The 272,251-nt window shown below is 40.7% G+C and overlaps 7 protein-coding genes across 34 annotated transcripts in view; 2 read left to right on the top strand and 5 right to left on the bottom strand.

The window, feature by feature from the left end:
- Positions 1-1,939: 1,939 nt before the first annotated feature.
- CHRNB3 (cholinergic receptor nicotinic beta 3 subunit) lies at positions 1,940-16,278 on the bottom strand. 5 transcript variants are annotated; one of them, XM_071802405.1, is made up of 7 exons: positions 15,846-16,278; positions 11,918-12,069; positions 10,802-10,846; positions 5,910-6,019; positions 5,422-5,684; positions 4,802-5,067; positions 1,940-3,511 (listed from the first exon to the last, which is right to left on the bottom strand). In XM_071802405.1, exons 1-7 carry the CDS (start codon positions 15,886-15,888, stop codon positions 3,377-3,379), a joined length of 1,014 nt encoding a protein of 337 aa, XP_071658506.1. In that variant the 5' UTR covers positions 15,889-16,278; the 3' UTR covers positions 1,940-3,376. The 5 variants fall into 5 exon arrangements, with proteins under 5 accessions (XP_071658506.1, XP_071658505.1, XP_065716620.1 ...); XM_071802404.1 differs by having other exon boundaries at positions 5,155-5,684; positions 15,846-16,276; XM_065860548.2 differs by having other exon boundaries at positions 4,802-5,684; positions 15,846-16,274.
- A 19,528-nt stretch (positions 16,279-35,806) lies between these two features.
- On the bottom strand, positions 35,807-43,096 carry THAP1 (THAP domain containing 1). Of its 3 annotated transcripts, XM_065860669.2 has the most exons (4): positions 41,954-42,140; positions 41,303-41,498; positions 40,651-40,746; positions 35,807-37,885 (listed from the first exon to the last, which is right to left on the bottom strand). In XM_065860669.2, the coding sequence occupies exons 1-4, from the start codon at positions 42,022-42,024 to the stop codon at positions 37,433-37,435; spliced, it is 816 nt and encodes a 271-aa protein (XP_065716741.1). In that variant the 5' UTR covers positions 42,025-42,140; the 3' UTR covers positions 35,807-37,432. The 3 variants fall into 3 exon arrangements, with proteins under 3 accessions (XP_065716741.1, XP_065716742.1, XP_071657872.1); XM_065860670.2 differs by lacking the exon at positions 40,651-40,746 and having other exon boundaries at positions 41,954-42,139; XM_071801771.1 differs by lacking the exons at positions 40,651-40,746; positions 41,303-41,498 and having other exon boundaries at positions 41,954-43,096.
- A 1,839-nt stretch (positions 43,097-44,935) lies between these two features.
- Positions 44,936-47,502, top strand: LOC136115116 (transcription factor Jun-like). Its single transcript, XM_065861026.2, has one exon. The coding sequence runs from the start codon at positions 45,199-45,201 to the stop codon at positions 46,465-46,467; it is 1,269 nt and encodes a 422-aa protein (XP_065717098.1). The 5' UTR covers positions 44,936-45,198; the 3' UTR covers positions 46,468-47,502.
- Positions 47,503-73,027: 25,525 nt separating this feature from the next.
- RNF170 (ring finger protein 170) lies at positions 73,028-96,830 on the bottom strand. 14 transcript variants are annotated; one of them, XM_065860891.2, is made up of 8 exons: positions 96,594-96,830; positions 94,709-94,788; positions 87,938-88,081; positions 83,055-83,130; positions 81,541-81,652; positions 80,457-80,530; positions 78,318-78,422; positions 73,028-76,598 (listed from the first exon to the last, which is right to left on the bottom strand). In XM_065860891.2, exons 3-8 carry the CDS (start codon positions 88,072-88,074, stop codon positions 76,329-76,331), a joined length of 774 nt encoding a protein of 257 aa, XP_065716963.1. In that variant the 5' UTR covers positions 88,075-88,081; positions 94,709-94,788; positions 96,594-96,830; the 3' UTR covers positions 73,028-76,328. The 14 variants fall into 14 exon arrangements, with proteins under 14 accessions (XP_065716963.1, XP_065716965.1, XP_065716968.1 ...); XM_065860893.2 differs by having other exon boundaries at positions 81,541-81,649; positions 96,594-96,829; XM_065860896.2 differs by lacking the exon at positions 87,938-88,081 and adding an exon at positions 82,055-82,170 and having other exon boundaries at positions 96,594-96,828.
- A 106-nt stretch (positions 96,831-96,936) lies between these two features.
- On the top strand, positions 96,937-190,008 carry HOOK3 (hook microtubule tethering protein 3). 7 transcript variants are annotated; one of them, XM_071802139.1, is made up of 24 exons: positions 96,937-97,122; positions 110,669-110,754; positions 120,735-120,807; positions 128,497-128,547; positions 131,580-131,712; positions 134,817-134,884; positions 140,991-141,053; positions 142,483-142,566; positions 143,776-143,939; positions 148,771-148,911; positions 150,613-150,814; positions 153,702-153,812; positions 157,146-157,233; positions 157,836-157,905; positions 163,141-163,281; positions 166,335-166,422; positions 171,203-171,280; positions 171,998-172,032; positions 172,821-172,903; positions 174,834-174,934; positions 177,485-177,589; positions 177,705-177,776; positions 179,057-179,193; positions 187,248-190,008. In XM_071802139.1, exons 1-24 carry the CDS (start codon positions 97,066-97,068, stop codon positions 187,261-187,263), a joined length of 2,247 nt encoding a protein of 748 aa, XP_071658240.1. In that variant the 5' UTR covers positions 96,937-97,065; the 3' UTR covers positions 187,264-190,008. The 7 variants fall into 7 exon arrangements, with proteins under 7 accessions (XP_071658240.1, XP_071658242.1, XP_071658241.1 ...); XM_071802141.1 differs by lacking the exon at positions 163,141-163,281; XM_071802140.1 differs by lacking the exon at positions 171,203-171,280.
- Positions 190,009-194,579: 4,571 nt separating this feature from the next.
- On the bottom strand, positions 194,580-257,946 carry LOC136115142 (E3 ubiquitin-protein ligase KCMF1). 2 transcript variants are annotated; one of them, XM_071801986.1, is made up of 8 exons: positions 257,711-257,946; positions 249,302-249,403; positions 234,451-234,618; positions 223,475-223,614; positions 216,387-216,488; positions 199,912-200,086; positions 196,955-197,237; positions 194,580-195,209 (listed from the first exon to the last, which is right to left on the bottom strand). In XM_071801986.1, exons 3-8 carry the CDS (start codon positions 234,479-234,481, stop codon positions 194,948-194,950), a joined length of 993 nt encoding a protein of 330 aa, XP_071658087.1. In that variant the 5' UTR covers positions 234,482-234,618; positions 249,302-249,403; positions 257,711-257,946; the 3' UTR covers positions 194,580-194,947. The 2 variants fall into 2 exon arrangements, with proteins under 2 accessions (XP_071658087.1, XP_065717142.1); XM_065861070.2 differs by lacking the exon at positions 249,302-249,403.
- Positions 257,947-271,944: 13,998 nt separating this feature from the next.
- FNTA (farnesyltransferase, CAAX box, subunit alpha) overlaps positions 271,945-272,251 on the bottom strand; it is an 8,672-nt gene continuing 8,365 nt past the window's right edge. For both annotated transcript variants that reach the window (XM_065861699.2, XM_065861700.2), the window contains exon 9: positions 271,945-272,251. This exon is cut by the window's right edge and continues 335 nt beyond it. The gene's annotated coding sequence lies outside the window, so the exon portion shown is untranslated.

The raw sequence follows: 272,251 nt of genomic DNA, 5'->3' as shown, positions 1-272,251 counted from the left end.
ATATTGTGGCAGAAGATGTGCTGCATTTGTGTTTTAGGCATGACAGCTACTACCCCACAGCCAGTAAGCTGACTTTAGCAAAATCCCTGGCTTCTTGTCTAACCATTCACAATTATACAGCTCCTCATCTCCAGTTAGAAGGCCTCCATGCCCCAGCACCAGCTCCTTGTCTTTGTTATTTACAGTGCTATACATCTCTCTTGCCTCTGGACCACAAACACAGGGTTTGGACAGTTTAGCTCATTAGCCTGGTATCCTAAGAAAGTGAGATTTACAAAGTCATGTTCTGTCTCCTTCTGAGTGTACTATTTACCCTTCCTTTCCCCCATGCAGTAACTTTTGGATCCTGTTGCCGTTTTCGGCTGTGTTGGGCACACTCAGGACGGCGATCCTTGCATATGCCTGTCAGCTTTGCGAAAGTAGCTGGCTGATTAGAGATAGTGAGGGACACTATCCCCAAGGATCTCACCTTGGAGAGAAATCTTCAGTAGGGGCCCACTGCTGAGCAGACATTGAAGAACCCACACAAAAGTGACAGTTTTGCTTACCCCAGCTCTTCTGGGGGACCTTCTAACTGCAAAACAAAGAAAAGTTTCAGCTAGAGCTGATGCCATCCCAGATGCTGAGTTGGGTTGCACACTCTGCACAGTCACAGGAAAAGCACCCATCTTCATTGCAGGGCACACAGAGTGGTGTGTCTGTTTTCACCCCATCCACTCAAAGACCACATCAGCAGTGCCCCTTGCTATTAGAAGTCCCAATGTAGCACTGCCAGCAAGAAACCTCCTTTTCTTAAGAGTGATGGCATCTATGAATTAATTTTAAAAGCACAGAAGCAATTCAGCAGCTCAACAAACACATTATCTTCCCAAGGCAGACCATCTTTTCACTTTCCTCCACTAAAATGCACATAGTCCTACCAAGAAGTGCCAAGGCCCAGGCAAGCCAGTGCCCAGAAATCAAGGCAGCACGTGTTGAGGCAGTAGTAAGGCAGAGGGTTGCTTTTTTTTTTTAAGATTTGCAATTTGCAAGGTTGTCATCCACATGCAGAGCACATGGAGCAGAGATTGGAGGACCATCTGCCCAAATGTTTCCCTAGTTTTGTCCAGGCTGTGGGACATGTTGGATGCATTTGTGGGCCAGCAGCAAAGGGATTTAGGGAAGCTCAGAAACAGCGCAAGAAAATAATGAGTAATGAGACTACAGATGTAGCAGTCCAAGATGCCGTGCTAGGAAGACCAGAGACTAAAGCCATGCTTATGCAATGTTCATACATCTACCAATGTGAGGACCTGAACCCTGCTGACCTTTACCAGCAAAAGCTAGGAAAAGCAGCTTCGCATAAGACACTGCCATGTGAGAAAAGCCATACATTGCCTGCAGGTTGGCAACCAGAATGTTGTAAGCTGAGGACAGGACCATCTGCCAACTAAATACCTGAAGCACTTGCCCAGGAGAGATTTTTGTCATCCGTCATGGCTAACAGGCAGCTCCTGGCAGCAGTACTTGGAAAACCTACCACTAATTGATTTCAAGATTCTGTAAATGCTGGAAAGAAAGGCCTCCTGGCTGTTTTCATATGGACATTTCACGGTACTGGCCAGGGGAACAAACTGACATAATGCAAGAAAAGAGGACCAGCTGGTAGCAGGGTCAATATGGAAGAGTTTTATACCAGTGACTTATGTTAAGACATTTATCTGTATATGCTATACTAAATTGGTCTGTTCTAGGTTCCTGCAATATAATAACCAGATCTGAATGCTTCCTTTTCAAACTCACATATAAAGCCAAAAATTTATAAGGACTTTCCAAGAATGTGACAATCTCTCTGTTCAAATAGATTTGAGACAAGGCTTTTAAAATGGGTTACAAACTAAACTTTGTTAACAACAAAACAACAGCAAAGCCCAGTATATGAGCACTCTCACCTCAGGGATAATTTACTAAATACATCTTTATTAATAATGATTGCACAAGTGAACAGAACTTTCTGCAGTGACACAACAAGATGGGATGATACTAACATAGGTCTGATGTGCACACATAATCTAAGCATCAGAATACCTCCGTGTCTTTTTAACACCTTCTAACCTCCATCCCTAGGGAGAAAGTTTCAAGATTAGCTAAAGTTTTAACACCAGATTAACATTTAGGTTGTCAAAAATTGGATCTCCAAATCCCCTGCTAACCTTGAAAACATGTACAAGTTCTGAATGGGATTTTCTAAAGCACTCCATATTGGTAAAACACTGGCCCAGCAAAAGTGATGAGAGCTTCACCTGTGTGTTTTCTGTCAGGTCACATCTACAAGCTGTTTCTAATCATGCGGAAGGATCACATTTAAAGAAATTAAACTAATGAAATTCTGAATTGTCTGGAAAACATGAACAAGCCAACACGAGAAGATATACCTTCCTGGTAGCCAGCCCACCCCACAACTCTCAGGAGAAACTCCACTTTTGCACCAGCCACAAGTTTCGTTTCCCAAAAACAATGTCTGCAGCTCCCCTCCAACTGAACTGTTTAGGAAGATCACTGTTGCCTTGTGGAGTAGTGTAGTCACCTTTCTCCATGTGATATGCTTCCACTTGTGAACAAGCAGGTACAGGAATCATAGTTTCTAAATGCAGAGCACGGGGAAAATCCTTGCTTGTTCAGCCTTTTGGTTTATTATAAAGCAGCAGGCAAGTTGCAAATAATACTGAAAAGTCAGTAACACCTTGTGGCTTCCTGATGGCCAAGAGGAGAGATAAAGTGTGCATGCTATCAAGGCTAGTAGTAGGTGGGCAAAGTGGTAAATTCTGCCACTGTTGAGCTGATCCTGCAGCCAGGTGAAGCCACAGAGTCAAGGTTTCAAACACCCCACCTGAAAGGTATTTGTACTTTTTCTGATGCACATGCTGTGCAATTGTTTGTTCTGACACATGCACAAAGTGATCTGTAGAGACTTTGTGATTTTTACCTGGAGATGTAACTAAACTGAGTACTAGTTTGTGTTCTTACTATAATTTCATTTGTAAAGTATCATTTTAACTGACAGATCTACCTTCTAAGTATAATCATTGCACTGGAAGTACTATTTCCAATTTTAACTAATAATATTGACTTTTATTGTATATAATCAAGCTACTAATAAAATACTTATAAGCCAATTGTGCAGCCCAATTCACTTTAGGTCTCAGCTGTTCACCAAGCCCCCCTCTGGTCTCCACCAAATCTCTAACTGGTAGAGTTGTATAAAGATAGAAAGCACTAGTCAATGCCCTCTCTCGTTCTTGCTGTTGCTTCCCATCCTGTAAAACAGAGGCCAAGCTCAAAGACACCACCATTCCTTGGCATTGTACTACTTGTGTGCTACCATGGGAGCATTTTTTTACAAAGTGCTGTTCAGCCACATCTGTAATGCAGGGGTAAAGATGAGAACTGAACCCGTCACAGACACCACCAGAAACAACCACAGGAAGATCCGATCCAGGACTTGAGCTACAAATTTCCAGTCTTGGACGACCTGGGAAGGGGAAAGGGAAAACAAACAGAAAAAGTAATGAGCCCAGTACTTTATTGATACTGAAACATATATTTCAGATAAAAAAAAATCTGTTTACCGTTAGAAGTCTGCAATGTGCTGTACCCTAAAACTGACAAAGATCACCTTTTCAGCACCCATAGCTATTAGTCACTCAAAACAATTCCATAGGTTTATGCACATGGTAATCAGATTTGTTTCAGGCTGTGCACAAGCTTTTATGTAAGTACATATTGAAAGTTTACAGACTCAAGCTTGAAGATGGCTTTATAATGAACTGGCTTTCTTTCCACAGAACTACATTTCCCTTGAAGTGGCAGGAATTGGCTCTTGAACAGCACTTTGATACAGGTGCTGCTTCCAAAACCAGTGGTCCTATTGGCTTGTGCTTGCTTAAGTGCTCTGTTGGCTCAGATATTGTGCATTCTGGAAGGACATTTTGCATAATGAGTACTGACACAACCCTGCACACACAAAAGAGCTATTTATAAAAGCAACCAAAGGGACTTTTTATATTAAAAAATATTTCGGCTTTGAACACAAGGCTTAAGTCATGGACTTTATATGCTCACATACTGTGTGTTTGATTTACTGTTCACCTTTCTGCTGAAGTCCTCTCAGCACAGTTCGAACAAAGCCCTGGATTCTGCTAGGAGGGTGCTGATAGAAGTTTTTCTCTTTTCATATGCTGATAGGTGCATTGTTCTGCTGTCCTGCCCTCGCATGAGATGCATTGTTTATGCACACAGCCATTTGCCATTTAAATAGCCACGTGGATTGATGGGAGGAGGAGACAGATGGTAGTTAGGGACTAATCCAAATGTTAGTGAAAATCTAGAAAACCTCCACCCAAGGCAGGGCAGCTACACTGTGGCAACTACAGACCAGGACAGAGACCTCACTGTAGGTGTTGTGAAAGACAGACTTTCAGAGCATATGACAGTTCAGAGGTTTTCCAGAATCATCTCTATTCACAACATAAGCAGGACAAAGTTATTCAAATAATCCCAAAACAGGAATTTCCCCAGGAGAGGCTGCTGTGGCCTCTTGCATCTGTGAAATGCATGGACTCTCACAGCACAATACAGTTCTCCTTGAAGCAATGTGTTTTCTCAGAAGCTATAATATTTATCAAGCAGGGGAAGCTCCTAGGACTTGTTTCAGTCCAAAGCAAGAGGAAGAGGCAAAGGGAAGGCATGCAGAAAAGGTAAGAGTTTGGAACTCATTGCTCTTGAGGAAACTGCGATCCCTCCTTGCCCTTCTTTCACCTACCTGTCTGATGAAATGCTCCTTTTTAACATGTCTGGAAATGTATCGAATGGAGTCAGCTGCCTTTTCCAGGAAGGCTATAATGATTTTCTCTCCTTCTTTTGCTTGCTTGTGTTTCTGCTTCCCCAGCAGCTTTGATTTCAAGGTAGTTTTCTTTTCTTCAGTCTCTGAGAAGGAGTAACGATCTATATGGCCCTTCATGCAAAGTAGCTGAGGCAACTTCTGAAGGAAGAGTCTTTTAACCCAAGGAGCCATGGGATGGTAAGTTGCTGAGGAGCGGTGGTGGACATTGATAACAAAAACAGTCACAATAATAGAAAGGGTCACAAAAATCATGATGAACAGCAGATACTCACCAATCAGAGGGATGACTTTGGAAGAAGAAGGGATTATTTCCTCAATCACTAAAAGGAAAACAGTGAGGGAGACTAGAACTGATGTCGACAATGAAAGCTTTTCTCCTTCATCTGAAGGCAGGTAAAACACCAGGACGGTTAGAAAAGACAATCCCAGGCAAGGGATTATTAAGAAAAGAGTGTAAAAGAGTGGAAGGCGTCTCAACACAAACGAGTAAGTGACAAATGGGTAAGAGTACAGCCCATCCTTCCTGTTCCCTTTCATACCTTTGGCGTTTAAGATCTCCCACTCCCCATTATCAAAGAAGTCTTTTCTGTCTACATTTTCATCCACCAAAATCAAGTCCACCATATTGCCATCATATGTCCATGACCCAAATTTCATGGAGCAGTTCTGCCTGTCGAAAGGAAAAAAGGTCACATCCATCGTGCAGGAGCTCTTATAACTGGCTGGTGGCATCCAGGTCACCACTCCGTTGTACTTCACTATGACTTTGGTCATCAGGGATCCTTCAAAACGTCCATCAGCACTGAGAGTCAGACAGGAAGAAACAATATCAAGTACATGACTATGTTTGCCCCAGCCCTACCCCCTCACAAGTCTGCTTTCTACACATCACCTGGAGCATAAGGGAAGCCAACATTCATATTGCCTAAAGAAGCAGCCTACTGACAGCACACGCAAGCTTCATGGTGGCTGACATGCCTTACCCAAGAACCGACCTAAGCCTGGAGCAAAGAGACATGCTACTCACTTTTCAAACAAAACAATGTCAGGAAGCCACAAGGATTCAGAGGGGACACGGATGGCAGTGATCCCTCCATATTCATCTGGATTCCAGGAGAGCTTGTGGTCAATCCATTCCTGTAACAAGCCAGCAGAATCCTCTGACCACTTACACACAACAGCCTCATTCCTTCTCCCACCACCTATCTCAGAGGGACTGCATTGCACAGCACAATAGACAGAGCTTGGTGTAGGACTGCTCAGCTGCAGAGAGGATTTCAGACAATGATGGCTGGGAGATGCTAACCCCCATGAGCACTGCCCCTCCAGCCATAGGAGTGCCCCAGTGATCTGTCCTTTTGCAGGCAACCTCAAGGCAGGCATTTCCGGAGAGCACTTGACTCTCATTTTACACCACCCTGTCCAGCCCACCTGAGGGTAGCCCAGAAGGAAGGAGCTGCTTTCCCTTGGGTATGGCATCTGTTCTTCCCTCTGAGAACCAGCCCACAGCGGTTTTGGCTGGCACTGACGCCATAGAAGAGCCAGCTGACATGGCTGCTACTACCCAAGTGACAGAGAGGTGGCCTTTAATTTCTTTTCAGTGGAGACCTGGCTTTTTTCAGTGAGCAGAATACAGCACCTAATATCTGTACACTGTCCTTGCAAACCAACACATTTTTCTTTCATCAGAAAGACCTGCACACTATTGCAGGAAAAAATAGTATGACACTATTGTAAAGCATTTGGTTACAATCCTGAACAAGCAAAAGTAGGGGGAGTCCTGTCCATTTTTATCATGTGGGAGTGCAGAATATTTTTTCTCTCCTCTTTTTGTTTTTCAGATAGGGAGATTGTGGCAAAGTGGCTCTAGCAACCTGGATATTTCCACAGAGTTGCAGTGGAAAAGCAGCTGTCTGATGCCCGTCCATTATTGATGGGAGTTTTTATTTGCCCACAAGAACAGCAGTGAGAGGAAGCAAGAGCTGTAGACCGTGGTCAATACTGAGAAGCAGAAGATTAATCACTTTCCATTAAACTCCTGCACTAAGAGCTCCTCAGGGATGTGGAGGCCTCAGCCTTCTCTTGGCAATTTCCTCCATGACTTAAGGGCAAACAAAAAAGTTATATTCTCTGCTGCTTCTCCTACCATGGTGCTTCCCTCTTATTTCTTGGATTCCATGTCCTTTTCACAGCTATACCTACAGACATTTGTTATTGCAGTCCTTTACAGTGTGACAGGAAGCCAGAGCTGCATTAGAGACCTAAACACAGACAGTAAGAACAAGCACCTTCCTCTTAAAGGTGAAGGGAAGGGATGGGGCCCAAAGTCATGGGCAGATGGCTGGTAGACCCCTCCTAAAATCTATTCCAAGGCATAAGCAGAGAAAACAGTTGCCCAGGGTGGTACCATGGCAGGATTAATGGCCCTACTACCTGCACCAGAAGAGATAAGAACCCACTCCCTGAACTGCAGAAATGGCTGGCATCAGCTGTCAGGCCCAGCTCTCCACCCCGGGCTCCTGCTGCTAAAGCAGGAATGGGAGCTGTTCAGGTGTGGAAAAATAAGGATTATTCCTGCTCTTAGCCTCAGCAGCAGGGGCAGAGCACACCCCTTTTATCGTGAACTTTTGTCGGTGAATGGGTTGTTTCCACCAGCCTGAACTGTTAGATGGGCACAGACTCATATTTGTCCTGGACATCTCCTGTAATAGGCAAAAGGGAGCTTAGGCTGGAAACATATGTGTTATACATGAAGACAGTCAGGGCTGACAGCAGCAGTCAACATAGTGAGCTCATAGCCTGCACTAACACAACAGAATCAAATACCCTGTGAGCCACCTAGAAACAGAATAATCACTCTGGAGTCGAGTTAGAGCAGTCCCTTGGCCTAGGTTATTTGCTGCATCTGCAATATTCCTCCCTCCACCCTGCCCTGCATTGATTTCTCTCCTAACTAAAGTGCTCTTTCATGTCTGCAAGGCAAGTGGTTGTGTATCATCTTCTTACTGGAGCAGAAAATATATTGTATGCAGACTTTGAAGATGAGCAGTTTAAAACAGGAATCTCCCTATGGGCTATGCTGACATGAATGGTAGAAGCAGATGGGAAGGGCTCTTTCCTCTCTTCTCCCTTCCAAGCTGCTCCAGACCCTCCAATCCTCTTCCTCTAGTTCTGCCAAGTTCTCATTTCTGGGCTGTCACTCAAGTGCTTAACACACAACAAGTGGACCAAAAAACACTGGAGCCAGATTCTCAACAGTTGCTAGCAGACTCCATAGCTTGCCCAAACCCAGATACTTTCTCATCAACTATTAACAGTGACTTTGCACATTGTGTCTGCCTGCATGAAAATCATCAAATCCCATCATCTTGAATATCTGAATATTTGAGGTAAAAACACCAACGAACCAACCAACCCAAACAAAAAATGAACAAACAAAACAAAACAAAACAAAGCAATCAATCAATCAAACAAACAAAAAACACACAAAACCCCCCAAACCAAACAAAAAAAAACACAAAAAATCAAACAAATCAACCGACCAAAAAAAAAAAAAAAAAAACAACAAAAAACACTTGGATTTAAGCTTTGCTCACCTAAGAAAAGCCAGACTCTTGCAGAGAAACAATAACTGAACCTCAGACACCCAGGGTGAGGATGACACTTCCCTGACCTCCCTACTTCCTGAAGAAGGATAGGGTCTGTGTCATTAGAAAGTTCCAGTTTGGTTTAGTGTTTTTCACTTTTCCCTACCCAAAATTAAAAATTATTTTAATTCTGTTTAGTTTTATGGACCTTTTCCTAGCTGTTGTACTTATGCATTCTAATAATTCCCCAAGCACTGGATTGCACGTGGAACCATTTCACACTAAGCCAACTAGAACGCATGATGCCCCAAGCAGGACACATGGGTCAGGCTACAGGTATCTGGTGCTCAGCCTGTCCCTCCTGGGGCATTTGGATGCGTGAAAATCAGAGCCTGCACCTCCAGCAAAATCAGCATGTCTACAGTACAGACTCTTGGGTAAGTCCTTCTTTTAGCCACAGCATGAGGCAGAAGGACCAGAAAAAGTGGCTTCCCTGTCATCCTCCCTCACATCCAAGAGGTAATAAGTGGATGGTGGCATGTCCCTACCTCCTGCAGCCTGTTTGGGTTAACCTGCAGCAGAACCTCATTTCCCGTAGCAGGAGTGGTGACACAGGCTTCAGGCTATGAATCTGGGGCGGTCAATGCTGCACACGAACAGGGTGCTCATCAGGGATGGGCTAACCTAAAATGTCCCCACATAGGTTCATGCAGCAGTGGAAAGACATCTGATAGATGTCTGTCTGCATTAGCATCTCAGGCCTAATGTCCTTGGGCAGACCAGGATTGGATTTGGCTTGCTAGGGTGAGTCAGGTCTGTCTCTTCTACAGTCACTGTAACCTGGGTGAAGTTGTCACCCAGCCAGCAGGATGAAGCCTGCCCCAGGGTTTTGTTTTTTTTTTTTTTTTTTTGCTGTCCTGAATGGAGCAAGCAGCCAAGACTTCCCTAAGAAGGAGACAGTCAGACCCAGGAATACTCTGTCAAAGGCTGTAAGACCTGTAAAATCTTTCTGGGGACACTTGCAGGAACAGAGAGAATGAGGAGGGTAAAGCGAGTTGATTTCACACCTGCAGACTGCAGGGCCTGGACCTGCAGGCAAGGTGGGTGCTGCAGCCTCCAAGGAAAGAAGGTGGGAATAAGGAGAAGACAGACAGGGGTCAAGGAGTTACCTTTGCAGGAAAGCACTGCTGTCTGCCCAAGTGGCTACTCAGACAGAATAAGGAAGCCAAGATCTGGCCCTGTGCACACGAGGAACTCTGCAATTGGAGCTGAAGGTAGAAAAAATATAACACCAGAGCTCTTTCAGGGCAGTCTCTCAGTAGTTGGATTCAAATCAGTGGCGAATTTCCCCAGCAAAAGGGGAAATTCATGTCTTCCCTGCAGCGAGGGCAAGTCTGATCTTCTTCGTCTTCAAGGGAGAGACCAGCTTTACATATAATGTTCATACAGTCTTTAGGGTTTTCTGCTCTACCCAGAAGCTCACACACGCTGCAGCACTACGGGTATCAGACTGAGAACAAATACTGAGCCATGTTTCTCCTCCACCAGCCCAGTGACCCCTGGGAAGTACTTCCCATGGTAATAATTTCAAGTATGGCTTGCGTTTTATGTCCTCTGCCTAGGACTAGCTGACATATTTATAGATACTCACGTGGCTGACAGACTTAATTGTCACAAGGTCAGTAAAATGATGCAATGTAATCTAAACCAAATGCAGTGTTCTTCAGGAGTGAAGAAGAAAGTTCAGTGAAGAAGAACAGTTCAACTTTCACCTTTCCCCCATTTGTATAAATTATTGTCACTTCTAGAAGCAATTATCTTAGAGAGATCTAATTAATTTGCCACAGATTTTAATTTTGTTTGTGGAGTAACAAGCTGGCTTTTTTTTTCTCTTTACTTATGCTGAAGATGAATTCTATCTGAGGCACCACTCTTATCTTGGGCAAGAGAGACAGTACTTGCATGACCTCTAAGTCTGAGACAGCATAGTCCCTTAGGGCATACACAGCATCTCAGGGACACCCACTGCAGTGTCAGGAGATGTTGCTTCCCTGAAATACAGATGACTTGAGGGCACAGCTGGCTTGTGGGCCAGCAGAAGAGGATATTCTGTTTCCTAAAGGCACACCTGCCTGCCTTTCTGCCCCTTTATGCATTTGCTGAAGTGAGGGGAGTAAAGTAAAAACTTGAGGCAAGGTAACATGGTGCTGCTTTTTTTCTGACCAGCTGGCGTAACAAAAGGGGATGGATGGTGCAATGGGCAGCAGGCTGGGGTGGCCACTTGGCTCAGCAGCCACACACTGAGGGAGAGGTCTCATTTGGTCTAATTTACCTGCTTCAGCCACACGTTGGTTGTCATCAGCTGATTCTTCTCATCCTAGGATGACACAAGATAGAGATGATTGCAATACCAAAACACCCAGCAGAAACAGACCCTGTGCAGGCTGAGTCCAACCCTGTGACGAGCAGAGGCAATTCCTTTGGTCCTGTTTCCCCATGGACCTGGAGCTCTTCAGTCACTGCTGGGGGAAGTGAACTGACTTTCTATGTGCTGCTTCTGCTCTCACTGGGAACTTTTGAGACTAGAAAACTGAGGTCTGGCATTTCACAGCAACTCATAGGCATCAGATGCCAAAGAGCAGGGAGGTATTAATAATAGCAGGTTTATAATAGCAGGGCTAAGCCAGCAACAGGGGTCAGGATACGCATGGTTGTGGGCTCACAGGATGGCTCATCTCCACACAGAGCTCAGCCTGGATTGAGTTTGGGAAGATAAAAGCTGGAACATTGTCCTGAATATGTAAATAAATCACAAAACTAAAGTCTGACTTCCACAGCACAGGGGGATGCTGTCAGAGGCTGGGGGTTGCAAGAGCACGCTGTTGCATGGGTACCTCTGGGTCCTGTGGAAATTCCACTGTGCATTGCAGTGACAGAGGAGAAAGGGAAAGGGGACTTTTCATGTGGGCAAAAACATAGCATTATCTGGTTTGCTCCTAGTATCTTATCTGAGTGGCCAGCTGGGTCAAAATATGAGCTGCCTTTGGCCTGGATATAGGCTTGCTTAATGTGAATGATTTCCAACTATCTCTGCCCTTCCTCATCCCTGTCCTGTAGCTGTCTTATTATTAAATTACAGATGTAGGCACCAGGGACTGTCCAGTATGGACTGTTTTATTAACACCTGATGCAATGAGGCTTTATTCCCTGAGAACAGCAGGGAGAAAAGGACCTTCAGGTTTGCTGCAAAATAAATGAGTCATATGGCCCATGGTGGGCATGGGGCAGGAGGTCACACCACACCACACTCGGTGCTTTGTTGTCTGACCACTGCTTTGCATTTCATGCGTCAGGAGGCAAAAGCTAGCAGCATCACCAGGCCTGCCAGGTGGATGCCTGACGGTCTATAAAAGAAGGAATGTTTTACCAAGACAAACACAACACTTACCACATCCACAAGCTGTGATATCTTTAATCCAAAATGGACTTTGATGGTGTCATTGGAGTTTTGCACGGGGCGGACCCATTTCTGATAGCCTTGAAATAAGTGCTTGAGGAGCATGTCCTCACTTTCAGCAATTGAACTGAAGGCAGCCACATCTGGAAGAGAGCAACAGACAGTGGGGACATGCCAGAAAACAGACATGGAAAGCGGCACAGTAAAATCTGTAGGAATTCAGATGCTTAGACTCTCATTAGTGACATGGCAAGAGGAGGGGAAAACAGGACAGCCCAAGCCCAATTCACTTGCAAAAAAACCATCAGGCCAGAGCAGTGATTACTTTGTACTAGATTTCTGTTTTCTGTGGCCTTTTTGTCTTTAGTCAACATACTTTATTTTTCTTTAGAAGACCTGCAGACTCAGAGCATCAGGTGCTCTCTTTCCCTCTTGAATAGTAAATATCCAGCCTCATAAATGCCACCCCAAGAAAGACTTCTGTTTTTTCAGATACCTGTGGCATAGTAGAGAGAGCTGGGGCTGCAGGATAAATCTGGTCGCTGCGCAGAAATCCCTGGCTTGCTCTGTGGGCATTTCAGAGCCTAGGGATTTCACTTGCACTTGGTGAGTTTTTATGGCCTGAGATTAAATCTGCCCTGCACAAGGATCGGGGTGGTGGGATTTCCTTGCTGGAAGCTACAAGGCCTGTGAGCCAACTCTGAGGGAGCCTCATGCAGCACTTAGAAATTAATCCTTCTTCTGGGGATAGCAGATCTTTGAGAAAGCTGAATTGTCTTGCTTCCCAGACGTGGGTTGAGTGGGCAACAGCATCAGCAGAGCAAAAAGTGAAAGGAGCCTGGCAGCAGGAGGAGCTGGATGATGCAGTCAGGGCCAGGTCTGCATGCAATCAAGCATGGAGCCATCATGATGTGAACTGGCAAGACTTGGGACTCCTCTGGTCCCTGCCACCGTGGTCCCTCTTCCCCCTGCTATGTGAAGGGGGAAGGGGGGTTCAGACCCTCCATTGTTTCCCAAATGCCAGACCCACTTTCCATGATGCTGAGGTCCTGACACGACCTCCACCTCTTCCTTGTGCACACACACAGCACCCCAGAATGAGAAGGATTTCACCAGTTTTTAAAGGCACCATGGAGGAAAAAGGAGCTCGTGTTGATGGGCCTCATGCCATGGAGGTCACAGCCAATATTGCAGTCAAAGACTACATCACAGAGCGCTGCCCAGGGCCCACGTTGTCCCCTTGCCACCCCTGCTCTGCCAGCCCAGTGTGAGCAGGACACCTGTGCCTGGATTGCCAGCCATTTGGTGCAGGAGGGGTCTGCAGACCACCATCTCTGTCCATATCCTCCACCCCTGGCAGCTGCTGCCCATCTCTTGAGGGAAACAGGCCTCCCTCAACAGGGTCTGTGTGAGGCCATGGGCAGGGAGAGATTTCACAGGAGGAGGCACAGCTGAAGGATTGCCCAAAGCAAAAACCTGCTCCTATACCAGAGCTTCCCACTGGACAAAATCGTTCCCTTATCTGGTCTGGATTCTCTCAGCGTAGCAAAGGGTACAAGCAGCACTGTTGTGTGAGCCAGCAAAGGCAAGATGCAGGAACAACCACAAAACCACGGATGAAATGCAAAAAGTTTTTTTTTTTGTTACCTTGTGAACCAGGAGATCCCTGGAGCAGCACCTGGGCAGAGGCACACCAGTGGGAACACAGGCACCACGGAGCCCAGTCTTTGCTAGAGAGTTACCAAACCTACTATGTTCACCTGTATATCAGAGGTTCACACAGGTGTGTTTTTTCACTGTCATTTGATCTATACCGGAGCAGGACAGGAATGTCAAGCATAGGGTGCCCCTGAGTCTATCACCAGCCTGTGTTATCTAAACATAGACATTCTACTTGTCAAGCACACAAGACTAAATGGCAATTAGTAAGATATATGTGTTTTTCTCCATCTCAGCTGCAAGTCACTTAAGCATGTCTACAATCCTCTTCACCAGTCTTCCATTCTATTCCAGCAACTGTCATCCCCCACTTCCAGCCACAGCAAATGCCCATTCCTCTTTGAGAAGCTGTAAACTCTGAAGCCTAATGATTGTCACTGACAGAGCAACAACAATCACTTTGCTGTCAGATGTTCTAGCATAGGCTGTGCTTCTCTCAGTTGTGGTGAGGTGGAGGCCACCTGATGGCCTGAGGCATGAGGAGGTGGAGGCCACTTGATTAGAGGGAGCTTTCATACTCCTTTCTACCTGCTTTGCACCACAGCCAGCAATGGGCTCATGCAGCTGTCAATACAGTTTATAGGAGCCTCTTTGGCCACCCTGTCTCTTGCTGCTTTGTGAAAAGCCTTTGAGGTCTACTATAACAGTCTGAGAAATCACAAATACCCTTTCTGCTTGCTCCAGGGTTCGTTGTCATGCCAAGGCTAACCTTACCTTCAGCACAGAAAACGAGGGTCAGAGTCTGTCCTAGGAAACAAGATTGTCTGTCCTAGGAAACAAGATTGTCTCTCCTAGGAAACAAGATTGCCTGCCCAAACACACCAGATACATCCACAAACAAAGGAAGAGCAATAACATATTTCTCCCCACTCACAACCACAACCTCAGTGGTCCAATCCCCTAATATATAGGAATCTCTGCAGAGATGCCAGCTCCCAGCCCTTTCGCTTTCCCTTAGGAGGTTCACAGGGGTGCATATTTGGGCATGCACCTAACATGGGAAACACGTTAAACACAGGAAATTTTATGAGAAAGCCATTGAATAGGAAAAATCCACAACTCAAAACCATGCAGGATCAAACCAGCTTTGTCTTAATGCTGAAATGCATTGCTCTGGATTTATTTGAGTATAAATCCCTGGACACACATACGCAACCACACAACCACATGCATCATGGGCACAGCGTCTGTAGCTGTGTACAAACTGCCTCATAAGAAAACAGTGCCGTTTCACAGTCTGTACCTCACATGAAGTCCAAGGGCCCTAATGCTCTAAGACAGTATAGCAGAGACTTGGTAAAACTGGATTTCGGGCTAGATGTGTTGATTCCCAGTTACTATGGAAGCCACAGAAAAGAGTGGAAAAGGCTTTAGAAGTCCCAAAAAGAAAAAAGCCAAAAAGAACAAGATCTATGCCCTTATAAGACAGCTTCAGTACTTGCAGGAGAACAGTTTAAAAGCAGAAGTTTTTAATGAGAAGGAAGATATATCAAGTGGAAAAAGTAGCCTAACGGCTCCATTGATCAAGCCCCATCTGAAGATTAAGTTAGACAAAGGTATGGAGAAAACACTGAACAAAGTACCACTGCCTTTGAAAAAACAGAGAAGTAACCACAGAACAGGTGTATCCCTGAATTTACCAGATGGATCACAGAGAAAGCAAAAGCTGGGCAGCCCTCTGAGAGGTTACCGTGAATACAATTAACTGAGCACTGTTTGATGTTTCCCCTCTCTCTCAGGTTCCTGTTTCTCTCTGCGGTCTGTGCCAGGACCAGTTCTCCACAAGCACAGAATTGCTGTAGCAGGGAGTCTGCTAAATAGACGTGCAAAACATGCCAAGAAATACATACACGACACTTAGCCTTTCATTACCTTACCTGAGGCATTTCAGTTTTCCTCTTGGTGCTGGTGATTCTCCTGTAACTCCCTTTAGCAGTGAGACTAAAGCTTAGATTTTTAGTCAACTTCTATCCAGCGACCACCCCCTACCTCAGTTATTAAAACCTTATTCCCAGACTATGTGTGGTTGCAATACAAAGGCAGCAGCTGATCCAGCTCTCTTTTGCTAGTCAGGCAGTGTTAAGAGGACAAAGGGAAGCCAGCATCCACCTCATCCAAGCAAGCAGCAGTGAAGTGGCCAGCAGAAATAAACTCTTGAACATCTGCAGCTCAGCTTGGAAGAAGAAGAAATCACACTTACCTGAGTGGCTCAGACACAGTGCAAAAAGCACTAGGCAAAGCATGGGCACCACTGCGGCTTCTCCTTTAAATCTGATCTTCTGCTTTCATAAGCAAATCATTCTTATCCTAGGAGGGTGCTGAAAGCAGTCTAGTTAAAAATCAAGGCAGGCAGTTGATTCTTCAAGGCAAGACAGCAGCTTTTGAGCCTTATCTTGCCTCATTATGATGCTCCATAAATCATGCTCCATTGATTTTCAGTCAGCTGTCACATCCCATAAGCCTGAAATAGGGCTCTAGGTCCTAAACTCTGACTGATTTGTTTGTGGCAGTATTTGGGTGGCTGTAGCCACTGCAGTCTAGGATTAGAAATAAGGCAAGGTTTTTAAGGAGGAGAAATGTCTTTTATTATGCTGTCACTTACTGCTGGGGGAAAAAAAAAAAAACAGGCTGCAGATCAGACCCAAAGATGGATCAAATGCCTGAAAGGTCATCTGTTTGCTCCAGCTGTATTGACTGCTTTAATAAAAGAGGCAGCCTCACTACAGACCTAAGTAAGTTCAATCAGTTTTCACACTACACTTGATGTTTTAGCACTATATGGCAGATTTTGGGAGGAATGAAACAGTAAGATGTAAGCAGGTAAAAAGGGCTGATTTCTAAAATTATATCTTATCACTCATACTCAAAACATCACAGAAAATAGCACAGAAATGCTTGCACAATACTAACTACTGGCATAGCTTAACAGAGCATGTTGCCCCAGAGCTTTGTGTTTAGCAATGAGAGCAACGGGGCCTTTGATTACTTAGCCAGTTCCTCTGTAGATATCACTCCCCCACAGTGACAGCTTGGACAGGGCTCCTTTCAGAAGCTGCCAGAAATGGAGTCATAGAACTATTTTGGCTGGAAGAGACCCCCAAGATCACTGAGTCAAACCATTAACCTAATTCTGGCACTAGACCATGTCCCTAAGAACCTCATCTATACATCTTTTAAACATCTCCAGGGATGATGACTCCACCACTTCCCTGGGCAGCCTGTTCCAGTGCTTCACAATCCTTTCTGTGAACAATTTTTTCCTAATATCCAATCTAAACCTTCCCTGGTGCAATCTGAGGCCATTTCCTTTCCTTCTATCACTTGCTACTTGGGAGAAGAGGCTAACACCCTCCATGTTACAACCTCTTTTCAGATAGTTAGTTGCAAGGATCAATAAGGTCTCCCCTCAGCCTCCTTTTTTCCAGGTTAAACAGCCCCAGTTCCCGCAGCCACTCCTCATAAGACTTGTTCTCTAGACCCTTCACCAGCCTTGTTGCCCTTCTCTGAACTTTATCCAGCACCTCAATGTCTTTCTTATAGAGAGGGGCCCAAAACTGAACACAGGGTTCAAGGTACAGCCTCACCAGTACCGAGTACTTCCCCAGTCCTGCTGGCAACACTATTTCTGATAAAAGCCAGGATGCTCTTGACCTTCTTGGCCACCTGGGCACACTGCTGGCTCATGTTCAGCCAGCTGTCGATCAACATCTCTGGGTCCCTTTCTGCCAGGCAGCTTTCCAGCCACTCTTCGCTGAGCCTGTAGCACTGCCTGGGGTTGTTGTGATCCAAGTGCAGGACCTGGCACTTGGCCTTGTTAAACCTCTTACAATTTGTATCAGCGCATTGATCCGGCCTGTCCAGATCCATATGTAGAGCCTTCTTATCCTCCAGCAGATCAACACTCCCATTCAACTTGGTGTCATCTGGAAACTGACGGAGGGTGCACTCGATCCCCTCATCCAGATCATTGATATAGATATTAAACAGAACTGGCCCAAATACTGAGCCCTGGGAAACACCACTCCTGGCCCAATGGGTTTGGCTCCATTTGCCACAACACTTTGGGCCCAGCCATCCAGCCAGTTCTTTACTCAGGAAAGAGTATGCCACACAAGTCATAAGCTGCTAGTTTCTCCAGGAGAATGCTGTTGGAAGGAGCATCAAAGGCTCTGCTGAGGTCGAGGTACACAGCATTCACAGCCTTTCCCTCATCCACCAAAAGGGTCAGACTGTCATAGAAGGAGATCAGGCTGGTCAAACAGGACCTGCCTTTCATAAACACATGCTGACTGGGCTTGTTTTCTTGCTGAAATCAAAAGGGACATTGACTCATTTTTTCTTGTCCCACTGACAATCCTCTACCATGAGATCTCAGGATCTTCTTAATTTTCTTCCCAAATGAAAGTCACTTCACCATCTCTATCCAAAGAGGAGGTTTTCCCAAAAATTTTCAAGTTCAATCAAGAATAGTGCAAAATTCTTTCAGTTTGCACCAAGACCCAAAACTCTTCCCACTTTGATTTATTCTTTCTGGATATTCTTTCTACCTCTGTACTGGCCCAGTAATCCCACACATTTGTTGCAAACAAAACCATTCATGGCTATTTGCATATCCTCAGAGTTTGTCTTCATCCACTGATACACACTTGTATCCTAGAGGAACGTAATTGCTTGCTGACTTTTATAGGAAGCCTTTTCTTTCAGCAACAGCTGGGCCCGATTCTTGCAGTGGCCTAGATTTTGGTACAGTCATAAGATATGTGATTCAGATTTGCCTTATCAAAGATCCTCAAAGAAGATTTATAACTGACAGTTGTAAACTTGTCAGATTATTCAGCTTCCTGTAATGATGAATATGTTCAAAGTCAGGTTGCTGCTACAAATAACATTCTTGTAGTGTCCTACCATCTTATTTGTGCTGCTGTGGACTTGCAGCCTGCCTCATCCGCAGCTCTCAGTCAGGCCACTGGCAGCAGCTCCACGGGTTTGCCTTTTCTGCTACTGTACTACACACAGGAATTCTGCAAGGGCCCTCATCAGCTCCTTGGCCCTGCCATGGCTCACCTGGCAGGGCTGGAGGAACAGGTGGTTTCCCATGCACCTTTCCTCATCCCAGCTGCAGAAAGCAACTCAAAACCAAGAGCTCTATCAAAGAGATGGCCTTGAATGAAGTGTCTTGTTATCAGCTGCTACCAGTACCAGACTGTTCGGTTAACCCATTAGATCCAGGCCAGGCATCAGCACACGACTTGCGGAGGCACACAGTTAAGAGTCTGGTTTTTATGCTGGCATCAAGAGAACAGCAGATATTTGGCTGGAGTGGTGCAGACAGATAGTGGCACAACATGCCACAAAGGTGAGTATGGACTAAACACAAGACGCAAATTTTTATGCAACAATGCTACCCTCTAAAAATGTGCTATGCAGACTACCCTGTGCCTTCCAACCTGTTTCTGGTCCTGTACAGGGCTCAGCATCCTCATGCATCATCCATCATCTTTGCTGAACCACAGCCTCGTGACTGCAAGCCCCAGCCTTTGCCCGTTGACACCTCTGATCATAACTACTGCCTGAGACCGCAGGCAGGCACTGCTCTGTTCGACAACGTTGTATCACAGACTGGAGAGAAACTTATGCTATGCTTGCTGCTTCGGAGGAGGTCAGCCGCAGCATCAGGATTGCCACGTGGTAAAATTGTTCTGTGTATCCACCACTTTGTATATGCTTTCATTATTATTGTTATTGTTTGTTTGGGTATTTTTCCTTGAACTGTTCATATTCCAAACCACAAGTTTTGCCTTTTCTTTCCTGACTTTCCTCCCCGTCCCATCTGGGGCAGGGGGCGGAGTAAGTGTTCAGCAGATGGTTTTATTTGCTGGCTCAGCTCGGCTGGGGCTAAACTATGACATCTAGCTTGCCTGGTCTCTGGGTTCCAGCATTATCTGGCAACCAGAGGAATGTATTGGAGAAATAAATTCCATTTGCTTGCTGATGATGCTTTCTGTTTACAAGTCTTTATTCAGACATGCTCTTCAGCATTTTGGGAAGGGAGGTACACATGAGTACTCCATTTTACCAACCAGTCAATGAAACATGGGAAACATCCACCCTGATGTAGCAAATGAAATCCTGGGTAAAACTTGAATCTTCTCTGTTCAGAGCCTGCCTTTCCTTTTCCACATGTTTCATGGGATTTGTAACTGATGTGAGGCTGCAATTCCAGGCTGCAAAGCACAGAAAGCTGCCTGAGCACAAGCAACACTGGAACTGGGTCTCAGCCTCTGGGCAGTTCAAACTCCCTGGGGAAAAAAAAAAAAAAAAAAAAAGAAAAAGAAAAAAAGAAAAAAGAAAAAAGGAGGGAGAAATCCACCTAGAGGCACAAATCCGTCGGTTTGAGCACACATGGTTGATATTAAGAGCAACTGAAAATTTGAGGTTATGATGGAGAGTGGCAAACCATGTTACCCAAAGGCATCACACACCCAAGCATGGAAAATGCATTTTCCAGGGAGAGGTGGCAGTGCCAGCTAGTGACCCTGAGGACCTTGGACTGAGGGTACAAGGGTGGTGGGGTGGAAGGACGTGGGTAGGAAATGTTGTGAACCAGAATTGAGAGGCCTGGTATCAAGAACCAAGAGATGGTAAGGGGTTTGCAGCACTGTCAGGGTTGTTAGCTGCAGGAAGGAGAAAAGAGAGACATGGGTTATGGACAGGTTGTACAGAAATATGGTTTTTTCATGAGTGTAAGGAGTGATAGCCCAGGTCAGTGAGAACGATATCTTGGGTTGGAAAACCGCCCCCATATGTATAATGTGTGAATGCTGGGCCTGGGCGTGTGAATGATTGGATCGGAATGCCACCCACAAGATATGCATGGGAATGTGACTAAAAACAGTCACATCAGTGACAGTGTTTGGGATAACAGTTTTTTGAAAAAACGTCCAGGCCCATATCTATAAACCTAGAAACTGAGAACTGTTAATAGAAGTGAGCTCAGCCTGGCCCAGCTCTGCCTGGCTCTACTCTCATTGCTAATAAGAACTCTCTGCCTGTGTGTCTCTGTCTGTGTCTGTATGAATCATTCTCATCACTGCAGAAAGGCAGCACTCTTGGAGCCTCATCCTTGCCCTGATGTTTCCCCTTTGATCCTCTCTGCTCTCAGTCCTTGCTGTCAAAAGACAACTCCCCCCAAAAGCAGCTTCCTAAAACATGCTTCTTCTCTGGGCAAGGGATGTTTTTAGCACAGCTCACCAGCAACTTTTGCAGCACCAGGCACTTCTACCAGCCCGTAACCCTGAAGCCTCTCTTTCCTCCTCCACCTCCCTGTACCTGCCAGGCACCTTCCTGCTGTCACTCCTCTTGGATTGCTCAGTCCCCAGTAAGCATAACCACACTCAGTCTCTCCCTCCCTTCTGTTTGCCCTTCATCCCTTCCTCCTCCTCAATGCGCCCTTTCCCCATGGGCAGCTGCACCGCATCCCTCTGCACCCAGCTGCACCGCGACGTCCCAGCAGAGCCACCACTTTCCTCCTCCTTTTTTCCAACAGAATGTCCTTTCACCTGCCCCTTGCCTTTTCCCTTTTCAGTCCCTGCTGTGGCTGTTCCTCCCCGCTCTCCCGTGCTGTTTCAGCACCGCTTCCTGGCAGCACCCGGGCAGTGCAGGCAGCACCGCGGGAATGCCCAGGTACCTGCTGTGTGAAGGTCTGTGCATGTTATTGGTCCATCGGACTCGTTTGGGCTAGAATGAATGTAGATTACGGGCTGTGTGACCTTTATTTGGGAGCCCGGCATAACGTTTGCAGTTTTGAAAATTCATGCTTTCAATGATACATTTGTAGCTGGAACTCTGCATGATGTTAGTTGGGGCTAGATAACATGTAAGAGTTTTGCACTTGTGCATGGACCTGTTTGTGGCAGCAACTACATCTTTCCTTGGGAAGTTTTACCTCTTTCACATCACGGGTAAGGAAAGAATGGTCTTTGTGTCAGCTAGGGAACAAGCAGCTACTTAGCACACCAAGGTGGGAGAGGGCTGACAGGAACCCTTGACAGAAGCTGCCAGAACTGAACTCACACTCAAGCTGCACTCAGACAGTTGTTTCAGTGATGATCAGGCTCTGCAAGTACAGGGACAAATTTTTGCAGAACAAGGGTCGTTCCAGTCCTTGGTTTCCTTGGTGCCTTCCTACCATGATGAATTCCTGTCTGTTGTCTTTCCAATTTTCACCACATTTATGTGAATGCAGACTTGAGACAGCTTTGAGTTCCTGTGCTTTCTCACAGTATAGAGTCCATGCAACTGCCCACTGCCCATATCCCTGTAAAAGCCTTCCACTGCTCCATTAGGACTGGAGACAAGTAGGGAGATGGACCTTTTTGAGGTGCACAGGCTCCTGACCACTGTATGCACATTAATATTTCTAATCGATGTTGCATTGCCCTCTGCATTAGACTCTTTGTTTTCCTTTTTCAGTTGCAGCTTCACAGTGAGGTCTTGGTCAGGTTGTGGCACTGTATCTTGGAGGTCTGTGGTCAATTCCTGCATCTTGGTGGCACTAGCTAGCTCTGAAATATTATAATTTTCACAACTGCTTAGTCTGAGTTGATACCTGTAAACAAAGATCTGGCTCAGCTCTGCTATTTTCTCAGCTTGCCTTTTCGTTTTATCAAGCCCATCTCTGCTTTGGTAAACACTCCCTGCAGCCCAAATTTTATCTGCAGCATCATAGACTTGCTGTTCAGATGTCAAGGCTTGGAAGACTTCAGGGATAAGCAAATTATTAGTAAGGGTCAAGATTTTGCAGGGTGTGAGAGAAAACTCTGTTTTGAAGACAGCTGGTCTGGGAATGACAGAAGCACCTGGTTCATGCCTATCTCTGCAATGACCTCTCAGCTTCTCATTTTCAGTGGGAATATTTGCTGTCTGAGAGCCCTTATCCCAATACACACAGCGCTCCATGACAAGAGGGAGAGCCATTGCTCTTTTTTCTGATTTCTCCTTCTGATTTAGCACAGCCTTTTTATACCTAAGACAATCATAAAACCCCAAGGGCAATTCCTGCCGCACCCTATAGCCTTGATAAGTTGCCTGAATCCTGGCAGCAGCTTTGTTCATTTCATCTACTTCTCTTCGGATGCGATAGCCCCGCCACACAGCCTGAATGGTGGTAGCTGACAGACTTTCTTTTTGGCGCTGCTGTATCTGGTGTGGGAGGTTGGGGGACTCCATTGAAGACACCACAGCAAAACCAAATGCTTTGTCAGAAGTTGGATTAGGTCTACAAGCTCTGTTCCTGCCTGCGTTTGAGGGCATTTTCTCTTCAAAATATTTTCCTGAGTTAGCAGAGATGGTTGCTTTGTGGGTTCACATCATCCACACGTGATTCAGAAGGAGTTTTCTTTTTAGCTTTACAGATGCACCTTGACACAGATAATAATTCCCTATTGTCCAGAAGATGAAAACATAACACATTTGCTGGGAATGCTTGGAGGTCCATATTCTTTTGCCTCTTTCTTCGTTACACTACTGGAAGTTGTTCTGGTGCTTGTGGCTTTTTTCGTAATATTTCAATAAAATCAAGTGTAATTGCTGTTGTGCATTTTCCTCTGCTGTTCTATGCCTCTTGCTACCTGCTTGGATTACAGAAAGACAGTTATTTCCACAGTTAACAAGTTCTGTATCATGTGTATTTTCAGCATGTGTATTAGGAGTTGCATTTCTGTGGAGAAGTGTTATATATTATATACTCAAACCTACAAGTACACAATAACCTTATCAGATTGTGCTTCTTGAATACAACCCTCACACTCAAATTTTTGTATGTCATGAGTTCTACCACTTTTTTGAAAGCTATGAATTTTGCAGAAAATGCAGGAGCAGCAATACCAATTGTCTCAGCCACATTCAGCCTGACAAAACTCAGGGAATGAGAAGCACAGCTCCTCAACATGGGCCACTCAGCTACAGGACAGATGTCTGTGCCTTCATCTTTAGCTTTCAGAAATAAGTTGGAAGAAGACAAGAGGGGGGAAAAAAGTGTTAAATCCTGGCTAGAGTGCTGAGGTGGCCACTCTCAGGTTCATTCAGACTTCTTTTGACCATTTCCCTTCACCTTAAGGGGTCTTCAGAAGCTCCCCTGTCAACTATGCATCAGTAACATGCCTTGTCACCCCATACATAACCTCTCTCTCTCAAAACCAGAGCCAGAAATGTAAAAAGGGTCCCTGTTTGCCTGACAGACAATGAGAGTGTGATATGGCCATCTTATTTGAGCAGTGCTTTGTTGAGATTTTACATGCCTGACTTTATAGGTGTCCACCAAATGAGAAGATGCTAAAGTTCTGCAAAGGGAAACAAAGCCTGTTCACTTAAAAATGCTCCCTCTCTAAATGGTGGCTGGGTTTATTTAAGTTAAGAGCCCCTGGCAATGACAAGCATCTTCAGTCATCCATGATCAAGGATGTTTAGTCATTGTGTGAGCAAGACCCTTGGTGTTTGAGATGCCCTCATCTTTTGCATGATACCAGATGACTGCAACTCTTGCCCTTGAAGAAGGAGGTCTGGGCCTTGGGCTGGACCCAGCCTGGACTCATATTCTGGAGGTTATGGCACACTGAGAGCAAAGTCCGTCCGTCCCCCAGCTAGATTACAGACAAGAATTTTTCAAAGTGAGAATTTTAACACAGCAGTCAGGACATTCGGTTGAATGGGGCAGCTTCTGTGAAGTGAGTGCATTTTACTTTCGATCATCCCTGGTTAAAAAGCAGAAACTACTATGAGAGCAGCCAGTCAGCAGACCAGACCTCACCTCTTCACAGTGGGCATCTTAACCAGGACCATAAAACAAACTTCTCCATGGGAAAAGAGTGATGGGGGAGTCTGCAAGAGGTTCTTAATTTAATACCTTCCTCCAAGTTGCTTCTCTCCTTCTCTAGTCATATCACAGCAGGGCACAAGTCAGTCCACTGCTTTTCTGAAGACTACCTCCTGATGGTTTGATCTAGGATGTGAGCCTTCTAGACGCAGATGCCTGCTTGTTATGCTGAGTCTGTATGATTTGGCTTAATGTCAAATAATCTGTAAAGAATAATATTTATTCCTTCTAGAGCTTTCTTAAGATTAGACAGAAATGTTCCCAGGTAGGAACCACAGAGAGAGAATATGTAGGACCATCATTTTGAATGTCTGTGGCATATTTTGGGCTTCAATTTTCACTCACTCAGGAATGGATAGTACACATAAATGTAGACCCAGAAACCAGCTTTCACATACAATAACTCGTGGAATTTCCCATCCATAATAAATTATATGAAGCTACTATTAGCAGTTCAAAAGGAGATATAGTCCCATTTAATGTCTATCTATGTGCTTAAAATTCAGTGTTATCTACCCTCAAGTATTTTCTTGTTACATTAAAGGTTTTCACAGTTGTGCTCACAAATATGTACAAAGAAAATACAGCTAGAATTCTGAGTGGCATAAATGAAACTACAAATATTAAGTGATTTTTTGTTTGTTTGTTTGTTTTTTCAGCTTTTTTGTCTAAGAGTATTAACTACAGAAGAAATAAAGGCCTTGGGTTTGAATGGATGATAGTCTATATTTACAATAGAACAATGGTAGTGCCAGTTAGCCTGGGACTACAGAAACACTAGATGTTAAAAATGAATGTAAACAAAGCACAGTGTATCAGATGGTTTCACTGTTTCAAAGTGAAGTCAGAGCATAATTTTTATGTAACTTGCAAAAACTGACTTTCAGGTAACATGCAATCATAACAGAAGGGATGTGAAGGTAAGTTTCACTAGTAGAATATCCTGTAATTATCTGGTGGCATACGTAACCAATGGATATATCCTAAAAGTGTGCAAGCTCATAAAATAGAGGGTTTGACACACAAAAGCTGTCTCTACTGGATGACATCTTTGATATCTGTATTTATCTCGCTTCTGACAAGCCAGACAATCTGAATACAAAACCCAAATGTCTACAGCTTCACCTCATTACAAGACATGATTGGTGTTACTTATAAAACCACATAAAAACTAGTTTTGCCTTTTCCACCGTGCCAGGATATTTCCTGTAACTGAAGAATAAACCTAATTAAAGACATTTCATAGAATCATAGAACTATTTTGGCTGGAAGAGACCCCCAAGATCACTGAGTCAAACCATTAACCTAATTCTGGCACTAGACCATGTCCCTAAGGACCTCATCTATACATCTTTTAAACATCTCCAGGGATGATGACTCCACCACTTCCCTGGGCAGCCTGTTCCAGTGCTTCACAATCCTTTCTGTGAACAATTTTTTCTTAATATCCAATCTAAACCTTCCCTGGTGCAATCTGAGGCCATTTCCTTTCCTTCTATCACTTGCTACTTGGGAGAAGAGGCTAACACCCTCCATGTTACAACCTCTTTTCAGATAGTTAGTTGCAAGGATCAATAAGGTCTCCCCTCAGCCTCCTTTTTTCCAGGTTAAACAGCCCCAGTTCCCGCAGCCACTCCTCATAAGACTTGTTCTCTAGATCCTTCACCAGCCTTGTTGCCCTTCTCTGAACTTTATCCAGCACCTCAATGTCTTTCTTATAGAGAGGGGCCCAAAACTGAACACAGGGTCCAAGGTACAGCCTCACCAGTACCGAGTACTTCCCCAGTCCTGCTGGCCACACTATTTCTGATAAAAGCCAGAATGCTCTTGACCTTCTTGGCCACCTGGGCACACTGCTGGCTCATGTTCAGCCAGCTGTCGATCAACATCTCTGGGTCCCTTTCTGCCAGGCAGCTTTCCAGCCACTCTTCGCTGAGCCTGTAGCACTGCCTGGGGTTGTTGTGATCCAAGTGCAGGACCTGGCACTTGGCCTTGTTAAACCTCATACAATTTGCATCAGTGCATTGATCTGGCCTGTGCAGATCCATATGTAGAGCCTTCCTACCCTCCAGCAGACCAACACTCCCATGCAGCTTGATGTCCACCTGCTAACTGACGGAGGGTGCACTCAATCCCCTCACCCAGACTGGTGATAAAGATGCTAAACAGAATTGGCCCCTATACTGAGCCCTGGGGAACACCACTCATGATTGGCAATTTAGTCAGGTTCATCTAATAGCAAACAAAGTCTGGGCTGGAATAACTCCCTGAACTAGGAGCACAGTCTGAGAGTTTTTCACAGGAGGAGGTACATGTGGGACCACAGCCAAAATGCTCTGGAAATTACTCCTGTGGTGCAGGGGGGCTGGGGGTGGAAAGAGGTGCAGCTCTCTAAAGACTGATAAGTGCAGGGCCAGACCCTGGCAGGTTGTTGGATGATGAGGCATAGTGCCAGGAGACAACTTGCCATGCCTGTTGTAGAGGGTGCAGAACAAACACCACCCCCACTTAACTTCACAAAGACCCAAAAGACCCTTTAACTGCCTCAGGCCATAATGAAACAAACTGTGCTGCTGTAAGTGTTCATCATGTTATCACTGTCCTCACTAGGGCAACTCCTCACATCCTGCTGCAAATGCCATTTCAGAGAGCCAACAGACTGGTTTCGTAAGGTTTACAATGTTTTGACACTCTCTGCAAGCCCAGAAAATATCATGCGTTAACTTCCAGATGCATCAGATAATCAGAAAACCCAAAAGTTAAAAAAGAGGTTGCAGGAGCACTTCAGAGTTTAAATCCTCTACAGGTACTGAAGATGACAATTTGGCTAGGAATGCTATCAGACACCTTATTCACTCAGGTAAATAACCATTTATCATTGCAGTTGGATTTTACCTTACCATGATCTCATAGCAGCACGGCAGATGGTCACACTGCCATGGAGCCCATCTCCCATTGTGACATGAGCAAACACTTTGCAGCTGACACCATATATGGCTTCGTGACTTTGTTGCCAAAGAATGATGCTGCTTAGTCTTGTCTGAGACAATGACACAGCCCCATGAGAAAAACCCATAGTGGACTTTCCAACAATAAAAAAATACCATTTTCAGTAATACAAACAAGAAATTCCACCCTCATGGGACTCAGCAAGGCCTTGCTAAAAGTGTTCAGAGATAGGCTTTCAGCATTTCAGCACAATCTGCTGGTTGTTGTGGGGAAAAAGTCATGCCAGAGGTGAGGACATTGCTCAGAAAGCTCTCGCTTTCCCTGAGAACTGCTGAGCTCACTTTTTTATATCTCCTATATATTGTCTTACACATAGGAATAAAGAGACAAGTAGAATGAAAGTAAAAACTCAGCTTGAAAGCAGGGAGAGTAAAACCCAATGAAATAATAAGCAAGTCTCCTCTTTCCTGGGGCCAAACACATCCCTTAACCCCAAGCAATCTTCAATTTTGAACAGGGTTTTGAATTTTTATCTCTTTGGCACACTTAGTAGTATGAAACAGTAAAAAGTTACAGTTCATAATAAAATGTAACTGCCCTACATTCCAAATACCCCAGTGCTCAATTGCTGACAAGCTCTGTAACTGAGCAGGTCAATGTCTCATTCCTGTGAATAAAAGATCAGAAAAGGCAAATGTGGTAAAAAGTACAAGCATTTATACTTTGAAAGCATTAATAGAAAATATCAAATCAATCTCTGGTAAAAGAGAAGAGCGATGCTGTAGAGGAGCAAGGCAAGGCACACAGAAAAAGTCAGAGAAAATGAGACGACGTTCAAGATTAGTAAAGATTTCTAGTGGAGAGAAAAATCTTACTTCTGCAGTCATATCTCGTCACAGAGATGATGGTTTCAGTAAACAGCATGCTCACCAGACTTTGTGGTGATTGTATTGTGAAAAAACAAGTGAAGCCAATGTCATCTACTGCATGTGCAAGCTTCTATGACTGAAGAAATAAAAGGTGTTGAAGGATGCTCGGTTTTTATTTGGTGTAGGATGGTGTAGGTTTCCAGTCTATCAGGCACATCACTCAAGGTCAGTTGCAAAATCAGAGTCTGAAGTTCTGCTGTTCTTCATTGGATCACTTCATTTCATCAAGTGGGCCGTCAATTAAAGTTAAGTTGCTATTTGGCACCCGCAGCTGGAGAAAATAATTTCTAGGTAACAGCCAAAACATTCTTCTCTTAGATGCCATTCTGTTCTTTATCTCCAAGTATGCAGTTCCCCTTATCTTCTAGCTTGAAGACTTTCTGGCTTTTTTTACTTACTGAAGCAGAAGTTATGCTAAGCAAATTTACTCATGCTAAGTGAATTCTATAGCCAGTTTCTAAACAAGTTCTAGAAGAAGCAGTATACCACATATTTCAACAAGCTAAGGCTGTCTGTTCCCTAACAGCTGGTTTCAGCTGGGATAGAGATTATTTTTTCATAGTAGCTAGTATGGGGCTATGTTTTGGATTTGTGCTGGAAAGTGTTGATAACACACTTTTAGTTATTGCTGAGCAGTGCTTACACAGAGTCAAGGCCTTTTCTTCTTCTCACACCACTCTACTAGTGAGTAGGCTGCGGATTACACAAAAAGTTGGGGGGGACAGAGCTGGGACAGCTAACCCCGACTGACCGAAGGGATATTTCATACCATATGACATCATACACAGTATATAATACTGAGTGAAGAAGAAGGGAAGTGGGGGAATGTTCATAGTGATGGCATTTGTCTTCCCACGTAACTGTTAAATGTGACGGAACCCTGCATTCCTGGAAATGGCTGAACACCTGCCTGCGGAAGTAGTGGGAAGCAGTGAATGAATTCCTTACTTTGCTTTGTTTGTGTGTGTGGCTTTTGCTGTATTTATTAAACTGTCTTTATCTCAAACCATGAGTTTTCTCACTTTTACTCTTCCAATTCTCTCCCCCATGGGGGCTGGGGAGGAAGGGGATGGGAGTGAGTGAGTGGCTGTGTGGTGATTAGTTGCCATTTGGGGTTAAACCATGACATACTGTCAATTACCTGATAGCTATTAAGGTGGTATATCATGGAGTAAAAAAATTAAATCATAACAACCTTAGTAGAGAGGCCAAGAGATAAATGTCAATATCAATGGAAGAATGTTTATCTGCAGAGTAATACTATTAGATTAATTATGTCATCATAAGCTTGCTTGAACATTTGAGTGTAAAAGGTATTGTATATACATATGTTTTTAGTTATATGAAAAGTCAGCATCAGGAAATCCAATTTTGTCAGCTGATGACAGTATTGAAGAAAGATAACTCCACTGATACTACAACTATGGTTTGTGTGTGTGTGTGTATTTTTAATAGTTTACTTCAAAATAACTAAAGTTCCTCAAGCTGAAATAGCCACATGCAGATTTACCTAGGAGGATAGACACATTTCCTATTATGCATGACCATGAGATTTCCATGCTGTAGTACCTGTAGTACAGAACCTCCCCAGTTCCTCGCCATGCTGGACATACAAACGATCTGAGCAATTTCAGTCCCTTGCCAGTCAAAGAAAAGAAAGCTAATAAAAAGATTGTTCCTGTCTGGACTCAAAAAGAGAGAAACGAAGGTAAGAACTGAATGTACATATAGACTACAGAATTTGAGGTTATTTGTAAATAAATTCTTTTTGAGTTCTTGGACACAACAGCACAAATGTTTATTCATCTGGCAGTGACTCCTGGAGTTCGTCAGATAAACTGGCACCACAAAATCACTTGATAAAACATTGTATCAGCTCAGGACACCTATGAGATGAGCCTGAAAGTGTAGTTCAAGCTTCAAATATTAGAAATGGAAAAATTTATCAGTTAGGCCAGCCTCTGCAGCCTGAGCTCATGTGGCATGGGCAAGACCAGAAAACTTCACCTTGGTGTCTCACAGCCAGCCTGGGGACAACCTCTCTCCATTTAGAGTTTCCTTGCATGCAGTTGTCGTTCCTCTGGACCAAACAGCATCACCATCAGTGAACTGATAAATGAGGACTCTGATCCTATCGGGGAGGGGAGGCGAGGTGAGGTCCACAAAAAGATTAAGAACTCTGGACTGAGCTGTGAAAGTGGGTACCTTGAGGCTTCTGTGGTTATCCTAAACCTCAAAGTGCAGGTGAAAGTCTTGGGATTTCTTAAGCCCAGATGAAGATGCCTTCCTCTGAACATAAAAAAGTACCAGTCCTGAAAATTCTATCCTTTCTGAGCCACGGATCCAGACTGTAAAGCAGCTGAGGCAAAAAAATGTTCTCTTCCTGCACAAGACATGCATGAGAACACTCCTGAAAAGAGACAGTGTGTGGATGTGACTGACCCCTGCAATGGAAGAAGGCCCAGAAGAGATGAGCAAGAATGATGAGTTCAGGCAAAAATGTAAGGAATAGCAACATGTTGTCATAAAGAAAACTAAAATTATCTCAACACAAGGGGGACTGGATGGTAACCTTTGTTTTAGGTATACAGTTCTATTGTTCAGTCATCAAATTGCACAAACAGCTTTCCCTGAAATAATTGGTCAAGAGTAATCTTTTCCTGAGATAGCCAGACCAGTGTAAGAGGAGAGTCTGTATGTGACTCAGCCCAACATAAAGTATAAAAAACTGAACAACTCATAAAATCGACTTGGAAAAGAAAAATGGGCTTGAGCTGGGTTTAACCCACATATTCCTTCCCCGCAAATGGGGGGACACAGTGTCACGATGATAAGCATTTAGAGACCAGTAATGGTAATTTCTATGGTATGTTTGTATTGTGATTCCCCTGAATATGGCAATTGTTATACTGTGCTTGTGTTGCAATCTCAGTAAATTGCTGTATCAGCCTGCTAGATCAAAGTCCTAGGTACATCAATGAGAAACTAACTGGTTAGGGAGTACTGGACTCTGTCTGGGGGCTGGTAAATGAGCCCAAGATGAAAGAAGAAACCATTACTGAAGGCAAGACCTCCTTCTTTTTCTGGATGGTCAGATGGTATCAAGTCACTCAACTGAAGATCTCCCCACAGAAAAACACATCTTTCACAGACTCAAATACTGAAGAGTTGGTTCATCTGTAGATGATTAATATAGCCACAGACCCTGAACCTTTAATAGCCACATCCAGTGAAAACTGAAAGGAAAGTACAAGACTGTCTGATTTACAAAAGCCCTCCCTGAGTTTAAAACAAACAAACAAAAAGAACACACACACACACAAAAAAACCCCAGCACGAACTAAACAAAAAAACCACTCCTGACTAACGTCATGGTATTTTCCATGCTCCTCCCTAACTAAAAGACCTTTTAATAGACCACTAGAACCAATTAAGATGCAGAAGACAATCACTTTTTGAGAGGTTCCAGGCTTTACAGTCTATTTTCCCTGTACAATGGGAGGAAGCAGATACAACAGGATCACTAGATCATTTTGCATGACAGGGAATAAAAGGCTTGATACCCAGTGCTAAATGAACTAGCAATAGCAGGACTGTGGAGACATTTAATTGGTGCCATGCTTCCCCATCTTCCCCACTCTCCCCAGCATGCGAGACCCCATTTACTCAGGCAGTGTGTAATGCATGTCTGAATGGCATCCGGTGATGAAGGGGAGCCTGCAACACTACCCAGCAGTGGAGAAGAGAGGCTTTTCCTCAGGAGTCCAAGCTCTTGAGAAACAGAACTTACAATAGATGCTGCACAATAGCACTCTTCTATTCTCTGATCCCTACAGGTCACAGTTCAGGCTGAGCAACTGCAAAGAGGGAGCAGGAGAGATACAGTGCCACTGGTAGCTTAAACACTTTACATAGTGCTTGGGACTGATGTAACTTTCAGGACTTTTGAGAAGTGTCTGACAAAGACCAATTTTCCTTAGTTTTATGCTTCTAGCACACAAGCTGTGCAGTTTGCCTCGGTCAGGTTCTGTTTTGCAGGTGCTGGAAATGCTTGTACTGCATTCAAGGTAAATAAGGCCCTCCTCTGTCCTGCTCTTTCTGTGTGTGACTTTATTTTTTGACTTCTCTGTGTAAAGACCATAATTAAATAGCATTCACACTGTGGAGTCAGTGTGTATATTTATGCACACTTGTAGGCACAATGTTGGGAGTATGAGGGTACATTCAGTCATATTTGGGACTCGTGTAGTGAGAATGCTACAGAAGGCATATTGAGTCGTCCTTCATTTGTGTGTCTTTTGAGTTCTCTGACGCAACATCCAGAGAGAAGGTCATTTGTTTGCAGTAACGAATGACACTATCTTACTATAGTTGGAGACAGGCTCTGCCAAGGCTGATCCTGGCATTGAGAAGGCACAATCAAAACTTTGAGAAGGATGAGAAGATAATCACTTTCTATAAAGGTCATGGAGCTCTAGAGGTAAATTTCTCTCAAGAGTTCTTGACAATTTCCTTCTGAGTAACTGATTTATATGTTTTCTTTGACTTAAGAGTATTTAGGATGACTTTCCTTTGGAAACTGTTTCAAGTTATTCGTAGTGGGTTAAACAACAACTTTTCAACACATTTTTTTTCTGCACACTTTTAAACTCCTTCAGTGTGCATAAGACCGTAAGGCCTTCTGCCCAATTTGCACAATAAAATGCTGCAGTTCCATCAAGAGGTCTCTGTAAGAAGATAATATTTCCATTGAAAGTATTGAACATGCAGAAAGAAAAATCTGTAATAGCAATTACTGTCATCATCATATTTTTGAATTGTGTCCTGTTTTGCTCTGTCATCGATTAATAAAACATTATCGTGGCTAAAGTATGGCAAATAACCTGCTATGCTTAAGCCAGCTAGAGTTACAGACCTGAATTTGCAGTCATGACAGACTGTAAGCATCAATGTGCTTTGGCAGGTTGCGTTCCAGTTGTTAAAATGAGACAACAGCTCAAAACATCCCCTTCCACCCTGCCAAAGCCACCTGATGAAAGTGTAAGCCAACAAGAAACAGATAAGCCTATAGACTAAAACCTAAAACAGATCTCAGGGCAACTAGGAATAACTGCATCATTCCAGAGAAGCATGTAGTAGGAGAAGTCTTTTGAAATGGACTTAGAAACTGTTGTGGCTTTAGTTTTACCAAAGCAACTTCTTTGCTTTCCTACTTTCAAACTGGGATTTGCTTTGCACTTTCTTCAGCTCTGAGAGGACTCCTTCAAAATTCACACAGGTCACCTGTACCCTAAACCCTACATAGAGCTGAAGGAAAATGAAATCTGAGCAAGATGGGAAATCTAATACTTTGCAGAAGTGTAAGGACAAAAAAACTAAACACTACACACAGGTCAGATACCAGAGTGAAAGTGAAACTGGGGCAACAGGGGGAAGTAAGCCAACACTTCTCTTATTAGAATTGGCTCTATTTTCTGCCTGTTGAAGCACCAGCCCATTTCAAAACAAATCTCTCTGTCCCGATTTTAAGGATGGAACATTTTTGCCAGTTTCGCTACTTTGTAATTTTTTTTTAATTGTTTGCTTTATAAAATAGGGTCAGTGAAGTGCAGTTACTTGCATTTAAACAAATGTCTGCTACTTCATGCACAATTAGACAAACATATGCCATCCAACATTGCCACTTCTGCATTCTTAATTCCCAACCAGTTTTTTCAGAGATACTTACGAAATCGCTGCTATGTCCAGGTACCAGTTGTAGCCACTACAAACACGAAGTGATGCAGCTCTATTTCACACCTGCTTGTGTGAATGTAACAAATCCCACTTTACAAAAAGAAGGAATTTTAACAAATGCTTGGGGAACTTGTTTGGCTTATTAATTTTACATGAAAATCTAGGACTCCTTTTCTAGCCAGGCCAGTAGCAAGACAGCCTTTATCTTCTCTTTCTGTATTGCTTTCAACCAGAGATTGCAGATTAGTGTAGGGCAGAGCACAGTGCAGGGAAAGTCAGCTGCTGAAAGACAGCCAGTTGTTTCATGCCAGCCTTTTTTCCCCACTTCAGAGCTCTGCAGCATTGACAGGCTTCATGGGCCTACAAGAGACCACACCTAGCCCTAACAGAACTCCATCAGGAGTTAGCGAGGGATTTTTTAAAGAAAAAAAAAATTTAAAAGAGTTGCTGCAGGAGAAATTCAAGCCCATTGCCAGAATGGACTGCATCTCTTAGAAAAAAACGTTTAATGATAGGAAAGAAAGCATCAGCAATTGGTCAGCAGTCCCCTTTTCCACCTGGTATTACAGAAACCCTCAAGACAAGCAATAATCCCCCCATCAACGGAAAGAATAGTTACTTGAGTCAGTCATTAAACCAACTTCACCAACATGAGAAGCTTAAACACACAAGAACTCTACACACCAGCCATCTTTCAGCATGCCCTAAAGATACCTGACTGACTCACTTTTGCTGGGATGCTTTTCTGGATGTTTATGAAGCTAATATACCCACAGGAAGGGCCTGACAAGCACAGCAGCCAGAGTATAAGGTTGGGGGAGATGGGAATCATTGGCCAGGGTGGAAGGAAACAGTGCTGAACCTTAAGAGTATAGAGCTACCTTAATGTTTTCAGAAGTAGTTGATGTAATGCAACACTTCATTGCAGCCAGAGGAGAGGACTCCCCACGGAGGTAGTCACAGCCCCGAGTCTGTCAATATTCAAGAAGAGACTACACAACACCCTCGGACACATGGTGCACTGTGGGGTTGTCATATGCAGGGACAGGAACTGGACTCAATGGTCCTTGTGGGTCCCTTCCAACTCAGGACATGCTATGATTCTATGACTTAGCTGTCCCAGCTCCTGGCCCTGCCTGTTTTTCATATCAGATCTGACACTTGTTGGTCTTCCTCTGCCTCTCTGCTATGACCCAAACCTGCTGTGTTAGTGAGCTGAATTGCCTCAAAAAATTATGCAACCAGCACCAGAACTGCTGCAGGTAAGGGTGGTAATGGCAGTACACAGCCAAACAGTGGGGCAAAGATGGGGATGCAGGAGCACCGCAGCCACAGGGGCATGCTATCGCAGAAACCCATCATGTATCTGAAGGCACACTTTAAATACCTGGAGAGTAAGAAGAGAGGGTGTTTTCCAGAGAAAACAGAAACAATCTGCTATCTGGCCACACATGCCAGCAGCATAGGAACTGTTGTTTAAATGTCTTTTCCTTGTCACTTTTTGAATTTGAGCTTCTGCAAATTTATTTTAAGTGCAAAGTGTAACAGCAGCAAGACTCAGGAACACTGCCAGAAAAATCCAGCATCTGAATCAGATAACTACTTTAGAAAAAGATACAAAATGTCAAGCTAGTTTCGGCAAAGTCCTGTGAAAAGAGAGAGCAGTTAAAAATCTAACACACCATTTGCTTTTTATTTTTAGCCAGGTATAATTAATGTACACAAAAGGATGCATCAACATTTTTGTTCACCTTAAGTATATGAGATGGTAGAGAAAGTAGATTCATGGCATGAGTGAGGTCAGAAGTACCAAGACAGGTTCGAAACGCTTCAAAATGTCATGCTAACAGGATATTAAGAGAAGCTTTTAAAGCCATCACCAACAGGGGTGGATTAGTATCAGAACTAGAATCCACACTACACACAAGTTTGACATGTACTGAGAAAGGTAATTTTCCTCATGTCTAATATATCCAGAAATTTCAGAAATTTCAGTTGTGAAGGCTACAGAAGCATTTGCATGATGCTATTTTATCTGACTTTGAATTATTTGACAGTAAGTGCAAAATGATGCACTATTTTGCCATTCTAAATTAATTTTTAGAGAGAGTCTTAGTGAGGCTGAAGAAGAGGCAGTAGCATTTGAGATATTAAATACCAGTCTAGCACCAAACAATTCCCAAAGTTAATTCTGTAACTGCCCTTTGGTGGATTTTTTTAGGGAGCAGGGAAAGGAAAAAAAAAAAAAAAAAAAAAAAAAAATATCACAGTATATTGCAAATGCTTGACACTCTGGAAAAGTAAAAAAAACTTCTTAATGTCCTGAACCCACACATGGCTGAGATGTGTGCTAAGACCAACAATTTCAAAGATAAGGACAACATTCTACCTATTACAGTGTTTATGAGAACATCACATTCCAACATATTGGAGACTGTTTATTATCAGGGTACTTTTGAAAAGCAGCCACCCTAAACAGTACACTGCTTTCTTGATTCTACCAACAGTCCAATAACATATATGTTCAGTGCAGCACTAGCACTTCAGGAGAATTTTTAATTGCCCTCAAAACTAAAGCTCTCAACAGCTATGCTGATGAATTCTCCTCCTCTTGCTCACAACACACATGTGGTAACAGGTTACTCCAAAATAAGAGGCTTGTTTACATACTTCACCAAAGGGATACAGGAATTAGACTTTTTTCAGTGCTTTGAAGGCACAGCAAACTGTGGTTGCAAGTTTTCACCAGCTGATATGTTTATCTTATATTTCTCTCTTTCTGCAGCACTTCAGGTGTACTCAGCTGGCCTAATTCTGCTCCTTCTGAAGTCAGTGAAAACTACTTCCTAGGGATCACCAAAAGCAATATTAAATGCCTTGACAAATCTTCACACTAAGTCTACAACAACCTCATCTTCACTCTCAGCCAGATTCAGTTCGCCATCCCCTGTAAGCATAAGACAGCCTTTGCAAAACAACAACAAAAACAAAACCTGAAAACAAAACAAACAAAAACTCCAAACAAACATATTTAAAATGTATTCAACCTCCCATTCTTTCCTTCTGTAAAGCAATTTGGATTTTGTAAACTAAATGCATATTCTGAGATGCTTGCATTTTCAATATAGTAGAAGTGTATCAAACTGAAATTACAATGAAGAAAATATGTGATCTCATTTGTATGAGTGCAAATTTACTCGTTTAAAATTCTGGAGAGTCTTACACACAGAACTAGAGAGCATTTAGGTTTTTAAACTAAACTCCTTGGCCTAGCAAAGTGAAAATGAACGTTCATAACTTCTAGGCAGGTACTTCTACAACTTCAAAATAGTCATTGGGCAGAACCACATAGCCTTTTCCTGCCAATATGTCTTTTTCTTTCTGAAACTGAACGATCTCCCTCAGTTTTTCAATTTGTCTTTCCTGACGTCGGCATCGCTGCTGTGCTGTCTTGAGCTTCTTCCTTAGTTTTTCAACTTGTTCTTCCAGCTGTTGAATTCTTTTTCGCTGATGAACTGTATCCTCTACAGTATAGTTGTGATCACAAAATACAGCAAGATTGCTAGGGGTCTGGAGAGGAGGCATCAATAATCCAATACTTGGATCTACAAATCTGGTATCTATTTGAGACAAATGAAAAGAAGGAGTTGATGGAGATGGTGGTAGTACTGGAGCTGGTGGTGGTGGTGGCGGCGGCGGCGGTGGAGGAGGAGGTGGTAGTGGATCTTCTGGCTGTTCTGCAAATTCCTCAGACTAGAAACAAGAAAAAAGTAATTTTTAACATTGTTTACAACACAATCCCCTTACTACAGCCCCAGAATAACATAAACAACCAGCACTGAAACTGATAATATAAATCTCAAAACTTAGTTTTTCAAAATTGACAATTCTGGGCCTGTTTTGTCTGGCTTCTCAGCTGGAGATATTTTTAAGTACCTTCATTTTCAGGGCTTTGATGTCTCAAATAAATAAAAAAACTGAAGAATGTAGAAATTACTCTCATTTGAAGACTTTAGTCCAATACATATCCATGATTAGCTATGAAGTAAGTCCACAGGCTGCAGTTCCATAAAACGGAGTTCAGCTGACTAATAAGTCATCACTGCCTACCCATTCCCCTTTGCCCATCCTTCTTTCTGCTGCATCTTACCTTACATACTTAAAACATATCAGCTAACTTAATCAAAAACACAGCAGAAGAGGATAATCTTCTGCTAAGGTAGAATAAGGGTCACCTGCTGAGGGTTTCTGACAAACTGGCAGAGCAGAGAAGCAGAGACAGCAAGGCCCACCTCTCAACAACTGCAAGGGACTGTGTCACTGGTTTGGAGCTGCAACATAAGGGTTTGGTTTCAAAAGACATGATAAGCCAAAATAAACAGCTCTTCTGCAGCAAAGCAGTCCTCCCAGTTCTGATATTTACTCTTTGCTCAAACATGGTAAGATGCTAAGATGACAGAAAGCTCTTCATTCTCCCTCCATCAATGCAGAAATCTTCTGCCCTTTATCAAAAGTCAAAGCAATGCAAGACAAGGTATGACCTACACCTGTGCTGCTGTGTGGAAGGAGTGGGAAATAGGACTGCATGGCTGGCAGATGGGATGGAGAAGGGAGAAGTATGACTCTCCCTTCTGGCAGCCGCAGAGTATCAGCTGGCTCAACTCCACACAAAACTGCAGTCTTTATCATACTGTTCTCAATAGGTTCACTTGCACAGTTCAGGACATCACAGATCCCTCACCACTTGAGTATGGGCCAGGGCAGCAAATCAGATTATTTGCACCCCAAACAAATGCAGTATAATTCAGAAATGCTTCTGTCCACATGATGATTTAAAAAGCACCGTTTAAACAAAAGAACATGCACATTGCCTGTCAAAAAGAATGCCTATGACATTCTCAGTGAAAGGGGCACTGAATCAATTTTCTAACTACTCACCTTTTGCCAGTACAGCTTGTTTCAAAAAGATGAACCAAATGATATGTGCATACTGGTTTGAAATTGGGTGCATCTTTTTTAAATACCCTGTATTATTACCACACATAAAATCATGAGGAGAGGGACAATGTTGACTATAAAAGCAGCTGACAATCCTCATCATCTATATATCAAGCCCATCAGATCTGTCATTAACTTCCTTGACTTCACATGCAAAAAAGCTAATACTTGATACTGGGGAGTCTAAATATCCCTCTTGTAGAAACTACACTTGGCAGATAGCAACTGAGAAGGCAGTTTTGTAACTACTGTTGAAGGGAAGGTTCATATGCACTCAAATATTACTGAATACTTTAAAGTATATAACCAGCCAACTACCACTCTTTTTTCTCAATTATAAGAAATTGCTTCTAACAGTGTGCCTATCTAATTCACACATAAATATTCTAAGCAGTTTGATGCTATCAGCTGCCACTTTCAAACTTTACTGCTAGAAAAACTACAAGTCAAAGATATAATGGGCAAAGAGAAATTCACGCTTGTCAGAAGCATGAGCAAAAAAAGGAACATTGCTGGACAGCTAAATTCACACAGAAATTTCTATTTGCAGCTTATCCAGCACATGACATCTCTGGTATCACTGACACATTTTAAGTGAATTCAGACTACTTATTACAGCCAATAAATGGTTCTCCTAAGACACAGGAAAAACAAAGTATTTCAAATTATATAATCCAAAAGAGAAAAAGCTGTATTTCAAAATCAGTGTGGATACAATTCCAAAAGAATCTACTATTCCTTGTTATTATGCTATTTCTTGAAGACATGTGGCAGTTCATTTAGAAGTGCGGTGAGACAAACATGAATAGCATTAAATCCTTCTCCACAATTAAAAGGCACTCTTTTGTGTTTTTGCAGATCCAGGCATGATAATGAAACAGGGAATGTGGCTCATCACTAATGTTGCTGCACCAATCACACTTTTGCAGATAACCCTACACACCCACTCAACTTTTAAGACTGAAAAAATTTTGCAACCATTTTACACATGACAAAAAAAAAGGTGCATTGTACAGAGAGCAAGGAAGCATAATCAAACAAAAAACTTAACACAGCCATATTTACCTGGAAATTATCTGTCTTTCCTTATATACCTTCTACTTATATTCTCTTCTCTATCATTAGCCACTTTTCATTTTTCAAATACATTTCCTTTTTGTCTCTGCACCAAATCCAATATTGTATATATAAAATAAACAATCCAAAGTCTCAGTTTTCCTCTGTGTGCTTCATCCCATTACAGTCTTTCACCCCACAGCCTTATCATATCCATTCTCTCCTTTGCCACTTCCTGTAGAGCAAAGTGGCAAGATGTAACATTTTATATCCTTTATAAGAGTTAAGAATCAATCGTTTCCATTCTTGTATTGCAGTTATTACATTAAGAAGAATGAACTCGTAACTGACTTGCATCTCACAGTAAGCTGCTTTAGCAGCACAGTGAAGGGAACAATATATCTCACAAGAAACTACCATCAGAAGTTCAGAGGCAGAAGTTAAGGACCAGTCTGGCAACTTACAGGGTAACTGTTAAGGCAAAAGAGAGGTAGTTTCAGCACAGATTGGTAGCAGGTGCAGTTACTTTTCTGCCCCTCTGTTTGCATCTCACTTTCACCCTGCAAAGCCAGAGGAACAGAGACGTTTAGAGAGGATAGTTAAGTTTCAGAACTAAGGTCCATCATCTCTACAACATTAGCAGTAGTCACCAGTCAGCATAGGAGAGTACAGTGCAATTTTCAAGTATTATTGAAGGCTCTGTAAGACTCCAAATATGCCACAAATACAGTTCAACAACTTAACAACAGGCCCATACTTTCATACTTTGCTGCTGTTCCATTTAATTCAGCACAGGGCTCTAAACTCAAGTTATGCTGTTCAGGTTTCTGTGCATGCACACAAGAGCAGACCAGAGCCACTGTGCTGCCGTACAATGCTCTGTGTGCTCCAAAGCTTTGAACAGCCTACATTTCTGCTCTGGTCAAAGCAAATGAGAACAGCTGTTGGACATGTTTCAAGCACCACAACCCTCCACATCTCCAGCTGCACCAGCCCAGCAGCTGCTCCACAACCTCCATCTCCTCCACGCTGCTCTGCTATTTTAAGCCCTGATAGGCTAATATGAGCAACTGACATGCATTCCACTATCTTAAACTACAAGTGCTTCGGGTTTACCTTTTCACTGGGCTCAGTATAACAAAATATTGTGGGTACAGCATTTTCTTTCAGAAGCTTGTTGTTGCATTCCCTCTTAAAGCAATCAGGAGTAAAGTGTTCCGAACAAATGCTGCTATACTTAGTTGGCTTGAAGTTTTTTCTTTTAACAGCAGCTTCCCATTTCTTGCAAAGATCAGGTCTTGTAAGAGGAAACCTGTAAATAAGAAGTACTTTCAGCTTTTCTGGAAAGCTTTTTAACGTGATGTCGGGTTACAGGTAAGCACTGCTCTGACTGACTGCACGATCGCTTGTTTTTTCCTCCCACGGGCTCATCCGAGACAAACTCCTATCAACACGGACTGGGCGCGAGGACTCGGCCCTTCGGACACCCGGGAGGGGTCGTCCCCCCCCTGAAAAAAAGCAGCAAAAAGCGTACAGGCCCTCGGCTTTCCCTAGAGAGACCTCCGGGGACACGGAAGGCGACGCACTCGAGGTCCGCTGGGGCTGAGCTCTCGGCAGCCGCGGACAATCGCTCCGCGCCGCCTTACACGCCACACGCCCAACCCTCCACACCTCCCCCCAACCCTGTGCGCGCCGAGCGCCAGCGCCCTGGCCCCGCCTCTTCCACGGACCGGCCCGGCCCGGCCCCGCCCCGCCGCCCGCGCTTACTTGTGGAAGGAGATGGGCTTCTCTTTGTCGTATCGGTTCCGGCAGCGGTAGGCGGAACAGGACTGCACCATCCTGGCTCCCCGCCGCGGCCCAGCGTCGGGGAAACGAGCTAGCGGACGCCGTTAATTTAGCGCCGGGCGCCCATCGCCTCCTTCCCCTCCCCCCCCAACCCGCGGCCCTCCGAGAGGGAGAGGAACGGGACGCGGCCTCTCCCAACTCCAAGATGGCGGCGCCAGCTTCAGCGCAAGTCTCGCGGTAGTTGCGTGCACTGCGCTCGCCCATTGGCGGGTCTGCGCTCGGGGGCGGAGCCTCCCCTGCGAGCCCTCCAATCGGCCCGCCGCCTGCGAGCGCGAGAGATGTTCCGCCCGCTCCGCCCCCTTGCCAGCGGCAGTGCCCCGCTCGCCCTCTGTTGCATCTGGGCAGCGGGGGGTGTGGCGTCCAGACATCGCCTCTCCCCGTCCTGCGACGGACCCCCACCACGTCCGCTGAGGCGCCCCCGCGGGGCTGAGGCGAGGGACGGACGGCCTGGTCTGCGGAGACCCGCAAGCGGCGACGGAGGGGGCCAGGGCCCATTCCGCGCCAGGGCCTGAAGGGGGTGGTGGGAGTAGTGCCCGGGCTGCCGCGAGCTCTTCCGCCCGGCCATGCCCGAGGCCCTGGCGGGGATGCTGACCCCACCCGGCAGGCGGGCGTGGAGAGCACGGTTGTCACACGCGCGGAAATTTTCTTTCTGAAACCCAGAAGCGTTTCCAGGTTCTTCAGCAGAAAAAGAGAGCCTTGGGAAGGAGAGAAAAGCAGGAAAAAGCACACCTTGTCATGACATACAGGTGCATTAGGGACATGTAAAACAACTCTGTTTCACTGACTGAAACTTGGCTTGCAGGTATATCAGCAAATATTAGACAACAATCTAAATAAATAAGTTGTAGGCTTGGTGGGCTGTAGGCTCGCTTTCCGATGCTGCATTAGATCAGCAAGTAAAACCATCCTATATAACTGACCAAGAGGTCTTGTCAGAGGACTGACAAAGGGACCTACCTCTAGTGTCACCTCTGTCATGTATGACATCATAGCTAGAATTTCTCCGGCAATGACCTCAGAGCCAAGAGAACCTCCCCAGGTTTTTCTCTGTCCCCACCCAGGACCTCATTTTTTTTCTCAGACTACTTTCCCTCTCTGCACTTGCTTCATAAAGGAAAGAAGAGAAGCTGTACTGACTTAAGCTTGGAGACCATGGCTTCTCTGCCTAACAGCTGTCTTGCCTGGCTGCAGAGAAGGTGCCAGTTGCTGTCATTTGCTTGTCCAGGAATACAACAGGAAAAGTCTGTACAGCATGCAGCTGCAGCAGTACTTCCACAAAGCCACTCAAATCAGCTGTTTTCCGTACTTGGTGTTAGTTGAGTACTGCTAGCTTTGTCCTTCTGCTGCTACAGCAGCCAAGAAACAAGGAATAAGCTCTTTCTAGCACCACCTTTCTCACCAAGACAGACTTGCTTACTTCTACCCTGTCCACACAAATGCTTCTCTTCCTGGCTTTGGCTAGATGGCTTTCTTCACGCTGGAGTCCTGCTGCTGCCAGTTTTCTGGGCAGCAATTCTGCCACCAACTCAGGGAGTGGCAAAGCGGGGCTGCCTCACAGGAACTGGGGGTGGCTGAAGCCAAAGTGTTGGCCCTCACCAGCCTGGGCAGTGTCCTGCAGTGCCTGAGCAGGGTGGGCAGAACAGGCACTAGTTATTGACCCACTGACACACCCAGACAGGGCGAGGTGATGAACCAGGTATGAGATCCACTCAGGTAGTCCAGGCAGGAGCAGCAGGAGATGGTACCAGGAACAGGATGGGAAATGCAGGTCCAGGGCTCACCCAAGAGATGGGACTGGAGAGAAGAACACCTGCAACATAGATAGGCAGGGATAGGCCCAGAGCTGAGCTGAAATGGAACCCCTGTCCCATGGACCAGGTATATAGTTGGGGGCCCCAAGGTAGGCGAGTCAGCATCATCAAGGCCTTAGTTGGTATACTTAGACTCTTTTTTTCCTGTGGATCTCAAGTGGCATGTCTGGGGCAAAGCCCTTCCTGACTTGACACCAGCATCTTTGCTTCCTTCTCCATTCCCAGTCTTGGATCAAACCTGCATACAGTGGAGCCACAGCATGCTGACACACACAGTGAGGCTACTGCGCAGCTCAGCAGTGTTGCTACGCCCTGGGAGAAGAGGCACTTTTGATGTGCAGGGAGGAAAAGTCTAGGGAGAAAGCACAAGCAGATTGCAGAAGGGTGATGCCTAACTGAAGGGATGCTGGTGGATCCCACTGTGGGTGGGTGAACTGGTGAATGCGTAGATGAGGCACTGAGGCTCTCAGTCAGCAAGTCAACTTAAAAAACAGCTTTCAGCAGCTCTGTGAGTATCACATTAGTATCCTCAGCAGAACAGATTTTTAAAAGACTTGGTGGAAAGCAACTTCCTCATCCTCCAAGAATTTCAGAGACTTGAAGAGAGACAGGGGGGATTGTCTGAAGATAACAAGTAAATACCACCCAAAAAACAGAAAACAGTACTTTCACGTTTCAATAACATTGAAAAGACATCTAGGCTGTTTCAGACCCTTTCTCTAAACCTTTTTTTTTTTTTTCTCCAGAAGAAGAACTATGTCAGATCCATCTCTTTCTTGCAAATGGCTTTTGCTTTGACAATTCAGCTTGTTTTCTTGTGGCCGAGCATTTCCCCAAGCAGACTTTCCAGCCCATGTTCTCAGGAAGCATTGACGGTCGACACCTGCACTACCCTGTGCCCAGCCATCACAACCCAGCGCACGAGCACCTGCCCACAGCAGCCGCCACGCGTGAGCTTTGCTTGCTTTCCTCCCGCAGAACGTGCACCGTGGCTGGAGCATCCCCGCGTGACGCTCACAGGAAATCCCTCGTCCCCGGCAGAGCCGCCGGCAGCGCCTCCTGTCCCGCACCGCAGCCGCGGCGAGTTTTCGGGGGGAGGCACCGTGGAGACCCCACGGGCACCCCACCGGGGCAACACATTGGCTGCGGCGTCAAACCCTTTCGCGCAAGCACAACGGGCGGGGGACCGACGGCGGCGGGGCGGGCAGTCGACGGGCCCGGGGCGGAGCGTGGGGCCGGCGGCGCCGAGAGGCGGCTCAGTTTCCGCTGGCAGCCGAGGGCGGCTGGCCCAGCGGAGCAGGCGCCTAGCGCGGCGCCGCACCGGAGCCGCCGCCGCCGGCCGGCGAGGGCGGCAGCATGAGCGGCGGCCGTAGCGGGCGATCTGCCGTGAAGATGGAGGCACCGTTTTACCCCGAGGAAGGACTGGAGCTGCTGCCCGACTTCGTGCCGCTGCCGGCTTTCGGTACCGCCGGCGGACCCGGAGCCGATGCGTCGGCGGCGGGGCAGAAGCTGCTTCTGGGCGCCGGGAAGAAGCGAGACCTGGCGGCCACCGCCCCCGCGCCGCTCCCAGGACCCTTCGCCCTTCGGCCCCCCGCTGGCGCCCGTGCGGCGGCTCTGCGCTTGCTACCGCCGCCGCCCGCCGCCGCCCCGCCGCCGCCGCCCGCCGGTTCCGCGGAGCCAGCGGGCGGCGGGGAGGCGGCGGCGGCGGCCCGCGGAGGCCCGGAGGTTGCGCTGGGCTCCGCTGCGGAGCTGCCGCTGCTGAAACTACCTCCGGCTGCCGACCTGGAGCAGCTACTGATCCAGGGGGGCGCGGGGCTGGGGTCTGGCAGCCCGGGGCCGGCAGCGCCCGGGGCGGGGAGCGGCGGAGCAGCGGCGGCAGGGCCGTTTCTCTACCGGCAACCGGTGACGCAGGAGCAGGAGGGATTCGCCGACGGTTTCGTTAAGGCCCTGGCCGACCTGCACAAGCAAAACCAGCTCCTGGCGGCGCCGCCGCTCTCCACGCCGGGACCCTGCTGCACTGCCCGCCCAGGGCCGCCGGGAGCCCCCGCCGCTGCCGACCCCCCGGCTGTCTACACCAACTTGAGCGGCTTCAACCCCACGGGGCCACTGAGCCCTTCGGGCAGCGCGTACCCGGCCGCCTCCGCCCCGCCGCCGGGCCTGGCCTTCGGGGCGGCAGGTCTGGGGAGCGGCCGGTTGCCCCCAGCGCGGTCCCTGGAGGAGCCGCAGACGGTGCCCGAGGTGCCACCGACGGCGGCCGGGGAGGGCGGCAGCAGCGCGCCGACGCCACCGTCACTGTCGCCGCTGGACGCGGAGAGCCAGGAACGGCTGAAGGCGGAGCGCAAGCGGCTGCGGAACCGCATCGCAGCCTCCAAGTGCCGCCGGCGGAAGCTGGAGCGCATCGCCCGGCTGGAGGAGAAGGTGAAGGCGCTCAAGGGGCAGAACGCCGAGCTGGCCGCCACCGCCAACCTACTGCGCGCCCAGGTGACGCAGCTGCAGGGCCGCGTCCGTAGCCACCTCTCCTCCGGCTGCCACATCAACGCCGCCGGCCATCCTCCTCCTACCGCCGCTCAGCCGCGGGAGGCTCCCCCCGAGGCGGTCGCAGCACCGGAGACCAGCGCCTGCTGAGGAGGGACGCCCCGTCGCAAGCCTGTGCCGTCCCCGCCCGCCGCCGGGCCAGTGCGGGGGCTCCGTGGGGCCGAGGTGCTCGCCCTCTGTCGTTCTTCTGTTATTATTGTTAATTATAAGTATTTATTTGCGCCCGGAGAAGACGGTTGCAGGACCCGAGTGGTGTTAAGCGTTTCCCGGGGTCTGTGGATGTTGTACTCGGCAGCGAGGGTCTCCGTGGGAGGTTCTGGGGCAGGTGGTTGTTTTAATTTTTTTTCAGTGAAGTACTTGAGGTCTGTAGAGATTTCGGAAATTAAGGAAGTTCCTGTTTACAGAAAGATTCAACTTTATTTTCATGGGGGATATAAAAACTCTGTTTCATAATACACCTTACTGAACTGTATAGCAACGGATAAGCTTTTGAAACTTAAAAAAAAAAAGCCAGAATCATACCCTTTTGAAGAGATGTCCGTGTATATATATATTTAAAACATAATATGGCTATGTATATTTTCATGGTATTGATAAAGAACTTTTTTAAAAATACTGTCTTTCTCTAGAGCTTTAATTTGCCATTGAGATTTAAGACAACTATGTGAGTGCTCTTGCACTTAGATGACTTCAGTTTTAAAATCGAACCCTGGAGGGAAGTGATTTTTATTGTAAATTTTAAGCAGGATGAAATGCATTCCTGACTCAGCCATTTGAAAATACTTTTCTAAACTGTATGCTCCATATTTCTCGTGCCAGTGCAAACTTGGGGCATTAATAGTTATTTATTGAAACTTGGACATTTTGAATGTTGGTTAGATCTTATTTTTCTAGATAACAGTTTAGAAGTGGAACGGTTACTTTGGCAAGTAAAGTGTTACTTTGGCAAGTAAAGTTTTACTTTTTTTTTTTTTTCCTTCACTGTGTACATTCCAGTGGTGTTTGCTCTATATAACTATAGTAACAATTCTGTGTGATACAGAAAAGGGCTCAGGTTTGGGGTGGGCTAGCTATAAAGGTGGTAATTCCATTGTATTATGCTTGAATAAATTGCAGAAATAATAAGGAGAAGTAGATTTATTTTTCAGTAGAAATCTATATATCTTGCTTCTTTGTCTATTTTGTTCTAAAGAAGCTTTCTGTAACGCTCTAGAGACAAAGTCAGTGCTAGAATGTGAAATGTTTTTCTATTAATAGTTGGGAGGAATTTACTTGATTTATGACTTTGTCAAGATTTTACTAGTAGAAGAGAGTGGCAATCCTCTGATTAGACATAATCCTCAATAAGTTTTCCAAAGCTTTAGATCCCTTGCTCAGTACTGCTGCCTACCTTGCTTTTGCTGCACCTGTGTGTTTTGAGCATAGCCGCTAACAGAGCGCTGCCGAGCCCTGTGGCATGGTGCCATGGAAAGGGTCTGTCAGAGTGTGACGGTCACCCCACCAGAAGCCCCTCAGCGTTAGGGCCGCAGGTCGGGCCTGCTGCTGGGGGAGGGCAGGGCTTCTCCTGAGCAGATCCAGCTGCTGAGCAGGGCCTGCTCCCCTCTTTGAAACTGCACTAAAAACTCTGCCTGAACTCAGAGGCAAAACTTACATGGGGATATGTATCTGTGCCAGCTGGTAAAAATGGGGGATTGTGTGAGGAGCCAAGGGGGCATAGAGATCCTTATTTGTACAAGCCATTGCTCAGATCTGTTAAACCCACTCAGGAGCTGTTAGGCATCTCTTACTTCTTCTGAACGCTACGCTTGATGCTTTGAAATTCAAAAACAATGGGATAGACTCACAGGGTTTTCTGCTTTTATTGGGGATGTGTGAGTACTATCTGTTCAGAAAGCTGAGCTGCAGCAGTCAGGTGTGTGAGTTTTTTCTTATAGTGCATAGTCATTCCTGACACATATGTGAAATGACAGGACAATGCATAGTAATTGTATTATTGTAGCTGAGATGCTCTGAGGATATTTCTTTTCTCAATGCATATGCAAATTAGGTAGAAGCCATATTAATTATTGTATAACTGTTTAATCATGTCATCAGAACCTTTACCAGTAGTTGAAACGATTGCCTGTAACAGCACCTTCTGCTGTTAGAAATGCTAATGAACACATAAAAAATATTTTTATCTTGAAACACATTTAGATACTTCTTACAGGCATTCTGAATCAGACAGCATACAATCTGTAGCACTGGCTGTTACGTAATAACTGGGTGAAGAATAACTGGTTTTTACTATGTGACAAGCATCACCTATCTGTGAAGATACTACAAGATTGGAGAAATTAAAAGTCATTGTTTTTTTCCCCTGACACTTAACACATTTTCCCTAGTGAGAGAGGTAATGCTGCCTGGTACATGCGTGGATGTGAGATGCTTAGCTTTACTGTATATGTAGCAAGGTGGGGTTTTTTTAAGAAGTCCTGGAAAAACTCACAAAAGTTACATGTGTGGACACTGCTGTTTCAGTTCTTGTATTTGCAAGTGAGTGTAGGGCTAAGTAAAGGTCTTGTGGTAGGAAACAGGACAGTGATAAATATAGCTGTGCAATACTTGTTCTTTACTTTTCTTGCCATTTCTTGTCAGAATAAAGTAGCAGTGTCCAAGGAGAAGTGGGGGATCCATAAGACACGTGAAATCACTATGATTCCCCTTCCCAGCCAAGGGCAGGGCTATAATGAACTCATCCTTTTTAGCATAGTAGTTTTAAAACTGGAAACCACCACACATTACCTCGTTCTTATTTGAGCTTTCTGCAAGAGCAGTCCTGCATCCAACTTCTCAAAGATCTCATGTGGTAACTTCTTTGATAGCCTGGTTAATGTTCTAGCTGATACCTGTTAGGTGGTACAAGTGCTGACAGGCCAGCTCTGTTACTCTGATGACAGGTTACTAGTGAGGCTGGTGGCTCCAGCTGTCTGCCAGAAGCTACTATTCTGGTAGTAGAGTTGTCCAAAATAAATGTGTTTTCTGTAGAATGAGAGGTTACCTTCATAAATGTGTTATTTTATCTGGTATTTAGTTGAAGACACAGGATCTAACAGAGATGTGACCAAAATCTGAGAATAGTGTGAGGTGGTGGTTTTCTTGGTTTGTTTTTTTTTCACTATTGACTCTGCCAGAGAGGTTGCTGCAGCTGTCACAGAGGTATGAGTGGATAGCCTAAGCACCTAGTTTGAACCAGTATCACAAGACTCAGAGTACTTTACCATCAGGCTTGATTGTTGCTGTCTATAGTATGTATCACCACTCTGCCTTTTATCCATGCTGTGTTCCTAAATCTTTAAATGTGGCCTCTTTATTTTGTCCTGCCTTTTTTATTCAGTTCCTTGCAGGATTTTTCATGTCTATTTCTTTTAGGCTTTGATTTTCTGCCTAAAGCTTTGGTCACTGTGAGATGCTAAAAGATAGATACTGGGTAAAAATTTTCCAGACTGTTTATATGATTTACATATATACATACATTTACATACATAGCTCCTCTTCAGTAACTGCAAGCAAGTTGGCTGTATGTCGCTGTAAAAACAAACAAACCAAAACCAACCAAACCAACACCACCCCCCTCCCCGCACAAAACCAACCAAAAAACCCTAACAAAGTAGTTTATATTCAGTGGAAACTCAGTGCTTTTTAGCTTTTTTTCTTTTTCCTTCAAATCTGTACCATGTTTGTTTTATTTGTGCATACTATTCGCTAGTCCTTACAAAGATTCTCATTGTGTAACTTGATTTGCAGGTTACCCTCATGCCTTTCTGAACTGGTTTTGCGTTCAGATCCAAACCTATGACAAACAGCCCTCTTTGTTTCTTTACCGTAGGTGTAATCTCTGCTCTGGAGATTATGTAGTCCCTTCCTTTGTTTTGGTTGGTGGAAGCTTGTTCCTGTGTACATTTTGCAGCTCGTCAGCAGCGTGAACTGATGTCTTGATCTAGATGTGAAGTGCCTTCTTATTTAGGTGCTACAGCAAAATAGTTTGATTCATAAATGGCTCTAATTTCTTTGAATTGTTATGAGGCCTTTTCTGTCTTGTGGAGCGGGAGGAGGAGTCTTTGTGGTGAGGGAAGTCTTGTTGACTCCTTCCTTTGGCAGAGGGTGGGGCTCCCATCAGATCTGCCCCTGCTTGCTGTGAGTGCAGGGAAAGTGCTTGATTCAAATTACGTCATTACTAGAAAAGCTGATGGGTTTCCTCCCCAGAATAAAATGGGTGGTAAGGTCTCTCAGTATCACAAGGTGTACAGATAGCTCTTAGTGCTTGGTGAGTGGTTCTTACAACTTTCACTGGAACTCCAGGATGAGATCATTTGGCAGGCTTAGAGAGCAATTTGTAAAACACAAGTACTTTGCATATATTGAGAAGTGCAGGTGGTTGGGGGCAATAAGTCCTGATTACAGAGAGGGGTGATTCTGTGGGTGGTGGTGACATTTTTCTCAGGAGCCTGTAATAGTTTTGCAAGAGGTAAAAACCTCTAATGATTTGGACTCTTCGCTGCATGTCATAAATCACTTGAATATCATGTGCTGTTCAGAGTGGCCATACTACAATTCTCTGTCATCTTGGTTCATGTTTATGTCACTATTGAAGGAAGAGTCCTGAGGCATCCTTTTTTGTTTGTTTGTTTGTTTGTTTAAATATCTGATTGACTGTGTCTCACCTTTGACAAAGGCACGATATCCCAAAGTTAAGTCCTGAGGCATTCTGTAGTTTACAGCTGTTAAAGTGGAAATTTTATTTGGCAGCTATATAGCTTGATGATACTTTCAGAATTGTCATATAGTGTTGTTTGGTGGTGTTTGAAGTACAGATAAAAGCTATGTCTGAACTACTAGTTGTGCTGAAAATAGTGAATTGTGTGCCATAACCTGATCCTTGGCTATTTCAGTCTAGTAGCTTCTTAGAGAAAATTTCTCTATATCTGAAATTAATATGCAAGAAAAAAAAATCTACTTGTAACATAAGTCACTCTTCAATGCATTTTATGTGTCCTTCTGCTCTGGAGTGTAAGTTAAAAAAAGAAAAAGCAGTGAGTTACGTTTTCCTTTATTCCTATGTGCAGCTGTATCTGCTGCTGTATAATTTTGCTTTTTCCTTACTTGATTCTCTTAAGTTTCTATGCTTAGCAAGTAGACAAATTGGAGTATGACATATCTGTGTACATATTTAATTTGTACAAAACCACTTCCATGTTCCAAGTATTTTGTTTACTGTTTTACTTTAACTGAGAATGGGTGTCAAAGAGTTCCTAGACTGCTTTGACACTCTTTGGTCACTTAATCAGTGTTGTATGCAGTGACTATGCATTTTCCAGCAGAGGTAGACAGTGCAGTCTGTCAGGGATTCATCTTTTTTAGTATTTGGCAAGACCTGTGTCAGCAGAAAAAGCCTTGAACAGAAAGCTTTCTCAGTGTGTAATAATCCTGCAAATGTTGACTGATCTTTTTAGTGCCACAGTTGCTTGCTGTGGGGCTGCATCAGCATCTACTGTACCCAGTGCTGTGTGATGTTCCTGTGACAAACTGCAGAATCTAAAGCTTCTTATGAACTTATTAATCTTACTGCACATGCAAACTTTACTGTGAAGATGTTGATGAATTATATCTAAATTTGTGGAATCTTAGGCCATTATGGTATGCTGTGGGAGACAAGAGGTCTTACTCATTCTTAGTTTTTCCTGTCCTATGTTTCAAAGATCTCTCTTTTCATCCTGCCCATTAAGTGGCTTGCAGCTGTTTGTGCTATGAAACTTCTTTCTTCATAATGGCTGGTAGTAACTCAGAGGTGAGACAGAAGCAACTTCTACACGAAGTGGTTCTTTGTGACAAACTAAATGTAGGTTTCTGAGAAACTCTGCAACAGTGAGTGCACAATGGAGAACCTGTTGTTGTCCATGTGTTGCTAAAATAGTTTATAAATGTACACACCTAATTTATAATGAGGGCAGCTTTCCAAGTCACCATCCTGTTGACTTGCTACAGGTATTGATTCTTGCTGCTTGGTTTGATCTGGAAGCAATATTCCTAAGCTATTGCATACCAGAAGGTTTACTTTCTGCATCAGTATAGTCACAAACCAGATCTCTGCTTGGATGTTGAAACAGTCCACCGCATGTAGGTCAACCAGAATGCCACACACTAGCTGTCTTTGCACTGTCCTGCTGAGGAAACAGTGGCGGGAAGAAGAAGGAAACCAGTCTTGGATCTGTATCTTCACACCAGCACTGTGTTTTGAAATGCAGCTTTCTGTTGAGTAATCTTGACAAAAGCATGTCACTGATGTGAAAGCACTGGATCTTGACCTTGTGCCTGCATAGGACATGAGTTCTTGTGCTGGAGTTCTGCTTTGGTATCCTCTCAGCTTGGTGCCAGCTGCTGATACAGGAAAAGTCAGCAAATCCAACCTTTATGAACAGAACGTAGATACCTGCAAACATGTCAAGATGTTGTGCAGAGACAGTATTATACATAGAGAAGGGCCAAATGGAGGGGAATTGTGATTTTCTTAGCTGCAGCAGCTTGCAATGAGGCATATTCATACTCTTTGTTGTGGTTGAGTTCTCCCAGAAGAAAACCAAGCTGCAATTCTGTGTGTGATTGCAAGTTCCTTTTTTAGATTTCCAGTCAAACTGGAAGACTGTGAAATCTTGCAATGCTACATTAACACAAAAAGATAATTAATTTAAAAGTCATGTTTAGCCGTAATGTAATCTGATGTGCTCCAGATCATATGTAGTAATTTGCTGCAAAGTGAAGGAGGGATTATAATAAATAATAATTGCAAGGGAGTCACCCTAAATAATTACCTGCCTGCCATTTCCTTTTTTGTCTGTTATGAAAACATCTGTATCCATAGCATGGCTAGCTGTAAATTGAGCTTTGCTCTGAATTTCTAGTGCTTGTAAAAAACACGGTCAGCAATAGTTTAAGGAGTATAGGTGCTGGCTGAATGGCTTTTCTGGAGAAATTGTGATTTCTGTAGGAATGCTTTGAAGTGATGGATGACTAGGGAGCCTTGCTAACACATGGAGATAATAGATATGACCAGTTCACTGTGCATTGATACACTGCTAGATTATGATATTTAGCACACTGCTGAAAATATTTACTTCTCCTGTTACTTATTGGCTAAGAGCTAGTTCAGGGTGGAATTGTAAGCTGCCTAAATAAGTTCCACACAGTTCAGAGAGCTGTGTCACTGGAGATCAGTAATAGACCCTCCATCACTTCCCAGAAAAAAAAAAAAAAAACACAACAAACTTTGGTTGCAGTCTTTGTTTTGATTTTGCATTTTTGTTTTATTTTCTAGTTTAAGTTCTGTTTTACTCTTCTCTTAAAATTTATTTAAATAAATTTGAAAACCTTTCTGCTAAGTACTTTGAAGATTCTCTTCCAACTGTTCAGTTACAATCAGTGACATTGTGGTATTACTTCTGTCATAGATGGAGAAAGCTGAAGTGGTTAAATGTCAGGCTTCTCACCATGTCCTTTTTCTGAGACCATGAACTGAACAATCAAAAAATTATAACAACTAGTTTGAACTCTGTGGAACTGTTTGATACCATTTTCTTGTCCTTTGCAGAAAGCTTCCCATCACCCTGAGGAATGCATGACCCTCCTGCCCAACATGGAAAATTGACCTTGAAGAATGAACAGTCTTTAAAAAAAGGCTTATAAAGATAGTCTTCTGTTTCACACTGAGCCTTTTGAAGGATAACATGTTGAGCCTGAGAGCCTTTCTCACACCTCTATTTCATAAATCTCCAGATTTTTTTGTAGTGCAGGACACAAGCAATGTGGTGGCATGGAATAAAGTTAATGGACTGTTCCAGAGAGTGTATTGGGGATACTCTCCCTCTTTTTACCTAGTAATTGCTAGGGAAAGATACCAGTAGAAGATACTGGTATAAATCTTGTCGTCCTTTAATGAATAGAGCCAGAGGTCAAATTCTTCTTTTTCCTACTTTTACCATTCTGTCTTTTAATATCCTTGATGGAAGGGTGACAGAAATAGTGGGAAAATACCTACTACTGGAGAGTTAAATAATTTTTTTATATATAATATGTCACATAAGCTGTGGCTGTAAGTAGCTAGGACACCTGTTCAATTTGCAGTCTGCAAGATGACACATTCAGAACAGGGATTTCTAAAATGCATCCCAAGTGTCATTAGCGGCCCAAACCATTTTGTGCCAGTTACTAAAATGATATTGTAAATTGTGATGATGTTTGAAAGTCTTCCTGGGCACACTGAAACTGAAATCAGAGCACAATCTGGTATGTTTGTGATATCTTTGTGGCATGATACCACTTTCCCAGCAGGCCAAAAGCATATAATAAAGTCTACTTTTCCATTCTTTCCCCCATGGCAATAGAAATGACAGTTGGAGGAATCAGCAACAGTAAAAAAACCCAAACAAACAAAAAAAACCCAAAACAAAACAGGGAATCCAAAGAAGAAATAATATTTTTCTCTGATATTTAATGGCAATACTTCTTGTATTTTTAAGTGTCAGAGAATTAAGATTGCTCTTTGTAATGCTTTTTAGAGTATTTTGTTTTGTTATTACTGCTTTAGTGTCTTCTAAACTTCTTCAGAAACTGTGCCCCTCCTTGATTGGCCTGATGACTGTTAATTTCACACTTACTCTTTTTTATTTATAGCCATGGCAACCAGCATACTGAAATGTCATCAAGTACAGCCCACGTCTGAATGCTGACTGATGATGCAAAGGTTTGCTCTCTAATAAAATGTGGCCTATGAAGGACAAGCTCCATAAGGCAGCTACGCCCTTTCTTGAAGCATTTGCTCTAATTTCAAGGCTTTCCCATGTGATGTTGCTCAACATGTAGCAAAACAAGTTTTTGTGAGGCCCTTGAGCATTCCTTCATATGTAACAGTTTAGATACTCAGGCTTTGTTTATTTTTCCTTCTTTCTACCCCTAAAAACCCTCACCAAGCCAGAAACAGAAGACCCAACACAAGCAAAACAAATTGTTTTGCTTTGTTGCAAAGTGCTGTTTGTTCATTAAAGAGACTCTTAGTGCAGTTCTTGCACCAGTGATTTTGCTTTGGTTGCACTTAGCTACTTTGTAGGGAACAAAGGAAAGGGAATAAAAGTTGCAATATAGTATTGTGCAATTCCTAGCTTTCAAATAGAAAATGATGAACAAGTCGGCGTAGGCCTCTTACCCGCCAAAGTATGGTCACTGATTCTTACCGCTCCCACTCTTCTTAATTAGGAGTGGGTCTACTGGCTTCTTAAGGTCAAAAAGAAAGAAGGGAGACATCTTAAGAGAGGGCAGTATCAGTGCTGTTCTGCTGTGAAAGGCCTTGATCCTCCTGAGCCTTAAAACTCAGGTTTATCTGTTGGATTACCTTTACTTTATGATACCTGAAAGCAACTCCTAGGCACCCTAGCCAGGGTCTTACCAGGACAGGTGACTGGGTCTGTATTGCTGAATAAGTCTTGTTGTTGAAGTAGCTCTGCAGCTTCTTGTGGTTTTTTTTTTCAGTTTGTGGAGTTGTAGGACATTCTTCCAGGGCAGTAGTTTCTATTTCTTGGAGCAGCTCATTTAAGGCTCACTTGTTTTTTCTGCAGTTTCCACCCAGACTGAAAGCCTTTCTGAGGTTTAGAGGACCATACCCCTGCCCTGGCTGTGTGGTGTTCATGATGGCTAATGTTCTGTTAATCAAAATATCCCTCTAAGAAAAGAGCAGCTCCAGATAGATGCGAACTGGGAAAGATGAAATCCATTATTCTTTGAGCAATATGTCTTTTAATCAGTTGAACAAAGCAACTAAATCCCATCAGCTAAAAAGGAGAGAGCTCTTGGGCAATGGGACCCAGCTTTGAAAGTGCTTGGTGGTTTCTGGTGGTGTTCTTGCTGAAATTCTGTGGTATAGAAAATGGTTGATGCCCTGCAATACCATAAGCCTTGCAATAGCCTGTGCCGGGGCTGCTGCGAGGATCATGCAAGTCCTGTGGTCCTCATAGGCATTGCAGTCATGCCACATGCTGGTCAATGGGCCAAAGGGATATTTTGAAAAAGAGAAGCCACCTCTCCCTGCTGGGTAGCCACCAGCATCCCCAACCTCTCTTTTTGTTCAAAAGGAGATGCATGAGCCAACTGCCGCTTCCTACAGCTCTTCCCAGCCTTCGGGCATGGCACTGAAACTTTCCCATCCAGGATAGCTGTTCAAAACAAAAGGTGGAGACAGAACAGTGAAGATTTAGCATTGTTCTTATATGCAACTAATTGGTGGGTGGTTGTCTGCCTACATCCTTTCCTGGGTTCTTGTAAGTTGGGTTTATGTGTACCTTCTTATTCTGCCTTATTAAATTAGCTGGCACAGAGGAAGCCTCTGAGAAACCCTTTCAAAATCTCTGCACAAGGAAGAATTTTTTAAAATGACAATATTTAAATAGTTTCAAACAAACAGACAAAACCCAACCAGAAATAAATTACTTCATATGGATACAGAAATACTTCCACTTTTTTAAAAAAACCTGATTATTTTGGGGAACTATTCAAACAGGTGTACTGTCAAGGAGGCAATAATAGTGAACAAAATTCAGTAGCTACTCATTTGCTGGATTTGATCAGGGGAGGTTTATCTGGCAGCTTTTTTTCTGACGCGGTGAATTATTTTTTTTTAATGTAAAATGAAGCTATAGGGCTTAATAATATACAACTGAGGATTATGTCCATTGTAATTTTTTGTTACTTTTACAATCTATGTACTATTATATTAAAAATACTTATTTTTGAGACCAAGTGAACAATATTAGTTGGCATCTTGCACTTGATTAAATGTAAAACATTTTCTTAATTTAGTGATGTGTTTAAGAGAATACTGTAACATACTGAATATACAACAGTGATAACTGTGTTTACAATAATTTTCCAATTAGTACTGTTCAGTGGTAGCCAACTTGTTTAAGAATTAAAAGTAAGGCATACTGTGATTTGCAATCTTGGAAAAATTAACTCAATGCTGGTACCACTAAATACTGTGGGATGGATACCACGGGTTTAAATGGCAGCAGAGTTGTATTCCAAGCCTCTGTCTTAAGTACTTATGACTAAAAGGCGACTTGCCTTGTGCTCATTTTTGTATCCCTGTGTGTAGAACATCAGTTAGATATCTGTTAATGATTGATTTGTAACATTAGGACCTTTATGGAGATCACAGTGGATTTGTTTGTTTGTTTCTGTTTGTTTCTGAACAGACACTTTGACATTTTGGAATGTATAACATTGATCCTTGTGCTGGAATTATTTACATGCAAAAAGGTATTTATGATTTTTTGCAAACTGCAATGTGCAATTTTGTACGTGTTTTAAACTAAAGAGTTTCTAAGGAAGATACTGTATGTACAGTACTTGGACATGAGTATTATTTCTTTAATATGAATATCTAGAGGAAAATTAAAGTTGCTTTATATTCATATTTTTGGCTGTGTTCTTCATTATTTCAGCAAGATATTGAAAAGCCAGCTTAAGGCATAGTTGTCATTTTGTTGGAAAATCAAAGAAGAATTTGTTGATCTGGGCTTTTAAAAATGCATTTTTAAATCATGCTTAATGTGCTGCCTCTTTTGGTCATATCAACATTTTGAAGTGCAAGGAAGGAAGAATTTCTTCCTGTAAAAATGCTGTTTTTCAGGATAACTCCCCTATATGCTAGTGCAGATGCAACTTAAAAAGTACACTTGAAAAAAAAAAAAAGAGAAAAGAAAGTCCAGCTGTGGTGACATCAGATTTCAGGCTGTTGCTAAGAAAAGCTCACTGGAGTAATCAGGACTGTTGGACAGAACTCCAGTTGTCCATGTCTTGACTTTTCTGTTTCAGCAGAAGAAGCAATGGTAAAAGCTTTTGCCATTTAAACTGTTCTGAAGTCACATCTGGAACAAATCTGTTGAATAAGGCAACTGTCTTTCTTTCCTGTGATAGTTCTTATGCCCATTGCTATGTCTTGACATATTTCACAAGGAGAGTTACTCAGCAAACATCGCCACATGCTAAAAACACTTCTGAAATGCCGGTTGAAAGCTCCTCAGCTCTGGGAAGGCAGCCATGCTTTCTGGATACATCCTTCCAAACCCAGTGATGAGGGGAAGGACTGAGTGTCAAGACCTAACAAGAATACTTTGAGGCCACCAAGTTGAAGCAAGAGTTGAGAAGTGCAGCAGTGCCACTGGTGTTGAACACGCCAGCTCACACCCCAAGCACACGCTCTGGCTCATTCTCTGATACTGAAGAAGTGGTGGAGGGACTGGTTTCTTCTGATTTAAGATACATATACTAAGACTTCAAAAGCATGCAAAAGTTAGAGGATCGGGGGAAAGGAAATTGTGAGTACACTGTGGTTCTAAATGCAAATCATGCCTTTTTCAGTGCTCTGGGAGTTACTTAATGCTTTTTAATCTCCATATTGTGCATGGCTGCAGGCTGTGGTCCACACATGCTAGCCAGACCACTCCTTACAGATTTCCACTCCTTTCCAATACAGATTTCTTCCTGGGGGAGTCTGTAGCACTCTTGCAATAATCTTCATGGTTTCCGAATAAAATACAGAAGAGAAGCAGAACAACAAGATGGTGAGACCCTTTAACACTTTAATAGAGCTTCAGATGGAGCGTTTACTTGTTCTCTTTAAGCTTTCAGTTCTTCTGGCCTTGACTGTCTCGGAGCGGTGTCTTCAGAAGCACTCAGGAAGCAGATAGTTTAGACTGTGCTCTATTATTCACAGGGTGTGGTGTAAAAGCTGGGTGTTTTACCTTGCTTGAATAATGTGCAGGATAGTGTTCTTTTTTTTGACTCTGAGATCCTGTTCCACTCACACTCTGTCTCTGGGTTCTTGCACAGCTTTGAAAATTAGTGTTCTAATGGAGTAATTTAACAGATCAGGACTTTTTCTTGGGTACTATCTGTCTTCAAGACTGAGGCAAAGCCCTAATGGTGCTCTTGCAGCCTATTATTTCTTTTCCTTCAGCCTGAGCAACTCAGGTTCTGACATATGCCCTTCAGGTAGATCTGGAAATGGCATCAGTTGCCAAAAATCAAGTAGCAGGTGACATACAAAAGCTGGGAACCTCTGTCATTTATCCTGATGTGGGCTGGTTACTTTCTGTTTCACCTGCATCTGGCTGCATTAATTTTTTTAAAGTTTTTGCTTTCTCTGGCGTGATCTAGCGATGTGCAAGATATGACACACAAATTGCATTGGGTTTCCCCCCACCAACTGTAAATGAGGTCAGGAAGTGTAAATGACAATATTTCAGTACATTTGGGCAGATGTCTCATCATCTGAGCCATCCTGATGAATCCAAAATTCATGCCTTTTGTTATTCTTGCTGCAGATCTCAAATGTCAGTTACAGAAAGATCCTGCCACAGGGGACGTGGGGAGCTGGTGACTATAATTGGGTGTATCAGTTTGGAGAGGTGGTTGGATGGGTGGAGGTTGCATCCTACTGGCTGCCTGTGGTCTGTAAGTCAGGCACAGCTGGAGGCCTGATTCCTGACAGTCCAAGTTGCAAAGGCCAGTCACAGCTCCTGGAATACATCTCATGGCAAATGATTTGGCTGCTATTGGCAATGCATCCTAGTGATTAAAATTTGGTGGGCATCTCAAAGCTCATTCTTCAGGAATAAAGTAACCCAGACCAGGAGGCTCAGGAGGAGGCAAATAGGACAGCTACATCACATAATTTCTGATCACCTCCTTGCAGCTTTACTAATCTATGGACACACATGGAGTCACCCTGTTGTGTTAGACAGACTCCTGCTCTGCTCAGAACTGACAGCTTCTGTGCACCTGCAGCCACAGAGTCACATAACCTGGAACAGAGCAGCTCTGAACACCACAATACCTAAGATTAATATGCCTAGAATTAAATGTCCATTCTTTGCTCTTTTTTTTTTTTTGGTTGGTTGGTTTTGTTTTGTTTTACTTTAACCAAATAAGTTTTTTTCCTTTGAGACTGGTAGAACAGTCTCTCTACACCTTCCATAGGGAGCTTGCTGCTCTTGGTGGTTGGCAGGCAGGACAGGAAACAACTCAGTCATCTGTGGCTCTGAGCTGTGGGCCCAAATAAAACAAATATGAAATGAGTTGTTAGCTGCAACTGTTGCATCTGCTTAGCAGCCTCAATGAGGGGCCTTAACCAAATCTTAGCACTGAAGGAGATTTCCAGCTATCTGTGGCCTGAGCTCATTAGTGGAATAGCCGTGTCCCTACATTACTCTTTTCCTCAGCAAGTAGCTGGACCTCCTGATGCTCTGCAAGTCCTGATGCTTAAACACAGTTGCAAAAAGAAACTACCATCCTGTCCACCCCTTTCAAATACTTTCTCCGTGCCTGAGCTCTGCTTTGGTGCCTCCAGCTCTCCACTTTTCTCTAATGCTTCATCTCCACCTGCTCCTTCTGGCTGCAGATGGCAGCCTCCTTTGCTCCCCAGCTCCCCTCCCTCGCTACTTGCCTTCCCTGCCCAGGTGTGCAGGGATACTCCTCTGCTCTGCAGATCACTGAATGAACCCTCCCAAAGAGGGGCCAAATAGAATGCATACCAGCAGGAGTGGTCCCCTCCATGGTTTCATCAGTCAGTGTACAAAAGGGGAACGTCTCAGTTCAATGAACTAGTGAACTGACCAACTACTGCAGCTGTAGAGGAGAGGCACTGCCTAACACGTCTGTGCCTTGAGCCTGCAGAGTCAGCACAGCCTTGCTGTCCCATGTTGGGCAGGACCAAGATAAAACCACAGCAAGAACCTGGCCCTAAAAAACAGGTAGCCTTTGCAGATTTTCCCCTCAGCTTCAAGGAGCTCTTGGATCTCACTTCAATTTGGAGTTCATGTTTAGCATGCTTAGGTGGGGGAGAAAATGAAGGAAAATCTCAGAGAGAAAATTACACAAAACTAAGATTAATGTAAATACTTCGGGGTAAAACACCAGCATGGGGGGGACTTGTAACTATTCCCCAAAGCACACTTCAGAAAATTGGCAACTTCAAGGTAATTAAGGAAGCACAACAGTGCCAGATTATGTCTGCTATCTTACCACAGGGTAAGGCTCTCCAGCATTTGCATTTGGAGATTAAGAAAGAGTTCACTGGAGGGAAAGTATTTGAGTTTCTTTTGCTATTCACTGTAGTCTTTTGGGGAAAGAGGGAGCTTTAACTTCAGCTGCTGACCAGCTGGGCTGATCTCAAGAGATTAACAACTCTCCATCCTCTTGTATCATTTCTCTCTTTTACAGTGTGGCTACTTTTAGTGAGTGGTGGACAAAATGCTTTCTTACCGACTATTCTGAAATCTGTTTCCAGACTGCTTGAGAGCATGCACTGTGGATAAGGCAGACCTGAGCCAAAACCCAGTTGTGCAAATTATGCTATTTCATTAAATCATTGGACATCTTTAACCCTCAACATCCCCCTGACTTTTTGAAGATTCTGGAGTCCCTCTGATCACCATTTTTGGAGATTTTAAGGGACACTCTTGCCCATGGGCCACTGCTTGGGAACAGCCACATGGGCTTTCCTGTGCCTGTATAGCTATGGCTCTGGCAGCATGACTCATAACAAGCCTTTCCCAATGCCTTACCAGCTAATTCTTTCAGTTTCTTTGAATGAGACACAGGGCAAACATGACTCATTGTCATTTTCTGGAAATGACAGATTTACAAAGTGTGGTCCAGTGGAGTGTCCACCTTGTGCCATGCAGCTGGGATCAATGCACAGCCATGTACTGCCCTTGCTCTGTTTCCCTTTTACTTTCGACAGATAAAACACTTTCTGGTGTCCTCCATTGCTTTTATGTGACAGAATGTGCTGAGCTGGAAAGAGAAATTGCTTGAAAGAAAGAATGTGTTACATGACAAACTGCATGCTGGTGTTGCTTTATTAGAACTACACACTTTGATTCCTTGCTACACGCACCAGCTTTGCAAGAAGCTGCAGGAAGGTGAGTCCCTCCTTCTCAGATAGATCTGTTGCTGTTACAGCTGGGTACTGTGGTGCTGATGGCTCAGCTGATGCATCATATTTACCCCTCTGTACTGCTTCTCACTGCTTCATGCTGCTGTAGCAGCCACACCACTACCCCAGTGCAGGTATCCTGCAGCAGAACCTGTCCATCTGGCTGGGAACTGTTGAAACAGCCGGAACCTGACCTTTCAGTGGGCTATTCTCCCTTGGTACCTGCCAGATTAACACCATGTGGGATCCTCTGCAAAGCTGCTGCTTCACTTGGACAATCGTTGCAGTCTGCATTAGCACGGGTGTTAGTCCTGTCAAAACTTCCCTGGGTGCAACAGGGCCATGTTTGCTATCAGGGCACACAGGGAGGACTTTGGGGGTCTTTGCCCTCCTGTCATGTAACAGGAAGGGTCTGGCTGCACTTCTGAGCTTTTGAGGCTGTGAACTCATGAGAAGGAAATAAAAAAAAGAGAGAAAAAAGCACAGTGAACTTCATTTTCCTCTTGCTCCTTGCATGCTATGCCAGGGTTCTTCTGAGAGGAGTACAGGGTAACCAGTCGAACTGAACACCTCACTGAGAGAGACCCAGGAAGTATGGACCTGCACCTGCCTTATTCAGGCAGGCCATACACAAGGCTTCTGAGCCCACCCACGCTCACAGGTTGGCCACATATGCAGGAGACTCTTCTCCTCTGCCTCCCCACAGTATCCCATTGTGGAGGAAGGGAAGGACCACACTGATTGGCTCCTGTTCCCAAGTGCTACATGCTGGAAACAATGAGGTGGAGTCTGTAGGTAAAGATGACAATTCTGTCCCTACCTGAGAAGCTGTAGGAGTTTTGAGGACCCCTACCAGCAGCATTTTGCTGAGATGAGGAGACCCAAGTGGCTTTCCAGGCTATTTCAGGCGCAGCACTCCTCATGGTCTGCAACTACTGATTTTACCCAGCTTGCATCTCCTCATGGGAGCACAGCCCAACAGAATAAAACTACACGCATAGTTGAATGCAGCCCTCCCAAGTGACAGCTCTGCACGCAAGGTACCTGCAAGTGGGTAAAAAATGTGCAACCCCAAACCTCCACTTCTCTGGGCTTGCAGCAGACTAGAGTCCCAGCAAATTGAGACACAGGGTCTTAGTCTTTGCACAAAGGTCTACAGAATGCAGGCTTGGTTCCTGTCCTTGCCCTTCGCCTCCTGGTGCTTACTGCTCTGCTGGTTATGGCTGTCATGATCCCGAGCAAGGACACACTCATTGCAAAGTCTCCAGGTAGGTTTGACAGCCTGGATATCTCTGTGCCTGGGTTGTCTCTTCTTCTTCCACATTTGCCAGCACCAGGGAAGGAAGACATGCAAGAGAGCAGCGGACACAAAACCTGTGTCCTTGTGACTTGGCATCTCTTTGAACACCGCAGGGTGGAGTAAGCACCATGTTCAAGACACTGAAGTGAGAGCCTGGGCAAACAGGAGCGAGGTAGCATCTGAGACCACAGAGCAAATATTTGCCTGCAACACACTTTGGCAGACAACTGAAAGGCAGCCAGCAAAGGGTGGAGAAATCTGTTGGAGATGACACACTGCTTGTTTGCTCAGCCATGCAGAGGACATAAATGCCAGACAGGCCTCTTGGGCAGCTGTAAAATGCAAAGAAGAGTCCAGTCACAGCCAGTCTACACGTGCCTAAATGCCCTCTGAGCACAAGTGTGAGCATCATCTCAGAGGTGGCTCACCTGACTCTGATCTGCTGGCATGTACCTCTGAGAAGCAGCTTTCTGGGCAGGGACGGGAAGGGAAAAGACTTTCCTGTGCCATCTGTCTTCCTCCACTTCTGCAGCAGGAGCTGACCATCACTGACCTCCAGCTGGGCATGTTGGGGGGCAACTCCTGCCCACATCTTGAGCCTCCAAACTTATTGTTTGCACAGTGCATGGTCAAATAAACTGCTTTTGCCACCCTCTGGCTCTGTGGCATTATCCACATGGCTGGGAACATTTCTGCTACCTACTGAAGTGCAAGGGCAGATCAGACATCAGCACCCTGCTTGTCCCCTCTCCTCCAAAAAAGCACTAGGGTAGGCAGAATTATACCTCCTTTATGTTCAAGGGATCAGATTAAAACATGCACAAAATAGTATTTCATGGTGGCTTTTTCTGAGTAACAGAAAAACTCAGGCTGTCTGCTGAATCAGCAATGTTTGGGTTCTTTTCTTGTATCTGGTTTAGTTGTTTACAAAACCTGTGTGTATCCTACTTCCTCGAACAGATTTGGTAGCACAGGTGAGGCTTCCTATGGATGGTAACAGCTGTCTTGGCCCCAGAAGCCAGTGACAATGTCCATGGCTCCCACAGTGCTGGAAATCAGTGGAGCTCTGGGCCAGTCAGGGAGTGCAGGGAGATACTTGTATTTCAAACTGCCCCTCTCCCAAAAGATTTCTGAATTTTTCTCCTCAGTTTTCTACCAATCATCCTTTCACTTTGAAAATCTACATTTAGTTAGACACCGTCTTCATGTTCAGGGGTAAAAAGCTGTTAATACACAGCTGTACCACTTGATGGAAGTCTTCTGACCCATCTGGAAATGAAGAGGGTCTGAATGATGTGCTACAACACCGGAAAGGCAAGAGGAATGCTCACTCATGTCCCTAGCATGAGTTCATCCTCTGTTCTGGGACTGGATAATGTTTCCTCTCTGTGGTAACTGCTGGGAGTAGGAAGACACCAATGGGTGTGGAAGATCATGTGAGGTCCAGCCACCATGACCTCCCTTGCTCCCTGTGCTGTTGCCATTCTTCCCACCTATGGGCTGCATGCAGTCCAGGGCCACATGGGCCCTGCCCTGAGGGAAAAACCTACCTTTTGCAGACATCCAGCCTGCGTGCTGCAGGGAGCACCCGGGGGAGGAGGGAATGTTGGTATTCTGGGGAAGGAGACCATTTTCTCAACCAAGCTGTGCTTCCTACAGGGTAAGGTAGAGGATTTTTATTTGTGTTGCTTTGCACTCTCTCTTGTTGTCCCAAATCTCTTGCAAGCTGAAAACATGATACTGGGTTCTGTGAAACTGCTGGTCCAAGGTTGGTGACTTTGTGGGGCTGTTTGATCCAGCTCCCTGGCTGACAGCAGCATGCACTTCAGAAAAGCGCAAGATTCCTCCACCTACTGCCCATGAGCATTTGGGAACTTGAGGGAGAGATCCTGGGGCCTCCACGTTTAATAGTTCTAGTGGTACTCATGCCACAGGTTTGTTTAAAAGGTTTTGGAACTGCACAAGCTCCTGACATCGCCAGCTCCAGTAGCAGAGGGTAACTGCTCCCAGCTCCATGGGGTGTCACCTAAACCTGGTGGCATGAGAAGCAGTGAATAATGTTTTCCTTGTTCACTTTTCCCATTGGAGTCCTTGTTTCTTAGACCTCTACCATACCTTCTCTTTGTCATGTCCTGGCACAGAACTACTCTATACTTGCAGCTCCTTGGAGTCTGTCCTGTCCTGTCATTGCACCCATCTTAAGATAGGGAGACCAGAATTAGGCAGAAGACTCATGGTGCAGACACACGAGATAATTAATTAATGAAATTAATTAATTACCTTTATTCCCTTCCTCATGATTCTCAACCTTTTATTTCCACTTCTGACCACTACTGAGCACACTGAACCATTCGCAGCGCTTCCTGGGTCTCTTCCTGAATGACAACAACTGACATGGAGTCCATCAGTCTGCAGCCAAGGCAAGGATTGCTGTTGCCCCAATATACATTACTTCATGTTCATCAAAGCTGAGTTTTATCTGCCACTTTATTGCCCAATTACTTTGACACGTGGCAGCCTTCTGCTGTCATTAAGTAGAGATACAGCTCACTAGATTCCTAGCTGTCAGGTGAACCTTGAAAATGTAAATAAGGGAGCAGGATCCCTGAGTTTGCAACGTGTCTGAAACAGGCACATAAAGGTAAAACTTAACACTGTCTCCAACATAGCCAATATTGTTGCTTGTCAGAAAAACAAAGAGGAAGAATTGATATGCAGACATCTACTCCATCCACCCTTGTTTGAGTTGTTTTGGGGCAGCCTTTGCAGCTGGCTATGCCTTTGGAAAGCCTAAGGCTGCTCCAAACCCTTGAATTGCACATCAGAACCCAGTGTTGTTGCTGGGGAATGGTGATTTTCCCCACAGCAGATGGAGCACTCATGTGACACTCCATAAACTATGTATCATCTATTTACATCTTTTTTTACATTAGCAACAGATGGCTTGTCATAATTATTTCTTTTAAATTAGGGGGGAAATGTATCTAAAACTTCACACATATTCTGGAGCCTATGGTTTTTACTTTTACAACACCAATGCTGAGGTCTTTAGCAGAAGGACCTTCCTCACCCTTCTGTTGCTTTCTGTGAAGAGATGTCTCACCAAAGATGCAGACAGAGAGGAGAGGAATAAGCAAGCAGAAACTCTCCCAGTCATGCAATGGGGAGAGGAAAAGCTGTCTCTGAAGCCATAAAGACAAAAGGGAGAGGAAATGGACTTATAGTAGGAGAGGAAGGGAAGAAAAGAAGCATTAGTGCTGACAAATACTACCTTCGAAAGCTGATTGGACTCAAGACCTAGAAAAGCACGAGCATATTTCAGAAATATAAAACTTAGCAAAACAGGAGTTCAGCAGTTATTTTCTTCTTGTTCCTCTTTTGGCATACAAGGCTGTAGACACTGGGTTCCTGATATAATTTTTTTCTCAGGAAATATGAGTCTGGGTGAGAAGGAGGGTTAATATAAACCAGGACTTTCCTGTACTCATGAGACTCCCAAAACTGGGGCTGTGAGCAAGCTGCCAGCTTGGTTTAATTTAGCAGTACTGATGCTGTCAGAAGAAAAGAAGAGGTATTCATTAAGGCCATGGGAAGAGGTACAGAATAGACTGAAATCTGTTTATTAGACTACATTTGCCTGGAAAACAAAAGGTCTTTGGGTGATTAGGGATAAAAAAAGTCCCCAAAACTGCCAGATGCAAGCATTATCCTTGTGCACAGTGCCGAGCCTTGTGCACTGGCAAGGTGCAAGGCTGCTGCCATCTATTGGGAGGTGTCTAGGGCCTGGTGGAAGAGGGCTGTCAGAGAAAGACATGAGAAGGTTGTTGGGACACAGGGGGGTTGATCTGCATCCTTACTGCAAAGGGCAGTATTGGAGGAAAAGTTGCTCTCCATGGGGTAGTGCATCTGCTGACAACCTCATCAATGCTGCAGTACTGTCTGCAGGCAAGGATCTGATATACCTTGTGCCAGCAGGAAGGAGTAGAGTACAGCTTTGGGAGGAAAATATTTTTGATTGCAAGAGTCCCTGTGAAACACCTCTTGGAGAATGGGCACACAGGCAATACCAAGACCTGCAGGCAGATCTCTGGGCTGCAGGACCCCATGGTGGCCACTGGACCAGTGGGCACTGCATTTGTAAGCAGGTCTTTCCCAGCTCAGGCATGTGCATCTGCTATCTGCCATGTCATTCTTTTGCTAGATTATTTTGACCTGTGGACCTTTGCTGCAGTAAATCAGATGATGTGCCTACTTGTTCTTGCTTGGTGTTTCGTAGCAAGCAAACATGGTATGGTGGGTGGATGCAAAACTAGTTTACATTTTTACACTGGTTTTACTCCTCTGTAAATCCTACTCAGTAATGACTAATCCCCAAATTGATTCCCCTTTCCCATTCGGATTATTTTATTTTCACTACATTTTGGTACCTAATAAAGTTTAACCATTTAGGGTCTATCTGTTGTGATTTTTCACATGCTATAAGGACAAGCGGCTGGCTCTAAGGCAGAACCCCGATAATGTTTATATGTAGGAGCAAATCCCAAGTGTACGGTAAACGCAAAGGCAGGAGAGATTATAGGATACAGCTCCTCAAAGAAAACATAAATACTTAAGGAAAATGCACAGAAAGAACAGATTACTAAAGAAGCGACAGCAAATGCCTACAAAGAATCAGGCAAGACACAAAGATTGGGTGCACTACTTCGAGGACCCCACCTGTCCTGAGTCTGTTCATGAAACTTCACATAATGGCAGGAAGAGCTAGGGCTGTGCAGCCACTGGTTATCAGCAACCGTCTTTACCAGGAACAACACTACCAAGGAGTTGTTCCCCTGGGCCAAATCAAGAAGGACAGAAGCAAGCTGATGCTGTGATCCTTTGTGAGGAGCTGTGCAACTAACTAATTCCCACTGGCCTCAGGTCACTCTGTCTGCAGCAATTCAAAGAAAGGCAACAGCATAGACCTGGAAAAGCCAGGCGCCCCTCAAAAAAGCTGAAGAGCCCTGCAGCCACATCAAAGAGCACAGCACGAGAAGACCCACCGTCCTAACAATCCCATTGGCTCACAGGGGTGCTGGGTCAGCTGCCACCTTCAGCTCAGCCCTGGCCCTAGGGATGGGCTTGCCTCTCTGACATGAGAAGAAGCTGCTCTGTGTCACTGAGGTTGAAGTGGGGCAAGTCTTGCCTTGCTGTGGCTCCTCTCCATCAGCTTGCCAATGCTGGGACTCGTGCACAGGCTGCAGCTGCACCCTGTCTTTGCTTTTTTGTCTGTCTCACACTTCTCATGGGATCAACATGCACCCCTGTTAGATCTGATCTCAGGGCCCTTCGCAAGGCAGTATAGTTTACTGGAGGCTGTTCTTCTAGGCATCTGCCAGCAGGTGGGTGGTCCCCTGGTTCCCTCTCTACCTGTCTTTCCTTAGAAGGGTGAGGATTCACCTAATTCCTTCTTCCATTCCTTGCAAATGAAACAGTTCTGATGCAAGGAGGTGTTTCCACCATTCCCTCTGTCCTGGATCTCTTGTGGCATCTACAGTGCCCCCAGAAGCCAGTGAGGCACTCAGTGGGGGCAGCATCCCACTGTGGAGCAAGACTTAGGGCAGGAAAAGTCTGCTGGGGCTGGCTAGCATGGCTACTATTGCTGCCAATCTAACATCTACAATTACTGCTATCAATCACTCATTTCTCCTGAGCAAGGTGAAGTGAATCAACAGCAAAGATCTGAATGCAGGAAAGGCTTTGCCTGGCAGCCCAGAATGGGAAGTTTACAGGATTTCAAGAGAAGCAGCTTTGCTGACACCATGTTGCCAGTCCTTGTGTTTTTAATAATGTGTCTTATATGTTTTTGTTTGTTTGTTTGTTTGTTTCCCCGCAAGGGCTCTTGCAGTTGCAATATGATTACTGAGTTCTCTGTTCATGTTTCCATATTGAGAAAATCCTTGCTTGCGGAAGCTGAGAACAAGAAGTTCAGGGACTTGGAATACCTGTATGTAAATAAAGGGTAACACCATAGAGATTATTTTCAAAGCAGTGCCTTGTTTTTCATCCAGAAAATACTTCTACCTGACAACCTCAGGGACAGAGAAAAACAGACGTGACTGAAACTATGCAATAGCTCTTTAGTACATGGGCTCTTCTCTAGCCTCCCAGGTGCAAATACAGCCGTGCCTAACTGGAGGTCTTCTTTGATGCCATGCTTCTTCTGGTCTTTGTTGTATACTTGCAGTTATCAAAACAGGAGACACTGCTGAGGGAAATTTTAGGCACAAGACAAAAAGTTGCTGGGTTTCAGGTACTTCATCCTTCTTGGGGAAAGGCAGCAGACCCAGGGTGCCCAGTTCCTTGTGTGGGGAGGAGGCAGGACCACGGGGCTGTACCAAGCTGTCTTCTTCATGCTCTTACATGAGGAATCTAACTATTTAACAAGACACGTTTCTACCTTCCCTCCTTCTTGATGCATGAGTTGAGGCATTGGCTGGAAGGAATATTCAGGGGCAAGGTGTAAACTGTTGTGGTATACAACCAAGAGATTAATCAAAATTTGCTTTGTGATCTTTACTGTGGTCCTTACACACCACAATGAGAAAGTGGGAAGGGGATGAACAAAAACCTGCAAGGAAAAGAGGAATGAGACTAGAGCACTGTCAGGTTGTTTCATTGGATGCTGAAGACCCTAGATGGGATGAAAACATAAATCAAAGACTGTCATAAAACAGCTCACTGATTATAATAGTTATTTTGAAACAATCTCTGTTAAATTGAGTATTGTGACTCTCCTCAGAGCCCAGGCACAAAGGCAACATCATCAGGCAACACCAACTGCTGGTGCCTAGATGGCAAAAATGTCAAGAAAGACAAAAGCATGACCTTCTACTTCAGAGAGTGAGGACACGTCACATGGGATGATGGGAGGCCTCTCCCTGAAAGAGGTGGTTTATACAGGACTGTTTGCACAGCCCTGTATAAAGTATGGCATATTGTTTTCAGGTTCTGCTGCCTCCTCATCTTGGTTAAAGAAGAAATAAGTTTCCAGAGTGAAGGCAGAAAGGGGGAGGGGGCGAAAATTATTCTTGACTGTGAAGCACAACATATGCTATTGTGAAGCTGAACAGCTTTCCATGAAACATATTCTAGCCAAGCTATTAGTAACACCTGATACAGCCATGGTTCCTCATCAGCTACCTGTCAGCAACAAGCAATTGACTCAATATTATCAATTATGTTCCTTTCCCCTCTCCTTCCCTCCCACCAATTAAGCATCTGTTAATCATGAGAAATAATCCTCTTCTTGGAAAATGTGGGATAAACAGTTTTTGTAATAAAATGGAATATTATTGTAAATAATCATTAAGGTATCCTGAAATAAGGTGGAGCCATATCATTACATCAGGGATTTTGAACACTACTGTTCAGCAAAACTCCTGGGGAAAGGTAAGCTGGTCAGGTCTGCCAGCTGATGCGTATAGGTTACATCTGTCAGAAACACCAGCAGCAAGGATAGACTGTGTCAGATCAGGACTTCTCTGGTCCCATGTCTATTAAGGCCCAGACCCATTGCATTGAAAGCAGATACCTATTAATTCATCTGCCCATTTTCCAGGCAGGACTAGCAGTGCAGAAACCAGTCCCCACAGATGTTAGCTTGCCTTCAGAAGCCCCGGACAATATCCTCTGCCAACTCACTTGAGCAAGTTTCTTCTAATCTAAGTCTCATTTGTTGCAATTCAAGATCATTGCTACCTCTTCCAGTCATACCTAGTGCAGAGAAAAGCATCCGCTTTTAAAATATTTGAAGACTCAAGACTTCCTCAGTCCACCCTATAGGCATAATATCAGTCTCTCCAACATCTCATGGACATATTTTTCTAGAGTTTTCAATGTTCTTGTGCCTTTTATCTAGTATTTGCATAAACAAAGAGAGACAAGATATTTAGATGTCCTCATACAGGGTCATACAGTATCAATAAGAGTAGATCACACAATGAGGAATTTTCTTTAAGAGGACCCTTTTTGTTCTACCCAACCCTGCCACACCCTTTAACCTAATCCACTTGACAAAGCAGCCCTAACACTTGACAGGAAAGTACAGTAGAAATACCTGTGGCAAGATCTGAGATTACCTAGGGACGGATGAAATGTATCTTATATGGCTGTTGAAGTGACAAACATATTACATAAGGCAATGTGGTACAGAGCAGGGGCATACAAAAAGACTTAATCCAAGTTGTAGTATAGGAAACTCAACTCTAACCTCCTGCTTGCCTCATTTTGTGGTATTATTTATTTTGTAACTTGGATTGGCTTCTCACTCTCTGAATGAACAGAAGATCTGGTTTACAGAAAGCACTTCTACTTACAAGACAGTATAATGATATGTGGTCCACAAAGGAACAGCAGGTGCAGCTCTATCTCTGCCCTGAACAGCTGCAGGTCCCTGAGCTGAGGGTATCATAAATGGAATGAAATTTAGCAGCTTCTTCCCCAGGTCAACACCCCAGTCCCCATAACAGGGAAGAAGGCAACCCACTAGGACACTACATCTCAAAGAAACTGGGGTAATGAGATTACTGCTCTGTCTTCTTGAAACAACGCCCACATGGGTTCCAGTATTGATGACTGATGGGCAGTTGCCTGTTTGCTTGGCAGCTGGAAGCAGAAAACCTACCTACTACAACTATACAACAGACCTTCTAAAACAGCCAGCTACTCTGGTAGCCTTGGCTGAGGAACTCTGGAGTATTTAGCTGAGCTTCCCACAGCAAGCACAGAGGAATCAGATGGAAGGACATGTGCGTACCCATCAAGATTTCAACCTGATTTAACAACTTCTTACTAAATATGTATTTACATGTTTTTGCATAAACACTGGAACCATGTACCAAAGCAGGCTGCAAAGCTCACCTCTGAGTCCAGAAGACTTGGCGCAACTTGGCACTGGACTTCTCAGCTAAGACTTGTTGGACATTCCTTAGCAGAATGGATCATGTTTTCCTGATGCCCAGAGGTCTTCCACAACATGGATTAGGTAAAGCACAGGATTGCAGCACAGGCCAGTCACATCCAGTTCTTCCCTGCCTCACCCCAACATTTGTCTTTCCTGTAAACCCACAGAGACTATTTCCTGTTTCCTTCCATTTACTTCACTTACTGGCTTCTCACCCATCTGCTTTGTGCATTTGTTTTCATGGAGGACTGATACTTGAAGATGCTAATTAATCATCTGTACTGGAATCAATGAAGACTGCAAAAGAGTTACCACCAGCTTTAGCTCAGGGAATGGAGAATTTTCCTCCCAGAAAGTCAATAAAATAAATCAAGAGAATCTCTTACTTTAATAGCATTTTATTATAATTAAAAGTAACAATAAGTAGGTCTAAATCCTTTTGTCTTAAAAATCTAGTGTAACACACAGGTCATTGCTACAGTTCTATGAAACCTATGGCAAAACTGTATCCCCAAATCACACTGTTCTGCCTCTTCCTCATAGACATCAATGGTGTGGGACACAACACAAACAGATGGCTCTGTACAGCACTTGTCATAATGATGATCATTAGGCCTCAAGATGCTACAATTGTGTAAGAGCTGTTAAGTATAACTTTAGTTTTTCTCTTTGTTAATATTGCTGGAACAATCAAATATTTCACAGTTTCTGGGGAAGCCATAAGAATGTTTTCAGAACTATGTTTTTTTCTCTGTATCTCTTATTTGCTGCTAAAGCTTGCCCTTTCTTTCTTTTCCCCCTTAGGGACACGGCTGCCCCATTCCAGGAGACAAAACCACAGAAAAGTTCGCAGTCACTTTCCACACAGCATCATATAGTTCTTTCACATCCTGAAGCTGGTACTCAGCTCTTGCATTTACCTTTAATATTGCTGCCAGAACAACTTGGTAGCACACAGTTCAGGAATCCTACATGCTCATGCATTAATCTCCAGCTTCTTGGGAGCTTAAACATTTAAGTTAAGTGTGAGCTAAGTACCCAAGACAGCTAACTCACAGTTAGTTCAGATTTGCGTAAAGGAGCAGCAGCCAAACGCCGCAGGACAGATACATCTTCACATTACAGGTGCTTAAAAAAAGGCCTGAGCAAGTCATAATACTATGTATCAAGTGGCTTGCAGGACCAAAAAAATTCCTCCACAAGCAAGCATACATACTGGTGAACAGGAAGGATGGTCCTAATTCTGTCAAGCATTCAATGTGTTGAATTTAAGTTTACAATGTTACTCAATATTCAAAAATAAGCAGAAGCCTCTGAGAGAATCCTTTCTGGCTAGCAGAAATGTAGTGGAGGAAGAAACACAATACAAACTTTATATAGCTACTCAGATGTGGCTTGTGCATGATTTCAGGTACACAAAAGGTCCCTTAGAAGGATATTTTGGCATGAACTTCACAGTAGCATGTGGCATTGGGGAGCTCAATGAAAATAAATCTGTGATAAGCAGCTTCACATACATCTAGATCCTCTCTGGATGTAAAGAGTAATGGGAAGAAGTATAAGCACATTCATAGAATGAACATATGGAGGAGGTACTAGATCAACAGATTCTATGAACAGACTCCAGTTGTTCTACAACAGCAATTCACACTCTTCTCTAAGCAGATCCACAAGCTAAACTCCAGGAGAAAAGAAAAATACTCTTTTTTTTTTGAGTTTGCTGTCTACTGGATCTCTTGGGGAAAAAAAAATCCAAACAAAACCAAAACAATGCTTACAGCAAAACTGCAAAATCCTGTCTTAGTTAACATCCTAAACTACTGTCTTTCTTTGTAAATTTACCCAACAGTTAATGAGTATCCCACATTTACTCAATAATACCTTAACTTTTAACTGAGGTAGCCACTAAACCATTACCATACATTAGTGATGCCAACACAAAGGAAAAAGCTCAACTAAGATGCTCAAGAACCAACAGATTTTTTTTCCAAAAATGTCATTTTCTGTCTTGCTCTCCTCCTTCCCCTCGTTTCACTTCTTGTTTCTCCTCTTGCCCATCAATAACGAACAAGGAAAAACAAGGAAAAATTTAGCTTTCCAGTTCATTTGTAAAATATCTTTGGATTTTCAAAAGCAAATTTTCTAATGAAGAATCAGTGAATTTACTTTGAAATGAATGTCATTTAAAACACTGAAGGACAATCTCCTACTGCAACCACTGACATGTCAGGTGCCAGCTTTATCATCTCCCTGCACATGCTTAGAAAAGACACCTGCAGGGGCAAAACAGAGAAGTTGTGAGAATGTCCCTTTCATTGTAAGCCTCATCCCATACATGTAAACACACAAAGAATCACCTGTCTAATCACTGTCGTTCAAGTACTCAGGAAGTTAAAATGAAATGGCAATTATAATTCCTCTGCTGGCTAAAAAGTACGTAGATCTATCATATCCTTGACCTTTCTAGTGGGATTAATTTATTTAAATGAAAATATTTTCAAATTACTTCTGTAGTGATGATAGCACATTTTGAACTCAACATTAAAAAAAAATCAACTTTAAGGTTAATTAATACCCTGGTATTTTTGAAAACATTTCCAGCATTTTTTGTGGTCCCCTATAACAAATTTTTTTCAAGGTAATCAGAACCCACATCCAAATCAACAAGCCAAACAATAATAAAACCCCAATAGAAAAACAAATGTCTCAATATCTAAGTTGTTTAACACCTATATTGCAGTATGTACATTCAGGTAAAGTTCTGCAGTGCAAACATCCAGTACTGACTTCTCTTCTTCAAACACTGTCTAAACTTCAAGGGTTCTCTCCATTAGCTAAATGTTTTAATGCAACCAAAGGAATGCAAACTCTCACTTCAGACACATTGCATTGACCCAAAGCAGCATAAAAACCCTGCTTCCAAGATACGTACCTACCAAATAAACAAGCATGAAGAGAAAAAACATGCTCCTGTTTAAAAATAGAGCACTAACCAGTCTGGTAGTACATAATACTGGTTTCTCTATCTAGATCAGATACTGTGTGTATATTCCCAAATATAAAAATAAAATTGTACTAATTGCATGCAACCGTACTAGGTGCAGTTCAAGCAATACTGAGGTGTTCTCCTTGTTTTTGTGAAGCATGTGGACAACAGCAAACTGCAGAATGATAACTGTAACACAGTCCTTGGGTTTCTTCCACAGAGGCACACAATGCTACTTTTATTTTTAAAAACTCTATCGCACAACAGAGACATTAAACAATTTAGCTGTGATAACTGTATTGTGAAGAATTTCTGAATTTCATTATACATGCCTAGATTACCCCAAAGCATTTTTTACTAGAAGTCCTTTACTAAAACTCCTTTTTCACAAACCATGCACAAAAAAAGTTTTTTCTGTTTTGATGACATACCATTGTTTATCAGGTGGAAGCAGATGAAGTTTGTTTATTACGCTATAAAACTAACCTCATCTATATGAAGCACATGTAATACACAGATTAAAGATTCCAGTTAAACATCACCACATACTAACCCTTCATATTTATATAAGATGACCAGCTATGAAATTGTAACTACTGAAACTGTACACAGGTGCCTTGCTTTATCATACTTATGTTAGAGTTCTCTTTTTAAACATTCCACAGCCTCCTCCGCATTTGGACCATTTTTGTCTATTTCATCTATTCAGTCGCTGTGTCACTACTTCTCGGTACATGATAGAGATATATATCAGCAGAAGAAAAATGACAAAGAAATCATCTAAGAAACCCAGAATTCCAAAGAGTGCTTCAGGAAGAAAATCCAGAGGTGACGCCAGGTAGAGCAAGGCTCCAAGCAAGCAGAGGAATATTCTGATGCGAAACATCCAGAAGAGGCCCCCAACAGAAAACATCTCCCTGAAAGCATGACGCAATAAAGTGGGCAGATCCATAATTCTCTCCATAATCTACAAAGAACAAAAGCAAAAGTTAATATTTTGATTTACCAACAGCCCGAAGCTGAACGGGTCTTTCTTTTAGTCTGGAGTTTCTATTACTACATTACACCTCTGGAATCCATTAGAATTAAAACAACAAAAAAGTAAGATAAGACTTCATGGACTTCGTTTTCCTGGGTAAAATGTCAGATTTAGAGTACGTATGTTTTCAATAAACAGCTAAACTTTGTGATTCTATACCACAAAACATACATTTAACTCACAACAGAATACATTGGCATCTGTTAATATCAAGAAGGAAAAGCAGTGATCACTACAGTAAAACAAGTGACTGAGACAGTGAGAAACAGCAAACAGGTTAACTGGACTGAAATATGGATCAGAATGGAAGACAACTAGGGACTGCAAGAAAAAAAAATAGGTAAAGTAGAACAGGATGCAGTTCTTCAGAAACACAACACCCCCTCCCCTGGCATAAAACCACTGATTCACACAAGTTTCCAAACAATGGATCAAGCTTCAACTAAACTAAAGAACCTTTAAATGAACCTATGCCTGGTTCCCTCCTATTTTTCTACTATGATTCCGTCATCTTACTGAGGGATTGCTCAGTAGAAAATACTAATGTTTTTCTTGTGATGTGTAGAGAGGGTGAACTTTGCTTTTTTTTTTTTTTTTTATATACTGGTTCCTTTTCTACTGTACAGAGAGCCATGATGTTAAAATGAGTTATTGTTAAGGTTGAAAAAGTTCTCTAGAAAGGAATTTTGTATGTGGTTAAGGCAATACGCCATGCACAAATCTTGTCCTATTAGGGCTTTAATGCAGAATTCTGGCATGACCTCAGACAGGTCATCAGGGACTAGACACAGAGCCCACAGAGAGGTCCACTGGAGCCTGAAAGGTAGTTTCAATTTATTCTGGATCAAAAGCATACCTGAACATGAAAAACAAAACAACACAAAAAAACCCCCACAACACCACCATCTCATATCTTTTTTGTCTATCTGGATTGTAAATATTTCTTGCTAATGTTTTATTATTAAATCCAAATCCAATGAACAGAGGAAGTAGGGAAGTTACTAGTATGCATGTGCATGCATTTCACCTTGCAAATCAGAACATGCACACAGAAGACACGCTCACGAGTCTGACTTTCTAAAGTTCTCTTAGCTATTTATATAAAACCAACCCTGTCTTCTTCACTCAGCGAACAGAATAAAGATTGTAATATAATCTAGGAGAAAAAAAAAAAAAACAAAAACGACAGCATATAGCTTGAAATCTGAGGAAAAATGGCACAGAATAGAACTTTAGATTCTTCTTATCAGTGTAAAGAGATTAATCCAGTGACTATTCTTCCTTGCAGGTCATGTATTTAATTAAGTATTTTTACTGACTAATTATTAATCCTTTCAAATAAATTATTCATAATTTTAAAAGATCTTAACATAGGAATAGGGAGCTCAAGTCTTAGTAGTTCTCACTCACAACAAAAATGCAGATTTCCATATGTTTCCACAAATTACAAACAAATATTTTCAAGGTCATGGGTTTGCCTTAACTATATAAACGGGAATTTCCTAACGAAAAGTGGTAAAGTCCCTAAGCATCACAAAGAGAAAATCCATACCCCAGGGAAAAACAAAAAAAACCCAACACAACAAACAAGTGAACCCAGCCTCCCCTAAAATCGGTGACTTCCATCCAAATTTGTCCAAAACTTACAGATCTGGGCTGTCCTGAGAATCTCCGATTGTAATCATTGACATCTTGTAATACTCGCGTTGCATTCTGCTGATCTTCTCCAAAGAGCGGTAAAAACAATGTTACCTAGGCACAGCAGGAAGACTTTGTTACATGCGCAACTGTCTTTTAAATGCAGGCATTGTGAACTATAAATGAAAAGTTTAACAGTTAACTTCAGTTAAGTACATAGAACAAACTTTTACTTAAAAATTTAGTAGTGAAATAAAATGAAAACAACTAACATGGATTCTGCTGCTAAGTTTTAATAAATTCATGGCTTATAATTATTTACACAATATTAATTTTAAAAAATTGTTAAAAACAAGCATAAGAACCCTCCCAGAGAAGTTTACAGGAAATTTTTCTAAACACACATTCTTTTTCCTTCTTTAGAATGGCCTTGCATTTCAGTAAACAAGCAGCAAAACTCACACTTTCATATGGACATTCATAACATGACCAAGGAGAACAAAACAGAATAATAAATTAACAGAAAAATATATTAATCTTGAGCGCTTTTGTAAGCACAGAGAATTCTGCAATGTTATTGGGTTAACACAGAATGTTAGGGATTGGAAGGGCACTCAAAAATCATCTAGTCCAATTCCTCCACTGGAGCAGGAACACCCAGATGAGGTTACCCAGGAAGGTGTCCTGGCAGGTTTTGAATGTCTCTAGAGAAGAGGACTTCACAACCTCCCTGGGCAGCCTGTTCCAGGCTCTGTCACCCTCACTGTGAAGAAGTTTCTTCTCATATTTAAGTGGAACCTCCTGTGTTCCAGTTTGTACTCATTGCCCCTTGTCCTGTCATTGGTTGTCAGCGAGAAGAGCCTGGCTCCATTCTCCTGACACTAACACAGAGAAATACGTAGGGTCACATTCACATATATTTTATGTTATTTTTCTGTATAGGAGTCTCTGAAAACTTAACACTTGTATTTGGAAGCTATGTCCAGGAATAAGAGACAGATTATCATAGGAAATAGAAAATGCATAGCACTTTAAATTATTACAGTCTTCAAAAGCTCCCTCTATACCACTAAATATATATCTTATATCTGTGCAGCAGTCACATCTAGCAAATGACAGCATGAGAAGATAATCTACATTCAACTCCTAGCCCTGCCACAAACCTTCTGTACAACTCAAGTTGTTTATGCATACATACTTCCATCCCCCATTTGTAAATCAGACCTCACTTTTCTTACTCTAGAGGGTGAGAGTAAATGCATAATCATGCAAGCATCTTCCTCATCTTTATTTTTTGAGTCTCTCTCCTCACTGGCTACTCTCTAAAGCTACTCATTCTTACCCTAGTCATAACAACTTGTCTTTCCTTCCTCTGTGTTCTTAGTCTTTTGTCCTGCCTGATACATGCAATCAAAGAAGGATATAATGTATGGGCCAGAGCATGAAGTATATTATTCATCAGAAGTTACCAGCTCTGTAGTTTGTGCATTGTTAAAATGAAAATGTTCTTTTGTTCAAACATACACTATAAGACTCAGAGATCTTAAGTGTTAATGAGTTTGCAGGGACATATTTCAAACTGACAATGTAAGTAAGTTGCGTAGGAAGTAAGTTAATACTTGCTCTACAAAGCTCATGCATACAAACTAAAAATAGGGACAAAAAAAGAAATTGACATAGTTTTTCTGGCAGGGAGAGAAGGAAGGGAGAGGGTATGTCTCAGAAACCAGTAGTATACTGCATACTGGCAGCCTTCCACAACAGCCAGGACCTTTGGATGCAATTTCTGTTAAAGAAGTTATAATATATAACATCCTGAACAGCAAGCATAGAAGAACAATTATTAGGATCTTAGGATTTTCTGGTTTTATATACATTTACATTTTACAGGAAAATGGCTAAGTTACCAGTGCTGTTCACTTAAATTTGAGTTGCAGGAGCAGTCTGTATTTTTTAGACCCATTTGGCAAAGCAAAAAGTTCAAAGAAACTTAATGTCTGCCATCTATGCCTCACATATCCATATTCTTTCAGCTTCTCAGACTTTCTTTTCTGTCAGTCTCACCATTGCAGTTCACATGTATGTGCTTTTTCGATAACCTATACTAGATAGCCAAACTATCAGGTCCATGATTACTTGAAATATTACCGTTTGTCTGCAGATTGGACAACGGATGGCACCAAGCCATGAGCCATACCTCCAGTAGGCAATAATGCAGGAACCTGATGAAGGTAAGTTACAGACTGAAATAATATGTTACACGCCAAGGAAAACAACAGAAGAGTATAAGCAGCTAGGTTAAATCTATATTTTCTGGTGTAATTTTGTATACAGAATTCACTGAAGGCACCAAGAACCAATGTGTTCAAATTCAACGCTATTAACTGAATAATTAAAGTATTATTTCTGGAAAAGACAGAAAATGTCTTAATCATTAACTGAAGAAGCAAATAATTCAAAATTTTACCAGTTTAAAATTTAGAAGTCACAAAAATATTGAGAAGTAAAATTTATACTAAAAACCTGGCTTTATTATCAGAGTTTCAACAGGTGAAGGAATATATAAAAATATGTATACTTTAATTCCTTTACAAATTTATAAACTTTTTCATTTAAATGACTAATATATAGTGTACACTATACATTCAGTAAAACTAGATGAATGCAGTGAAAGAATACTATTGGAAACCTGAAGGAGAAGTGAAATGCTACACAGGATATTTATATGTGAATTTGAATAGCTGGGCCTTAAAACAAAAAAAACACTTCACGCATTGTGAACTTAGTCTTAATTCTCCAGGACATCCAAGAAAACAAAAAAAAATCCACACCATTCTGAGATAAAGATAATACCAAGAATAATTTTTTTACTCTTTCTAAACCAGTTTTCTTAAATGGTAAATTTCCAAGTGTTTTTTCAGCCTCTTCATTTTTTTTTACTAGCTGGAAATAAATTATGTTCTCTTTCCTCATCATTTTTGAATTAACAATTTCAATTTCAATAAAATTAACAGTTTCAATCCTGATAACACAGAAAAAATATGGCACACTCTCAAAGTTACTGCTTATTCACAAATTTATTTTCTCAACAGTTTATATAAATTCTGATACAGACTAGAAGATAAGGAGTTACAACCAAACAAAGCTTTGCGTAAGGGAGACTGTACTAGTGCCAAAAATTTGTATTTCTATTCTGGTTTTATCTTTGAGGCTTGGGATTTTCCTTGCTTACCACAGAAAAGATGTCCACAGTTTGTTTCTATAGGGAATGTAGCCTGTTGCAAACAGACTGGACAAGACATATCTGTATAGAAGTGATGTCTATCACCAGCAGAAGCATCCTGCTGGAACAGATGAGAAATGTGAAGTATTAGAGATACTATTATTATATAGGTCTACTGAGTTTAAAAAACAATAATCAATCCAGTGTTCATTTACTTTAAGTCAAAGAGTCAGATGCTAAGCTATGTGAAATGAAAGAGAAATATATTTGAATTCAAAAATCAAAGATGCTTAAATGCAAGAACTGATTCACTAAACAAGTCCTTCTTGTGACAAGCCCATTATTTTCCCTCCGTTACATAAGTATGTGCTTCAATCCAGTCAAAGACTGCAAAGAATGAACCTTCTTGGTCCTTCACATTAAGTTAGGTTAGACATGCTTAAGTATGACTAACAGCTCAGATCTACACTGTTACTTCATAATTCCAAGTAGCTCTGTGTAGAGCCAGAGCTGCATTGCTTACCAGTTGCAGTATTTACTGTTCCCAAGCCCAAGCATAAACACCAGCTTGTGTATGTCACTGCCATGAAATGTTTTTTCTCCCCATTTTGCTGTATTTTTCTTCCACATAAATATGCACTGCAGTTAAAAAATCTGTAATTATTTCAAGAAGTATTACAATGAAAGATTTTCTTCGATACTCTCCGAAAGTATGGCTTTTCACTTAAGGGATGGGACTCAGCAATTTCCAGTAAACTAGCCTAGAGCCTCCCATCCTCTGCCCTACATGTCAGAACTGGATGCAATTGTAGAACCACAGAATGATTTGGGTTGGAAGGACCTTTAAAGATGATGTAGTTTGACTCTTCCGCCATAGGCAAGGGACATCTGTCACTAGATCAGGTTGTTCAAAGTGCTGTCCAGCCTGAACTTGAACACTTCCAGGGATGGGGCACCCACAACTTCTCTGGGCAATCTGTTCCAGTGTCTCACCACTCTCACTGTAAGAAATTTCTTCTTTTTATCCTATCTAAACCTAACCCCTTCCAGGCCAAAACCACTGCTGTTTGTCCTGTCTCTAACGGCTTTGGTAAAAAGTTTATCTCTGTCAATCTTTATTGCCTGGCTCTCCTTGATGTGCCATTGTTCTGCTACACGGAGTTTATCAGTCTAAACATCTAACCCCTGTCCTGTGGCAACAGGCTGTACACCAGATCTCTTTTCCTTTACCACTGACTTCCCAGGAATATTGCAGGAAGCATACAACATAATCTAACATACTCCACCTTGTGGTAAAAAACTTCTTTGAAAAAAGAACTGACCAGCTATTAATATTTAATTTAAATTACTGAATTTATCCGTAAAAAAACTTCTGTTATCTCATTATTTGATAAATTTCAAGGATGCTTCTGTACAGTAAGTAAGCTCCCATAGCTTTGAAGACCAGCTTCTTCCAGAACCTCAGAGGAATCTACACCACCCCAAAACAGGTAGTTGAATGATGCCAACACTTGGCACAGCACCTGTTCAGTTTGAAGCTGCTGACGAAGAGCTCTCACTAGCTCTTGATTTTCTGGGTGTATGTTCTGATGTTCATTTCTGTGAAAGGAAATATAAGCAATAAGAAAAACTGAACACAGAAAAACAACTGATTGCAAAAAAATATATTTGAACAAAGAGCAAAAAATCATTATTTCCTGCTATAAAGGATTTTAAAGAAAGTACAAAAATAATTAAAGAAACAGGACTTTTATTCTAGATCCTAAAGTTACTCTGGACATTTAAAGCTGTACAGCAGCAAGATTTTTCAGAGAGGCTCCATAATCAATCATTAAATCATGCTAGAACTAGATTTTAATCTGAAACAAAATTAAGCCATTAACCTGCAAAAAATCAAGTTGCTTGAAAGCTTTTATATTCATCTTGTAGAAATAGTTTTCATTTTTGCCTCCACTGCTAGTTTTTGTGCTGTTGGTCTATTTGTAAATTTCTTTTTTTTTTTCCCGCTCAGCACCTAAATTATAGAGTTGAAAAATCCTAATTATTTCAACTTTATCTGCTACGTTAAACATTAAGACATAACATCTACATAAGAAGGAGTAGGGAAACTCCCTAGATTTCAAATGTTGAATTTATGGCACTATCAGCAGACTGGATATAAAAATAAATCATTATTTTAAAATCACTTTTAAAAAAGGAAAACTTTATGAGGAAGAAAATTACATGTTAGAGATGCCAAGGGGAATCATGGGGAAGGGACTCATTGAAGAACAGAGGCTGGATACATTACAAGTTTGAAATTCAAAAGCACAATGGGAAGAGAATTTGAATGAAAAATGATGCTGACAAAATTAAAAGGTGTCGAGTTACCATAAATATTATATCATAATCAAAACTGTTGATTTTTAAGTTTTATTTTATTCACATGGATTTCACTGGTGATATATTCTGCTCAGCACTGTCAACGTCTCAGCTGCATTCTGTTTTTCATTCTGGGCTAAATGCATAAAAACACATAGAGAAGTTGGAGGAAGTTCAGAAGATAATATGAACTACTGCCCACATTTTTTAAACATTAGAGAGCATGAAGAAATGTCAGTTCATACAGAACTCACGGAGACAAAAGAGAATGGGGTAAGGCTTTCATTCTATAAATACAAGCAAATATTTCCCACAGTTATTTAAGGTTGGTGGAAAAGCATTTCTATCTGCTAAGTGTATAAAATCAGAAAAGGTTACTTCAAGATACTGTGATCTATCTTTGACCAAAAATTAAATCAAAAAACATGTTGCACTGCTTCCACAGATGATCTAAGCAAGCTGATCCTCTGTCAGTACTGAGGGTTGGACTGGCTGAATTTTTAGGACATTTTCTGGTTGCAGTTCTATTTACATAACTTCCTCAATGGCTCTAGGAGCTTCTGCAACATTTTCCTTCACATGGGCAATCACAGTACTGCATTACTGCTATCTTTAATATTTTGTCACCTTCATTCATTCTTCAAAGAGAAACAGACTTTTCACACCAAAAATTACATGGTTATCTGTAAAAAGTAAATCTATTTAACACTAATGTGGGTGACACCTATTAAAGCTATGTGATGGAAAGCTTACATCATAAAACCTTCTTACATCAAAAACCTTCTTGCCCACCCTGGGTCTCTATGAGTCAGATTTTGTGGATGTTGTCTGTCATACATGTTACGCATACAATTTTCCTGTTTAGATGCTACAAACAAGCACACTTTGCACCTCCAGTTTGCCAGAACTTTTAAATATAATGAAATTCAATTAAAATAAAAAACAAGTGGAAGCAGTATAAGCAAGTTTATTCTGATTTCTTCATGAACACGTAATTGCAAATTTGCTAATAAAGTGTTATCCAGTGAAAAGCTATACTATGCAAAGAAGAACCTTGAGTCCTCAAATCTAAAAGGTAGATATGGTAAAGTTACCTGGGCAATATTTGCATATCATCCTTGTGCAAATACTTCATTTATGACTTTACTCTGGTATCCCATGCTATGTTGAATACATGAGAGCACTTGTAGAGAGGTACAGTATGTATAACATCCGTCACTTATGCATAAGATGCTGAGGTAGTAGAATAGTGCACAATGTCCAGGAGTCAACAAGCGCAGCTCAAGACATACGCAATTCATAACTTCTGTCATGTAATTAATGTGAGATAATAAAGGAAAAAAATGAAGAACGATACGGTCCTATGTAATTAAAGACATTATCAAACAAAAGCCATAAATAAATAAAGTTAGATGCAGAATCTTTTCATTTCCCCATTTCTGAGTGTTAGTACTCCATAAGTTGAGGGAAAAAAATTCCATGACGTGGAAAGATTATATTATGTATCACAAAGGGCCCCATCAAACTATCAGTACCAGATGAAGGAAGGCTGCCTTCTCATTCAGTATGCAGCCTCACACAGGGAAAGTGAGTGGCAGTAGTCATGGGAACTGGTTCATCACTGTGCAATGATAGCCATTGTTAATTTCCAAGGATTAAAGTCCCACTTTTGCTGAAATCCTGACTTGATCCTACAATCAAACCATATGATGGGATAGAAAAATGAGAGAAAAAGATTTTAACTTGCAGATTCTTAAATATGAGTCAGGTAAGTAGTCTGGGACAAGTAGGGAATCTCTGATACAAAATGCTGGAGGGTCAGGCTCTCTTTGATTTGTTGGATAAATTAAATTTTCACAGTCTTGTTTGTAATGTGACAACCTACTCACAAGTTTAAAAGATTATGGAAAAAATATGGCTGTATTTCATTAAAATTTATAGCTCAAATACATACAGGCTTTGCAGAAGTATCTTATAGTAACTGAACTAGACATCTGCAACTTGGTACATATGTTAATTACTGCTAGTAAGTTTCTCCACCAAAAGTAAAGAGACCTTCAGCTCATGTCCTGATGTGACATTTCATTGAGTTCTTCCTACTGGAAACAGGTAAAACAACCATATCCGTTAACAGTTCTTTCCATATTCCACTTCTGTCCCCTGAAATCTACTGCAAAAGATACTCCATGCTCCCTACTTTCCCTTTTTATTCAGTTCCTGCAACCTTATTCATTACTCTCAGCTTTCTTTCATGTATTTTTACCCAGGACCTGTTCCTACCCAAGTTAAGTATTTCAGATGTTGCACAGAGAGCATAGGTGACAAATAGATTGGGGTAAAGGATACAGTATAAGGAACACACAGATCACTGTATTGCCTAAGATAACTAGAGAAGAAAATACTCCTTTTCTTCTCTGTTCTCCCTTCAATGCTAAATAAATAAAAATTACTACAATTTTTGTACTGTACAAATTTTCTACCATACTGTGCGTATTTTGATGGAGACACTACAAAGGAAGTAGAGGAAAAATGCTGCTGAATACAGACAATTTCAGAAGGTACCAGAAGACACAGCAGAGAGCGAAGAGGATGCTGATTGGACTTTCAGTAGCCAGTCATGAAATGCAGAGGTAAACAAGCTTCAAGACTTCCAAAGTATGGAAGCTCTGTGTCTGAGTTTGTTTGCTCCTCCAGAAAATAAACCATCAGGGCCTGTAACAGGATCCACTGAAACTTTTTACTTAGTTCATGACAATGCAGAAGTCATTAGTAACTAGCCCTTTCCTCACTCCCCAAGTAACCCTTCAAAATCAATGTATTATTGCCCTGAACTCTAATCCTGAGTGAACTCCCACTACTCTTGTACACTGCAGATCCTTGTTCCACGCACTTCTCTCTCATGTTGCTAACTTACTTCCCTTTATAAAGCTCAAAAATAAAATGTTTACTTTTAAACTAAACACTTAAAATCCAAGTCACAAATGCTAAAAATGTCAGTATAAGGGGTAGAGAAAGCATGACAGAGCAGATGGAAAAGAGGCACTCCTGAAGCCATCAGAATAACTGAAACTGCCTTGGAAAGAAAAGCAAGGTGAAGTGCATACACTTCTCTTAGATTCCTTTGCTGTCTCCTGGTCCTGAGCAGCAGCACTTCCTGGCAGCCCAGCCAAGCTTTCCCACTTCTGGATTCTTTTGTAGCTTGCTCTCAGATACATCCTACCCTGCTAATACTTTTCATACAGACAGATCCTCCTCAGTTCCTCAGTAAATTCCATAATGCCAATGCATCACTAAAACTGAGTTATCTTAGTTGTCAAACTTAGACTGTGTTCAGCAGTCTACAGGCTTCTATAAAAAAAAAAAAAGCGCAAATATGAAGCTCAGACTTATTTTCCCAAAACACAAAGGCCAAGATATTAGTTAGGTTGCAACGAAACACTCTGAAATGAAAAATAAGCTTTAATTACTTGAACATCAGAGTTATTGAATTCTGAACTTCACATTTTGCTTTACGGAAAGCAGCACAAGAAAGTCCATTATTTTCCAGCATATTAATTTTTAAACAAAGCAGCCGATTTACTGAGGTTTGTGGGTTGTGGGGTTTTTTGTTTGTTTGTTTGTTCTTTTTTTAAAGGAGTGGAAGGAGACTGAAACTAGAACACACGTTTGAAGATTATATCTGACCTTAATTGTGGAGTCATTATTGACAAATTTGTACTTTGTAATGAAATATGACACACCAGCCATCTAGATTGTGAATTCAGCCATTTTCAGTGTTAAGGAATGATGAACGTCATTCAGCTTGATTGTCTGAAGATAAGAGAGTTAAACTTCACTTTTGAGAAATGCATAATTTCATTTTAACTGTGAATTAAATTATGAAACTCTGCCAAGCAACTAGTTAAACAGAGTAAGTGGTAAAACAATAAATTCCTTAATGTCACAAAAGTGCAGTTGTCCTGTATACCAATGCAAAAAACTGTTGAGGAAGTTGGAATTTTAAAGATGCAGATATGTAGATTAATTCCTGTCAAAATATTCTCACCTTAAAATCGTATATACCAGAGCAGCAATGAAAGTGAAACTGAGCACAACTGCCACCAGTACCTGGTCACTTATTCCTTCTATAACTGAATCATTATCTAGCTTCAGACTCTGAACTTCTGCTTGGTGACTGGCCATCACAGCTCTAAAATGTAAAAAGAAATATATACACATACATACATATATGTATGTTAAAACATACACACGCATAAGTACATTTTAAACATAGTTACAAGTAATATGTATACACATCTACTCATACACACAAATTCCTGAAGCAACACACCAGTCATTGCTTGGGCAAAAAAAATGGTAAATAAGAGGGAACAGATGCATTTTTAAGAAACACTCAGCTTGCTGCAGAGGGCTGCAAAACATCTATGTTGCACAGCAGCATGATTGTTGCAATCTAAAGAGTTTTTTAAAAGACATCTGTCAGATAATTTATTTGTGAATCTTTAGCAGATAACTTGCCTAGGAATAGGTCATTGCTGAATTAGACAAATTCTAAGGACAGTTCATTCATTAAAAGTTAAATGACCCTGCATTACCAAGAATTTTAATTATTACACAACACATCATTGCTGCTGGCCTGAGAAAACATAGCTTTTAGAAACCTGGTTTTCACCATTTAAATGAAGAAAGAACGACATTTAGAGTTTAGCTCTTTTTAGAGTGTTAAATGCCTATATGGATACACAGGAATGAGCCAATGCGCTTTGTATTTTGTCTTTTCCATGCATTACCATCACTCAGCTGAAAACAGGAAAAACTTGAAAGAAAAAGAATACTGTCAGGCTTCCCTCGTTACATTCATCTGTTTTACACTCATTGCACACATGCAAGAATCAGAATTGCTGGCCAGTGTTAACATTTATTACCCTACAGCATTAACCTACAGCTGGAGAAAAGCAAAATAAACCAGTTTCCAACACACTGCTAAATCACTCCTGTTGCTATCAAGAAGTGAAATGAACTACAGTTGCAAATATTACGAAACCAGGAGAGTGAAGCTAACTCTGAAAAATGACCAAAAAAGTCAAGTTGAAGATGTGTCCACACACAAAGTATTTTTCATACAGAGCTGACATAAAATCTCAGCATCAGTTTGAGGTAAGACTGCAATCATTTACTTTACTTCGTAGTCCAGTGTGTGTGCCTTAAGCTTGCAAGCTCTCAGCAGCGTTTCTCTCTACTTCACAGCTCATGTATAACTTTTTAATTTGAACCTTACTGTCTAGCAAATATCACCAGACACTGCCCGGCCCTGAATTAATTGAAAAACTGAAATGGGATACATCTCATCTGGATTTTAGTGCATATCTGTAATAACTACCCTAGCAAGATTTCAAGATAACATAATAGTGTCATCTCTTCCGTAAGACAGCTACTCTCACCCTGCAGATCTTTTCTCATACAAGTTGTTGAGCTTTTACCAAGCTTTTAGCAAGCTTCCCCACATCTGTGGGAGCCTCCCTCTGTACCAGTAATGCAAGAGAAGTTGGTATATTTTAACATTATCATAAAAAAGGAAAAGTGGTATAATTAAGTACCATGAGAGCAGAGAAAGCTCATGGAGAATGAAGAGTAGATTCCTTTGTTGTTGAATTTTTGGGCTTCCACCATGAAAAACAAAACGAAATAATGAAACATATGTGAAGTGAAACAATAAATTAATTTATCCTAAGCATCCAACCTGAATTGAGACTACTATTTCTGTAACTATAGTAATAATTTTTGCTAATTACAGCTTTCCACAAGCAACCATGCCACAGTCTAGCTACTGAAATGTGAACTAATATTTGGAAAGCATAACTTTTCCCAAAGGTGGAACACCAGTGACTCATCAAGAGCCATGTTCAAAGTATGTTGATATTGACACAGGTTTCATATATGCTAATGGATAAAAGACTAGATCTTCGTGGAAAGGTCTTAGGTAGAAACAAAAGCCTACGCAAGGAGTTACAGCATTTCTCTGTGTAGCTAGCTACATGATTATATTGTTATAGTTAAAGCCATGAGGCTAAGGTGTCGTTCAAGTTTTCTGTTCCTTGGTGCTGAGGATCTGGACGGATAGGTGTGCTGTGATGTCACTCCAGCTCAACATTCTCAACCTGTATACTTTATTTCTTTGCAAATCCTGACAAAGCTTCTCTCTCTTAAAACACATCATTCTAAGACACTCATTTTCCACAACTGTGTCTTGATCAGTATGCTTTTATCTTCAACTCCTATGTTTTCTCTCCTTATGTGCCATCATTAGTCCACTAATTTTATTTTTACTGTGCCACACTGTCATTTCTGGGTTGACGACTCAGCACAAAACCAGAAGTAAATGGCAAAGAACTGCTATGTGATGATTCCTGCATTGTCCTGCATCAGCTGTTAGACTAGATCAACATGGTAATAACAGCTACATTCACCACATTTTACATGCTTTTTTTCCTGAAATACACACTGACAGAGACATACAGATGCTTTAATTCCACCTTTCAGAGGCAAATGTTTCTCACACTGCCACCTGAAAGGCTTCCTATGTCACTGGTTCCTTGGTGCACTCTGAAACCAACACACTAATCATCAGTATCACACAAAGTTAACTCAGTTTCCCTGAACAGCCTTCAAGATATCCACTGTAGAGCTCTCTCCTTCTCTGCCTGTTCCTTACAACAACACTTTTAATCCTTATCTGTCATAAACAGCACCTGCTACATTTGCTTGCCTGAATTTCCACTCATGTACTCTTCCTGAAATACTAAACTGTGGTGCCAAGGTTAGCAGCAGAATATGAAAAACCAATACAGAGATCCTCATCCTCTCTTCCTTCCTGCACATAATACCAGTCATTTGTATCTACTCCCTTCACTTACCACATACGACTTTCTCATTAACCATTTTCACACAAACTTAGTGTCCAAGAGAAATTACTGTTTAGTCTTTCTACTACATAAAATGTCATTCCCTCAAACACATTTTTTTCACTTACATATCAATATTGCCAAGATATAGAAAGAGGGGAGAAGAATCTCTTCCTCAGTGTCTCTCCCAGCTGCTTCTATTACTAAATTATAGGGAAGATGGTCTACTGATGCTTAAGGCTCATGTTCATGTTTCAACTTACTTGCTGCTTCTAGACAGACAAAAAGTGCTAAGCGTATTACCCTCATTACCTCTAGCACTTTTTCTGAGGGCTGACATGAAATGCACAGACTAGAAACTACAAACAGAAGGGTTTCACTTCAAAAGATCCATACATAATTTCTCAGAATAGTCATTTAAGCCTCAGTAAAGAAAGTAACAATCTCCTCCTACTACTCATCTTTGGGTTAGCATGTAAAAAAAGCAATGGCTATAAGAACACTGCTAAAATACACTATTTGAAAAGTTTCTGACTGAAGGAAGAAGGAATTTTCTGATCTCAAGTCTGTTTTGAACATTTTCAAACAAAATATCTAGAACTGCAAACTTGCAGTTCATGTTCCTTCGGGTGCAACCATAACAGCCAATGAACACACCTGCAGTGGTGTGAAAGCGTAACAGACTAGCTAATGGACCTCAAAGAGCTGCTCAGGAATCTTGCCACACAATGCATATATTCAGCAGTGGTGCTCTTCCAGTTCGTACAATTAATAAGTAGGCTACTGGAGACTTAATTCTTGATGAGGTTATGAAGACCCTTCAGTCTTCAGAGACAACCAGCACTGGCAAGGACTCAGGGTATGTCAGAGAAGACTTCTAGAAGCAGGCTTTATCACAGACAACTGATCTTTCTTAAAATAACAACCAGTAATAATTTGAAGTAATTTAATAGCAACTTGATGTGGTTTGTACTAAATTCAACATTTTAGTGTTGATTGATTACACTTGGTTATGCAAAAATAACAGTATTTCATCAACCTTTTCATCACATAATTCTTTCCGGATCAACATTCTAGACCACAGGCTTTTCAGACACTGAATTCTTTCTTCTCTGCAGATTTATGCTACTTTTTTCCTATTATAATTACAAATAAAGTTTGAAATTTTTTAATGCTGTACCTTTATTATTTTATGCAATAAATTACTTCCTGTCTACACTAGCTCTCTGAGAAAAGTACCAAATTAATAGAACCATGTCAGGAAAAAAAAGGTATTAATTGAAAATAGATTAAATTTTGATAATTGATATTTTGTTGTACTTGGGATTTTTCCCTTTTTTAGCCATTTAACAAGGATAGCTATCTCAAATGATAACATAACCCCATCCTGTGTCTCAATTAGGGGATGAAAACAAAACCACAACTAACAATACTCACATAAAAACTGGAATTTACACAATCAATTTCAGAATGTTAAAAGTATCAGCTGCAAAGCTCAAAAAATCTGACAAAAAATTGGGGCCTTTTTCCTGCATTAAATGCAACAACAGAAGAGCCCCAAACTTAATTTGCAGTTCCACGGCTACAGAACATAAACAACCTCAGACTGAGCTGAACACAAAATGCTTGGAAATGTAAGGGAATGGAATTTATAATCTCTAAAATCACTGGATTTTTTTGTAAAAACCATCACAGACTAATCATCTGAACACAAAATCGCCTTATTTATTCTCAGTTTTTCTGCAAGTGATCACTGACAGAAAGCAACACCAATTTACTTATATTTTAAATAAGAATTGCAGGCCTTAAAAATTACATTTTTCCCTCTATGGTTATGTAGGAACAATGCATGCCGATTTATGCAAAAAAAAAGGAGAACCATAATGAGCAATACTGCAATTGCAATGTATTTTATTAATGGGAACTCATATAGATCATATTGATATGTGAGGGCATGAGGACATGTAGTGTGAATGTATTATTTCTTAATTTTTCAGATTTGAAAAGTATTATGAAGACTTTCAATGTTTGACATATAGCACAGCTAGAACAATACCCCATGCCATGATTCGTAAAGAAATTAAAAACATTATACATTTGCCACGAGACTTTGAACACTTGTTGCCAGCTATCCAAACTTAGAATATCCCCATAGTTTCCTGAAGGATTCAAACTTTCCTAAGTTTATTGGGGAAGTACTGTATGCTAATATACTCTCAAAAATAGATTTTTAGGTCCCAAAGGAATTCACAAGCATAGTGAAAAAGTAGTAAAGGGTTATTGCTTACATCTGAGAAGTAAACAATTAGATTATGCACAAGTAATACTGCTGTGAGATACAAATTAGTAACCAACATTCTATTTTGTTTGAAGAGCATGGTACAATTTTCTCAACATCTGAAAGACAAGTTGGATAACAACGAATCTTTTCAGGGGTTGGCCAGAAGTGCACTGGATGAGAACAACAGGATTGGGTTTTTTTAATTATTTCCCTCAATGCCTGAAAAATTTATAAAATGAAGATGGTGGTGGGCCAGGGTGCGAGTCAGAACCTGTATAACATCTTGCCTATTCTCTTTTATTAGCAGAAGCATTACTCCGCTCTTAAAAATGCTGCTTACTTTGTAGAGATGGTGCATTTTCCACGATAAGCTAACTCTTTCCAGCTAGTAAAACACTGAGTAACTTTTTTTTCCTAAGACTAAAAAGATTAACTCCTTGAGATTTTCTTCCATGGCAAAAAAAACAACAAGGTTTCATTTGTATCACCAGGTTTCCATTACGATTGACAGATTTTGGATAACATAAATCAACTTTTAAGAACTTAAGCATAATTAAATGGAGCATGTTTACCCTGGAACCCACCCTCTGCATGCATGTTAAGCTTATACTGAAATATCTAAAGAATAAATTTAGTGCTTCTCTTTCATTTAAGAGAAACCAGACATAAGTTCCCAAAATAAGGACAAATTCTTAGCTGTGAGGCAATACTTGAGACCTCTCTTTTAAGTTGTCCAATTACTTTCTACTTCAGGGTAGCAGCCAGTCATGGCCACTGCCTGCAGTCAAGAATGGGACTTCATGAACAGATTTGACCTGGCAAACTGGATCTTACAGTTACTTTTACTCTCCTTCATGAAGACTTCAAAGGTATGCCTAGACTGCATTCAGAAAGCATTAACAACAGCAGGCATCAAGCATGCATGATGAACAGTCCATGTATAAATACCACTGAAGATTCTGGCATGAGTTTACTAGCCTAAATCCTGAGATGATACATTCTACTTAGGTACTTTCATGTACTAAAAGTTGGACTTCGAAATAGTGGTGTAGACATACATAACATTATAAAATAGAAATAAGGCAAATGGCAGATGGTATACTCAGAAAAATGGTTTTGAGGAAACAGGATTAATTGGCTTGTAATTTTAATGAGCATAGCCTTATTTGAATCAAGCACCCACAATAATTTCCAGTATTAAGTATCTCCATATATTTTAAAAATCAAGTGCAGACCACCTAAAAGGCACATTACGAAGAGAAAATAAAATTACATATACATATAGCAACACAAAAATTACACAAATTAACCATATGCATTCAGTGAGAAGGTTACAATAGTATTTTGGAAATATCTTACTAGGATTTCACACAGTCTGTTAACGCAGCATTATCATGAGTTAGCAGCAACTTTGGAGTCACAAATAAGTTCAGCTGGTACAGCAAAATTATAGCCAAACTCAGCAGTATCATATTCGGTTCTCTCTTCACCATAAACCATCTTTCAGGAGTATGTGGAGTACATTTATATGCACACACAGTCTTTGCAAAATAGAAAGGAAAAAAGCCCAAATTGTCTTGGAAAAATAAGGGAGAGGGCAATTTCAGTAGGCAAATAATTTTGTTCAATATACCTTAAGAACTGACCAACTGAGGCACTTGTCTGGCAAAGCAGGTCTCTGCAAGATCAGTAGTCTCTGAGGTACATTTTTTCCTAAAGAGGAAAAAAAATAGTAGGTATTTTACTTGTGCTGGTGGAATCATGCTTTGCAAATTAAAAGTACTACAGATGCAAGCTCCAGATGCAATTCTGTAAGGGAAAGTAATCCCAAGTTAAGACACTACTGGGAAAACAAAATAAAGCCTCCAATCATTTTACTCATGAGCCTGAAACTATATTGATGGCTTGAAGCAAAAAGACAACTTCAAGAGTCTATATAGCATTACTATTTGGATCTCTTTCTGGATGATGCATGACCTATGTAAAACAATGCCCATTATGTTTTCCACTGTTTTATGAGGCTAAAACATACTGAAAGGTATAGAATTCTAAAAAAAACCCAAAGGGTAGAACTGAATTCATATGCAGTTCAGAGCGTGAGAAAGAGCCTGCCAATGCTTTCAGTTATCTAACTGATCAGTAAATAATGTCAAGAATGTTTACTCAGATATTGTAATACTTCAGCTAAGAATGAAAAGGCTTTAAAGATAAAATTGCCCAAGAATTTATTGTAGAAAGTAATGTTTCTGTACACAATTTCACATTTAAAATAGACAGCAAGACAAAAAGCATTACTGTATTTGTTTGCACCAATGAAATACAAAACATAAGCTACACATCATAACAGGCAAAGCAGAGTAGGAAAGTTACATAAAGGAAGACATAACAGCAAACCTTAAATGCTGAAATTCACCTGTGAAAGTATTGTTTGCCAAAAGTACCAAGCACATAACTTAAAGTACACATTAAAAGCTGGAATGGAAATTTATAGGTCCACAGCATACATAGATTTTTTAGGACTTACAAACTTATTCCTAGACAAGAAATCTACCTTTAAACAAAAATAGATTGAATTAATAGCTTAAAAATGAAAACAGTGGGCTATACAATGAGATCAGTGAGAAGGTACTTTACTGGGAAACTTCAGAATTTTCATAGCTTTTACAATACACTTTATTCAAAACAGGTTAACATAAAAGAACACTCAAGAGTTTGCACATGCTGCTAACTTAATTAATTGAAGAACTGTAAGAAAACAGGAACAAAGTGATAGTTACTAGATCTGCAACCCGTTCTTTCTTGGTTGTTTATCCAATTCTCAGTTGTTACCAGTGCACTGCCCTTCTTATTCCGTGTTGTTGCAAGTGAGGCCAGTTGCTAACTGATAGGAAACTGTACAGCTTATCATGATGTCTGACATTCTCACTGCAAACTTTGCAGGGGCAAAAATTCAACTGGCTATTTACAAGAAGTTTCTTAAACTCTTCAGGCATTGCTTTTGCAGTCTGATGGAGAGCTACTCTGGCTAGGGGAGTAAGGACACAGAACCACTCTGGCCATCAAACACAGTCATCTTTGAGATTAAAAATTAACTGAATTACCTGCAGCTAATGCTAAGTAAGCTTATTTTACCTTAGTTATTTTTTACTACAGCTGAATTTTTCTTAGATTAAGTTAATGTCATTTTCTACTCAAAAAAGATGAAAACCTCGTATAGAGGCTTCTCCTTTCACAAGCCAAGCCATGTGATACACAGGCAAGAGAACGCCTGTATGTGCAGCGTCCTCACAAGCCCACACTCCCGAAGCCAGCGCCAACCGGGGCTTGGGGTGCTGCTGTAGGTCACTGCGGGTCCCTCCCGGCCCCGCCAGAGACCCTCCCGTTCAGCTCCCATCCGCCACCAGCCTGCGCGGCGACAGCCGAGGGCACACGCAGCCAGGTGAAGAGGGACAGGCCCCCAGGGCGCCCAGCGGTGCACTAGGGCCTCCGCGGCCTGTAGTGAGTGGATCACGCCTCACCTCGCCACAACGTCAGCCCCCGCTCGCTGCCACCTCTGGCAACAGGTCTAAAGACCGCCACGCCGGATCGGACCACACCAGGTCAGACCGGAAGAGACACGAGCGACGACGCCCACGGTGCCGCTCGCGCCTTCCTCTAGTTACAATGAGCCGAAAGGGAGAAGCTCCCCCGCTGGCCTGGGTTGGGCTGGGCCGGACGGAGCCCCCGCCCCTTCCCCTCAGCGGCGCGGGGCGGTGCGCAGCTCCACGCCTCGGTACCCCTCCTCCCGGCGCGCGCCACGCTCGCCACGGGCTGCGGCCCCGCCCCCCGCTAGCGTCGCCGCGTTTCGTCCACCCCCGCTTGGTCGACGCCACGGCGCAGGCGCGCGCGGGAGGTTCCTGTCAGGTCACTCTGACGTGTCGACGCCACGGCCCAGGCCGCCGGTGATACCGACCTGGCCGCGGCCGTTAGCCCCTTTGGCCGCGCCCCGCTATGTTCAACGTGGAGAGCCTGGAGCGAGCCGAGCTCGGGGAGAGCCTCCTCACCTGGGTGAGTGCCCTGGCCGCCAGGCCTCCGCCAGGAGCTGGGCCTCTTGGCAGGGACACGGTTCCGTGCGCCCCCCCCGCGCCGCGGCCCTGCTCCGGGGGGGTAGAGGGGGGGAACCTCGCTCCGCCTCCCCAGCGCCCGCCCGGGCCGCACCCTGGTGCTCGGGCTGCCTCCAGCTCGACAGAGCTCTTCCGGACCTGCCCCGCCTCGTCTAGCCGCAGCGGGGCAGGCTGTCTGGGGGCTGCCCACGGGGTGGGGGTCCTCCGCCGACTTAGCTCTGCCTCCGCGCCGAGGAAACAAAGGAACCGGCACGGCGCGGCGGGGAGGGCCGGAGGAAGTGCGCCCAGGTGCGCTGCCCGCCCTGCGTCGTGCCCGCGGGCGCGTTGGGCAGCGTGGTGCCCGCAAGCTCTGATCCTTGCGCCGCGACCCACGCCCTTCCTGGCGCGGTTCCGGTGTGTCAGTGCCTTGTTTTTGTGACTTGCCGGCCGCGCTCGGCAGGCTCTCTGATCAGAAACTTTGTTCTGCTCTGTTTCTTTCTCTGTATTTTTAAGTGATTCTTAGGCCTCTAGAGACGAAATTCACCAGTGAAGTCGAAGATAATACAGTATCAACCTAAGAATTACCTTTCCCCATTTCAGTGCTTGAAGCGTGGTCTCTAAATATCTTGAAGTTGTGCTGTCATTCAGAGAGCTGCCAAAATGTAGCAGACCTTGAACTTGGGTTTGCAGCTAATCTATAATTTCAGCAGTGGCTGGAACATAGCCATGAAACTTGTATTTCTGTAGTAGCTAGTTTATTGATTAGCTGTTTGTAACGGCTGGATTTGGTTTTGAGGATATTATTATTATTATTATTATTATTGTTATTGTTATTGTTATTATTCCTCTCTGTAAGCAAAATTGCCAAAGAAATACCCACTGTGAAGGTTGAAGAGAAACAGAGATTTTCTCTTTCAGACATTTAGTCTGTGCAAGGCCAGAGCTGGCTAAAGCTGTGATGGTTATGAGTAAGTTACTGAACAATGACAGGTTAGGCTTCTCTGTGAAAATCAAAAGCAGATGAACAAGGGAAATCCACTGACTGTTAGAGGTGATGGAGGAAGATCTGTTGATACATGCTGCTAGCTGCCATGTGTTTTCATCTTAACTGGTTTACATATCCACCTCTTGTGCTCTCTGTCAGTAAGACTGTATGCCGCTGGGAGAAGGATAAACTTGAAAGCTTGTCTAGCAAGTGGTCACGGTCCCAATGTGTTCCTAACTCCGCAAATTTCCGAGTGACCAACAGAGTAACTCTTTCCTTTGCTTGTGAGACTACTGTACTTGAAACATGTAACCTGCTGAGGAAAGAAAGATAATGGGTTTTATCCTGTATGGCAATGACCTGTTAAGAGTGATTTGAATTGTTGATTTTACCCCTTATCCAATCACAGGCTGGACTAAATTGTTACTGACTTGAGAATATTTCATTGATGTATAGCATCTCTGCAGAAGTCTGTGTCATGTCTTAAAAGATTTCAGAACGAGAAATATTCCAGTACTCGGTTGTTTAAGTATGCTGTTGAAGTATAATTCTGAGGTGTTAATATTTCAATGGAGTTGTTTTTAAAATGCTAAAAGGTTAAGGTGTTTGCTAACTAGTGAGAGAAATCACAGAATGCCGAGTCAGAAGGCAGTGGCTACTTCCCTGTTCCCCAAAATAATTCTTTGTACAGCCAAACATAGTACAAACCAGTCGTTTATATGTGTTCAAAAGGATTCTTTTATCAACTTCTGCACGTGTTCAAATACAGTGGAAGTTAGATTAGTCTTGATAGAAAATAAAAGAGTCACCAGTTCTTGTTTGTGGAGATGAAGAGGACAAGTATATCTCTGTGAAGTCTATTCAGCATTAGTAAATATCTCCGCTGATTTTCTTGCAGTAAAAGAAAGAGTGGAAAGAACTAGTGATTTTGTTTGTTGGTTTTTTATTGCTACATTTGAGGTTGGTAGTTGAGGCAATTGATCTGTTGAGTGGCAAACTTTACCCTTGAAACTCTCTTAGGAAAGATAAACTTTTGAAAAAAAAATTACCTTAGCACAAAAAGCTGTCCTAGAAAAAAAGACATAAAAATGGCAAGCTTAGAGAGAGAAATCACAGCAACAGAAAAGTCTTGTGGCATTCACAATCTGTAGGAATTATTACTCAGTCATATGGTCATGTATGAGCAATATTTAGTATTTATAATCTTCAGTCCTGATACTGTACCTATCTGGTGGAGTCTTGTCCTGTCTGTAGTAATGGTCCGTGAAGGTCTCTTTACGTTTCTTACTCTTGCACCTCCTTGAACATTGAGCTATTCAGGAAAATAGCTGCATCTTTTTAGGTTAGCAGAAATATTAGTAAGTCCTTCTTAAACAGCATTAGAACTAGTCAACAGGTTTTTTAGATGAATATGTGGAGTTATGGGTTATTTTTACAATTTCAGTATTTTTATGTGAATGTGGCTTTGAAACAGTCAGTTAAAAAAAAAAAAAAGAGAAGAAGAAAAGTGGTTTCAGTTTATTCCAGGATGTATACATGAAATTTGCAAAAGAGGCAGTGGATGTTTTTTAGTCCTCAGTGAAACTGGCTGTATAAACAAGATGCTTTTTTTGCCTGGCTTTGTGTCAAGTCCCATAATGATTCTTGGGAAATCGTTCATTTAGATGGGAGAATAGAGCTGTCTTAATTGCAGCTTATACATAGCTGGGACAACCAGTCTCTTCCATTATGCCAGAGAAGCTGACTGTTCTTAGCAACTGGTTTAACCTCCCATATTGTTTGTTTCACATGCATATAGAAGTGCTTGAGCTGGTTTCTCTGTGTTTTAAGCAGAGTAGATAAAACTTTCGACGAGTCCAATAAGCTGTTCAGCCTAAATGGAATGTTTTTCCAGGTGGATGTAGGTGAGGTGAAACTGCTCCTCCCTCTGCCAGCTCACAATTTTAATGAATGAGAATATTCCTCAAGGCTTTTACCTTGCATGCCTGTGATTCCTGTTCTGGTATCTTTAAGCTGGAGCAAACTGCTTACCTGTTAATATGTTTTATTTTATTCTTTAATATTTCCCCACCACCCTCATTTTTGGTGTTACAGTCTAGCTTGGGGTGTAATTATTAATTTTTTTTTTTTTTTTTTTTTCTCTTTGTCAGCATCACAAAATAGATTCCCGAATAATTTTCGTTCAGAATTTTAAACAACTGTGACAACTTTTGCTTCCTACCACTTTACCAGGTGACCATGATGTTATTTTGAGGCAGCCAGGGTAGTGTCAACTCCAGTGAAACTGAATGAAGGACTGAAGCTTATTGATATCTCAAAGTTTCATACTTCAGAAGTTTGTAGCTTACTGTGATTGCAGAACTATTACTCTATACAAAATCTTCCAGAATCCTCCTCTGAGACTGTTCTATAAGTTGTGGTATAGTTATCCAAACTGCACTGCAGCTAAAGCAGTTTAGAACAATGTGGCTGTGAGGTAAACTTGCAATATTAAAATTGTTTCAGCATATCTAATACAGATTCACAATACATTTTCTATTTAAAACTTATGACTAGTCCACATATGAACACACACTTTTTTTTTTCTTTGTGGGTAGTGTCAGGAGTGTATTTAGCTCAGACACATTGCTGAGTCATTTCTTAAAACATGGAGAGCTGTCAAATGTGTGTGTGGCAGTTACACTTTAATATGTCTGTATCTGAAATCAGCGTAAAGGCTACTGGTTTTTGCTGTGTAATTTGAGATTTTTTTTTTTTAACATAAACCTAAGATATGATACTGAAAAGATTGTTTAGCATGGGTATGTAAACAGGAGGATTCCTCAAAGAGTCACTGCTGTCTGGTTATAAGTAGCAGATTGCTGTGAAGACACCATGAACTTTCTTTCCTTCATTATGATAAATATCTCATTTTGCCATGTGCTGCCTCCACAAAGCTGCATCTTGCTGGATTTCTTTCTCTTCCAACCCTCAGGGCCAAAACCATTTTCTCTGGTAGACATTTTAAAACTTTCATTATGAGAAAGAATTTTGTAAACAATGTACAAGGTACCTGTTTCAGCACCCTCCATTTAAAGCACTTCAGCCATTTATGTGGTATCAATCCTTTGATCTTTCTTCTTTTTGATTGAAAAATCTTCTCAGTACAGTGTATTTCTGTCTTTTGTGTGATGGCCTCTCCCTAATGACAAAGATTTGCCTGTGTTAGTTTGAAATATAGAGACCATGTAAACAAGTACTGAAGCAGAGATTTTGATTGCCCAGGAAGGCTCCTTGTAAATGCTTTGTAGGTACCCTTTTCAAAGAGGATCAAATCTGCTGGAATTTACTAGGAAAGCTGTGTTTTTTCCTACTGTTGGATTACCTCCTTTTTAGACTATGCTCTTCTTAATCCTTGTGCATCTATGGTTTTAAGTACTCTTCTGCTTTCGTGTAGATGCAAAGATTGTAGGAGACTTGCTAAGCCTGTTTAAATTCTTTGTTCTTTCAAACCTTGATCATTGACCACAAAGTGGTAGGGTTTCATTTTCTTCTGATGATTTCATCACGTCAGCATCTCTTACCTCTTGAAGAAAACTTCATATTTCAGGTGTGGTTGATTGTGTTGGTGATGACAGCAGCTCAAGAAGATAGTTCTGTTTGAATATGTTGCTGTTCAGACTGTGGGAAAAAAACACTGAGCTTGCCAGTAGTCATGGAGTGTGAGTTGAGGTATCTGGCAGATCATGGCTCTTGTACCTGCTGTGACAGACCGGAAGGTTGAGCAACTTTTTGTTTTGATGACCTCTCACTAAGATAGTGAAGAATTTGTTGCCCCATTGTTTTAGGGTTAGTTGTCTAAGAGAGTGATATTCTGAGTGTTATCATTCACTATATTTGAAGGAGCTTAGGGTGTCTAGCACCATTGTTAGGTTTTAGAGATCTTTTTTTTACTTGCTACTGAGATGTAAAGAAGAGGCAGAAGAACTTATTTTAAAGATCGTGTTGTGCAAAAAGTGATGTAATTCTGATAATATATGAATATGATAATAAAATATAAGATATTGTTTGTTTGTATTCCCCTTCCCCCTCCTTGTGAGTCAACAATAGGAAGGAAGGCTGAAAGCAGAATTTGGAGGTGCAGGCATCATTTTTCATATGTGCATTTTGACACAGTGTTAGATTTTTGTTCTTTGGGGTCTTGTAGCTGGTTCTGCCTTGTTTCAATTTACTCCTTTCTGAAGAGCTGCTGTATAGTGCTGGCACATTTATGACAATTGCTAGTTCTCTGAAAGAAAACAAAAGACCCTAGGCAAGTGAACAACACCAACAACTTAAAAACAAAACCAAAACAACCACAAACAAACTAAACCAACCAAAAAACATCAAAAAGACCATCCCACATTTAGATGTGATTCAGTATGTGCTCAATTTCAGCTCTCAGTTCTGCCCCTTCATTCTTTGAGGGGGCTTGTGAGATGTTGTTTGGAGAAGAAACAGGTTTTACTGCTGAGAACTGTGAACCTTAAACAGTATAAAGGAAACAACCTTTCTGTTTGCTTGTTAACCTCAAGGTGGGAGGTGAAGACCTGTTTCTGTCTTATTTTTGAAATACTTAAACGGTTGTTTCAAAGAGCGGAAGTCAGGTTGTGAATTTGGCACAATTATCTTGGTCTTTCTTATTGTGAGACCAGTTTGAGGCTCTTGAACTTGGAGGTAAAATTCTGACTTCCTCTTCTTTCTGGACCATTAGAAGTCTTTCCTGCAATGTGTTTGACTTCTGTAGAGCAATTGCAGACTTCCAGGTTTTGGAGCAGGGGAGGGAGAAGAGGGATGCAAGACTCGGTTGGACTTGCTGCTGCCTGCTTTCTTGGCTGAGCTGAGGCCTCTTGAGTACTGTGATAGTTTAGAAGGACTTAACTAACTTCACTTTGCCTGCAGCTTCAGCGCCTAGGTCTGGGGTTGCTTCATAAATTTTATTTGCAAGTCCTAGTCCTTAATTTAAAAAAAACCACTGAGATTATTGGCCACACAGCAACTAACACTAGCACAGGTTAAGGCATGAATGTGTGGCAGGAAGAGAGAGGAATAGGGTAGTAGTGTCCTTCTTGTGGCTTTTGTTGCCAACAGCCTGGCAGGTCGTGCCACACAGGAAGGGGTAAGGGATTAATTCCTTCCCTAGTCTACTGGCAGTGGTTTTGTGTTTCACCTGCAAAAAGCTGTCAGGATGCTTGAAGTACTGGTAGTTGGTTGGCAAGAGGTCAGGTAAATAGGGTGGATGAGGCAAAACTTCATAGCCCATTTAATTCCACTTTTGAAGCATTGGTTTTGCAATGTGAGGTTGGGCATCATTGTGGAGAAGAATTGGGCCCTTTCTGCTGACTGATACCGGCTGCAGGTGTTGCAGTTTTTGGTGGATCTCTTTGATTTGCTGAACATGCTTCTCAGTGTAATGGTTTCTCTGGGATTCAGAAAGCCATAGTGGATTGGACTGGCAGCAGACCACCAAACAGTGACCGTGACCTTTTTCTGGTGCAAGTTTGGCTTTGGGAAGTGCTTTGGAGGTTCTTCTCATTCCAACCACTGAGCTGATTGTTGCCAGTTGTCCTATGAAATCCACTTTTTGTTGCACATCAGAATCCAATCAAGAAATGGTTTGTTGTTGCATAGAAGAAGAGAAGAATAAATAAAACATGATTGATTAGGTGGGAACTTGTAGAGAACTTTTGGCTTATGGAGCTGTCTTAGACCTTCCAATTAGATATCATGTTTTCATTTTATCCTCATCACAAATACTGTGTAGTATTCTTTTTCATTACCTGGCTCCTGTGTCTTTCCACTGAAAACAGGAACACATTCTTTTTCTCCCCAGGAGTTGGTACAGTAGTTTGGCTTCTTATGAATGTTTTTGAAATGGTTAAATCAAACACCATTCAGACTTGATACTCTGTTCATTATGTATTAATATTGTATCACTTGAACACTTCAGTTAGCAGCAATTTAATGACAATGCCAAGATAATGCGATAGTAACTGGTTTATGCTGTCATGGCTCTCTTATCTCACAGTCCTTTACTATGTATGCTCTGGTCAAGGTATCTCTTCTATCTGCACTGTGTTTCAGTGAGTAAAGTATTTAATCTTCGAAATCTTAAACTATGAATGGAGTATTTTGATTGAGCTCTGTCATGGCTTTGACCTGTTCAGGTATTTGGGGTCAAACGTAGTATATGTAAAATGAGAGGGAAATTAATGAAAATTATGTTTGACTCCTCCCTGAAAGAATCCCCACCTTGCCAGTAATGTAAAGACCTTGCCTTTTCATTTGGCCGAGTGTGTAACCTCATGGCTGGATTACAAAGGAACTCTTGAGATTTTGATAAGGAGAGTTTGGCAACCTAAAATTCAGCTAGCAATATAACCACAATAGTCACTTGCTCACTCCATCCCCCTTTACCCCCAAATAGGCAAGAGAATTGAAAGGAAAGGGAGAAACTTGTGGATTGAGGTAAACACAGTTTAATAAAATAACAAATTAACACTAAGATACTACTACTACTACTATGTAAAAATGGAAATAGAATATAAAATAAAAATAAACTCAATGCATTTCCTCACGAACTCCATCCACACTGAGCAGCCAGTCTCAGGAAGCAGCACCCTGGTCCCAAACAGCCAATCCCAGAGAGAAAAGAGAGGAGAAAAAGCAGAAAGGGTCAGAGGTCTCTGCAAATGGCAGAATGACAAAAGGCCAAAGTAAATAAACTCCAGAGCAGAACACTCCCAAATAGGTCTCTTTCCTGACTCTGAGCTGCTCCAAGGCTAGTCAGAAGATCCCAACTCTCCTTAAATACGAAACATGATGCTAATGGCATCAGTCAGTTTCTGCCCCATCCATGTCCCCCTTCCTTGATGCCTCACACCTATGGGCAGAATGCTCAGAATGTCCTTGGCTCTCAGACTAGAGCAATTATAAACATTAACTCTGTCCAGGGCTGTTATCTTCTTGTTCTCAAACTAAATTCAAACAACCACCATGCTAGCTATGAAAAAGAAAGGTTTCTAACTGCTTGAAGAAAATTAACTCACTTTCAGTCAAACCAGCACACTCCGGAAATTCAATGATAAAACTGTTGCTTGTTGAGGAGCCTGAATCATCTTTGTTTCATGCAGTCTGCTGCTCTCTTGAAAAGCATAAACAGATAGCTTATGGTATAACTATCCAAGCAGAAGATAGCAGTGCTGACAACTGGGAAGAGAAAAATGGGTGAAGTTGTCCAGCAGCACAGGATCTGATTACAGGATATCCAGTTGGCATTATGACAGATCTGGCTCAATACAAGAGTTTGGCATCTGAGGAAGAACAACTTTCTGTACCTCATAATTAGCTTACGATCTTGAAAAAAAAGTAAATGGTCTGATTTCCTCCTGGTATTGAAGCTGAGGGCAATTTGTTTTAGTGGGATTCTTGCAGGTCTCATGGGTAATATTGCATGAATGTACAAGGACAGAAGTATTGAACCATCCTTAATCTTTCCTGCTAATTTGCTCTTTCAAGTGTTCTTGCTAATGGCTTGAGTAGTGATTCACATATGGTTCCTTTCTTATTCTTACTACTTTTAGCTTTTTCTCCCTGCCAGCTACATGATCTGTTTCTTCTGTGGTGATATAGTGTTGTTTTAGGTTCTACATGGCAGCTACTTGTAAGCTTGCATAGTCAGTTCCAAAAATGTAGGGAAATATGCGTGAATAATTCTAAAGGATCATTTATAGGTTGGGGACTGCTTTGCTCTGATAACTAACTAGTTGGAAACTAGGCATTATCTTTTGTTGTGTTTGTGCATAAGGTAACCAGTCACAGAGTGTTATATCTGCTAAGAACCTAAAGATTTCAGGTATTATTACAAAAGAACATGTAAAATATTATGCAACTGCATCAGCAATAAAAGCCAAACTACGTATATAATCATCGTGCAAAGAACAGGTCTTTCATTAACTCTTAGTGTTAAGAAGGGAAAGGTGCTGGAGAGCTTTTTTATCTTTGGAGGGGAAGGGGGTTGTTTTTTTAAAAAAAAATTTCATTTTTCTCCAGCTTCATGGGATGCTAAATTTCTCATCGCAGCTTTTATCCTGGTCTTCAGCTACTGTCTTTGAGAACCGAGTATTTGTTCAGTTCTTTCACCCTCATATCAAGAGTATTTTAAAGGAAATATATTTGTCTCCTATCCCTACTTGCTAGCAAATCCTCAGTATTCATATATGTAATCTGAAATAGTAACTGAGATTTTCTAAAGTTCTGAATTCCTGAAGCAGTTATTTAGTCCCCAGTGATAGGCCCCTTCACATTGAAACAGTACCTGCTACTCCTTATTTTAAGGTTTCTGTAAAAATTGACAGCTCTTGTTCATGGCTCTGTGAATCTGAGGCCTGGATTAATATTTAATAACATGAAATAAAATAATCCTTTTCTCTCATTATGTGATGGTTGATGGAAGGTATGAAGGTCTGCTAGGGCTAGGGATTGACCCAAGTGATTAATGTTTTTTTCCCCATTTTTTTCGCATATGCTTGTCTGAAAAAATCATAGAATGGTTTGTGTTGGAGTGGACCTTCGAAAGTCATCTAGTCCAAGCGCCCTACAATAAGTAGGTACATCTTCACCTTCATGAGGTTGCTCAGAGCCCCATCCAGCCTGATCTTGCATGTTTCCAGGAATAGGGCATCTACCACCTCTCTGGGCAACCTGTACCAGTGTTTTATCACCCTCATTGTAAATAATTTCTTCCTTATGTCTAGCCTGAATCTCCTCTCTTTTAGCTTATAACCATTACCCCTTGTCTGATCACAACAGGCCCTGCTAAAAAGTCTGTCCCTATCTCTTTTATAGACCTCTTTTAAGTACTTAAGGGCTGCAACAGGGTCTTCCCAGAGCCTTCTTTTCTCCAGGCTGAACAACCCCAACTCTCTCAGCTTGTCCTCGTAAGAGAGGTGGTCCATTTCTCTGAATGTTTTTGTGGCTCTCCTCTAGACCTGTTCCAACAGGTCCATGTACTGAAGGCTCCAGAGCTGGATGCAGGACTCCAGGTGGGGTCAGGTGGAGTAGAGGGGCAGAATCCCCTCCCTTGACCTGCTGTCCACACTTCTTTTGGTACAGCCCAAGATACGCTTGACTTTCTGGACTGCGAGCGCGCGTTGCCAGCTCATGTCCTGTCTTTCACCTACCAGCACCTTGAAGTCCTTCTCTGCAGAGCTGCTCTCAATCACTTAATTCCCCAGCTTGCATTGATACCAAGGCTGCCCTGACCCAGGTGCAGGACCTTGCACTGGGCCTTGTTGAACATCATGAGGTTCACATAGACCTGCTTCTTGAGTTTGTCTACGTCCCTCTGAGGGACGGGATGCCATCCTGGCATGATATTAAGGCTCTATATAATGGTACAAGAACTGAAAAAAAAGGGATCATAACAGCGGACAGATACTAATTTACAGCTTTGAGGAACTAACGATGGGGACAATATTGCAAATACTCAAGAGGTAGTAGCAGTTCCAGCAGCATGAGAGACAAATCTTCCAGGAGGAAACACATCACAATGCATAGGAAGGACAGTGTTTTAACAGCTGTTATTGAATAGCTCCTTAGAGGCACACACACACAAAGTATTTGCTACTTTGTCATCACAGCTGAACTCTGCTTCTACATTGTCACGTTCTTGTAATTCTTCTCACTTCTGGAAAATGAGCTTTACTGTTAGAGGGGTTCAGCATTTTGTAGAACTGTCTGAGAATCACATAGTTTAACTTTGACATGCATTTGTAAGGCTGGTTTATGTAGGGTTTTTTAAAGAAAATTTGTTACTTTCATATCTCTGAAGGGTATGAAAAGGATATAGTTCCTTTGCTTTAAGAGCTGAGTATATGTTTTGTGGCATAAGTTTGACACCTTAATTGAAATATTATGCTGTGTATTCCTTTCCTAGGCAAGCGAAGAAATTTTTTACAAAATTTAAATGCATGTGAAGAAATTAGTCATAGAACTAATTTTTGTCTTTCTTTCTGTTCTGTGTCATCTAACTGTGAAAAGCATTATTGTCATCGGTGGTAATCTGTGTAACATGTATAATTGGTGGTAACATGTGACTTTAGAGAAAAAAGAGTTCAGACTTGGTTACCTGAGCTTTAATGACATTTTAGACCTTTTCTTGTGTATTAAGTATTGGGTAAGTATGACAATAAAATTAGTTAAAAAATGACAGAGAGTATGCATCTTGTTTTTCAGTGTCCTGAAAACAGGCTTAGCAACCTTCCTTCTTCCATCATTGTAGTGGTATCTCCTGTGTACAATTTTGTTTAGTCAAGGAAGTGTTTCATATATCAGACTAATCATATCTGATGAGTTTGCAGTCTGAGGACCTCCTTAATGTTGGTATTGCTTATTTGCAAAATTAGAAACAAGTTTTCATTTTCTGTACTTGAGAATTTTATCCTTGTATCATCTGGAAGTTCTTCAAGCGTAAGCGTCCATGGTGTCATTGCATCATTTTTGCTAGAAAGTATTATTTCTCCTGTAAAGTGTTGCTGACTTTGTGGATTCAAACTCAGAATTGTCTCTGTTCTTCAACAGCTTTTCTGCAATTCAGAAACTGTAGGTAAATTCAGTTTTCTGGCAGAATAGCAATTTTATGTGATACCCTGTTTTGTGCTGTTTTTCATACGTGTGGGTTTTTTACTGATCCACCCATTTTTATTTTCACCTAGTGTCTTGACAATCTGTGATGGCTTCTTGATTCTCTGGAGAAGTGAGAATCTGTGTTTTCTGCATAGCTCAGACCAAAATATAGGAAAATGTACTGCATCTGAAATGTGGGAGTCCCTTCTGTCTGTTTTGTATACCACAGAGTAATTTTTTCTCGTGCTCTTAGAACATGGACATCGTTCATGACCTTTTGTTGGACACTGCTGAACTTCCTCAGCAAACATGCTCTGAGAGCTCATTTTTTTGACTTTTCATGGACATCATTGCTGTTTTTTTTTTCCTAATTGAGTGCTATTCTTTTTTTCTTCCAGAGAAAATGAAAGAAAAAAACATTTACCTTGGTGCTTGTTCTCCAAATTAATGTTAAATTGTGTTACCATAGGTATTACGGGAATCTGGATATTTTGCTCTTGATTCTTTGTGAACCTTGTAAAAAAAAAAAAATAAGACCTGCAGAATTTCCCATGTTACATAAATTGTCTTGTATTTGTTGATAAATGGCTTGAATCAGCATTAGTGTTTCAAACACCACTAAAGCATGAACGGTTACACATTATATTCAGAAAAAAATGGTTGGTAGCCTGTAGCTGCAAGCTCTCTTGTAGTCTTTCTTATCCTTGGTGTGTATGAGTGGTGCTTCCTACAAATAAACCTGGACTTCTAGGAGGACGACAATAGCAGCAGGACTTAGGCAGGTACCCTCCAAATAACATGTCATCAAAACTATTTTCACAAAACTCACTTCATCCTTTAAAAATAATATTCATTTAAAATTTTCAAGTAGCAGACCAGTTGAAAAGACTGTGCTGAAGTGAAAAGATTTTTTTCATGCTGAGGAAGGGAGAAGAGAGCTTTGCCTTGTATATTTGTACATTTGCTGATATGGTAGGGTGTTCAGATAGCTTGTGTACTATGTGTGTGAAAATGGAGTTGGTGAATAGGAGCCATACAGAAAGTACATGTATTGATGAGTGTTTTTTGTTGAGAAGATTCTTGATCCTATGTAATCTAGAATATTACACAGCATCCTCAGAAAGTTAATCTTAGGTTGGTCTCAGGTGTGTTCCGTTTGCAGTCTGCAAAGGTGAATTTGATACAAACTACCTCATTTTTAATCATAAGTAATTCTGTCATCAAACACCTAAGTCCTATGGTCCTTGCCGTTGCTTTTCAGAACAGCAGCATTTTCAGATCTTAGCTTCCATCTAAAGACCAGATGCTTACCATTATAAGGACCTGTCTGTCACTCTGTTCATAGAACACCCTGAGTATTCAGAACACTAGTAGTGCGTAGACCCATTAGGGCCTAGCGGCATTGTGCTCTCCTCTTCCACATGATACTATGGAATAGTGAAGTTTGGAGTATGGATTTCATCTGCTTGTTGGGACCCTACGAGAGTTTTGTGTGATCAGTGTTACTTCCAAAAGCTGAGTTTCTTACATACATCCGTTGTGAGAGTGCACTTGACTATATGCTCCAGAAGTACTTGAATGGGAGAACAGAACAGTGAATTTCCAAATTAGAAAATGCAGTAGAAAATTTGGCTTTTGGAGAATGTACTGTTGTTATTTGTAGTAATGTTTGTACAAATTTTTGAAGACAAAGATGCTAATCTCTGTAAGTAGTTCATTTCCTTGATTGCCATTAAACCTAAAGTTTCTTAATTCCTGCACATGTACACTAACCTTGTGGGGTTTACTGTGTTCGATTTGCTATTTGGCACCCTTATTTTTTACTTTTGAAAATACCTTTATATTGAAGTAAAAGAAGGTAACCTTTTGTTTTCTCCCACAGATACAGACGTTTAATGTTGAGGCACCATGCCAGACTGTGGAAGATTTAACAAATGGGGTTGTGATGGCCCAGGTTCTTCAAAAAATGTGAGAAATTGTTTATTTAATGAATTAAATACACACAGTTTTATTGTCTTTACATTTTCCTATATTTATGTGTATTTTAGTTCGAACTTGTCTGGTATTCTGTAAGGATGTGGTTTTTCCTATGCTTGGACAGTACTTTAATATAGAACATGACTACTATGTTTTTTTCTCTATAGTTTTCGGATAACTATTTTAAATGGAAAAAAAGGTTTTGTTTTAGGTATTTATTAAAGTATGAGCATACTGGAAAGTAAGCTGGATTAAAAGTAAGTTTACAGTTTCAGATGTTTTTAAAAAGTTGGAACCAGTACAAGGTAAGGTATTGACCCTTGATCATTGCTTGAACCTATGGTCAAGTATATCAGTAATGCTAGAATTAGTTTCATGCAATAACACTTCTGTGATAAACTGAATGAAACTGTCAATTTAGTTGTTTGCAAAGATACTACGGTTACACTAGATAATGTTTTTGTTCTTTTGAACTTCAAGAACAGATAGAGTAAAATGCATTAGTTGAACATCACAGTGTAATCTAGGCTGTTTCTGGGGACTACGGATATGCATCTGAAATGTAGCTATATGCAGAATTGAAATGTAGCTATATGCAGAATTACCTGTTTTAACAGAAACACGACTTACTATCACTCATCAGAAACTTCAGCAGCAGTTTACCAGTCAGCCATCCAAATTGAATTTGCCAGTTCCTACAGACCTGTTGTTGTTTGTTTTTGTTTTTGTTTTTAAAAGGTGTGCTTTATTCCTTTTAATGTGAAGAGGATACTGTCTTGAGTGTAAATGGAGAATGAAATGTTTTTTATGTAATTTGTTGAAAATGTAGACTGGACAGGTACAATATAGATACGAACAGCTTTCTGTTAGAGTTTTTCTGGTTTATATCAAAGAATTGTAGAGTAGTTGACATTGGAAGGCATCTCTGGAGTGTTTAATCCAACTCACCTTCTCAAACGCACAGCTTGCTGGAGCAAGTTGCCCCAGGATTGTGTCCAGTCCGATGTTGAATATATAGAAGGATGGAGACTCTGCAGCCTCTTTGGACTACCTTTTGCAATATTCAATTGCCCTCACAGTTTCAGAAAAAAAAACCAAGAAATAAAACCAAAACCACCCCCCATCAAAAATAAACCACAAACAACCCACAGGGCCGTTTTAAATTTTTGTTCAAATGGAAGTACTTGTCTTTCAATTTGTGCCCACTTATCTGTATTCACTGAACACCACCGAGAAGATTATATTAAGGTATGAAGAAGAAGCAACCATCAGGTATTTATACATGGGATTGATGAGGTCCCACAGAGCCTTCTCTTCTTGAGGCTGAATAGACACAGCTTGCTCAATCTCACCTCATATGACAGATACTGCAGTCTGTTAATCATATTTAATGCCCTTTGCTGAGCTTCCTTGTATGTTTCAGATCTCTGTCATACTGGGGAGGCCAGGACATAGCACTTCAGATGTGGTGTCACCAGTGGTCTTCCCAGTGCAGCCCAGGATGTTCTTTGCTACAAGGACGCATTGCTGGAATGTGTTCAGCTCGGTTTCTACCAAGCTTTGTCTGTGCAAAACTGGTTTCCAACCACTTGGCTGTCAGCGTATACCAGTGCATGAAGTTTGCACTTACCTTTGCTGTAATGTATAAGGTTCTCATCAGCCCATTTCTTCAGCCTTTCCAGGTACTTCCAAATGACAGCACATCTATAAGGTGTATTCAACACCCCTCCCAGTTTTGTATTATCTGAAAACTTACACTCTCTTCCATCATCTAGGTCACTGTTAAAGATGTTTAATAGTATTGACCCCTTGGATATGGTGCTAGTATATTGGCCTCCACTGCTGCTCATAACCCTTTGAGCCTGTCAGTTCATCCATTTTTCAACCCGTGTCACTTACCAAGGCCATGCTTCATCAGTTTGTCTATGATGATGTTATCCTGATCAGTTGGTCTGTAGTGGGCATCTGTAACAGAGTCATCTACGTTGGTCTGCCTGGTCATCCTGACCCATAATCTCTCAGCTGGCTCATCATCCATTCCAAGGCAGAGCTATTGCAATCCCACTGCGCTCTCACATAAAGGGCATCTTCCCACCACTGCCTTCCCTGCTTGTTCTTCCTAAAAAGCCTGTATTCATTTATAGCAGCAACCTTGTCATATGAACCACCTGACCACATCTACATGATCCCAGTGAGGCAGTGGCCTTATAACTACACACAGAGCTCTGTTTCCTCCTGTTTGTTCTCCATTCTGCATGTATTAGTGCACACACACTTCACATGTGCATCCAGTCTTGCTTATTTACAAGAATGAGTCTGAGAGCTTTACCTGTAGTGTTTTTCTGTAGGCCTTTCCTTATTTATGTGCATATGCTTGGGGTGACCCCACTTCAGTCCTGTTGTGTTGACTGTGAGGTATCTCTTCTTCACATCATCCCACACCCTTAGCTTGCCAACAGACTCCACTACTTTGTCACTTGATGTTTGGTTATATTTTCTCTCCTCTGTTGTTCCTTGTTTAAAACTGCTCTTACCAGGCTGACTAGCTTGTTGGTAAAGATGCTTCTGCGCACCATAGTCAGGTGGATCCCATCTCTTCCAAGCGGTCCTTGATCCTCAAAGAGGGTTCTGTGGTCTTAGAAACCAAAACCTTGCTGCCAACACCATTTCATAGCGGGTTGTTGATTTGCAGGATCTGTCTGGTCCTCTGGTTCTTCCCCCTAACTAGTGCAGCTAGGGAGACCACCCCTTGGGCCTTGATCATAGCTTCCAGAGCCACTTAGTACTTTCCAGATCTGCATATCTGTATAGCTGGTGCCTGTGTGTGAGGGCAGAAGGAGTAATAGTTTGAGGGCTGGACAAGCTCTGGCAGTCTTTGAACAATGCCATGAATTCAAACCCCTATCAAGCAGAAACCCTTCTTAGATGATGAGTCAATTAGAAGATGGGGGCCCTCCATCCCTTGCTAAGTCTTGCCACTTCTTGTGCTGCTGCGTGGCTCAGGTTTACTGGACACAAATGATATGTTTGACAGAGTTCCTGGCCTCTTAACTGCTACAAGGTTCACTGAATTTGTTCTGCAGTTGCAAATCCTTGGGTGGAGCAGGAGCCTTCCTCCCAGTGAAAGAAAGAGCCACCAATTCACAGGGTGAAAGAGGAAATCTCGATGTTATCAAATATTTCAAGGGAACACCTTTTAGCATGCGGAAAGTTAAGATGTGGAGAGTAGAATTGTAAAATCTTAAAGTAGAAAACAGCCTTTCCTACCTGAAACTTCAAAGAACATGTAAATTCTACGGTTCCTTTCTGCAATTAGTTTCTTCTGTGAGTAAGATGGGGCATCACTTATGAGAATTATTCGGTCTTTACACATTTTTGAGTCAACCAAAGTTACTTTCAGGTAATGTCAGTGGTCCTCTTGCTTCAGAATAGTTGAAGCAGTCTTTCTACTGTTTTAGTGTATTTTGCTACTACATAAAAGATGACACCATGGCCCCATGCTCAGTACACATGGATTTTCCAACCCAGCATTTGAATCAGCCCACTTTTAAGTTTTGTGAGATCTGAACATCAAGTTTACAAGTCTGAAGCTAAACACAATGTAAATGGGATGGATGTAGTTCCTTTTTTTTTTTTTTTTCTTTAAGGATTAGAAAGATATCATCCTTTTGTACCTGCTGGAGTATAAAAAGGTGGTGACCATATAGATAGTGTGTTCAGTAAACTTGATAGGAAGTCAGGATTTCAGCATAATCATCTGTGAATCTGTTTTCAGAGCATTTAGAAAAAATGTAATAGTGACATACATATAGAAAAAATGTCATAGTGACACATTTAATGTGCGTAATTATCTGTCTTATATTTCCATTGTTCTTCTGGAGGATACAGTTTCCACTTAACATAATGGTGGGCCAGCAGTTGATAACTGTATATATTATTGATTGGCTAGTTCAAAGACTCATCAGAATTTGGATCTAAAACATAACATACCTTGATACAAACCAAAATGAAGCTTCTGTGTCAAAGGCCCCTTAATAACCTTACTGTTTTAGACTGATACTACCATGACTTGAAATACTGCCTTTCTCCCTGTCTTGGTGTTATTAAAGGAAAACTGTTCTGAGATATTGTTTTCAATTGATGAACCGATGTTTTAAAAGGAGATGTACAATAGAAATATTGCACTTCTATAGTATGATTTTAAAATATTTCCTGTAGCAATTGTCATGCTGACACTGAATGCATTCTTTAGTTTACCTGATTTATATGTAAAGATCAGTTAAGCAATTTAAAGTTCTTTCTCTATGCCCTAGGTAATAGTTAGTAGTTGTCTATCTTTCTGATATTTGTGCTTCATATTTACCATTTTCCATTCTTGTGCAATTAATACATTGATTCTTATGCAGAGATTTAGCAACAATATTGCTAAATCTTGACTGCATTCCTGTTGATATAAGCTTTGGACTGTAACACCAGGCACATCTTGGATTGCAAAACAGGAATGATAAACAAGTTGGACAATTTTGAGGGAAAATATTATTGCTTCTTTTATTTTTTCTTTTGTAACAACAGAAGGTGGCTCCAGTTTTAGTGGGTTTTTTGAGGCAAATGCCACGGGTTGCGGAATAGCTGTTTCCCTGGACATGAGAGACTGGGAACATAGATCAAATACAGGGATCAGTGTTTTTATAGTTGACCAGAAAACTGATCAGAAGCATGTTGGCAAAGCCATTTTAAGTGTTCTTGAAAACAAAATCAGATTTGACACTAGCAGTGAAATCTTCCTTCTGCTCCTTCAAGCAGCACAGGAAGAATACTTAGTGAGGAATCAGGGAATGTTCAATTATATGAAACAAGTCTAGAGCACACTTTACCAGTCTATCCTTCTTTTTATATTAACAGCATTGTCTCTATTTCTGTCCCAAAAAAGATAGCCGTGTAGAAGAAAATTTTTCCAGACACAGAAATGTGTAAGAACCAGACAACTGGGTGCTTGCAGTTATTTGTAAAAGTCACACAGTGACATTGAATAGCAAAGAGCATGTACAACCTGAAGGAACCAGATCACTGCAAACAGATGCCATTTGCAGTGAAAACTTGAACAGTATTGGCTGTGACAGGAAAATTGCTCAACAAGTTTGGCTTCAAAGGACAAATTTATTGTCTCTGCTGGAGACACTAAGCTTAAACTCTGTTACTCTTATTCCATGGAGAAGGGCAGACTACTGTTTCTGTAATGCACATTCCTTGAAATTTGGATGTTGGTATAGATGCCTTCTGTTTAGGGTTCTTCAATGTGTGTACTTTGAGGCTAATAGCATTCATAGGTTAATTACATAAAGGTGGGAGGGGAGAAATCTGACAACTTTTGGGTGTGTTGGGACTTTTACTATAGTAAATTAATTCATGTTTGAAAAATTGCTGAAAAAGCAAATTGATATATCCAGTGAGAATTTAAAAAAAAAAAACAAAAACACGTTTGCTCTGAATGAAGAAAATGCAATCAGTGAAGAGCTCTAAGTGAGGTAGAGCATTGATGAAAATTGGAAGATAGTGGGGTGATCCAGTGATCTGGATTTATTTTCATAGGAGAGTAAGGATAGCATTTCTTCTTAAAAACTTTAAATATTAAAAGTCTGAACTCACTATTCTTTCTGTTTTTCTAACCTGCACCTTCATAGAAAGACTCCATTGGTACTTGTGAGGATGGCAGACGGTGGGAACAAGATGAAATTAAGACAGTAGTTAATGATGAGGAACAGTTTCAAAGCGAAACCTGGTTCAGGGAATTGTTTTAGATACACAGAAGACTTGCACAATACAGAATTGTAGGATTTATTGTCAGTAAAAGAAAAAAAGGAAGAATATTGCTTATTCATTAGCTGATAAAAACCAGCTGTGCCTTCTGTCAAGTGTTTAGAAAAGGCCAGCAGCTCCTTCCATTATTCTCAGTTATTTGTATGTTGTTCTCAATAGTTTTTGCACTCAGTGTAGCAGCCCATTTGTAAATAGGGGACATTCACCTGAAGTAACAACTCATGTAGCAGAATTTTCTGTAATAAAACTGCTTAGAGAGGCTGTGAGAAATGAAGGATACAGAGGAAATTACTTACACCATCAGAAACTTCTCACTGATGTAACATGTGTGATATAAAATGTCAGAAATGGGCACCATGTACCCAAGCATGAGCATTTTGCTTATGGATTCAGTTGTTAATAAACAGGTGTTGGTAATTCCCTGAAGGACACTTTCTTTTTATCATACAACATTTATCTTTGAATTTCAGATACCATTTGAATGGATTTCTCCGGTGCTAACTATATTACCTTGGAGGAAGAACTTCAGTTTATGCTTTAACTTACTGTTTTTTTGTATTATTCTGTACTGTACATTTGTGTTCAGTTGTATAAGGTTACTGGTTCCTCTGACTAGAATTAGTATGAAATACAGTAAGATAAGATGCCTGTACACAATCAGTATTGATAATTATTTTAGAGAATGCTGTACTTCAGAGTAAAGATTGGAAGCAAAAGAAAATGTTCGAACTGTGTATGAGTTGACTGCCTAAAATCATGTAGCTTATGCTGTTTAGAGCAAACAGAAGGCCACAGCCCCTGAATTGCATCCACTTTTTCTTCATGTTTTTTAATTGCCTTCACTGTGTTACTCATGTTTTCACTTTCTATTGATATCCCTCGAACAACATAATTCCCTGTTCTATACTACAGCTTTAAATTTTCCTTTCAACCCACTCCAGAGACTGTTTAGTACCAGGTGTCCCTCTTGTTTTATTTTTTTTCTTTCTTATACTGGCCTTGATAAATGTGAGAGATGGCATGTATTTTCATTTGTCATCTGCGCATTGTGCCTTAATGAATTATTCATTTGTAATATTATACATTGCAGCATGCTGTGTATGTTTTGACACATGCAGAACACAAAAGCTATGCTTTTGTATATTGCTGGGGGAAGGAAATTTTTGTAAACAGTAATTTCTTAAAGCAGCTTACTGTACACCACTGTTAAAATGAGTAATGATCACGAGTTATACTACATGCTCTGTGGGTTGATTTTCTTCAGAAGAATATTTCTGTCTCTTGGCATCTATGATGTGGAGAGACGATCATTTAAATAAAGGAAAATTTGCATATAAAATAAGGTGGAGATGGTATAAAGGAGCACTACTGAAAACAGCATCACATGAAGCAATACAGCATTAACAACAGTGCAAATATCTCGTGCTCTGAGGAAAAGTCCCAGTTATATGCAGTACTATTCAGATACTAGGCAGCCATCAACTGGTACACTGTTACAAACCTGGAAAGTTATCCAGTGCAAGCTTGGATTTTGGCTCAAGAACCTACTGAATTCAAAATGCTTGGTTCAAACTTGGTTCAAACAAGTCATCTCATGGTTATGATACTCTGGTCAGTTTTCTGCTGCTCTTGCTTAGTGCAGTACTTCTTCAAAATGAGCTGGTAGGTTTTGTAATCTGCTCAGTTCTCAACCACACATTTTCATATTTGCTTAGGTGTTGCTTTTTCAAAGGCTGTCATTCTGACCACTGTTAAATGCTGATGATTTAGAGTGGGTTACTCATCAACTGCTGGACCATTGGATACTTCCGTGAGGTTTGTATACTTAAAAAAAATTTAAAAAAAAGAGAAAGGGATCTGTGGGAGAGAACTACCTCACTGAGTTTAGATTTAATTCTGAGGGCCCTTCCTTATATATGTCTGATGATATAAAGGTATACATAGCCCAAGAATTCAGTGAAGACAGTGAAAGCCAGTTGCTGGTTCATGTGTTACTTTTCTTGCAGTAGTAGGTAAGAAGAACTGCTTAGTTGCTATTGAAGTGCATGCTTCCAGAGTGGAATGGGTTGGAGCTGGCCCTGAAATCTTCTTACTCTTCCTCAGCTAATGCCTTATTGTTGAAAATCAGGTATGCAATATTAGGCATCCTGTCAGTCTGAATATAATTTTGCTTGTGCGTAGTTGGTTATGCTCACCTGTGCTGCTTCTTGGAGTCATTATTTACAATGAAAATGGTAAGTCAGTAGTTGGTATATTCATGGCACTGTGGTCTTGAAGCAGCTGAAGATGGTAGTGACCAAGTGCAAACCTTAAAATGGTAAGATACAGTCCTTAGGATAGTCCAATTGGTCTTTTTTGCTGGTGAAACACAGGTAGTGAGGCGTACCTACTTTCTCACTCAGCTGCATAAACACTTTGTAGTTGTGAGTCTGTTTTAAACAAGACTCACTTGGGTGTTGACAATTCCCAGAAGACCCATCTGAAGGATCCTGGGTTGCTTTTTGAACTCCACGCCTCAAATGGATTCAAGTAGGGCTACTTGAGGTTTGAACTTTCATTCTTTTTCATTACTTTCTAGGTGATTTTGTTGTGATTGAGTGGAAGTTAGGCAAATTACGATTTTTTTTGTGGGGAGAGCCGTTTGTTGTATGTAAAAACCGAGTGTAAGCCATCTTCATCTCTAGTGGATCTTGTATATATTGGAGTCCATTTAATTCTTTTTACCTGTCTTGTGAGGGCAGAGAGGCCATTTCAAAGCTATTTGAAAGTATTTATTTCAAAACCAGACGCTATGGATAAGACATTACTTTTTCTGTTTCATAGTTTAAGGTTGTCATCTGTGCTAGAACTGCACTGGTTTTGAATGGGAGTAACTGGAGTCATCAGCTTAACTAGTAATTAAAGCTGTATGTTTGTCGATGCCATGTCAGAAGAAAGGAAATACGTAATCTTCATCAGAGTCTGTAACAGAATGTGTAAAAATAGCAATTGGAATGTGTCAGCAGAGAAGCAGTGTTGTTTGTGATCTCTCCGCATTGCCGTGTATTCTCTCACGGGCTGCTTGCAGATCTTGATACATCATGAGGAAGATGTGGGGAAGATGGAATACAGGAGATACTGTGCATCAGGTACAAAGTGTAGCTACAAAGCCTGGACTCTAACCTAAGTACTAATATAATTGCTGGTTTATAGCATATATGATATAGATTTGAATCTCCAGATACATTCGCAGTTTTCTTAAAGTTTTGCCAAAAGTTCTCATGGCATCTTGCCCTTAAATAAGAGCTTAGTCCAGAACCCTTCTATCTGTAGAGGGTATAGCAGTAAATCTAATGGTACTCAGTGGCAAATGCAGCAGTTTAAGTCCAGGAATTAGAATACTGTATGTGAAACTCTAAACAGCTCTACCAGACTGACTCTTAAGAGACTTATGCTTACGAAAAAATGAAGTTTGTTTGGTTGTTTTTTTTCTCCCTGACTGCATTAATTTTATATGTTGGATAAAATATGAGCGTTATGTTGACTTACTGTTTTAAAACCACTTATTTGTGGTCTCTCCTTATTTCTGATCACAGTATTTTCAAAATTCTCTATGATATAAAAAAAATTTGACCTAAGTGAACAGTAGAAAGTGTTAGCCTTTTAAATGATCTTGGAACTTGGGACAAGATATATTTTAACTCTTCTCACTGCATTAAACGAGCATATGTATTGTTCAGTCTCAAGCTTCCCATTTAGAAGTGGAATAGTTCTAAGCAATGTATAGCAATAGGAAACCATTGCATGTGGAAAACCAATAATTTCATAATATTTGCAAGTAATGTAAGCAAATATTGCTCCAGCAGCAGCTTATAAATTAGAGGAAGAAGAATTTACAGAAGGAAAACCTGACAAAATGCATTCCAAGCACAACAGCTTCTTCAAAAGTATTAGCTAATCATGGTACACAATTGAAGCTGTGCTGTCAATAGGATTTAAGGCATTAGAGGAGTGAGTAGTAACAGGATTCTGAACTACTCTATACAGGCAGTGTGTAGGATGCAGAGGTAGAAATTTAAAGAACCTCAGCCTGAGATAGGAGCCTAATCACTGAGGTATCTTCACAATTTCTGCAACCTGTTTTTAATGAATGCTCTAAATTTTTTGTTTTTCAGAGATCCAGCTTACTTTGATGAAAATTGGCTGAACAGGATCAAAACAGAAGTAGGAGATAATTGGAGGCTAAAGGTATTTGACTTGTCTGCAAATCTGTATTTCAGTTCATAATACAATATTGTATCCAAATATTAGTGTATTTCTAGATTAAGGCCTTGCTTTGTAGTACAGCATTTTGAATTTTAGACGATTTTAATTACACTTACTTTTTAATGTTGTTATTGTCCTGTACAGTTTAAGGAAGAAAAGTCATTTTGAGTTTGTAAATACACCTCAGTAATTTCAAAGGAAAGCATCAGAATAAGTTTTATGCATTGATTACCTTTCTTTGTTTTTCAAATGCTGAGTGAAAGTTTTTTTAAATGTAAAGTGTGAAAGTAGCTTTGAAAAACAGACTTCTGAGAAGCAGCTGCTTAAAAAATAGCAGAATAATAAGCAATTTATTTAAACAAAAATGGCAAGTGTTGTCTTCTTTTACTTTGGCAGCTTTGTGCAACTACTGAGTCTTAAGAAAGGAATTTGTGTTTTTCAACCACAGTCTATTTGCTGGGTTATTACCAAATATTCTAGTACTTTCTCTGCAAACCTTAAGGCAACAGAATTTACAGTGCTACAGCTGAGAAGTATTTTGGCTCATAAAACCTGAAGAACATAGTTTCAAATGCAGATACGATGTTAGTGTAGTTTCTGACCAGTTTTGTTCAGAGAATGATCGATGTACCTTTCTAAATTGCCATTTTCAGTCTGAGTACTTGGGGAAACAAAATGGTGACAGTTTGTCTTATTAGTTCATGTTTCCTATAAAACTGTTTTGTTCTGGCCACCATAACCCCTTCTAGCATTTTGAGAAGGGCTGCAACTGTGAAATGCTCTAGTTCTTACAGGCTTGTTAGCATCACTGGCTGAAGAAAAGGGACACATATATAAGTGCCACCTGAGGCATGCAAGGGGAGTCTATATGTTTAGGCTTGACCAGCACACCTGTCAGCATGGTCTCTGCTGCCTGGCCAGCAGTGTGCAAGACTAGGCTCCTTTAGAAGGTTTTGTCTACCAGGACTGCCAGCAAAAATGTGGGTACATTGATTAGGATGTGTTGACTGGCTGGTAAATAAAATACATGATCGTCAAACAAGCTTTCTTAGTTCTGCTGCTTGTAGAACAGTTAATTTAAATGAACTTTTCAAATAAGCATATTGAATTGCAATTAACAGCTGTATGCAAGGTTTTATTTCTCTCTAAAATACTTCTGTGGCTTTTTTCTAAGGAATATTAAAGTCTTGACTGTTAAATTTGGAGAACAACAGATTGAGAACTGTTTGCTATAATAGCATTTTGGTTGATTGAAAGTGCAGTAGCAGCTTCTGTAACTCTCATATGGAGCTTGGGGCAGGTGTGAATAAAAAAGAAAAAAGAGAGTTTGAGCAAACTAGTAACTTCCGTATGTGATTGAGGTTGGAAAAACATAAGCTCAAGTTTCAGGTTCTTGCTGATGCCATTCCTCCTTGTTTTTCATAGATCCATGTAAATAAAAACTAAAGACTGTGTTTTGTTTTGGTTTTTTTTGTAAGAGATGTTTGCTTCAGTTTTTTGTATACATTTTTTTATATACCACTTCCACTTCCATAAAGAATACTAAAAGGCAAAATGTGGTATTTTAATTATTTATTTTGTAACCAGGAAAGTAATCCTATACTATGCCAACTGTTGTTCTTCACATGCAAGTAAATACTATTAGTAATCTAGTTATTCAACTGTCTTATCAGTCAATCTGTCATTTATAGTCTGGCTTGTAGGAACCCTTCCAATCTATGCACTTCTATTCATTTCTCTCTAGATTTGAAATGTAGGCAACATACCTCTGCATGTCTCATTAATATAGATTTCCCTTCATATTTTAAAAAGCACTATGAGAAATGGTAATTGGGTTTTATCACCATCTCCCAAGTCATGATAATGAGCTGAGTTATATTCTTGTTGCTAAATGTGATTGCTCTTTGTCATATCATATGGTGTAATAGTCGCTACTTGTACAAGCTCTTGGTATTATGAACCACATAAAGGAGTCAGTGTAGTAGGGGAAATTATTTAAAACAAGCAAACCAAACAAAACACAAGTGTAATGTGCAGGTTGTTCTACTTTGGAACAGTGGTTAGGATAGAGATTAGTGTAGGCCTGATAGAGCCCTTCTAACCACTGTTGAAAGAGATACTCAGAAAATCATGCAGTTGTTAACTTTCGATTGGATGCTGTCCTGTATGGAAAATAAACAAGAATATATGGCTCATCTTTCTTTTTTTTTTTTCGTTCTGCAGTTCACTTTCTGCTAACTGCAAGAATGCCTTCTTATTAAAATACTTTTCCTGTTGTTGTACCAGTTTAAAACAAATATATAAATTCACAGGATTGTCGTTATAGGCCTGATTACAGGGCAAGTTGTCCAACTTGAGAGATGGAGCAATGCACAGGATAGAAAAAGGGAAATGTTAGAACTCAGGCTACTTGCAAAGTAGGAAGCATTCAGCAAGCATTCTGTGTAAATATCTGCTGAGCAGATATTAGTCTACTGTCTTCAGCAGAGAAATGTGTTACTCTTTGGGATTTAAAATTTCTGGGGCATAGCATATATCAGTGTACATAGAAGTTTGTGTTCCCTTGGGCAACAAAATAAGCTGCTTCGTACTGCTACCTTAGCTGCAATTTTATGTGGTGGTAGAAAAAAAATAAATGAAGACATTATTTCTTTCCTGATGTACAACTGAACACTTTAATATAGTCAGAGTTCAAACTGTGTGCACACTAGTATTTCATGCTGAAGAAGATGACATTTTGAAGATAAGATGGCCTTTATTGAAAATAGAGGACAGTAGAGAAAATAATTTTGTTGCCAAAATTTTGCAAAAATAGTTCAATGTCAATCCATACAGGAATACCAGTAACAGAACAGAAATTTAAACAGTTAACTATTTGATACACACACATCAGTTTTCGCAGTTACAGAATAAGCTGTTGACTGTCTGAGGGGTTGGATAAAACTGACACCCTTTTCTCTCTCCCCCTTTCGTTCAGAGTGATTATAACTAGCTCGGGAAAGTAAGGAAAGATGTTGTTCAGCTTGATTTCTGACTTTTTCTTCTGGACTTTTTCCTTTGGCATTCAGGCTACAGCATCAGTTAAAAGTACAATTGTATTGATGTTTTTAGTAGCGAAATAAATAACTCACACTTTTTCCATGGATAAGCAGCGTTTAATCCAATTCCTTAATTGTGTTCCTTAAACACGTGTTCATTAAAGCATAAGCAAAACAGTGCTGGGTGCGTGGGGGATTGGCTCCACCCAACACGCACACCTTCTAACAATAAGAAGTGTTCTTAAAACCAGTAAGGTATTACATATTCATAAGAACCCCAGGAGGGCCTATACATATTCATAACCTTTCCCCACTTCTTATTAAAATGAGTCTCAGATAATAATTTCCATAGTCTCCTCCTTGACCCCTCCCTGTTGCGCCTGCGCAGTGTCACTTGGTGGTCTTGAGAAGGGGTCTTTGGAGGAAGGCTCCTTCAGCTTTGTTACAGTGAACTTTTTACCTTTTTGGGTCATTATGATGAATTGGTTGGAGCCCAAGCTGCCAGGTTGACTGAAACCAGACTGGCACCCCCTTTTGCTGTAAATCTTGGTTATCTTGTCTCCTCAAGATTTATAGCTGGTGCTGTAAAACTTCTTATCTTGGCATTTGATGAGGTTCTGTTTTTTCTTAACACATTTGCTTACATAGGGCTCTAAACTAGGCATTCATCATGTGGCTTAAAATATTAGTTCGTTAGTAGGCACTCATTATGTGGTTGGTTAACCCTTAAGATGTTAGTTCCCTCTGTCAATATAACTTCATAAACAAGTTTCACAACTTTTTACATAGAACTTAACCACCTTTTCTTTTTTCAGGTTCAAACCCCGTGCCTCATTTGGTTATATCTGTAAACCTTAAACATGTTCTTATCACAAATCACAACTGCATTTCGCACAGTAGCAATCTGTGTTTGTTCCATTACTGAATAGTATATTCAAACAATAGGAGCCACTAGACTTTCTGCAGCTAATACAGTTTCAATGCCTTACGCTTGATACAGTGCTGCAAAATGAAATACTCAGTGAAATTAGAGTACAGACTACTTAGTGTTGTAATCTAAGTAAACTAACCTGATTTTTGAGGTTTAATTTTTACTCCCTGCGCTAGTACAGTTCTGTCTTCTTTGAGTTCCTCTGCAGTACAAGCTGTACTGGCTGGTGGAGTAATGGAAGCCAGTTTTCAGTGTGCAGTATCACTTTTCTGCTACTTGCTTGTTCTTTGCAAGGGAAGGGACCACTTATGAACAGACATTTAGAGTAGGTTATTTGTTGGTGGTTTTTTTTTTTCTTTTGTGATAAGGATGGAAGCCTGTCATGTGAATGTTTATCTGCAAGCAAGGAGAGATTATAGGTGTACTGTAAGCCAGCATTTGTTTCTGTCAAAATGATAATTAGGATCTGATATATTTGATTCTGTTTCTTTATACCCTTAATTCCGAAGTCAACAATGTCTCCAAACAAAAGTTTAATGTAGGAATGCTCTTTGTGTTCAGAGCCACATTTTATTTGTCATTTAACTCAAGGAAGTGTCTGTATCTGTTCCTTTTGGGATTTCTTTTTGCAGAAAGCAGATTGGATAAGGATAGCGTCCTAAGCTAATGGTGTAGTCTCTCTTTAGGCTCCATTTGTAATCAGTGAAGAGACTTGCTCCTGCAAAATGCAGTTTAAAGCAGAAACCTAATGTATGTGGTAGGAGCAATGCATGCACTCTGTGTCCCCTCCTTCCCCCATCCCTGTGCCTCCCTGCTCCCACCCCTCCCGCCACCACCCCAGTGCCAATGGCAGTAGAACCATCTAAGTGTATTCGCTGCAGACAATTTAAAAAAAATATTGAGAGCCCTCGGAGTAATACTGAAGATAATCGTTAGGTTTAAGCTAGTCTATAAAGAAGCTGCTTTAGCCTTATAATTGTCTGATTATGTGCCAAATACAAAGATGATACAGTTAACTCTTTAAAGGAGGTTGTCCTAGTACTACTGATGGGCAGTGGAATAAAATAGGACCACAAGGACAAATTTGTTTTTTTTTTTTTTTTAAAGTTTGCTGTTTTCTTTTTCTGAGGGTGCTGTTCTGTATGTTAGTTTTGATGACAGATTTTGATGAATATTTATTTTGTTCCAGCATCTCAACTCTAAGCTCTATGAAAGTTATGTGGAGAAAGATGGCTCTTTGTGTTCAAGGGATTTTAATGCAAACAATTCTTACAAGGCAAGGGAAAAAGAAGTATTTTATAGGCAGGTGCTTTCCATTTTGTTTCTCATTTTTTGGGCTTGTGTTTAAGTTCAAGGTTCCTCACAATGCTCTCATCAGTAAGCTGGACTTAAATTCTGCAACATGACCTTTGTGTTTCTGTGACACTTTCGCAGCAGACTCAGGTAAATTACAAACTAGAAGGTTTTAATGAATCAAGTTTTAAAATTATACTTTAATCAGCACAGTATAGTTGTGGTGATTTGGTATAAAAATCAACTTGTTTACATTTCTTAAAATTCTTAAATCTGTTGCAGACTTTGGTTGTGATTGTGGATAGCCTTTGAAAGGTGGTGGTGATTTCTTTTGGAAAGACATCTAGAAGATACTTGTAGTTCTTACAGAAACGTGTTATGTGTAATATGACAGAAATAGTATGTGTTTGGGAGTAGAAGGTATAAACGTGAAAGTAAACTAGTTATTATGCTGTAATGGGATGGGCAGTAAATGTTTTTATATACTTGCTATCGCATATCATCTCCAGTTCTAGGTTGCCAGAATATTTTATGTGTCACTTTTGAAGTCTAAGTGGATTTTTGTTTATGACTTGAAGTTCAGTGATTATGAAGACAGGGTGTTCTTACACTTTAGTAAGTGGTCAGCTCTTGCCACTTTTTTCCAAAAGGGTATGCATTAGTAGGAATAAAATAATCAAATCATTATCAGTTTGGATTTCATGGGTAGATCTTTTTGTGTGTGTTTAGCCTGTTCCTTTCTTGAGTTTCTCTTAGAAAAGAGGCTGGATTTTGCTTTCATCGCCTCATTTTGTCTGTTGACTGTGTTGAAGTGTTGAGTTTGTCCCCGGTTTTCTAACTATTTTCTGTAGTGTTTCCTTAGATCTTTTCGAAGATAAGTTACTTCTGTCAATGGATAGAATCTCCTAGCTGGATATTCTTAGAATGTAATCAAGAATAAAGAAGTTATTGTGGACTTTTTTAAAGACACTTGGGATTTGAGAGTTTTCACTCTCCCTTCATTATAATTCCACAGTTTTCTTGTGTGACTACTGTTGTCAGGAACATTACTTTGTGAATCCTTATTCAGTCAAGTTCAGTCTTTGCAAAAGCTGTTTATAGAGTTCACAGAGCCAAAGAATCATTTAGGTTGAAAAAGACCTTTGAGACCATTGGGTCCAACTGTTAGCCTGGCGCTGCTAAGTCCGCCATTAAACCATGTCCCTAAAGGACACGTTCACATGTCTTTTAAAGACCTCCAGGGATGGCGACTCCAACTTGTCCCTGGGCAGCCTGTTCCAGTGCTTGATAACCCTTTCTGTGAAGAAATTTTTCCTAATATCCAACCTAAACCTCTCCTGGAGCAACTTGAGGCTGTTTCCTCTCATCTTGTTACTTGGGAAAAGAGGGCAACACCCTCCATGCTACAGCCTCCTTTCAGGTAGTTGTAGAGAACAAGGTCTCCCCTCAGTCTCCTTTTCTCTAAGCTAAACAGCCACAGTTCTCTCAGCTGCTCCCGCACTGCTACTGTTATCCAAATTATTTGCTTAAATGCTTGGACATAATTGGTGTGAATCTGTAAGAGTTACTTTCAGCAAAGATTTTTTTTTTTTTTCAAGTTATCACGTATGCAATCCATCGAGTATTTCTATAATTTTTAAATGCGCTCTCTATCTCAGAGACTTGATATAAATGCTTTTGCTGGAATGGGAGCTGTACTCAGTAGAAGAGAAATGTGGCATAGATTCTATACATGAGGAGACAACTTGTGCCATTGTTATACGAGTGACCAAAAGTTATCATTTTATGGCACTGAAGGCATCACAGAGCAATGTGAATTTTGCAGTTTTACCTTAGTACTGTAAGACATTCAGTTGTAAAGAACGGGGGGGAAGAAGGGGGAGAGAATGAAGAAAAATTAAATAACTGAGAGGAGTAATTAATGAGAAAGTTAATTTATTAAGCTTACATAGGTGGGGAATAAAGGAGGATATTGAGCCAGTAGCTATATTTGTTTTGAAAGGTTTATCGCTGCAGAAAGTAGATCTCCAGGATACTTAAAGAAAAGAAAGGAAGAATGTTTCAGCTTCTGCATACAAAAATAATCCTATAATAAACAACTGCTCCAAAAAAGATTCATGCTTTGAGATCTGATTTAAGACCTCTCCAAGACAATGTAATAGTTTTTTAAAATTTGAATGGGTTCTGTCAACTAAGAAAGATTTGTTATCAGGTCTGGAACTATATAAAGGACTACTGCATAACTTTTATGATTCTAAATTAAACTGCTCAAACAGAAAATCTCATTGTACAAATAGATGTAATTGGATGATTTGTGTGTGTGTGTGATTCTTCTGTGATTACCTGCTTTCTGATCATTTATCTGTAATATATTCCCTGCATTTACTGTATTTCCTGCTTGTCAAATAGGTGAGCAACCTGAAGAAAATTTTAAAAGGGATATTGGATTATAACCATGAGGTAAGGACTGTTTTAAGTAATCTACATCTACATTATTTTTTTTATATACTTTAGTTAACCTGCTTAATGTAAATTATATTCTACTGATTAAGTTCTGACTTTTTCTTGCTATGTGTTTGGTATACAGTGTTTCATGACCTATTCTCCAGTGTTAGCCTTCTCTAAAACTTCTCATCTGCTTTATTGAATACTCAAGGCTTCCAGAGGAGTCCTATGTGTGTGGAAATTCAGTCATAGAAACAGTAGATGTCTTTGCTGACTGTGTTCTGATGCTGGACTTTAACAGTACCTGTATTTGATTCCTTATTTTATTTCCTTTGCTCCAGCTAAAGTCTGCCTCTTTCCTTTACCACATTAAAATTTTCAGTGGAACATTTTAATCCTGGTATATTGGAGTCTGCCTTTGGCATTCTCACTTAGACTATTGAGCAAACTCGGAATTGAAACACTCCAAAGGAGACAGAGTACATTATTTTTTTTCAGTGGTGAATTCTCAACTAAAATATGCTTTTGATTTCAGTGATGTTTTGAGGCAAATTGATTTGCACAGACTGCAGCATAAAATCCATTATATGTACATTCTGGACATTGCTTGTCTTACAATATTAGTTTCTCATAAATACTTTAGAGAGGAAGATATTTGTTAATAAACTTAAATCTTTAAAAATCATCAGATTTTTACAGAAAGGAAAAGTTAGACTTATAAGCTTATACTGAGCAAATGGTCAGGTGTCCATGTTGAAATAACTTTTGAAAATTGATGGTTAGGCACGCTGGTCGTAACTGGTAATTCTAGAAAGGAACAAACAAGTTTTTTATATAGAAAATTAGTAGGACTATGACAAAGTGATGTCAGCTTCTTTTTGGCTAGTTGGTATGCATGATAATAAAGTTTCTGGTGTGAAAACTTTACTATTAAGCAAGTTTTAATCTGTTTCCAGCTCATTAAGTTCTGCAAAAGTAATGCACATTTATACATTTGACTGAATTCTCGTTTGGTGTCTTTTTATGTGCTAAGAGAATGCTTGTGGTGATAATGGAGATGATCTGGATTCCACTATGAATCCTGGTTATGTTTTCCTCAACCTGATTTTCTCCTAGCAGTCACCTTCTACAAAAATATAGATGTGAATGTAAATGAATTTTTCCCAATGCAGCTAAAAACCTTTGAAAAGTGTGTGTGCTAATTTTATTCATCTTCAAAAAATCAAAAATTTATATTACATTCAGGAGGTTAGTCGTTCAAAAGCTATCTTACATTGCTGTCTTTGTGAGTCATAGTATAAAGAACAAGCAGCCGAAGTTACCAGTAACCTTGCTGCAGAACTATACCGCTCTGGAACTGAAACTTTTTTTTTTTCAGTTTTAGTTTTTTTTAAGGGCTTTTGTATTTATTTTTTAAAAGGAGGGAAAATGTCGTTTTTCATCTCAAGATATTTGTTGCAGAGTCTATCCTTCATTTTCTTTTTTTTTTTTTTTAATTAAAATTGTCTCTTGTGTTTATTTCAAAGTCCTCTATTTACTCCTTCTCATCCTTGGCTTCTTTATAGTGCCTGTTGATATATGTGTTCCCATCAGCTTTCTTCAACAGCAATTATATTATCAATAACTATGAAGCAGTTTTAGTATTATTAACTGAAATCCAGCATTGTATTTGAGAGAAAATCATGAGCTACAGATGAATATATGAATACATCAGATTTGCATAATTAAAATGATATTGTGTTTTACTCTGTTATTACAATCTATATACAATGGTAATATTTCTGTTGTGCTTGATACATTCACAGATTTCTTATTTTCTCACTAGAATGACCTAAAGGAAGTCTCTGCCAACAAGAATGAATCTGAGTCCTTTAAAATATACAGAGACTTTCAGTAGTGTTGGTACTCGTTCCTTGAGAAAGCTGTTTTTAAAAAAATAATGACACAATACAAAAACCACCACACCAAACAAGAACAAACTCAACCACAGCAACTCCACAAAGTCCAACCCTGGAAAACTTTTGGATGACTTGATTTCCATGTATTCTTCGTATATACCGGTTAAATGTTTTGGGGTTTTTTTAATAAATACCTTTGCCTCATTTTCTGTTTTTCTTGAGTATTAACAGGAAAAAGGGCATCCAGGAAACAAATGACTGATTCTCTCCGTAGTCCTCATTTCTTTATTGCACACTGCTTAAGAAGTGACAGTTTCTTTTTATCTGCAATTACTGTGTCAGAGATGTGTTTGATTCTCCATTTCATATTCATATTTTCAGTCACTTGAAAGCCTTTTGTGAACGGTTTAGCAGAATTGTTTAATTCTTTCTACTGACAATCATTAATGTAATCCTTCGTAATTATAAATCAGATTACATTAATTGTAAATCATATGGTAGTGTGTTTTTTTTTTTAATTTCTGCATGTGGGATGTTTAATTATATATTGTACTACTACCTCAAATTCTCTTCCATGGAACTAGCTTTCTTAGCTCTGAGACTTGCTAAATATCCTTACATTTTCTGAAAGTATGAGACCAAGTGATTGAGTTTTTTTACTTTCTTATATTTGTTGTACGTCAGTGCTGGACACATACATTGTATATGTGAAATATTTCAATTTCTGCCTTTCTAGTGGTAAGAAATGTGAGACTTATGGGCAATGATTATGTCATATGAGGTGGTTTTAGGCATTACCTTTTTTTTAATGGAATGCTTAAAAAAAATCTGTGTGCTGTTGATCACTGTGGAAGCTTGCCTTTGTTGCCTTTCTTATCTGGAGAAAAAAAGTCTTACTAACTTTGTAACTAATAGTTTCTATTAGTTGAGACAATCAGGTTTGTCTTCTCCGAAATATTAGTTGTGTCAAGCAGTATGGTGTATTATTTGGATGTTAGGCAATTTACTTCGTTTTAAAGGTGGACTGAAAACTTTGTGAAAGTAGGAGTGAATTGCTCTTGTTGCTTCTGAGTAATCTTTGTGTTTTGAAATATGTGTGTATGTATATATGTAGTAATACAGACATATATGTACTGGGTCTTTATGCAGATTCTAGGGCAGCAGATTAATGACTTCACCCTTCCTGACGTTAACCTGATTGGAGAGCATGCTGATGCTGCAGAGCTTGGGAGAATGCTTCAGCTTATTTTGGGATGCGCTGTGAACTGTGAACAGAAGCAAGGTATTAAATTTTGAAAGCATGTTTTTTTCCCAGGCAGTGAATGAAAATCCAGCATGTTGTGTAATTTCTTAGGGGTTTTATTTCTCAGGTTGCTGTCAGAGACAAATATAAAATTTTTCAGTGATGACATTATTTTGTCCTGCAGATAATAACTGTACTTTTTTTATAAGCTTCACTAGTTTTGGAGTCTCAGACTGTGGAACTGATTTTACCTCCAACATATGTGTTTTCAGGTTTTGTTTGCTGAGCTGAGAAGGTACTCTCCTATGGCAAATTCTTGGGCCTACCCTTTAGCCATTTATGAGGGACATTGGGATAGTTATGAATTAAAAAAAAAGTGATTATTACACTATTGTGTGTGAATCTTGGTTTTAGAAATGCATTCCAGTCAGCATCTTGCTACATGGCAGAGAGCCATCAGTATGACTGGGGGTTGCTCTGAAGATGTGATGTGGTGTGATTTGGGTACTGTAGTTTCTGATTCTTTTTCATGAGGTTTGAAATAGGAAAAAGCAATGTTGGCAATCATGCCTTTCTGGGCAGCAGTTGAAGGCTGAGCACAATACCGTAAGGGCATCCAAAATGTCACTTGAGGCATGTTAGGCAGTTGAATCCCACTTCAACAGTCACTGAAAGAGACTTCTGCCTCTCTTGACTCCCATGGCAACAACTGTCTCTCTGACCTGCACAGGTAAAATAGACACCCATTCGTTTCTCCTACAGATGCCACAGAGGATGTGATTAACAAGGGAAATGCTTGTTGAAGTGTCCCAGATTTCTTGCTCTAAACTTGCCTTGGGTGCAGGGTGTTCTATTGCTACCAATTACCTTTAAATTCACTTAATTCAAACCAGGTTAAGGAAACAAAGCAACTACAAACATTTATTCTCAACACTTAAAACAGGAAACATAGGAACATATTTGTAAAATATACATGTGGATAAGTAAAACTTTACTATATTTACGTTAAAGTTGCGTCAAATATCTGTTTCCTCCTGATTTAACTCATTTTGGTTTTATTTCGGACAAAATGGCAACCAGGGTTTCAGATCTTCTGCCTTCTGCTTGCATGGTACATCTTAGCTTTTGTAGCTAGGTTCCCCTTTCCAGTTTTCTCAGGTGTCTAAATCACTTAAATTTCTTCTTCTGACATTACTTTTCTTCTTCCCTGAATCAGGAGACAGTCTGGCTATCGTATTAATTGAAATAAAAGTAATTTTCTTCTATGGCTATATAAGTAACTGTGGTTTATTAGACCTCCTATCTTCACTGTTTTATGTATCACAGTATCACAGTATCACAGTATGTTTGGGATTGGAAGGGACCTCAAAAGATCATCTAGTCCAATCCCCCTGCTGGAGCAGGAACGCCTAGGTGAGGTCGCACAGGAATGTGTCCAGGCGGGCTTTGAATGTCTCCAGGGAAGGAGACTCCACAACCTCCCTGGGTAGCCTGTTCCAGTGCTCTGTTACCCTCACTGAGAAGAAGTTCTTTCTCAAATTTAAGTGGAACCTCTTGTGTTCCAGCTTGATCCCATTGCCCCTTGTCCTATCATTGTTTGCCACTGAGAAGAGCCTGACTCCATCCTCGTGGCACTCACCCTTTATATATTTATAAACATTAATAAGGTCACCCCTCAGTCTCCTCTTCTCCAAACTAAAGAGCCCCAGCTCCCTCAGCCTTTCTTCATAAGGGAGATGCTCCACTCCCTTAATCATCTTTGTTGCCCTACGCTGGACCCTCTCCAGCAGTTCCCTGTCCTTCTTGAACTGAGGGGCCCAGAACTGGACACAATATTCCAGATGGGGTCTCACCAGGGCAGAGTAGAGGGGAAGGAGGACCTCTCTCGATCTACTGACCACCCCCCTTGTAATACACCCAAGGATGCCATTGGCCTTCCTGGCCACAAGGGCACAGTGCTGGCTCATGGTCATCCTGTTGTCCACCAGGACCCCCAGGTCCCTTTCCCCTACACTGCTCTCTAATAGGTCATTCCCCAACCTATACTGGAACTTGGGATTGTTCCTGCCCAGATGCAGGACTCTACACTTTCCCTTGTTAAATTCCATCAGGTTATCCCCCGCCCAACTCTCCAGCCTGTCCAGGTCCCGCTGGATGGCAGCACAGCCTTCTGGCGTGTCAGCCACTCCTCCCAGCTTAGTGTCATCAGCAAACTTGCTGATGGTACACTCAATTCCCTCGTCTAAATCATTAATGAATATATTGAATAATATTGGCCCCAGTACTGACCCCTGAGGCACTCCATTAGATACTGGCCTCCAACTGGACTTCGCACCATTGACCACCACTCTCTGGCTTCTCTCTTTAAGAATTATCTTCCTTTATTTGGTGACTATTTGGCATCCTCAAGTGGGAAGTGTATCTTGTTCCTATATATCTCTTACTCTTTCAGTCTTAACATTACAAATGTACATGTTTGAAATAGGAGAACAGTCTAGTTTTATGTACTTTGAGTGAGACTTGGTATGATATAATTAATGACTTTGAGGTGACCAGTGCCCAGCATCTTCCTTTCAGGCAGATCATTACAAGAATACAGGTCACGTGTAAAGGTGATCATATGTGATTTGAAACCGTATGATACTGGGCAAGTCATAACTCCTTGACTTAGTCAAGGAGTTGCTCGCATCTACACGTAGGTGAGGAATGGAAAAGTGGAGGACACTTATTTTTGGTATAGCATAGGAACAAGAACAGAGACCAAGAACAGATATGAAATTGCCTTAAAGTGAGGGTGTTGTAGGAAGACAGGAAACATGTGGAGAAGATCAAGCTATGCATGAACTGCCTACTTATATAGCCAGAATAATTTGGGAACAAAGTGAGAAAAGGAGTACAAGTAGTTATTTCAAAAATGTGAGATGCAGGAAGAAAAAGATTGATGACAATGAACCTCGATTTATGTCTGAACAGACTTCTGATAAAGTCTTTTTGAGTTTGTTGGGGTGGGACTTGACTGGTCATTATAAATTTGACTGTCATCTGTGACACCTAATCATTTGCAGGAAAGATGCAGCTTCAGACCTCATGTTCTCTGTGACTTGAGTTTCAACAGTAACATTTCAGAATGCTCTTATTTTCAGAATACATCCAGACCATAATGATGATGGAAGAATCGGTTCAACATGTTGTCATGACAGCCATTCAGGAGGTATGCTGGGATGCCCACAGTGTGTATAAGTTCATTCTCTAAGTATTTCACAAAAATGTGCTTTTTTTCACTTTGAGGCTTACTTGGAAGTAAATAAAGGACATAGATTTTTTTCATTTTACATTAAAAGATATATTATTTTTCCTTAGAAAAATGAATCAGTAAAGCTTGCTTTATGTCAGGAACTCTAATTGAATGTCCCACTTTTCTTTAAATCTAGAAGATTGAAATTTATGGATATTTTAGATACTGGGTCCCTGTTACTCCTGAAGTGCAGTAGGTGGCTTTTATATGAGTAACCAAATACTGTAGAATTTCTGCAAAATTTGTGCCTTCAAATAGCAGAATTCCATGAACTGTGTTGTTTGTTTGTTTGTTTGTTTTTTTGTTTTCTGGCTTTTTTTACTGGACAAGTGAACGAGAGAAATTAAGAGCAGAGTACTCTTTTGTCAGCTGTAGTGTTATGAATAGGCTAATGAAGGTATTCGTGCTAATGTGTTTTTACAAGTTTGCAAGTATACTGCACTGTATTTTGTAGAAGTGCTGTACAGTAGTAAATTAAAGCCACAGTGAAAATTAAACCACAGTGTTAGTGACTGCTATAGCCATGAAGCTGCCATGTGACTTCTGTCGACGGTTAGGATTGCGGGGTGACAATCAAACCCTGGCAAATGTACTGTTAACCTCCTCCCCCCCCACTTCCCCCTTTTGCCCCTCCCTCTCCCCCCTTCCCACTCAGGACAGGCGATCGGGAGGGAAAGAAGGACAGAGAGAAGAGAGTTGGAAAAGTTAAAGATGTTTTACTAATGCTACTAATAAGAATAGAGAAAATAACACAAAATATACAAAACCAATCTTGTAAGTCTCAGCAACTGCAGAGCCAGCACCCAAAGTCCTGGATTAGACTCTGTAGCCAACCGGAGCTGGATTCAGTCTCTCACTAGGCCTCAGTTCGCAGGGACGACCAGCAAGGTCCTCTCCTAATGTTGGCCATAAGCAGAAGGGAAGGAAAAAGGGAAAAAAGGGCCGAGATCCTCGTGATCTCCCACTTTTATATGAAGTATTCACGTGAATGAAATGTTATACACTGTTGGTCAGTCTCTAGATCACCAGTTTCTCATTGCCCCTCTCGCGAGATGTCCATCCGTGCTTATCAATAAGTTTGCATTCCATTGCTAGGTTTAACCAAAGCATGTGTCAGGTTCTCCAGGAAAATGCAGCTAACATGAAGGCTTTAGCTGACAGGCAAATTCACTAAAAGAGAAACTTGTTTTTAACAAAACCAGAACACTTCTTAGGAGCCCAAAGTGCCCATAGGTGAAGTCCATATCCGTCTTCATAGATGGAGGTTTGCTGCATGGCAGGCCACAAAGGAAAGCAGGAAATCACTGATAATCCTGTTTCTCTGAACCTGAACAACAGAAACTAAATACCAGTTTAAACTGTAGAGCAATTTCACTTTTTTGTAATGTTTGAATAGAGGAAGAGATGTTCGTGAGTCTACAGGAACCCTGTCCCCTGTTATCACTTAGGCCAATGCTGTACCCATGCAGACGGACATCCTGTTGTCTTTGTGTGGACTGCCATTTATAGCACTGTAGAGAGGACTTTGAAACAAGCATTGAAAGAATCCTTATGATAAGTCATGTTCCAGTCAGTGCTGCTATGCACTAGTTTTGGGATATTTTACTTTAGCAGTCTTTTTTACTGTAATACAATGTTTTGATGGTTTTCCTTCATTTGATAAAATTGACAGGTCTGAAGCAGCCCACAATTTTTCACATTTTTGCAGTAGGCATTGAACTTGTTTAGTGTTTGTGCCCTCTTTCAGAGATGAGGAGTAAAAGTAGGGAGAAATCACAGGATGAGGATCTGTTGTTCTGGGACAGATTTTTGAAACTCAATGAATCAAAGAGCTTACAGTTCCAGCTACTGGTACAGTTCTGAGTGATTATAGTGCTACCTTCCAAGCTGCCTAGAAGTCCAAGGCTTTCAGAACCAAATGAGGAGGATCTCAGCTGCATAAAAAACCATCAGAAAGTTTCTCAAAAACTTTCTTACTGCCTTGGGAGAGAAGAGATCCCAGTCCACTGAAAGCTGGAAAAGGTTGTCCCAATTTTCTAGAAGGGAAGGAGGACCCTGATACTTACAGGCCTGTCAGTCTTACTTCAGTGCCTGGGAAACTTATGGAGAAGGTTAAAGACAACGCAGTCTTTGGTCATAGCCAACACGGGTTCATTAGGTGAAAGTCCTGCTTAACTAACTTAATTTCCTTTGATGATGAAGTCACTCATCTGGTTGACCAAGGGAAGCCAGTAGATGTGTTTTTAGGGGTGAACTTTAGCAAAGCTTTTGATACTGTTTCTCACAGCATCCTTCTGGACAAAATGTCCAGTATACAGCTAGACAAGTCAAGAATATATGGGCAGGTCAGGCCCAAAGAGTAACAGTAAAAGGGTTACATCAGGCTTGTGGCCAGTCACCAGTGGGGTTCACCAGGGCTCAGTTTTATGGCCAGCGCTCTTCAGTGTTTTTATAAATGATCTAGACACAGGAATTGAGTGTACATTAAGGAAGTTTGCTGATGATACTAAACTAGGAGGACCTGTGAACTCCCTTGAGGGTAGAGTGGCCTTACAGGGAGATCTGGATAGAATAAAGACCTGGGCAGTCAGCAACTGTGTGTATTTTAATAAGTGCATGAGCTGGATGCTCTACCAGGGATGGGGTAATCCTGGTTGTATGTACAAATTGCGAGATGAGAGACTGGAGAGCAGCCCTGCAGAAAGAGATCTATGGTTTTAGGTTGATGTCAAGTTGAATATGAGTCAGCAGTGTGCCCTAGCAGCCAAAAGGTCTGGAATGCATGAAGCACAGCATAACTGGCTGGTTGATGGAGGTGATTGTTCCATTCTACTCTGCAGTGGTATGACCCCATCTCAAGTACTGTGTGCAGTTCTAGGTGCCTCAATATAAGAATGACATTGAACTATTAGAGTGTGTCCAGAGGAGAGCAACCAACATGGTGAATGATCTTGATGGCAAGACTTAAGAGGAGCAGCTGAGGTCACTTTGTTTATTCAGCTTGGAGAAAAGAAGGCTCAGGGGTGACCTCATTGCAGTCTACAACTTCCTCAAGGGGTCCAGCGGAGTAGGAGGTGCTGTTCTTCTCTCTCTGGTGGTAGGTCATGAGGAAATGGAATGAAGCTTGCTCGGAGGGAAATTCAGATTGGACATTAGGAAAAGGTTCTTAACTGGGACAGTAGTTGGTCACTGGAACAGGCTCCACAGGGACATGGTCACAGCACCAAGCCTGTCAGAGTTCAAGTAGCATCTGAATGCTCTTGATCATACCTGCTTGGTGTACCTGCTTTAGCAGGTGGGTTGGACTAGATGATCTCCAGAGGTCCCTTCCAACCCCAACCATTCTGTGAATCTGTGACATGGTTTAGTTTTAGGTAGTCCTATGAAGAGCAGGGAGTTGGACACAATGATCGTTATGGGTCCCTTCCAACTTGAAATATTCTGTGATTCTAATGAGAATTTAGGTCCAGAAGGTCTTTCCAGAACTGTACCTGCACTCTGTGTCTTTGGAGGGTGAAATTTCAGTGGATATAAGGTTTTTCTGTTTCTTGGACTCTAAGCAGGTCTTGGAATCCAAGTGACTTGGACTAAACAATACATAGGAAACACCAAAATAAAGTGCCTAGAAAAGTAGGTGTATGTGTGTATTTGAAAAGTTGGAATATCACTTGATCCAAACATTTCAAAGCATTTGACTTGCAGGCACTCTTTCTTCTAGGTATGTAAAAAGACCACTCTGAGCTTTACTGATGTATTGTGTAATCAATTTTTCTCTTTCAGCAAAATACATATAAATAGTTTTGATACTTTGGTTTTCATTAATCATCTCACTCATTAGAATATTACACAAAGCACCATAGAACAAACCTGTGCCCTGTTTTCTCTGGTTTTTTTTTTTTTTTTTTTTTTTTTGCGTAAAACAAGTGACTTTTAAATGAAAGCAGGAGCATTTAGTGTTTTAAATTTTATTTGGTGGTTTGAAATTTTTTAATAGCTTGTGACTCATCAGCATTTCCTTTCTTATTTAAATGTTTAAAATAAAATATTAATAATAAAATATGCATTGTGTTCCATAAAGTTTTTATAAATTGAACAATACTTTTATTTTTTCAGTGCACTGAAATTGGTCTGGTGTGTTACCACCACCTAGATTCTTAAATTCTGATCTGCAAATGTGCATTTCTAAATGGAAACTGTGCACAAGATAGAGGAAGAGCGAGAATGATATAGTGATGAAAAATATTGCAAAAATATTATATATAATTATAAATTATGTATATTCTGTATTGTACACTCCTATATTCTCATTATGTTATTATAATTTGTTATTACTTGCAATTAATACATTGCTATGTATAATATGTTTTAAATTTTATAATTGGTGGATTTTTTTTTTTAAAGACCAAATGTCTTTCCTTGTAGTTTAATTGAAATGTTTATAAACATCATTTATCAGAGAGATTGGAAATTCTTGGTTTGGATAGCAAAACAATAATCAGAATACATGGACCTAAATTAAATACAAGTTTGTAATGCCAGTGTATACATGGCAATGAAAAATTTTGACTTCATTTTTCAGAGGACAGCTCTGAGGCTAGGCTCTTTCTAATTATTGTTACAGAGAATCTGGGCTTTGTAGAATGCTTCATTTTCTAGTAGTTTGTCATTGTAAAGATGTAGACAAAATGGAAGGAATTCAGCAGTTAGCAACCGACATCATCAGTCTGAGAAGAACTGTTGAGGACGGATAGATGAAATTAAGCATGTAGTACATGGCTAGATCCCAATTAAGGAGAACCGGAGAAATATGTATATGTATAAATACTTGAATGATGTGAATGTCGAACAGAGATTTTCTCTTGTACACAGTGGTATAAACAGAAAAGATGGAGAAGAAATGAAAGCTCTGTGCTTGTGTGTCAGAGGAACTTTGTCAATGAAAAGTAATGCAAAAGCACTGATTTCTGGAAGGAATACAGGAAACCCTGTCTCTAGAGGAAGTAATTAGGCCAGACAGGAGGCCTTAGGAAAGAAATTTTGTCCAGATTTTGGTAGGATTGGGCCTTTTTGATTGTAACTTCCATGAATCATGTTATTGGAGAACTCATAAAATACTTTGTGTTTGGACAGGATGACAGAAAAGATCAGTGTGGTGCTGTAATGATGCCTTTTGAGTTACTTACAACGTATTTGTTATGTGGAAGACTGTTTCATGTTGTATTTTGTGTAACTTTCAATTACATTTTATTTAACTTTTAACTACTTGTGTAGCTGATCAGTGGGCTGCTGAAAGAAAACTTAGTTTACATCACTCAGTTCGGAGGGTTTGGTTTGGGATGTGGTTTTTGGTTTTGTTTTTGTGGTTTTGTGTGTATGTTCTTGTTTGTTTGTTTTAAAAGTTATGGTTAAAAGTGATGTTTTCTAGACTAAAACCACTACCAGCCATTCGTGCAATAAAATAGGTTAGTATACAAGGAATTCTAATGCGAATTTCAATACTTTATTTTTAAATTTGCAAATTACAAACAACTCCAGAGCAGGAATTTTTATCATCCTTTTTTTTGCAAAGTTAACTGTGATAGATATGTCCTCAACTTTAACTAACTAAATAAGTAAATTTCTGTGAACTTGCCAGTGATCAAAAAATGAAAACCACTGTCAGAGAAGAGTTAAGGGGCGGGTGTTGCATGATATGTTGACAGTGGCGTAATTCCAATGGCACTTCAGTAAAATGCTTAGCAGAATATAGTGTATGTTTCATCCTAGATAAAGAATGTGTGTTTTCAGGAAAAAAAGAGATGATGTAAGATTTCTTTTATAGTACTTTAAATATAATAAATTCTGAATAAATCTTTCTGTAATTTTTCTGAATATGTCTTATATAAAAATGAAGTAAAAAATGTCTAAATGAAGTCAGATTAAGCTCCCAAAAGTTGAAATCAGCTTGGTATTTCATTGAACCTTAGCTTGTAATATAAAAGTAAATCCTTGCGTTTTCTAATCCAGTGTAATCTAATTCCAGTTGATGAGTAAAGAGTCTCCAGTCTCTGTTGGAAATGATGCTTACGTTGACCTTGATCGACAGGTATCTAAGCCTGGATGTTTCTTTTCCTTTGATCATAGCACATCAATGGCTAGTCATTTTGCTTTATTAAAAGTCTGTCTTTTTTTGTTTAGTCATGAAAGGGTTTTGGAAGGGGAAATTCAAATAAGGAGTGGAAAAATATATTTCAGTATTTCAAGTCCTTTGACATTATAAATTGCGTTACCATTTTGTGTGGTGGGGAAGAAAAACTCAGTTTGGAAAACAGCTTTAGCTAGGTGACATGGTTTAGCAAAACTTCAGACTGGTGCCAATCTTTGAGAAAAAGGATTTCTTTGTTGAGAGAAAGGATTGAAAATATGTAGTATTTTAATAAAATGTTTTCTTGCCATTTACTACTTCCAAAGTCAGTTTAAAAAAAACCCCATAGGTGAAGCTCAAAAATCCTTAAAGAAGTTCTGGCAACTGTTGAAAGCTTTCAAAGTGAATCCTTCCTTGTCTGATATATTTAAAGAATACACAAAACCATTTGTTTTTTACTAGCTTGACCTCATGCTAACACTGTCTAACTTCCTCTATTTTTTTTCTAATTGAGAAGTAAAGTACAGTGTTGTTCCTTGTGTTCCTCCAGCATGCTTTCTCAGTAGAAGTGTGTAAATTCTGACAGATGGAATTAATTTTGGTATGTCAACAAGCACTTGAGAAGTAAACTTGAAAGAATAATATATGATAATGTCATTTGAGAAAGCCCATCATATTCATCATATATAATAATACATATCTATATCTCTGTGTACATAATATGCATGCACCTGCCTTATCAGGCCAATTATTTTTAGCTGTGTTTTTTACATTCTCTTAACCGCATTCATATGCAAAATTAAAGGTACATATCTTTGAACATAAAGCATTTGAAGGGAAGTGTCTGAATATTGCTCATGGCTTACAAGGTTCAGTGCCCTTTTTCAGAAGGGTAGTCTTCTCCCTTACCATGTTAGTTGTATTCCTGTTGTGCAGTAAGAGTGACTTCCGGTGCTAGACATGTTTTACCCTCATTGTCCATCCCCTCTTTTCCACCTTCCAGTCCTTTCTATATTTAAAAAGTAGATTGAAGACTGAAATTATGCACTCTTTGCATCTCTAAAGAAAAGTGGTATTGACAATTTTTTCAGTGTACCGAGTTGATGAGTTCTTCAGATCCAAGATCTTCAGGATTTTGTGACTCAATTCATAGAACAGATGTGGTAATTTTAAAACATTTTTGTAAGACCAAATATCTTTTTACTGTCACACAAAATAAATAGTAATCATATCTGCTTCTTCATTTCTTTATAAGAGCAGAATTTCCTCTATTTTCTGAAAAAGGAATTTATTGCCTAAATATAAAAGTAATTTTAGTCAGGTGGTTCAGAATATTTTTAGACACTTCACAGAGTGTGATGAAACTATAAATGTTTGTTTTTCATGGTAGCTGAAGAAAACTACAGAAGAATTGAACGAAGCACTAGCAACAAAAGAAGAAATTGCCCAGAGATGTCATGAGTTAGATATGCAGGTAGGTTTGCTATATTGTACATATTCATTTTGAAGTGGGCAAGAGATGTGTTAATTTTTAGGCAGCTTAAAACAAGAAGTATAGTGTGGAAACATAATTTTTAAAAGGGAGATGGAAAATTGTACAGTAATTATTTTACTTGTGTAGCAGAGAGAATTTAGTTGTTTTCTTACATTGATGCAATGTTGCCAGTATTAAAATGATTTACACTACGAACCTTTTTTATTTTGGGTAAGAAGGGGTTGAGCTGTGTGATTCAACTCTTGCATTAGAGAACTAATAGAATTTATGCTGCTGTAAGTTTCAGTTAAATCCCAAACAGAAGTTGCTGTACTGTATCACCTGTATGGATTTAGACTAACCCTTGCTGTAGGTCAAGCATACCTCATCCAGAAGACGTGAGAAGTGTAAAGCAGGCGCATTAGCATTGCAGCCCTACATTTGTGTATAATTCAGGCTTTTGCTAACAGTTCACTGACCGTTAGACGTAATGAAGCTCATTTGTGTGACATAGTTGATTTTGACATATTTGATGATTCAAGCTCTTGTAGAAGCATTTCCCTTTGTTGAGATGTTCACTTTCCATCTCTTCAGCTCCTCCTCCTCCTGCATGTTAATTCTATGCTATTTAATGTGTGAACTCATGCTCCAGCTGTTGTTTGAGTTGCAGCACTTTGAGTTCCTTGCATTATTGCCTGTTTTCACAACATTACAGGAAACTGAGTTATCTTTGGGACTACGTTCCTGTGTCAGATCTGCTTGCAATTGGACACTGGTTTAAAAAAAAAAATCTGCAAAGGGCACACCCTTGGGTATCCAGGCTTGGATATTCTATGTTGATTGATTTTAAAAGCTTTACTGTGGAGGGCTAGTTTTATTTGTTTTTCAGAAAAGTAGGCAGAGTTTATTATAACCAAGTTATGTTCTGTGATAACTAAGACTTTTTCTTTAGATGCTTGTACAAAATACAGTTAAAACTAGTCATGGTTTTTGTGTGGTAAACCTGCTTCTAATGTTGCAGTATGTTTGTTATGTGACATAGCAATTGAATACCTATTAAGGATATAATATATTTTTTGTGAAATGTGATTATTGAAGCCCGTGTGTTTCTATTTGTGGGTTGTGTTGATACTTTATTATGCACGTGAAAAAAACGTTCTCTGTAGCTGGATATCTCAGTTATTCCGGTTTATGCTTTTATTACAATAGGTTGCAGCCCTCCAGGAGGAGAAGAGCAGCTTGCTCGCTGAGAATCAGATTTTGATGGAACGTTTAAATCAATCTGATTCTATTGAAGATCCCAACAGCCCTGTGGGTCGTAGGCATTTGCAGCTGCAGACACAGCTAGAACAACTGCAAGAAGAAACATTCAGGTAGAAAAGCTACACTTGGTTAGATTGTTTGTAGCTGGCAAAAGACATGATATGTGCTTCTGGTTCTGTTGGCAATTATGAATTAGTATGATGAGTGCTAAAACCATGGTATTAAATTTTTTACAGTGATGTATGTGTTGTGATTTACCTCTTTACAAGCTCCAACATTAAAAAGTGCATAATTTCTTAAAGTGGACATGCTTTATACATGCCAGTCTCCGTGAAGGTATTTTGAATTGTTGGTGTGCAATCATTTCACTTCTTATTCAAAATCAGTGAGAATTAAAATAGCATGTTTTCCTCTATGTAAGTTAGTCTGATTGTACTTTTAAGGTGTAGGAATTCCTAGCTGAAAGTTTGCATGGGCAGTACTACAGGTGTTATTATTATACAGTGAAGTGTGTCCTTCTTTGAAAACAAATTGTTTCATATCTGAAAGATGGAGTTTATTCACAAGTGAGCTCAGCTCTTCATTTTTATTTCCTCAACACATGGAGACACAGTTCCTCTTTAAATACTGGCTTCACCAAGCACAAGACCTGCCTGACCAACCTAGTGGCCTTCTATGATGGAGTAACTACATCATTGGACAAAGGAAGGACTATGGGTGTCATCTGTCTGGACTTCTGCAAAACCTTTGACACGGTCCACGAGAACATCCTTCTCTCTAAATTGGAGCAGTATGGATTTGATGAGTGGACTGTTCGGTGGATGAAGAATTGGCTGGAATGTTGCATCCAGAGGGTAGTAGTCAATGGCTTTAATATCTGGATGGACACTGGTGAAAAGTGGTGTCCCTCAGGGGTCCGTATTGGGACCAGTACTGTTTAATATCTTCATCAGTGGCGTAGATGTGGGGATCAAGTGCACCCTCAGCAAGTTATGACTCCAAGCTGTGTGGTGTGGTTGACACACCTGAGGGATGGGATGCCATCCAGATGAACCTGGACAAGCTTGAGGGGCAGGCCTATGCGAACCTCATGAGATTCAACAAGGCCCACTGTAAAGTCCTGCATCTGGTTGGGGCAACCTTGGTATCATTGCAAGCTGGGGGATTGAAGGGATTGAGAGCAGCCCTGCAGAGGACTGGTGATGTATTGGTGGATGCAAGACTGGACATGAGCTGGCAATGAGCACTAGCAGCCCAGAAGATCAGGCATATCTAGGGCTGCATCAAAAGGAATGTGGCCAGCAGGTCAGGGGAGGTGATTCTGCCACTCTGCTCTGCTGAGACCCCACCTGGAGTCCTGTGTTAAGCTCTGGAGCCCTCAGTACAGGAAAGACATGGACCTGTTGGAGTGGGTTCAAAGGAGGGCCACAAGAATGATCAGAGGGCTGGAGTACCCCCACCGAAGAGGACAGGCTGAGAGAGTTGGGCTTGTTCAGCCTTGAGAAGAGAAAGCTCTGGGGGAAACCTTATTGCAGCCTCTCAATACTTAAGAGCAGGCATATAAGAAAGATGGGGACAGACACTTCAGCAGGGCCTGTTGTGGTAGGACAAGGGATACTGATTTTGAACTAAAAGAGGGGAGCTTCAGGCTAGACATGAAGAAGAAATTCTTTACAATGAGGGTGATAAAACACTGGAACAGATTGCCCAGAGAAGTGATAGATGCATAATCTCTGGAGACATTCAAGGCCAGGACTCTGGCCAGGCTCTGAGCCACCTGGTCTAGTTGAATATGTACTTGCTCATGACAGAGGGCTTGAATGGCAGACCTTTGAAGGTCCCTTCCAACTCAAAGTATTTTATGATTCTGAGTATCCTTTGTCTTCCTTCTAATTGCTGCTTTCAGGCTGTGTAAGCCTATTCTGCAGATGAAAGCTGGTCCACTTCACCATCATATTTTCATTCTTGTTGCTGTACTTTCCCTATTCCTTGTTAGTGAAACTATGGTATTTCTTTACTTGCGAGTTTGTCTTCTGTCGTCTTCTGTCGTCTTCTGTCGTCTTCTGTCGTCTTCTGTCGTCTTCTGTCGTCTTCTGTCGTCTTCTGTCGTCTTCTGTCGTCTTCTGTCGTCTTCTGTCGTCTTCTGTCGTCTTCTGTCGTCTTCTGTCGTCTTCTGTCGTCTTTTCTAACTCGTGTGTCAGCTGCCATGTAACTTTCCCTTTTTGCCCATTTTGCGATTTTTCTCTTGCTAAGTCTCTTTCCTGTATGTTCAGACATGCCCTCACCAGTTTCGCTGAAAAATGTTCAGTGTTTCCCTTTCATAGCAGCTGGTGCCTGGTTTTCTACAGCTGCCATGTAAAGAAAAAACATAGCGATGTCTCTCTTGTGTCCCCTTTTATCTATTTTTATTCATCTCCATGCTCTGGAATGATTTCTTAGTCTTATCAATTGCTGTTTGAACAGGTTTTCTCCCTGTATGCAGTATCTGCACAGCCTGTTACTCTAGTTTCAGATTCTGAATGTCTTTCTAAACCCTTTTCACCTGTGAGACTCATCTCCCAACCTCCATTATCTCCTTCACTTGTCTTTATAGCATGTGGTTTCTAATGGCAAATTTTTTTTGCTTCTTACCCAGCTCTGCCTGACCCAACAGAATATATGTACAGCTTAGCTGATGCCCAGCGTGGTACAACAGTTTTTCTAGCACTCTTGCCTCTATGTCCTTTGACAGTTTTGGGTAATCAGGATCCACATCTTTGTTGTATATGGTTTATGTGACCTTCGGACTATCTCTTGTCTCCATTCTTGTAGATTCTTTTTGGACTCTTTGAATTAACGAATAGAATACTGGTGTGGTTTTGTGGTGTTCTGTTGTTTTTGTGGGTTTTTTTGGTTTTGTTTTTTATATTTTGGGTTTGGTGTTGTGTTTTTGTTGTATTGTTTTCTCCATGCCCATACCTCCTTTTCTGGATTGTTTTTTAGTTTCAGATCAAAATCACAATAGGACTTCATGTTCTAGGTTGTGTCCTCTACCGTTTTTTCAAAAGGCTTTGAAAAAGTTTCTCTTCGTAACAAAGTTATTCCCTTTGAAATACAACTTTGCCTGTGTGTACTCTATATACATAGTTCACTTCAGAAACTTTGGTCTGAGTTCTTTACGTGCTGTTAGGTTGGTGCAAAAGTAATTGCAATTTTTGCATTGTTGACATTTGCTGTTTGATATTGGAAAACATTCTTCAATAAATGTAATTATGTTATGGGTAATTTTAGTGTGCTTTTCTCTCTTTGAGGTTTTTTTTGCTACTAACTTATTACTTGCTGTTTATATTTATTTTAGGCGATTGAAATTATGTTAGACAAAAAGCAAATTCAAGCGATTTTCTTTTTTGCGTTCAAATTGGGGTGTAAAGCAGTGGAGACAACTCACAACATCAACAACGTGTTTGGCCCAGGAACTGGTAACGAACATACAGTGCAGTGATGGTTCCAAAAGTTTCACAAAGGAGATGAGAACCTTGAAGATGAGGAGTGCAGTGTCCAGCCATTGGAAGTTGACAACAACCAATTGAGAGCAATCGTTGAAGCTGACCCTCTTACAATTACACAAGGAGCTGCTGAAGAACTCAGTGTCAACCATTCTGTGGTCATTTGGCATTTGAAGGAAATAAACTGGTGAAAAAGCTCAATAAGTGGGTGTCTCATAAGCTAACAGAAAATAAAAATAATCATTGTTTTGAAGTGTTGTCTTCTTGTGCTCTATGCAACAACAACAAACCATTTCTTGATTGGATTGTGACGTGCGTCAAAAAGTAGATTTCATATGACAACTGGCAATCACCAGCTCAGTGGTTGGACTTGGAAGAACCTCCAAAGCACTTCCCAAAGCCAAATTTGCACCAAAAAAAAATGTCATGGTCACTGTTTGATGGTTTGCTGTTGGTCTGATCCACTACAGCTTTCTGAATCCTGGTGAAACCATTCTATCTGCGAAGCAAATCAGTGAGATGCACCGAAAACTGCAATGCGTTCAGCCGGCATTGGTCAACAGAATGGGCCCAATTCTTCTCCACAGCACCACACATTGACCGCACATTGCACAACCAATGCTTCAAAAGTTGAACTATGAAGTTTTGCCTCATCTGCCATATTCAGCTGACCTGTCGCCAACTGACCGCCAGTTCTTCAAGCATCTGGACAGCTTTTTGCAGGGTAAATGCCGCCACAACCAGCAGGATGCAGAAAATGCTTTCCAAGGCTTTGTCAAATCCCGAAGCATGGATTTTTACACTGCAGGAATAAGCAAACTTCTCACTGGCTAAAAATGTGTTGATCGTAATGGTTCCTGTTTTGGTTAATAAAGATGTGTTTGAGCATAGTTATAATTATTTAAAGATCATGGTCCAAAACTTTTGCACCAGTCTAATAGGCAGCTAAAGGTATGCCTTGGTTCTTCAGAGATACTGAACAGGCATGGGTTCTTTATAATTAAGTTAATAAATAAGTATAACCACCTTGATGAGAGCTATACAGCATTTAGAGTGTCTGACAATCAGTTTAGTATTAAGTTGTGTAGGAGTTAAACAGATGAAACAATATCTTAGGATAAAGATGTCGTGTTCAAACTCTGTATGCCCCAAGATGAGCAGAGGTGGAAATGTCTGCTTTAGCTTACATTGTGAAAAAACTACAGTGACAGAAAAAAATTCATAATTTGTCTCTCAGAGAACATACATTACCGTGCAAACTTCCAAACAGAAAAACTGTTATCAAATTAAGAGCCTCAAAAAAATTGATCTGCTGTTACATTTTCAAGGAAGCACGTTGGGCTGCTGTTCTTCGGTGTGCTAGAAGGCAATTTCATGTTTAGAAAGGAAGGTGATGAGGAGAACTGACTGTAGGTCAGGATGAGCAATTGTTTTCTGTTTTACTTCATTTCTACAGATTAGAAGCTGCCAAAGATGATTATCGAATACGCTGTGAAGAACTAGAGAAGGAAATTGCTGAATTGAGACAACAAACGGAAGAGCTTACTACATTGGCAGAGGAGGCTCAGTCTTTGAAGGATGAGATAGATGTACTCAGGTAAACTCTGTTCCATTAACCGTTTTATAAAAAATCTATTAAATTTTAATTCATATAGTTCAGGTACTTAGTCTTCATTAGCTTTTCTTTAAATTAAATATAAACACTTTCTCAATGTCAAGGTTCATGTGGATCCTTCAGTTGAGTACATAGACACAATTCTGCTTAAGTAAATTAGTTATTTATTATGAACCTAATCAGTAACTTAGCAATCATACACCATCTTATAGTCATAGCAAGTCACTCACGGGTCTCTTTGAGTATTCTCTAGTCACCCTTGTCATGACTTGGGCATCTGTTCTTATCAGGGAACTAGACCCTTTCCTGTGTTTGTGTTATTTGGACTTTGGGTGGTGCTTTTGATTCATCATATTAATAATGTTAATATGAACAACATCTGTTACAGCTCTCTTTGCGACTGGATTTTAGCACACAAAGTCGTGATGATTTGATGATGCTAGGGGTTTATAGGGTGGAAGCAGCCCTTTTTACTATGGAAAATAATCCTTCAGTGGTGCATCTTGTTGCCATGGGTTATGCAGAACAGCTGTCCATTATTCACCTGTATTACTCTTTCTCTCAACTTCAGTGGTGCATCTTGTTGCCATGGGTTATGCAGAACAGCTGTCCATTATTCACCTGTATTACTCTTTCTCTCAACTTCAGTGGTGCATCTTGTTGCCATGGGTTATGCAGAACAGCTGTCCATTATTCACCTGTATTACTCTTTCTCTCAAGTCTAGTGGGACTTACTTTAATACTGCCTTTTCTAATTTACCAGCAGCTTTTTACCAAAGCGATCTGTTTTTACCTCCTCTGTCAGTAATAGAAGGAATGAGCCCATCAGGCTGCACAATTCCATAAACTATCTGTGTGCGCAACATGGGTTCAAGGACTAATTCTTTGCCGAAGGAGAGGCTCTGCATTTCATTGTTCATTAAGGAGATTTGGTTTGCCCCACTGTCCCACAAACTGACCATTAATTCAGTGGGGAATTTTCCAGATTTCTTAGGTTCTAAAATGAAACTGGGGACAGTAATAGCACCAGGGGTGTGGGTGGTTGAGGGTGAGGGCTGGTGCTCTCCTGGCAGTGCATGAGGTGGACTGAACAAACTCTGAAACTTTATGAACAAAGCCTGGCATTTCTTTCTCCGTTTTTGTTTTGTTTTGTTTTGAGTTTTTTAGGGTTTTTTTTTTAAGGAGGAGTCAGACTCCAAAGCTATTATGGTAGTGCTCTGTCACAAAGTATTATAAATGCTGCCCAGGAGATGGATCTTTATGACTGTGTTACTGGCTACCATTAAAACAAATTGGAGGGCAGAAAATTTTATTCTTTATCCTTGTAAAATGCAGGACCAAGCATCAATTTAGAATTGAAAGGAAATGGGTGAGAGTGAGGGTGCTTTAACGGCTATTTTAAGATTGGAAGCAGATGAGAAGGCTGTATTAGGAAGAGTGATAGTGTCTAAAAGTACCTCCATCAGCAGCTCTTTGTGTTGGCAAATAGTAATGGGAAAAAAACAGACAATTTGAAAGTGAAAACATTCATTATAGGAGGATATGACTGATATGATATATTCTTTTTCTCACCATGATGTCTCAAAATGTCTTCTGTATTAAGGCAAAATACTGAGGAAGCTGCAAGACATTTGATTTTGTTAGTTTTCAGAGCACAAATTTGATATAAGTCTGTCCCTCCAGGCATTCTTCTGATAAAGTAGCCAAGTTAGAAAGCCAGGTGGAGTCATACAAAAAGAAATTGGAAGACCTGGGTGATTTGCGACGGCAAGTGAAACTCTTAGAAGAGAAGAATACAATGTACATGCAAAACACCGTGAGCCTGGAAGAAGAACTAAGGAAGGCCAACACGGCACGCAGTCAGCTGGAAACATACAAGAGACAGGTGAGAACAGACATCATAAGTGCAACAGTTACCTGTATTTTTCAATACTTTATCTTCATTACAGGGCTAATACCTCGAAGTAAAAAAGAAATTATGAGCAAACAGCTCCTTGTGTGTAAAAGGCTTCCATGTTTTGTGGGTGCTACCTTAATCTTCCTTTCTTGCAATCCTTATTATTCCAAGTTTACATTAGTTTGCCAATAGGCATATTTTTCACATTTAAAAAAAATGAACAAATGTTAAGGGTTTTTTTTTTCTCAAATAAATTACTCTTAATTCGTATTCAGTAGTGGGGCTTGAGTTAGAGCCTCTTCTTTCAGAGAAAGTATGCACTTTTCACTTACAAATTCCCAGCAGTGAGGAACACCACAGCTGAGGTAAGTTCTTCTTGTGACTAAGTAACCTTTTTTTTTCAGATTCTAGTTTGTCTGATACATCTGAATTTTTCCAGGTATGAAGAGTGAGGGATGCTTATTATCCCTGTTGTTTATATGCTTCCTGCAGAGTACGAAATGCGTTATCAGCACACTCTGTGGAGTGAAAGGCATCTGCTTAATCCTTCTGGTTATCAAAGTGTCATGTGATATTGTTTATGTAAAGATGGAAGATGTGCTTAATCTTCTCTGTGCTTCTACACTACATCGACGTGGCATCATTCTGGGCCAGACATAGCCTGGTTCATTAAAGCATTAGTGCCTGCTCTGTATGCCTACCTGCTCTAATAGTCATGGCAGAGGGGTCCCTGTACATCAGCTTACAGAAGAATCAGGAACAACCACTGACAGCATTGCAAACCTAGAGGCAGTGTTTGTCCCTAAGACTTCATAGCTTTTTCCCTGCACCTGGCCATCTTAGCTATTAAGACAATTAGCTTCAGCCTCCATGGGCTAATTGTAAATACCATCAAAATAGAACCACCAGAAAAAAAAAAACTTCAACAAGAAAAACGGTGAAATGAGAATCAAAGGGAAAAGTAAACATAGAAAGCAATCACCTTTCACACATGAGTAATATCATGTTTATTGGCAACAGATTTTTCACTCTTTCGGACAGATGAGTGTATGATACAGTTGTGTAACCTTGACATCTGTATCTGATCATTCTTATTTCACCAACAATAAAGATTTTGGAAGGGGCAGTCCCATCATTTGTGCTGCAAAAGTACTCCTCCTTCATCATTCCCTGTGTTTTATGGGTAGGATTTCATGTCTGAGGAGCTGTTGATTTGTACAAAACTGTTTTGCTGGCTGAGACTGAAATAAACCTCAGGTGTCTCATGCCTTCAGTGTCTGTAAGGCTGGGCTCATTTTGAGACCTGCCTTTGAATCATGAGCTCTCACAAAATTAATTTTTGGGAATCCCAAATTGTGCTATAAGAATTAAGCCAGGTGTAAAGATTCTGATGTTATGTCACTACTGAGCACTAGTGTGCCGCTGTAGTGGAATGTGTCTTGTCTGGTGTTTGAAGGATCCAGCTCCACTCATGATGATGCTATCAGAGGAGCTATTTCTTTGGATTAGAAGCTCTCTGCTGTGCAGATGAAAGTGCTTGGTTCAAACTCCAGCAGTATTCTGCCGGGAAATCACATCTTCAGCCCACCCAGCAGTTTCTGTGAGATTAAGTTAGTGATGGTGTATTGTGCTGTGAGAGGTGATAGCATTTATGTATTAAGAGCTTTTCTTCACTTTCCTGAAAGAAAGCACAAGCATTTTCCTAGATATTTTTTATGTTAATATGAGGAATTGAAATGTGAAGATTGCAGGATTATTTTTTGTAATTTTAATTCAGCCCCTTTGTGCATGTACCTTCTGGTATATTTCTAACAGTATGTCTTGCTTTTCTTTGCTGCAGGGTTCCTGCTTTACTCATTCCATGCATCAGACAATGCTCAGTAAATGTGATGGCAGTTGATTTTTTTTTTTTAATCTTCTGCATCACCGTGTTGCTATGTTTCTTCCTGTACACTCTCAAGTCGTGATTCAAGACAATTCATTTCCTGCTGTGTTTTTCTACATAGCATTACCATAGCATGAGTGATTACAAACATTAATGCATTTGTTTCCATTTGAAGTGAAAATATATGTATTTTGCAAGAAGGGGCACAATCACAGGTGAATTCCTGCTTTGTTTTGTTTTTTTTTTCTTTATACCTGCAATTACTCTGGTAGCAGCTGTCACATCTGAGAAATGGAATATTTTCATATGTGATATTTTAATAGATTGTTTTTCATCTGATAATCTCAGAAATGTCAGGACTGTGCCTTTTTTTGCAGCCTTTAACTTAAGAACAACAGTAGTAAAGTCCTTCTCTAAGATTTAAGACCATGCAGATTTTTAGGTCTGGTACTTTTTTTGCTAGAGCTATACACATTGAAAATAAAAGGTAATTAGACACACTAGGCAGCCTTCATGTAGGTATGGCTACTTCCTTGCTTCACAACTTTATCACTTTCTCTGTAATCTAAAAGTAATGAAAAAGCCACCTTATTAATTGCTTCGGAAGCAGTTGTACGTCTTTAGCTGAATCTTCATTCCTAGGCTTCTCAGAATGTAGGAGGGTTTTTCTGCTTTTCCTAAGCTTTTTTATCCATAGAACAATACATCTTTTTTCTCTAAACCATGCTTGGGCTTAAATTCTTTGGTTTAGATGTACTGAAAATAATTGAAGGTTTTGCTTCTTTTGCTTGTGCTAAGTATTAATATTTAAATACTGTTGATTTTGCTGAAACACAGAAATGATGAAAGTAGTTCTTACTATGTCCTATAGGTAACAATTTCACTTCTTTGCAACATGACTCGTGGTGCGTGGTGACTGGCAGCTTTGTTTTGTGTATTTTGTTTTAATGCTAGTATTTGCAGACAAATTACTGATTCTTGTTCTCACAGGCAGTTGAACTACAAAACAGGTTATCTGAAGAATCCAAGAAGGCTGATAAATTAGATTATGAATGCAAACGACTGAAAGAAAAAGTAGACAGCCTCCAAAAAGAAAAAGATGTAAGTGCTAAGATGTTATTTTTTTGGTAGTAGCAATAGCAACTTTGTATCCCTTCTGACACATAGATATAGTAATTATAGTTAGCAATTTCCAGCAATCTTTTAAAATTAGGAAGTCTGTTTTCAGGTAGAATTTTCTAATGTTTGTGTACAAGATCCTTTTTAAACCTAAGAACTGTACAGCATGGAAAAAAGTGACTGTACAAAAACATATGTGACCCATTTTTAAGAGAAAAAGCCTTCATCTTTGGGATATGAAGTTGTTTCTTGACCATTTACCATGAGAAGGTTAAAAACACTCAGGGTAATTGTAGTGTACTCTAAAAAACTATTTGAAGTATGATTTCTGCTCCATTTCTCTTCCTCTTGAATTTTTTCTAAAGCATTTTTTTGAGGTACCAGCAGCATAACTCTTTGTTGAGTCATGACTATTGCAGCAAGAGGCTTAGGAGTCGTGTAGAGGGACATGTCCTTTGCGGCGATCTCGCAGTTTATGGCAGCTCCTTGTTATCTATCATGCACAGCCAACATGGAACACACAGAGTGGATACACATTTATTCCCTTCCTCTCTGTCATGTGCTGCTAGTGATTCTGCGATTAATTGCTCTGTCTTCTCTTGCCAGGACTTGATCCTTCAGACTTCTCTTGCACACTGTTATTTCTTACCAGTTTATTTTGGCTTATATCTTAGGAGTGTATACACAAGGTGCCTCAAACTGCTTCAAACCAAGGCCAGGACTTCTGAGATAACGATTTCTTAGGCTTGTTTTAAGTATGAGTCCGTCTGTCCATCAGTCAGAATTTCTGCAGGCTATTCTCTCAATAGTCATATTTTCTGTCCAATTATTTCCAAAATTTCCAGCCACTGTGCTTGAATAGCATTTGAATTGAAAGTTTTCAGTTATTTTCTGTTCATAAGTCTTTGATTTTCATATTTTATTAAATTTTCAAACTACTGTGTACGTTTGTCCTTGATACCAAATCCATCTGCCCTTCAGTTCAGGTTGGAATGCCCATAGTAAACTATGTTTATACTGTGCTTTGGCTTTCTTTCCTGCTCTTTATTTAAAGTTTGTTTTTTCCAGTTTTATTATGTCTGACAATGGTAAGGCTGTGTCTGTGGCTTACCCATTGCTTGGTGGACCATTTCATCTTGCACAAAGGATCTGAATTACAGGCCATTGTCATATAGTTTTCTGTTTTACCCCCTGACAAATAACATTTTTGGGGGCAGGTGATGGTTTTCAGTACATTCTTTTGAATGGGTGTGCACCTCTGAGAAGTAGGATACAGCTGAAGACTCTCAGCATTTGAATTAGTGATTCATTACCTGTGTTACCTACTCTTTCTGTTTCCTGTTGTTAGATAAGTGTCAGTGATGTTGTTCACCACAGGTCACAACCTATGTAGTGGTATCTTGTCAGTTATGTTTTGGAAACAATTGCTGAAATTTATTTTGTCTTGTCTTTATGTTCTGGCAAAGTATGGTAGGTTGTTTGATATCTTCAGCTATGTAGCTTGGAATTTTACCTCTGTGATGTATTGTATGATAGTATTAAGATAATTTGATGACTTGACTTTGTCCGCAGTGTACAAATGAAGCCCTAGAACTTTTCTTAGTCATGAAAACATTATGGCATTAGATTATTCAACTCAATGTTTTCTGACTGATGGTAGCAGACTGCAGAATCCATGCCTTCAGCAGCTGAGTTTGAGTACTCCACTGTGTGGCTCTTTTTCTCTAGTATTTATGATAAAAACAGTTTCTACATGTGTGGGGGTTGTGAAATGACTTTCAGTGCTAATAGAATGTACACTTTATTCGGACTATTTTGACAGTTGCACTAGACTTCACCTTGCTGGATTTAGAAATACAGCAGAAGCCTCTGTCACACCTCACTGAAGTGTTCTTTGCCAGAGTGACTGCAAGTCTGGCATCCATTTAGGCTGAAATATAAAATGTGTCTGAATCAGACTTCAATAGGATGAAATGCAAGGAGCTGTCAGGTGACACAACTCCATACTTACATAGAGCTGAGGTCTATCCTGCACGTTTTAGTAATACTGGACATGTCTGACTTTGGAGCAAACTACAGCTTGGATCTTTACGTAGTTGCCATTTTCTCCTTTCATTTTTGAATCTGGGCAGCCTTCTGGACAAAAACTTGATGCTACCTGTAAATTCTAATTTTTTTAGCCAAATTAGGAGAGTATTTGCCTGATGCTACTTGTGTGAGCCAATGCACGCAGATCACAAGAACAACCAGAGACCACAAATTGCAGTTGCAAAGGGCAAATTTATATTAGTTACCTCACCACTGGGGGATCTCCAAAACAGCACCTAAGCTCCCAGGCAGAGGTGACACAAGTGGAGATGCTGGCGCTGCAGAGTTTGTCCCTGATAGAAGATCACTGGGACTGCTGTGTTTGTCTTTATTTCAAGGCTTCAAGCAGGCACCAGTCTTCCGCTGTGCTCTGCTCTTTCTCACAACAAAGCAGGAATCTCAAACATAGTGATAAGATGCCTTAGAGTATCTCTCAGGCCTCTGTTCTACTTGTCAAGCACACAAAGTCAGTAAAAGAATTAGTGTGGTGTATGTGTTTTTTCTACATCCCAGCGGCAGTTGCTTGAGCATATCTACAGTCCACCTCCTTGCCGTTGTTCTGCTATTCCCACACACTACTGAAGAGCCCATTTGTCTAGATCCCAAGGTGGTCCAGTCCTGTTGTTCACTTCTCTTTGGATTGAGCCTCAAGCAACTAGTTTTCTTCTGTAGCTAAGATTCTGGTGAATGGCAAGGCCAGTTGATACAAAGGAGGAAGGGGATATGGAAATGCTGCTCACGTTTTCACTGTTGTAAGACAAACAAAATGAAGTTAATGCATTTTGTCTGTTATGTTGACTGTACTCGCCTTCTTTTTATTTCACTCCTGGCTACTCTTAATTCACTTCCCTTTCCTTTGGAATCAGCCCTAATGAGAGGAAAAGGAGGATGGCTCAGTGGCCCCAGTGGATGCTGTTTATTACCTGGTACTAGAACTTTGTGTCACTCATATCTTGATTTTGTAAGGTTGTACCCTGGTATTTTTACTCCAATGTGCAATACACAGCCACAACCCTCCTCAAAAAAACCCTGTTCATCTGGAATATATAATATTTACTTTTATTTTGTTATGAAATAGACTGAGATGCTTTAATTTGAAAATAATATCTAGAGTTGGATTAAATTATTTTTAAAGTTTTGGAGGCTGTGCCTTTTGGTGACTTGTGTACAGTTAAAGATGGATTTGTAGGGCCAAGACTGATATTCATTCTCTTTCCAATTATTTAGAGATTAAGAACAGAAAGAGATTCTTTAAAAGAAACTATTGAAGAGCTTAGATGTGTACAAGCTCAGGAGGGTCAACTCACCACTACAGGTAAAGGACAAATATGGAGATTAAATACATATTCTCTAAAGTTTACAGCATTTCTCTGGAGAGTATTGAATGTGCTTTTGTTTAGCACAGAATAAATTTAAGGTCCTCTAAGATCACCAGTGAAAAACTGCTTCACGTATTCCTAACTTTGTAAACATTTGAAAACTTATACATTATTTCAGTCAATCAGACATTTTAGTCTCCTCCCCAGGGTGATATTTTTAGAATGTTTTTCTGATTTCTGTGTAGTTACATAATTTTCTTTGCAGAGATATTAAGTGTTCTCATGCATGTATGATGTTTCATGTGTTGCAATTTACCTGTATGTGTAAAGTTGCACAGATTTATAGTTCTTAGCTAAACTAATGAGCAGAAAATACACCAGAAAATTCCTTCATCAGAATGGATGAAGACAGAAATAATGATTTTGTTCACCAAGTGAAATTGTACTTGTCTCTCTGTCTTGCTGTAGCCTGATTTTGTGTCATTTTCCACTGTATAGCATAACTCTAGAAATGAAACTTCAAGAACAATGTTTACCTCTAGTCTTTTAAAGAAAGTTACAGGTGTGTTTTCCATCTTTTTTACTTTTGCTAATTCAGGATTGATGCCTCTGGGAAGACAAGAGCCTTCAGACAGTTTAGCAGCAGAAATTGTTACTCCTGAAATAAAGTAAGCTAATGTGTGCTTTGTTTTACTAACCTTAACAATGTACTCATAGGTGAATGGTTAGTTTTCAGTGTGGGAAAGCTTCTACAAATAATGTTTGGGCATTTTTCTTTCCTTTTAGATTTCTGCACGATGGGAGCTGTAATGCTTAAGACAAAATTCAGTTGACCCCTATTTGAGTTGGTATTGTGCTCCAAAAATCAAGGAGAAAACAAAAATCCCTTTACCCTCGCATTGTGTCTCTTTGTGCAGAGAGTTGATATACTGCAGCTTGCATGTGCATTAACAGACAAAAATGTTTGTAACAAGAACATGTTGTTGTACAAGGAAGAAATTACTGAAATTGTGCAAGGAAGAATAGATTATAAAATCTGCTCTGTATCATGGCAAATGTTTAAAATGTATTAAAAGGAAGAACAGCAGTGTCAGACCTAGAAGTCAGTGTAGCTTAAGATGTTTCAGGCTGTGATTAGCCTTGCCAGTCTGCTAAAAGCTTTTAAGACAGTCACATCTCAGAAATATGTTAGCTCTTCAGGAGATCTTTTATCTCTACCAATAGTCGTGCAATATTTTAACACTTGGAAAACTCAATATGGGGTCAAAACATACTGTTTGGTGGTAAAACATTATATTTCTAGAAAGCTAATAATAGAAAAGATTTGGTTTTCTTCCAGCTGTGCTGCTGCAGGTTACAAGAGCAATTCTTTCTAGTTTTGTTCAGAAACGATAGGAGAAGAATAAACTTTTGAGGCAGTGTTAGTGAAGTATGCAGCTACTGTGTAAACCTTTGGCATGATTTCATGACAGAAGGCAGTACCCTAAATGCTATAAATACCCAACCATGGCATGTGGTTTCACTGACTCTTCATCTTGTCTCCAGAAGATCAATTCTGGATTTTGTGCAAGGATATGCTTGTGCAGACTGTTTGAAGGTGCTACACTCGGCCTCCTTGCCTGCTTGATACATGCTAACAGTAGCAGTGGCTGCTGTAGGACTGAAAATTCCTGATCTGGAGATCTGGGCAGCTGCTTCTGCTGATGGAGGGGGAAGACTATGTAAGGCAGCCAACCCACAGGAGTACTTACTCCTCTCTTGTTCCTTCCATGATGACAGAGCATTGGTCTGTGCTCAAGCACCATTTTCCATCTCATAGAGAAGACCTGCAGACCAAGTGCAAGAGTTTTGTGAGGTAGATTCTGTATGTGGACTGTCAGTTGCACCTGAGGAAATCAAGTTTAAGTGATGTGAGGAGTTAGCAGGGCTCATTGAAAGAGATCTAAACTAGATTTGAAGAGGGAAAGAGATAAAACCAGGCTCATTAGAGATAAACCTGGGGGGCAGCACATTAGCGTTGGAGGGACAGTGTGGTAGCAAGGTCCTTCAGTCTGCTCCACAGTGAGCACATTTGAAATGTCCCTGTACTAATGGATGCAGCATCTTAGCCATCTCAGTGGAGATGGGGATGCACATGACAGCAAAAATGTAAAGGTTGTTGATGTGGTGGAGACCACAGAAGCACCTGATAACAGCACATAGGAATTATGGATTCTCCCCCAAAAAGTTGGCAGGATCAATAGCCCAACTGAAGCGCATATAAACCAACGCACGTAGCATTGGGCAGCAAGCAAGAGGAGTTGGAAGCTATTGTGCAGATCAAAAACTATTATATGGTTGCAGTCACAGAAACATGGTGAGATAACTCACACAACTGAGGTGCTGGGATGGATGGCTGTAACCTCTTCAGAATGGATAAACAAGGAAGGAGAGGCGATGGTGTAGCTCTGTATGTTAGGGAGTGTTTTGCCTATCTAGAGCTTGATGGCGGTGATGAAAGGGCTGAGTGCTTCTGGGTAAAAGTCAGGCGGAAAACCAACAAGGCAGATCTCATGGTGGGAGTCTGTTATAGACCATCCAACCAGGATGAAGAGGCAGAAGAAATATTCTGTATTCAGTTGGGAGAAATCTCATGATCACTAGCCTGTGTCCTCATGGAGTACTTCAACTTACCAAATGTCTGCTGAAAATACAAGACTGGAGAGGAGTCTTGATGTTTCCTGGAGTCTGTGGAAGACAACTTCCTGACACAACTGCAGCGTGAGCCAACCAGGGAAAGCACTAGACCTGTAGTTTGCAAACAGAGAAGGATTTGTGGGCGATGTTATGGTTGGAGACAGTCTTGGACATAGTGATCATGAAATGCTAGTGATTTAGATTGGTGGAGAAGTAAGGACAGGGGGTCAGCAGAACTGCTACCTTGGACTTCCAGAGAGGCAGACTTGAACCTGTTTAGGAGGCTGTTTGGCAGTCCCTTGGGAGGCAGTCCTGAGGAGCAAAGAAGTCCAGGAAGGCTGAACATCCTTCCAGAAGGAAATCTTATGGTGTGGGAGTAAGCCATCCCTCTGTGACAAAAGACAAGCTGGTGGGGATGAAGACGAGCCTGGCTGAACCAGAGAGCCTTGACTGGAACTCAGGAAAAAAAGGAGACTTTATGACCTTTGGAAGAAGGGATAGGCTACTCAAGAGGTTATGCAGGGAAAAAATTAGAGTGGCCAAAGTCCAAGAAAAATTATTTTTCCTATTGTAGTAGAAGACAATAAAAGTGTTTTTATAAACACATTAACAACAAAAGGAGGGCTAATGAGACTCTCCATCCTTTATTGGGTGTGGGGGGAGACACAGGATGAGAGACATCTGGGGGTTCTGGTCAACAGCACATTGAACATGAGCCAGCAGTGTGCCTTGGCAGCCAGGCCACCTGTGTCCTGGGGTGCATCAAGCACAGCATTGCCAGCCAGGCGAGGGAGGTGATTATCTCGCTCTGCTCTGCACTGGTGAAGCCTCACCTGGAGCACTGTGTGCAGTTCTGGGCACCACAGGATAAAAAAAAGATATGAAGCTGCTGGAGAGTGTCCAGAAGAGGACTACAAAGTTGGTGAAGGGTTTGGAGAGGAAGCTGTATGAGGAGTGGATAAAGTCACTTGTTTTGTTCAGCCTGGAGAAGAGGAGACTGAGGGGAGACCTCATTGTGGCTACAGCTTCTTCACAGGGGGAGGAGGAGGGGCAGACGCTGATGTCTTCTTTGGTGGCCAATGACAGAGCACGAGGGAATGGCAGGAAGATGATTCAAGAAGAGACTAGACAATGCACTCAGACACATGATGTGAACTGTGGGGTTGTCCTATGCAGGAACAGGAATTGGACTTGATGATCCTAATGGGTCCCTTCCAACTCAGAACGTTCTATGATTCTATGATGAGGGAAAGGCTGAGGTACTTAATGCCTTCTTTGCCTCAGTCTTTAATAGTGAGACCAGTTGTGCTCCAGATACCCAGCCCCCTGAGCCAGAAGACAGGGACAGGGAGCAGAATGAAGCCCCAATAATCCAAGGGGAAATGGTTAGTGACCTGCTACCTCACTTAGACATACACAAGTCTATGGGACTGGATGGGAATCCAAGAGTTCTGAGAGAGCTGGTAGAAGTGTTTGCCAAGCCACTTTCTGTTGTTTATCAGCGGTCCTGGCTAACTGGGCAGGTCTCAGTTGACTGGAGGTTAGCAAATGTGACACACATCTACAAGAAGGGCCAGAAATACAGGCCTGTCACGCTGATCTCAGGTTTGAGGAAGGCTATGAAGCAGATCATTCTGAGTGCCATCATGCGACATGTACTGGACAACCAGGAGATCAGGCCCAGTCAGCATGGGTGTAGGAAAGGCAGGTCCTGCTTGACCAACCTGATCTCCTTCTATGACAAGGTGGATGAAGGAAGGCTGTGGATTTTGTGTACCTAGATTTCAGGAAAACCTTTGAAACTGTTTCCCACAGCATTCTCATGGAGAAACTGGCTGCCTATGGCTTGGACGGGCATACTCTTGCTGGGTAAAGAACTGGCTGGATGGTCAGGCCCAAAGAGTTGTGGTGAATGGAATCAGATGCAGTTGTTGGCTGATCACGAGTGGTGTTCCCCACGGCTCAGTATTGAGGCCAGTTCTGTGTAACATACTTATCAGTGATCTGAAGGAGGGGATTGAATGCACTCAGTAAGTTTGCAGATGACACCAAGTTAGGTGGGAGTGGGAGTGTTGATCTGCTTAAGGTTAGGAAGGTTCTACAGAGGGATCTGGACAGGCTGGATTGCTGGTCTGTGTCTGATTGTATGAGGTTCAGCAAGGCCAAGTGCCAGGTCCTGCACTTGGGCACACTACAGGCTTGGAGAAGAGTGGCTGGAAAACTGCCCAGCTGAAAAGGATCTGGGGGTATTGACTGACAGCTAGCAGAATATGAGCCAGCAGTGCGCCCAGGTGGCCAAAAAGGCCAACAGCATCCTGACTCGTATCAGAAATAGTGTGATCAGCAGGACTAAAGAAGTGATGGTCCCCCTGTAGTTGGCAATGGTGAGGCCCCACCTTGAATACTGTGTTCAGTTTTGGGCCCCTCCCTAGAAGAAATACATTGAGGTGTTGGAGCATATCCAAAGAAGAGCAATGAAGCTGGCGAAGGGTCTAGAGCACAAGTCTGATGAGGAGCAGCTGATGGAACTGAGGCTGTTTAGCTTGGAGAAAAGGAGGCTGAAGGGAGACCTTATCACTGTCTACAACTGCCTGAAAGGAAGTTGTACTGGAGTGGGTGTCACTTTCTTTTCCTAAGAGTGATAGGACAAGAGGAAATGTCCTCAGGTTGTGCCAGGGGAAGCTCAGGTTGGATATTAGGAAAAATTTTTACACTGAAAGGGTTGCCGGGCATTGAAACAGGCTGCCCAGGGAAGTGGTTGAGTCACTGTCCTTGGTGGACTTGGACGTATCACATTAATGGTTGGACTCAATGATCTTAAGGGTATTTTCCAACCTACATGATTCTATAACTCTGTGAAACCAGACCAACAGGGTAGAAGTGCCCGAGTTCATGCATTAGTTCAGTGACAGCTGAGATTACAATCTCCCTTAACACTTGGCACCAAACTTTGCAGTCTCCACATTCTACCTATAAATCTGTCCAGCTGTGTTCTGAGGTCTAATAGGGGCACTCAGGCAGTTTCCTTTGTGTTGTGCTTTCTACAATTACAGCTCCTTTAATCGTGTTTGTATATGGGGGGTTGAAGGCATAATTGTTGTTTCAGCTGTCTCCCTCAATAGGTAAAGATATCTTTACATTATATTTACACCTCCTGTGGTGAACTGTTTTCTTCTTTATAGAGATAGGCATACCATTTTCTACAACATGGTATTTTCTGTGTTTAGGGAGAAACTCATTCGCCTTCAGCATGAGAACAAGATGTTAAAGTTGAACCAAGAAGGTTCTGACAATGAAAAGATCGCTTTGTTGCAGAGCCTTCTTGATGATGCGAACTTACGGAAAAATGAATTGGAGACAGAAAACAGGTAAGAATTTTTGTCCTCTCCTTTGGCTTCTCTGACAATGCCATATACTTTTGACTGTACTGTGTCCAATACTGGCCTCCCCAGTACAAGAAAGACATGGAATTAACAGGGTCAGTCCAGTAAAAGACTATAAGGACGTGATTACAGACCTGCAGTATCTTTGATATAACCTGAGTCTGAGGGATAGAAACTATGTAGCCTGGAAAAGAAGGCTCAGAGTGGGTCTTCTCAATGTTTATGTGTATTTGATGGGAGAGTCTGAAGGAGATCACAGAATCATTTCAGTTGGAAGAGGCCCTCAGGATCATCTCGTCCAATCATAACCTAACTCTAGCACTAAACCATGTCCCTAAGAACCTTATCTAAACACCTTTTAAACACCTCCAGGGATGGTAACTCTACCATCTCCCTGGGAAGCCTATTCCAATGCCTGACAGCCCTTTCCATGGAGAATTTTTCCTAATATCCAGTCTAAACTTCCCCTGGCACAATTTGATGCCATTTCATCTTGTCGTATCACTTGCTACTTGGGAGAAGAGACCAACAACCTTCATGCTACAACCTCCTTTCGGGCACTTGTAGAGACTGGTAAGATCTGCCTTCAGCTTTTTTTTTCTCCACACTAAACAACCCTAGTTCCCTCAACTGCCTTTCATAAGACTTGTGCCCCAGGCCCCTCTCCAGCTTCATTGGGTTCCTCTGCACTCTCTCCATTATCTCAAAGTCTTTCTTATGATGAAGAGCCCAAAACTCAACACGGTATTCAAAGTGGGGCTGCACCAGTGCTGAGTACAGTGGTGCGATCACTTCTCTAGTCCTACTGGCCACACTACTTTTGATACAAGCCAGGATGCTGTTGGCCTTTTTGGCCAGCTGGGCACACTGTTGGCTCATATTCAGCTGGCTGTCAGTCAACACCCCCAGATCCTTTTCTGCCAGGCAGCTTTCCAACCACTCTTCCCCAAGCCTGCAGTGCTAGACTGGGGCTAGACATTTCTCAGCATCCCCAGTAACTGGGCAAGAAGCAGTGGGCAGAAATTTAAGCACATTAGATTTCATCTAAATGTAAGAACATTTATATATATGTATATATTTTTTTTCCTTTTTTTTTTCTTTTTTTTTTTTTTTACCTGAGAGGGTTGCTGAACACTGAAATAGATTGCCAAGAGAGGTTGTCTCCATTCTTAGATGTACTTAAAACCCAACAGGATATATTCCTGGCCAACCTGCTTTAGCTGACCCTGCTAGATTAAGCCAGTTGGCATACGGATGTTCATGAGACCAGACATCATGCATCTAAGCATGCTGAGGTAGCTAGCTGATACTGTTGTGAGGCTGCCCTCTATCAAAGCTTTGAATCTCCTCTCTGTCTCATCTTCTCTGATCTTCCCCTTTGATTGGGTAAGGCTCTGGAAGCCTGGGAAAAGGTAAATACTGCACTCACCTTAAAGAAGGACAAGACTACAGATAGTGGTCAGCCACAGCTCATTTTCTGGGAATTTTGCAAAGCGAGTCCATCAAGAATATGTTTGCAGCCACATGAGGGACAAGAAAGTAAGTGGGAAGGCCAACATGGATTTATTCAGGACAAATCTTACCTAACTGATGCATTTGTCTTCTACAATGAGATGACTGCCTATGTGAAGAAGGGTGAAATATTGGACAGTGTTTACCTTAGCTTTAGCTAAGTCCTGGCATAGTCTTCCACAGTAACCTTATGTTCAGAATGGTTAGATGTAGACTGAATAAGTGGACATTAAAGTGAGTGGAAAATCGGTTGGAAATTTGGGCCTGAAGTGTTGTCATTGGTGGTATAAAATCCAACTGGCAACCAGTTCCTCAGGCATCAATAACAGGACCAATGCTGTTCATCACCTTTCTTAATGACTGATGGGAGCAACTACACTCTCAGCAAGTTTGAGGATGGTACCACACTGGGAGAAGTGATTGATATGCTGAAAGGGAGAGCTGTTATTCAGAGAGGCTCAGCAGTCCAGAGAAATGAACCGATGGGCACCTTGTCCCTGTCTGGGAGAAGCCTGGCAATGCTGTCTGGACCAGTAGGCCCAGGAGAAGCTCTGCTGCAAAAGTTCTGGCGTCCCAGTGAGCAGCAAAGGAGGGATGTGTCAGCTTGGGACCTTGCAGCTGGCTGTGACCTGAACTGTTCTCACTAGGGTGCAGGCAGGCAGTCTGGGAAAATGATCCTTCACCTCTTATCAGTACTTATGAAATCACATAGCATACAGTTTTGGATTCCCCAGTATAAGAAAGACATGGATGTACAGGAGTGCAGCATAATACTGCTAAGGTAAGGGACACTGGACCATGTGATATATGGGGTAAGTTTGAGAATTGCATTTGTTCAGGTCAAAGAAAAGGTGGCATAGAGGAGATAATACTGTGAGCTACATCTACCTGATGGGAAGGTGTCAGGAAGGCAGAGCTGGACTCTTCTCACATAACTGACAGTGGAAGGACAAGAGTTGCCAGACACAATATGGAGTATGGAGAAATTCTGACTAAATACAAGGAAAGAAACATTCCCAGAAGACATTTCTGAGCTCTCAAAGAGAGGCCCAAAGAGCTTCTCAGACCACCAGCAGTGAGAGCGTCCAAACCTTGACTGGACATGGTTCCCAGAAATCTGCTGTAATTGCACCTGCTTAAAGGAGAAGGTTGGATTTAGACAACCTCTGGAGATCACTTCCAACCTACAAGTTTATAGGATTCTGTGACTCTGTAAAAGTAGTGAGCTAGTAGCTCTCCCACAGTATAGCTGACTGTTAGAGACTCTAGTTTTGTGTATATAGAAATAATTTCTTAACACATGCAGTTATGTTGTCTTTAAAGAGTATCAGAATATTCTGGATGACTACAGGCTTTAATCTCTGGAACTGCTGTGCGCTGTAACTACTGTTGTAAATTTTCTGCAAATAGAATACAGTATTGCATCTCTTGTGTAGATCACCTGAAAACACTGGACACTAAAAAATCTTAAGGTTCCTCTTCCAGTTGTTAATTTTTTTTTCTTGAAAAAAAAATCTCTTTCCTAGATTGGTAAATCAGAGACTTCTAGAAGTGCAGTCCCAGGTTGAAGAACTACAAAAATCTTTGCAGGATCAAGATTCAAAAGCTGAAGATGTAAGTGGAAATGTACATCAAGCTTACATTCAAGTAGTTACCATTTTCAAAACTTTCAACTTTTTATAAAACAATATGTAAAAGAAGGATGTAAATGGAGATTTCTGATAGTTTTGCATATTTGCTCATATGGTCTTATCGCTAAATTGTGCTCCTCTAAATAGGATGTAAGACACACTAAGATGTTTGTCTAGAATATAAAAGCATCCTATGTAGAGAAGGTGTCAAATATACTTTATTGGATACATTGTGTCTGTTCCAATAGTAAAATTAGCATCAAAATTATTAAATTAGAACAGAGAGTTTACCAGAAAATTAAGGAATTGTTAATTCTCAGTGTCTTAATAAAGTATCTGAAATTACTTTTTGTTTAGTTTTGTTAACTGAAGTTAAGCCCTGTCTTGGCAGTGGAAGCTCTGTAATTGTGGATGTAAACGTATCTTGTAATGCAAGAAGCCAGGCAGGACAAAATTAAAAAAAAAAAAAAAAAAAAGTCAAATAATTAGATCCTCAATGTAATACGGCATTTTCTGTTTCTGCATACAGAGTTAACTTTATTTTTAATGTAAAAATATATATGCTGGCAGGGTTAGTGTTGAAAAGAACTTTCAGTCTTCCACTCAAAAATTTTGTTTGCCACAACAAGAAGCTCTAGAACTTTCTTGAAAACAGTGATTTTTTTAGGACTACGTGCACAGTGTATGCTCACAATATCAGTGTATTGTGTTGCTAATTGGCAACAAGTTGTAATGTGTTGCTTTCTATTTTTGTGGTTTTAACTAATTATATATAAAAAAGCAATTGTTTTTATTAGCTGCTTATTTTCATTTAAGAGTGTGTTTAGTTTAGCTTATCCTTTTAATTTTCAGAGCAAACTGTATGATAAAGTAGGACACCTATTCATGTTTAAATAAGATTATTTTCCTAAGTAACTTAAAATGCATCTTAAAATAGGTTCATACTAGTATGTGACAGTGAAATATTCTTCATTGTCTTGGTTATTGGCCAAAGCCAGATTTTTCAGGGTGAATAAGAATATGGCAAATTTATTCTCAGATATTGAGTATTGTAAATGATCCCTATCTAATTGAATTTAGCTTAATTTACTGCAATTTTAATTGTGTCTCTTTTTGAGGCTCTGGTTTGGACAGTAAGTTAGGATATGGCTGCAGCTCAGTTAAAGGACTGGTTGCAGCCCGTGTGAGTATCATCTGAGATGATTCTGTTCACAGCAAAACACCACCATCACAACACCATGGTACAGCCTGGTATGTGTACCAGTCAGCCCTTGTCAACACAGAGCCTGCAAGTTCAGGATGCAGTTGCTGCATTCCTGGCTTCTGTGTTTGTCTCACCCTGCCAGTGGTGATATACAGGCACTAATCCTGTGGCCTGTTTTGCTGAGTTTGGTGTATAGGATTTAATTTACTCTTCAGGAAGCAAAAGAGAGTGCTGCAAAAGAGAGGCTGCAAAAACCTCTAAAGATAAGGACACCTCATCCAATGTTCCATACAAAGCAGAGCAAACCTTGAAGTTAAAGCCAGCTACTTAAGTAGATGAAAGTTGTGCTTGGATCACCTGAGTTATCTTTAAGATATCCTTACATAAACAGTGATTCTTCAGAAGAATGAGAAAAAGGATAAGGAGAGACATGACATAGAGTTAATTGGTGCATTGTTTTCACCATGTTTCCTCTGTTTTTCACTGCTTTTCTGCAACAATGTACTGAAATCAATGTTTTTGTGTATTTATACTATAAATATGCTCAACCTAGAAAACTGAAGATCCTGTTTGCATTCAGTCTAGAAATGTATGATAAGGGCTTGGGGTTCATTTTGTTACATATTTATGTATTTATTTAGTTTTAGTTTTGTTGTTTTTTGTTTTTTGTTTTTTTTTCCAAAATTGAAGTCATTTTTAGGCTTACACAAAAGTAGTAAAAGCACTATCCTAACCCAGGCAAGTAGCATTGTAATGATAGATGCTGCTTGCAAGATCCACTTGAGGAAGAAATTTTGATTTTGTATTGAAGTGCAGTGGAAGGTGGATGTTGGGAAGATATTGGTGCCATTAGACCTGCATCAGGCAGTGACACAGTCTCTTGGGATGCGTGATTAGTCCATCCTGGCAGTTGCCTTGCTGGCCAGGGAAAGGCCTGCTTAGCCCAGTCTTCTAGACTACAGAATCAACTCAGACATGCCGAGTGTGGTCACAGTAGCAGGTTTGATTTTTTGTCCTCCAGCCTGCAGTGATTGTATGTAGGGTGGCTCAACAGCTACACTGAACAGCTTTGACTACATGATTTGCATGCCTTATTATCACTCTTTTTTGCTATACTTCTCCCTTTCTCTACCATAATCCCCTTGTGTATAAACAACCTGCCTTTAGTTACTTCTGCTCCACTGGACCTAGTCTTGCTAAATCCATACCATGGTGTCTCTCATACTGTTACATATGCAATATTGTCCTTATATGCTGTTGTTGATACAATTACTAAGTCCTCTTGATTTGGCACCTCTCTAAAAGGTGTCCCTCCTGCTGTTACCTGCTTACCAAACAGTTGCCTGTGAAGTTCAGCTACTTTGCTCATTTGGTGAAACACTTCAACAGGTTGCCCAGTGAGGTGGTAGATGCACCATCCCTAGAAACATTCTGGGTCAGGTTGGATGGGGCTCTGAGCAACCTCATCAAGGTGAAGATGTCCCTGCTCATTGCAGGGGGGGTTGGACTAGATGACCTTCAAAGGTCTCTTTTAACCCAAACCATTCTATGGTAACTTTTAGCATCTGTGAAATCTGACCATCCCTCAAAGTGCTGTTCATAGCTTTCATCATCTTCCCAGAGTGTTACCAGTCTCATCAAGCAATTTTCTCTAGTCATGTACCATAGTTTCCCCCACCCTGCTAAATTAGTTTAACCTCAAGCCTAGCCATCTGCCTGTCACCTTAATATGCAGAACAAAAACAAACTATGCCCTCAAGAAGGGGACAGACGTGATCATTTGGCTTGTTAAAGCATGAAAGAAAATTCCAGCAAAGAAACTAGATTTCTGTAGGGCTTTTTATGTAAAAGACAATAGCAATTAAATATTGGGGAGGATACATCTTTCATAAAACCACACCATAATAAGTGTTTTTCTTTGGTGTAACAGGAACTTGTTAGTACTGTGAGGAAAAATCAAAATAGCAAGCGTGCATTTGCTGATTTTTACAATTTTGTTATAGAAATGCCTTCTGTTATGAACAGATAAAACATTGGAGTGACATTAAAACTAGCTCAAAATTAGATAAAGGTTTGTGGGTTTTTTTAATTGCCATTTTTTCCCTAAGAGACTGACCTTATGAGAGAACAACAATTATAATAATCACTTGTTGGAAGCAGAGGATTTGGATGTGTGGCTTTGAAGCTGACTGAGACAAAAAAAAAAGTAATGGTTGCCCGTTTTGGGAGTAATTTATTTGATTTTTATCTACCTTGCTACATGTACATACAGGATCTTTGGGTGGGTAAAATAGCACCTTTACCTTTATTCCCTTTCCTAATCTCATGTCTTGGGTAAATTACTGTGAGTAAACTCAGTCCTGCTAATTTTAATTGTGTGTGCTGTTTATAATTGTTAGTTTCTTGCTTGTGAGAACATACGTTCTGGCTACGTGGGAGAGGAGTTACTCCCACAACAGTGCCAGTCCCATGCAAAAAACCTATATAAAAATATACCAGTGGAATGTTGACAAGTAGTTCTGTTCTAAGCTAAGCCCAAGTGTAATACAAGGGTTGCAAAAGAAAGACCAAATTAAATTTGTATTTTCTTGTCTGAGGAAAACGGGCACTGCTGACAACTTTTCTTTTTCTTGTCCAAACCAACGAATAGTCCCCTAAATGATCAGACAGAAGTGATGGTGCCAGTTGAAATGCTTTTTGACCAAGAAAGGTGCATACATACATTCATTTTTACAGAAAAGCTTGTGTTGCTGCAGCTGTTTAGAGGACTGGAAAAGAAAAAAAGCAAAATGGTCAAAACCTGCAGATCCTTAGCTGCTACAAATTTCTGCCTCTGAAGTCAGTACAATCATGGAGGCTTGTTTTTACATGCTCTACCATTTCTTGTAGTGCAGTAAGGAAATGCAACTTTGAAACAGTGAAAAAACATGATCCAAGAATGTGATCAAAGGCAATATTTTGAAGCGTTTACACTATAACAAGGACAAAAGCTTCTTCTCGTGTGGACGTGGTAATTGCTGCTGTTGCCCAGATGTCTGAACTTTTGTTAAAAGACCATTGGAGGAAAAGCAATTAAGTAATTTTGTTGATTTTATCTTCTATTTTGGTGGTGTTCTGGACCAGAACCACATGCTAGACCTCCAGTGTGATTGGTACTGGATAAATGCAAACCAGAAAGGCAGTTTCTAATTTAAATATTCTATATTTGTCATGTGTTCAATCAGTATGGCAGTAACACAATTCAGAAACACTCCACAAATACACATGCATCTCTTAATTTTGGTTGTAGCCCAATAGACTGCATATTTTCTCCTGGTTTTTTACTTGTATGGTTTTTATTTTAAAATGACTTTCCAAAACAGCAGTTGCACTCTTTTGAAATCCTGGTTTAAATACAATGATTTATCAATGTGCTTTGTCACTATTTTTATATTTCTGTTTACAGTCATGTGTTTTAGAAAGTGTTACAGGATTAAACTGATGAGAACAGAGGAGAAAAATGCACATGTGTGAAAAAATGCATAGCTTTAACTTTTTCTGTTCATGACTTTCTAAATAGTTTCTTCTGTTGGCTGCTGTTTTGCTTTATACTAATGTCATCTCTGTTTCTTGGCATGGGCTTCTGCTCAAGGCTATTGTGAGTATGGCTTTCTATTTACTTAACACTACTTCAGTTTAGAGACATGTATTTGGTTAATTTTATTTGAAAGATACTCATTGTGTATGAAGTGAGTTTAAAAATAAAATTTACTTTGAAGCTTTTATTCAAAGAGCTTACCTAAATGTGATTTAATCAGAAAGTGGAACACTGTAAGTTGTATGATAATTTTTAAGTATCTGAATCAATAAAGATGAGAAACAGGAAAAGGATAAAATTTCTGCTGTGCTCCAGTCAGAAACACTGTACTCTATTTCGTTTCTATGTGGACAGGAATTTATTTCAGCTAATTTGCTACGTCTTCATGCGAATGGCATGGCAATATCAGTAAGACAGCTCTTCTAATAAATTTTGCTGCACTTTACAATTTCGGGTTAATTTATTAAGTCTTCATTACTGAAGAAATTCAAACAAGTGCCATACAGTTTTGTTGTTTATTGATCTTGCTTTTATTGATCTAATTACTAGGAAAATATTTGTAAAGTTATAAAGTGCTCTAATTTCAGGAAAGTCACACAGCTGTGGAGAGAAGGATTGCTACCACAGAGGATAGCTTTATAGTTGTGATCTAAAACTGAGTGAAGTAAAAAGTTGAATTTTGGTTAGAATGTCAAAACTATATGTTTTAAAATAATTTTGAAATTATGTTAAAGCTCCTGATTATATTCAAATACAACATTTCACTTTCTATTCCAGTCAGTTCTTCTGAAAAAGAAACTTGAAGAACATCTGTAAGTATTTTGTTTACCGGTTTTGTTTACTATTTCAAATAACATGTTTTCCATATGGTAAGGACAGACAGTCACTAATCATGCATCTGGAAAATATACAACTAAAAGAAATTTGGTAACACAGGGATGTTTGGGAATCTGCTATTCAGATACTATTTCTATCTCATAGAAACCTTTGTGAAAGCAATAAGTGATGAAGGAACCATTGTTTTGTGGTGGTTAGAAGACTTTGCTGAATACTTTGTAAATCTTTACTCAGTAATTTTGTTCTGAGGAAAGCATGCTAATGTAAACAAAATCAATTTGTTTACTTTTTAGTATACATTATGGCATAAAAGGTAACATTTTAGGAAGTGTTATCATTTTGTTCTGCTATTTCAGCAACTATTCCCTAAAATGCAAAGATCTGTTTGCTTTTTGACTGGCTTGCAAATAAAGTAGTTTCTGTTGCCTTTAAGTTTAGCCATTTTTCTAAATGCAGTCTCAATGATGCATATTCATTTTAGGCATGCATTGTACAATTAACTGTAAGTTCTAAATTAAATTTATAATTACTGAGAATGAAACTGTTTGTTATTACAATTCTCCATACACCATAATGTTTTTCAGCTTGTTTAACAAATATTTCCACAGTGACATTGTCATTTGTCCTCATGCTCCAGAGCAAAAATCAGTCATGCTCTCAGAAATATACCACTATCTGAGGATCTTTTTTGTATCACTTAATGTTCATTTAAGAACAGTAACAATATTTGGAAAACAATATGTGCTTTTATGGTTTGTAACAGTGAGAAACTCCATGAAGCTAACAATGAGCTACAGAAGAAAAGAGCTATTATTGAGGATTTGGAACCAAGATGCAATAGCAGTTGTGAGTTACATGTGCAATCCATTTATTTTCTTTATTAAGTATTTCATGTGCAATACTTTAATTATAATACCTATAGGATGTGCAAAATAAACAAAATGTACATTTTAAATGGCAATGATATATGCATGGTGTTAATTCCTCTGGAAGCTATGGTGACCAAAAAGATGCTTCTAACATTTGAAATTAAGGGGATCACATTTTAGAGACCACCATAGTAAATTACAATGGCCATACCAAGAAATACCAAGTCACTGACATATCTGTCATTGACCCTCAGTCCTAAGACCCTGATATAGAAGATCCTTGCTGACATCACTGGGTATTTTTTACTCTCAATATATATTCCTTCTCTGTATATTCAGAACTGTGTTGTAATTGGAGAAAATTTTCAGACATTGGTCAAAGAGAACGTAGGGATACATATCACATTGCTCAGATGTTATGCAGAACCCAGCATCCAGTTGTTTTTTAGCACATTAATGCTACATTTTTCCTGAGAAGTATTGAAGAAGGTAAATTTTTTTTCAAGGCTACTTATAATAGGAGGTGGCAAAACATTGCAACCACTGGCAGCTCCTCTGGTTTGTGCCAAAGCTCTTTTATTAATCATGACATACGGGAAGATAGAAATATCAGTTCACTATTGACTACATACATTCTATATCTAAAAAGAATTTGCATTTGTGTTAGCTAAAAGTGCAGAATATGTTACAAATTCCACATCTTAGGAAGTGTTAGAACACTGGGAAATGAGATTCAGGGACTTAATGAGTAGTTAATAAACACATAATCCTGTCGTACTTGATAATCTTCCATGTGAGTGTAACAGCAAAGTTTTTACTCTAGCTGCTAAATATTAGGACATATTGAGACTTCTGTAGTTAGTTTACTGAAATTACAAGTTACTTTTAAAAATCTGTGTCTGAACTTTCATCTTGGCAAAATAAAAATAGATGTACTTTCTTCCTTTCTTTCCATGCTCAGAAAATGTGTATTAATTATTTTTTAGATTCTTTTAACTATCCTGGATATGGCCCAAATGCTTGAGTGTTGTACAAGAATAGTGGCACATTTTGAAAAATGGATTCTTGTAATCCTGGAGGACATCCGCTTTGGTCCTCTTACAGATCAGTGAAAAATCTTACTTGGTCCTGTTACCAGCTTAGTGTTTTCCAAATGCTTAGAGAGAAAATCTTAGGAAAAACATGGAAGAACATTTCAAAATGAGACTGCAAAAGAGATGGACTGAGGGTTGCCAATTATCTCACATTGTCTGAGACACAGACAGCAATGATATACGCTATTTGATCTGGGAAGAAGCAATTTTTTTTTTTTTCTAAGATGATATATAAGCAATAGCTTCTTGATATAGTCTTATATCAACGCAGGAAAATGCTGTACAATGAAAGTGTCCTACTGGTTTGCATTTCTGCTTAAGGAAATGTGGGGGAAAAGTTGAGTATATTCATGTCTCAAGTCAGATAAATTGTATCCAGTGTTACAGTTCATCAGATTTAATCAAGTGTTGTACCTGTTAAGAATTATTCTCTTACATAAAATAGAAAAAGCTTGTATTTATTTGAGTTTCAATACCAAGATATTATAGAATCTGTATTTCATTAGTAAACTCACATTGAGTAATGGGATTGATTTATGATTCCATTTCTCTTTATTCTTTCATGATTTTTGAAAAACGCAACATTTGTTTACAAAATCACAATCTCATGGGACTATATAGGAGTACATATTTTTAATGTGTTTCTGACCTATTCAGTAATTAAAACTATCGTATCTGCAACATACAGGTTCCTTATGTTCGTTTTTCTTAACCGAAATAAATTCTAGCTGTACCTTAAAAGTCTGTTGAAAAACATGAAAATAAGCATCGTATATTTGTTATTTTCCAATATATGCATCTTCTGACACAAAGCACTCAAAATTGAAGAATTACAAGAAGCTTTACGGAAAAAAGAGGAGGAAATGAAGCAAATGGAAGAACGATACAAAAAGTATTTGGAAAAAGCCAAAAGTGTAAGTTTATGATTCCACGTTAAATCACCCCTCTCTGATGGCCTGCACCACATGTCCACTCTGCAGAAATAAAAATAAGAGGTATCTGTAAACACACTAGCAAGTAAAATAGAAGGAAGGTACAGTGGGATCTTTGTATCTTACTGTTATGATACCTAATACTGATTAACTCTGCAGAGGATTTTACCCTGATTTTGTGTTCATGAGTGTCCCCTATTGTTACCTATTTGAGCCCCTCTGATGCCTTTGTACAAATGTATACTCACTGCTACAGATTTTTGATAGTCTCCACACAAACCTTCTTAAGCATGCCAGATGTTGGCTGATGACAAGGAGAGGGTGTTAAACCCTTTCTAATGTTGTGTGCAGAAATTCTTCTGGAGTTCTGCCTGTAACAAATGTATAGAACAGCTAAAGCTCCGTCTGTACTAGGACTGGTGGTATAGAAGTAACTGAAATAGCTGTCCTTTGTTTTAGAACCCATCTAAACCAGCTCAAGGGAAGGAAGCTCTATGAGCAAAAGTACTCTTTAATTGGCATTTGTGCTGGGACTTTTGGGGACCTCTGGCACAGTTGTCGTGAAGAGTTCTACCTCGTCATACACAACAAATATAGCTTAATAAAACCAACTACAAGCACAGGTTGGACCAACAAACTCTCCTTTCATCAGTTCGGCAGAGGCAGATGACGGGGGGTTTTTTATGTGTGTTTCTGGATGGTTTAGGCTTCTTGTGGTGCTCAGTCAGCTACTTCACATTTTGTCAGGTCCTAGCTACTTACATAAATTGCTTATTCTTTTTGAGAATTCAGAATTCACAGGCAGAGGTAATTACACAGGTGCCAGAGCCATCTTTAACAATTTAAATTTGATTTTGCTTTCTCGGTTAATCTTTTGCCTCTGATTTCTATTTATGTTCTGGTTTAGCTAAGTGCCTTAGAAACAGTTTTAATACAGACTTTTTTTTATTCTTGCTTTTTCTGAGTAAACTGATCTTTTTAGCTGAACCACCTGTGAGACCTGTTACATTTCTCTGGTGATGCTCAGCATTGTCTTTGCCTTTACTGTTTAATAAATGTTTCTGTTGAGAAGGTGGCTAATATTTAAGTATGATTTTGAGGATACTACCAGCTTTGAAATGGCAATATTATGGTCTCAATCACAGTCCCATTTCCTCTCTTACTATACCTTAATGTTTTACTTGACTTTCTTAAAAGCGTGGAAGTGTCATTGTTCAACCAATGATGGTAGTATAAAAATCTTTGCTATGGCTGCATATTGTTGAATTGGAATCTGTAAGTAGGTTCTTAACTTGTCAAAACTTTGTTTCCTTCTTTCTGTGTAGTTTCCTCAACGACTTCTTGGGAGACATTTCAAAAGTCTTCAGGAAGTCTAATCAAAGAATTTTAATCTATTTTTTTACATCTTACGTTGCTTACTGTGTCTCAGGGTATTCCAATGAAAGACAGAGTCACGATTTCCCTTTTCAATAAGATTTGTTTATTTGTGTGTATTGTGTTACTATAGGGTGTTTTATACAACAGTGGCATTAATCATTTTAGTTAAGTTAGGTTTTTGTGATCTTCTTACCATCTTTCAGTTTTTATTTGTTTATTTATTTATGAAGATGAGTACAATCATAGCCTTCTACTATGGAAACTGTATCCAGGTCCAATCTGGATTTTCTTTGAAACACTTTCGTGAATCTTCCTTCATGGGTACCAATTAGTAAAAATGACTTACTGAAATTTAAATCATTTGATTTCAGCATCTAGACATGATTCTGAAATTAGTAGAAAGACAGAAGAGGTGAAGTCTCTATATATCCAGAGGTTGTTAAAATGTTTTAAGCTATTTTCTATGGAAGGCTTAGGAATCCAGGCATTTTGCTGGATTTGTTTGTGGTTTTGCTCTGTGTTTGCTAGCACTCATGATACCATGATGGATGCCACATACAAACATAGGTGTCCCTTCATCTCATTAAGTAACATAATGATCATGCATGTGCCACAGGATGCTTCTTGGCTTAACAGAGCTATGTAGAAATGACAGCACCTGATATCCCAAGTAGGTGAATCATGGCATCTTTCCATAAAGGATCAAAGCAATCCTTCCTCAACTGACAGGTGGGTAAACCTTAGCTATAAAGAGAAAAACGTTTGAGAAGAAGTTTCTACTACTGTGACCCCAAGGTAGGGCAGTTAGGGGTTAGGAACTGGTTATGTGAGTCTGGAATACTGAACCTCTTAGGTGACACTTTTTCGTATCAGTAGTTCTGTTTCACAGTCCTGTAAAACAGGTTTGATATATCATGGCTGATCTGCTGAGGCAGAGCCTCTGTCTTGCTTGTTTTCAAGGTTGTTTTACAGGAGTCAGCTTCTTCAAACTGCAAATCCCTCTGTTTCATTTTGGAGTGTCGTTTGTTACCACTGAGATTTTTTAAGTCACTTTTTTATTTCTTATCCTGAATTGAAAGGTTGCAATTCCTTGATGTCCTTCTCTTCAGTTAGATTGCTTTTGCGGGATTTAATTAAACTGGTTTTCTCTTACAGGTTATTCGCACATTAGATCCTAAGCAGAACCAAGGTGCAGCTCCTGAGATTCAGGCTCTGAAAAATCAGTTGCAGGAGCGGGACAGAATGTTTCATTCATTGGAGGTAGTAATCCTCATGTTTCCTGGTAGATGCTTATTCCTTCGTTGATTTTTAGGTATAGACTGATATTTTTACTATACTTTGGTTTTAAATGTATACCTTTTTGTTTGCTTTATAGAAAGAATATGAAAAAACAAAAAGTCAAAGAGAAATGGAGGAGAAATTTATTGTTAGTGCCTGGTACAATATGGTAAGAACCTCCCAAACTTTTTATTAAAAAAAAAAAAGTTTCTGGGTTTTTCATAACACCATTCATTTACAGGTTTTTATTTTGTTTGAAAAACATTTTCCAACACACAGGAAATAACATGTTTGTTATTTTCAAGTTTTAAAACCGGAAATGGCGCTTTCTAGAGAGAAGGATACCTCAGAGTACTGTTTTGGAATTCCAGTCCTTCAGTTACACTGACTTGCAGGGTTCAGATTTACTTTCATCTTTGATGCTCCACTCTCCGATCTTCTAGTTTCTAATGAAGGGGCACAAGAAAAGTAATACAGCTTACACTCTGCTGTACGTACTCTGAGAAATGACCCCTTTAACTTGGGTATAAGTTTAGCCCCATGCAAAGGGTGAGCACAGGGGCAAGACCCTCACTTAAATTATTGAAGCCATAAGGAAGTGATCTGTGCAGCCATACAGCTTTTGCTGGGCCTGTATACTGGTACGTTTTTCACCTTCATCAAATATGGTCAAGGCTTCTCTTTGGCAGAGGTTAGCTGCATTGAAACTGCCCTTCAGACAGAAGGAATCACTGACCTGTGTAACATTCATGTTTCACTCTGCTTCATTGTAGAGGTCTAATTCTTCTTGACTGTCGTCACCTGGAAGTTTCCTTTTTGCTGTTCTGTGTTCTTGTTATGTCCATGAACAGTAAGCTAAACACACTAAGTAAGCTAACACTTAAGCAGAGTGTTTGAATTCTTTAAATGTTGAAGGCATTTTCAAGTGACTGTGTCCTTGACCAATTTTGTGACGTAATTCCTACTGACAAGCAGAAGACAAGCCTGAGCTAAGAGCTGTGGCCTGTCATGAACACTAAGATGAGCATTGATGACTTTGTCTGTGTCTTTCTCTAATTAGCCTCTGCTTTTATACACAGCAACACAACTTGCCACAGCTTCCATCATTTTCACAGAGGATGACAATACTTTATTTTCAGAAGAGAAGTACTCTTCTAGCTCAATATGCTGATGTATACCAGGGTGAGGAGGGGAAGCACTTTCTGAAAAGACTTGTCCAGTTACAATGTGTTTGTGTGGAGAAGGATATGCTCAGATCTGAGACACTGGGTGACCTGCTTCTCAGCAGTTATTCCAAACCTGGACAATGACTTGGGGGATGGAGGGGAACAAGGAGAAAAAAAAAGCTTAGTCGGTGTTGGTGAAGAAGATAATAAACAAAATGTAAATTAGTAAAGTTGTTCAGTGTTATGTGTTGGTATTCACTGAGAAGTTTCTCTTTGTCCGTAGGGGATGACTCTTCATAAAAAGGCAGCAGAAGATAGACTGGCTAGTACAGGCTCAGGACAGTCCTTCCTGGCTAGACAAAGGCAAGCCACAAGCACAAGGAGATCTTACCCTGGTCATGTCCAGCCAGCAACAGCAAGGTAGAGAAGCCTTGCTCTTAGAAAGAAAACTGCTCTGTGATCCAGGCCACTTCTACTGCAAGTAACAACATTCAAGGAAAATCAACCAGCATCCTTTCTCTTTGTCCCTTGTTACCGCTATTATTTTGCAGTTCAGGAAACGGTTTTGTTATGGTTTCTCATTGCTCTGCAATGCCCTTTCCTTATATTTTTTCACATCCATCTCTCCCCCTCTGCATTGTTTGAATGTGCCAAAGTTTTGAAAACATCTTGAGGGCTGCTGTGTAATAACAGGGTCTATTTGTATGAAGCCTGGTCTCTCATGAAAAACCTCATATGGTCTGTGTAACAGTGTCAATTTCCTGTCACAGCTGGTATGTTTGTGCCTGTAAGGGTAGTTACACTTTAAAATACTGTATTTCTTCAAAGGGAATTAGGCTTTTTATTTAATGTGCTAACCTGTTGCTTAAAAAAATGCTGAAAACTCATTACAGAAATGCAAAATTAGTATATAACATTATTGTGAAATGTATTTGCTACTAAAAAACTTACCAATGGCAAAAAGAATTTTTTTTTTTAACTCTCCTTCATGCAAAGTTTACTCTTGTTCTTGACATTTACTAGGGATATGGGATAATTTTTTTAATGTTTTTCTTTATGTACTGATGTTACCTCTTGCTGGCAGAGCTGAATTTTTTCAAATAGTTTGTTCCACTTCTTGATCAAGAGTATGCTTAATATGTATTATAAAAGTATTGAGAAAAAATTAGAATGCTCTAATATGCGACTGCATCATCAATTTGAAAAGGACATTTGTTTGAAAATTTTATAATTATGGATGAGCAGTATATAATGGAGCAAGGCCCTGTTTAATATGTTTATGTTCATGTATTTCAGTTGTCATCCTCCAGTAAAAGACTTGCTTTGTTTTAGTATGTTCATTCAGGGTATAATTGTATCAGTTGCCTTACTAATGGTACCAGTGCCTTCAGGTGAGTTTGTTGCTGACTTTCGTGGAAACTGTCCGCGATTTGTTGTACTGCCTTTCTAGGGCATAGCTGGTTAATTGTGCATCACTCATTGTAGCACCTTCATTTTGATCAGTGGCGTGATTGGTGGCTCCTGTTATTAATTTAGGTTCTGTTCCTACAAATTTCTGCTTTTTCCTTGACTAATTCTATGCTCTCCCTATCATTTTTGTCAAAGAACTGATGGACGTAGAGGACCTGAATATGGGTTGAAAGTTTTGTATACATACATATTGTGGTGATTCAGTTTTAAACATATTTACTTTAGTGACTGTTTGGACCGTAATGCTCATGCAGTCTGGTTTATAAATTTGTTCTTTTACCTTATTTTAATGCCTTCCCAAGATAAGACTTTTTTTCATAAATCCCTTTAGAGAAAAGACATACTAGCATTCATTAATCAGTTGAAGGTCTGTGTTAATTCACAACTTGGGTTGAATGAGCAAGGGATAATTAAAACAAGCACACCTAGATTAAAGTGTAATGAACAGGTGAATGACACTGCTAGGTACTGGTTTTTCCCCAAGTGCATCATCTGTTTTAATCTAGGCTAAGAAACATATTCAGTATGTGTCTGAAAAAATTTATCCTTTTGATTTCATTCCCCCTCAGTAATATGAAAACAGATACTGAAGTCTATTAACTACATTATATACATCAATTCTTAATCTTTGGGTGTGGATGAATGCAGGTGGTGAACACATTAAACCTTCTCTGTCAAAATAACAGCTTCTTAATGAAAGAGTTCAGCTTCGTTATTTTCCTTGCTTGTTATACAGCTTTGGAATCAGTGTGGTATTAAGAAGAGGGCTCAGAGTGTGACTTCAGGGAATAAGCACACGTATAGATGAGCTACCAATGAATGCTGTTTGTCTTATATTCAGTAAAAAAATAATATAAGCAAAAAAACCTCTGTAAATTGGAATTTTTGGTACATTAAATACTGCTAAGAAGCTTTTAGGAACACTTTTTCTGGGGCAACAAAAACTATTTACATCAAAATTGTAGTGGTAGTTACTAAACCAGTGCTATGTCCTGCCCTGATACACGATAAAAAAAAAACCACAACCAACCAACCCACAGGTTGAGGGTAAAGAGAAAACGTTCTCCAGAGCAGTGATAAAACAGGTGAAGAGTTCATGAGAGTACATTCCTGAGCACCGTGCTAAGGATCTTCCAAGAATAATCTTTCTGAGATATTTTAATTAATTCTAAGAAGAGGTAACAGTTAAATAGATGGGTATTTTCACTGTTCAGAGCTGAAGCTTACTTTCTGATCTTAAACTATGTGTGGAGAATTAAGTTGTTATCATATCTGATCAGACATTACAGAAAGAATATTCAAGTTTCCTGTTTTGATGATAGCAACATGTAACCACCTGGATCATAACATGTATTTTCCAAGTGGTATGAAAAATGAAGTAATCTAATTTAAAGGTTCTGTGTTCCACCCACAGTGCAAAGAAGAATAAACTACTAGAGCACACAGCTTTGTGTATTGTAAAATGCAGTAAATATGTAATGGCTACAAGATGCTTTTCATTATCTCTTTGGAATAAGCAAATGGTTGTCCTGTTGAGATGTCACTTGATGTAGCACTAATGCTTCTACAAGTTTTCTGTGGCTTTCTATTCATGTAAGGAGCAGTGGCAATTTTATATTCTTTGTGTGTGAAAGAATTAACAGTGAATATTCTTATTACTGCTTTATGATGATCTTAAATAGTAAGTGGTATTTGCAAGCTGTCAAGAAAATAAGAGAATTTGGTATTTTGAAGTCCTAGGCATTTTGACATGTGGAAGTAGCTTTTCCTTTTACTCAGGTCTCTGGTGTATGAGACTATTCACTTAGCAACTTCCTGGATTATTTCAGTGGGGTTAATTGTCTTGATGGGTTGACATTTTCTGTAGATTTGGTAATTGGTAAATACTTTAATTCCACCACTTGATTTACTTCTAGTCTGTGATTTGGAAGAAGATTGTCCTGAATGTGGCTATTTTTTCTCTTTCCTATGAAGCAAGAGTACCTGAATTTTTCTCACTTTATAGAGGTTTTTATTCTTGCCTTCAAGGATTGATGAGGGAGGTATTTTTGCAGTCAAAGTCAGTTAGGCAATACTGACTTCTTATGGGTTTTGCACGTATTTTAGGTAGAATGTGGACTCTCTGTTTTGCATTAATATTGTATTGATAAACTTCAGTATCTCCAAACCAAGTTTAGCAAATTTTGATGGCATTTTCCTCACGAGTATTGTGCAGAGAAATAGCTAAAAGAGGGTACTCTGTCAGGAAATAATTTCAAGTGTTTTGCTTTTTTTTTTTCCTCTAAGACACTTAATTATACTTCAGGTGTGTCATCAACAGAGTAGTTCGATAACTGAATTATGACTGAAATGTGATCCAGAAAATCAAGCTGTTGTAAAGAAAACTTTCCAGAAGCCCTTCTTTAGAACAACTGTATTAGCTGATACTGGCGGCATGACACATTCTGTTAAAATGTAGAGGTGAATCATTTTAACAATTTAAATGTGAAGATCAGGTAAGCAAGCAACTCGGTGAATGAGGTTTTGAATCTTACAAATTGCAAACAGCCCAGACACATGTTCCTTCTCAAATCTGAGCAGTCCAGCTCCCTTCTGTATTGGGAGGAGCACTGTGTTTTTACTTTTTGCCTTGCATCAGGAGAAAGAAGTGAAACCCCACATTATCTCGTAGCTTGATGTAGGAGCAAGTAATGAACCGCCCTTGTGCTCAGAACATCTCCACAAGCCAAATCTTGTTATTGGCTTGTAGCAGATACCAGATTCCAGGTAGGATCCTAGCCATACCTCCGGTTTGTCACTTTCAAAGAATCGAGATGTCCCTGCATGACTGATTGCATTGCCTTGTTTCTGTGCTCTTTCTTCCCCCTGGAAGTCAGAAAAGGAAGTCAGTAACACTGTGGGCTTAAGTAAAAATGAGTGATTTCTTCAGTTTGAACGTCGAGGAGCAACGGTTCAGTACAAAAATCTGAAAAGCAGTATGTCTTTCACCATTTTACTTCTTGGTGTTAATTTAAAAACAATGAAACAGAACCCAAGCTTTTGGAGCTTTTTATTTTCTCTCAGATTAATTTTGACTTGCAGTTGATTAGGTATTGGAGGCTTTACCTATGTGAATAAGGCAGAAGCTGTCATTATCAGCCACAGCAACCTCAAACAGTGAACCCCTAGAGATTTTGACTCTGCTGCCAGCTTCATTGCACTATTTGGAGATGTTAAGGACTTAGCTTTGTTTTTCCTTGACTTGACTTTTTTGATTCATTGAAATATTGGGACACAAAGTTCATTTTTAAAATATATCAGCTCATTGAATTAGGTAATGAATTAATGTCTGTTGAGGAACTCTAGAAAACTTGACAAATCATACACCTGGCAGTATAGCCAAGGCAGCTTCCTAAGCAAATTGTTCTGGTGTCAGATTGTAGGTAGTGGATCAGTAGGAGCTCATGATAACTCATCTAATTGAAGTCCTCATCTACTAGTTGCTAGGAGGTGGTTTTGCTGTTGTTTTTACTGTGGCCCGGGTTCTAACCTTCACTTTTAGGTCTTGCCAAGGTAATGCAGGACTGTCCTGAAAGTAGATCTCTGCGTTAGTTGGCTTTGGTGGTAAATCAGGAATATCCTCTGCTCCTGTTTCCTGTGTGTATAAAGTCATTTGGAAAACTGAATATTCTTCAGTCTCCTTTGCACTGTGTGTTGGTTCCAGACTGAAAGCAAATTCCATTTGTCAGATAAAAATTTCTTGCTGCTGTCATGCTGCTTTAGGTCAATCTGAGAGATTGATCCATACAACATGAAAAGCATTGCTAGTAGAGGGAAATCCAGGACAGCTGGGAAGCCTTTCCTGTCTAGCGGTGACTTTGTTCATTGCTTTGCATTAGAGAGGTCCTTTACATGAAGTCAGAGTATCACATATCAGAAAGAGCAACAGGTTACTTTGTTACTAAAGTAGTCATTTGTCAGCACTTTAAAGACATGTTAACTACTGTAGCATGGCACAAATCTGAAATACTGCAAAAGCAAGTATTTCCAAAGGTGTAGGACAGCTTATTCTGAAAATGGAACTTGAGTGTCTAATTATTATCCCTAACTTTAACAGAAGAGTTGACATGAAGGCCAGTTGTTAGCATGATCATGAAAATGAGCAGAATTTTAAGATAAAATCTCAAATCTTGTAATATTTATGGAGTTATAAACTAGACTGAGACCATCAGACTTTTGATTTGGATTTGAATATAACATTTATTTTGTAATTTAAAATTTTGTAAAGCAGAGATTATAGTTCTCACTCAGCAAAGATTAGTAAGCAGGAGAGTAAACCTATTTCCTGAAGGTATCAGTAGTTTTGTGAGATATTTTAAAGCTTTTATCTAGCAGTGTTGGTAAAATCATTTAATCGTTATAAGCATGACGTTGTAAGGCCACTGTTATTAGAATTTATAGTCTGCTTTGTATTCTCTGGTTGTAAGAGTTATAGAAATGCAAAGTAGTGTTAATAAGCTCTGGAAGATGCTATGTTGAAATGCTCCTTTAAAAAATCTGTAGGAAATACCATGGAGAACGACAGAAAGAACAGAGGCAGAAAGAAAAGCAAACTTTAGCAGTAGAAGCTAGTAAGTAAAGAAGGAAGGTACGAAGTCTGCAGGAAGAGAAGCCTGGAGGCAGTTACTTCAAAGCAGAAGCCTGGCAGCTGGTGTTAGACTTGAAAGGCTGCATTGCTCTGATAGCTTTGGTGCTTGTATTACAAAGTCCTGCTTATAGTCAGACATTGGCTGCAGAAAACCTGGTCCATCTTAGAACCAAACATAGACTGAACAGGAAAAAAGTGTTTGATCTGAGGGGACATGTGGCTGCGTTTGGTTTTGGGTTTGGTTTTGGATTTGATTTGATTTGTGTGAGCAATGCTCTGAATTAAAAGTTCTTGTGTTGGTAAGTACCTCCAGAGCTGGCCAGATTAGTGAAAAAGGCTGCTGTCTCTTTTGTGGCTTCGATGTGCTGGAGTTGTCCCAGTCACTCCTGTGGGTTGAAGAAACAGAAGACAAGAGTGAGAAGTTAAGATTTTAAAGGACAGAACCACTTATAATGAAGTAGAGCTAATGAGATGGGGCACTGAAGGTTGAAGGGAAATGCCTTGCTAAGAAATAATCCCCCAGGCTGGCAGTGAGCCCTCACTGAGAGCTGGAATGTTTGTGACTGGCAAGGGAAGCAAGTAAGAGACAGTCACTCCTCTACAGACATGTCATGTGCTGCACAAACTCCTTCTGAAGATGCTGCAGAAGCAATGACAAGTTATGCTGAGTGAATTTACCCTAACATCTCGCATCTCTGTCTTCTGAAGTGTTGCCTCAACAGCTAGCTTTAGAATATATTGATTAATTTTGAGGAGTTCTCCAAGAGAAAGAAATTGACAATTTTTTTAGAACAAGATTGGAATTTCTAATCAGGAAAGGGCACTGTCAGATGAATTTGTTACATCCTTGAAACAGAAGATGCTGTCCTGAGTTTACAAGACCTCTCAGAAGTACTATTGACAAAGTACTCTTGACAAAGCAAAACCTACAATGTCATTTCTCTTTATGTGCAACAGGACACTTGAAGTGCTACTAATTAAAGTATAGGCTAAGTAATAGCAGGTGAGATTAAAGGAGTAGACTATATTCATTTATTCACAATGGATACACGCATATGTAGCTTGAACATCTAAATGCTTATATAGTATCGACAGTAATATTCATATTCTTAATCCTGAACTCTGTAACTTTACGCACCCAAGCCGTGCAATCTTAATAGAGAATGATTACTCAGAATACACTCGAGGTCTGTTTTGAATGTGTTAATTTTTAAAATTTTTATTATTTCAACTATAGTTAGTATTCTGAAGTTGTAAATGAGAAGGAAGAAAATGGGGATACAAAACCGCAAGACTTGTAGCAGAAAGATTTTTTTGCAACAAGTCCTTGAGTTTGGTTATAAATATTCTTCCTTATCTATTTAAACCTGGATTTTACTGTTGCAGGGACTATTCTTTGAATAATTTTTGACCAGTGCAATACTAGGGAGAAGGAAGTGGGGAGAGAAAGAGTTTGCATGCTTTGATGGTGAAGCTTTTTTGCTTTTTGTAATGTCACACTGAGTGCAATTGGGAAAATGGGAATGAGACGTTAGTGCTGTGCTGTGCAGGGATGCTTCTGTTACCTGGGGAAGCTGAAAGCACCGTACCTGTGTTAATAAAACGTTCTACCTACCCAGTAACACTGGCCAAGAAAGAGGGTGCATCAGCAACATTTGAAAAGTATGCCAGCCTCTCCAATTGTCTTCCAAACTTAGGTTCATTTTCACAGCATTGTGATGTGCTCTTTAGGCTGCTCAGTGGTGCCTACTCAGCTTATTTTAAGAATATGTATAATTTTCTTGCGATTCAAACTTGTATTTGCATGCAATTAATAGAATTTGCCAGTGTATTTTGGCAGTGATGCTGTTGTAGCCTAACATACAGGATGAGCTTTCATGAAGCATAAATGCTTAAAGTCTTCAGTAGTGCTGAGAGTCAAACCACAGACAGTACAGGACAGGCGCCTTTCACTTTCTGTTGCTTTTGTTTTTTAACTGTTGTAGTCACAGACAGCAGGAATGCCTGAGACTTTTTCATCTCTGTGCAAACTTAGTTTCCATAGCTGTGTTAGTTGAGAATAGCGCTCTGAAGGACTTTACTCAAAAGTGTTTAAATTTGTCTGAATTATGTCTAAATTCAGATATTGTTCAATGCTTTTTTTTTTTGTTACTCTTTCTAATTATTGGTGTGTAATCTTCCTGTTAATTTGAAGAGTTGCTGTGGCAAAGATGTTTCTCCCATGAATTTGCACAAATAGGTAGAGACGGCCTTACTAAACTGCTCTGAAAAAATACCTTTTCTGTTCTCTGGTTTGATTTTCTTTTCGTATTTTTTTTTTTTAAACAGCAATATGTTGTCTGCTTTTTAACTTTCTTCTTTATTCTTTTATTTGCAGTGATGTGGTTGCATGATCTGCAGCATTATTATAACAGGGACCGTTCAGTGCATGACTTGCTTTTCTGTTCAGACTGCATAACCAAAACTTAACCCGTTCTACACTTAAGACTCATGGCCATCTGATTTCAGAGGGAGATCTACTTGCAGAGAAGCTTGCCATCCTGGGGAGTGGCTTTCCCAATTCCCACTTCCATTTACTCTTTCTCTTCACAAAAAGTCTCCTATGAGGCTAGAAGAGAGGAAATACGATATTCAGAACTCAACAGGCGGCGTTCTGCAAACTGACAGAGCACTGTCAGCTCTCCATTTTACTTCCACCTGTCCACTTTATTTAAATCTGATTAACAGTATTAACACAGAGACTTCCTGCAACATTTTCATATCCTGAACATCTAGTCTTAAGGAGTCCTAAAAAAGCCTTTTGGCACTGCTAAAATTTCAAAGCACCTGCACCCTTAAAGGATCTGGTTTGAATCTTTAAATAATAAAAGTAAAACGAAGGAGGTGTTTTACCAGGAGAAATGACTAACAAATTGCTGCTTGGTCATCTCATCCTTCCTTAAAAAAACAGGCAAGGTTCATCTGATAATCTCCGAGCCACGCAAGCTACGGGGTGGTATTTTGTTCACAGACACTGCCTACTTCCTTACTATGTATATACACAGTAGTTTGTGGCTGTTGTATTTTTCTCTTTACATTTTAGCTGTGTTGTTGGTTTCTTTCAGAAACTTTTTTTTCAATCTGTGGACAATTATTGAAAAAATCGGAGGAAAGAATGTAAGTGGAGATAAGTGTGAAAGCTATCTACACTTTTAGTATCATGCAGACTGTCCTTGCCAGTTTATAACTTGGGTGATTTATCTTTTACCTGTACTATTTTTTTTTTTTCCCCCTCTTTATCACAGTCTTAGCTAATTAATTTCCAATTGCACTAATATGGCTGTTTCTCTGTGTTATGAAGTTTAGCTATAATATTTGCCATATGTAGACAGTGTAACTCAAAATGCTTTGTACTGCCTATATTAATTTTAAAAGCTGCTTATTTAATATTCTTAAATATCTGCACATTTATACTACTGTAGCTATGTTTTGTCTTGGACATCCAGTACTGGTAAGATTCAGAAGACAAGGGAGTGCTGTAGTGTTGTAGGTTAAGAGGTTTATTGTGTAGGAGTTAGCATATAACAAATGGGGAAGGGGGCTTTTGAGCCATAGGGCTTGCCAGAAAATCTGAAGAGTCTGCATGATGACTACTGTAAGTGTTTTGGATTAAGTCCAGTTCTAGAGAAACCCTGTTCTTGCTCACTTGGATCTAAATCCTGCAACAATATAAACACTTGTGTATTCTGCTTATTCCAAGAACGGTTTTGGTTATTCAGGCAGTACCATAACCACCTGCCCTGTTTTCCATGTAAGCACCCCCATGCTGGACAGATGTTTTGTCCACTGGCCCCTGCAGTCTCTCTGGTCTCATGACACAGTGTGCACCTCATCCCTGGCTTGGCAGATGGGTCTCTGAGCAGCGCTTCATCTCCTGCACCTGTGTGTGTTCAGTCCTCAGGGATCCTGATACCCCCCGTGTCAGTGGCGTTGCACGGAATTACTTGCAGATAAAACAGATTGTGTCCCTGCCTGTTTTCACAGCAGGGTTTGTGCCACCCGGCAAAGAGAAGGGCAAGTGAGGGGAGGATAAGCATTAAGATCCTTATGAGAAGTGTGTGGCATGTTCTGGATCTCATACCAGACTGGGGAGCCTGTGTCTGCCAGGTGCTCTGGCTGACAGGCACAGTGAAGTCTGACACAACTTGTAGGAAGGATCTGGGATTTGATGGTGACAAGTCACTCCTGCAGCAGAGGCAGCAGCACTTTCATCAGATTGAGTCTGGCAGAGGGACAAAGGATTTGTGTCTTTCCAGGCTCTAGCCATTGATCCCTTGTAACATGTCAGGGTAAAGAGTCTTAGAAAAACGTTGTTGGGTGTTAAAGTCATGGGTTTTTTTTTTTCATTTGTGAGTGCTGCTTTGGCTAGGACCACACCCTGCCCCAAGCTGAGCTGGGTGCAGGATCCCTGAAATCAGGCTCTGTGCAGAGCAGGAGGGGATGTTTTCATGCACCTGCCTGCACAGATGTCCCAAGGCATGCCGAGCAGTACCTCATTTCTCAACATGGTCTGTGCAAATTAGAGTAAGTATCAGTTGCTCTTTAGTCTGAAGACATTTGTATGTAAGTGTGTTTAGCTTAACAATAATCATTTGAGTTCACTAATGCAACAAGAAAGATGTCAGGTGGAGCCAGTAGCTTTCAGCAACTGAGCTGGCTACTGTCATGAAGTGATTGTGAGCTCACAACTCAGAGGGGATCTCCAGCATGTCTTTGATATACTAACTTTATTTGTGCTGCATAGAAAACTATTTTCCTTTCTTTAATAGCAGCTTGTTTGACAGTCTTGAATTAAGTGTTGACCATATATCAAATTGTTTGTGAGGTTGCCAGTGATACATTTTCAGTAAAAGAATTATTACTAGAGTGTCAAAACATTAATTTCCCCTTTCAGGTCATCTACAAATTGTGTAATTACCAGATTATCTTGGTAGCAGTGTTAATATACATATCTTGTATATAGACAAAAAAATAGTAATGATCACTGGAATCAAAAGGTTTAGTATTTTTCCCAGTCAAATACACTAATGCTTCCAAGATGACAGAAGAGTGTACAGTTGTTAAACAAGTTGTAAATAAACGCTTATATAAAATGAAAATGCTTGGTTTTCCTTTATTTGGTACTTGTTTATAAACTGAGGCCAATATACAGTTCATGTTAAAGTTACTGGTTTGAGCCTGCAGTGCTGTTCTGCTGTATGAGATGACAGTAGCTGGTGGGGGCTTTGAAGCCAGTTTGTTGTTACCAGAGACCTCAGTGGAGTGGAAGTAACATGGGCAATACAAACCTTGCCTTCAAATGCACTTAGAATCAGTCATTACAGAAGAGCTTGGAAGAAAAATGGGACTTTTTACAAAGCATGGCTACATGGGCTGCTTTGGTGTCAGCCTTTGTGAGGAATTGTACTTAGTATGTGGGGAGCGGGCGGAGTGAGCGAGCAGCTAGGGTGGTTATATTGATAGCTTGGGTTAAACCGTGACAGCCCTTTTAGATATAAAAATGGCATCTTGGGAATGGATTTCCTGCAAAGGAGGGTGAATGGCAGGTAGGCAGCAGCATGCATACACAAGAACCCACTTCTGACTTCTGCTTGAAAGCATCCAAGCTGGCAGCCACATCACAGTAAGAAATTGCCTGACATGGTTTGCCTGGTTAGGGTTAGGGTTAGTCACCATTAGGGTTAGGGTTTATGGTTAGGGTTTAGGGTTAGGGTAACCCATTTTGTCTTGCTGAAAGAAGTTTAGATACAGAGGTAGGTAAAGGTGGGAGGAAAAAGCACTGCAAATATGGATGAGAAAAAATTGTCCTTTCTGTATTGAAAAGCAGCTTTGCTGTCAGTGGTGGGAGGCAGGGGTGGAGTCAGACACAGATGATAAGCATTGTTTGTTCTCAAAGCAGCAGCCAGCAAGAGATACTGAGCCCACGAGTATCATGCACAGTGCTGGGGTTGAGAATAATGTGTGGATGTTGCCACAGCCTTTCAGGGGCTGCACTGTAGAAGGAATAGGCGAGCAAAAACGGGAGGATCCCCTGCTGGCCCAGGCCAGCCTGCATGCACACTGGGCACTGCCAGGGGCTACCGCATTGCTGTGGCAGTATGGGCCAAGCCCTGGGTGGGGTGGGGTGAGGTGTTTGCTGGCTGGTGAGGGCAGAAGAGCCTCAGAAGTGCTGGAGGCAGGGAGTTGTCAAAGCCTCTACTCATCTGGCAGTAATTCACTCTGGGCATCTGGCCCCAGTCCCAGCTCAGTCTCCACCTTGGTCATTACTTCAGTGTCTCCTGCCTCTGACCATCATCCCATCTGCTGTCCTGTTGTTTCCCCCTTATCCCCCCACTTTTGCTGTACTTGTTTTCTTGTCCCTCAGCCCCCTAGAGCACTGCGACCCGTATCACCATCCCTTGTTCCTGCCTTCCCCCTCCCTTCCTTGTTCCTCAGGCTCTTTCACATCAGCTCCCACAAGGCCATGGTCACCTCCCTACACCATTGACCCCCTTCTGTAATACCCTACTGCTCCACAGTTGCTCAACCAGCAGGTTGTCTTTGAGAGGTACCTCTCCCAGACACCACAGCTGCAGGGGTCCCACTTGTACTACTGTATCCTAAGCATGGTTATCCTCATGTTGTATTACATGCTCTTGCAGGAGGCAAGGGCAACTGCTGTGTTAAAAGGACTTGGTAGAAGCATAAGCTAGAAGCTGTCAGTTCCCATTTATAGTTCCCCTCTTCCTTACCTTTTGCCCACAAGTAACTTTGAACAGTATGCTGTGCACATAAATATCTCTCTGGAGAGACCGGTCTCAAGGCTTTTGTGCATAAGGCAGCACCCAGCACATTAGTAGCCACTCTGCAAGCAGGAGCCTGCAATCCACTGGCAGGGAGGCTCTCTCAAACAGGGTGCAAGGTCACCACTGTGCCCTTCAGCACACGGGAATTTCCAGCAGTGCTGGGCACAAATACTTAGTTCCTTTTTCTTGGGGGGCTAAAAGAATAAAATGGCCTTAAAACAGCAAGGTGTCCCATTTATTTGGCAAAGCAGGCAGACCGAGAAGTTAAGGTGAGGTATCTCAGGGGAAAGGAAAGATGAAGTGATATAACTGGCAAAAAATCTTGACATACCAAATGTATCCACTGCTTCCCTCTTTCAGTTCTTCTGAGAGCCCAAGGAGGCAGCAGCATATCTCTGCCTCCTGGGACAGCTGGCTGTTGAGAAATAATTGCTTTTGTACCTTCCCAACAGGCAAGTGTCTTAAAACTGCAAAATGTGCACACGTTTAGATGCTTGGTTTCTGAGCCAAGCTACAATGTCCACAAGCTACCTGGGACAATTCTACACCAAGGTCCTACAGACCTTGAGGGCAAAAAAAAAAAAAAAACACCACAAACCAAACCATATCCAACCCCCCTCAAGTAAAACTTGAGGTGGATGGAAGTTAAAATGCATTTTCATCATTTATTATACCACCTTGTGCAACAGTCTGACCTTACGTGTTGGGATGGGGTCTGGGTTGTGGTTTTTTTTTTGTCTCCTTACAGGAAAAAAAGGCAATAACTTCTTACAGGATTCTCCGGCAAAGTTTGTGAAGGCTCTGTTCATCATAGCCCAGAGCACCTTGAAAATAAACACAAATGTTTTGGGAATACCCCCCAAAAATGCTATCCTGACAAAGTTTACTTTGTGAAGGTAAGACACACCTCTGCAAATAGGAATTGGCAGACTACTAGAATGAACACCTTCCTAGCAGCCATTTCATCGTGCTTCTAAACTTAAAATGCCCCCAACTGAAGGTTTGTAAGAGTTAATGTGATGCCCAAGAATACCATTAAATACAGATCAGCATTAATTCAGTTTCTAAATAAACACAGAAAACAGTGGTTTTCATCATCCTTGAACCAAGCAGAGGAGAGTCTGGACATCACACAATGCATGTGTCCCATGGAGACAAGCTGTACACCAATTCTAAGTAACCACACACTGAGAGGAGCCTGTTTTAAATGCATCTAGTTCTATGGAAACCTGACCTCACTTCCCTATGTGTTCATCACCTGCCAAAGCATGTGGTTTTAAAACATGTTTATGTAAACCACCCAGGATTTCGACATTAACTGATTTTGTGTACAGCTGGAATTAAAGACAGCTGCAGAAATTTCTGCAACAAAACTATCTGGATAATACATCAAAACCAAAGAAAAATCAACTGAACAACAGTCTTGAAAATGCTTTATTGAACTGTGTGTCTTATTGTAATGTGCAGAAGATGTGTTTGTTTGAAAAGACTACAGCTTGAAAAATTTTTTAAAATCCTCAACAATCAATAAAAAAAGTCCCTACTAGGGATAACTCTCAGGATAACCAGAAGCCTCATGTGAAGTTTTCCTTGAAACATTTTCTGTTGCAGAGACTAAAAGAGAACAAAGCTAGTACTGCCCTATGTGGAAGCAATCAGGATTTGAGGATTTAAAAAAAAAAAAGAGAATGGAACTTAAACTTCAGTCTACAGGGTTGCTTCTTTTGCTGCTGTTATTTTGGATTAGCACACACATCACAGTTCCGCTGAGAACACCATCTGGTGTTCAAGTCTGTAAATTTACACTAGAACACTACCAATGCTGCAGAGATGGAAGGATACAGAGAGAGGGGTGAGGTGAGAGAGATCTGGAAAGACACCATTATGATAAAAAGCCTAGGTTAAATTTTCATCAGAAGCTGTGGGCACTTTTGTTTTATAAACTAACTTTACATACAAAAAACCCACCAAAAAGAAAGGAAAGAAAACCCAAACCAAACATACTCCTTCTGTCCTTGTCTCTGGGAGATTATGAATTTCTATGCACAAGAACACCACACTCTTTCCCAAACCACTAGGGTTTACAGTGTAGGCATGTAGGTGGCACGATTCAACTAACAGGCTTTTTCAACTTTTTTATACCAGCAAAAATAACCAAAATAAACCATATATAATAGGTGTTAAAGTTGCATTAAGAATTCAACTGAAATTTACTGACAATCTGGGAATCCAAATCCTCAAGCTCTCCTGATACTGATAGGTCTCTGCAAACTATGAAGCAAATACATAAATAACTCAAAAATATTATTGAGGCTGTGAAAAGCTCTTTAAACTAAGACAACATGATTCAGGTTAACTTATTTTTTTTTTAAACACAGTGAATATATGAATTGTCTACACCTGAATAAAGCATATTTAACAATGAAAAAAATTTAACAACCACAAAAAGGAGAAACTTTAAACAAAAGTGAACATAATTTGATTTTAGGGCACACAAATGCCCCTTGCAGTAGCTTCTGGCAGTGGCCTTACTGTTGTGTCTCCTACAGATGGACAAAATGAAGTTCTATTCCACATGGAGGTGACGGCTAACAGGGAACCATAGTGGTCACATGCAGCAAAATGCCACACCCTGGTCACTACAATCTATCTCACTGCAGAGTTTCCATCCTGTGTGGAAACAGTACATAAAGATGTCATTCTGTCACATATTATTCAAAAGCTACTTTGTGGCAACAAACTGCTAAGTCAGCACTAACCTTTTTGTCACGTAACCTTTGAATAATGGGAGGTTTTGGGGTTTATAGTTTTACTCCTTGTATTTAAATTTTTAAATGACAAGGTCACTAAAACTCATGCACGCTGCAAAAAACGTCATGCAGTAGTTAAGGTAAACCATCCAAGCAGTTTTTATTCATTAATATTCATAAATACACACAGCAGCTTCATTAGAGATTTTTCATTTTTTTCCTCTTCAGTTTGAATGTGGAGTATTAGGAGAGCCTTTTGTCAAGGTACAGGGCACAGAGCTTTCTGCTCTGCACTGCAACCTACATTTACCTGCTAGAAGTAAAAATTAGTTAAGTGGAAATGATTATCATATATATCTTTTCTCTCTTTCCTTTGAATGTACACAATGTAACAAGAGTGACAGACCTGAAATTACAATCACCAAAACAAACCCAAGATAGCTGTTGTCCACTTTCATTGGCAAATACAGCACAGAGGACATTGTCTGGAAAGTGGGATGTCATCAAAGAGGAGGTGGAGGCGGCTCGTTTCCTTTATTACTCTCTTTTAAATTTAGGTTTTCTAAAGCAACATCTAGAGGCATAATATCTACACAGCCCATAGCACCAAAATCTGCAATCTCCCCCCGCTCATCCTCATCTGAGGAGGAACTTTCTTCCCGCATCAAAGTGGACAGTAGAAGCTCCTGAACAAACAGGCTGCAGTCTGCCCGTTCGCTTTCCATTGACTGACGCTCTGCTTCTGACATCTTTGGATCATTCAACCTGCACAGCAGCAAGGGAAGAGAAGACAGGCAGTTGGTAAAGGCCCACTTCACAGATGACACTACTGACAGGCACCAAAAGACACTCAAAAAACATTCCTACAGCACAGTCCTGCCTGGTCTTCGACACGTACAGCTCTGGCCACCAGCGATACCTCAGCACAACAGGCAGGCACTCAACAAATGACTCTTCCCCTATTGCTACATCATCATTCTAAGTGGAGCTTAAAGCTAGAGGAAAACAAACAGCTATGTGTGAGGTTTCCTGCTATTCAGGAGTCTTCCAGGGATGACTGTTGTGATCTCCTAGACACTCATTCCATGACTGTTTTGCTACTAGGTCAACTTCTAAATTCACACATGCCACAAAATAATTACTGCATGTGCAAAGCCTAGGATTCCCAAAGCACAACACAGCATTCATTCCACCACTTTTCTTACCACATGCCCTAGTAGGCACAGAAATTGCTCACTCCAACTCTGAAAGTCACAGTCTCCGATACCTGCAGGTATTTTGATTAAGTTTCTCAAATAATAATGAGTTTTTGATTGAAACATGTCACATGGAATTATTTTGCACTTAAGATAAAAATCAGCTTGACTCTAATCCAGGTTTGACACAGGAGCTGTTAAAATGCACACACTCTTCCACAATATCAAACAAACAAGAGCACGTATGAGGTGATGTGTCAGGGAGATGTCGAAAACATTTTTATTTCAGTTCAACAGCCAAACTTCCAAAAGAACTGGAATGACATAGCAGGTGACTCCTTTTTAAAATAACCCTGATATCTAGGTATAATTTCAGAATCAGATAATTATTCTGTTAATTAATGGCATCCTTTATTTGCTTCGTTATCCAGTCTCCAAAATAATTAATATTTAAATCCCTATTCAACATTCAGCTTTTACTAAAGATTAATTTCCTATTGAACAATACTGTCTTATGACTCTCTCCCTCTCCATTACAGCTCCAGAGTATATGCTTGTGTCACTGGAAATGCACTTGTTTTTCTGAAAGTAGTAGGGGAAACAAACACAATTTAGTTATGAAATATTCCTTTTGTTCCTCTTGAAATTGAAATGTCACAACTAATCTTTAGCCATTGCTTTGAAGCAGACACCAGGTTTGAAAAGATGTTACAAATGTAAACAAAAGCGCAGTGTGTTGGTTACAGACTTGATGAAGGATCTCACAGAAGACTGCTGTCTGGTGTCGTAAGTAATTTGTTCAGTCAAAAATAAAAAAACTTGCCTCCTTTTCAAGGTTTGCAGAAATCCATACTCAAATCTAACCCTTTAAACATGTTCCAAGGTTTGTCAAAAAAAGTACACCGGACTTGTGAGACTGCCTCTGCCTTTTGCAAAACAATAGACCACTACAGGATATTTCAGCAGCCACCTCTTAGAGATGGGTTTCCAAAAAACAGAATAATTCCCTTTGGGCCATCTATAAACTGCTACTCTTGGATATTAAATTACTGTTTTTACTTTCATGCTAGTAATGTGGTCAAAGCAAGTTTTAAGTTTTACATATTACACATTCTGTGACCATTGTTGACATCTCCTGTGAATATATTCTGTGTGATTAACTAGCCTGTTAATTCTGGAATATATTTGATCAGATGCTGCTTTACTAGGGTGTGTGTCTAAATCCCAAACACTTAAGTATAACTGAGCTCCATTTATCTCTATCAGGACCACAGCAAACAGAAATGCTAAAAGTAAACACACAGAACAAGTTACCTTGCAAGAAGAAACTGGGAATTCTGGATAGTCTGCTGACTGTTTTCTGTGTTGGATGTGTTGGCTGTTGTTGTAGATTGTGACATAGTGGTGTTGACACTGATTGTGTTGGTGCGCCTAGTTGCATTGCGTGCAGTCTCCAGTTGTTGTCTTGCTGCCTGTGCATGTTGTCGTTCCAACTGCAGTTGCATCTGCAGCTGCTGTAACTGAGAAGCAGAAGGGCCAGAGGAGTTGAGCTGTCCTCCTGCAGTACGCCTCACACCAGATAGCTGAGATAAAAGCTCTGCCAGAGAAGAGAAAGTTTCTGTGATGAAAGATCTTAAATGAACATTACACAATGGAATGAATATGCCCTGAATTCCAGTGAATTGATTATTTTTTTCAATCAATAAAACCAAAGAACAAACGATGAAGGGCTCATGAAGCTCTTGAAAAAAGTCCTATCACTCAGTATCTCAAAAGGGTAAGGAAGATTAAGACTCACTTATGCAGACTTATTCCAAATAAGAAGTGAAAGTTTAATGCCTTCAAAAAAACGAGAGTGCCAATCTAAAGGGAATGCCTGGCAAATGATGTCCTCTGCAGCAATTCTCTGAAACTTCAAGTCAAAGCCAACAACTAAGAAACTACTTCATTTTGGCTTTGGTTGGTGATTTTATTTTCCTCTCAACGAGTGTTCCATCAAAACACAGGCTTCACCTTCTCAGTATCCCAGAGGGAATCTGTGCTGCAGCAAGGAGAGAAGTACAGTACCATTGCCTCAAATATTTAATAAAAAAAAATTTTAGAAAACATATTTAAGTATTGACTCACATCAGCACTGAAGTGGCCAAGCACTTTTGCTCTGTGAATTTTTATTTCTGCCAAAAGTACAGAGAAAGTCTAGCAATTAAAAAAGAAATGTCCTTACATCAGGGGATGGAATGCTTATACCAAGTGTTATCCACAAAGAATTTTTAAAAAATAAATATTAGCAGCAATATACTGTTCAATGCATTACTGCAGAATCTCTTCTACATCCTGTGTACATCACCTGCTTGCTGTGCTTGATATAAGGGCAGAAGATAGAAAATGATACTGTTCCTGCCCCCCTGCTCTAGTCACAAAGTTACTACACAGGTCATGACAATTTTCCTTACACTGCATTAACAAAGTACAGTCCTTCTAAATAAGTCTTTATTTGAGGGAACAGAGCAAGATACAGTTGTTTTCCACATCAGGAACTCAGGATGGTCAAGTCATTTTTACCAGCACTGTTAGCAATACCAAAATTAAGTAACTTTTAATACCACTGTAATTACTAGAAAATGCCACAGGGACAAACAAACAAACAAACAAATAAAAAGTAAAAAAAAGTAACTGATGCTCTAAACATAACCTATTTTAAACAGAAAAATTATGGTTGTCTTTCCTATTTATTATTCCAGAAAAAGGGAAGACACACCAAACTTCTAGACAAGATTTATTCTCACTATATTCTCACTGTAAGTTAGAGCATAGATTTAAGCTTAGGATATAGCAAAACAATATTTTGGAAATGGATGCAAGCCTGAGACAGAACCTTGGTATAAAGGACACCCAGCTCAGTATGCAACTGAACTCCAAATTAAAAAGCACAGCTTCCACCAAAAAAAGAAAATGTCTACAAGAATGCAATTTTATCTCACATTTAATGCTGCTAAGTGGGAAGGTCTTGTGAACCTGAAAACAAACCTTAGCAACCACTCCACATTTAATGGAGCTGAACTAGCCGTCCTTGGAAGAAAAATATGAGTTCTTGCACTGGAGGCTTCACAAACATTCCCCATCGTTGAACAAACTTGAGTCCTTTTCAGACCTTCCTGTGACCTCACTTAAATTACTTTCTTGTCCCGATGGGATACTTCTTCCTAGCTGCTTTAATGAGTTAAATCAGCGGGCCAGCAGAGCACCAGCACCAGCAGAAAGACAGCCAAGGAGACCACGATTAAGGAACGTAGTGGAGCCACAGCTCCTGTTTCAGTGGCAACGCCCCAATGAGCTGGCTGCCTGGCTATCTCCCTCTGGAGAAGTCAGTACACAATAGCAGGAAGCTTCATTTAGAGCATTATGCCTTCTTGGCATCTGAAGCAAAAGTAGATTATGGAAGAAGCTCTTGAGCTTTCCCTGACACTTATGCTGCTATAGTCAAAGACCACAACATAAAAATGTTTAAATTTCTGCTTAGGGAAAGTTGGTTTTGTTTTCAGATGTCTTCATTCTCTATTTTTTCTTTCCTGTAAAAAAGATATTTTCATATCAAAGCTAAACATACACAAACAATTTATTTCTTGGAATCCTGAAGCCACATCTTTATTTTCTGGTGTTGACGATGAGACACTTCCCCCTCAAAGTTTTTCTAAACTTTACCAAAATAAACTGCAAACACATTTTGTAATAATTTACAAATACACCCTAAAAAAACCCAACATGATATTGTCAAATATCCCCATAATATTATCAAATATCCCCATGATATTAACAAATCTGGCATTCAAATAGCAGCAGTGTGAATGCAAACTGAACATATTTTAAAGGTGCATTAATACTCAAATTCAGCAAATTTCATTGAGACAGATACTCTCCTCCATAAACACCTTTATCCACATAGCAAATTCAAATGAGATGTACTAAAGTAGGTGGTGGAAATCGGACACAGCCACTTGTAAACATACATAACACCTGTGCATAGATTAGGTTTGGGAATAAGCCTTACACTGTCTAGAACTAAAATCACAAGCTACAGGCACTGGTTTCAGGTTCAGCATCTCCATGCACAGGCCCTGTGACAACACAGCTGAGCACTCTGCTCACCTGCAAGCAGTCTTCAATTACACTTGCACTGTGGAGCAGGAAGCAGGGTAACTACTATCCTCTTAAATTTTACTACTTCTGTGTAAGGAGGAGACTGGGGTAAAATTTGTGGTTACAGCTCTTACCAGCTATAGGATCCATGGCTTCTCTATTGCTTGGAGAATACGAACTCTGAGAAGACGAAAGCCCACCAGGGGAACTGGTAGTAAAGTGCATGTTTGATCTACGTGCACGGGGACCTCCTAAACCCCGGCCTGGGTGGAACATCCTACGTACATGCCGAACACCACTGGATTCATCATAACCAAGAAGTTAAGAAGATAGAACTGTTTGACCTTGAGTATTAAATGACAAGGACATTTGATAGGTGAAATACTGAGGTGCACACTGTTCTTCATAAAATAATGATTCAACTTCTGAAGCAAAGCTAAGGTACATTGTAGCAATGGTGCAAGTCAGACTTACTGATCTCAAGATAGCCAGCCCTGTAAACACCAAACTCCCTGTATTTTCCAGGTTTTTATGACGTCTAAGAAACATCAGGATTAATTCCTTAGTTTTTTTCAGATCAAAGTTTTCTGCTCAGTAATCTGAAAACTCTGACAATTGCATGTTCAGCCAAGATTACTACAGAGACATAGGGATTTTATTCTCCCTCCCCAATTCCTATTTTAAGTACGGAAAATAATTTAAACGTTTATTGCCATCCCTATTAAAGTACATAATAATTACTGTATTCCTTTTGACTTTTATACTTCATGCTTTTATCCAAGAAACTTCATCACTTCAATCCTTAAGATAACTTCAGGTTTCTGGAGTATTCAGCACCTTCATCACACTCTTTTGTTTCATGTTCCCTCTCTTAAACGAAGAAAAAACACTAATTCCAGTTATGACAACGACGGTTTTCATTTTCTCATTTTCTACCACTTCTCCATATAATGCTTATATTTCAAGGCATATGTTTCATAAGTTTTCTCATATGAAGTAAGAGACGATCAACAAATTATTTTTGTCAGAAAGTTAACATTCCTTCAAAACAGCCCAGATAAGGCTTCCTTTTATTTTAAAAATCACTAGTATAATTCACTAGTGCCAAATGAAATAGCGTAGGCTTGAATATTTTATTTTACAGTTACTAGACTTTTAGCCTAGAACCTCCCTCCTATCTCCCATGTTCTTTATAATAGTATGCTTACCACTCATATGGTATCCATTACTGTATAAGAGTGGTACCCAATGCACTTTTCATAATACACAGTTAATACACAGTGATGCAAAACCTCAGGATGTCATGGAGATTAAGAACTAAAGGCTGAAAGAAATTACTAGACATCCCATGACAAGAACGAACTTCTGGTTATTACAAAAGGATTTTACAGAACGGTTGCCTTTTTCAAATGTGTTAGTTATACTACAGTGTAAAACACTTAACACCTAGGGTGTAAGAGGAAAATCTCCTCTGGCACACAACACACTTTGCCAAGCAGAGTGCCTTGCACCTCTGAGTGTTCCAAAACTGGATGCGGGTGGAGATGAAACACTGTATTAGATGGACTACTGCCCTCATGCAGTTTGGCAACCTTTCCACAACTAGATCTCGTAGAAAAGGCCAGTATCTGAGGTTTTTTTCAAGCAGACATGGGACTGTGGAGTAACTTTCCTAACTGCAACTACTGAAGTGTTTTCAGACAAATATCTTTCTTAAAATACTAGCTAAGTGTGCACCCAAGTCTTATCAGCTATGCTAGAGTAAGAAAAATGTTTGTAAACCTTAACTTGTGACAAACAGATAGTCATGAGAGAACTATTTGTATGATTGATGCTGAAAAGCTATATTTAATAAATTTTCAAATATTTTCCTGCTAAAGTAAGAAGCTGCACTTCTGAAGTTGTCCTCAGACTGTAGGAATAAAGAATATCCCTTGAAATGTCTGCACAAGGTTCATAAAAAGAAACAAATGTAGCCTTCTGGGCCAACTTAAGGAAAAAAAAAAATACAAAATCCAGCAACAAAAGCTTACCTAAAACTGTAACAGAAATCTTCACTCTAGAAAACCTACAAGCAAAGAGCCTTATCTCTTATCTCCTTTTTGTACACGAAGGTTGTTACAGAACACGGACTCTGTGTAGTTTTAACTTCACATAAAGATGTTTAGAACAGCGGGATAACGGTATCAGAAAATAGCTTTCTAACAGCTCCCTGACTTTGACAGGTATTCTCCCCTATGCTGCCAGAGCCTAGATGAAAAAGGTCATTTTGCCTTCCTTTTTTCCTACTTTAGACCTGCCTGTTGCTTCCCCCCTGTCCACAGGGAAAGGTGACGTACAGATAATTACTTTTATCTGACTTTGTAGTATTCTTTGAGTTATTAGTTACTACTTCACAGAGCAAATAAACATCCAAACTTCTTTATACTGATCCAATTATTGCTTAGTAATTAACACGTGTGCCTATTCTATCCTGACCTTAAGCCATGGTTACACTAATAAATGCAATCAAACACAATCATAACTGAAAAAGAGCCATCCCCTTAAATGCCGTCTCCATTCTGTTAGCATAATGAAATCCAGTTGCTAGAGCTTCATTTTTTTTTCCTTTTTAAAAATCTTTAAACAAAAAAGCCACTGTCCAAATAATAATGTAGTCTTTTTGTCTGTTTTTTTAAATGAGACACAAAGGAATACTTTAGAGAGATTACTTATTGTAGGTAGGTTACAAAGCCTGCATGTCATTAAAAAATAAAGCCCAAACCAAAATACACTCCATCAGTTAATCCTAGGGGAAAAAAAAAAATAAAATAAAATAAAAAATATTCCAAAAACAAGGATTGGAAAAAAAATAGTTCCAGCTCTTCAGTCATCAAATGTAGATAAATCTGCATAACCTGCTGCTAAAGTAACTGAAAGACAAGATTCTGTTTCCCAGGAAAACTGAAGTGTTTTACAAGTTATGTTTAGAAAATGTCAGTAACACTGTGAAATTATGTTATTAAAATATAGTGTTAACAGTACTTAAGCAAGCTTAAAAATCACTCATCAAAACCAGCTAAGCTGAGACCATCCTCAGATCATCATCTTCATGTCACAAATACTTACAGCACACTACAGAATCTGGATATATAAAGCATCAGCAAGACTCATGATCAGGCAGGATAAACCACAGTGTAAGCAGAAAAACCTCTCGGTGTCAAAGTTCTTTAAATGTTTTTGCTGTTAGAGCAAAATGCACTGTCAAGTATACTGTCCTGGTTTTGTTAAAAACAAGTTTCTCTTTTAGTGAATTTGCCTGTCAGCTAAAGTCTTCATGTTAGCTGCATTTTCCTGGAGAACCCAACACAGGTTTTGGTTAAACCTAGCAATGGAATGCAAACTTATTGATAAGCACGGATGGACATCTCGCGAGAGGGGCAACGAGAAAACTGATGACCGAGAGACTGACCAACGGTGTATAACATTCCATTCACGTGAATACTTCATATAAAAGTGGGAGATCACGAGGATCTCGGCCTTTTCCCCTTTTTTTCCCTTTTTTCCTCATGGCTGACATTAGGAGAGGACCTCGCTGGTCGCCCCTGCGAACTGAGGCCTAGTGAGAGACTGAATCCAGCTCCGGTTGGCTACAGAGTCTAATCCAGGACTTTGGGTGCTGGCTCTGCAGTTGCTGAGACTTACAAGATTGGTTTTGTATATTTTGTGTTATTTTCTCTATTCTTATTAGTAGCATTAGTAAAACATCTTTAACTTTTCCAACTCTCTTCTCTCTGTCCTTCTTTCCCTCCCGATCGCCTGTCCTGAGTGGGAAGCGGGGAGAGGGAGGGGCAAAAGGGGGGTATGGGGGGGAGAGGAGGTTAACAACACATCTGCCAGGGTTTGATTGTCACCCCGCAATCCTAACCCTCGACAGATACTTGGCGCCCAACGTGGGGCACAAGAAAGGGGTAAATTTGGAGATTTTTGGCTTTTCTACTGCTCTGACGTACCTTTCAATTTTCTTGGCACGGTGCCAACTCATAGAGTTGTGATACTTGTGTGTCTGTTTGCTTTGGATATTTTTTAGTGGTATTAAGGCAAAGTGAATTACATTGATTTAAAGATGTTATGGCAAAAGTTGTATCAGTTATTTTCTGCATTGTGCTCGCTGATCCCATATCTGTGTTGGTGTTTCTTTCTGAATCGAAGTATTCATTATATAACAACAAGAAACCGGACATGATGATACTGTGTGGTATGGCACTGGTTTATTTCATTATACTGCAGCCGCTAATGAATTTCTACTCGCTTCTGCTTTACCTTGAAAAACCTCCAGGAGAGATTAAAGAGCAGAATGGCTCTATATTTGCTAATTGGTCAAGCAAATCTTTAGAAAGGCTGACTAACAATACTTTTGTGTTTTCGCTAGGACAGTTTGCAAATGTTTTAGAGAACTTTGAATATCCTTGGAGCTTTGATAGAACTGTGATGGTGTTATCTGGTTTGCTGAATGTGTGTCAGTTTGTGTTACTGTTAAGAGAAATGAGGTTCAATAAGAGGTTTGCGTCTCTTTTTAGTCCTGAGATTTGCAGTGCGTCTTCGGAAGCTTTAGCAAAAAGCACTCCTAGCCGCTCGAGAAAAGGCAAAACAGCCAAAGCTGCCGCTGCAGCCACTGCCCCCCCAACCGAGGCTTCACAGGCTGAAGCTACAGCTCCTCCGCCAAGCTCCTCTGCCAAGGTCGCTGCAGGTAACGTTACTTCTCCAGCCTCAAAGGCTAACAAGGCGGCCCCCCCGTCTTCACACACTGGGCACTGTTGCTGCTGTAACCACAGCAATCACTGTGACAGTCATTCAGACTCTGAAAATGAATCAAATGATGGTGAACCCATATCAGCATCAGTTGCTGGTTGTAAGAAAGTCACTAGAAAGACTACCCGTGCAGCAAGGTGATGGCACAGGGCCAACATCTACCCAAGAGGCATCATCAGGACAGGGTGGAGATGAAGTGACCACCACTCGGTCCTTTTCTCCAGGTGAGCTGAGAGATCTGCGAAAAGACTTTAGTCGTTGTGAAGGCGAGAATATTTTAACCTGGCTGCTGCGATGCTGGGACAATGGGGCAGAAACAATTGAATTAGAAGGTGGTGAAGCCAGGCAGCTGGGATCTCTGTCAAAAGATTCCACCATTGATAGGGCAATTTCAAGAGAGTCTAATGCCACTACTCTCTGGACCTGACTCCTGGCAGCTATGAAAGTCAGATTTCCCTACAAGGAAGATTGTATATCCAAGTTAGGGAAATGGAATACTATGGAGAGAGGTATCCAGTTCCTGAGAGAATTAGCTGTGCGAGAGATCATCTATCTAGGACCAAATAGCCAAGAGGGGACAGACCCAGATAGAATCAATTGTACAAAATCTATGTGGTGCAGATTTGTACAAAGTGCACCACCTGCATATGCTAAGTCATTGGCAGGAATGGTCTGGTCAGCTAGAGGTATACAAGAAATTAATGAAGTGATTGAGCAGCTCCGGTACTTTGAGGACAGCCTTGCTGGTTCTCTATGGGCTTGTGTCTCCGCTGTGGAGAAACTGTGTGAAAAATCTGATGACCGGTTTGAAAAGCTGTTGCAAGAAATCAAAGAGCTCAGAGAAGACTCGTACCGTTCACGACCTGCACAAACCTATGTTTCAGCTGTTAGGAGAAGGCGTTTCCAATCTCGAGAGAGAGGGCAGAGACAGCCCACAAAAAGAGGTTCACTGTGGTTCTTCCTACATGAGCAGGGAGAAAACATGAATAAGTGGCATGGAAGGCCTACCTCAGAACTTCAAGAACGAGTACGTGAGATAAAAGGAAAAACTCCTAGGAAGGTGGCTGCTCCAGTTTACAAAAGGAGCAGAAGAGATTCTGATGCTCTTGAAGGAACCTCTAATTCACACCCAGAGACTGTGCAAAACAGGAATTAGAGGTGCCCTGCCTCCAACCAGGTGGAGGAAAGGGATAACAGAGTTTATTGGACTGTACAAATACTATGGCCTGGTACAACACAACCCCAGGAGTACAAAGCTTTAGTGGACACTGGTGCTCAGTGCACAATAATTCCTTCTAATTATAAAGGAACGCAATCCATCAATATTGTTGGAGTGACTGGGGGATCCCAGGAACTGACTGTTGTAGAGGCTGAAATGAGCCTAACTGGAAAAAACTGGCAAAAGCATCCTATTGTGACTGGTCCAGATGCTCCGTGCATCCTTGGTATAGACTACCTCAGGAGAGGGTATTTTAAGGACCCAAAAGGGTATAGGTGGGCATTTGGTATAGCAGCTGTGGACACTGAGAAAATTGAACAGCTGTCTGATTTGTCTGGTCTTTCAGATGACCCTTCTGTTGTAGGACTGCTGATGGCTGACGATCAGCAGGTGCCAATTGCTACCACGACGGTGCATCGCCGGCAATATCGCACCAATCGAGACTCTTTGATTCCTATCCAGAAGCTGATCCGTCAATTGGAAAGCCAGGGTGTGATCAGTAAGACTCGCTCACCTTTTAACAGCCCAATCTGGCCAGTGCGTAAGTCTAGTGACGAGTGGAGACTAACTGTAGACTATCGTGGCCTGAATGAAGTTACACCACCACTGAGTGCTGCTGTGCCTGACATGCTAGAACTGCAATTCGAACTGGAGTCAAAGGCAGCCAAGTGGTATGCTACAATTGACATTGCTAATGCATTTTTCTCTATTCCTGTAGCAGCAGAGTGCAGGCCGCAGTTTGCTTTCACCCGGAGGGGCATCCAGTATACATGGACTCGCTTGCCCCAGGGGTGGAAACACAGTCCTACCATCTGCCATGGACTGATCCAGACCACGCAGGAGCAAGGTGAAGCTCCAGAACACTTGCAATATATTGATGACATCATCGTATGGGGCGACACAGCGGAAGAAGTCTTCGAGAAAGGTGAGAGAATAATTCACATTCTTTTGGATGCTGGTTGTGCCATAAAACGAAGCAAGGTCAAGGGACCTGCACGAGAGATCCAGTTTTTAGGAATAAAATGGTAAGATGGCCGTCGTCAGATCCCAATGGATGTGATCAACAAAATTGCAGCAATGTCTCCACCTACTAATAAAAAGGAGACACAGACTTTCTTGGGCGTCGTAGGTTTTTGGAGAATGCACATTCCTGACTACAGCCACATTGTGAGCCCTCTCTATCGAGTGACTCGTAAAAAGAACCAATTTGAGTGGGGCCCTGAACAAAGACAAGCCTTTGAACAAATTAAGCGTGAGATAACTCATGCGGTGGCCCTTGGACCAGTCCGAACTGGACTAGATGTTAAAAATGTGCTCTACACCGCAGCCGGAGATAACGGACTTACCTGGAGCCTCGGGCAGAAAGCACCAGGAGAAACCCGAGGTCGACCCTTAGGTTTTTGGACTCGAGGATACAAAGGATCTGAGGCCAACTATACTCCAACTGAAAAGGAGATACTAGCAGCATATGAAGGAGTTCGAGCTGCTTCAGAAGTGATCGGCACTGAAGCACAGCTCCTCCTGGCACCTCGACTGCCAGTGCTGAGCTGGATGTTCAAAGGGACGGTTCCCTCTCCACATCATGCAACCGAAGTTACGTGGAGTAAATGGATTGCACCGATCACGCAACGAGCTCGAATTGGAAGTCCCAACCGTCCAGGGATATTAGAAGTGATTACAGACTGGCCAGAAAGCAAAGACTTTGGGATGTCTCCAGATAAGGAGGAAGTAAAACGTGCCGAAGAAGCACCACCATATAATGCGCTTTCAGAGACTGATAAGCAGTATGCACTGTTCACAGATGGATCCTGTCGTCTTGTAGGAAAACATCGAAGGTGGAAAGCTGCTGTGTGGAGTCCCACACGACAAGTTACAGAAGCCACTGAAGGACAAGGTGAATCCAGTCAGTTTGCAGAAGTGAAAGCCATCCAGCTGGCTTTGGACATTGCTGAACGAGAGAAGTGGCCAATACTTTATCTCTATACTGACTCATGGATGGTAGCAAATGCCTTGTGGGGGTGGCTACAGCAATGGAAGAAAAGCAACTGGCAGCGCAGAGGTAAACCCATTTGGGCTGCCACACTGTGGCAAGACATTGCTGCTCGGCTAGAGAGCCTGCCTGTGAAAGTTCGTCATGTAGATGCTCATGTGCCTAAAAGTCGAGCCACCGAGGAACATCTAAACAACCAACAAGCAGATCAAGCTGCTAAGATTAAAGTAGCTGAGGTGGACTTGGACTGGCAACATAAAGGTGAACTTTTCCTAGTTCGGTGGGCCCATGATGCTTCAGGGCATCAAGGTAGAGATGCAACACGCAAATGGGCTCGTGATCGAGGGGTGGATTTAACTATGGACACTATTTCACAGGTTATTCATGAATGTGAAACTTGCGCCAAAATCAAACAAGCAAAACGGTTAAAACCTGTATGGTATGGGGGGCGATGGTTAAAGTATAAGTATGGAGAAGCTTGGCAGATTGATTATATTACACTTCCACAGACACGTCAAGGTAAGCGTTATGTACTTACAATGGTGGAAGCAACCACTGGATGGTTGGAAACATATGCCGTACCTCATGCTACAGCCCAAAATACTATCTTGGGCCTTGAGAAGCAAGTCCTTTGGCGGCACGGTACGCCAGAAAGAATTGAATCAGACAATGGTACTCATTTCAAAAACAGTATTATAGACAATTGGGCCAAAGAACATGGTATTGAGTGGGTATATCATATTCCATATCATGCACCAGCCTCTGGGAAAACTGAAAGGTACAATGGTTTGTTAAAAACTACACTAAAGGCACTTGGTGGTGGAACCTTTAAAAACTGGGATTCACATTTAGCAAAAGCCACTTGGTTGGTCAACACCAGGGGATCAACCAATCGAGCCGGGCCTGCCCAATCAGAAATTCTACAGACTGTAGAAGGAGATAAAGTCCCTGTAGTACACATGAAAAATATCTTAGGAAAGGCAGTCTGGGTTACTCCTGCCTCAGGCAAAGGCAAACCTATTCGTGGGATTGTTTTTGCCCAGGGACCTGGCAGCACCTGGTGGGTGATGCTTAAGGATGGAGAAGTTCGGTGTGTACCTCAAAGGGATTTGATTTTAGGTGAAAATATGCAATGCTGAACTGTATGATGTGAATTGCCGCACTAACAATGTTTAATAAGTGTCTTTCGGATCAAGACAATGGTGATGAAACTAGAGCTAGCTTCTTCGAGTGGCGCCCAACACCTTCTTCGAAGTTGGTGTCCTTAACCCACAAACAGTGGTCATGAGATGCACTTGTACCATTTTTCCTGCCCTGGGAGACTGTTGTGACAAAATGAACTTAATGAACTTTTCAAAGGATGGTCCACTGATTGATTACTCCTGTGTATATATGTACATATGTGTATACATATATAGTAGTGATTAATTAGATTGTATTGATAGATTGTATTGATAAGGTTTAAGTATTCAGTGAATGTCATATTATAAGGGGTGGAATGTCCTGGTTTTGTTAAAAACAAGTTTCTCTTTTAGTGAATTTGCCTGTCAGCTAAAGTCTTCATGTTAGCTGCATTTTCCTGGAGAACCCAACACAGGTTTTGGTTAAACCTAGCAATGGAATGCAAACTTATTGATAAGCACGGATGGACATCTCGCGAGAGGGGCAACGAGAAAACTGATGACCGAGAGACTGACCAACGGTGTATAACATTCCATTCACGTGAATACTTCATATAAAAGTGGGAGATCACGAGGATCTCGGCCTTTTCCCCTTTTTTTCCCTTTTTTCCTCATGGCTGACATTAGGAGAGGACCTCGCTGGTCGCCCCTGCGAACTGAGGCCTAGTGAGAGACTGAATCCAGCTCCGGTTGGCTACAGAGTCTAATCCAGGACTTTGGGTGCTGGCTCTGCAGTTGCTGAGACTTACAAGATTGGTTTTGTATATTTTGTGTTATTTTCTCTATTCTTATTAGTAGCATTAGTAAAACATCTTTAACTTTTCCAACTCTCTTCTCTCTGTCCTTCTTTCCCTCCCGATCGCCTGTCCTGAGTGGGAAGCGGGGAGAGGGAGGGGCAAAAGGGGGGTATGGGGGGGAGAGGAGGTTAACAACACATCTGCCAGGGTTTGATTGTCACCCCGCAATCCTAACCCTCGACAGATACTTGGCGCCCAACGTGGGGCACGAGAAAGGGGTAAATTTGGAGATTTTTGGCTTTTCTACTGCTCTGACGTACCTTTCAATTTTCTTGGCACGGTGCCAACTCATAGAGTTGTGATACTTGTGTGTCTGTTTGCTTTGGATATTTTTTAGTGGTATTAAGGCAAAGTGAATTACATTGATTTAAAGATGTTATGGCAAAAGTTGTATCAGTTATTTTCTGCATTGTGCTCGCTGATCCCATATCTGTGTTGGTGTTTCTTTCTGAATCGAAGTATTCATTATATAACAACAAGAAACTGGACAGCGGTCATGATGATACTGCGTGGTATGGCACTGGTTTATTTCATTATACTGCAGCCGCTAATGAATTTCTACTCGCTTCTGCTTTACCTTGAAAAACCTCCAGGAGAGATTAAAGAGCAGAATGGCTCTATATTTGCTAATTGGTCAAGCGAATCTTTAGAAAAGCTGACTAACAATACTTTTGTGTTTTCGCTAGGACAGTTTGCAAATGTTTTAGAGAACTTTGAATATCCTTGGAGCTTTGATAGAACCGTGATGGTGTTATCTGGTTTGCTGAATGTGTGTCAGTTTGTGTTACTGTTAAGAGAAATGAGGTTCAATAGGAGGTTTGCGTCTCTTTTTAGTCCTGAGATTTGCAGTGCGTCTTCGGAAGCTTTAGCAAAAAGCACTCCTAGCCGCTCGAGAAAAGGCAAAACAGCCAAAGCTGCCGCTGCAGCCACTGCCCCCCCAACCGAGGCTTCACAGGCTGAAGCTACAGCTCCTCCGCCAAGCTCCTCTGCCAAGGTCGCTGCAGGTAACGTTACTTCTCCAGCCTCAAAGGCTAACAAGGCGGCCCCCCCGTCTTCACACACTGGGCACTGTTGCTGCTGTAACCACAGCAATCACTGTGACAGTCATTCAGACTCTGAAAATGAATCAAATGATGGTGAACCCATATCAGCATCAGTTGCTGGTTGTAAGAAAGTCACTAGAAAGACTACCCGTGCAGCAGGTGATGGCACAGGGCCAACATCAACCCAAGAGGCATCATCAGGACAGGGTGGAGATGAAGTGACCACCACTCGGTCCTTTTCTCCAGGTGAGCTGAGAGATCTGCGAAAAGACTTTAGTCGTTGTGAAGGCGAGAATATTTTAACCTGGCTGCTGCGATGCTGGGACAATGGGGCAGAAACAATTGAATTAGAAGGTGGTGAAGCCAGGCAGCTGGGATCTCTGTCAAAAGATTCCACCATTGATAGGGCAATTTCAAGAGAGTCTAATGCCACTACTCTCTGGACCTGACTCCTGGCAGCTATGAAAGTCAGATTTCCCTACAAGGAAGATTGTATATCCAAGTTAGGGAAATGGAATATTATGGAGAGAGGTATCCAGTTCCTGAGAGAATTAGCTGTGCGAGAGATCATCTATCTAGGACCAAACAGCCAAGAGGGGACAGACCCAGATAGAATCAATTGTACAAAATCTATGTGGTGCAGATTTGTACAAAGTGCACCACCTGCATATGCTAAGTCATTGGCAGGAATGGTCTGGTCAGCTAGAGGTATACAAGAAATTAATGAAGTGATTGAGCAGCTCCGGTACTTTGAGGACAGCCTTGCTGGTTCTCTATGGGCTTGTGTCTCCGCTGTGGAGAAACTGTGTGAAAAATCTGATGACCGGTTTGAAAAGCTGTTGCAAGAAATCAAAGAGCTCAGAGAAGACTCGTACCGTTCACGACCTGCACAAACCTATGTTTCAGCTGTTAGGAGAAGGCGTTTCCAATCTCGAGAGAGAGGGCAGAGACAGCCCACAAAAAGAGGTTCACTGTGGTTCTTCCTACATGAGCAGGGAGAAAACATGAATAAGTGGCATGGAAGGCCTACCTCAGAACTTCAAGAACGAGTACGTGAGATAAAAGGAAAAACTCCTAGGAAGGTGGCTGCTCCAGTTTACAAAAGGAGCAGAAGAGATTCTGATGCTCTTGAAGGAACCTCTAATTCACACCCAGAGACTGTGCAAAACAGGAATTAGAGGTGCCCTGCCTCCAACCAGGTGGAGGAAAGGGATAACAGAGTTTATTGGACTGTACAAATACTATGGCCTGGTACAACACAACCCCAGGAGTACAAAGCTTTAGTGGACACTGGTGCTCAGTGCACAATAATTCCTTCTAATTATAAAGGAACGCAATCCATCAATATTGTTGGAGTGACTGGGGGATCCCAGGAACTGACTGTTGTAGAGGCTGAAATGAGCCTAACTGGAAAAAACTGGCAAAAGCATCCTATTGTGACTGGTCCAGATGCTCCGTGCATCCTTGGTATAGACTACCTCAGGAGAGGGTATTTTAAGGACCCAAAAGGGTATAGGTGGGCATTTGGTATAGCAGCTGTGGACACTGAGAAAATTGAACAGCTGTCTGATTTGTCTGGTCTTTCAGATGACCCTTCTGTTGTAGGACTGCTGATGGCTGACGATCAGCAGGTGCCAATTGCTACCACGACGGTGCATCGCCGGCAATATCGCACCAATCGAGACTCTTTGATTCCTATCCAGAAGCTGATCCGTCAATTGGAAAGCCAGGGTGTGATCAGTAAGACTCGCTCACCTTTTAACAGCCCAATCTGGCCAGTGCGTAAGTCTAGTGACGAGTGGAGACTAACTGTAGACTATCGTGGCCTGAATGAAGTTACACCACCACTGAGTGCTGCTGTGCCTGACATGCTAGAACTGCAATTCGAACTGGAGTCAAAGGCAGCCAAGTGGTATGCTACAATTGACATTGCTAATGCATTTTTCTCTATTCCTGTAGCAGCAGAGTGCAGGCCGCAGTTTGCTTTCACCCGGAGGGGCATCCAGTATACATGGACTCGCTTGCCCCAGGGGTGGAAACACAGTCCTACCATCTGCCATGGACTGATCCAGACCACGCAGGAGCAAGGTGAAGCTCCAGAACACTTGCAATATATTGATGACATCATCGTATGGGGCGACACAGCGGAAGAAGTCTTCGAGAAAGGTGAGAGAATAATTCACATTCTTTTGGATGCTGGTTGTGCCATAAAACGAAGCAAGGTCAAGGGACCTGCACGAGAGATCCAGTTTTTAGGAATAAAATGGTAAGATGGCCGTCGTCAGATCCCAATGGATGTGATCAACAAAATTGCAGCAATGTCTCCACCTACTAATAAAAAGGAGACACAGACTTTCTTGGGCGTCGTAGGTTTTTGGAGAATGCACATTCCTGACTACAGCCACATTGTGAGCCCTCTCTATCGAGTGACTCGTAAAAAGAACCAATTTGAGTGGGGCCCTGAACAACGACAAGCCTTTGAACAAATTAAGCGTGAGATAACTCATGCGGTGGCCCTTGGACCAGTCCGAACTGGACTAGATGTTAAAAATGTGCTCTACACCGCAGCCGGAGATAACGGACTTACCTGGAGCCTCGGGCAGAAAGCACCAGGAGAAACCCGAGGTCGACCCTTAGGTTTTTGGACTCGAGGATACAAAGGATCTGAGGCCAACTATACTCCAACTGAAAAGGAGATACTAGCAGCATATGAAGGAGTTCGAGCTGCTTCAGAAGTGATCGGCACTGAAGCACAGCTCCTCCTGGCACCTCGACTGCCAGTGCTGAGCTGGATGTTCAAAGGGACGGTTCCCTCTCCACATCATGCAACCGAAGTTACGTGGAGTAAATGGATTGCACCGATCACGCAACGAGCTCGAATTGGAAGTCCCAACCGTCCAGGGATATTAGAAGTGATTACAGACTGGCCAGAAAGCAAAGACTTTGGGATGTCTCCAGATAAGGAGGAAGTAAAACGTGCCGAAGAAGCACCACCATATAATGCGCTTTCAGAGACTGATAAGCAGTATGCACTGTTCACAGATGGATCCTGTCGTCTTGTAGGAAAACATCGAAGGTGGAAAGCTGCTGTGTGGAGTCCCACACGACAAGTTACAGAAGCCACTGAAGGACAAGGTGAATCCAGTCAGTTTGCAGAAGTGAAAGCCATCCAGCTGGCTTTGGACATTGCTGAACGAGAGAAGTGGCCAATACTTTATCTCTATACTGACTCATGGATGGTAGCAAATGCCTTGTGGGGGTGGCTACAGCAATGGAAGAAAAGCAACTGGCAGCGCAGAGGTAAACCCATTTGGGCTGCCACACTGTGGCAAGACATTGCTGCTCGGCTAGAGAGCCTGCCTGTGAAAGTTCGTCATGTAGATGCTCATGTGCCTAAAAGTCGAGCCACCGAGGAACATCTAAACAACCAACAAGCAGATCAAGCTGCTAAGATTAAAGTAGCTGAGGTGGACTTGGACTGGCAACATAAAGGTGAACTTTTCCTAGTTCGGTGGGCCCATGATGCTTCAGGGCATCAAGGTAGAGATGCAACACGCAAATGGGCTCGTGATCGAGGGGTGGATTTAACTATGGACACTATTTCACAGGTTATTCATGAATGTGAAACTTGCGCCAAAATCAAACAAGCAAAACGGTTAAAACCTGTATGGTATGGGGGGCGATGGTTAAAGTATAAGTATGGAGAAGCTTGGCAGATTGATTATATTACACTTCCACAGACACGTCAAGGTAAGCGTTATGTACTTACAATGGTGGAAGCAACCACTGGATGGTTGGAAACATATGCCGTACCTCATGCTACAGCCCAAAATACTATCTTGGGCCTTGAGAAGCAAGTCCTTTGGCGGCACGGTACGCCAGAAAGAATTGAATCAGACAATGGTACTCATTTCAAAAACAGTATTATAGACAATTGGGCCAAAGAACATGGTATTGAGTGGGTATATCATATTCCATATCATGCACCAGCCTCTGGGAAAACTGAAAGGTACAATGGTTTGTTAAAAACTACACTAAAGGCACTTGGTGGTGGAACCTTTAAAAACTGGGATTCACATTTAGCAAAAGCCACTTGGTTGGTCAACACCAGGGGATCAACCAATCGAGCCGGGCCTGCCCAATCAGAAATTCTACAGACTGTAGAAGGAGATAAAGTCCCTGTAGTACACATGAAAAATATCTTAGGAAAGGCAGTCTGGGTTACTCCTGCCTCAGGCAAAGGCAAACCTATTCGTGGGATTGTTTTTGCCCAGGGACCTGGCAGCACCTGGTGGGTGATGCTTAAGGATGGAGAAGTTCGGTGTGTATCTCAAGGGGATTTGATTTTAGGTGAAAATATGCAATGCTGAACTGTATGATGTGAATTGCCGCACTAACAATGTTTAATAAGTGTCTTTCGGATCAAGACAATGGTGATGAAACTAGAGCTAGCTTCTTCGAGTGGCGCCCAACACCTTCTTCGAAGTTGGTGTCCTTAACCCACAAACAGTGGTCATGAGATGCACTTGTACCATTTTTCCTGCCCTGGGAGACTGTTGTGACAAAATGAACTTAATGAACTTTTCAAAGGATGGTCCACTGATTGATTACTCCTGTGTATATATGTACATATGTGTATACATATATAGTAGTGATTAATTAGATTGTATTGATAGATTGTATTGATAAGGTTTAAGTATTCAGTGAATGTCATATTATAAGGGGTGGAATGTCCTGGTTTTGTTAAAAACAAGTTTCTCTTTTAGTGAATTTGCCTGTCAGCTAAAGTCTTCATGTTAGCTGCATTTTCCTGGAGAACCCAACACAGGTTTTGGTTAAACCTAGCAATGGAATGCAAACTTATTGATAAGCACGGATGGACATCTCGCGAGAGGGGCAACGAGAAAACTGATGACCGAGAGACTGACCAACGGTGTATAACATTCCATTCACGTGAATACTTCATATAAAAGTGGGAGATCACGAGGATCTCGGCCTTTTCCCCTCTTTTTCCCTTTTTTCCTCATGGCTGACATTAGGAGAGGACCTTGCTGGTCGCCCCTGCGAACTGAGGCCTAGTGAGAGACTGAATCCAGCTCCGGTTGGCTACAGAGTCTAATCCAGGACTTTGGGTGCTGGCTCTGCAGTTGCTGAGACTTACAAGATTGGTTTTGTATATTTTGTGTTATTTTCTCTATTCTTATTAGTAGCATTAGTAAAACATCTTTAACTTTTCCAACTCTCTTCTCTCTGTCCTTCTTTCCCTCCCGATCGCCTGTCCTGAGTGGGAAGGGGGGAGAGGGAGGGGCAAAAGGGAGGTATGGGGGGGAGAGGAGATTAACAACACATCTGCCAGGGTTTGATTGTCACCCCGCAATCCTAACCCTCGACATATACCTACAGTCTGTTAACAATCTGGTATTCACACTTTTTTAAACTAGCAAATGAAACCTTTTACTTCTGACCTACAGATCTCTTGCAATTTAAGTTCCAGGAAAACCAGGGGTATGATTACAAAATTAAGAAACAGTCATCACAGGTACTAGAAGAAACAGTCTAGCCTCTTTGCCTCAACTTTGAAAGGATATTAAATCTCTAGGAGCTCTGTGTTCCAGTGTAAGATGAGCTGCAAAGTCATCAGTGACATGATTCGGATCCCCTCCAGGTAATGCTGCACATATTGGACAAATCTGAAATGACAAAGCAAGGGCAGAAAAAAGAAACCCACCTTTATAAATTTCACACAAAATAGAACTCACGTAATTGAATCAATCATTAGACATCGATTTTTATGCTTTGAAATCACATTTTAGGTATGCATAAACACGTGGATATACATATTCAAAACCCACAGAAACTACTGAAGTGCAGATATTAGAAATCTTTTACTTTATGACTTTTAGAACGCTACGAAAACCAGAGCTAGAATTTTCAAATTCAGTTTGCAATGTCTTGAAAACTAGTCTTTGTATGCCAATTCTGCCACAGACAGTAGTGTGCTTTACACAGAATTACTGTTTGCCTGATTGACACTCATCCCAGCAGAGGAATCAGAATGAAACCACACATATTTGCTTATGTGTCAAACTGAGACTACCCATTCAGGCAACATGTAACTACAGGCTTGGCAGGGTTCAGCTCCATATCCCTACACAAAAGTATCTGGGGAAAAGGCAGTGACATCTGTCTTCGGTTTATTTTAAACCAAAACACACATTAACTAAGGAGACAAACAGTGCCATTAAAATTGCCATATGTATGAATTGTTTTTTTGAATAACCCCATAAACAGTTTGAGAAGCATCTTCCATTTTTCTTTACAGTAGTTTTGCAGACTGATTTTGAAGTTCCAGACAAAAACCAGCCATTCCAATTATTCCCCCAAATGTTAAGAGCTCAAGTTAAGAGCACTTTGACAGTTAAATACAACTGCTATGAATTTCTCTCTCTGTTCCTCACAGTCAAATAGTCTTGTCTTTATGGAGAAACTTTGGCTGGACGATGAAGTTGAGATTCCCAAGGCTCTTCAGGCAGCATATACTGAAGTTGTTGACAGTAGAGTACTTGGCTCTGGTGAGGCCACACCTCCAATACTGTGTTCAGTTTTGGGCCCCTCACTACAGGAAAGACATTGAGGTGCTGGAGAGGGTTCAGAGGAGGGCAACAAAATTGGTGAGGGGTCTGGAGCACAAGTCTGATGAGGAGCAGCTGAGAGAACTGGGGCTTTTTAGCCTGGAGAAAAGGAGGTCTGAAGAGAGACCATATCACTGTCTTCGACTACCTGAAAGGAGGTGGGCATTGGTCTATTCTCCCAAGCAGCAAGTGACAGAAGAAATGGTCTCAAGTTGTGCCAGGGGAGGTTTAGATTGGATATTAGGAAAAAATTTCTCCAGGGAAGGGGTTGTCAGGCGCTGGACGAGGCTGCTCAGGGAAGTTGGCGGAGTCACCACCCCTGGAGGTGTTCAAAAGATGTGTAGATGAGGTTCTCAGGGACATGGTTGAGAGGTGTACTTGAAAGGTTAATGGTGGGACTCGATCTTCTAAGTTCCTTTCCAACATAAACGATTCTATAATCTCAACAGACCATGGGCATTAGGAACACCTATACAATAGCACACACATCTGTTCTACTCTTGTGGAGGTGAGGATAAGGTCTTGAAATAGGTTTAGTGTGAAATCTCAGCTGCTTTTGACAGCAGCTGCTATTCTTTACTGGCACTTTCATTTCAGTAGTCAGCTCTGAACAGAAAATCAAGCATTTTGAAAGCTTTTTCCTACAACGCCTTCCCCTTCATTGTCAATGTTCAGCATTTCTCTTCAAATAACTCCTCTTTCCAGATTTTTTACCATTACAGAAACCACATAAGCAGACACACTACAGAGTAAAGACATCTTATTACAGGGTAATGTAACAAATACTCAACTATGCCAATGTATCATACCCTGTAGAGAGACAGGCATAGACATAAATGGGACAGATGGTTCTAAAGTCCATAAATTATTTATTAGGTTGGTGCAAAAGTAATTTCAGTTTTGGACTATGAATTTTAAATCATTATAACTATGCTCAAACACAACTTTATTATCAAAATAGGAGCCATTACAACCAACACCTTTTTTGACAATAAGAAGTTTGTTTATTCCTGCAGTGTAAAAATGCATGCTTCAGGATTCGACAAAGCCTTGGAAACTATTTTCTGCATCCTGCTGATTATGGAGGCATTTTCCCTGCAAAAAGCTGTCAAGATGTTTGAAGAACTGGTGGCCGGTTGGCGAGAGGTCAGCTGAATATGGCAGATGAGGAAAAACTTCATAGTTCAACTTTCAAAGCATTGGTTGTGTGATGTGCAGTCAATGTGTGGTGTTGTGGAGAAGAATTTCTGTTGACCAATGCCAGCTGCAGGTGTTGTAGTTTTTGGTGCATCTCATTGATTTCCTGAGCATACTTCTCAGTTGGAATGGTTTCGCCAGGATTAGGAAAGCTGTAGTGGATCAGACTGGTAGCAGACCACCAAATAGTTGACTGTGACATTTTTTTGGTGCAAGTTTGGCTTTGGGAAGTGCTTTGGAGATTCTTCTCAGTCCAACTACTGAGCTGGTCATCACCGGCTGTCATATAAAAGCCACTTTTTGTCGCACATTACAATCCGATCAAGAAATGGTCTGTTGTTGTTGCATAGAACACAAGATGACGACAATTCGAAACTACAACTTTTTTTATTTTTGCTCAGCTCATGAGCCACCCACTTATTGAGCATTTTCACCTTTCCAATTTCCTTCAAATGCCAAATGACCATTGAATGGCAGAGTTCTACGGCAACTCCTCATGTACTTGCAAGAGCATCAGCTTTGATGATTGCTCCCAGTTGGTCATTGTCAACTTCTGCTGGCTGGTCACTACACTCCTCATCTTCAAGGCTCTTGTCTCCTTTGTGAAAGTTCTGGAACCACCACTGCACTGTACATTCATCAGCAGTTCCTGGGTCAAATGCATTGTTGATGTTGCGAGCTGTCTCCACTGCTTTACAACCCATTTTGAACTCAAATAAGAAAACCGCTTGAATTTGCTTTTTGTCTAACATCATTTCCATAGTCTAAAATAAATATAAAATAAACAGCAAGTAGTAAGTCAGTAGCAAAAAAGAAACAGGGAGAAAAGCTCACTAAAATGATGTATAACATAACCACATTTAAGAATGTATTCCAATATCAAACGGCAAATTTCACCAATGCAAAAATCACATTTATTTTTGCACCAACCTAATATAAGCTGCTTAATTCATACCAACAGGAGACATCTTCAAATCCATCTTTTTTTCATTTAACCTACTCTGAGGAAGCAAAATCCCAATGCAAGGAGGACAACACACTTCTGAGAGCAAGAAAGCTATTTCGCTAAGAGCACCAAGGCCATATGAACTGCACATATTTACCTGAAGAGACACAGTCCTCAGAAAAACATTAACTAAGAAAAAGTCATTAGCAACAATGAGAAGGACGGCATTTAAGTATTCTAACCTTAATTCTACACACGAACCAAACTTTCAAGAACTCTGTCTGGGAAAGTTACTGAAGCACTGTCACCCACAAACAAAAATTTAGTTAAACACTCTGCAAAATCACAACAAAGACTGCAACATCACTGATTAAGTGTGACATAAATAAAAATATCATTGTTAATAGAACATGCATGAACAAATGGTACAGATGAAAAGAAAGCATTGTCCAAAGTTTCTACTGAAGCTATGATCATTTGTATTAAAAAAAACATGTTATCCTGAAAGATGTCTGAAAGATGACTGAAAAGTCTTAAGTCAGTCACACTCACAGATTAACTGCCAGTCTCCAGAAATATGCTTGTATTACTACTGCCTCCCTATTTACAGACAAGATAACCACTTTAAGTGGCAGTATTTCTGTCACCTCAACAAGAGACACTGTAATCTTCAAGAATGAAAAAGGAATTATTCAGACTGTCTCAGGCTGTCTATTTCATTACTGCAAGAAAAGCTCTCCTCAGTTTTATCCACAAGGTATCAACAACCTAGTCTTCATGGTTCAGTTACAAGGAGCCCAGTTACTGCCTTGCTTAACGTGAGAAAGTGGCAGCAGTGCAATGTAATGGTAGAAAAATGATGTCTTTGTTCTGAGATTCAAAAATTACTTTTGATGAAGTTTCCTAAAATTTTTCTATTTACAATGCTAGTGGACTTCTAGTTGAATGCTGCATTTTATTCGGAATAGCTGACTGACCTGAAACCCAACACCAACAGTAACTCATCATACTGACAGCCAGACTGTTCTGTACCTGTCTTAAAGCGTTTTTCATTGCCCTTGGACATTTACTGGTAAAGAAATATTGGTAATTACTGAGGTTCTAGTACTCACCAAAATCACATGACTTACTCTTTTTAGTGCGTAACCTTAAGAGACTTAATTACAAAACTTATGACTACTCCCACAGACACCAGTATAATTTTCAATTAAAGTACTTCGGAATTCAAACAATCACCTTCAAGGAAATACCAGACTCTCCCAGAGTTCCACTCCAGGACCTCATTGCACTGGGGTGCCTTTCCAAAGTGCCTGTATATTAACACACACAGCATAGGGAATACCCATGACGAGTTAGAAATCTGCATGCAGTTGCAGGGCTACAGCCTTCTTCAGACCAAAGACATGCTGGAATGGCTCCCATGACTGAAGTGTTGCAACAGAAGGATATGAGCTCTTTAGAAAGGAGAGGAAGTGGATTCTTCAGCAGAGGTAGCCTTGCCCTTCGAGTGAGATCGATGCTGGAGTATGTGAAGAGCTGACGGAGAGCTTGTGTTGGGATTAATAAGAGGACAGGCAAAGCTGACGTTACAGTGTCTTATAAAAGCATCCATTACCAAGGAACCCAAAGCCCTGCCTGTAGCACGAGTCTTGTAGCCAAGCATTTATGGACTGGATCCTTCTATTCTGTCTGATGTAATCACCCGAAAATGGAAGGAGGGAAGAGAAAATCACTTGCACCCCAGAGTCTTTCACCAACTGTCCCAAGGCCCTAAAGTCTTTCTTCATTCCCCACAGACTATGAGATGCAGCTTCCTCCCCACCTGTCTGGAAGATCAGCAGTGGGTAGTAGTCTGTCGAATGCACCACGTTGGGGAGTGCCCTGGTGATATCCCTGATCCGGGCTCTAGGCAGACTACACACTTCCCTGTGATGAAGATCAACTCTGCATATTGGGCCCTCTGTTCCTCTCAGAAGGGAATTGCCCACTACAATTACGCTTCTTTCTTCCTTATCAGAGGCAGTCTTGAGGTATGGAGTCAACTGCATCTTCCTACTTGTAGGTGGGCCTTCTATCACCTCACCTACCTCTCCTTCAAGATCCAGGTCCTCAAACCTATTGTGGAGGACACCTGAGGAAGCAAAGTAGCTAGGGAGGGGTGTCACCTGCGATGCCAAACTGGGACTTGCTTCCAACCCTCCTTGTCTTTTTGGTCCCCTGCCTCTGCCCAACAGCAACAGAGCAGGGGCTGTCTCAGGTCTCTCCCCTCTGCCTGACAGGGCAGGGGGTCCACCACCTTTTTGGGGGTATCTCCCTGGCGCCTTTCTGGCTGGCACACCAAGGAATTACTCAACCAATCTCCTTCTCACACTCCCTGATGGTCCTCAGTCTCTTGACCTCCTCAAGTTTCACCAGCATGCTGAATATATCTTCTACCTGCTCACACCTCACACAGGTGGAATGCCAGCCTCCCTCCCCTGGCAGCAGCAGGCTGCTCCCTCCAGCCAGAGACCTAAACAGCCACACACTGGGGCGGGCCCTCCATCTGGGTCGCCACAGTCTTTCTGGGGCAAGCTCGCTCTCTGGAGACCATGATCAGCTGCAGTATGGGAGACTGCCAACAGGGGAGATGGTCTATCGAGCAAGGAGGGACAACCTCTGCACCCTGCTGCATGAGCTACCACACCTGCTGCTGCAGCACAGTGTGGCTGGTACTCACACACTGGTCTCACCTCCCAGCGCGCCTCCCCGAGGCTTTTTCAAGGCAAGGGGCACGGGTGTGATCGCCGTTACCCTGGCAACACCCACACCACATCAGCTGCTCTCACAGGTTTTCCCCGGCAAAGGAGCCTCCCAAAACCCCCCTGCACCTCAGGATCCGCTGCTGCGGCTCCGGCTGCACTGGCTCTGACCAGCTGACCTCAGGGAAAGTTGCAAAGTTAAATTCAAGAAGATGATAAAAATTGCAGTGTCTAAGTTAGGTCGTACAGTGCAACTGACAGTGAGGTAAACTGTTTCACTTTAAAAGTTTTTAAGAAAGATTAGAACACCTTTGAGTTTCCAAAAGGTGGACAAACCACCTCCGCTATCACCTTCCACAAGACCCTTAATAGGCTTGGATAGGAAAAATTCATTTTGTTCCACAGAATTCCTTGAAAGTTAAAAAAACTAGAAGATTAGAATAGGTAACGTTCATGTTGGTGATGAACATTCACATTTTTCTAGGAACCTATGGAACAACAGTTAACTAAACCAGAGCACCCGGGCTCCTGTTCTGCTAAAATAGCTTCTCCTGCTCCCATAGACAACCAGGATAGTACGATCTAACAACTCGGACTAAAGTATTTCTATTGACACTTGTTTAATAAGTGTGTTTTCAACCACGTCAAGTGTCCCAATAGTCAGTGATGGGGGAAAAAACCCTGCTTTAACAGCAATAGTTTCAGAAGAACGACAACTACTCCTGCATAAATACAGCAGGTCCACTACAAAAGCTATTTGAAAAACACACCAAACTGTCTGCATGTCTTCCTCTCTCTTACAGTTACAAAAGACTAGCACAGCTGTGAGCTTCCAGGACAGTTGCATACTGGTTGTGAAAAGGGAGACATGGCTATACCCAATAACCATGAGAGAGTAACAGACTCCTAAACATGGCAACCTTTACATCAGGACAACCAAACAGCAACCATAACAGAAGAAAGCAAGCACATTATATTACGATACTCATTAAACATAAATAATTTTGATGTCACTTCCAAATGTGGGTATGTCTTCCTACAAAGCATTTAAATGAACTCACGCTTCAAGAAATAAAAAGAACAGGAAGATACCAATTTTCCAGATGACTACTCTTATTACATTCCCACCACAACAGAAAGCCAATTCTGAAGCTGCTTACCACTTCTGTTGATGTTTCAGCATGCTCAGAAGTAACATGTTCTTGAAGAGATGTTTCCGTATAACCCATTTTCCCACAATAAGGACAAGTAAAAGATTGTGGCTGCTCTACAGAGAAAGCTTCTCCACCATAGTACAAATCTGGAACACAGAGTGTTAAAACAGAGGTTACTTCAAAAAAGTAGCATCATTTATTTTGTTAATATAAACTTCTCTTTATAAATATACTTCACTGTAATCACTGCCAAATTAATTTGGTATTTAACTGAAATGGCTACTTCAATGCTGTATACAGCCCACAGGCTGATATTCAATATGTGTTCACTTACGGATAACAAAAACCAGCCAGACTACATTTTATTTTCATTAGCAAACATACCATAGTTTTCTGATACTCAATAGGAGCCAAGACTCCTACGATGCTGCTACTGATACTGCAAAACCTTTGCTTTTCTGCCACTCTTATTATCTCATGTCCAAGGTCCACCCATTGTATTTTTCAATCATAAGTGAAATTTTCAAAAGCTGAACTCTCAACAGTACCTCAAAAATTTAGATTAAAATTTACAAGTCCTCAGTGACACCATATGTCAATATTTATGCTACAGCTGAACCATTGCTTTGCAGTAAGTAGTTTCAGAAACATCTCAAATGTATAATGTAAAAGATAGTTAAAAGGGAATCTGATTATCTGTTACACACTGGTTGCAAATTGTAGGTGTGTTGAATTTAAGCACTTTTGCACTGCAGATGAAAACCAGCCACTTTTAAATTGCTAATGCATAAGTTCCCCAAACATAACATGAAAGTTTGTCAAACTGTGCAAGAAAACAATGCTTTTCTGTCATATCCTCTGTAGGAATTACGTATTCTTCAGGAATCATTAATAAAATCCACACTCATATCAAGATAAAAAGTATGATTTTTTCCAGCAAATAATTTAAAATACACTTACATTTTGTCTAGGACTCACTGATAAGTAACTGAAAAATATGTTCATAGAACTATGAATATTCTGCTATGAAGTTGGACAAGTCTGAGCAGATACTAGAATGCCTCAAGGCAATATCCATTTAATGTGTTAGGAATATGTCCCTCTGATGGCTTAAGTCACAGATTGCTACGGTTTATGACAGCTTTATGACACGACTAGGAAGAACAGAACAGCATTTTTGTTTCTGCAGCCTTACAAAAGATGATACTTAAGCTAAAAAGGTACATATCTATAATCCACTATATTAACATATAGTATTTTACATATAACTAGGTTTTGAGGGCTAACAGTCGAAGATCAATACAAAAAATGAACTTCACAGTAACATGCTAATACACAGAATTAAAGATACAGAGCCAGATTGAACACACTGCAGAATAAAACTTATGTTCACTAAATCCCTGTTCCCCTTAGTTGTAAGCTGCTTCCAGAGAATTTAAATGATGGAGGATGAGAGAAAGATACTCCTTTAAGAAGCATGGTAAGAAATGCCAAGGAAACAGCCAGCCTTGCCAAAGAAACACTACCTGACACACTGAGCATTTTAACCGGCTCATCAATTTATTAACTATCACACTAAGCTTGAATCCCATCCTGAATCTAGGTTCGCTTATTTACATACAGACAAGGAAAACACTATGTCCAACTAGCCAAAGTAAGATGTTCTGAGCCAAGTCTTAGTTCTCCAAAGTAGCATTTGAGGTTCCATTTAATGTTTTACACAATAAGGCACAAAAATGACTTTTCATTAGAGAATTGAATTGCATATCAGATATGACACAAATGGAAAGCTATAAAGACTGAAAGTCAGCATGAATGTAAGTTGGAAAACATGTCCAAAAGATTAGCACCCGCGTCCCCTGACCTGAAAGTCTTTTACATAGTACTGACACAAACATATGCCCAGAATCTTTATTAGAGGGAAATCCCAAAGGTCCTTGCACACCATTTACCAGGACTCAGTTCTGAATCCATCTGAGTCACCCAATACACGAATGATAGGCGTTTCCTTGACAGGTTGTCAGGCATTCAGTTGGTATACTAACAACAAGACATAGGGTGTATATGAATTCAAAACATCTGTCCTTAACTGATCCCCTATAAATCCAAGGGAAGAACCAGTGAAACTAGGAAGAAGAAGTTATACCTTCCCCCATTAGTGGGAGAGGTGGTTGGCCAACAATTAAATGCACCATTTTCAACTGAAGATGACAATACTACCAGATGGGAAGAAACCTTCTCATGAACACTTAAATCTGCTTGCTTGGTTTAGAAGCTAAATATCAATCAGCTTTAGAGCATGTTCTGAATGCTTAGAAACAGGAACAACAGCAAATTCCTCTATGCCAAAGCTTTTAAAACTACCTGTAGTTCTTGTTCATTACCCACAGTAAGCTTGTGTTTATTCTGTTTGAGTAGATTGGTAGTACAATTACTCTGACAGGTGACCAGAAATACTGGCTCTGAGGCAGGATTACACCAGTAGTGTTCAGAATTCTGACAGCTCCTACACACAGGTGTTAAGTAACACCATCCTACAGGATAAGCCAATTAGATTTACTTACATGCAAAACTATCTTTTTACCTGAATACCTTCTCTAAAATTACAGCATACTTATTTTCTTGTTTCCAGGTCTCCCACTCTCCTCTTATTTACATGATATGCAATAAAGACTTACATGAAAATTAACCTGCTCTGAGGTGTTATGGACAAGGTTTCAGACACAACACACAGAAAATCTATGTAACTCACAGAACTTTAAGATTTTGGAGCTCCTAACTAATGCCACGTCTGTACATATTTCACTAAGTACTTCTCAACTGTTTAGCCAAGTATCACATTCAGACTCCCATTCTGATGTAGGCAAAAACTTGAATGTGGCTAAAAACAAATTACCAATATGGTGCAGCACACACAAATATGAAGAATTTGAGTCATGTCATGGTTTCAAGTGAGGAAAGCACCAATAAGGTTTACATGGGATGAAGTTCCAAGCAGTCACTAAAACAGTCTCTGAATGCATCAGCCACACAGACTCTGAACAGATTTTCTTTCAGAAAAATATACCTGAAAGGCAAAGGATTCAAATTATGGATGTCTAGAACAGATAAATGAAAAACGCTTCAACGATCATGGACAAAAAATCCTCCTTGCACCTATATGAAGAAAAATTCTAAAGCAGATCACTGAGCAAGTTGTTACAGTATACAGCAAATGGTGTCATTGCACAGAGGAAATAAAAACTTCAGTTCTCACTTTTTCAGTGTCCTAAAGATACAGAGTTGGAACTTCATAATAAAGATATGGGAACAAAATATGTACGATGGCCAAACTTTTGAACTGAATAGTTAAGAAGAATTCAAAATTTAACTGCATTTAATCTGCCTAAACCAGCAAATACTATAGGGTTCTCTGAAACCCGGTAACTGAGAAAGAACTACTGCAAAAAAATTCTGCATGCTTGTGGGAATAGCAAAAATGCCAGTCACAAACACATCAGAAGATTAACGACATTTTGTTTAGTTGATCCTCTGATTTCCCTCAAGATTTGGTACAATCCTCATGATGATGATGATTAAGTACCTATTTACTGACTGGAAAACGGAAATTCTTCATCACTGCAAACATACACACACATGCAAGAACATCAAGTCAAATTTTCCTTTGAGGACTCTTTATGCTAAGCAGACTCATTTCTGGGAATTTTATAAGTCCTAGCATCTTATATACTGATCTGGATAAAACAAGAAGATGAAAACTCAAAGAGACAAGCTAGTGAAAAAAGAGGTAAAACATCTTATTCTTCAGGGGATTTGTATATAAAACTAACATCTGCATCAACTATCTAAAATGAAAAGAAATCCCTCAAAACTACCAGGTGGTCTAAAAACCTCTACCTATAAACCTCACTATTTAATTAATGTAAGTATTTTTGAGTAAGGCAGAAATACCAACTCCAACTTCCCACCTAAGCAAATGGCACAGGGCTACAACCCACCTGAAGAGAACAGTAAACAGATAAGCATGCAAGCAAAAATATCTTTTCCTTAGATATGTTGTTAGTTCAGTCCAGATGTCAACAATTCCAGCAGTACACACTGTTCTGTCAGAGAGGAGAGAGGTATGACAAGTACTGTCAAATCCCATGTTTCTGGTCCCTGCTTTTAAAGGACACAAAATAAGCCACTTAATAAATAAAAAATAAAAATCTGAGTCTTTTCCAGACTCCAGATTATACTCCCGCATGTTTCCCCACAACCTTCTACATCTTTCTGCTAATACACAGTAAACATATATGTCCATGCTAAACTAATATGCCTTCATCTGTGGGGGGAATAAATAAAAAATGTACCTGTCAGAAGTGAAATCAGTAATTGCAAATCCAAATATTTTTCCATTGGAAGTTTACTACCCCTCTTCTTTCCTCTCAACTTTAATCTCTCTCCACCTCTTACAATAAAAATCTGTCCCTTTCAAACTACATATTTTTTTAAAAGAGGTTGGTAATTAAGTAATATCACGCATCTTTGTGTCCAATTTTAGTGCTGATGTCTCTGTGAATGGATATTTCTCCAATTACTTTTTACAAGTATATAAAAAACCCTAAAAATTATGAACATACGGGAAAAAATAGCTGCAGAAGCAACCCAGCCTACAATTGTATTACTGTTATGGCGCAACTGGCCCATGACAAAAGAATTATTCCTTCTGGCCACAAAAAAAATCTTTCAGATCACATATTCTTTCCAAATACCTTCCTACACGAAAGCAGGAGTCCAAAGCTCTTGAAATTCATCTACACCTCTAAAAGCCCTCTTTTCAAAGTAGCTAGGAAGACAATGTTGCTGAGTACAAAACAAAGCCACACTAAATCACAACCCTCTAGGAGATTCATTACCTATGCTGCTTATCAATTAGAGGAAGAATACAAAGGAGTAAAAGGATCACAAAATTGTTTAAAGGGGACTCAACAATAGCTTATGAAGTTAGATTTCAAGCTCAGTGTTTAGACATTACAGCTTTACCTGAAAAAAAAAAAAAAGCCAACAACCTAATTTGATGTGAAAATATGAGCACTCTTGCTTTACTATCTATAGATACGGATTGCTTGTATTTAACATTTTAATCTAACTAACTCACTCTTAAACTTGGCAGGAGGTAAGTAATGAGACAGAAGTACAGCAAGATTCATTCAGTAAATATCAATCTTTCAAAGAGGTGATTCAGGACTACATTTTCTAACAGTTTTTCCTTGCTTTCTGTACATATTTCTGTACAAAGCTAGACAGGAGTCAGGAATTTTAGTTTCACTTTTCATATGGGTAACATAATTTCAATTTGATATAAACATATAGCTAAAAACGCTGGTATTATACAAGTTACAGTGTACTTGTCTCTTTTTTTTTTTTTTTTTCAATGTTTGAAGAAACAACATGGTGCCAACACAGCACATTTCCAAAGCATTTACTTATTCCTGTACCACTGATCAGGCAGCCATACTGTACAAAACAGTATTAGCCTTAAAACTGCTGTTTGTTCTGGTTTGATGCAGATTTTCTGAACAAAATACATTCTAAAACATGCTAGTCACTCTAAAACATGCTAGTCACTCTGTTATAAACAGTTATGTCTAGCAGGAAGAAATAGCACAACCTCCATTTTTCTTCATGCTGTTTCATCAGCTGCCAATCACAGCATTCAACCTCACAGCCAGATAGCACTGGGCTAACTGCTTCTGTATGAGAGACACCCTGCTGGGGCTGACAATGACTACATGGGAGGTATTCAGTTATTTGTCCAGCAGCAGCTGGGTGTTTGCTTCCCTGGCAGAGGGGATGGCCCTGAGTTGACCCACAGGCCTTAGCTGCCTTGACCAGCCTCAAAGCAGATTTCCACACACACCCGTTGTCCACGAGCTATATCTAAGGTCTGGCCATCTGGCCATGAACTATGCTGCAGCTGCAACTTGACCTCCTCCTGCCTTCAACAGGATTCCTGCATGGACCCCAGAGTTGACTTGTTATATATGCTTTGTCTGATACCATCAGCAGGACCTGCTCCCATTACCAACCCTATCCTGCACATCCTGTCAGTGAGGACTATGTCCTTGCCTGTGCTGTGGCCACCTTCAGCTCCCAGCTTGTTATTTGTGGAGCAGGCCTGGACTTGCTAACCCCCAACAATAAGAACTATATCACAGAAACATAGAATGTTAGGGATTGGAAGGGCCCTCGAAAGATCATCTAGCCCAATTGCCCTGCTGGGGCAGGAACATCTAGATGACGTTACACAGGAATGTGCCCAGGCGGGTTTTGAATGTCGCCAGGGAAGGAGAAGCCACAACTTCCCTGGGCAGCCTGTTCCAGTGTTCTGTCACCCTCACTGAGAATAAGTTTCTTCTCATATTTAAGCGGAACCTCCTGTGTTCCAGTTTGTACCACTGCCCCTTGTCTTATCATTGGTTATCACCAAGAAGAGCCTAGCTCCATCCTCATGACATTCATGAGGTCACCCCGAGTCTCCTCTAAGCTAAAGAGACCCAGCTCCGTCAGCCTTTCCTCATGAGGGAGATGCTCCACTCCCTTAATCATCTTTGTGTCTCTGCGCTGGACTCTCTCCAGCAGTTCCCTGTCCTTCTGGAACTGAGGGGCCCAGAACTGGACATAATATTCCAGATGCGGTCTCACCAGGGCAGAGTAGAGGGGAAGGAGAACCTCTCTTGACCTACTAACCACACCCCTTCTAATACACCCCAGGATGCCATTGGCCTTCCTGGCCACAAGGGCACAGTGCTGGCTCACGGTCATCCTGTTGTCCACCAGGACCCCCAGGTTCCTTTCCCCTACACTGCTCTCCAACAGGTCGTTCCCCAACATATACAGGAACCTGGGGTTGTTCCTGCCCAGATGCAAGACTCTACACTTGCCCTTGTTATATTTCATTAATTTTTTTCACCGCCCAACTCTCCAGCCTGTTGAGGTCTTGCTGGATGGCAGCACAGCCTTCTGGCGTGTCAGCCACTCCTCCCAGCTTGGTGTCATCAGCAAACTTACTGACTCTATTCTCTCATCGAAGTCATTGATGAATATATTGAATAATACTGGTACCAGTACCAACCCTTGAGGGACTCCACTAGATACAGGCCTGCAAGTAGACTCTGCCCTATTGACCACAACTCTCTGGCTTCTTTCCTTCAGCCAACTCACAGTCCACCTTACTACCTGATCATCCAGTCTGCACTTCTTCAGTTTAGTTGCGAGGATGCTGTGGGGGATTGTGTCAAATGCTTTACTGAAATCAAGATAGACCACATCCACTGCTTTGCCATCATCTGTCCACCTGGTTATGCTGAAGCCTTGAATAAGCACAGAAGCTAATGAAGAGAAGAGGATTTGCAACCTGCCTACCAATACTGAGCAGCACCAAGACAGCAGCTGCTGCTCAAAGGCAGGGTCAACTAGGTGGGCAGCAGCCCTGCTGAAAAGGACCGGGGGGATCCCAGTGGAAAGCAAGCCAAACGTAAGCCAGCAGCGTGCCCCTGCATCACTCAAGGCAAACCATGACCTGGGCTAAATCAGCAAGAGAACGGCCAGCAAATCACGCAACATCATTACCCCATGTTACTTGGCACTTGCTATATGCAACACCAGCAACACGGGGTTCAGTTTTGAAATCTACAATTCAGGACAGATACTGAAATAAAATCTAGGAGCTTTTTGTGTTTGTCGTGTGTGCATGCATACAGTGTCTTGTGTCCATCATGTCCATACATGTCTCTTGTGTCCATCAAGACAGTAAGAGGCTTGGAGAACTTGACAGAAGAATGGTTGAAGGAACAGTGTTCATCTACACTAGAGAAGGCTCAAGGTGGATCTCGTCTCCAACTTCTTGTACAGACAAAGCAGATGTAGAGAAAGTAGAGGTATGCTCTTCAAAATGAAGTACGGTGACAGGCTGCAAGCACAAGGTGTCTTAAGAGAAACCTGGCTTGTATAAAGGGAAACAAACAAACAAAAAAACATTCACTGTAAGAACTGAATACTGGAATATGTAGCTGAAAAGTGAGGAAAACTGCCTTGATGGAAATACTCAAGACTTGGCTTGATGGGTAGCCCAGCTGATGTCCCTCCTTCCAACAGAAGGTTATATCAGATGATCTCCAGACTCCCCTTCTAAACAGATCACTCTGTCATGCTCTGACTTAGCAAGATATGCACCTAGCAGACAGATCTTGTTCTAGTGGTTGAAAAATCATAAAAGCCTCAAGTAGAATTCTGGTGAATCCAGCCAGACCTCATACCACACATTATTAGGGTAACCATTACTTAGCATCTCTCTTTGCCTAAGGGTTAGGCACAAAATAAATCAAACCTGATTACAGACAGCAATATTGAAGTTTGTCAACGGCCAGGTAAACCACAATTTGCATACATCCCTACACTAACAGCCTTACATTCTGTGTTTCTACTGAAATCTACTTGTACTGTCACATATTAGAAAACATTCTCCTCTCATTTTACTTTTTACATAACTAGGAAGTGACTGAAGACTTCATTACAGCCTGTTTCAAAAAGATGGAGCCAGTGTGAAATCACTACTGCTTTGAAATTGGGTCCATCTTTTTGAAACAGGCTGTACTTTGATGTCATTTGGTTTTACGTTGCCAGTCTTCCCCTTAAGATTTTTTCTTTTAACCCATTAACAGATGCTTCCTTAGCAATTTTTAATATTCATTAATACAGCTATCCTGACAACTCTTAAACAGATCATTCTAGACTAGTCCTACCATTCATATTGATTTTCTAATGAAACTTAACATTCATTAGCTTCACTTTTTTTTTTTTTTAAATTTTCCTCAAAGTCACATGATCGCCTTACCTATACAGGGCTCCTTGAAAAGTTATCGAAGTTTCTCTAAGCATCTATACAATACTGTAAAGGCACAGTCCTTTCAGCTTTATGTTCTACAGAGAACTATAAAATAAAAACATTTTAAGAATGATGCCACAGACCTTCCTGAGCCCTAAGGCATATATTATTTATAAACATTCCCTAATTCATTCCCTAGTATTATAAGCGTACCAGGTCACTAGTACTTGGAAGCCATCAACCTTTGTCGTGGTTCACAATCTGGTGGTGACGTATTATTTTCTGTTGTTGTTCTACAGTGTTAATCAAATCAGGAGTCTTGCTGCAGAGCTGAGCTGCAGTGATTTTTTTCCTAAAACTGGTTATATCTGAACAACGCTCAAGTATCAAGCCATATGAAACGTCTAGGGCTTGATTTCTTATTCTTATTTAAAGAAGCCATAGTAGTACAAATACCAAGCAATTCAGATGTAGCTCTCAGAATCCCACTATCCATCTCAGTACTTCATTGTGAACCTTCTTCTATCTGGCCATCTGTATTCTTCATGCAGACTTAAATAGTGAAAAATAACCCCTCCCTGGTTGCACAAAATACACAAGTAAAACTAACTAAACCAAAAGATACATTTATCAAAGACTTCCAAAAAAGAAATATCTAAGTTGCAAGAAATAACATGCATTTCCTAGACATTCTTAGGTTCTGTTAATGGGCATATTTTTTAGGAGAGAAGTGTTTAGAAAAAGTTTCCTCACATTGAAAGCTTTGACACTTAACATTAGCTTAAGGCTTCATAGCAAACACGTTTCAGTCCCCTTTCCCCTATAAGGAGTATTTTATGGTTTATGTCAATGCTGTTCTTTTAGCCCATGTGTAATATCCAAGAATAACTGTTGCTACAGGGCTAAGATGTTTGAACTCTGCATCACAAACAGTGACCAGAATACTGAATTAATATACTTGTACACAGATATTTTACCTCACTAAAAAGACTGAAAAAAGAAGCCCAGTGAGAAACATGTGGAAGCTAAAATGCTGTCAAGTATTCTTGATAATGCACTAAATTATCTCCTGCCAAACCCTGGATTCCCAGGGCCTGGATTTTTGAACTCATGACGAGGCAGTCTTAGGGCAATCGGAGGCCTGAGAATTAAAAGAAAATGAAAGACATCTTCATTCAAAGTTATTTTTGAGAAACCTAATACACGTTTCTATATATAGCTATTATCTAGGCTCTAAAGCAGTGAAGATGTAGCTTTTACTTATGTTTTAATAAAAAAGCAAAAGAAGTAAATTCAGAATTCATAAGGCTTCAGCTTTTAAGAAATCATAATTTTTTAAAGAATTCAGTATGTAAAGAATACAGTTGGAATCACTTTAAAACAAACAGAATGCTAGCCCCATGGGCTTAACATAAAATGAAATACATTTAAAGCACCAGCAACATGTTAGAGCAGATGCTTGTCACACAAGTATCTTGCAAGTTACAACCTGTCACAAATAAGACACGACAGAAACAACAAGCAGGATAGGGGACAAGAACAAGTATTTTTTATTTTAAATATTGACATGGCTTCACAGTCAGAAGTAATTTTTAAATTACATCATCTTCAAAAGAGTTCCAGGAAGACTACATACCAGTCCTTGCCACTAATTTTTTACACTCATTATATTCCATCACTACCTCTGCTGTATCTACAGTCTCACATAATCCACCAGTGAATAATCTACCTTACAAAATCTCGCCAGTATTTTTCTGCATGTCCACTGTGGCTCTCAAGTAAAGCATACTGGGGCAAGAAGGTTGCCACATCTTCTGAATTAGAAGTTAACTAGGTGGTGTCATTGGTATTAAGTGTATTTATTAGTCTGATAACCTGCTATTATCTGACTAGAAAGATTAAAAATATATAGGCAGCAATTAAAATGAAATACATAAAGCAGTTCTATGCTAAAATCAAAGAAAACATGCCTGTTTTTTAGAGGACACAAACTTGTTCTTATTTTCAGTGTGCTAATGTGGGCAGTGATTAATAAGTAGAAAGATGAAAATCCATATTATGTTTGCAGACACAACTGAGCAGCAAATTACTAGAGCTTGAAGTTATCACTTACCAAAATCTACTCTTGTTAGTATGCACTGCATTGGATGGTCAGTTGTATGCCTTGTCGTCGTTGCACCACTTTCATAACAAGTTGCACATAGATCGTAATCGTAGCAAATTAAACACTTGTATCGGCGACCTCGAAAGTTTCCTTTTAAACATGCATCACAGCTGACACCTGTAAACAAATAGAATTGCTTTAAAACAGCAATAAATACACTTTTTTAAATGACGCGGATTTGTTGCTATTGTGTCTCAACAACTAAAAGGAACCAGCCATCTCTGACACATGCAGCTGACACAAGACTCAACTTTTTAACACATTTATGTCTTTGAAAGACACTGCTCTCTCACAACTAGAATTCTGAATTCTTGCAGTAAAATACAGGTAAACTCAAGCACCTGAAATAAGTTACAAAATCTCTTTGGACGCGTCTTCTTATAGGCACCTTTACCTGGTAGTATTGGCTAGTATTTTGACTGTTCAGTTAGGAATCTTGGGTCACACACTTAAAAGCTGAATGGTATAATTGCAGATTGAGAGGAAAAAACAATAATAACCAACCCAACCACTGACAAGAGTCCACTAACTTTTCATCCTTCACTGTCACACTTCCTAATACTTTTAATTCTGAAGAACACCATAACCAACCCTGACATTCTATGTGGGGCAGAAATTATGACCTTTTCCCATTTTAAATAACAGGGGAAAAAAAAAAAAAAAAGGTGTTTTTTTGAAGTTAGCTTGCACCAGTTCTCTCCACCCTACTTCTTTCTCAAACTCAGTCTTTGTACTGCGAGATAGTCACACTGCTTGCATCAGAGAAAGCCTTTATGGCTTCCAAACGTTTTCATTTTTCTCTGTGTGGTTTCAGTTCTCTCTTGGTTACTTAGTAAAGTGCAGGAAGTATCTTGTATCCTGTCAAGCGTAACATAAATTTCCTTCAACTGCAGTACAAATTAAGGGCCTCCACAAAAGAAACCTGTCTATACAATTAAGGCAGGATTTTTATCAATATCCTCTTTCAGCATCAGTTAAGACATGTTCTTCACAGCACAGACAACTTCAGAGAAATGTAACTGCCAGAACTAAACAGCCACATTATCCAACCCCGATATATATATATATATTTATATATTTTTATATATATATTTATATTTTTTTATTTTTTTTTTTTTAAGCCTAACCGACAGAGAATTGGTGTTAATTACAGATTTTTTTTTTTTTTTAAATTATTTTTGTTGTGCTACTCCACTTTGTAGCATCTGAACAGAAGCTTTACCACACATAATACTGGAGTGCATGGAGGATAACTTCCTAAACCAGGTAACAGACAGTCCTATCAGGGGGATGCAATATTGGACCCAACGATCAGCAATGCGAGTGAGCGTATCAGTAAAGTCAAGACTGGAGGCAGCCTGGGCTGCAGTGATCACACACTCATGGGATTTGCAGTTCTGAAGGATGTGGGACAGGTGAACAGTAAAGTCATGATCCTGAATTTCAGGAAAGCCAACTTCTAGCTCTTCAAGGTCAATAGGGCCCCCTGATTAGCTGCCCTCAGGGACCAAGGGAGCAGAACAGAGCAGTATTATCTCTAAAGACACCATCCATAGAGCACAAGAGATTGCAACCCCCAGGTGTAAGAAATCAGGTAAGGAGGGCAAGAGGCCTGCATGGCTGAGTCAAGACCTGCTGGTCAAACTAGAAGGCAAGAAGGAAATGCACAGTCAGTGGAAGCAGGGACAGGGATCCTGGGAAGAGTATAAGGACACTGCCCGGTTGTGCAGAGATAAGGCCCAGACACAGCCGGAGCTGAACTTAGCAAGGGACACAAAGATTAACAAGAAGGGCTTCTGCAAGTAGGACAACCATAAAAGGAAGGTCAAAGACAGTGTACTCCCCCCACCAACTGGCAAACTGGTAATAACAAGGAGAAGGCTGAAGTACCCAACAACTTCTTTGCCTCAGTCTTCATCAGCAAGCTCTCTTCCCACATTTCTTGAGTGGATGAACTGCAAGACAGGGACTGGAGGAGTAAAGTCCCTCCCACCGTAGGGGATGATCAGGTTCATAACCACATGTTCTCTCAGACATCTATATTGTCCCTACTTGACGACTGGCATGTTTTAATAAGATTTCATTTACACATTTTCTTCATGTGAATACTTTTCAATATTAACTTTGGAGAAATTCAGCCATGAAGATAAATCACAGCATGTTTGTATTAACATTTCCAGTGGAAATGTAATACAAGTTCTGCAAACAGATGACTTTCGCTTCTTATGATCAGTTATGAGAAAGCCTACAACCTGAGATGAACAGAAAAACTAACATTAGCATAACACATCACTATGGTTGGTGAAGGCAGATCAAAAGAATAACAGTTGTTGAGACGTCATGTTTCGTACTTGTCTCAAGGTTAATATTTTGCCGCAACTACCACATCCTCCCCTTTGAGAAACAGGTTGACAGCAGGGGATGTAACATGTTAGTTTTATATCCTTTTGTGTATCAGCGAATGAAAACCACAAAAATAAAAATGTAATTAAAAACCTCAGTTTGGAAACTAAACTCAAGCTTAAAACCCCAGACTTCCCCCCGAATTCAGTAGGACCTCTTTTCCAGAAATTACATCATTTATTCCTTCTTTTTTATAACAGTCTCAAAGTCAGGTCCATTACAGTTTTTCCTATTATTATTTGGTTGCCAAAACATCATTCATCTATCCAGTCTGGGATCTTGAAACTGAAGTAGGCAAGGAAATAATCTCCTTTCATCCTACTCTTTCTACTATAGTACACACTTATATCCTTACCAAAGCTTTGGGTTTGTTTTTCATTTTCTCTACTTTAATCTGTACATCAACTGAAATTCCAAACCCCAGACACACAAAGACAACATATTCCTGTCAGCACAGCATGTCTTTCACCAGACACCTCTCCAAAATTTGCTTGGATTTACCTTATATTTGCAAATACAGCAGGTATGTTACAGATTCAAGAATGTCAGATTAAACTAGATGCATTCATATTAATCACACATTTTGAGAAGAAAACATGCTCTAGAGGGGTTTGCTCTGACATGGGGAACAAAAGTGAACAACCAACCAAAAAAAGAGCCTGAACTATGTGTGACAAGGATTTAGACATCCAGCATACATTTCTAGTTTGCACTAAATGCTACTGACTTCTAAAAGAATCCTTAAGTGAAACCTTATTAACCCCAAATGAGTTGGTATTCAACGAGAACTTCTGATTCATCTTTTGCAAAGCAATAATTTAGAATAATCAGAATAAGAAATATCCATTTTAATTAGATTACATTTTCATTATTACAGGTGATAGAGGTGGCTTCCTCAATTTTTTTCTAATTCGTTATTGCTATACAAGTGCCCACATACACTGCATTGCATGTATGATGTTTAATTAAAACCTTGGTGCTCACTGCCAAAGAACGTGTTGGTTTTTTTTTTTTCCTAACGTAACACTGTTCCACTAGAGGGAAGCATTGTGCTAAAAGCCTAAGGAATTTTGGTTAAGTTTACATTTAATTATCAAACTTCAAGTTCTGAAAGTTTCTTCAGAAGTATTCCCTTGCAATATCAACAGTCACGGTCTCTCCAGCTTCATATTTTGAGTGAAATGAATCAGGACATACCTAACAGTCCCACTAATAAAATACGGTTTTCCCCTTCAATAAAAAATTCTTATTACTTTTATGACAAGTCGTCCCATATCTTCAACTAATCATGGCCAGTGAGTTCAGGGAAGACATTACCACAAAGCATTTTATCTGTAGCATGCTCAACAGTGATGTTCTATTAAACAAACAAACAAGCACACCTACGCAAAACACCACACAACACCCAAACAAAAACACACAAAAAAAACGCATGAACAAACCAAAACCAGAAACACAACCAAACAACACCACCACCGCACCCCAAAACCCTCCTTAACACCTTTCCTGCTTTGATTCTGATAGTCAAATGTTATTTGCTTTTATGACATAGAATTATTTTTGCTAGGAATTAACTAAAATGAAAGCCACTTCTCCCAGGCTTAACAAGGAGGCAGAGAGTCCGATTTCATAATGGAGAGAATAATGCTCTACAGAAGTGTGGTTCAAATACCACATACATCAGAATTAATTTTTTACAATTACATGTAAATGTAAGGTATAAAATAAAGCAAAGCATCTTCAACCTTCAAAGCCCATACTGCCTTGTGTTGACATCCATTTGTAACACAGGAAAGGTTTTTTTCACCACTTGGCCTCCTCAGATACTATGGACAATTAGAATAATAATATTAAAAGCTCAATAATCTGGTCCAGATAAAAATGACCACAGGAAATGTACAAAACTAAGTAGGTTTGTTATTTTTTTTGTTTTTTGTTTGTTTGGTTGTGGGTTTTTTTGGTTCATTTTTCTTATGAAAAACACCTGGTCAAAGACAAGCTATATAGAGATACTGGAATATGTTCCTGCCTCCAACAATGTGAGCTGCTAAACTTTATCAATACTTTTGATGCATCATTTCATTTTCAGCAATTTGAGAGAAAATGTCATCCACTCATCTACAAAGCCTGCATCTGAAATTTTCAAACAGAGAAACCAGCAACATTTAGCTCCTGATAGCAGTATTTAATCCTTGTGCTGTCCCTGAGAATTAAACTCCTTGGTTTTAGCAGCACATTAAAGACATTCATTTAACATTCCCTTCAGCAGCTAAATGTCCAAAAACCAATCTTCCCACCTGCAAGTCAGGTACTGTTTTGAATTCATCAGTGTTCAGAATGACCACTGAAGTTTTTTAATGTTCAATATAGATAGAAAATTAGTCTGTCAATTATTTCTTCTCCAGAGTAAATACGTCAGTTACTTAAGCATTTCTCCCCATTTTACCTAAAGTACTAGAGGTGTTCACCCTTCTCAAAGACTGATGGAATTACACCTAAGAATAAGGCTGCATTTCAGGGGGCTGGACAAACTTAAGGGTTTCTGCCTTTCGAAATTACTTTTTAAAAATCCCAACCTAAGCCTTCAAGTGAAGTTATAACAGATGTGTTGCCTTTTTCACGGAATAAATAAATGGCCGCAATCTGTATAGTGCATTTCATTTTTATATTCTGAAGACCATAATACGCATTTGATACATTTCACTGTAAGATGCTCTTTCAGTGGGTTGCGTTGGTTTGGCTAGGTTTTTTAAATAAATTTGCTTGACATCAGCTATCTCATCTGTAGTCTACGTGCCATTTGACAACCCCAGGCCATAAAGCAAGACATTGTACTTCAGCGGTTCAGCTGTTTCCAAGACTGAAGATAGGAAAATACAAGCCACTTGATAACATTAAAAAAGAAGTGTCAAATGCTTCTTACTTTAATAGTCCAATCTCTTAATGCGTATGACTGCCTAATTTGAGAGGTTAATTTCTAGGAACAGAAACTTCTGTTGTTTCTGTGATAATTTCATCAGAAAGCCAGCAAACCATAAAACTCTGGGTTTTGCTTATTTTTTCTCTCACATGTTTACTAAAGCAGATTGTGAAAATAAACATCAAGGACACCTACAACAGAGAGCATTCTCCATCTTCACTGCAGTGTCAAGTGCTGAACAGAAAATTCACACATCATACCCCTGAAGAAACTAAAACAACTGCATCCCCTTTCTCATCCTGTGTGCAAGAGGGCTGAACATGCAATATCTTCCTATAGCAGAGGTGAAGAAGCAGCAACCAGACTAGCATGTCTCCAAAAAGAACCAGTAGGATTAAAGCTGCAGGCAGAGATACTGTTGACTTGGAATTGGAAAGAAAGGGGGGAATCAGGCCTACATGAGACCAGAAAGGCAAAACGCTTTTGTTTTCTGAACAGCACTCCTCCTTCCTCTTGAGTCTGGAGCGGAAATGGACATCTTGTCTCTCCGTTGTCACCAAGTTTCATGAAGTCTACTCACACAGTGTTTAGTACTTGTCTAGAACTGATTTAAAAAGAAAGAATTGACCACTATAGCTGGCCCAGCAAGTTGCAGCCTTGGTTCTAACACAGTGTCAGCCTGCTACCGGAAGTTTTTTGATTTTTGCTTTCACATTCCACATTATGGAAGTTACACACAGAACAGTTTCAGTCATGACATCAGAATAAGCAATTAGTAAGCACTTGCAAAACACACCCAACATCCCACAGGAATCATGCAGGAAAGACAGAGAGAGATGGCTCCCCACAGCTACAGTCACCTGCCTTTCCCATGAAACTGACCTTTTCTCTCTGGAATTCCCCAATTCATTCATCATGCCTTCCCATTCTGACAGCACAACAAGAACATCACACTGCTGACTGCCTCGAATCTCTTTTTCAGATATACAACAGAATACGTCTCTGTTTCACCCTGAGAGCGGGCTATCCTGTGCACCAGGGCAGTCGGGGAAAAGCACCCCAGACACAAACTAGCATCTGGCCAGGTAATTAAGCTTATTACCTAGAGGCCTATGTGAAAGGGATGAAATAAAACTGTGCTAGTTAGATTCATTTTGCTGCTTCTTAATTTGAATTCATAACCTTTCTAAGTCAGCCTATTCATTTCTATTTGATTATACAAATTATTTTAATAATGTAGAACTACAATCAGTCAAAGAACAAGACAACAATTATGATCATTTCTATTTCCCTAAAACACCATCAAAAATTCACACTGGGGGCTGAGGCGGGGTGGGGGGATAGCGCAGGAAATCACTCAACATCTCTTCTCCAGATCCAACTTTAAGAGGAAGACCACAATATCTAAATGTAATAACTAGGGCTGTTTTTACTCCTTTGAAAAGAACACTGAAATGCTAACAACACATTTGTAGTTCTTCAACATCTTAATCAAACAACTCATAGATAGCTCCTAAAGGATTTACTGCTCTCACAGGCAGGCTCTATTATCTCATATGTACTGAACACACTGCCCAGTAGATGGCATCCCATGACACAAATTACATACCGCAGGTCCAAGAACAATTCTGCCACTATCAGCGCAAACATAAACATCAAGTGAACTTCTTCAGTTTTTTGAAGATAGATCCCAGAAACACTTGTGGTTTCACTACCACCTTGGCTGAAACAGCAAAGTTTTTTTCTTAGATGGCATAATGCTAAGCCCTGTGCGTGCAACTTTTTTTTTATTATTTTAAATATCACCTTTGCAAAAAATATTCAAACCAAGCAACAACAACAACAATCAATATAGATTTCTTGATCACTGTCCAAAAATCATTGCGAAGTTCATTTCCTACATATCACATAACTGAAAAAAGGAGATACTATACTAATAATTCTGGAAGATGAGGTTTAAATATCGTTCATTTATTCTGCCTGAAATTGGCCAAAACCTCAATCAGTTCTTGTCAATATTAAACATATATTCTCTCTACACAACAAAAAGAGCAATCATTTTCTCTGTGAAAATTTTACGTACACATCTGCAGATTCTTACATGTCTCTAAATACACTGCTGGCACACCACACGCACCAACGGAAAACACTCTTGAGGCTGCTGAACACTCTGCACTAGATATCTAGGTGTAATTTTAACAAGAATCACTATACAGCTCATGATACAAAAAAATATAAGTATGGAGCCACATTTAGTGGAGGAAAGCTATTATGTTTGAACTTCCTAGAACAGTATTTGCTATGACTTCTATTTTTTGTTTTATTACTTTTACAAGTTCGTGCAAACACCACAAACCACTTTTTCTCCAGACACAATAGCCAAAAAAAGTGTATTAAGTAGTTACTGACAATCTAAATAGCGTTTTCTAGGCTTCATATCCTGATCACTCTTCACTAATTGTTTCTTAAATTCAGACAGAGAAAGCTAAATTACAGTTTTAAGTCCTGGCCTCCTACAGTACAAAGATGTTTTCACTCAGTACCACAGACTTCTATATTTTCAACAAAAATGTCGAGTATCTTCTCTGAATAGATTATTACATTTAACATATCTAAACATTTAGAAAACAGCAGAATTCTTAACCAGTCATGAGAAGTGATTCACAGTGAAAGGTTTTGCCAGACATGTTTAAGACTTTTAAGGAGAACCAGAAACTGTGTACATTGCAAAGAATTTTTGACTAAGCGGATCTGGATTTCTAATTTAATATTTGACAGTCTGTCTCACACGTTTCATCACTAGATTAATATAATTTAATTTGACCATCAAAACCATCACAACATGAAAGCCTGCTAAAGTACCATAAAACACATTAAAATTAAGGAAATTGCAACACATTTATCAGAGCACAGAAGTTTATAACGTGGCAGCAAAGGGAACTGGCACCAGACATGATCTTATTTAACAACTCTGTCAATCTGGAAAATGGCAAACAGCATGTGAATTCTAATAACAGAAAAATACTTAAACTGAGGAAGCTGTAAACAGTGCCAGGGCAAGAAGATAACAGTAACAGCAATCACCTAAATCCTGTATCTAGAAAAATCAATGTCATAGATTCTCATTTAATAGGACAGCACTAGATTCCTGAGTTTATTTCAGGACTAAAGAGACAACAGAAATACTGAGCTGAAGCAAACATGAACTGAAAGAGAACTGGGTTGGAGGAAGGAACATCATACATATGAGTTTTATAGGTTTAAAAAAACATAAGGAAACACTGAGAAAACCCTCCAAAGAAATTAAACAGATTAACTAGTACTTCTCTGTTGAGGTATGCAGAATTAAGAGGTGATGTTCTCAGAAAAAAAGCCTTTGCATATTTTGGTTTTGAGTGCAATTTAAGAGGAGTGACCAAAAAAAAAAAAAAAAAAGGAAAAAAAAAGAAAAAAAAAAGGGAAAAAAATCCCACAACAACAAAACAAGGAGACCAAGACCTGTTCAATCAAGCATAGGAGAGAAACGAGTAGTATGGTTCAACTGAACACATCAGTTAAAGTGTGTGAAGACTCAACGGTCTTGACTCCCTTTCCTATGAGTCACCATTTTAGGTAGATAAGAAAAAATATCAATACTCGATACACCTGGCAGCCACAAAATTCAACAGTTTTTCTTGTAAATTCTTCCCTTTGCAAAAAGCTTAGCAGAAATTAAATATCCTATTTAGGTACACCCTACTGATAGCTCTGGTGTCTGGAATACACACACAGTTTCACTTCCTTTTGAACCATCAGACTCACTCCTGACTCTCTTAGGATACTTAAACACTCCAAAAGGAGGCAAACGTGGCAAGTTCCTCTCCCCTGCAGCACAGAGAAAAGGTTAATATTCAGTACAGGCAGCAACGCAGGAACCAGGCAGCACTGGCTGGGCAACCACAGAGCTAGAAGTGAAAGACAAAAGTTTTCATGCAGCAAGTGCTCCAGCTTTCATGGTAATAACTCGCAATTACAACATGATAGCTGAGACTTAAAAGACTTGCACAAGGCAGTCTGGAAATACACAGATTTTTCATGTCAGGAAAACAGATCCAGAAGGCAGCTGCAAGAAGGAGGGAAAGAACAAGTGGTTCTCCTCTTCACTAAAGAAAGCAGTGGTGGTCTGATAAATGGCAGGCAGCCATACCTGGATGTCTACCTATCACCCAACTACATTCACAGAGAGGAGCACAACACTAACATCTACAGCCTGTTTCAAAATCATCAGCTTGAATGGCATCAAAATGTCATAAAAAGAAATTATCTTTCCTTAACACCATAAGAGGCCTAAGAACTTGAATTGAGTTTCTCTTAACACAGGACAGAATGATAAACTTATTTTTAAAAATTGCAACAGGAGGTTAAAAACCTATAATGTATTAATTTAAGTAATAGCAGTGTTCTACCCTCGGCCTTCTCAAGCATTTTTCTTACTATGAACATAGCCTTAGTAACCACTTTTACTCCCACTCTTTGCTACAGAGAACAGCTTCTCAGGTTGGTAATGTGCCTGCAGAAACTACATTTGCTTATGACATGACAGCTAAACCAGAAAAGTGCTGTGGGAAATGCAGTATCCTAAAGCAAAAATAGTTTTCAGGTCTACTTCAGTCAGGCTCTGAGTTTGTTCCATTCCTCTCTCCCTTTCCAATCCACTGTGGCACACAGTTCTTAGCTCGTAACTGGCAACCCAGCCATTTACAAGCCATACTGAAATGCTTACCTTTCTCTTTCTTCCTCTCATTAGGAAGAGTTTAATTTATCTTTATTCATTGTAGTTTCTCTTTTCTTATACCACATATACATAAAGAACCAAAGACTGTAAGAATATCACCTTCTGAACACTTTCTTGACAGTCCCATTCAACCTTTACACATATATCCAACTTAGATTTCAGAACAATTTACTAACCACCCTATTTGAAAATTACCCAGGTCATTTTCCTAAATTGCTTTCAATCTGTCACTAAACATTAAAAGCCATCATTGATTTATTAATCACAGTTCATGAATCTTCAGTACCTAGGTCTTTTTACTGTTATTAACTCAATCTCTTAAAAAATATATATTTTTTTTTTTTTTAATTTTGGAAAAACCATTTTAAAAAATTCTGGTCAAGTCTAATATCAAGGTAAACCTGATTCTCAGAAAAAACACTACAGAATTGGGATTTAATTGAACACACTAAAAAGGAAAGCATCACTTGGGAAAAGTATGAAAAATAATTGCAAGTCTGTCAAACAAGATAAAAAGGGACTAATTTACTGTAGAAAACATTAACTGTAAGTTCATCATCTTCACTATTATTTTACCATAAAATCCCAACCATATTAAAAATGTAAGATGGAAGAAGAGTTCATTTTTATTCCTGGAACTGAAAGCTGCCACTTACAATTTCAAAAGGAAAAAACAATCTCTATTGTTATCTGCATAGAAGCTGAAGATACATTGAGGTCAGTATTTAGAACACCTATATTCAATAGAGAAACAACTCTGAGCAAAACAATCAGTGTGGTTTCATTGTGGCTGTTTTGTTACAGGTAGAAACACTGAAAGGCAGAATAAAGACCAAAAAAATAGATTTTTGTTTTATCCTGCCAACACTCAGATCTCTCAAATCCTCACATTAAATTTTAATAAAGCAAATTCCCAAGTACTCTGACTTACACAAGAGTCAGACAGGTACCACTGTGCTTATGACCGTGCTTCAGACAAAAACTTTCTGAAGCCCCTCATCCTTACTGTGAATAGGAGACAGTCTAGAGCCTTGCTCTAGAGCAAAACATCCAGAATTAAACGACATCAAAACCATTTAGAAAACTGCATTTCCACAAAGGATCACACAGATGGAAACAGCCTGAAACTTACAGTTGCAGAGGAATACTCAGAACCAGAATCTAATCTAACAATTGAAAAACAACTACACGAAAAAAGGAAATCTTGTTTACCATAGAGTTCTAAAAAAACTGGAAATCGAGTTTTAACAAAAAAATATGCTTTTGTATAATAAATCAAAAAAATAAGAGAGATGTTTTTATTTGCTGAAGTACATTAACAAAGCAGGTGACTAATAATACTGCACTTCACCAAACAGATCAAATACACCTCACTTCAAGAGTCAAGAAACAAGAACAGGACACACCAATACCCATTAGGTCTCACTACCTACTATGGGTGCAGATGCCATGCTGCAGTTACAAAACGCAAAAACCAGTATTTTAAGGATATGAGAAAAATCAACTGTACAAACAAATCTGATATATCTTAATTGAAGTAAGTTTTAAAATGATCTGCCTATGCTTAGCACTATGAAAGAGTGTGCAGGCAGTGTCATCTTACAGATTAGGGACATTTAATACAATGCAATATCACACAAGTTAAGGAAGTGTCTCCTTACTTCAAAAGCATTAATTTGTGAATAGGGACATTACAAGAAAGCAAAAATAGGTTTGGAAAAACCTCAACAGAAATTTTAATAAAGTCACTACAAACAGAGTTAATCAGTGGCTAACAGGACATACTTCCTCTGAAAAAAACACATCACAGAATTCCTCAAATCTAGAGGCTGAAGTGCTATACCTCAATCAGTTATCACCCCAAAGTACTTTATTCTTGCCTAGAAGACTTTATGCTAGCATGCAATTCTCAACAATCCACTCCTTCACCTTTCTGGCCATTTGCCTTTAATTCTGAATACTGCCAAGAACAAAGTATTACCTGAGCTCTGAGATACAATGAACATGACACCTCCTAGTAACTGGTTTCAATTCTTAAGTGCTGGATAATATCATAACAGACTGCAAAACAACCCCAAATCTATTACAACCCTCCATTATTTTTTATGTGACTTCATCAGTTAAACTTAGAATTTGCATCCTGCAGATCCTCTGCTTCTAAATAAACTTTCAGATAGTAGTTTGGAATAACACAAGAATGTTATTCATAGCAATGTCTACCATTCCAAATTTGAATAGTAACAGTCAATTATTCTAAGGACTCTTCATTTTTAAAGTGAAGGTTACATTCTAAGGAATCTTTACTTACAAAGTCACCCTTCTATTGCAAAATCTGAAGCTGTATTCTCAGCTCCTCACAAAAGTCTTCCTGAATGAGGAACACTATATGCTGTCAGATTCTGCCTGGCAATTCACAGGCCTTATACCAAAACAACCTGGTAGAAGATACTTGCAGATGGAAGCATCCAATCTTTCTGTATTCAGGAGGGTTTATTCACCTTTGCAGTTTTGCAAAACTGCAGATAAACAAGGGAGAAGAAAGCTGCAAAACGTATCTGACCTCCTCCTGAGCCAAGACACTCTGTCAGCTTCTACTCCATCTTCTTAAATCTGTAAGGTATCTAACTAATATAATTAACAAATACAAGTCTAAACCATAAAAAAATGGTCGTGGCTTATAGCAGAAGTAACCAACTTCCATCTGTACACTCAGTGATCAAATTAGGCTGACATTTTAATCTTATCAGAACACCACAAATGATAGCACAAGACAGGTATGGAATTAAGATCACCTGAGCTATCTACACATACCTAAATTGAAAAAAAGTTTAGTCATGATGTAGAAAGCTCTGCACTCTCTACAGATTACTTTTGCAAAGCTTAGGTGTCTTTTTCTTCAAGAGTATCCTGAATTCTCTTTCCCAATCTTACCTCATTTTCCACAGGTAGGTTTATGGAGAAAGTCTACTCTGGACATGTGAAAAACAACAGCAACAACAGAATCACAGAATCACAGAATGTCAGGGATTGGAAGGGACCTCGAAAGATCATCTAGTCCAATCCCCCGTAATAATTCAGGTGGCGAAGCCAGTGGCCTTACTTACTTTTGGAAAGTAGGGAGATAAAGTCAGAAGAAAACTTTGGAAACTGCATTGGTAGAACAGTGTCTGTCCAGTTGTGTGTTCACCACTATTAACTCTTGGTGAAGCTGCTCCCACAGACCTGATTTCAGCAGTGAATCACAAGATCCTTCTCACTATGAATATTTTCCACTTTTAGAGACAATCCATACTTCAGCTTGATACTGATATACCATAATACCATTTGTGTTAGGCACATCTCATTGTTACTGCCTATATTAAAAGCATATGCATATGTTTGCAATAATTGAAATATCTGTTTTGTTGAAGTGAAAGTCAAGTGATGGTATCCTGAGCACAGACAAGCCTTTGTGCACAAATTATACATTTCTTCAGAGATAATTTCCTTCTGACTATCAAAAACTAAGTCCAACCAACAAAGGTTTACAGTCAGATGTCCAGCAGTTTCAAATTCATTCCAAGTGAACACTGACTTCTAAGCACGTACAGCTAATACACACACACAATGTTAAGTTATGCAAAAAACGTATCACCATGAAGACCAAACACTGTTTCTTAATAAAATAATTTATTTGGAATACAGAAGTTACTGACCATCATTCAAGTCTTAACACATTTCTGACCTCGAAAATCTCATATTATCTATTGCTGCTGGAGCTAGGACACTTTGATAGAGTATCCAGAGAATATCACCTGTTTAACAGCTCACAGCACTGCTGTCCAAGCAGCTACCTCCAGGATGCCTCCATGTAATTCTCATGTTGTTCTAGGCACACACCCAGGTGTTTATTTCCAGAAGCTGCCACAAAATTCCTGTGATACTATCAAGCATCTGGAGACCAGCAATGTTGGTCTGTAGACATACAGAATTTATTTAGAAATTTGTTTAAAATTAAAATCCTAATATGAATACTGATATTCTCAAAGAGCTTCATTCCATCTGTCACATTAGTTCATGCTAATTTCTACGCTGTTTATACATAAGTACTTCACCTCATCCTTTCCATTTTTTGGGGTAAATACAGTCAAAGACAGCTGGCTAGAAATAATCATCTTCAGTCAAGAATACTGGCTGCTTTAGTATCAATAAGCTAACAGAAGTCAGACCATAAATATAATTTACACTAGGAAGCAACTGTTACTGAAGTTATGTAAACAACGGCTCTCCTCAACAAATAATTAAAGAACCTGTCACAACCTGGACTAGTTAGTAAAATATTCACTACTAAAGCCACTTCAACTCATCTAAGAAATAAACCACAAATCAATGTCTTTAACAGGGCAGAGAAACTGCTGCCTGAAAACATTTTCAGCAACAGCTATTTTCTGAAATAAGCAATGGCTAGTTGTGCTACCAAGAAACACTAAAGGTTGGATTTTCAATCAAAGAGGCTTACAGAGGCAGGCACTGAACCTCTACTGCACTTGAATCCAATCTGGGTCTACCACTGCCCAAGGTGTTTTTGGGAATCCCACCCTAGTGCATGCTACGGAGCAAAGTAGCAGAGGGAGAGCAAAGGGAAGGAAGAACAATGACAATTAAATAAGAGGGTAAAAGAGATCAAAGACAAAAAGAAGGAAACCAAAGATCATTTATCCTACCAGAGACAGCACCTCTTGTCAGTCAAGACAAGAAACATTGCCTCCCAAAAAGAATCTGGCACCAGGAAGTGGCAGAAGTGATGGGGGAAGACCAAATCTGACCTGAGGTAAGAAAAAAAAAAAAAAAGGAGTTATGATTTTTTTAAAAAAACTTTGTTGCTTAATCTTGCTTTTGCAATATATTTGTAATGATTTTAAGTTGGTGTCTTTCTTCAGCTGGATTTTGTCACTGATAGCAGTAGGATGATCCAGATCAAACATGGAACAGAATCAACAGAATTTTGATTAAAATGTGAAATTCTATGCAAATACAGAAATTAAAAACTAATTTTAAATACCACAGGGAAGCTGTATGAAGTGATAGGTGCAAACAGTGTATGTCACTGAAATGTCCCAGTGAGTCAAAAATTTCTAAGAATGCAACTGCATCTTTAAAACTCAGTGCAATGGAGTCTTCAGAAGACTTTCCTGAGTGCCTTTTAACAAGACATAAAATCCCTATCTGACATCCCACATGCAAATGGGAGAAACATTATGGTTTCCTGGTTCCCTGTTTAATTGTAATAAAAAAGTTCCACCCAGGTTCTCCAACTGGAAATTGGGCAACTTTTAGAGAAAGTCTTCTAAAAGCTCCAAATAAAGCAATCACAATAGAAAGAATTAACACACATGAAATTCATTGCAGGCTGACAAATGGGCAATAAAAAGAGGAATTCTTGTACAAAGGCAAATCATAGGCTTAGTCAGCCTAAAAAAAAAAAAATTCATTTAAATAGTTTAACATTTAAAAATATTAAAATTCCCTAAACCAAATTTCATCCTCTCCCTAACACTTCAACTACATTCTCAGAATAAACCTGGGGAGAGGGGAGTAAATGTTCCCAAATATGTCAGAGGCTTCAGTGACTTGTATCCATACTTGAAACTGAATTCCGAACTAGAACCAATGACTTCAAGTGGCAGAAATCCAGCTACCACCTGCACACACCTTTGAAATACAATTCTGAATCCTGTGGGTGAAGAGCAGTTACGTGAGTGATAAAAATCATACTAAAGATGAAGACACTTGGTACAGACCTCACTTATCAACAGTGTCAGTAAGCCAAATAAAAAATAGCTCTAAACTGAAACCTTGGGTTTACCCATATATTCTAAAATGGTAAAAATAATGAGCTTGTCTCTGTGCTCCACACTGAAATGCAAAATGGTCTTCATTGTGTCAAAATTAACTGTAATAATGCTTTGCAAAGATAAAAATGTGGATAACTGTAAAGATCACATGCACAAAAACTAGTAAAAGTAAGTTCCAAACAGATATTCAGGTGATGCTTCAGGGAAAGGTGCAGGAACAAAATGGGACATAAGATTTGAGATACTCAACAGCCACATTCGAATCTGAAAAAGAAACCTGGAGTATAAAATTTAAGATGAAATCCAAAACTTTGATTGTTTAATCTGGATACTAGGCAGCCTCAAGAATCTTCAGTGAAAAAATTCTCCACAATCTCACTACCTACTGTATGAAAAAGTACTTCAGTTTTAATCACCCTCTTGAATTCATGAAATATCCTCTTGTATTCAAAAGGGAAGATCACACTTTCATGCAGATGATGCCTTTCTTTCAGCTTCCCTCTCCATATCAGCATTTCTGCAGCAAACACCTTTTCGATTTCCATCCATGCAGTAATTCCCTCATATATGTGTTCTGAGTCACAGCACTCTTTTTGAGTTCTCTGAACTCAGTGTGCCTGAGATGCTCACAGTGCCTTATAACAATGTTTCTGTATGGGTGAGCAGCATTGCTGCCTATAGTTGTTTGTGTATCTCTTCTCCATTATGACTCCATTTCCAGAACCTACTGCTATCAAACCCACTCATCTACTCCAAATCCTGTAAAGAATGCACGGGATGTGTAGAATTTAGCCCAAGTGATTCCAAGAGCAATAGAAAAACCAAACAAAACACTCTTCAAAACTCACAGTCTTGCTCATATTAAAATATATGTATCATAGTATCAATCCATTATCAGAATAGGAAATGCAATCTAACACAATTACATTCCTTTCTAGAAAGACACCACCTCAGTGCAGCAAAGCATATGGTGTTCAGTAAACAAACAGAAAAGTATTTGTTTTATAATCATTGGTCAGTCTGAGTCTTTATTTATGACACACTTACAAAAAATTGCATTAACTATGGATTTTCTCAATGTCTTTTCCTGCAAGTATTTCTCTATAGCATTCTGGTGCAGCACAAATATCAACAAATTAACAGCACTTCTAAGAAGTATTTTCCTTCTCTTGAAACACACGGAATGTACGTAAAGATTAGAACCACAACTTCACTGAATCCAGTTGCCCAACCTGAAATGTCAAAGAACAGATTTTTCAGAATCTTTGATTTTTCAAAGTGTATTGCTCAGTTACTACAGTTGCAGTTGTAAACGCTCAGATCCCAAAAATCTCAAATCAAGCCTTCATAACATGAGGAACAAACAGCTAAAAGCTACCTGTGAATTCTTGCCAAAGTGATTTGCCTAGCAGTTCACATCAGTTCTGCTGCAGAAGACAGGAGGGAGGGTCAATCCAACTTTCCAGAACAGAACTCTGTCATCAACACCTCAACCATCCTTCCTTTCTACCTACCCATTTGCTATACACTCCCAAACACAGATCAGTGGTCTAACATACAAAACCCTCCCACACATCCTAAGGGAGGGAGAGAGGGGTGGTATGGAGTAGGTAGTATGTAGCTGTGTAATTACACAGTTACACAGCAGTTGAATTACTGCTGTGTATGTAACGAAACTCTGGCACATCCCAACTCCTGAGTGCTGTTCTTCCAATCTGCTGCTGTGTCCAGCAGCTTCTTGAATGTACTAACACTTCTGGTGTTAGTCACTGTTCCATTTTTGTATTTCTTAACAGTAACTGAAGTAACAACAATAAAGACAACTATTAACAGTGACACCCCCTACTCTTCCTCAAATATTATCAGTAATGTAGACATGCAAAGGTTATTTGAAAAGCCTTTTTTTTTTTATTTAATATATACAAATTGTATTTGCCCAGTATGGCTCAAGCAACTTGCATGGCTCTCTAAGCTTCATCTGAATCCCTTCTGGTCACCACTAGTTCAAGCAAAAATTTGGAAGTAAGAGTTATTTCACATGGTCTTCTCCCTTCAACCCCACCCAATAATGTTAAAAGTATCAAAATTCTGTCCCAGTTTTTCTGCTTAAGATACTGGCTATCAACCTTTCAACATTCGATCACTTAACCTAATCTTTTTCTCCTGTTTCCCAAAGAATATTTCAACCATGGCATTACTTCTTATCATAAACCTGAGAAAAATGGTCTCTCTTTCCACGTATTTTTGGAGGACTTTCTTCACGGACTTCACAGGGACAGCAGTATTATGGTTCACACACAGTATGTTCCCTAAACCGTCAGAACCAGAAACTTCATTTAAATGAAAACCTATCTTCCCCAAAACCAGTACCTTGCTAGTTAAAAGATTTGTGTGCCCAAGTTCCTTTCATTATTAAATGATGATTCAGTTTCTCACTGAAAGTAAACAACAGTTTAACAATAAAGTGGATTGCTGTGTTCCAATATTTCTAATCACATTTGCAGTTATTTCAGTTCTAAACATAGCTCTCACTAGTTAAATTATCACACAAACTCATTTTCAGATACTGCACTACACTTGTAATTTTATGCATTAATATGCTACCATAGAGCAAAACTAGCAATAGTATGAAATACTTTTACATACAGAGTAAGAAAGTGCTTTGTCAGAGCCAAATATTAGTGCAAATTAAAAAAAAAAAAAAAATCACTGTTTTATATTACATGGACAACTTAATCTGGATTGATTTTCTACAAAACATATCTGAGTAGCAGCAACAAATGAAAAAATCTGTCATTATTCTGTATTGTGGAATAGTAAAATTCCATGTTTGGAGAAGACGCAAGCAAACTATTAAAATGCAACAGAAGACAGCAAGTTGTAACACGCCTCACAAATGCATGTTTCATTATTAAATGCAGTATTTCACCAACACAGTATCTTGAGCACTTTGCATGAAAAATATGTTGTCTTGTTACTTGAATGGTTTTACATGCAAAAAACAGATTAATTCTGCATTTAGTGGTAATTCTATAACTGACACTACACTAAATATTAACAGGCACAAACTGATGAATGTTATTTGTCTTGACAGAAGTTTGTAGTACCCTTCTGCAGCTCAAGTATGACACAACTATTGAGTAATTAGGAGGGAAATTACTCTTTCTTTTAATGTTTTCAAGAAGTTTATTATGTATAAAGTTTTACTTATGTTTTGTAGAGTGATCATACAGAAAATGTCATCAGCTCAGACTCCTGATCTATTTGTTCATTGAACAGTTAGAAGATAGGCGCTTACACTACCCATACATCAGCTGTTTTCAAGTGGTTGCTATATATTCAAGTGTAACTCTAGGATTTCTTAAATTTCAAAGACCAAGTTCTGAGTATTTCTTTCAGACGTACTTATTTACTCTTCTACTACAAATAAGTACCTGATTTAAAGGATCTCTATGCAAGACATTTATACATACAAAAAAAGAGGAGCACTGAGACTCCAGCTCACTCAAATACAGGGTGCTTGAAGCCAGGTGAGAATATTTGGAAACTCACATGGTCCTGACAGTCACTGTTCTCACTTCCTAGCTTTGTTACCAATATCCGTTTGCAACTTCACATGGGAATAGGTGTAACTGCAGAGCTTTGCCAATTGGTTAAGAAACATTGACTAATGCGTACCATCAAAAACCACCACCACTTGCATTGCTGCTAGCTCTCTGAAGCTTGCAAAATACATGCCTTAGTGAACATAAGAAAAAGTATGGAACTCGGACTGAGAGTGTGTTGGCAGTCCATGCAAGACTAAGAATCAGGAGGTGCAGGCAGTACGGCGCTGTGAGCCCACTGGAGCTGCTGGGTGTAGGGAACCTGAAGCCAAGCCTCTGTATGACCAGTAATGCTCCAGCAACCTAGTTTCACAGAAGACTTTGAAAAAAATGGCTGTACAGTTATATTCCTGGAAGTTGTGATTCTCTGTTCTTCCGCTCTCCTAGGTGGTGTCTACTGCCATAAAAGAGCATCATTGCCAGATGTATATCCACAGAAAAAAATCTTTAATATGCAAAATACTTTCTGGTATACTTTCTAGGGTATAAAAAAAAATACCTACCTGCTCCTTGTAGGCTGCCAAATACTACACCACCACATACTCCTCAACAGAGGGGCTAACCCAGAGAAACACAGCTTGTCAGTCCTATAAAAGGAACAACATGAAATCCAAGACCAGGGGATGACCTCATGTTGCATTCTAGAAAATCAAAGGCAGAGAACAACTTGTCTCTTCACATAACACAACAAAAATGGGTTTTGAAAAATCAGAAGCAACTACCAATAGCAAGAGGCAGATACACACTAACAGATACTCCTGACAGTATTACCAATACAGTCTCTTAAACGCTGAATGAACATTTGAAGAAAGAGCAACAATATTTCAAGTTCTGGTTGCATCCATTTTCCTGATTTCAGGAGAAATGTGAGCCCAGAGGTCATGTGCAAAATGAGAGCACACTGAAGAGGTGGTCTATGCCCAGACATTTTCTGGAGGATAACAAAATATCTTAAAAAAAAAAAAAAAAAAAAAAGCCAAACAAAAAACAAAACAAAGAAAACCACAAATAAAAAGCAAAACAAAACAACAAACAACAACAACAAAACACCACCCCTGATTTTATTTTAGGGATTATTACACCAAAGAAAGCAGTCAAGAAAATCCGATGGAAAGTAAGCTTAAATCTCCATCAGATGCTTCACGGTTTATTTAAACTCCCGAGACCTTGGAGTTCCAACTTCTCCAGCATCTACCCTTCCAGAGATTTACTTTCCCATCATAAAACTGGTACAACATCCAGATTCTGTCAGGAGCAATCAATAAATCTTGCCTGCAGCTTTGAGGATGGACCATTTTAAAGGAAACACGCAGAAAAGATATCACTTACTAAACATGATTAAAGCTTCCTTTTCCCCTATACCATATTCTTCCAAGATAGTCCTTCTCAAACTAGTCACATTAGATCAAAAACTGTCACCTATGAATGACAGAACTGAAACAAGAATTACTTTTATTCCATATGTCATTTCTAAGGATTTTCAGATTTCTAACAAAATTAGGTCTCCAAGCCACTTTTCCATGAAACTGGAAAAGCATGTCTTTCATATTAGTTAGAATAACTCATATTGAACTTGCATAAGACAAAACAGCTGAAGTGTAAAGAGGAGAATCACTGAGAAGTTAAGAAACTGATTAGATTTTTAATAAAAATGTATCTCAACGATAAAGTGGCAGACTAAGGAGTCCACATCTGCAATACAAAATTACCAAACTCACACTCACTTATCAGGAAAGGAAATTATTTCCATTTTTTTCTTATTAGGCATGTCTAGAAAGAACAAACACTGATGAAGGTGCTTCAGAAAGAGAATATTAAGCCTGGCTTCATTAACAGTCACTCCTTCTAACAATATCAACAAGTATACAAGCAAGAGAACGTAATTTTCCCTGCTACAAACAGAACCTAACACACAATAGAAATTTATATAGCCCCCATCAGAAATACACTTACAAGGAAATCTACTTTCGAATTTCCTCTGCCTTAATAAAAAGGCTGCTCTGGGAATGAAATGCCTTTTTAGCACACATCACCATCTTTTATAACAGTCCATGCACTTATCACTGAAAACCACTGAAGAACAACATATGATATGACTTCCATAGTACTGACTAGTTGAAGCTTGAAAATCTTGTATCCTACCACTGTACTTTAAAGAGAGTATCATGTATACATGCATCACAGCAGAGAGTTACAGACTAAATGGTCCCACAAGATGACCAACAACAACTTTGTGACCAATGTTTGTTTCATTCACTATTGTTAGAAATTGCATCTCCCATCATCAACAAATCCAGCATTTCCACCCTCTTGGGAAAAATACGTATTTTGTAAGGGGAGAGGGTGGGAAGAGAAAGAAAGAATTTGGTACTCCTACTAAATTTTAATTTTAAAAAGGTACTGGATTCAGAAGTGCACACACTTGCACAAACAAGAAGTTTGCAAAGTATTGAGAGCACACTGAAAATCCATCATACGTACCATTGTCCAGCACCAAGCTTCCAACTAGAAACCAGAACTATTAACCAAAAATATTAAAATGTCCTATAACGATTCTGTCTGAACATTTTAAGATTACATAAAAGAGATAAATTAGATAAGAGAGAAAATGAAGACAGGTGCTGAATTAAGTTCCTAACACAGCAGAAAGTTATACTTTCAGGTGACAACCCCGGGGTTTACAAAGTATGTCGATACTGGTCCAGGCACCTCATCCGATGGTAAGAAGGGACAGAAAAATCAAGCGACTTTCTCTTTTGTTTTCACAATCCCATCTTCTTCCTGTAGAGATTCCAGGTCTCTCTCTATCCTTCTCCTTTTGACCAATTCTAAACTATCCACTGAAATCAGCCACGGCAGAAAAGCCCGCGAGACCAGGGCAAACACGCAAAACACGTTTCTCTGATGGCCTCTCTTAGTGCCTCAAAACACACCACTACATCAGCACTGGTTTCCTCTACCACAAAACAGAAAACGGTCAACTCCTGCGGCTACCAGTACACAGGCCTCCCCTCGGCAGGGCCACGCAGGTTGCCTGCACACCTCTTCCCTCAGGCCCCGCGCCGGGGTCCAGCTCCTCTCCCCACCCGCGGCACCCAGAACGAAGCGAGGCCTCGCACTCAGCCCGCTCTCCCGGGGTGCCAGGCCGCTTTCCTACCAGGATCCCAGCCGCATCGCTCACCCGGGGCGCCGAGGACGCCGTGCCCGGCCTGACCCGCCACGGCAGCTGACACGTCGGCAGGCCACCCCGCGCCGCCGCCCACCTCAGCCGAGCCCGCCGGGGACGCCTCGTAGGCCCGCCCGTCCTTCAGGCGTAGATGCGGGAGGAAACGGAAGGAAGAAGCCCGCTGCCGGCCCGCTCCCGGCCGCGCGCGGCGGCAGGCCCCGGCTTCGCGCCCAGAGGGGCGGAGAGGGAGGCGGCCGGGTACGCCACAGGCCGCGGGGAGAAACGGGCCGTAACCGCCGCGGCCGCCTCCCCTCCCATGACGCTGCAGAGCGAGGCCTGGCCGCCGCCCTCCGCGGCCTCCTTCCGCCGCCGGCTCCACGAGCCCCCCTCCCGGTGGCGGCGGCGCCATGATGATCCGCCCGAGAGGGTCCCACGCCAGGCCCTAACGCCGGCCCGAGCCGCGAAACGCGCCCCCGACGCCGCGGCCTGGGGCCCCGCGCCGCTCACCTTCATGTCGGGACATCCTAGTCTAGAGACGACGGCCTAGGCCCGTCTCGGGGCTCCCGCGGGCTCCTCGGGCGCCGCTGCGGCCTGGCCCGCCGCCACCGCCGCACACACGGAGCCCCGGTGCGAGAGGCTCGGGGCTGGGGGCAGGGCCGAGAAAGGGGCAAAATACCAGAGGCGGCGAGGAGCCGTCCTCCCTCCCTCCTTCTCCTCCTCCTCCTCCCTCGCTTGCCCTGCGGGGGCGGATCCGGCGGCAGCGGCTTCCCGGGCGCCGTGACACTGTGACTCTGGGCCCCACAGGCTGCTGGCGCCGCCTCCCGCTCCGCCTGCTGCCGCAGCGACAACGGTGGTGGGGCTGCCCGCTGCGCTGGAGAGCTCCCGGCCCCTTCCCCTTTCTCCTCCTCCCGCCCCGGCCGCGCTTCGGGAGGAAGAGGAAATATCCCGCCGGGGCGGCGGCCCTCCCGCGCAGGCTGCCGGGCCGAGAGCTGAGGGCGGTGGCGGGCCCTGCCGGCGGGGCGCCCTGGGGAGGGCTGGCGGTGGGCGCCGGCGGTGGAAGCGGCGCAGGTAACGGGGCCCGGCGGCGGCAAAATAGACGCCAGGGTCCGTCTGAACCGGGGGACAGACGCTGATTAGCTTTTTATTTAAAAGGAAGGGGAAAAAGTGGCGGAGACCTGTGCCCATGCCCCTAACCGATTTTTTACTTCCTGATAGTGTTAGGCGTTCTGGTAGCTTTGGGGAACGGCTCACTGCGTACTCCAGGTCGGGCACAGAGCTGACTTCCTTCTTATTTTTTTCCTCTTCCCCCTTTGTCAGGCCTGCAGAGTACTTCTGCCAGAAGTGTTCTCCAGTCAGGCTCCAGCTCAGTAAGGAGGAGGCTCCACGTGTTGTGTGTCATCACACTCCAGATGAGTGTCAGTCTCTCCACACCATGAGAACTTTATATCCCGTCATGGTTGCTTCCCACCCTGTCATGAAAGCAGGCTAGTCTTGAGATGAGTGAAAAACCTGCAACATGGCAGTGTTCCTACCCTGTCTCAGATGTACAGGGTACATACATCAAGCATCTTGATTCTGTGCTGCCTTTCTTACTATGACTTCCTGACCTTCCCCCAGATTTCATTCTGAATAGCACCATCTCCCTCACCTTTTCTGTCTGTGCTAACTCCCACGTGTCTTCATTTTCCTCTTCAGTTTTCATCTCCTACCTTGCTCGTGGCATTCCTCCATGTTTTTTATCTCCATCTTAACCATCTTGCATCACAACCCTCATACGTCTGCCCCAGCCCTGCAATTCTTCTATATTCATGTTGATTAAGTATGTCCTTACTAGTCTGCTTTGAAGCCCTTGGGAGCCCACAAGCCAGAGTGACCTAAGCATCAAGCTGCAGTGAAAGGCAGGAGTGAACAGTAAATATTGAAAGGAGGAAGTGACAACCTCATTCCTTGCAACTTCTCCTTCCCATGCCAGTCATATTATATAGCCCCTGCTTCTCCCCCTTATGTGTGTGTGCACACCTCTATCCCTTCTACTCTAGCCACCTGCTTTGCTTCCATCTTTCTCTTGGCCACATGCAGTTTCATAAATACACTGCCTACTGAGCGGGTAACCTGGATACAATCTGTCTAAAAACGCAGTGTGTTGTGGGCATTTTCACTGGAAGCAGCAATACCTGTGCATTGGATAAGCTGGAGAAGAAACTGGGTGTTATTTTGACTGATGGGAGCCAATGGTTTCACTGCTTCTAAAAACGGAAGAGTTGGTGGTCATGCAAGGAGTTGGCAAGAAGCATACTACAGATGACGAGAAACTGAAGAGTAATCTGCAACTATCATAAAACTCATTACTAAACTATGTAAGTGGTATCTCCCAAGATAGTTCCAGAGGCAAAGCACTGCCTATCTTGCCAACATTTCACAGCAACAGTGCACTGAGTAGGGCAGTGGGTTGAGTGTGTCCTACTACTTTTCAATGCAAATGGCAATTGTTGCACCCAGGTGTGAAATACAGATGATGAGGTGCTCTTGGCTGATGCAACCTTTCAGTCCCTACAAATGCAAGCTAGCTTGCAAGCTGGTAACTCAGCTGGCTAGCAATATCGTGTCTCTGTGCAAGGCTGGGGTTCCATGTGTACATAACTGTGCCTCACTCTGAGCAAGATGATACTGTGTTGGCGTGTGCTCAGTTTTACCCTGTTTCTGGCAAAGTGGCCTCCCACAGGAGCTTCTCCCCAAGCATCTCCTGTAATACAGACTGAAACCCAGGCATTTCACTGAGACCAAGATGATTCAGCCTTTGGTCATGGAAGACCTTGGGCTAATCATCTTGTCTCTCCACACTTCAGTTGCAAAATGGTTTAGTAACCTTCCTGGCCTCTATTAAGTGATATTCACATGAATATCCATTGAGTGCACATGGTCCAACATGCTGGTGAGCACCCCAGCACACGACTTTTCTGACACACCACTAGTGCCTATGGCAGCCAAGGAGAATTCTGCAGCCTCTTCTGCATCTTTGTAGGCTTGAGCCCAAAATTAAAACTCTCATCCTGTTATTACATACTGTTTTCTTGCCCTAAGGCCAGTGTCTATACCCAATGAGACAATATAGATAAAAGCCTTGGTACTTTCAGAGTCACATTAGAATATGCCTGCATGTACAGTAGTATGTAAAACGCATCTGTGTGATATCCTTCAGTGGGAATTTTGCTGATTATCTTCTCTGCAAATAGGGCAAATACTGCAAATGTAAGACACCCAGGCTCCCAGAGGTGAGCATGTGGCAACTCTGGCTGAGTGTGGAAAGAAATGCATAACAGAATGTGAAGGTCCTTTACAATGTCATGGCCACCAGTAGAAAATATTCTTAACTTCTTAGCATTAACTTGATTATTAATAAAATTGTTTTGAACTATATTGTTTCTCAGACCCACATGCTGTTATTGCACAGGCAGAATGAGAAAGATTCTAGTGAGGTTTATAAAGTTATGGTGTGGATTGATCCTCCTATCCCTAAGGGAAAAGCCTGGCATAATTGTTTTTTTCATTCTTTCTCCCCTGTGCAGCAGAATAACCCATAGGTGAGACTTCCTATAAAGCTATGAGGAAAAAGATTTCAACATTAGTGTTTTCCTGATGGGTAAACACAAGCTGAGAAAATTTATTTACACAAGGTTATTCAAGGTCAGAGCCAGGCAAGCAATTAGAGACCCAGATCTCATAACTAACTAGGCCATTGTATAAGCCATAGTAAGAAACAGAAAAATTCATGAATTTTCCCAACATGAAATCATAATATGATAAAACTTGTGCCGGGAAGTAATAAAATCCTCTGAAATAGGGAAGGCATGCTTGTGTGGCCTCATGCAGTTCCTTTCCCTGCCGCTGTAAAAGGGTTCAGTGTCTGGAGTGGAGCAGGACAAGTTCATATACTAAACTGAATAGTGACATCCTATAGCAGAGCTCCTGAGAGGTGAAACTGTTACATTGGGAGCCACTTAGACCATCAATGTCTTTGAAATCTTTCAACCATTTGTGGGCTACTGAAAACCCACGGAAGGAGTATTTTTACTTGTTTCAGTGCTATCCCTACCAGGCTTCATCCATTTGAGGAAGTGATCTCTGCTTCACTTTGATTGGATTTGTCATTACGAAGGTTAGGCACCCATCTACATACAACACTAGCTCCTTGTTGGTTTGATGGTTCAGCTTCACGCTTGGTGGTAAGATATGCTGTCACCACAGTGGTATCAAATTTACATAAATCAACTGATTGAATCAATCCGGTCATCATAAGATAAATATGGCACTGCAAATGTATCCGTGGTAAAATGTTAAATTTGTATATTGATACATACCGGGGCCTCCCACTACACTTCCTTTTTGAACTGCTGCTTTTTTGTATCTTCTTGCTCAGTAGTAATTCAGTGTGATATAGAGCTCTTTTCTGGCTGTAATCAGTGTGATCTGTAAAGAACACTTTTAAAATCAAACAGAGAAAGACAGTCTTTCTGATTCCTAATTTATAAGGAAAGATATGGAAGAACATTCCATACTGACCTTCTTTTCTGTTTCAGTGTCTGCACCGAGGACGCCTGTTCTGCTACAATAACAGAAAAAAACCACAAAGACTCTGGGACTCCTGTGTCTGGATGCTAGATAGGAAATGTTTTTTCTGCAAAAATACATCTTGTGAACTCAGTCCATCCACTTTCCCAGGACTACCAACAGTGTGTTGCAATCAAGCTTGAAATGTCCAAACTACTGAGAAACAGCACAAGCAAACTTGGAGTCATCATGAACATCAAATGGCTTTGCTCATGTAGAGCTTTTGCAGTGGAGTGCGAGCAGCCCACTGGAAGAGAGTGAAGCTTGAATTTTTAGCAGACGTCTGTATTCTGTCCACTTCTGTGGACACTGTATTTGGCCTTGGAGCTAAACTGAACTAAGCATAACTAAATATGCTGTTAAATGCTCATCATCAGTTTAAACTTTTATTAGAATTCCTCCTTTTGAATGTTGGACTCAGCTAAGAAGTGCAAAACAAATGCTACACTGCTGTGCCCTTACTTCACTGGCAACAAGGAGTGGCAGAAGCTGTTCCAGTTTTTAAACACATAGTCCAGGTGTAGATGTCACGTCTGCCATTTTCCTGAGCAGTGGCATCCCCATATTCACCTGCATGTACCCTGAAACTACTGCCTACTCCCCAGGCCATCTGCAACAGGTTTTGCATGTTCCCAAAATCTTTTTGGAAGCCAGACAGATGCCATGAAGAGGTAAAGCTGATCAGTGCTTGTACAGAGTCAGACATATGCATACAGGCACTGCAGAGAATCCTGATATATTGCTGCTCTTCTCCTTCTATCAGCAAATATATCTGAATTTGGGCAAAATCAGGAACTGTCTTGTTAATCTCCTTACCTTTCCAGACCACTCCACTTTGGAGTCAGCATTCAGAGGTTATCCTAGATCTCCATGTTGTGGTTTTACCTGGCAGGCAGCTGACCACCCTGCAGCTGCTCACTCAGCCCCCCAGTGAGGTGGGACACAAAAAAAACCCAAACAAACAACAATCTCATGGGTTAAGATAAAGACACTTTAGTAGAGCAGAAAGGGAAAAGAACAGTAACAATAGTAAAATGATATACAAAACAAGTGATGCAATTGCTCACCACCCACCAACTGATGCCCAGCCTGCCACTGAGCACAAATTGACACCCCCTGGCCAACTCCCCCAGCATGATGTCATATGGTGTGGAATAACCCTTAGGCCAGTTTGGGTCAGCTGTCCTGGCTGTGCTCCCTCCCCGCTTCTTGTGCACCTCTTCACTGGAAGGGCATGGGAAGCTGAAAAGACCTTAGCAACAACTAGAACATCAGTGTGTTATCAACATCTCTCTCGTACTAAATCCAAAACACAGCACTATACCAGCTACTAGGAAGAAAATTAACTCTATCCCAGCCAAAATCAGGACACTGTCGTTCCCTGCTGAGAATTTTCATCCTTCCCAGCAGTCAATTTTTTGATGTTGGTGTCGTGGTTTTGTTAAAAAACAAGTTTCTCTTTTAGTGAATTTGCCTGTCAGCTAAAGCCTTCATATTAGCTGCATTTTCCTGGAGAACCAGATACATGTTTTGGTAAACATAGCAATGGAATGCAAAGTTATTGATAAGCATGGATGCACCTCTTGTGAGAGGGGCAATGAGAAACAGGTGACCAATAAACTGACCAACTGTGTATAACATTCCATTCACATGAATACTTCATATAAAAGTGGGAGATCATGAGGATCTCATCCCTCTTTTCCCGTTTGCTTATGGCTGACATTAGGAGAGGACCTTGCTGGTTGTCCCTGCGAACTGAGGCCTAGTGAGAGACTGAATCCAGCTCTGGTTGGCTGCAGAGTCCAATCCAGGATTTCGGGTGCCAGCTCTGTGGTTGCTGGGACTTTCAAGACTGGTTTTGTATATTTTGTAGTATTTTCTCTATTCTTATTAGAAGCATTAGTAAAACACTTTTAATTTTTCCAATTCTCTTCTCTCTGTCCTTCTTTTCCTCCCGATCGCCTGTCCTTAGTGGGAAGCAGGGAGAAGGAGGGGCAAAAGGGGGAAGAGGGGGAGGAGAGGAGGTTAACAATACATCTGCCAGGGTTTTATTGTCACCCCGCAATCAAAATCCTTGACAGTTGGTTAAGATATAAAGCTAAAAGTGTTCCGGCTACCTCTTTCTCTCCTTTTCTGGCCAAACCTTTATGAAGAATTTGAGCCAAAACAAACAGTGAAAATTTATCACACAATTCTGTCCTCTTACAAAAATATTCTAAACTGACCACATACCCTTGTAATGGCATAGTTCCAGTAGGCACACTGTTCTTAGAGGGCCTAAAGTCACAGTGTACTAGGAAACAGAAGCAGCTTTTAAAAATTCTCCAAATTCCAGACCTGCTCTCCGTCAGAAAAGGACAAAGAAAAGATCATTTATCCTTTCTTGAAATTATTATTAGTGTTCCTTTGGAGGTTACCACTGAACAAACTGATACTCTTCTACTTGATAACCACAATGTTGCTGGTTTTACTCCATTCCTTGTGAATGAATGAGAAACACAGCATCCTATGCACTGTTCCAGCAAGGAGGAGACATCAGGGATGTATCCTGTTTACTTCCAAAGCCCTGCTTCTGTGAGCAGGAGGAAGCAAATAAAACAATATCTGCTCATTGCTGTAAACACTCTTTCCTCTGCTGCTTAGATATATTTTATGCTTATGTTTCTCGGGGCCATGCCCAGTGGTGATCAGGCTATGAGCTAGATTTTTATTACCCTCTTTTTTTCCTGTCCTCTTCTCTGCTATCACCACCCTCTTTCAAAATAATACCTGCACTTAGGCAGGTTCCCTATAAATTCACATCACTGAGTGATCCCATTTGAACCTTTTTGACTACTTAGTACCTTCTCTTACAGTGGATGCCGCCATCTGATACAGGACACAAGCTGGTCTTTGCAAACCAAAGTGGTTAGTCTTTGGATTTATGCGCCTTTACTTCAGTAAAATTTCAGCAGACTGCTGGCTTATGCCTAGACCTCTCAACTCACCTGCTGGGGCCATGTGATGGGTGGGATGCTGTAATGAGGTGGTGTAATCGAGTCATATACCCCAGTCTCCACAACTAGCCCAAGACTTGAGGAGACTGCAGAGGGCCTTCATGGCTAGATCCCTTTCCATGAGGATTCTTGTGAGCAAAGGAACCCTCTACGAGTCACTGTGACATCTCATTGACTCCAGCACTACTCAGGCTAAGTGCAGCATGGCAAAGCATGGGAAAGCATTGCCCTGCACTGCTTCTATCTGCTATGCAGCCATGAAGCTGAGGCACAGAAAGCAGGTAAAACTCCTATGGTGACAAAGAGACTGCTAGCATGTGTTGGAGTGAGGGGGCATCTATGTACACCAGGCATTTTCAAACATGAGGAGATGTGGTTTCTGAGGAGATGTGGTTTCTGCTGTAAAAAGCCTGTTATAAAGCAACAACTGAAAGCTGGCAGCATGGGATATAAAGCCCAGGGGATGAGGGTCATGTCCTGGCCATGGCTGCTGAGTAGCAATCCTGGAGTAAAATGGATTGTATCTTATCTTTCCCTTCCTCTTTTCTCCATATAAACTTTAGCCTGCATAGCTCAGGCAAGAACAGAGCCACCAATATACTAGCAATTATGAAAAGAAATGTGAAAGTCAATACAGATGAACCTGGAGGAAAGGTACTGCTCTTACTACAAATGCACAGAAATGCTGGGTGTGCTAGGAGGCTCTGTCAGTTTCAGCAGCAGGCACCTCTCCTGAAATAATTTGCTGTCAGTGATGCATGAGTAGTGATTTTTGATTGCTCTGGATCTAGTCGTCCTCCATCTTCCCCTCCCTCCGTGACACAAGGTAAAATTTCAGCTCCAAGAGGGACTTAACTATGCCTGGGACACTGCTAATGATAAGCAGAACTCATCCAGCTTCTGGGGTTTTGTCCAGATATCCCCTTCTAATGAAAAATTAGATCTTGCCTAAAACAAATCTATCACATATTTTCCCTCTGAATGTCAGAAGCCAAGCAGCTTTCTATTCTCGATTTACAAGTTTTTAGTTTTTCAATTAAAGAATAATCAACATTGGCATTTTAAAACTTTTTTTTTCTGGTTTTCATTTGCCCATTTAAAATACTGAACACTCTTTTTATTGTAACCTTTATCTGAGCTCAGGATCTTTTCAAGCTAGACCTCTAAAACAACACATCAAGATGACTGACACTACCACTCAACTGGTAGCAGAGTGCTGGCAGAGTGCTGCAAAGGGTTGTAGCTTGGGAGCCCACCACACTGATCACGCACCTCAGCCATGGGTACCTGCAAATGGTTATTTTGGTTCATTTTGCAGCAGAGAAACCGTCAATGCAAGAAGCAGTTGGCAGAGCCAGTGAGCACCATGTGCTATGATGTACAGGTAGAGTGTGTTTTCACTGTCCTCTAGTAAAACCAGTAATAAAACTCACATTGATGGTGTGGCTGGAAGCTAGAGCAGGGACAGATATGCGTAAGAACCTTGGCTATGAAAAGGGAAGCAGGTTATCTACCTGCTGCCTTATTGTCCTAGTGCTTTTGCAGAAGGGGAAGGACAGGGGATGTACATCAATACAAATATAGCTCCCTTTTCCTCTTATTTTCCTCCTTCCAAAGCTTCCTTGTAGCAGCACAAGCATTTATTCAGCTGTTCTTGGGCCTGTTGGAGAGATGACTTGGACAACAGACAAGACACATCAGGAAACCACTGAAGTAATTAACCAAATGCACCTATACAAAGCAAGCCAAAGCCAAAAGAATGAGAAGCCCAAGCACAGCAAGACCTCTTCTACAGTGGCAAGATCACTGTTTATGAGCAGTACTGATAGGGCAGCAATAACTCTGCCCTCATCTGAAATGGTTAGATGACACCTGTCACCTGACCATTTCAGATGAGGGCAGAGGTACCAGAATAACGGTTATACCCACCAGAGGGGGTAGTGGTAGCAGAGAATCATAGAATCATTTTTGCTTGAATGAGACCCGTAAGATCATTGAGTCCAACCATAACCTAACTCTAGAACTAAACCATGCCCCTAAGAGCCTCATCTATATGTCTTTTAAATACCTACAAGGATGGTGACTCCACCACTTCCCTGGGCAGCCTGTTCCAGTGCTTCACAACCTTTTCTGTGAATAAATGTTTCTTAATATCCAATCTGAACCTTCCCTGGTGCAACCTGAGGCAATTTCCTCTTGTCCTATGTCCTGGCAGCTCAATGCATACACATGTAAGAAGCAGCAGCACCTGAGTAGCCCTTGGTGTTCAAGCTGGCTTGGCTAAAGTCACACATGGCATCTCTTCATTCACTTAAAATCTCTGTATTGTGGTTACAACCCACAAGACTCAGTTTCAACAAACCAGTGAATGAGGTAGAGAGATTTGTCTTTGCCCTTCTTCACCCAAGTCCTTGGCCCTGCTTCTCAATGAGCGATGCAACCACTTTTGGACATGCTCTGTTTCCTCAATTAGGCCCTAGGCCTCCCCTGACTTCCAAGCAGCAGGAGCAGGTCCTCTTGTCCTCCAACCCATACTCACAGAAAGAGCCAGAAATGGCCAGTACTTCATTACAGAGGGATCAGAGAAACTTACAGTAGCAAGGCTGGCTTTTAAGTAACCAAAACTTCCCAGCTTGTGAAGGTGCATGAGTATAGCACTTTGACTGGAGACTGGCGACAAAGCCCACAGTCTGAGCAGAGGGGTTAATCATGTGGTTATTTTAGAACACCAAGACTCAATGGAGTTTATATCTGGAACAAGGTGTCCAGTGTCAGAGGAGACATCGTTTCAGTTAATGAAAAATTGCTCTCCAAGTAACACCAACAATTTTTAGTGAAGATGACCTCCTAAAATACTTGTGCTTGAGCCCTCTGTGCTCCCATGTATTGACTTACCAAGCAGCTGCTCTTCTGTGTTTAATTAGCAAGTGTAAAATTAGTGGTGTTGCATGGAGGAGTTGTACTGGTTAAACCTCTGCTAGCCTGCACGTAGCCAGCATCAGCGAAGGCAGAGTGAATTCCACACTGCCATCTAGCGATTACCGTCCCTACCCCGCACAGCAGCGAAATGCTACAGCAAACATTTTAGTTGCCCAAGGCTGAGCTCGTAGGTAGGCTTAGAGCCCATGGCTTCTTGAGGAAGAGTGATGGGTGACACACGTAATGGAGCAGAGAGTCCTAGCCTCAAGGACCTTCCACAGGACAGCTGATGTGGACATCTAGACATCCTGAGGTGGGGTTCCTAGTTACATTTGGTGAAGCTTCTATTAGCTCTTCATGCCAAGTACTTAAACCTAAAAAAAGTGCATGTGCTCTTGATTTTGGCAGAATATTTGTCCTGAATATTCACATGCAGACTCTTTGTGCCTCTTTACATACTATAATTTTCTCCTCTCCTCTTTTCTCCTCCTGTCTCCTTCTTTTCTTCTTCTCCTCTTCTTCTCTTTTTTCTGCAAATTCAGGGCTCACTTTAGCAGAAGGTAAGGTCTTATTTTCAGAGCAGGCACAGAGAGGCCCAGAACTTGTAAATATGTTCCACTCTCAGCAGAGTCAACAGCATCACTTCTGGCCCACGAATACACTCCTAATTTTCAAAAAGTCTTGTGTCCGAAGGGTGTATGTTTTTAAGGCAAGTGATGCATTAAGATAAAAGAATGCTAAGAGGAGAGAAGGAATGAATAGAGAAAATGACCATGTCACTTTTACACTGACTTCTGACACAGATCATCCTTATTTGAACACTTCAGCATTAGATAACATGTTGTGGAGAAAAACAAATGATAGCCTACTTCAGAGATTTCTCTGTGCCAGATTTCATCCACTGTTTGCCTGTATTGGGCAGGCACCCATACAGAGTGCACTCATGTAAACATACACAGAGTACTTTAAAATGGCAATGTCATTCATGACCAGAAGTATACAGGCCAGTGCAGACTACCAGGAAATCTAGAAAGGACCTGTTATAGGACAAAAATAATGTAGTTTTTACATTCAAATGCATTTTTTTACCCTTTGCTGTTAGAGTATATTGTACCAAAAGCCTGACAGTACAGCCTTAAAGGGAGAGAAAATATTTTCAACTGGAGATATTTAATAGAGATGGTTATTTACAAGAAAAACTAAATATTGAAGGACATTTGACAGCTGCAGACTAGAAATAAAATGTCATATTGCCATATTAACAGGCTCACCAAAACTTAGCCAAACATCATCTTATCCAAGTTTTACAAATCTGCCTTAGGCAGAAGATACACTAGGGAAAATTACTGCCAATCCAAAAGCCACAGAGACTTGGAATAGAAAGTGCAAAAAACACACCTTATACCAAATGTCAGTAACGAGCAGAAGGCACCAATCTTCAGAAGAGTGCGTGAGCTATGCTGAGGAGCATTTTTTGTACTATTGCATCCACCCATATCTGGGACAAAATGTGAGACGTAGCTCAATGCATTAATAAAAGTATTATCTCTCAAGTCATGTGCACAAGGTAAGAAAACCACAGCTGCAGTGTCTCCCCTGCCTATTCTGAACTTGCACATATGCAAGCCCAACAGAATTTGCAAAGCCTTCGTGTGAGCCTACAAGGGATGACTCCACATCATTGCTTAATGTTGTTCCCTTACTCCTTTGTTATAAAAGTGATAGGAGCTTTATTGCATTTTGTGCTCTTGTAGGAGCCCACCTCTCCCTTCTCTCTGAACAGTACACTCCTCATCTGCCGCAGCATAGCAACTGATAGAAGCATTTTGTGCTAGCTGAAGTGGTTTTGTACTGAATAGATTAATAGGCTTGCACGCAGTTTTGTCAGTTGAGTTGCAGAGACAATAAGGTGGAAGTCAGTTACAGCTTAGGCAGACAAACAGAGCTAGACCAAGGCAAGGATGTCAGCCTCTGATGAAAGCAGGCATTGGACATACTTTCACATGCTTTAACAATTCTCTGTATTCCTCTGAACATTTCAGTTACAGTGATTTACAAGGTACAGTTGTACCAATACAGTATTCCATCTAGGGACAGCTATTCAGTAATAAAATTGTACACTACAGTCAATCACTGGCAACAGTTAAGTATTCTTGTACAGATGAACCCTTAGGACAAATCAGTTTGATGTTTCCCCTGATCATAGGTTGTCACCACCAATGCCTACAGGTTAAAGTCATCTGCCACCTCCTACTGTTAGATCCTTCTCGTTAGAGCTCATTCAATTTGTCAAGCTCCTACTTGCATGAGAGATCCTGTCTCAGACAGATTTGTAAAATGAAAGGCTTGGTAGCTGCAGTTGTAACCTGACTGGGCAGCCTGTCATTTTCCCAGCTCTGTCAGCTTAGCATTTCTGACTTAGTGGCTGACTACTACAGAACTGAGGTACCTTTTGGAGACAACTTTAGAGACTCCTTGCATCTGAATGACAGTAAGCATAAACATTTGAAAGAAAAGAAACCACACATTTCTGTTAAAACATGATGACTTATTTTGCTAACTGGACTCCAGTCTCTATAATATTTTTTTCCCAGGATTTGCATAATTTGTTTGGTCGCACATTTGTTTTATATGAGACCAGACATTTTCTGACGGAGTACATATCTGGTAAACATCTTGGAAGCAGCATTATCTTTGCAAGTGTCACCATGCTTGTATAACCAGTATAAAAACCCTACTAACCTTGTCAGTAATTACTTTTTACCGATTACTTCTAGACATAATTTTCAAGAATGAAAAGGCTGTAAGTTGACCACACCGTAAGAAAATAGTCTAAACACCTTGTCAGAGGATTCCACCATTCTTAACATAGCACAATAGGGCTAAATCCAAGATCTTTCCTCAGACCACAAGTCACTAAGAGGTCATATCCCAAAATACACTGTCCCAGTGGACACTGTTCATCATCTTACCTCGGGATGAATTATTTTCTCAGAAATTTGTGCCACATGTATTAAGAATACTCTGGCTTATTCCAAGTGCCTTCTGAATTGTGTTTATGAAAGATATGGGAATCTAGTGACACCATATGCAAAGGCAAAATCCTGTCCCCTCTTCATTAATTATGCTTATTTTAAGGACTACATTTGTTTTCAATAGTTTCAATTAGGAACAATTCATGGGAGCAAAAACCCCACTTTTTTTTTTTTCTATGCTGAAGTTTCAGCTGTAATAAAAAAGAAAAAAAAAAAAAGCATGTAACAAATCTCCAAGTCTGAAGTTTATGTCCATTTTAAGTGTTCATGTGTCACTATAAAAATGTCTTCTCTACTGCTGGGAAGGAGGCAAAAGCATTAAAAAAATAGCATGGCTTTCATATATTAATTCCACTCCCTGTGAGTTGTTTTAAAGAATCCATTGAATTAACATATTTCAAGCATTGAACAGAATCTCCACTATGGTTTAATTACAGCAGCAACGTTTACTGTTCAGCATCAGAAAGACTGTTCCTATTATGGAATAAATACTAGTATTTATTTGTTCCCTTTATGATCATCTCCAAGAAAATATTTCATATCAGACAAGCACTCTACACTCAGGACAGTTCACAAGAACCATTTACTAAAACAGGGAAGATACAGCAACTTTCTTGTACAGGTATACACCTCCTTTGAAGTTCTGTACTGCAGGTGCCTTCTATTTCTCATGAAGGGGAGGAAAAATACTTCTTGGCTGAATGCATGCATGGAAAAGATATGAAAAGCCTACAGAAGCAACAAGGTTAAGACATTTAATGCAAATAGGTCCCAAAGAAAACCATTTCTTCACTTCTAATTTAGTGAAGATACATAACGTAACTAGCTAGTTACAATATCTTCTGATCTATGACCTCAGTTTGGTCTGGTTACAAATGGCGAAGAAAAAAAAAAAATCAGATTTTCAGCTGTCTGAACAGAAGTCCAAAAAAAAACCTGAGCAGATCTTCTAGGGTCCTCAAATAATTTTTACTGACTGTGCAGACAATTCAAGGCTCCACTGAATATGCAAAGTATATTGAGAGCTTCTGGGATGAGAATACTCTAGTGCAAAAGACATTGCAATGCAATAGAATACAATATTCCTAAAAAGGATTTTTAATCTATATTAGCATCTGAGAAAGACAGGCTAATGTCCATCTAAAGACCAAAAGAAACACACTAAAAAATTTCAGACAAATGCTTTAAGTTATCTGTTTTTATTAAAAAATGACACTTGGTGTTAGTTGCATGCAACAGCATGTGCTGTCCGTGTTGTGTAGTTGCTCTCACACAAGGCAACAACTGCAGTACTTGCTTGCACTAACCAGAAGTAAATTACTTTAGATCCACTACAGCTAAGGTACCTGTAGTCATTACCACCTGATGTAACAGTGTTAGGAAACACGAGTGGATAAGCCAAGACATGAGAAATTGGTTTAGTGCCTTATAAATAGTAGGTATAGCTTTATGTATTTGTTATTAGGAAAGAAATCCTTTATTTGGTATAT

Source organism: Patagioenas fasciata, chromosome Z (assembly GCF_037038585.1).
Source record: "Patagioenas fasciata isolate bPatFas1 chromosome Z, bPatFas1.hap1, whole genome shotgun sequence".
In the NCBI taxonomy this organism is placed as follows: Eukaryota; Metazoa; Chordata; class Aves; order Columbiformes; family Columbidae; genus Patagioenas; species Patagioenas fasciata.
The sequence above is the reverse complement of the archived record's forward strand: the minus strand, read 5'-3'. Positions and strand labels throughout refer to the sequence as shown.

What these genes read in the sequence shown, in the direction of transcription:
- RNF170 (XM_065860891.2), bottom strand. Translation starts at nt 88,074, where the DNA reads ATGGCCAGTCACCAAGCAGAAGTTCAGAGTCTGAAGCTAGATAATGAT. An exon ending in AGCAGCTTCAAACTGAACAG is followed by an intron (nt 81,653 to 83,054) that starts GTGCTGTGCCAA and finishes CATCTGTTCCAG; the next exon opens with CAGGATGCTTCTGCTGGTGA. An exon ending in CTGTGGACATCTTTTCTGTG is followed by an intron (nt 80,531 to 81,540) that starts GTAAGCAAGGAA and finishes TACCTTCATCAG; the next exon opens with GTTCCTGCATTATTGCCTAC.
- THAP1 (XM_071801771.1), bottom strand. Translation starts at nt 42,526, where the DNA reads ATGGGCCCTGGCCCCCTCCGTCGCCGCTTGCGGGTCTCCGCAGACCAG. An exon ending in AAGCCCATCTCCTTCCACAA is followed by an intron (nt 37,886 to 41,953) that starts GTAAGCGCGGGC and finishes TCTTGTTTCTAG; the next exon opens with TCTGAGGAATTTGCAGAACA.
- LOC136115142 (XM_065861070.2), bottom strand. An exon ending in ACAGAGCTCCTAGAGATTTA is followed by an intron (nt 200,087 to 216,386) that starts ATATCCTTTCAA and finishes CTTCTTGGTTAT; the next exon opens with GATGAATCCAGTGGTGTTCG. An exon ending in AGCCATGGATCCTATAGCTG is followed by an intron (nt 197,238 to 199,911) that starts GTAAGAGCTGTA and finishes CTTCTCTGGCAG; the next exon opens with AGCTTTTATCTCAGCTATCT.
- HOOK3 (XM_071802139.1), top strand. Translation starts at nt 97,066, where the DNA reads ATGTTCAACGTGGAGAGCCTGGAGCGAGCCGAGCTCGGGGAGAGCCTC. An exon ending in TATTGGATTATAACCATGAG is followed by an intron (nt 128,548 to 131,579) that starts GTAAGGACTGTT and finishes GTCTTTATGCAG; the next exon opens with ATTCTAGGGCAGCAGATTAA. An exon ending in AAGAAACTTGAAGAACATCT is followed by an intron (nt 172,033 to 172,820) that starts GTAAGTATTTTG and finishes GGTTTGTAACAG; the next exon opens with TGAGAAACTCCATGAAGCTA.
- CHRNB3 (XM_065860547.2), bottom strand. Translation starts at nt 6,361, where the DNA reads ATGCCATACCCAAGGGAAAGCAGCTCCTTCCTTCTGGGCTACCCTCAG. An exon ending in GACATTGTTTTGTTTGAAAA is followed by an intron (nt 5,685 to 5,909) that starts GTGAGTAGCATG and finishes TCTGACTCTCAG; the next exon opens with TGCTGATGGACGTTTTGAAG. An exon ending in AGGAGCATTTCATCAGACAG is followed by an intron (nt 3,512 to 4,801) that starts GTAGGTGAAAGA and finishes TCCCCTTCCCAG; the next exon opens with GTCGTCCAAGACTGGAAATT.
- LOC136115116 (XM_065861026.2), top strand. Translation starts at nt 45,199, where the DNA reads ATGAGCGGCGGCCGTAGCGGGCGATCTGCCGTGAAGATGGAGGCACCG.